Below are 258,131 nucleotides of genomic sequence, written 5' to 3'. Positions count from 1 at the left end.
AATCCCCGAGTGCCAAAGTTCCCTTTGTCCCCTGCCCCCCGCTCTAACCACCCTTCCATGTGGTCATTTTCCTTCCTGCTGAGAAGTGACTGCAGCTTCCTCTGGGCCCCCCACCACCGCTCTGAGCTCAGCTCGGCAATCAGCAGAGGGATCTGCAGGGAGCAGGGCCCTCCCTTCCCCACGGCAGCTCGGAGCCCTTTATCTCTGCCTCCCGCTGCCCCGGGAAGTGGTGGGAGCGGAAAAGCCGAGCCAAGCCCCTGCTCCGGTGTCACACAGCCCTCCCCCGAGCTGCTCAGCCAGGAAAATCGTTCCCTGGGCAGCATTTCTGCACCACCGCAGGCCCTGAGACCTCGCAGCAGCACATCCCTAAGTGGTTGATTCAAGATCCCAAATTTGGGGGCTGAAGGGACAAAAGTTCTGGGAAAGTTGCGGAGCACCAGCAAGGACTGAATAGATCTGGCAAGAATTTGTGCAGGGTTGGAGCAGCAGAGTGAAGAGCACTGAAAAGCAGGGAATTCAGGGTGACAGGCTGAGCTGCAGGTGAGGATTGCTCCTCTCCGACAGCAAAAGGCACCACAGGCTGTGCCTGAGCAGCCTCCAGGCTCCTCAGTGGATGTCTCACTCCACAGCACTGATCCAGGGGAATTTGCACAGCACCTACTGGAGAAAATGGATTTCAGCAGCTCCATGGAATAGCAAATGGAACAGCCAAAGAGGAGCCAAGAATCCAAGTGTCAAATGCAAAGCTGGAGGAAACAACTCTGTAAACACCTTGTTCCTCCAGCTCTGAGGCTGAACTCCCCACGGCCACTTGGGGCTGAAAATAAACCAAGTTCTGTTCAAGAGAGCCCAGCAACAGAGCTTGCTTTCTTTAGAAGATGCAGGTGTGGGATGTGACCTTTTCCCCGGGCTGCAGCAGGCCCACAGCAGTCTGACAACTGCACACACCTCACTTTGAGTCAGTGCTGGCACAAGAACATCAGCGTTTCAGACTCGGGGAAAAGCAGGGGAAAAAGGAAGTTGCTATGGATGAAACACACACTGGAATTGGGCTGACACAGTGCTCGAATCAGATCTGTCAGTGTGACTGAGTTACCTGGATTCAGAGCAGAAAATCAGGCTCTTCCTTCCTTCTCTGAGTCAGAGGTAATTGCTCTCCCTGCTCCAGGCACAGTGACTCACCACAGCACAAAAAGAATAGCTCCAGGAGTCAGTAATCTGTGTTTTCATCATGTGCCTGACATTCTGCTCGCACCACGGCAAGGCTGGAGGTGGACTCAACAGAGGAGGCATCACTGATATTATTCCCATTGTTTACGTGAACTTCCCACTCCACTGAGGGAAAGAGACATTTTCAGCAGCAGTGGGATGGGGTGAGAAGAGCCCTGTTCTGTCAGGAGGTGTGTGCAGGCACCAAGCACTGAGTGACTCCCTGGAATGGTGTCACACAACCACGACCTGGCAGCAAATGGGAGAAAATAAAGAGGCTTAAGAACACGAAGGAAAAAGCACAGATAACCATCAGGAGTAACTGGGAAAACGGGTAAAGATGGGGATGTGCTGTTTCCTCAGTGGATCCTGCAGGACAGGGTCTGTTTAAAGCACTTCAGTGGCCTCTGAGGTTGCAGCAAAGCGCTGCTGAGCACGTCCCCAGTGCAGAGGCACTGCAAGATCCCAGGCCTGGCTGATGAGCAGCACTTAATGAGCTCTGCAAGGAGCTGCCCCGGCCAAATCTCATGGCACAGGTTCACACAGGAGCTGCCAAAGCCAGCCCTGCCTTCCCAGCACCCTCTGCCCTTCACTCTTCCTTCAGCAGCAAAATGAACCTTCTTCCTTTAAAGAAACAATCCTCAGCAGAACAGAGGTGAGGGGGTTTTTGGCTGGTGGAAGATTACAGAATATAAAGGATGCTTATGTCTTTAGGACACATTTGCAGTACAACAGGCAGCAAAACCCTCCTTCCACATCACAACAGAGTGAGCCAGGTCAGGATTTTCACAACCTGTGCTCTCTCATGAGATTTTTCCCATTTTCTCCCTGTTTTCCCATTTTCCCAGCCCCTCTGACTGGCAGCACAACCATCAGCTGTTAAACAGTATTGACCCCATACAGCCACAGCCAAAGCAAAGGCTTCAAACTCAATTTTAGGGAGATTTGCCAGAGAAAAAAGCAACAACAACAACCCCTTGTGTGCACCTCCCACTGCCAGGGCTGGGTTCCATTCAGTGCTGTGCCCTGACACATCACTTTTGCTGTGCCTGCACACAGGAGCTCACAGGAGCAGTGACACCTCCACAAAAGAGCCACAGACACGTGGCTGAACAAATCACAGAGTGCAGCAAAGCAGAAAAGATGCAAACTATTTACTGCCCAACAATGCCTGGCCAGGGTGAGCTGATTTTTGTACAGAAAAGGGAGCCAAGATCAAAGCTGGCTGGAAAATAGGTGGGTTTGTTTTGATGGAAACTTTATGGATTGCTCAGGTGTGGAAATGACTTCACTGCAATTACACAGCTACATTAAAAGACTGAATAATCATCAGAAAAGAATTCATATTCCTCATTTTATTAGATGAAACTGTCAGTTTTGTTTCAATTATTCAGTAGGTGATACAGTTGGAGCCCTCTGGCCACGGTGATAAGATCAGACTACAAATAAATAAGAGAAGGGTGAACGGAAAGAATTGGAATCACAGTTCCATCAGTGTTTTTCAGGATACATTTCAGGGTATTTCCTGTACATTCCAGCACATTTCACAGTATGAATTTAGAGCAGAACATCCACCCATTCCAGTGCATAACTGAAGTTCTGAAAAACAGACACATCTGTGCAGCAGGAGGAGCTGCACTGGTCCCTGCAGCACAGGCACTGTCACACAGCAGCTCTCAGGCTTTTCTTTGGCTAACATTCATTCTGTTAACTATTTATTGACAGAATTAATTTAATTAACTGATTAAATAAATTATCTGTCTAATTAATACTGGTAACCCAAACTGTCAAGGCCAAAAGAAGGCTGAACCCTTTAGTGCTATCGGAGGTAGGCAAGAAGTGCAAGATGAAGCAGAGTCAACATCCATGGGCTGCCTACCCCAGGATTCCCAAAAAACTGAGCAGGAAAATGGGAATTGTTGGCGCTGGCAGTGAAGGAACAAACCTCTGATCTAGAAGAAATGGAAGGGCTTCACATCTTTCACAATCGAGTTCTCAGAAGAGCAAAGGGGAAGCACTAACTGATTCAGTGAGAAAACGGATGAGCAGACAACAGGGATTTAATTCCTTATTTAAAGCTGAGATCCCTTATTCTGACACACAGATGCACATCTTGAGCCATGCCATGAGTCAGGGAGGGAAAAAAAAATAATCACTAAAGTGATGGGAAAGTTTTCAGCACCTCCTCAGTTACAACAACACAGAAGTTCTGTACCTGAAAATAAGTCAGAAATCAGTGCAGCCATGGGAGTGAACACTGACACTGCCTCAGAGTACCGTGGGTGCTGCGAGAGCATCCCCAGGGAGAATCCCTTGGGAAAACCCCCTGGGAAAACCCCCATGCCCAGCAGCAGTGCAAGAACCCCTCAGTGTGGCTGTAGCAGTGACAGGAACCGTTTCACCACATCCCAAACCCTCCCCGTGAGCTTGTGGCTGACACCTCACCTGAGATCCACTCACCATAAAAAACCAGTTTGTCAGAAGCCCACAGGATTCACCTTCTGGTGCTGAGTGACTGCTGATTATACCTTAGATTTTTTAGTGATTACCAATTTAAGAGGCTTAAAGTGCTGAAAAATTCAGTGTCAGATTAATGGCTGCACATCAGAGCACGGAGAGCAGAAATCAGGGTTATTTGTTGGGTTTTGGCAGGTTCCTATCACACAATCAGCCCTTTTTCCATCTGTATGTAAACCACAATATAAAAAAACCCCCTGAATTCCAGCTGTAGCTCAATACACAAGACACAAGTGCACCTTCAGCCCGAGTTCACCTGCAGCTGCTCTCTCAGAGCTCATGGGAGTTGGCATGGGGCTCTGGAAGTGTCTCAATGTCACAGTTCTTGATCAGCTGGAAGAGGAATTCCACCTGCTTCTCGTAATTCTCAATGGAGATTCTCTCATTCAACCCATGGATCCTGAAAGAAAAAGGATGTTTTTCAGTCCAGGGGGAATTTCTGACCCAACTGCATACACCCAGCACCCTGCTCGGCTGTTGGCTTCACAAAGCAGTGCAGGACAGAAAACCAGCATTATAAACCAAAAACTGCACTGTGACCCAGCCAAATTTAGTGATTCAAAGGCTCAGAACCCAACAGCTAAAGCTGGAAAAAAATCTGATCTGGAAAATGTCCTAATGGCCCATTTCTTGGCCATTTCTGTCACTGTCCAGTACAGCCACAACACTCAACTCCTGCATCATCTGCCCCTCAATAAAATGAGAAATCGAAATCAGCAAACAATCCCTTGCATGGCGATGTTGTTATCACATAACTTCAGGAAATTTCAAATCAATTCAGAGCAGCAGGTGTCCAAATATGTGGATAAATCTGCAGGACAAGGCCAACTACCAGAACAACACCTCTCACAGAATCACAGAATTTCTAGGCTGGAAGAGACCTTCAAGATCATGGAGTCCAACCCACCCTGCTGCAGCACACAAAGCATCCACTCAGCACCACTGAACCAAACCCCTAAATGTGTCCTGCTTGCATTTGGGGGAACAAAGAGCCAGGGCCGACACTGTCCCAGGGTCATTTCCATCCCCAGCAGCCAACCCTGCAGGAAATGGGTGCACGAGAGGCCAAGGTGCACAAGGGTGGGTTTCCTCCTGCCCACTGCTCATGGATCTCCTCTTTCCCTGGGCCCACGTGCAGAGCTCAGTACCTGGGGAGATCATCCTGTTTGAGGAGCAGAGGGTTGAACCTGTAAATGGCCTTGGTGACGTTGGTGAAGTGCCTGCTGTCCGTGTTTCCAATGCACGTGCCTGGAAAACAAACCTCGGGTTTGTTCTGCGGGAGAGGAACAACTGAAGTTTGAAAAGTGACCCACCTTTCCCCGCCCAGGAGAGAGGAAAAGCAAATGGTAACAGTCCTGCAGCAAAAGCATCACTGGAAACGTTGATTGGTGCATCCTGGAGAATGTTCTCTCCTTCAGGAACAGGAGCTGAACACACAACTCAACCTAAGAACAGCCCTGACACTCAGCATCCCCAAAACTTTAATTTTCAAATTTCAATCCAACAACTACAGAGCTAGGAAGGAGCTGCAAGAAAGGGAAGGGGCTGGGATCATAAGGAACAATACAGAAAAGCAGGAATGGCTTTGGCAGCTATGAAAACAATAAAAGAAGAACTAAAGCAAGAAGACCTCCTCCTCCTCTCCCTCACAGTTCTTTTTCCCCCTGAAGAGATTGCTTTGTATGTGCAGAGAGCCCAGTTCAAGGCTCATTGTTTCTGTCAGCTTCCTGTTTGCTTTTTTACTTCCACTACTAAAAAACAACATTAAAACTTTTGCAGCATAAAGAGGGAAGGGAATAAAAAGAGGAAAAAACAGCTGTTTCCAGTAGTTAACAGCTGGGGTGGAGGAGTACACAGCAAATGGAAACAAGGCAGTGCTGGGGGAGGGAAAAGCAGAAAAGGAAACAATAATCATCATGTGCCTGCTCTCACCTGGGACTACACTGTCAACATCTGGGAAAGTGTCCAGGATGGTTCTTTGAAAAATATGGACTGCAAATGTCTGCTCATCCCAAGGACTGATGGGCAGGGGGTCAAAGGCCTCCACCACATCAATCTTCACTCTGTCATCAGCAATGGTGTTCCTGACTGTCTCCAGCACCTGGGGGTGAAACACAGAGACAAAATGAGCACAAGGAATGAGAAAGCAGCCCTTGGAGACACCAGCAGATGTTCAGCTCTCCAGAAAACTTCTGTCTGTGAACTGTCAGTTGTGGCTGCAAACACAGACTGAGTGTGTCAGTCTCTCTTCCTGCTCTGAGTGCACGGCTGATACTTCAGCTGAATTTTATAACCAGACGCACATCACTGTCTCAAGGTACACCTGAACTGCTTCAGCCCTGAAAGGCAGGTGCTCAGCCTGCTGCTCTAGGAAATTATGGCAAACAAATACTCCAGAAAAAGCTCCCAGAGAGAGAAACTCCCAGCAAAGGCTTGGGGAAGGAAGATGTTTTGTACTGACAACGTTTCACAGCTGCCCTGGGCTGGACAGGCCTGTCAGACCTCCTGAAGTGTGAAAGATTCCCAAAATCTCTCAGGCCACAAACCCTAACACTCCCAATTCCAGATCACAGATGATCCAGGTGCCCCTTGGCACAGGAGTGAGGAGATCTGAGCAGGGGGCTGACCTCAGCAGCTGTCTCAGCTGAGTGGATCCTGAAGTTCACCGTGGCTCTGGCAGAGGAGGGGATGACGTTCACCTGGAAAAAAGGAAGTTTAAAAGGAAGTGAAAACCAGAATAAAATGCCAAGTGCCAACTCAGAACTGCTCAAACAACTGCAGGCCTCAGATGTTCCACTGAGTCCACCAAGTGTGATGTCTCTCTCTGTGTTAAAACACTGTACATCTCATCTAAAATGCAGACAAATACACAAAGAAATATTCATCAAATCAACAAAAATGAAGCTGTTACTAATATAGAACTTTTTATCTTGAGCTAGATCCTCTCCCTTCAGAAAATTTATACTGAGAAATTCTGAAACTCTGGATTTTTTTAAAGTGATATTTTTACCTCATTGTCACATTACATGGTTCATATTTGGGTAAATGTAAGTCACTTAAGAAATGATTTTTATTGAACACGTAACTCTTCTTATCTACAGACTGAATATTTTCAACTTTGTTAAGCAAAATAAAAAAAAAAAAAATCATTTAAAAAACCCCAAGGAACCAGGGTGTCACTTTCTTCCTGGCCACTCCGTGTCACTGTTCAGCCACTGCATCTTCTCCTGTCCAGTGATGCTTCTCAGCCACAGACTTTTCAGGGACACACCAAACACAGCCTGTTTGTTTGCCAGGGCTCCAGTATTTTTGGACAGCTCCATTTCCTTATCAGAGCAGGATCTGGCTGTTATCTCTCAGTCCAAGGTGCACATTTAAGCCACTTCAGGCAAACCCCCGACCTGTGCTACAAACGTCTACAAGTGTTTGTGACTGTAACAGTTTCAAACATTGCCTTTGATACTTTATAGGATTATGCAGAGACCACATTTTCTTGGCTGTCCTAAAATATTCCAAATTTGAGCAGCGGTGGACAGAGATCAGATACTTGTGAAAGGAAGTGATTTTCAACTGCAACCAAATCCAAGCTACATCTGAGGTCAGAATGAGACTGTGCCCACACAGATCTTGTAACTGGATATAAATAGGTGGAAATTAAATGTCCTAATTGTCTCATCATAATTACATGGAGCAAAACCCAGATGAAAGCACCTTGATTCCTGCATTAAACAGCGTGACTGCAGTGGTCGTTCGGATCAAGGCATTGGTGGAAGGTTTCCAGGCAAGGACTCTACAAAAATAGGAACAAACAAACAAAACTTTTCAAATGAGTTGAATAGTGCTAAAAAATAAGCACCACAATTCCACAGGCAAGAAGCTGAATGATGGCTTATTCAATTAACAAAGTGGTTATTGACAGGAAACCACTGAATTATCTGAACTACAAAATAACTGATTTCCTGGAAAGATTAGAAATTACTTCATCTTTTAAGGGTGAGAGGCTGGGGAAGTTTATCAAGGATCTCTTTTCTTACCTGCTGACAATAGGTGAGAACAGCCATAAATTGCTCATGATGATGTTGAGAGGAAATTTGAACTGAGGGGAAGAAACAAAACCACAAATCAGAAAGTTTTTATTTGCCAAGAGCACGGTGGAGTCATTTGAATATGGACAAAACAATTCCAGCAGAAACAATAACCTGGGAGAAAAACCAGCTTTTATTATCCTTTCTACATAACTGTGCTCTAAATTCTTCACTGGGTTACTCTTATGGACATTTGGGAACGAAATGCTGCTTCTCTCCTCACCTCTGCTGCGAGGTGCTCCATAGTCATGAGCTCTGGTCCGTAGCCAAACAGGTTACGTAGGGGATTCTGCTCCAGCCTAGGAAACAAATTGACATTGAAAAGGTAAAAAAAATAAACCCTCTCTGGCTGTGATTGCTCCAGAAGGATGTCAGGAATCTGATTTGTGAAATGTATCCCTGTTATTGGAGATGCAATCACACTCTGCTCTCCTGGTAAGTAAATGTGTGAACACGGCTCCACGGATTTCTGGGCACTCCAGCCACGTGCCAAGATTTCCTCTGAGAAACAGCTGAAAAAAATCCCAAAGCCTGGCTCCTATAAATACATGGAAAACCGGAAAAATAGCAGACAAATCCCACCATGTCTGGACATACCCAGTTTTCCTAAAACATGTATTACTTGATATCTACACAGAGATGTTTACATCTCTTCAGAGATGATTTCTGCAGTCACATTATGACTCTATTCCATTTTCATTGGCTTGGAGAATTCCCAGCTGAGGTAGCAGGGATGTGCAGGAACAAATTCCAGAGAAATCCTGCCACCCAAACAAAGGAATCTCTGCTGCTGCAGAGCAAATTAGGGCAGACAACACTTGTCTTGCTTTTGAAGAATTGGCTGACACTTGGAACAGCTGAAGTGCAAAGACTCTGCAGACACAATTGTTCCTTGGGTGGGAACTGCATTTCTGCCCTTCAAAGTGAGCTACAAACTGCAATTTCAAATACAGAAGAGCAATTTGAAGAAGAATCTAAACACAAATATTTAAAAAGTCACTTATCAGTGATGTAGGAGGTTTTTTTGACAGTTTTTGACATTGGGTGACAGGGAAGCTCTCACCTGGACATGGCTGCTGCCAGAATGCCAATACTTGTCTCCTTAGGAGGAAAGGATGAATGTCCTGGCTCTTTTTCCACAGTGAAGTTCAGTGTCATTGAACCTTTTTCTGTGACAGCAATCCTGGACAATGATAAATTAATCAATTAATTAACAAACAAACAAACAAAAAAGACTAATGCAATTCCAAACACGCGCTCACAGACTGTAGATAAAAATAACCGCTCTGCATAATTTTAGTATGATAAAAACCACTCAGGCAGCAACAACAAATCATTAACACAGTGTTTAGAACTCTGCAGGACCCGTGTCTGGGCTGCTTCTCCAGTGAGCAGAGCTCCACAGCACAGAATTAAAATGCTCTGTGGCACATCGTGCCAGCACAGCTGTGATGGGCAGCAGGCAGAGCCTGGAGGTCCCTGCCTTGCACTCCTGGCAGCACCAACACTGCCACACGTCTTGGAAACACTCTGTAGTGACATCAACGATGTCATTTCTCACTAATTAATGACTGGAAATGAATCAAGGGGTCATTCTTACATTGCCACTGGCTTCTCCACCCCTGCAATGATCCCATCCAGCACTGCACTCCCCTCATCCAGCAGGAAGGAGAGTTTCACTCCTCTGGCTTCCAGCAGAGCTGCAATTTTCCTTCCTCCCTTCAGACCAGACACCTGTGGAATCCAGGCAGAGGAATTGATCAGATCCATCCAGAACACTGGGAGGAAAACTGGAGAACACCTTGCTGTTGGCTACAGCACAAAGAATGCACCAAGTCCCCTGGGGAACAGCTCCACAGCAACCATAAAAGATTCTTCCAGGAAAATTAATTGGAGATTGTTAATGGCCTGAGAGCAGATGAATTTATCTCCATGCTGAGGAGTGCTCTCATTGATGAGTCACTGACTGCTGCTTTCATTTTGGTATCTCAGAGCTATAAACTCCCCAGATAAGCAACTGCAGACCTATTTATTTCAACTATTAATAATTCTTTGTCTTTATATTTTGACAGTGCACAACCAAACCCACCTCCCCGGTCTCTCTGTACCGCTGGAATATTTTTTTGCCAGCTATTCCTGAACATTTGGCACAACCACGTGAATCCCAACCCAGCTTTTCCTGTCTCCAAATCAGGATTCCTGCTGCACCTTCCTTGCAGAAAAGAATTTGAAGTGACACCCTCCAATGTTCTTTTCTCTTTGCTCATCACACCAAACCCTTTGTGAACTGCCAAACAATCAATCCATAACTGTGACCTGGGGCTTGACACAGTATCTCCCCACCGAACCAAGAAAAACAGGAAAGACCTTCCAGCTAAACAATGTTTCAAAATGAAGCCTTGTTACCTCCAGGAACAATGCAAACAGGTTGCTGTTGCAAGGGAAGGAAAGAAAATACCTCCTCATCGTGGCCAATGCCAACGTAGAAGGAGCGGCGGGGTCTGTAATTCCTCCTCAGCAGAAATTCCAGAGCTTGCAGGATGCCCTGCAGGAAAAGCAGAAACGTGCTGAACCATCCCCGCGTGGTAATAAAGAGAATAAATGAAACAGAATGCAGTGTGTGATGGAAGAGAATTGTGATGCTGTGCTGCTCACAGCTAAGCTTTGATTCCCACAGCTCCCACTGAGGATGTTCCTGTTCCTTGGAAAAGACACTGCAGTGGGTTTGATCAGGAATGCTCTGGCAGGTGTCAGGGCAGGGACACGAAACACAGAGCAGGAACAAACTGCACAGGGAGCCCCACAGAGCCAGAATTATCCAAGGAATTCACTGTTCCCTCACAGTGCCTGGCACAGCCCCAGACTGGCTCTCACTGCAGCTACCAAACCCAGGGAGTTTTAGGAGCAGCATGTTTTGTACAAGTGGTGCCAAAATGACAGAAACAGAACAAGAAACTTAATCTGAAGAATGAGAAATCAAATCTACCATTCGCTGTGGCAATATATATATATTAAAAAACCACATTTGTTCTATTATTCCATCTCTCCTTCAATTTAAATTACCTAATTTTTCACATATCACCTCCATATTGTCAGCCCCCATTTTTTTGCCACTCAATCACTGAAATTGCTGATGTAAGTTTTTTTTTGGCCATTTGTGGAGTTAATTGTGCAGTTCACAGCAGAATGAAGCACCAACCTAAACTCCTAAGTTTCAAGGCTTTGAAACTGATGATTAAACATCCTGAAACTTTCTAGGAGCGTGGCCTGTGTGACACTGAACATCTGTTCAAATTTAAATACAAGGCTGCCACGGAAGCCATCGTCAAAGTCACAAAGAGACATTTCCCTCATTAATTTTTCCGTCAATCTTTTCCCAATGAGAAATCTTTCCCAGATCAATCTTTTCTGAATCCATTCCTCTCAAATGTATTTAGTACAACAGCTCTTTGTTCTGCCACAGGCTGGATAAAAGATGCAGGGTTGTTAGACTATCCTGTCAAATAAGTAGTGTTTAATTTGAAATTCCAGCCTTTTCAAAGGGTCAGTTTTGGCTTGGAGTGCCTCAGTGACACCTGGGAGAAAGGAAAAGGTCTATCCCTGCTTTCAAACACAGCATTTGACGGAGAATTGTGGAATGCTTGGGGTTGGAAGGGACCTTCAAGCTCATCCAGTGCCACAGGCAGGGAAACTTCCACTACCCCAGCTTGCTCCAAGCTGGCCTTGGACACTCCCAGGGATGGGGCAGCCACAGCTCCTCTGGCCACCTGTGCCATAAAACTGTCAGCTGGCATTTCACCAAACACATCTGTGAACATGATTCTCCTGATTCTTCAGGAGTTTTAACCCTCTTTTCTTCAGTAACAGCCGTCACTCCACTCCATTTCTAGGAGAATTTGGGACGAAAACTGCAGGATTTAGGAATTTGAAACTGCAGGATTTAGGAATTTCCCAGAGAAAAAAGGGTGAGAGAGACAACCCGGTGAATGCCAAGGGGATGGACTGCTCCCCTCTGCCTGTCCCAGGCTGTGTTTGTGTGGGAGGACTTTACCAAGCACACGTACAAGGGCAGAGTTTTTGTTATCCAACGTTCCACGTCCGTAGATGAAACCCTCGTGCTCTGCAGCTGAGAAAGGAGGGAAATCCCAGCCCTTGGGGGCAGCAGGCACCACATCCATGTGTGCCAGCAGCATATAGGGCAGCAGGCCAGGGGCAGAGCCCTGAACTGTAAACAGGTGGCTGTATGTCCCTACTATTTCATGCTGGATGAACTTTGAAGAAAATACAGCCGGGAAGACTGTTAAGGGAAAAGAAAAAATAAAATTGAAGATACATGTAGAAAGATCAAATTAACAATAACGGGTGATTTTAGCATTACTCCAGAGTTGGCACCTAGGGAGCATCAGGGTGGGGACTGTAAATAAGACTGGCCACAGCAGAGCATGGAAGTTCTCACACTTTTACCAACCCATCTCACTTGGGATCTGAACCTCTCCTAAACAAAATCAGAATTCTTGTTCAGCAGTGCTGCAGCTCTTCTGCAGGGAGCAATGATGGGACTGCCAGAAAATTGGGTTGAAGCAGGAGCAGTCATCCTCTTTATTTTTTTATGGCGTTTAACCACCTCAAGGACCAAAAAACACCATTACAAGGAGTCTTTTTAACCTTTTGGGGCCACTGACACCCCAAAACCACTGTTGCAGAGGGGACACACGCGTGACATTTCTGACAGGAAAAATATAAATATCTGGTCCCTTATATTCAGGAATGACACATGCTCTCTTCAATTTGTCTATGAAAATTAAATAGAGTGGCAGAGGTTGCCAAGACTGAAAGTTCAGTACCTTTCTGAATGTAACTCCCAAATTCTGCCATGGCAGTTGTATTCAAATCCTCAGGAGACCAGGACACAGTTGGGATTTTAATGGCCCCTTCAAAGGAACACAGAACAGAAATCACTCAGCCCCAAAATCAAACAAAGCTCAAAATGCACTTCAAAAGGGGAAGTACATTTATGTTCCCGAGTGTTTTTCCAGGCTTTAAACATTATTTCACAGCAAAGAAAAGACTGATGTACTTCAGCTGGGCCGTGCACATGCAGCCACCAGCGTTTCCTAACAGCTCAGCCAAGGTATCTCTCCAGATAATTTGACTCCACTTTTCCTGCTCAAGTGTTGAATGATGTTGTTAGAAGTGCTACTGTCCAGGAGCAGCTGCAATTTGCTTGGGTGATCTGATTCCCCAGACTCCTCTGGCAGCTGCACAGGCAGCTGAGCTGGCAGTCCAAGGTTCTTTCTCAAGAGCAAGGCAGGTTGTGATGGTCATTACACCTCCGATCTGCTTTATAAATTAACCTGAATAAACAAACAGGGCTTTTGCTGGCCCCTTTGGTCTGCCCTGTCATTTAAACAGGCTCTCCAACATCCAGTCCCTGTCCTGCAGGACATGGGAATAACTCAGTCCCAGCTGCCTTTCCAAACAGCAGCTGCCAGGAGAGGTTAGGGATTCTTTTGAGGTAGTATGATTCATGAATTAACACAAAAATCTATTGTGAGCCTTCATTTTCCCATTAAAAAAAAAAAAAAAAAAAAAAGAATGCAAACATGATTTGCTAGGCAATAAATCCTACAAAGCAGCAAGGTATGAGGTTTGCACACAGGGTTTTATCACTGGGTGCCAGATTGTGGTTTCCTGCACAGTGCCAGCCCTGCTGGGAGTTAAACCCCTCAAATCTTCTACGTCAGACAGCACAAACAGCCCAGGAATGCTCACAGCAGTGGTGAACAACAACAAAAAAGGGAGAAAATCCCGACAGTGACTTATCCAGTGGACAAAGGGATGTCTGGAAACACCGTCATGGGTGTCTGGCAAAATTCTGTGCGTACGAACAGGAAACGGTGGAGAAAATCAACACAGGGCAAGAGCTGGCTGAGGAGAACCACAGGATGGCTGAGGCTGGAAAATCCCTCTGGGATCACCGAATCCGGGCTGTGCCCGATGCCCACCCTGAGCACTCAGTGCCACCCCCAGGTGACACCGCCAGGGCTGGGCACTCCAAACCTCCCTGGGCACTTCCAAGGCCTGGCCGCCCTTTCCAGGAGGAAATTCCTGCTGGAATTCCACCCTGAGCCTCCCCCGGCCCAGCCTGAGGCCGTTCCCTCTCCTCCTGTCCCTGTTTCCTGGGATGAGATCCCAAATCCCCCCCGGCTGTCCCCTCCTGGCAGGGAGTTGTGCAGAGCCAGGAATTCCCCCTGAGCTCCTTTTCTCCAGGCTGAGCCCCTTCCCAGCTCCCTCGGGATCCTCCAGCCCCTTCCCAGCTCCCTCGGGATCCTCCAGCCCCTTCCCAGCTCCCCCAGGATCCTCCAGCCCCTTCTCTGGACACGCTCCAGCCCTTCCTGAACTGCAGCGCCCAGACCATGACCCGGCGCTCAAGGCGTGACCTCAACAGCGCCCAGCAGAGATTTTCAATCACTTCCGTAGTCCTGCTGGGAGCCAACACCCGCTTCCTCCCGGGGAAAGCACCAGCGGAGCGGCCGCCTCCACACCCGTCCCCCCGGTCCCCCCTCAGGAGGGGCCGCTCCCGGGGCGAGGGGGGCTCACAGCGCTCGGGCCCCCTCACCTCGCAGCGCCTCCTTAAGCTCCCTCCGCTCGCTGGCGCTGAAGGCGGCGGTGCCGGCGCTCCGTGCCCAGAGCCGCGGGAGCCCGGCCGGGGCTCGCAGGACGAAGGCGCGGAGCAGGACGGCGGCCGCCAGCGCCAGCACCACCGAGCCCAGCGCCAACAGCGCCGCCGTCAGCGCCCGCCGCCCGCCCGCCATCGCCGCCCGCCGCACGCCCACCGCTGACGGGCGTGGCCCGGAGCCAATCGCCACCCGGCCCGTGGGGATGGTGACCAATGGGGTTGGGCGGGGGCGGGTGGAACCCACCCCTCTCGCGGGGGGCGATGGGAGCTGCAGTCTGCAGCGGATGTGGTGGAGGCTGAGGGGAGCGCCGAGTTAGGAAATGGTTAGCGTTGGAAAGGATTTTAAATCCCATCTCATTCCGCCTCTGCCGTGGACACGGACACCTTCCACTGTCCCAGGCTGCTGCAAGCCCTTTCCAACCTGCCCTTGGACAATTCCAGGGGTGGAGCACCCACAGCTTCTCTGGACAACCCGTGCCAGGGCCTCCCCACCGTGACTGGGGAGAATTTCTTCCCAATATCTTGGGATGCTGCTCCCAAAAGGGTGGGGATAAAAGGAGTTTATCCTTAATAAACTTTAATAAAGTTTATACTGGCCAAGGGACAGCCCAGGCAGTCTCTGTGTTGTGCAGCCCCACTCCTGACAGACTTTAAATCCACCAGCTTTTCAAAATTTGTCACTTCTTTCCTGGATTCTGCCAGCTAGCACGACGAAACAGTTCTTATTCCCTTCTTTACAGCTGTCCTGAACTGAATGCGGAGATTTATCACAGCTTGATGGCATAAACTGTCCCAGGATGCCAAAGACCAGATGGGAACAGCCGTGGAACTCCTGCCCTTGAGTCAGAAGATGACAACGATGATTGTTCACACATTCTTTATTATCAAAAAAAAAAAAAAAAAAAGGAACGAAACCAACATTAAATTAAATAAATTACAAACATTTCTTAGCTGGTTATACATCATGCGTTTACCAAGTAAGGCTTCAGAGCCAAAACACGTCAATCTCACTTGTTACTTAAGAGCAAAAAAGGGAATATTTTACTGGAAGTGAAAATATTTCACCAGCATGACTTTGAGCTCCCCTAATTCTCTGCCCAGGCACTTGGGAATTACGACTTTGGCCATGCTGTGCCTCCAGCGGTGTCATTTGCCTGCTGGTGTTACATTTATTGCCAGAACTGACCCAGAATTTGGCTACGGAAATGGGATTTCCTTCTGCCCGGGTCATGATTTGCAGGACAGCCACTGCTGCTGTTTCCGAGCCATTTCTCGTGGCATCCCATCCCATTTCTTGTGGGAAGTTCAGGAACTAAAATCTGGTTTATGCCTCTGCTCTGAGGATTCCTGTGTTTGGCCTGGCAGACCCCAGGCTGGGAAATCAGCCTCCTGTAATGAATCCTGAATAAAGAGCTCGGAGCTGGAACTTCCCTCTTTTAACCTGATGCCACCTCAGAGGCACAAAAATATTGACCAGGACAGTTTCTTGTTGCTCTGCACCAATTTCTTTGTTGCCTTTTTTTTTTTTTTTACCCCCCAAACCAGCAAATGAAAGGAGCACTCAGGCAGTACGAAAGACCATGAGGAATCACCCTCAAGTCTAGTTTAAGAGACTTAGTCTCTTGATTTTACCTTGTAGAACAAGCTATACATGGAGATTTCTGGAGAAACCACTGCTGTCCAAGATTAAAATAAGTAATAACCATCAGCTAGTGGGGTTTTCTGCCCTCCTTCGGTTTCATTCTTCTCTCCTGCACCACATAATCAGAAATTGAGGTAGAGAAATGGTGACTCGGTTATTGAGATGTTACATAAAACCAAACTCGCAGGGTGATGCTGTTGTTTCTTTTAGGAACTGTCTAGCAAGGACGGTTCAGGAAGCTCTATTTTCCTTAAAAATGAGACAACTGGGAGCTGCAGGAAAGCCCCACATTCTCTTCCCAGGAAGCCTTCAGCAAACAGCTCAATGAGGTCTGTGTACTTCAAAAACCGTACACCAAAGCTTGCTTCTATTTGTAATATTTTAGAGTATTAAAATAGAATTAGCAGTTAAAAATAGGATCCATTTTCATGTACTGAGCCCACCAGGCAGGCAGGACAACATGCACATAACAAAGAATTCTTATTTCTGAGTACAAGCCTGTCCTATTAGTAAGAAAAAAAAAATTATGAATTTCAGAATTTCAGAATTTAGCCCCACTGAGAGAGTCCTGAGGTCTTTGGGGTGTCAGAAATACAGCACTGGTTCGAGGCAGTGGTTTTTTGGGGATGCTGGGACACAGAAGAGGAGAGGCAGAGGCTGCAGGGACACGCAGGGAAATTCGGGGGGCTGCAGGGACAGCCAGCCCCGGGGTCAGTGCACGTCGGAGAGCAGCAGCCCTGCCACAGCCACTGCTGCTCGTCAGGCCAAGCCCTGAAAGGCTCTTCATGTCTGCTTGTGTCTCACTTCCTCGGGGAAAGAGGGAGGAGGGAGAGGGAAGGAGCAGGATGCCCAGGTGATGCAATTCCAGAAGGGTTGTGAAGGACACGGGGGTGGCTGAACGTCCCCCGAGTTCAGGCACCTGCCCCCAACCCAGCTCCGCTTCTGCGGTCCGTGAGGTGGCATCTCCTGAGCTCCTGCTTCCCCTGCTGCAGAGCCCTGTGCTCCGAGTGCCACGAGCAGAGCAGGGGGGAGGGAAGGATTTGGCAGTTCTGGGGGGTGATGGCCTCTTTGCAAACCCGTTGTATCCCCAGGTAGAAGCGCGGCTCTCCACGGAGGGGTGGGAGAGAGGAGTCTCTTCCGGAGGGTTTGCCTGCTGCTCGCTATTCTCACAGGGCTGTCTGGGTCTCTGAGTGGAACATGCTTCCAAACATCTCCTAAAGGGCACAGAAGATGAGCAGGGTCAGGGCTGGGGCCAGGGAACGGCCCCAGGGTCACTGTCACACGGAGAAACACCCCCAGGAGCTCCAACCCTTCCCAGCCCTTCTCCATGCTTCCAGCTGGGCATGGGCAGCACGGGGAAGGCCAGCCCTGGGGGGGATCTCCTCCCTGGGCCCTCAAGGGGGGGGAAATCGCTGCAGCATTTACAAAGCCTGTGCTGAAAACCTTCACTGATGACTCTTCTTTTTGGGCATGAACCAAACCTGGTTCTCCGGGTTCCCCCCAGCCTGTGGAGACCACAGGTGTGACTGAACCTGAGCTGTTGGCCGGGAATGATTGAAGGATTTCTCTGGGGGGTGACCTACCTGCTCCTCACCCAGCTGCCTTCCAGAGCTCCTCAACACCGGGATTTAAAATTATATTTGCAATTAACTTTCCGAAGCACTGCAGTTACTCTCAGGTGATTTCCCATCTAATCAATCCCAATTAGAAGTTCTGATTTCTGCCTCAAACCCATGGCTGCAGCGACCCCTGCCACTACAACTCACCTCCTCCAGGTTCTTGTACTCTGCAGTGCTCTCGTCCACAGACTCATCATAGATGGAGAGCTCTGTCTGGGTCGGCCTCTGTGCAGGGAAGAGTCGAGGCCACAAATTAGCAGAGTGCAGGGTCAAAAGGAGTGAAAACAATGACTAAGCCAGGCCTAAAAGGCGACACAAGCTCTGAGGAAAATGGCACAGGAGGAGTCCTGCTCCAGGTGTTTATCTGCTGTGCCTGGGCTGGCGTTTGCCTATCGCTCTGGTTTGATAGGAGATAACTTAGCTTGTCCTGGGGAGATAACCGGTGCTGCCGGTGCCAACCCCAGCTGGCACACAATAAATCAACCCCTGTTTGGGGTCGGAGCCTGTCTGAGGCTGTGCCACCAGCATGGGCCACATTCCTGCCTCAGAATTCCTCCTGTTCTCCTCCCACCAATGGAGCATCCATGGGTGCCGGGACTATTCCAGCTGCACCAGCTTTGCCTTCATTTCTTCATCACTGAGGGCCAAATTTTGCCTTTGGCTGCTCCAACCAGCACCAAACTGAGGGCACAGTGCTGGAAGAGCTCTTCTGGCTCCTCCAGGCTGGGACAACACTCATCTCTCAGCTAAGGGGTTTGTGTGAAACACTGACACTTCTGAATTCCATGGAAATCCATTCCAGCACAAGGTGCTCGACCCGTACATGACAGCTGGAATATTAAATATTTTGCTGGATTTAGACCTTTACCACTTGAGATAAACTAGAAGCTCCTTTAGGTGCAACAGCAATTTGTTATTCTTTCATTGTGCTGACGCAACCTGGAAGCCAAACAGGAGAATCCTGTGGGCTGGGGAGCAAATTTACCTCTTCCAAGATGGGCGGGTGGACAAATTCTCTGATACTGGCCAGTGCAAACAAAACGGCATCGTGGATGGTCAGGAAGATGTGACTTCTGTCCAGGCCTCCTTCCTCAAAGACTCCCCCTGTGCTGATGTCATTGTACACCTGGGCTGGAGAAAGGAGAGAGCTGAACGAGGAGGAGTTCTGGAGGTGTGTGTGCCTGCTGGGGTCCTCTGAGCTAAGGCAAGGCTCAGAAGGAGCAGGTTTGCGGCAGAAATGAGTGTGGGGATCTGCTGAGTGTGGAGATGTTCCAGCCTTATCACTTCCCAAATGAAAGCATTGATTTCCTACAGGGAGAACTGTGATTCTCTTTCCTTTCTTCTCTATTCTCCTTTTATCTGTTCTGGCCTGGTCCAGCAAAGGACTGACATCTCACAGTTTGAGTAAAGAACAGAAAAGGATCTGCTGTTTGTCAGGAGCTCAGGAATGGGGGAAGATCCCGTGGAAATGTGTTCTTTGGGGATCCTTACCATGCACGTTTGCCAAGAACACTTTAATCCCAATCTTCTGGTAACTGGAACACAACTGGAAGGGACGAGATGGGAGAGAGAGGATTAAAACCACTGCTGCTCCAGCTTTGTGTTTATGCATAAAACCTTTTATCAGGGCTGAAGGAGAAATCAAGGACGCAGAAGGAGAAAAGGCACACAAACCCCTTGGTGTGAGAGAGCAGAAGGTCCCCGTCACCCAGCCGCGTTGGCAGCACAGAACTAACCTTGCTCAGCGCTTTAGTGCCCATCAGGTCCACAAAGCACACCCCGCTCATGTCCAGGATGATGGTGTGGAAGCTGATGTGGGGCGGCGCCGTCAGCACGGGGTCGGCGTCTGCCGCGGGCAGGACGCTCAGGCTGCTGCCCTGCAGGGTGGTGGTGCTGCCCAGCGCCCTGGGGCTCTGCTCTGGTCCAGCCCCACGGGCAGGAGGGTGGAATGTGATGTAGGAGATGCTGGCACCGTTAGCAGTCGTCTGGTTGTTGTTGGTGTCCGTCGGAGAGGCGCTCTCAAAGTCCTTCTGGAGCTCTTGCAAAGACAAGGTCTGCGGCAGAGCGGAGGTGCAGAGTCAGGGCAGGGCACAGGTGGGCACCTCTGCCCGCTGATGTGGAGGGTTTTAATCTGGACTAACTCCAGCCTGGCTGTCCCTTGGAGCTGGATTTAGGGTAATTTATGGTCATCGTTGCAATATCGTTACATTATCATTGCAATATCGAATCAAACATGGTTCGTTTGTTTCAAAGCTGCTCAGCACTGCGCAGCAAATGGGGCTGGGGTGGCTGAGAAATGGGCTTTGAAAGGGCTCCTTGGGGCTGAGCTGCTGACACATCCCCAGAGAAAGAGGCCAGAGTTGCCTGGTTTCTGCAGATTGGACACTCTTCTCCAGCTTCCCTGCTCCCAGCCATTCCCAGTTCTCCTGCACCTTACGGTTTGGGGAGGAATGGAGACGTAGGTGGGGGGGAAAGGGGATGAGAGGTGGGAAATGTGGCCAGGAAAAGGCTGCAGAAAATCCCACATCAAGAGGAGCTGTGTGATGGGGACTTGGGCTCATACTCATGGACACAGGGACCTTTGTGGGAACTCAGGAGCCGAGTTACCTTGTTCTCCTTCAGCAGGAATTTTGGGAGCTTTGCTGGCGGTTGTGCTGTGCCCTTCGCCTGCTGTTTCACAAATTTCCTCCTGGCCAAGTACACCTTGCCAGGATCCACCCCTGTCTGTGGGAAAGAGAGATTTTTCTTTAAAAAGCCTGTTTCAAGAGTCAGGAGCTGCTGTTCCTTCCCACAGCTGTGCACTGGAGTGGGGTGATCCTGATGGCATCCAAACTTCTCCTGGAACTCAGGGAACCTGCACACGCAGGGAGAGACTTGGAACAGCAGGATGCCCCTGTTTTGGCAGAGCTTGGAGGAGGAACCTGCCGGGATTCGGGCACAGCCTCTAAAACGAGCTCTGCAAACAGCCCTGAGGAGCAGGAAGAGGAAGGTTGAGCAGCAGAGGATGGATGTGACCATCGTTCACCATCACCCACAGCTTAATTACCCCGTGTAGCAACACAGGAGAGAGCAAGGGTGGTTTGGGATTGGCTTCAGCCAGGGATTTGTTGGGGAATTGCTCACCTTGGCTATAATTTTCTCCCGGAATATCTCTGAGTTGGCGAAATACAGCGGCGAGCAGTAGGTGATGATTTTAATCCCATTAACTTCATGGACCTGCACCAGAGACAGGAGCTCAGAGCAAGCCTGGGCACCAGTGGCAAAGAGCAGCCTTTTCCCTGAGGATGATTTATCCTCAGCTCACCTTGTTGTAGGTTTTGGGGTTCTTGTAGATGTCGGTGGAAGTCACCTGGCCCAGGGCAGAGCCGTTGCGGCTGCAGAAAAGAAGGGAACATCATTAGGGGAAAGAAAACTGCTTGTTTCACATTCCACCCCAGGATCTGAACGTTTGCTTGGTGAAAACTCTTACATTTCATCCCTGAAGAGTCCACAGGGAAAAAAAAAAGAAAAAAAAGAGTCAGCATTTTGAGCTGCCAGACTGGGAGATATTAATGAAGGGCTTTGATGGATTAAAAGCCGTGTGAAGACCTCACACCAGGGCCCTGCACACAGACAGGGCTCGCTCTTTCTGTGAGCAGGACTTCGTGCTGGGAGCTCCGTGGGGCGAAGCAAATACCTTGAGGCTTCCCCTTGGCCTGGGATGTGCACGGGAGCAAGGGAATGCAGGCAGTAAATTGGCGCCTGCCATTCCTGTTTGCACATTCCGGGCAGGACACCTGCACTCCCCGGGGCTCCTGTGGGCCAGAGGTCACCTCTAAAAAAAAAATCACCTGTCCCTCCTTCTGCCCCTGGGAGATGTCCCGCGGTTCTGGCGGCTGTAAAGTACTTACAACTGGGTGTGGAAAACCACGACGAGCACGGAGAATCCCACGCCCACCGCCACTCCGTAGGGGAGGCTCAGGAAGAAAGCAGAGAGGAAGCTCACGAGCCAGACCAGCTGCAGGGAGAGGAGGGGACAGAAGAAGAGCGCGGCAGGTGATTTGGCTGAACCATGATCCCACGGATGGGAAAGTGGATGGAAAAGTGGATGGAAAAATGGCTCTGTGCTGCTATCCCCGACTCTCGAACCCTCCCAGCTCGACATGAATAGGCCAAACTCTGAATTCTGCAGCTGTTCTAATGCTGCAGCTTGCTGCATGTTTTAGAGTGAACCATGCTTGCTGGGAAGGTTGCCAGGAGCCCCAGTTTCTTTGCAGCCATAAAAGCAGCCGGGGCGTTTCTCGGTGGCTGCTCGAGTGCCCGCTCCGCTCGTTCCATCCGAAAAGGATCAGCCTGGCTCGTCAGGAAGGGGCTCCTGCAGATCCCACCATCTGCTGCTCCCTGCTCCAGCCCCGAGCAGCTCCTGCTGTCAGTCAGAGCAGCTCAGAAAATATCAGAAATCATCTCTCTGAGAGCTGCCTGAGCACCTGCTAGGAATGGCCGGAGCACAGGGAGGATTTGATGGCCAAGTGTGACAGAGGAGGCCCAAACCTGCCCCACTCCAGCTCAGAGCTCTGCCATTTGTCATTTTTATGTGTTAGCACTCAAGCGTCTCGCTCCATATGAGATCAGTCCTGCCCTGCATTTAAACATCCCCTCTGAACATCGTTATCAGGTTGTTTTAATCCCATCCTCAAGATTCATAAAAACTAACTTTGACCTTGAATGTGTAAGGGTCATAACGATAACTTTAACGACTTCAATATCTTAATTTATATTCATTTTGTGTATGAATGACAAGGAAGAGCTTCCCTCCATCCATGCAGGCTTTGTTGGAATTAACTGGAATTAACTGTCCTGCAGCACAACCAGCATCAAGGTGATGAACACCAACGGCCTGACATCACCCAGGAGTGGTGCTCCCCATTTTGGGACAGGACACTGAATCTAGTTCAAATTCCGAGGAGATTAAGGTCAGGGAAATCCCTTTCACTCCATTGGCATCTGCCAGGACGTTCCTCAGGCTGCACCATCCGTCTCCACTCAGCCCATGCTCAGGGGTCAGCCCAGGCTTTTGGGGTCTCTGAAAGGGGCAGCAGCTCCTCCTGCCCTCAGCTGAGCTGCCAGAGCTCGCAGACCTCCCCTCTCACCCCACAGCAGCACAACCCGCCCAGAGATGTGCCAAAACTGATAACCCAGCTCTTCTCCAGCACCTGTTAGAGCAGGATTTTGGGAAAGCTCTTCCTGGCTGGGGCCAGCCCCTCTGGCCTCCTGATTGCCCTGATAAGGGGGTTTGCCGGGCCCTGACAGGATACTGGCGGTGTCCACACACGGCACTCAGCCGTGGGAGTCCTGTTCAAACACCGTCTTTTGATGTCAGACATCTCCAAATCCCCTGCTGGCTCCCCCGCCACCCCCTGCCTGCGTTTATACATCAACCAGTGCCTGGAGTCCTTATCACACGCCAGGGCTCTCCTCACCCTGGAGGGCCATTGTGTGAGTTTTTAAGTCATGACTCCCAGACATTGAGCAGGGCCGGTTTGGCTAGTTCTGGGCAAACAGGCTCCGCACTTGATTGGCATTTAAACACAGCAGGTAAGAGTTCAGGCCTCTCTGATATGTGCTCTGAGCAGCAGCGTGCTCAGCTGGGCAGGACAGGGAGCACCATCTCACCGAGAGAGCCAAACCCACCTCCTGCAAGGGACTCAGCACCCCCCAAAACCCCCCACAAGACTTTTTGGGGTCTGTCCTGCTCATCCTGCCCTGGCCAGGGGATGCCTCCCGTCACCCCAGGCACTCACACAGTCCAGCTTGCTCTTCTTCCACAGGTAGAAGGGGTCAGCCAGCTGCTTGAGGGAGTTTTTCAGGTTCACGGCGATGAGGGCTCCCAGCACAGACTGCAGAGGGCAGGGAATGGTCTCAGCCAGGCCACGTTTGGCAGCGGATGCTTTTCTGCAGCATCTGCCTGCCTTGGGCCAGTCCCGTCACAAGGGTGATGCTCACAAAGATCTCCCTTGGATCTGAGCAGGGTAATTTGGGTGTTTCTTTCACTACAATTTACATTTGCTCAGAGAAATCGTGGCTGCCCCATCCCTGCCCAAAGCCAGCTTGGAGAGAGCTTGGAGCAACCTGGAATAGCGAAAGGTGTCACTGCCCTTGGCAAGGATGAGGTTTAAGGTCCTTTCCAACCCAAACCAGCCTGGAACTGTGTGATTCTGTGACTCTGTGATTCCAGACACCCTGAGCAGACAGGTCCCCAGGCCAGGAACAAACTGTCCCGTGCTGCCCTTTTGCATCAGGGGTTTTTGGAGCCAGGCTGTGCCTGTGTCTGGGTGTGGAGAAGGGGTGTTGCAATGGCTCTGCCCGCACAGATGTTTGTCTTACCTTTGGAAGAGGCTCCAGGTAGATTCCCAGGGACAGCATTGTCACCATGACCACCAGAGCCACAAAGAAACTTGCCACCTGCGAAAGAGGAAAGAAAATCACTTCTGCAAACATCAGGGCTTCCCAAACCTCCCCTGGGTGCAGTCAGGGGCACAAATGGGCACTGCAGCGTTTTATGTGAGAGGATGTTTGCCTCTGGAGACAGGCAGGGGTTTGCAGATCCCACAGATAACCCCGAGGTTCCCTCACTGCTCAGTCCAGGGAGACCTGGATTGACAGATTGACAGCTCTGCTTCTGTGCAGAGATTCAAATCAGGGACCAAACTGGGCTTGGAGAGGGAGGAAATTCTGCTTTAACAGCAGCAGCCTGCAGCACTTGTGTGTGAAACTTCTCCAGAGCTGCACAGTCAGGCTGGCAGCACGTGGCAGCTACAGCACTTTGTGCTCCAGAGGGAATGTGGAGAGGAGAGGAGGAGGAGGAGAAGGAAGGAGGAGGAGGAACTAACTTGGGATTTTCCTCCTGCCCCATCCACGGCCAGGGTGACAGAGAGAGCACAGCAGATCACGTGGATTTTGAAGAAGGATCCGAAGAAGTTGCTGCAGCCCAGGGCCAGCATTTCCTGCGGAGAGGTGGAGAATGTCCATCAGAAAGGACAGCTGCCCTTCCTGCTGACACATGGCAAGAGAGCAGAGGCCTGAGTCTGGTTTACGTGGCCAGGACAGGCTCTGGGTTTCCTGCAGGGCATCCCAAACTCTTCCTTCCAGTAAGATCTGGGATAGCAGGGAAACCTGGAAGCACAATTCCACATAAACACGTTGTCATCTGTTGACACACTCAGGGCAGGGCTCCATGTGGTATGCGTGGCTGTTGTTGAAAGCTGCCACTGTGCCAGGGATGACAAAAGAGGATTATTTTATGTCCTGCCTCTCACAGTATCTAGGTGACACACCAGGAATCCAGGTCTTCCTCTGCTCCCTGAGAAACGCACGCACCTCACCTCAGTGCTTCATCGAGCTGCCAAAACACCGAGTCTGGAGGGGCAGCGAGGCCCAGAGCTCAGCCCAAAGCTCCTTTCCCTTTCCCAGCCTCTCTGCAGCCCACGGGACAGAGCTCTGCTGTGTCCTTTCACCCCCCACATGGCACAAAGCCACGGAGCCTCCACGTCTGCCGGGAGCCGAGCACGTCTGCACGCTCCCCGTTCACGCCGTGAGCTCTTCCCTTCACGCCTGAGAGCAAAGGCAGCAGCCCCTGGCTGCCCCAGCCCCAGCCCTAGGCAGAAATACCTGGTTGGGGTCCACGTCGTAGCCATGCTTGGCTGCCAGGGTCCTCCCCATGGCCAGGTTGATCACGTAGCCCACGATGGCAAGCGAGAAAGCCGTGCCCACCATGTCCTTCCACTTGCTCACCAGGGGCAGGGTGGGCTGGGGGAACCTGCACTCAGAGCACAGAAGTTGTGACAGCGCTGTGCAGGGGCTGGAGGGGTGGGTGAGGAGCTGCAGGGTTCAGGAATGACACAGTCCATGCCCACACTCCAGAGGATCGGGGGTGGTTGTGTCACAGGGTGCACCGACGCTCCCGGCAGGGGACTCTGGTACAGCAGGGAAGAGTGAGGTGTTTCCCCAGGCTGCAGGAGGAGGAGGAGGAAGGAAAACTCTCTGGAAGGTGAATCAGACCTGCACAAGCACTTACCCCATGCTGATCTTCCCCACTACTGGCATCCCGTACTTGCCGGGCATGTTGAAGCTGCCGGAGATCGCGGTGGCAACGATCACCTGAAAGGACAGGGAATAAAGGGCTGCGAGCAGGAAGAGCTGAGCTGGCTCAGAGCACTCACCCTGCCGTGCTCCCAGAGCTGGCAGGAAAAAACCAGCAGCAAGTTTGGGCTGGGGAAGGCGAGAACAGTCCCTGCAGGGGTTATCTGCTTCACCCTCAGCATCAGCAGGATGCAGTGAGGGATGAGCACGGGGGCAGCCCAGTTTCTGACCCCAAACCATGTGGGGGAAGTGTCACATTCGCTGTGTAGGTGCCCTCCATGAGAGCAGCAGTGTCCCGGGGCTGTGAGGCGAGGGGAGGGGCCCAGGGACAGCCCAGGGTCACTTACAATGATGATCTCCATCGGGATGGGCATCCGGATCTTCTTCATGTACTTGAGGTTGAGCTCCTTGACAACGATCAGGAGCACAGCACTGACCAGGGCATAGACCAGGGAGGCCAGGTTGGTTTGGGGCAGACCTTTACAAATGTCAATGAATGTCTGAAGGGGAGAGAAGAGCAGGAGGGGTCACGGGGAGCCAGGGACTCCGGACAATGTGGACAGAACAACGGACAGCACTTGTCGCCACAGTCAACAGCCTGAGATGTGAGCAGTACTAAAAACCCTCTGCCGAGGGATCAGCCCCCAGCCCTGGGCCTGTGCTGGTGATTTAATGCAGTTCAGGCTGCATCAGCACAGGCTGCATCCATGGAAGATGCAGGAAATCCCAGGAATGGCCAAACCTGCTCAGAGGAAAAGCTCCTGCTGCCAACAGCTCTGCAAGACTCCTGCTGTAAAGCAACACGGCTCATAACCCCCCACCAGATCCCAGCCCCATTTCATTATTCCCTCATTAAAACCCAGATTTTTTAAAGTTTTAAAACTGGGGTTGAGATCCCAGTCCCATTTCATCATTCCTCGTTAAAACCCGGATTTTTTAAAGTTTTAAAACTGAGGTTAAGATCCCAGCCCCATTTCATTATTCTTCATTTAAATCACACAGACAGGGCTCAGATAACGCTGGATAGGGACCACAGCAGCAGCCTGGCCGTGCTGGGGAGGGGGATCCCCCTTCCCTCCACCCTTTCCTGGCCTCCTGGGCCCCGTTTCCCTAGCCGTGGTGGGGGGGAAGGTGGCTGTGAGGAGCCCCCACTTACGTAGACGATAGCTAAGGGCCCGGTGTAAGACGGGACCGTCAAGCCGAAGACGTACTTGAGCACGGAGATGAGGATCTGCAGCCCCGCCGCCGTCATGAAGCCCCTGATGAAGGACTCGGACAGGTAGATGGCCACGAAGCCGAACTGCAGGAAGCCCAGGCACAGCTGGGGTGGCACAGAGGAGGTGTGGTCAGGGCAGTGACAACCCCAAGGGATGCAGGGTGATCCTCTGGGAGAGCACACACAGCTCTCCCACTCACTGCAGGGGTGTCCCCGAGCAGGGATGAGGACAGGATTGTCCACATAGAGAATTCCACCCCGAAAATCCCCATTTTGGGGCATCATCCAGCCAGGAGTGGGGCCTCTTGGAGCATCTCTCCTCCTGGGAAAGCTTGGCTCCCCGTGTGGGGCAGGGACACTGCAGAGCCCTCACCTGTATGACGGCCGTCAGGCAGGCCAGGGTGGCAGAGATCTCCAGCCTGGCTGCCTCCAGGGCCGTGGTGTCCACGCTGGTCTCGTTGGTGGTGTGGTTGAGGTACTGGAAGTCCCTCTCCGGAGCCAGCTCATTGCAGATGTTGCCAACGATGATGCTGATGACAGCAAAAGTCCCTGCAGACAGCACGGGGCAGTCAGGAGCTCCCTCTGGGGAGAGCCGTGTCCTGGAAGGCTCCTGGGCAGGTGGGGCTGTGCACCACGAGTCACTCAGCCCCTCCCCAGCCCCGCAGGGTCACTGAGGTGACATCCTGTGGGGCAGCCACAACCACACAGATCCCACAAACGATCCCGCCGACCCCTGGCACGGCAAACATCCCAGTTCTGGGGCACGGCACCATTCCCAGCCAGCATTTCACTGTCCTGTGCAGACAATTCCTCACCTGGCACCATCTGGTGGATGCCCCCCAGGAAGAAGTAGGTGAGCAGGGGGAAGAAGGAGGAGTAGAGCCCGTTGACAGGAGGCAGATTGGCCAGGAGGGCAAAAGCCATCCCTGCAAAACACGAGGGATGCAGGCAGGGAAATACAGGGACCGCCGGGCTGGAGGTAGAGCTTGGGGCCATCAGTAAAACACAAAACCCCTCCCAGCTGGGCGCCAGCATCACCTGCAGAGCTTTGCTGGAGCTGGCAAAGTGTTATTCCCCCTCGGACACCCAGAGGGTGACGCTGCTCACCTTGTGGCACTTGGATTGTCCCCGCACTGAGCCCGCCCAGGACGTCGGGCAGGATGTAATCCTTGATTTTGTACTTGGGGAGCCACGCCAGGATTGGGAACAGGCGGAAGAGGGTGAGCTTGAACCTGGAAGCTGAACATCTAGAAGGGAGATCAAAAAATAAAAGCAAATGAGCGAAGAAGGGAGGAAGCAAAAGAGCTGGAAGTAAGGAAGGCTCTTCCTAGGAATGCCCCAGCCTTTCTCCCTCACTAGATTCCGAGGCCTGTCCTTCCCTTCCTTTTTCCGAGGAGGGGAGATAGATTTCCAAGAAAGTGATCAGCAGGGTTGTTAACCTTTGCTGGCATGATTACAAACCTTTCTTTAAGGTGGTATTTGTTTCAGTCAGAAAGCTGAGAAAAAGAAATCGCAGCCGGAAAGCTTAAAAAAAAATAATCCACGTATCCCTACATCACCAACTGTGCTTTTTCCACTATTAAAAAAAAAAACAAACCTTGGAAAACAGGACCCCAAATGCACTCGGTGCAAACTGTTCTTCTGAGAAAAGAGCCACCAATTTCATTTTCTACAGCCCAGTTTGCATTTCTCCCATGTCTTTCATCCATCAAAAACCCCCTGGAGACCATGATTCCCCAGGATAAAAACGGGATCTGTATTCCCAGGTTCTGAATTATACCCCTCCCAAAATTCCTGACTAAATCTGCTTTACCTTCTACAGCATTGCCTGTTACCTGAAAAGGTTTCTCAGTTTCTCCCCGACGGGGTAAGTTCTGGTTTTCTTCTCAAACTCCTCATCGAAGAGGCTGACGGAGTAGGCAGGACGTTCGATGGCATAGCGAGGCCTGGCCTGGCTCATCTCTGGGTCATTTGGATTTTTCCCAAAAAAAAAAAAAAAAAAAAAAATTTAAATAATAATAAAAAAAAAAATAAATAGAAAGAGCAAAGCCAAGAATGTGGCTGGAGTCGGCCCCACCTGCGGTATAACAGAGCGGACACCTCCAGCGTCTGGAGCCCTCCCCGAGCTCCTCCACCCTAAATAGTTTCCCCGTGGCGGAGAGGCAGGTCCTGGGAGTGGCTTCTCCCAGCTCCAGGGGCTGCTGCAGCTCTTCCCGGCTCCTCGGAGGTGATGCTAATGAGCGGTGATGCTAATGAGCGATGCTAATGAGCGCTGCGGTGCGCAGGGACCCTGGATCGGCGGCCTGGATTGCCTGGCAGGCGGGCACAGCTTGTTAATCCCGGCTGCGGGAGTGCCCCGGGCAAGGCGCTTGACCTTTCCCGTGCCTCTGTTTCACCATCGGTGGGGTTTGCCCGGGCTCGGTGGGTGATACCGGCCCCGGGATGGAGGGCTGGATCCCGCCTGAGGTGTTCCTGCCCCACTGCCCAGCATTCCAGAACCTTCCCAATCCTCGCTGGGCTCGTGGGTGAGCGCCCGGGTTCCTCTAGGAAGTGATGCTCGGGGGAGATAACTGTTGCTAACTCATGTCAGTGATGAAGGTGCCAAAACATCCCGGCAGACCTGTCCTGACCGGTATCTGGGTCTCACCAGAGGGATGATGAACTTCACAGATCCTTTATTTCCCCGTGCCCGGAGATTCCTGGGGAGAGGGGAGAATCACCCCGCACTGGGCGGGCTGGGAGGGGTGGGAGGAAGTGGTCAGATATAAAAGGAGCATCTCGGTAATTATTTGTGTTCTGGCGTGTATCTAAGTGGGTCATTGCCCAACGCAGGACGAGAAGAGGGGGTGGGAAAAGCTGGTGATTCAGGCAGGAGAATGCCTCGAGAAACAACATCCCGGTTGCTGAGAGTTTACCGAGTGATCTGAATGTGCCAGAACCTCTCCCCTCCCCTCTCCGGGCTCTGCAGAAAGTCAGGGCACACCTCGACACCGGGACGAGTGTTTGAAATGAAAATTTCCTTCCGCCGGACTGCTGAGAGCCCTGGCTGATGCCTTGGAGTGGAGGGCAGGAGGAGATTGTAGCAGAGCAGGGCAGGAAGGAAAGGATGATGCAGGGAGCCGAAACTTTGGGGAGAATTTAGGTCAATAGAGTCATTATGCAAATAGCAGCTAATGGGTCCAGAAAGGGAGGTCATCAACCCCACTCCTCCAGAGATCACAGGGCACTCTGCTGTAAAACTGCCCCGGCCGTGGGCTGCTTGTGATTCCAGCCCGGATCTGCACCCACGGGGCTCGGGAACAAGGAGCAGACCCGTCCCTCTTCCTGCAGTGCCAGGTGCCTGATCCAGTGCCCTCTGCAGGGCGTCCCTGCTGCTCCTTTTCCCCTGGAGATTCCCGTGAGGACATCCCTGCTGCTCCTTTTCCCCTGGAGATTCCCGTCAGGACATCCCTGCTGCTCCTTTTCCCCTGGAGATTCCCGTCAGGACATCCCCGCTGCTCCTTTTCCCCTGGAGATTCCCGTCAGGACATCCCCGCTGCTCCTTTTCCCCTGGAGATTCCCGTCAGGACATCCCCGCTGCTCCTTTTCCCCTGGAGATTCCCGTCAGGACATCCCCGCTGCTCCTTTTCCCCTGGAGATTCCCGTCAGGACATCCCTGCTGCTCCTTTTCCCCTGGAGATTCCCGTCAGGACATCCCTGCTGCTCCTTTTCCCCTGGAGATTCCCCTCCAAGAGCGAGGACAAGCTTTGCCTTTGGATAACAGAATTAATCAGTGTCCTGGGCTCTTCCCAGTCCCTCGTGCCAAAAGCCTGTCTGATAAACTGTCGTGGTTTTCCCACGTTTCCCGTGATCCTGTGGCTGTTCCCAGCCTTTCTCCCAGCCCCACGGCTCTGCTCGGAATTTCCAGTTCTCCTTGGTTGAATATTTTGTAGGTCCAGACTCAGCAACAGCTCCTGAGGGCTGATGAACCCACCCGAGTTCCTGGTGGTCTCTGATCTCCATCCCTTCTGCCACCAGACAGACCCGAGCAGCCAATTCAATCCCAGCTCTTTAATGAATTTCCCCCGCTGAGCGAAAGCGCTGGCAGTCAGGGGGAAAAATAATAAACAGAGCAGGTATAGAGGGCAAAATATCCCCACGATTAAATTCCATCTTAAACAAACAGGCTCGTGATGTCAGAGTCACAGACAGAGTCAAGTTCTCGGCTTGGCTTATCACGGCCTTGCCCTAGATCAAACAGCAGCTCAAACCTCGGAGATTTGGGCATTAAAGAGCACGAGGAGCTGCGTGGCTGCTCCTTGGACAAAAGGCAAAGCCAGCTGGCCTGCGGCTGGTGGGATGAGCCCACGGCAAGCTGCAGGGCTGGTTTCAACCCTGCAGCTGGGGCAGGAGCCCGGAGCAATTCCAGGAGCGTGGAGGGGAGAGCAGGGGTGCCAGCCAGCTGCTGCATTGCAGGGACCAGGTTTTTCAAGATCCTTCATCCAGTGGGAGCAGGGAAATAAAGGACAAAGTCTGGGAGAAGAGCTCCAAGCGCTCACAGGTTTTCAGGCAGCCCGTCCCTGCAGTGGGTGATGCTCAGAAATGTAAAGTTTGACCTCGCTGAGTACACAAATGGGATGTGATACTCGGAGCAAACAACATGAGAGCAGCACTGCTCCGGCAGCGTGATGTGGGTGACCAACACTGTCCCAGCAGGTCAGGAGTGTCCCCTTGGCCCAGACCTGGCTGATCCCAGCCCTGCCAGTCCCAAGCCAGGCTGAGTATGCCAAGCACGGACCTTTTCTCCCCGAGTTCGTCCTGCAAACACGCTCAGGGAGCTCTTATCTGCTGTCCCCGTGCTGGTGATAGCAGTACTTGGGAAGAGGAAAGTCACATTGAGGTTCCTGGCTGCTGTTGATAGGAGCCATTGGCACGAGGCCACTTTCCTGAGCTGACGCAGGCACAGGCCAGGAGCTCCAGTCCAAGGAATGAGTCAAAATTTGGTGGGAGAGCCGCCTGATCCCTGCCTTAGGTGTGATACAAGGGCCCAAACTGATCCCAGTGCTGGAGACGGACATTCAAGGAAGGAGTGTCCCGTTCAACAGGCTGCCTCTTAATTTTAGGGATTAAGAATCAGTGCTCTTGAAATAACCCTTCCTCCTTTGCCTGCCCCCTCTCTGTCCCCCTTCCCCTTGCACAAGGCACACCCAGCCCTCCGCGCTGTTTGCTGCGGGATTGGGTTCAGAGGTCCAACCTCTTCCCAATCCCGTGTGAATCTCCCATCCAAACCCCCCCTCCCGGCCCCATTGCCCAAGAAAGGGCCATAAAAGCAGCTCCCCCCTGTCCCCCAGATCAGGTCTGCAGGGAGGACACAGGGACACAGGCACAGGTGCAAGGGTTTGGTTGCAACACCAGCACAAGGTCTTGACTCCCGTGCTCCCAGACCGGCGCCTTCAGCGCCCGGCTGGGGCTGCAGGTGCCACAGGAGCCCTGGGGCAACACGGTGAAAGGGCCCAGGTCCTGCAAGGTCACCAGGGGAAGCCACCAGGTCTTCCCTGAGAGCTGCCTGGCACAGGTGACTCGCCCCTGGGGACAGATGTGGCAGCTCCGGGCTCGGACTGAACTGTCCCTCAGCCTCCTGCCGCACACCCGCTCCGCTCTGCCCCTCCGGGTGCCCAGGCAGGAGGAGGAGGAGAAGGAGGTTCCTGCTGTCACTCACTGGGCTCAGGTGTTTCAGAAGGTGTTGTATAATTCACCTCTGCCAGCGGGCACTGGATCCACCCCTGCACTCCCCGGTCACTCCCTGCAGCCTCCTGGCACTGGGAACATTCCAGGACCGAGTCCAGCTGATGGAGCACACCAGGAACTCACCACCGAGGGACCCCAGAGTCTCCAGCTGGGCAATTTGGGCACAAATTCGTTTTCACACTTAAGATTTGGTTGATTTTACACAAAAATTTGGGCTTTTTTTTTTTTTTTTTTTTTTTTTTTTAACCTTTGGCTCTGGATGGCCACAGGCTTCACCTGCAAATGAACTGATTCAGGAAGAAAAGCTGGCGGTGATAAAGACACATCTACAGTCCCACATTCCTGGCATGAGTAGTTTGGGGAAAAAAAAATATTCCCAGTAATCTGGGGAGGGCGAAGAAGCAGGGGTTGTATTCAGGGGGCTGAGGCCATGCACTGGGCACACACATCTATCCCTGGGCTTTAACCTTTTCCTAACCTTTACCCACTAGAAACAGAGGAGGAAGACACCAGGAGATAATATAAATCAGCTACGAAAAATACCCTTGCCTCAGAAAAGGCAAAACGCCAGAATCCATAAAGCTCAGTCAAAACTTTGCTGCTCCAGCCCTGTTTCCCACGAGGAACCACAGTGATGGCTGGTGGAATAAAAGCCAGAGGGAGAAGGGGGTGAGAGGAGGTGATGGATCTTGGGCAGGCATGGGATGGGTCCCGTGCCACAGCGCAGGGCTGGGAGGAGACATCCCTGCTTCCCTCCAGCTCCCACCCCACTGCCCCGAGCTGCCCCGAGTCCCCCAGGACCTGCCCTCCCATTCCCCCGCCCCGCACCTCCACCAGGCGTTAAATCAACGTTTCCTCTCTGTCCAGGCCCCACATTTGGAGTGTTGAGGGGCTGATTTCCATCAGGCAGATGGCTCTTTCCTGGTGTTGAGTGACCCAGGCCAGCGCAGGCAGCGGGCAGAGCTCTCGTGCTGCCGCCGCTGGGCCGCTGCCAATGTTTGATGTACCACTTCACACGAGTTTCTAACCAAACTAGCTCCATGCCTGGTAACCAGAATAATAAAATCCGCAGGCATCTGCCAGCTACTGAGGGTGAAGCCAAAGTGTTTGGCTCGCAGGGTTGTTTATTAAGTGAAATGTTTTTGTTTATAGGAGCAGCTGGGCTCCTGCGCTTTGCCGTGAGGAGAGAAAACGCTGTGGGCACGGCGGATCTGCCCTGCGCTGACACCGGGGCAGCAAAGCCCAGGCTGGACCCACTTTTCCCTGGGATTTGTTTGATTTACCCACTCGTTCCCAACCCCACCCCAAACCCTCCGGTGCTGTGGGAGCCGCATCAGCGCCGCAGCTCTGCGGGGAAGGGCTGGGCTGGGGCGAGGCCCTGGGCACATGGCCCGGGGTGCTGGGCTTTGGGATGGCCACACACACACCCCATGGTGGCCTTCCCAAAGCTTCCCTGCCCTGCTGTCCCCCCGGGGCCGTCACCTTGCTGAGGGTGGCAGAGCACACAACAGCGACTCAGCCCAGTCCATGGAAGTGCTGTCTCCATCCCCTTCCCGTGGGAAAGGCAGCTGGGATGGGCAGGAGTGAACTCAAAAGGGCATTTAGAGGATGGAGAAGTGAGACTTTGCTGTCCCTCTCTCTTCTCTCCGCATGTTTCTGACTCAGACCTTTGAAGAGCAGGTGGGCAACGCGAATCTGAAGGAATTAAAAAGTTTGCAGCGTTCCTGCAGCGCCTGCCAGCACTGATGGGGGATGCCTGGTGAGAGCTCACTCCTCCACACGCTCCCGCCCCTCTGGATCCGCTCTCGGAGAAGGAAAAACACCTCAGGGGTCACCCCGGAGGTGGAGGATGGGGTGGAATTTCTGTCCCGGGAATCTCTGACCCGGGGCAGAAACGCTGCGTGACCAGGACAAATGTCACTGCAGGGACTTATCTTGGAGGGAAAGAAGGACAGGTCCCCAGCTCCAGGTTTCAGCCTGCTTACAAATAAGGTGTGGACAAATTTTATCAGGGCAGAGCAGAAAGCATCCCAGCTGCGGGAACTGCGGTTTTCCACCGTGGAGCAAGGCTGAGGGGATATTTCCTCTTGAAGGAGCCTGCCCAAACTGGACCTAAACATCCCTTGGAACAGCGCTGGGAGGAGCTTGAGACCCTGCACCCGGTGTGACAGGTCTCAGTCTGGGAGCACTCCTCGTTCCCAGCTTTAAAATTCCCTCCTAACCTGACTGTGAGCACCAGGATGCCCTGGCCAGCCAAATCCCCTTCCCTGGGCTGCATTCCCGTGCACAACCAGAGCTTCCCGAGCTCTGCCTGCAGGCACTGGGCTCCACATCCCTTCCCTCCACCCCGGGATGTGCAACACCCAGTTTGGGCTGCACCATCCTCAGGGCAGGGACCACTTCCCACAGCCCCACGCTCAGAAAGTTCTGGTCGTAACAAGGTTCCAGAAAATGAGTTTTTTCTGGAAAAACTACTACTCAGTTTTGCCTGCCCTGTATCAGGCAAATCGCTCCACACATCTCAGCAGGAACCAGGCAGGGTAAGGTGGCAGGATTTATTCTAGCAATAATTAATTCACATATTTGGCTCCTCCAGCCTCTCTCTTCGTAATAAATCAAGCTGCTGGATCGTTGGCGTTGCTAATTCCTGAGTAAATCTGCCGCCGTAAATCCCCTCGGCGAGAGGAGGGAGGGAAAAGAGAAAAGGGGGGGGGGGGGAGGAAGAAAAATAATAAAATAATAATAAAAAAAAGAATAAAGAAGTGCCAGTTCTCCAAACACTGCGCCTCACACCCAGTGGCTGTGCAAGCGGAGTGTAAATCCCCCACGCCCACCCAGACAAAGAGGCCGATTGTTGGAGTTACCTGCGCCTCGGGAGGGCGGCCGGTGGCCGGTGCGGGGGGGCAGATGTGGCAGGAGCGGGGCTGCCGGGGAGCCGCGCGGAGCTCTGCGCTCGGACCCGCCCGTGAGTCATTTATAAATCACCTCAGCCGAGGGGACCGAGGGCTGTGCTCGGCGCCTGATTGGCTTGGGGAGGTAATTGCGAGCAGGTACACCCGGGCTAAGCCCAGGAGATAGCCAGCGGAGATAAGGGGAGATCTGAAGAGGGAGAAGAGTTTTTTTGGATGTCCCCCGCTCACCCCACCCCTTCCCCCTCCGGCCTGGGCCGTTTGATCCCCTGTGCGGGTCCCTCCACGCTCCGGGTGACAATACCCCACATTCACGCCACCGCCGCCCCCTCCCTGCCCTGCCGCGGGCCGGGGGCAGATGAAGATGATGTTGCTGGCCTCGGTGGGCAGCGCCTGCCCGGCCCGTGGGCTCCGGCCGCCCCTCCGCCCCCGGGATGGACAATGGGGCGCTTTGTGCCCAGCGCCCGACGCCGCCGCGCCGGCCCGGGAGAAGGGACGGGCGGCGGAAAGCGGAGTGTCTCTCATTTCCAGCTTCAAAGGGAGGAGAGGAGTGCGGAGGAGAGGGGAAGAGCCGCTGTCTGCCCGGCGGAGAGGCTGGGGGGTGCGGTGGGAGCGCTCGGCGGCGCGGGGATGTGCGGGAGGCTCGGGCTGGGCTATCTGTCATCAGCCTCGCAGGCACGACCGGCGGGCAGGAGCCACACCTGGCCACGCGCTGCTCCGCCGAGGGTTTGACAGGTTCTTCTGACGCCCCTGGGCAGGGGACAGCGATGAGCCGGGAGGGGCCGGGAGGGGCCGGCCCGGAGCTGCGGCCTGGGAGCTGGCCCGGGAGCCACCGCCAGGGTTTGGGGACAGGCAGCGTTTGGAGCTGGAAAAGCTCCTGTGGCAGGTCAGGGAGCAGCCAGCTCAGAGGAGGGGACGGGGCTCGTTCCGTGCTGCCATCGTGTCCTACCCATGGCAGCACCGCTGTGACAAGCTGGGGCCGGGATCCTGATCTCTCTTCTCCAGGATCCTGATCTCTCGTGTCCAGGATCCTGATCTCTCTTCTCTTGGCCGCTGATCTCTTTTCTCCAGGCTCCTGATCTCCTCTCTTCCTTCTCCAGGCTCCTGATCTCCTCTCTTTCTTCTCCAGGCTTCTGGACTCCTCTCTTTCTTCTCCAGGCTTCTGGATTTCTCTCCTCTCCAGCATCCTGGACTTCTCTCTTCTCTAGGATCCTGATCTTCTCACTTCTCCAAGTTCCTGATCTCCTCTCTTTCTTCTCCAGGCTCCTGGACTCCCCTCCTCTCCTCCCAGAGGGATTTGAGAGTGCAGGAGCCAGGCACAGGCCAGGATGCTGCAGGTGACGAGATGGACAGGGGCCACCAGCATGGAATGGGACAGGGACGTGTCCCCTAAGGAATCGGCCACCAGGAAGAAGCTGCAGGGGGTTATTTGCTGTGGAGGAATTGATCTCTCGTGTCGCCGCCGTCCCCAAGGGCAGCCTGGCACGTTCCCGGGGGTGACTGTGCTGCCCTTCCTCCTCCGGGTGTCACCGGGATGTGCCGCCACCTCCGAGCGCTGGAAAACCCCGGGAAAAGGGAGCGGGGAGGGAGGGAGAGAAGGGCCGGGAACGCAGGGCTGGGGTGAGGAGAAGGGAGAAGGCAGCGCTGTGGCCTTTGCTCGCTCCCAGAGTAAAAATTCCTGGTAGCTCGTGCACGCTCGAGGCATCAGCAGCTACTGCCAAGAAACCTCAATCGTCTGGAAATCAATCATTGTGTCCGCAGTGAGGAACACCCTGCGAGGGTGCCGAGCGAAGGGGCTGATTCATCGCCGTCTGACCCACAGAGGTAATCATTGCCCAGCAGTTACCCCGTAAATATCATTAATAACTCATATCCAGTGGGGCTTTTTGTTGTTTTTTAAAGGGCAGCCTGATACGCTCCGTGCGGCGCGGCAGCGGGAGCAGCCCACGGGTATTCCCAGAGGCTCCTGTCACACCTCCCGGGAACATGGAGCTCCAGCATCCACAGCACCACGGGGAAGAGGGGGAACAGCATCGCAGATGATGCTCATTAGCATCCAGGGTTAATTAGCTGGAATGTTCGTGCCAAAACCCACCAGCAAAGGGCATTTCTCCGTGCGAAGCTCCACCGAAGAAAGACGAAAGGTAAAATTCCAACGCTGGCTCCTGGCATGAGGGAAAAGGGAGCAGCTGGTGCTGCTCGTCCTCTGCCCTGCTCTGTGCCTCAGGCCCTGGGCAGGCCCACGGAGGGCCCAGCACCATCAGCAGCAGGATTCCAGGTCCGTGGAATCCATGGAATTCCAGGTCCGAAATGAGGTCTGGGCGCAGTGGGGACACCAAACCACCCCGAAGTGACCCAGTGCTGCTCTTGCTGGGGCTGGCACTGGGATGCTGGCAGGGCTGGAGTCCAGCCGGCTGGAGTTTTGTCCCCCCAGCACTGCCAAAACCCAATGAAGCTCTAAACCAGGGGCGAGGTAATTTTTCCACAGGCTCAAACTTACGGAGGGAGACCTCCAGGCTCTCCCTGTCCCTTCCCAGCCCCACACAGACGGATTCCCTTTTGTTTCCTGCTGCCTGTGGCAGGAGCTGCTATTCCAAAGTCCTGCTGGGTGTGATCAGGATAAAACTAGGTCTTGCCCTGCAGAGAACCCAGCCCCGTGCAGCCACCGATGGTCGTGGGCCATTTCTGGCGTGGGAGGCACAGTCCTGGCCAAATTCCATTTCCAGTAATTGCAAATAAAGCTCATTCTGCCTCTTTCTGCTCTGGCCAAACTCCCCCCGTGTGTCCCGAGGACGTGGCCACCAGCAGAGCATCCCGGGTGGTGTGCAAGGCATGGATGAGTGTCTGGGAAGCACCGGGAAGCCGGGGAGCACCAGGACATGGAGAGACACCCCAGGGACTCCCCAGGTCAGCCTGGGGTGCACAGGCAGCTGAGCTGGTTATCTCCTGGGCAGATAGCAGCATTCCAGGGGCTGGAATGTGCGGATTTGTTTGCAGATGATTAATTTTAGCAGATACTTTGCACGTAACGGGGTCAGTAATTCAGTGGCAATAGTTCAGGGGTAATAACTCAGTGGTAATAATTCAGTGGAAGCCCCAGGCCAGAGGCAGCAGGGTTCCTGGGGTTCCTGGGAGATGATGGCACCTGCAGGAGCCTTCCTTCCTCCATCCTTCCCTCCCTCTCCCATACCCAGGCCTGCAGCCAGAGCTGCTCCTCGCTTTTGGGTGGTTTTGCAGAGGAAACAGGGCTTGTGCAGGCTCAGGTGTGGGCAGGAGGGACAGTTTGGGATGGAGATGCTGCAGGTGGAGCAGGGGCAGCCTCTGAGGAGGGAGTCTGGGGCTCCCACGAGGATCCGGGAGGTGCTGAACAGGCTGAGAGGTGCTGGGAGGTTGTTCCCCACGGCTGACGTGCTGCTCAGGCTCTGACACCTGCACAGGGGACAGCTGCACCAAGGGAAACACGGGCTGGATGTCAGGGAAAAGCTTTTTACAGAAAGGTGATAAAGGGCTGGAATGATCTGCCCGGGGAGGTGCTGCAGTCACCATCCCTGGGTGTGTTTAAGGAGAGCCTGGATGTGGCACTGGTGCCAGGGTTTAGCTGAGGTTGGGGTTGGGTTGGACTCGATTATCCTGGAGGTCTCTTCCCACCTGGTGATTCTGACTCTGAAGCCAGGTGGGGTGTCCTCCTCCCCTGTCCGTCTGTCCGTCTGTCCCTCCAGGAGCGTTTAAAACCCCTCAGCCAGGTGGGAAAACAGAGATCTGGGCTGCCAAATTCCTCCAGGGACCAGGCGGCTGTTCCTGGAGCAGGTGATGGCCGTGCCCAGCGCTGCAGGATGCTCTGATGGCGGGCAGGGGGTGCCACTGCCGGTGTCACCACGGTGTCACCACACAGAGCCCGGCAGGGTGGGCAGGGAGTGGGTGGCATTGCCGGTGTCACCACGGTGTCATTGCACAGAGCCCAGCTGGAGCTCTGAGACTCCCAGGGCCGGTTGTCACCATTTCCTGCTCTCCCAGGAATGCAGGGCCCGGGCTGGATGCCACCATCCCGCTGGCAGAGGTGACACGACCGTTGGCTCCGCGGTGCCAGGGCTGGAGCCACAGCTGCCACCTGAAAGGGACCCGCCGGCGCTGCCACCCCCGCTCGGTGTCACCTGCTGGCACAGGGGGGCCTGATCCGGGCAGGAATGAGGAACACGTCGTCCCAGCAGGAGAATTTATGGCACCAAAATCAAGGCTGGAATGCAGGAAGGCTCGGGGAGGTTCAGAGCTGCCCCCGTGGGCGTTTGGGGCCGTTGGGTTCTTTCTCTCTCGGGGCTGGGGAGAGGCTTTGGGGTTTGTCTGCCGAGGGAATTGTCGGCTCGCGGCTGCTCGGGGCCTTGTGGGTTAATGGAGTTTTGGTTTTAGTTAAAAGGGACAAATATTTTTATTATTTTGTGAGGACGCGTTCATTTTTTATAGGAGGGGCAGGGGTTGATTAGAGGCTGATTTTTAGATACTGATGTGTTGTTTAATTGCTGAGGAAGCTGGATGAGGGAAGGGCCACCCTCCTGCTGAGAGCGTGTCACCTGTGTGTGTGGCGGTGGGGTCACAGCCCCTTTTCCTCACCCCCTCTGCTCCTCCAGCAGGGCTGCCACCGGCACATCCCCAGGCTGAAGGATCTGTGGGGTGAGACACAAACTGGGGGACACCCTTGGGGAGCAGAGCACGTTCTGGTGGTCAGAGCCGAGCCCACCGACCCAAATCTCAGCCTGGAGCACCACAAGGATCTCCAGAGGAATGGCCACCCCCAAAAAGAGCCGGAGAACCCCCAGAGAGCCCCTGGCCCCGGGCTGTGTCCTCACCTGGGGCTGCCCCGTGCTCTCTGGACAAGCCTCAGGTCACCTTGAGCAAGGGCTCTTATCTTGTTTGTAAAATAGGTGTAAGATATCTACCTTCTCCAGGGGAAACTCCAAATGCGCTCAGCAAGGTCTGCCCGAGGCCCGGGGACACCAGCAGCTCCCGGGGCCGGCTGGGAGCAGCCCCAGCATCCAAAAATTCCTAAATTCCTGCCCTTGGAGCAGCCCCGAAGCCTTGGGGGTCCCCCAGGCTGAGGGATGGACGTGAAGCGTCCCATTCTCCTGGAATTCTCCAGGAATTCTGGCTCCAGGCACGGCCCTCGAGGCTTTCTGCCCACTCTGACCCAGCAGAGTCAACCCAAACCAGGCTTTTTTTTTTTTTTTTTTTTTCTGCTTAAACCATTGAATTCCTGTGAAGGGAGGTTTTCCAACCTGAAAAGAAAAAACAAAAACCAAGACCCAACCCCCCCAAAAAATACCAAACCAAAAAAACCCCAAACAAACAAACAAACAAACAAACTAAAAAATCAAAACAGAAAAACAACAAAAAACCACCAAAAAAACCCCCCCAAACCAAAAAAAGACCAAACACAAAAACTACCAGGAATTTTCCCTCAAAAAAAAAAAGTGGGAAGGTTGGTGGAGGAGAACGTGGGGCTTCTCCTCTTCCCCCAGGAGCGAGGGCAGGAAAGGGAGCGCGGTCCCATCGCTGCTGCCGCTGCTCTGTGGCCTTGGGCGACTCATTAAGGGCCCAAACGCTGCGATGGGAGGGAGATAAAGCCTGAAATAAACCCGCTCATTGGTCGGGGCTCCGAGGTCAATGCCTGCGCAGGAGCTCAGGTGTGGGACGTGAGGACCTGGAGGAGCAGGAGGAGGAGGAGCAGGAGGACGAGGTGGTGGTCCTGTCGCCCCCGGTCAGAGACGTCACCAGACAGATTTTTGGGTGAAACTCCGATGCCTGATGTCAGAGCCGATGGCTGATTTGGCCTTTTTTTAGGGGTTTTTAGGAGTGCTGGTGCTGCAGCTGTGGCACCAGGCCAGGAGGCAGCTCAAAAATGCCCTGACAGAGTCGGTGGTTAAAGGGCATTAAATTAAATTAAGTCAAGCTTTTGGAGCCAGAGGGATGCAGGTGGGATCCGCTGGGAGAGGGATTCACTGCCCTGAGCCTCCCCCAGGGCTTGAGGGAGGCTCTGTTGGTGCTTCTGGTCCATTCCAGCCCCATCCCCAGGGATGCTGGTGCCACCAAAACGGGCCGGAACAAATTCTAACACAATTAGAAATAAATTTTTAACGCAATTTGAAGTATTTCATCTTTAAACTCCATTTAAACTTCAGAAAAGCTGAAGATTTCAATTCTGTGTGTTAATTTATCACTGAAGGCCTCCTGCAGGCCTGAGGGAGCTCAGGCAGGGCCGTGAGAGGAGGAAAATCCAGATTTTCCCTTCGCTCAGCACCAGTGGAGCTGCAGATCACCACGGTTTGTGTCTGTCCACACTCCGAGGAGCTGCTCGTTCCCCCAGGACAGAGTCCAGCCTGTCTCAAACCTGAATCTGGGGAATTTGGGATATTTGAGCTCCTCCCGGGGCAGCAGGGACCCGCCAGCAGCAGGACGTTGAGGCTGCTGCTGCTCTCCAGGTCCAAACCAGGCTGGAATTCCCTGGGGAAGGTGATGCCCATCCCTGTGCCAGGGGCTGCACCCCTCCCGTGTGAGCCCCGGCCCCTGGCACAGGCACCATCCCATAAAGCCCCAAAAAGTCCTTCATTGTTTTCTCCGGGTGCTTTTGCCGCTGATTTCCTGCTGCGGGCTCTGTCCCGCGGTGGGATCCTCCCCACGGCTCTCAGCACCTCTGGGGGCTCTGCAAAACCTAAAGGACGGAGCTGAGGGGTGGGACAGTGGGGCAGCCCCGTGCCAGGGTGGCTGGGGACATTTGGCCACCCCACAATCCCAGCGGGGTGATCCCACCCCACAATCCCAGCGGGGTGATCCCACCCCACAATCCCAGCGGGGTGATCCCACCCCACATCCCAGGGGGATGATCCCACTCCACATCCCAGGGGGATGATCCCAATGCTGTCCCCAGCTGCGGGGAGGTTGGGGCTGGCCGCTGACCTCAGCACGTCCCAGAGCCGCCTGCCGGGCTGGCCACAGCCCCTAATCCCCTCTACGTGCTGGCTCCCGGCCCTGCCACGTCCCCAGAGCCCGCTGTGACAGGGTGACAGGGACCAGGAGTGGCCGCGGTGGCACCGGGGCTGACACCTGCCGAGGTGTTCGTTGCCCTGCGGCCCCGGCGGCACCGCGGGGCACAGATAAGGCTTTGCGTGATGCCGTGACTTTGTTTTTCGCGTCTGACGCCTTGGAAAGGTCACCTGGAACTTTGAACCTCTGGCGTTTATCAGGTCGGCTTTGAAGTGGCTGAAGCCACTGCCCTGCTCCCAGTTAACTCCGGGTTAATGGGGCTGCTGCTTCCAAACGGGAAAACTTGGAGGTGTTTCTGGTCCTCTTTCGCAGATTTTTACGGAGTTTTCCAGCGCCTTTACTGAAATTCTCACGGTTCAATAAAATAATTTCATCCCACTCAGGTACCACAGGCTGGGGTAGGTGCGCGCTCACGGACACGATTTCATGGTGGGCTTGGTGATCTCAGAAGGGCTTTTCCACCCTAAATTATGGATTCTGTGATTCTCGGGCACCGCTACCTGCGCCCGGGATGTGTCTCAGGAAGGAGCAGAGGAGAAGCCGCTCTCTGAGGGGGGTTTGTGATGGAAATCGGGGGGTTTGTGATGGAAATCGGGGGTTTGTGATGGAAATCGGGGGGTTTGTGATGCAAATCCCCCCTCTCCAGCCCGGCCGCACCCCTGCAACCAGCCAGGGCTGGTTCCAGCAGGTAACACAGCGCACACGCCGGGCTTCCAGAGCGCCCGGGGTGAGGGTGAAGAGCTCTCAGGGGTAATTAAACCTCAGAACAAACTGGGAGTCGGGGATTCCGGGTGAGTGTGGGCTGCTAATTCCTCAAACACTGAGGGCAGATCTTCCACAAGAGAGGGACGGGGTGGTCCCTGTTTGGTGACCAGCATCAGGGTGGGATTTGACTGATTTTTTTTTTTTTTTTGTCGTTTCAGCTGGTGAATGAAGACCTGTAGGGACGGCAGAGGAGCTGGGAAGGGTCTGGTGATGAAACTGTGGGCAGGAGAGCAGGAGGGCTCAGCTTGGGTTCCTCAGCAGCAGCCACGGGCCGGGCTGAGCTCAGGAGCTCAGGTGGCAGCCCAGGAGCTCAGGTGGCTGCTCAGGAACTCACTGAGTCACACAAAGGCAAATATTTTTTTCCCCCCTTTGATTTTCACCCTGAGAAAAATCTCGAGCTGACCTTGCTAATCCCACGTGTGGCAAACCTCCCCCTGTCCCTTTATCGGGTTTCGGCCCGGGGATAGTGTTACCAGCTTAGCACCTCTGGCTGCCGCTGCTGCTGCTGCCAGCATCCTGCCTGGCCCCGTGCCACCCCGCCCTGGCTGTGCCAGGCCTGCCTGGCCACCAGGACACCCGGCAGGGATGGAAGGAGAAGGAAATTTGGAAGGTTGTAGCCGGTTCCCGCACGGCGCTGCACGTCTGTGAGGTGTGGCAGGCAGGATTCCTACAGGGCGGTGATGGACTGCCGGCTTCTGAGGGTGCAGCGTCCTTCAGAGTCTTAATTCCCGTGTCTGGAATGATGCACGGGGTGCCTCAGTTTGAGCCCAGCCCCTCAGAGCCTGCCCGAGAGAGACACAGAGCTGTGCCTGCAGCTCACGGTCTGAGCCCAGCCCCGCTGGGTGCTCCTGTCCCTGCCCGGAGCATCCCGAGCTGCAGGTGACCCTGAGCCAAGCCTGCGGCTCCCACCTGCCCAGGGCATCCCGGGCTGCAGGTGACCCTGAGCCAAGCCTGCGGCTCCCACCTGCCCAGGGCATCCCGAGCTGCAGGTGACCCTGAGCCAAGCCTGCGGCTCCCACCTGCCCGGAGCATCCCGGGCTGCAGGTGACCCTGAGCCAAGCCTGCGGCTCCCACCTGCCCAGGGCATCCCGGGCTGCAGGTGACCCTGAGCCAAGCCTGCAGCTCCCACCTGCCCGGAGCATCCCGGGCTGCAGGTGACCCTGAGCCAAGCCTGCGGCTCCCACCCGGCCACTCACGGGCTCCAGCACCCTCAGCAGCCCGGGGTTTGTGCCCGAGGCCGCCCAGCCCCAGCTCAGGGAGCACCCGCCCCACCGACAGCATTTGTGCGACCTGCCCAGCCCCGGTGTCCAAACTGGGCTAAAACACATCAGGGTTTTGTTTGTTTGTGCGACCTGCCCAGCCCCCCGGGTGTCCAAACTGGGCTAAAGCACATCAGGGTTTTGTTTTTCCAGCGCCGGGAGCTGCTGGGGGAAGGGTGCGATGAGAAACATCATCGCTGCTGGCACGGACAGAGCTCAGAGCCCGCAGCCCCGGAGGGTGCAGGATGGGCCCGGGGGATGCTGCGAGTGAGGGGGAGGACTCCGGGCGGGCACGGCGCGGGGAAAAGGGCGTGCAGAAGGTGGGGAGGAAATGGTTAATGGCCCTCTCGTCCCAATAGGAAGGGACAAATCCTTTCCGCGGCCCGGTGCCCAAATAAACAGGCGGAGCGTTGCGTAAGGAGCGGGCTGGGAACTCTCCGTTCCTCTCGGGACGGGCGGTCCGGCTGCAGCTCCGCAGCCCCCACGCCCCCCGTGCCCAGCCCCGGCTCCGGCTTCACCTTTCCCGAGCTCACCTGCCAGCCCCTGCCCTGCCACTGCCACCCTTGGGTGCTGTCCCCGTGGGCAGAGCGCGGCCGTGACTCCGGGCAGCCCTGGGGTCACTGGCGGGGTCTGGAGGGGGATGAGGGAGGACAGAAAGTCCCTGGTGAATTCTCCGGGAATCTCTCGGAGTCCATCGGCCCGGGCAGGGGGACGCCGCAGCCCCGGGAGGCGCGGGGCGGCCGCGGGCAGCCCCGGCTGCGGGGAGGAGCGGGAGAGGAGCGGGATGGATGCAGGAAGGGAGGCGGGAGCCGAGCTCTGCTCCCGGAGGGCTCCCTCTGCCGACTGAGCCCCGGCCAGGCCGCCTCTGCACACCCGCTCCGCGCCTCCCCTGTCCCCTGACCCAAAATTTACACTGGGGGGGGAAAAATTTAATAATAATAATAAAAAAATAGTCGGACCCAAAACGCATCCCCCAGCCCTGAGAAGATGAACAGGCACAGGCAGGAAAGTCTGGAGTCCCCACCCCACCTTCCTGCTCCATGGGGACCCGGGGAGTGTTAAGTAACACAGAAATATAAATAAAAACGAAATATTTAATTCCTTTAAAAAAAAAAAAGTAGCCCTGACAAAGTGCTTTTTTTGAGAATCCTCCCCAGTGAGGCGGGAGGGGGAAGGTGTTTGATGGGGGATATGCAGGAGAAGAGGGGAAACTGAGGCACGGAATAGTTCCCTCGGGGGTGGCTGGTGCCAGGAGGGCCCTGCGAGGGCCACCAGCCCCAGTTGTCCCCTCAGGCCAGCCCGTGCCCACCCTGAGAGCCGGGAGGGGTGACCCGTGGTGAAAGGTCGTGATCTCTGCAGAGCAGTGCCCGCACCCCCGGCACCGGCACCGCAGGGACACGGCCCACCAGGGTGACACACGGCAGCGGGCACAGGGGGGACAGGGCCACAGGGTGACACTGAGGTGATGGGGAGGCTCAGGAGGGCAGCTCCAGAGCCGTGGGAAGCAGCAAATCCTGGGATGTGCCAGCAGTGACCATGCAGTGTCCTGGCATGGTCAGTCCCTGTGGGCAGCGGTGGCCGTGCAGTGTCCTGGTATGGTCAGTCCCTGTGGGCAGCGGTGGCCGTGCAGTGTCCTGGCATGGTCAGTCCCTGTGGTCAGTCTGGGGTGGCCGTGCAGTGTCCTGGCATGGTCAGTCCCTGTGGGCAGCGGTGGCCGTGCTGTGTCCTGGCATGGTCAGTCCCTGTGGGCAGCGGTGGCCGTGCAGTGTCCTGGCATGGTCAGTCCCTGTGGGCAGCGGTGGCCGTGCAGTGTCCTGGCATGGTCAGTCCCTGTGGTCAGCGGTGGCCGTGCAGTGTCCTGGCATGGTCAGTCCCTGTGGGCAGCGGTGGCCGTGCAGTGTCCTGGCATGGTCAGTCCCTGTGGGCAGCGGTGGCCGTGCTGTGTCCTGGCATGGTCAGTCCCTGTGGGCAGCGGTGGCCGTGCAGTGTCCTGGCATGGTCAGTCCCTGTGGGCAGCGGTGGCCGTGCAGTGTCCTGGCATGGTCAGTCCCTGTGGGCAGCGGTGGCCGTGCTGTGTCCTGGTATGGTCAGTCCCTGTGGGCAGCGGTGGCCGTGCAGTGTCCTGGCATGGTCAGTCCCTGTGGGCAGTCTGGGGTGGGCAGCGGGCAGGGACCCCCGGGCAGGGCTCCAGCAGCCCCGGGGTCAGCAGCAGCTCTGCTTGGGCTTGTCGTTGGGAGTGAGCTTGATGGAGTCGGTTAAATAACTCTCAAAAATCCCTTTGTACTGGAAAACAAAACAAAACAAGACAAGACAAAACAAAACAAAACAAAACAAAACAAAACAAAAAACAAAACAAAACAAAACAAAACAAAACAAAACAAAACAAAACAAAACAAAACAAAACAAAACAAAACAAAACAAAACAGGAGAAGGTAAAGGATGAGTGAGCCAGCCTGGGAGCGCTGGGATTCGGCCCCGGATTGAGGTTAAAGGCAAAAACCCGGTGAAAAGCCGCCCTGGCAGGGCTCGGGGACACGGCTGTCCCCGTGGCACGGCCGCTAGAGGACAGTGCTGGCGCGCTGTGGGTGCCACACGCCGCGTCCCCATCCCCGCGGGACAAGGAAACAGCAATTCCCGCCCCTATTGATTTGGGTCAAAACTAAATTTAGGGTCAAACACTGCTGCGTTCCTCGTTCCCGGAGCTCTCCGGTGCAGCGGGAGCTGCTCCACACGGGAGGATCTGCCGGAGCAGCCCCGGCCCAGCCCGGTTCCCTCCCGAACCACCGGGGCTGGAGGATGCTCACCGTGCTCAGCGCCTGCTTCGCCAGCGTCTCGAACGCCTCGGCCACGTTGATGTTGTTCTTGGCGCTGACCTCGAAGTACGGGATGTCCTTGTCCTTGCACCAGGCTGAGGCCGTTTCCTTGGGCACCTGGGGGGCGGGAGGATGGAGCCACAGCTCAGGGGTGGGACAGGGGACTCCCCACCCATCCAGGCACTGCCCGAGGTTGTCACTCCTGCTGCCTCCGGTGGGGACAGTCTCAAAGAGCAGCCGGAGGATGTTGTTTATCCCCTCCAAGAGTCCTGGGGGAGGTGGCAGCTCCTTGCCCGGAGCTCTGGTTTTCATGTGAGGGTAGAGAAAAGGCTGGTGCTGAGGTGAAGGATCAGCCCTCAAAACCCTTTGGACCCCACGGCAACCCAGTCATACAACCATGGGACGGTTTAAGTTGGGAAAGACCTTCGAGGTCATCAAGTCCAGCCTTTAACCCAGCACTAAACCACGTCCCCGAGTGCCACATCTAAACCACAGCTTTTAAATCCCTCCAGGGCTGGTGACTCCAGCACTGCTCGTCCCTCTCTCCCTCCTCCTCCCTCACCTGCCGGTCGCTGAGGTCGATCTTGTTCCCCAGCACGACCATGGGGAAATCCTGCTCCCTGGGAATGACCTTCTCCAGGAAATCATCTCTCCAGTTGTCCAGGGCCTCGAAGGACTCCCTGTCTGTCACGTCGAAGGCCAGCATGCAGCCATCTGAGCCTTTGTAGAAGGTGGACACCATGGACCTGAACCGCTCCTGTCCCCCCGTGTCCCAGATCTAGGGCAGAGGAGGGCGCAGATGGACACACGACACGAGCAGGGTGGGGGCTGCAGCCCAGAGGAGCAGCTTCTGGGGGTGCCGAGCCCCCAGAATTGCTGTGGGACTCCAGCGCGGTTTACGGATGCTGAAAATCAGGCTCTGAAAATCGAGCTCTGAAAACAGGGCTCTTAAAATCAGGTGCTAGAAATCAGGCTTTGAAACTCAGCTCTGAAAATCAGGATCTGAAAATCAGCTGTGAAAACCAGGCTCTGAAAATCAGACTCTGAAAATCGGCCTCTGAAAATCGGGCACTGAAAATCAGACTCTGAAAATCGGCCTCTGAAAATCGGGCACTGAAAATCAGACTCTGAAAATCAGGCTCTGAAATTTGCCTCTAAAAATCGGCTCTGAAAATCCGGCTCTGAAAATCAGCACTGAAATTCAGCTCTGAAACTCAGGCTGTGCACACCCAGCCCTGCACCTCACGCCCCCGGCGGGCTCTTGGTCACACAGGGTGGGTCACCCAGGTCCCTGGGGTCGGGGTGGGCACCCCGGGCAGTGCCAGCTGACCGCCCCGCTCACCTGCAGCTTCAGGGGGGTGCTGTCCACGGCCAGCACCTTGGTGAGGATGCTGGCGCCCAGCGTGGTGCGGTAATCCTCGTAGAAGGTCTTGTGCACGTACTGGTGCAGCAGGGAGGTCTTGCCCACGCTGGTGACGAAGAAAGAGGGTGAGGTGTGGGCCTGAGAGATTTTTAGCCTGCTAGCAGCTGCTAACTTTTTCTCCCAAGGAAAAATGACGCTGTTTTACACCACAAGGACACAGACTCTGAGATTCAGCAGGCTGAAAATGACTCCTCTGTTTTTGGGATGTGTCTCCCTTTTATTCTATTTCACACAGACCAATCTGATTGGTGAAACAAGAGCAAAACCTCTTCACTCACATTGGTCAGACCAGAGGGACAACAAGGAGAAATCCCTCTTAGGAAAAGGAATGAATAACAAAGGTACAGTTACAAAAACACTTCTCCCTTTTACAGAAAATTCCCTGGGAAAAGAATTTCAGAAAACCAAAACACCTCAGGCACGGAACCAGGGCTACAGAAAAATTTCTCAAGAAAGTTTCTTCTCAAAACAGTCTTGGCAAACAACTATTCCTTTCTCAAAACAGTCTTTTTCTAGGCGGTGTTTTGCTGGTTTCCTGTCCAGGAATCGAACCCAGAGCGCCAAATCTTAACTACAAGACCACCAGGGAGAGGCTGTTGTGAGAAAGGACAGTTGTTTGCTAAGACTGTTTTGAGAAAGAAAACTTTCTTGAGAAATTTTTCCTTGGGCAAAAAATCAGCAGCTGCTAGCAGGCTAGAATCCCTCAGGCCCACAGGCAGGGGCAGGGGACACCCAGCACACGCAGAGGGCTTCCCTCCTTACCCCAGAGCTCCGATGATGATGATCTTCAGATCCACCTTCTTGCTGGCGTCCATGGACGGGCCCTGTGGGACCAGAGGGGATGGCACTGGGTCCCTGCCACCCTGGGTCCTGTCCCCGCTCCCTCCTGCCACCCTGGGTCCTGTCCCCGCTCCCTCCCGGCCACCCTGGGTCCTGTCCCCACTCCCTCCTGCCACCCTGGGACCTGTCCCCACTCCCTCCTGCCACCCTGGGGACCTGTCCCCACTCCCTCCTGCCACCCTGGGTCCTGTCCCTGCTCCCTCCCGGCCACCCCGGGATGTGGCTGTGCCCTCACCATGCCCGTGCCGTGCCAGCACTCGTGTCCCCGCCGTGGTGGGGACACAAAGCCCGCCCCATGCCAAGCCCGGCCCCGTCCCCGCCCGCGCCGGGCTCCCGAGGAGCCGCAGCACGCCCGGACTCGCCGGTTCATCACCATTCAAAGCCACTTCCCTGCTTCTCCCCCTCCCTCTGCAGCGCAGTCCCTCCCCCCAGGCCTGGCACACACGTCTGGGGTCCCGCTGGAAATGAAATTTATTAAAGAAGACCCCAGTCGGGTGGAATTCCTTGGTGCCTCAAGCGAACATCCCCGCTCAGGAGCACCCCGAAATCTCCCCGCAGGACGTGTCCCCATGATGTCCCTACATGCCCTGAGCCTGGCAGGACCCCTGAAACCCCTTCCCCGGGTGGCACCAGCATCGTCCAGCAGCCCCGGCATCCCCGCGGCAGCGTCCCGCCCCGCCGGCCAAGGCACGGGTGGAAACACTGGCCGCCTCATCCCCGCATTTTTCCCTGATGCGCTGGCCGGCCCTGCGCCATTCCCGCCTGGAACAGCAGCGGGGAGCTCTGAGCCGCGGGGTCCGGCCCCCCCCGTCCCCCTGTGCCCCCCGTGCCCAGCCGCGGGCGGCATCCTCAGCACGGGCACAGCCGCGTGTCTCAGCGCACACAAACCTCCCAGCCCTTCCTCCAGCTTTTTTTTTTGGGAAAGCCAGATGTTTTTAAACTCAAAATGGGTGGTTTTTTCCCCTTTCGCTGTTGGCCCCGGGGACTCACCTGGGCAGCGCTCACCTGCCGGGGCATCGGGCGGCCGGGGCTCCGCTGCAGCCGGCCCGGGGGGGGAGAGGCCCGGGAGGAGGATCCGGGGAAGGGCGGCCGGTCCCGGCCCTCCCGGGGAAGGGAAGGGAAGAGAAGGGAAGGCGGCTGCGGGGCCCCGTCCGTGACATCAGCAGAAAAGGGGCCGAGATCCCGCCGGGGCTGGAGGAGGCGCCGTGTCCGTGGGTTTTCCCTCAATTCCGCCCAGTGTCCCCCGCCCCGGGGAAGGGGAGCAGGGTTCATCCTCGCTGCTGGAGGTCGGGATGGACTTTTGGCCTCTCCTCTGGCTCAGAATCCCCTCGGTTCCTTTCTGCCACCTCCCCGGGACATTTGATCTGCGTCCCCGCTGGGGGATTATTGAGGGATGAGGACAAAAGCCGGGCGGGGCTGTGGGCAGCATCCCTGGGGACATCCCGGACTTTGCTCTTGTGGGATGGGATGAGCGGATTTGGGAGCTGGGGACGGGCGAGGAGGGGCTGGGGTCCCTCCGAGGAGCTCTGTGTGCCTTTGTCTCCTTTTCCAGACAGGAGAGGGGCAGGGTGGGGATCAGGAGCAGCTCCAGCCCCACATCCCCCCAGCCCACAGGCACCACAGAAACACCCCAAAAAGAGCTGGTGACATCTCCAGGAGGACGTGCTCAATCACTAAATGGGATTTTGGGGATCTCAGCTGCCCCCACGGAGCAATCCCAGCACCAGGCGGGTGCCCAGGGCTCTTTTGGAGTGGGAAAACCTGCTCGGGCACAGCTGCAAAGGCAGAGCTCTGCCTCCCAACGTGCCAGGGCAGGTCCCGTGCCTTCGCCAAGCGTTCTGTAGGGTTTGGGGTTTGCAGTGGGAGCGGGGTGTCCCTCACCTGTGAACCCTCTCTCACCCTGAACCAGCAGATCCCACTTGCTGGTGGTGCCCCTGCCCAGCTTTTGGGATCATTCCAAGACCACTGGCTTTTCCTTTTCCATTTCCAGCATTTTTGTAGATTTTTTCCCCCCCTTGCAGACCCTGATGGGATCTCAGGGAGGATCACTGCACTCAGCAGGACAAACCCTCCTCCCCCTCCTCTCCAGGTGTAATTTTGGGACCTGTCCGGCCTGAAAAATCTGTTTTTCCCCCCAGAGGGCAGTTGCTGGGAGGAGCTGGGAGAACCTGAGCCAGTTCTCACCAGTGGTGGTAAAAATCCAACGTTTCCCTGGAGCAGCTCTCTCCTAATCCCTGTTTCCAGCCCCTTTTCACCATCCTGCTTCACCTTTGCTCTTGCAGAGAGAATTTATGGTTCAGACTCCCCCCACAACAACTCCTGCCCCCGTTCCTGTCTCGTGCCCCTGCTGGGACAGGGGTTGCTCACCCTGTCAGATGATCAAAGCCTCCCCACGCTGCTGGGGCCGGGGTTTGTGGTCAGTCCCAAACTGCAGCTGCTGCCCACGGCCACTTCTGCTTTTGCCCAGAGGGGCTGTGCCCGCCGGGGTACACCAGCCTCAGCTCTGGTTTTGGTTTCATTTCACAGAAAAATGGATTTTCCCAAAGCTCCTGGGCTGAGATTGTGCCTGGATGAAGGCAGGTGGGGAGGAGGTGACGGCCAGGCTCAGCAGCTCCAGTGGGCACAGCTTCAGTCCCGTCCTGGCTGCTCCCCCACGCCAGCAATTCCGAGGACAAGGCCTGGGGTTTGTGGGTTTTGTGACTGTGAGGGCGGTGGTGAAACCCAGCCTGGGGCTGGCACAGCCGGGGAAAGGCTGGTGGGGACAAGGAGGGGACGGGCTGTGCCCTGCAGGGCTGTGGGACAGAGGGAAAGGGAAGGAAGCAAAGGACATCCAAGTGTCCCCTGAGCTGTTCAGCCTCCTCGGGGACAGCAGGGCCGCTCTTTTTTGGGATTGTCACATTGCTTGAGCAACTTCCCCCTCCCCAAAACTGTCAGGAGGGCACGGAATGCTCTGAGATCCCAAAAACAGAACCAGAGCAGACCTAGGCATCTCCAGGCCAGGCCAGTGTCACTGCCAGCTGCTGTTTGGGGACACTGGGTGGCCCCTGTCATACTGGGGGTGTCCCCCCCAGCCCCACTGGGCTGGTGCTCAGCAGCACCTTGGCGTGCCGAGGGTTAAGGTGGAAGAGGGACAGGAGACCTTTGTCCAGCTGCCCCAGCACCTTATCTGGGCCTGCAGCAGGGGTGAAGTCAACACAGGAAACGTCACAGAGCCCGCGCTGGTCAGCGGCACAATCAGCGCCTCCGGGCAAGGCACAAATCTCCTTTGATGGCAAACCACAAGGCCCAGCCGCAAAGTTTACAACCTGATCTGAGCGATTGCAGAGCTCCCGGAGCTCTCTGAAGGCTCTGGGATGGATGGGTGGGTGGATGGATGGATGGATGGATGGATGGATGCATGGATGGATGGATGGATGGATGGAGGGATGGAGGGATGGATGGATGGAGGGATGGATGGATGGAGGGATGGCTGGAGCAGCCACCAAGGCTGGGCTGGGACTGGGGCAGCCCAGCACCCCACCCTCGGCACTGCCGGCCTCTCTTCAGGGTCAGCGGGGAAAACAGAGCAAAGGCCTGGATAAAAATAACCTTTTTTGGTGCTTCCCTTTCTCGCTGCCTCGGGGTGCATCACCCGTGAGCCACAGCTGCTCGTGCAGCGTCACACTCCCGTCAGCAAGTCACGTGTGCCACGGTGGCTCCTGGGGACCCCCATGGCACCCCATAACCCCACACAGCCCCCCACATCCCCCCAGACTCCCCAGTTTGAGCCAGCCCAGCCCAGGGCCCAGCAGCTGCTTTGCCCTTTCTGCAGCACCCAGCAGCTCAGCTCGTTGCTGTTGTAAATTCCCCGAGGGAACCAAAGCAAAGTTCACTGGAAATCACCGGTTGCTCCGGGAGTTTTGTGGCACAGGAGGAGCCCCAGGGCCTTTCCAGCCTCCTTGTCACCTCCTTGTTTACCAGCCCCAGCTGAGGGAAGGTGCATTCCCAGTGCTCCCTGGGATGCTCAGGGATGGCCACAGGGATTCGTGCTCCACCTGGGCAAAGCGTCCTCTTCTTTCTGCCCCCGTGGGAACCCCAGGGAAGCTCCGGCCAGGCCGGGTGTGCAGCCCTGGCAGTGCCCATGGGTCACTGTCACCCAGGGAGGAGGGCAGGACATGGGCGTGGAGGATTTAACCCCCCCTTGGGATGAGCAGGATTTCTGCTGGGCTGCTGCTGACGGAAGGAGGAGAAGTGTGGGGTTCATTAAAGCGTTTATTGGCTCAGGATTCCAAAAGAGAAGACGTGCAGAGCAGATCACAGAGCTGCTCGAGACGTTTTTATATCACAGTGTCCTGGCGTGGACTGAACTCCTGCTGGGCCCTTCAGCTGCATCCCCGGGGGTCTCCATCCCCCTGGGGACACTGAGGGGGACATGGGGACATCCACCGCCCTGCCAAGGTCCGTTCCCCTCCTGCCCCGAGGATGTCACAGCCCTAAGGGACGGCGGGGGCCAACCCCACCAGGTTGTTGCCACGGTCGAAGACGGAGTAGAACTGCCGGATGAAAACATCGCCCAAAATCCAGAGGGGTCCCGTGGGAGGGGGGACGTCGTTCCCCTGGAAGCCACTGATGCAGAAGGTTACGCCATCACCGGACTCCTGGGGAAGGAGAAGCGGAAAGCCGGGGATGAGCCTCGTGCTCGTGGAAACACCCAGGGATGGTGGCGAGGCAGAAACCAGCGGGGTTCGTCACCCTTGGGGACACACCGCCAGCTCCCAGCGTGGGGCTGGGCCACCTCTGCCACCGGAGCGGCTGGGATTTGGGGCGGAGGGAGGCACAGCCGTACCACCAGGGTGTAGGCCTGGGCGCTGAGCGTGTAGGGCAGCCCGTTGATGGTGAAGGTCAGGTCAGGCATCTCGTCGAGGCTGCTGCACTCCATGGCGTACTGGAACACAACTGGGGGCTCAGGGGCTGCCCGGGGGGGTCCCTTCCAGGCTCCCCAAGGCTTTGTCCCCTCCTGTGGCCAGCCTGGCTCTCACCTCCCCGTCCACAGACACGGCCCCGATGAGGTCTTGCAGCTTTTTGATGTCCTTGGTGGGGCCGGCGATGAGCGACGTGCCCGTGTCCACGATGGCCTGGCAGCCGTTGGCACAGAAGGTCACCGTGCCACCCAGCTGGATGCTGAGAGAGGGGACAAGGAGCAGCAGGGAGGGTTTGTCCTGCTCTGCCAGCACAGCCCTGCCCTCCCTCGCTGCCCAGCACCACTCACTTGTCCAGCTGGATCTGCCAGTAGCCCTGCTGGGTGACCGGCACCCAGTTCAAGGTGCCCGTGAAGCGGGAGGTGTCAAAGCCCCCAAAAAGCAGCTCCCCTCCCTGGGGGGAGTCGGGGTTCCTGCAGGGAGGAGGAGGAGGAGGGCACATGAGGGATTTTTGTCCATTTAGCATGGATTTAACCCGAATTTCTCCCCACAAATGCTGTAAGGCCGGAGGTCTGCGATGCTGAATCTGCTACCAAAACCCCCTTGACTATCTCAATAAAATACCTGTGTTTTGTCAGTCCCTCTTTCTCCACAAAGCACTATCCCGGAGCAAAACCCCCCTTCATTGTCTCGGTAATAAATCTGTATTTTAACAACCTCTCCCGCTCCCTAAAAGCACTGCCAGGCTCTGAGCAACACCCCAAAGCAAAAACCCCGTTCACTATCTCTGCGGGCCTGATATTTCCTGAGTCTGAAAGATTTTTTAGCCTGCTAGCAGCTGCTGACTTTTTCCCAAGGAAAAATTTCTCAAGAAAGCTTCTTCTCAAAACAATCTTGGCAAACAACTCTCCTTTCTCATCCTTTCAATAAAATATCAGTATTTTAGCAGCCTCTCTTTCTCCCTAAAGCAATGCCAGACTCTGAGCAAGATCCCGGAGCGAATCAACGTGCTTACGAGCTCATGTAGACGGAGAAAATGGGCAGCTCCACCAGGTTTTGGGCCATCATGTTGTCGAAGACAGGGGTGACCCCATCCACGGCCAGGGAGGGGTAAGCCAGCCCCAGGATCCCGTCGAACTCAGCATCCAGGAAGGCTTTTCCCGGCTCGCTGATGCTCTCTGCAAACTGCTGGTTGCTGACGGTCAGACCTTCCACCTGCAGGGGAGGAGGGGGGTTTCACGGGGGTGCCCAGCCCGTGGGGGGGTCCTGGGCACGTTGGGCAGGGCAGGGCCACCCAAATGTCACTCACGGCCACTTGGTCGGAGCCGATGATCCCCGTCATGCTGCCGGTGCCGTACTGGATGGAGAAGGGGGTCCCGACCACCTGGTAGGTGCTGGACTGGCTTGGGTGGAACCTGCTGTGCGAAGCTGGGCAAGGAGATGGGATCTGTCACCAGAAATGTCTTTTGTTTCATTTTATTTTTTTTTCCTGCGTGGCTACAGCTGTCAGGAGCCCCCAGTGAGGCAAAGTGACGGCGCAGGTGGTGTCACCAAAACTCCTGGTTATGGGGGCTCTGCTGAGGGGCGTGCTGGGGTTTTGAGGGGGGAGAAAACCTCTCCCATTTCGGTCGGCAAGGGCTGTTAGGGGGAGCAGGATCAGCAGCATTTAACGAGGCTTGAGGAGAGCACTGCTGTCCCTGGTCACAGCCCGCGGGCACTGCGGGATCCACTCCCATTCCCCAATTCCCCCAGGGCTGTTCTGATCCCACAGAGCAGCCTGGGCTCTCTGGGGCTGGCTGATCACTGACAGCCCCAAAAAGTCACGTCTGTCCCCTGCTGGGCCCCCTGGGTTCCTGTCACTCAGTTGGGAGGGTCCCCAAGGCCTTGGGGCTGCTGGCCTCTCTGGGGTCAGGGGGTCCCACTCACCGCAGGCTTTGCTGACACAGTACACAGAAGGCACCCAGAGGTTGGAGGAGCCCGTGTCGAACACCACGGTGAAATTCTGGGGTGGGGTCCCGATGGAGATCTGTCCAAAATATTCCATCTGCCAAAGGGAGGGGACAGAGAGCGCCGTGAGCTGCCTGCACAGCCAGAAATGCCCCCAAAACAGAGCCTGGGGCGTCTGCAGGGGCTCGGGGCTGGATCTGTCACTGCCAGGCCGTGCCAGGTGCAATAAAGGACACAAATATTTAAGGAACAGCAACGGGGATTGCGGACGAAAGGCAGCACGGTGGGTCCTGAGAGGACCCTGTCACCAGGCAGGGCCTTTGGGGACAGGGAAACTGGGGAATGGGATCCCCCTGGGGAGTGTCTCCGGGTGCTCTGTGGTGGGCTCTGCCCCAAAAATCCTGTAACTCGAATTTCGGGGTAAACCTGTGTGCAGGGGCGTGGGCAGAGCGCAGCGGGGCTGGCAGGGAGTGCCCTCCCCTGTGCCCATCCTCACACTCGCGGGCACAAAGCCGCGGGCGGGCAGCGAGCCCGGGCACGCCGGGCGCTGCCGGGAGCCGCGGGGCTTTGGGGAAGCCTTTGGGGACAACGTGAGGCCGCTGCGTGCCCCCCCTGCTCACATCCAGGTAGTTGATGAGGGGCTCGTTGGTCTCCGAGAAGGCGGCGCAGTCCTCGGCGCTCGTGTCCTGCCCTCCCCGGGCTCTCCAGAGGTGCCAGGGCTGCCCCCGAGCCTGCAGCTGCTTCCGCAGGGAACGGCGCCGGGTCAGGGGCACCCTGCGGACAGAGGGGTCCCGGTCACCCCCCTGGGTGTCCTGAGCCCACCCTGAGGGTCTTGGTCACCCCCGTGGGTGTCCTGAGCTCACCCTGAGGGTGCCAGTCACTCCCCAGAGTGTCCTGTGCCCACCCTGAGGGTCTTGGTCACTCCCATGGATGTCCTGAGCCCACCCTGAGGGTCCTGGTCACCCCCGTGGGTGTCCTGAGCCCACCCTGAGGGTCCTGGTCACCCCCGTGGGTGTCCTGAGCCCACCCTGAGGGTCCTGGTCACCCCCGTGGGTGTCCTGAGCCCACCCTGAGGGTCCTGGTCACTCCCGTGGGCGCTGCCCCATCCTGCAGTCCCTGTGCCCACCCTGAGGGTCCCGGCAGTGCCAGGATGAAGGTTCAGAGCCCCCGTCCCCCCCTGCAGCCATGTGCAGCCCAGGCACTGACGTGCTTTAGGGGGCAGGAAATCAAGGCCAGAGCTGGCGGTGACAGCACAGGTGCCACTGAGGGAGGGGACCTTGGGGCTGGGCAGGGTGAGCAGGACCCCCAGGCCGGTTTTCTGTGCCCTCCCTGCTTGCTCGGACCCCTTTGCAGGCCCCCCCTGTGCTGCCGGGCTCTGCCCGGAGCAATGGAGACCCCCGAAGTCCCAGCGCGGTGCCGGCGCTCCGGCACAGTGCGGGGTGCCCAGGCTGAGCCCTGCCCTCCTCACACCCCTGGCACTGCCGGCACCCTGACAACGACCCCCCGAGACCCTGGGGGGCCGGGCTGCACCCTGGGGACCCCGGCTGCACCCTGGGGACCCCCTTACCTGCGGAGGGTGCTGGCCAGGGCCAGGCAGAGCGCGGCGAGGAGCAGCAGGCGCCTCATGGCGTGGCTGGGTGCCCCTGCCCGTGCCAGGCTCTTATAGCCGCCGTGCCAAGGCTGGATCGGCCCTGCCAGAGTCAACAGCGGGCTCGGGAGCCCGCGGTGAATCACCGGCCACGGCCCCGGGCAGGCTCAGCGGGCGCCCCGGGGTCACGTTTGCTTTTCTGGGTGAGGACGGCGCTGGGGGAGCCGCGGGAGCCGAGCAGGGGAGGGTTGGGCTGGGTTTGGGGCAGTGGAGGTTCCGCAGAGGGAGCTGAACGGGGTCCACAGCACAGCACCAGTGCCCAGCCCAGCACCGTTCCCTATCCCAGCACCGGTCCCCATCCGAGATCCCAGCCCAGCACCAGTTCCTATCCCAGAACCAGTCCCTGTTCCAGCACCAGTCTCGATACCAGCACCAGTCCCCAGCCCAGTTCCCATCCCAGCACCAGTCCTCATCCCAGCAGCAGTCTTCATCCCAGTTCCCAATCCAGTTCTCATCCCAGTCCTCATCCCAGCACCAGTTCCCATCCCAGTTCTCATCCCAGTCCCCATTCCAGTCCCCATCCCAGCAGCTGTTCTCATCCAAAACCCCCTCCCAGTTCCCATCCCAGTCCCCATTCCAGTCCCCATTCCAGTTCCCATCCCAGTCCCCATTCCAGTCCCCATTCCAGTTCCCATCCCAGTCCCCATTCCAGTCCCCATCCCAGTCCCCATTCCAGTCGTCATCCCAGCACCAGTTCCCATCCCAGTCCCTATCCCAGTTCCCATCCCAGTTCCCATCCCAATCCCCATCCCAGTCCCCATCCCAGTCCCCATCCCAGTCCCCATCCCAGTCCCCATCCCAATCCCCCTCCCAGTCCCCGTCCCAGTCCCCAGCCCGTCACCAGCCCCCCATGCACCGGTGAAAACCCCCCAAAACGCTTTAGGGGAAGGTTTCCCTTGAGCCCCCAGCCCCACCCCAGGGCCCTGCCCCAAGCCCCGGCAGGGAGGTTCAGCAAAGGGTTGTGTTTGTACCATCAGCCCCCGGCCTAATTTTCAAAGGCAAAGACTAATTAGCGCTGATGAAGGGCTCGGGAATCGTCGACTTTCCCTCCCAGAGGCCGGGCAGGAGCAGCTTTCCCCGGGAGACACTTCCCTGGAGCTGTGCAGGGCTAATGGGCTCGTCCCCCGGGAGTTTTGTTTAACCCAGCGCGGGCGTCCCATTAAAGCCTCTGCGAGTGCAAATACCAAATGCTGCTGAACAAATAAAGGTTCCAGATACGGGGGGAGGCGAGTGGGGGGAGCCAGAGGCGGCAGGCGAGGGGTTTCCTGCTGCCACCACCTCCCAGGCCCGGGAGGATGCTGGTTTTTCTTTCTTTTCCATGTTTTTGGCACTAAAATAACCCCTCCAGGGGGTGTTTTTGCTCAGCGAGCCCCATTCACCCGATTAACCGGGTTTAGCACCGTGCTAATCGATTTTTTGCTTGTCCCGGCGAGCCTGTTTTTTATCTAATTAAATTTTATCTCGTCGAAGCCCTCGCCCAGGAAATTCAAGTCCTCACCGGTGAGGCACAAGGTACCCAGGGTGGCTGGGGACAGCTGAGTCACGTCCTGCTGTCACCGGGATCGTGTGTCCCCATCCCTGGAGATGCTGCCAGGCCCTTCCTCTCCCTTCCTCTGCTTAAAAAAAAAAAAAAAAAAATAAATAAATCTATCAAATATCTTTTGATGTGAGCAGGAGAACATTGGGCACAGTTGATGCCGACGGCAGATGCAGCTGGTTTTTTCCAAAATAAATGAAAATTCCCTGCATTCCCCCACGCGGTAATTTTTTATTTTTGTTTTAACCCAGTGGCTTTTACACAAATTTATTCTCTATTTCCCCCTTTTGAGATGCAGTTTAATGTACCCAGCCTCCCTCCTCGCCCTAATCACATATTCATGGATTAGAAAAGAAACTTCCTAAAACAAAAGCAGCTGCGGCAAGTGCCAGATCAGCCGAAAACAGCAAAGTGGATTGTTCCAGACATGGTTTATAACCCGAAAATCCCATCAGAAAGCCCAGCCCGAAGGGTCACTGGGTTTTGGAGATAAATGTGAGGGTGAGCAGCAGCACAGACACGCCAAAACCCTTTAAGTGAAATAGTTTATTTGGTGGAAAAGATTCCCCCAATTGGATCATCGTAATCTGCAAACTCCTGGCAGCAGATTCAGCATTAAAATAGGGAGATGAAAGTCATAATGAGGCCAGGCCTTTCATTTAGAACTTTTTTTTTTTTTTTTTTTTTTTTTTTTTGCAGCTAAGCAAATCTATTTCGACTTTTGAGTTATTTTAGAAGCAATTTTTAAAAGCTCAACTCTTAGGGGCACTTCAAAATTTTCATTTCAAGTAGAACAAAGTGTTGTTGGCTTTTCTTTTGTTTGTTTGTTTGTTTTTTTTGTTTTTTTCTCCGTGTTTTGGGAGCAACTGGGCTGGATTTGCGCAGAAAAACTGGGTCAAAAAGACTTCATTTCACACATGTTCCAGCTGCTCCTCAGTGTGTGGAGTGCAGAGGGAAGAGATGCCCAGTTTCCAAGCCTTGGTGTCCCTCAGCTTGGTCCGAGCTGCTCTGGAGAAACTGAGGAAAGGTGGCCCCAGCTGCTGGAATATTCCAGGGAGGAATAGGCTCTGTCAGGCAGGGGCTGTCCCCAGCTGTGTCCCGCCCCTCCAGGGACACACACCTGCCCTCAGGTGCATCAGAAATTGGTTTTGCCCCTTGGGTGGAAAATGCGTCTCTCACCAGCTGTGTGTGAAGCGCTTTCCTCCTTTAAAAAGCCTGTTCTCAGGCTAAAAACGTGTTATCTGTGCTCCTTTCTACACATTTCCTTCAGTGCAGCCACTGCCCCGACTGATTCACACGGTGCCCCAGCAGGGTTTACTGAAAACCCCTTTTTTCCTCCCGTTATCAGACACCTCTCCCACCTGTTAATCTGTTTATCCACCACCGAGCACTTGAAAGCACTGCAGCAGCAAACTCTCACCTGAAAAAAAAAAAAAAAAAAAAGAGAAATAAATCAACAAACAAGCGAGTTTCGGTTAAATAAACCCCCAAAACATTTACCTGGGGCACGGCAGCTGTGAGGAGAGCAGGAGCAACATCTGGTGATGGAGCAGTCCCAGGGATGAAGGGGGATTTGGGAAGTGACCCCCAAACTGGTGATGCAGCTCCAGGGGTAGGTGATGCTTTCTGAGATCTTCTCTTTGCTTTTGGATAATCGAAATCTAAACGCAGGTAATCGAAATCAGAGGGATTCTTTGGGATGTTCTATCCCTGTTTGGGACAGGGTTGCTCTGGGCTGGTGGAGATGTTTAAAGGCGAGCAGGCACCGTCCCCACCAGTCAGGGACCTGGGAAAAAAAGGGAATTTCTCGTTCCTTTCTGCCAGGGAAGAGGCTGGGCTGCTGCAGGGCACCTGCGAACCCCCAGTTCCTGTGAACCAGCACTCCCCAAACCTCCTGGGAGCTCTCGGGGTGGGATCTGCCAGGCTGCTGCTGGCACCCCAAAGCTTGAACTGAACCTTTCCCAGCCCGTGGGCAGGTGGAGGCCCATCCACCTGCAGCAGACACGGAGCCAGGCGGTGTAAAACCCTTCACCCCAGTGGAAAACGTTTGCTTGGAAGCACCAGGAGCTGGTTTTGGGTGGCAGCTGAGTTGGGCTGGGCTCAGCTCCCTCAGCACCGCTCGGCTCCAAGGAAGCTCAGCTGAATTTTTGGGACAAAGCCGCTGGAGGATGGAGAACTGATGGAGGGGTGCAGGAGCAAAACCAGCTGCAGACCAGCAGAGAAACACCCCAATATATTTAAATGAGGCCTCTGACAGAGGGGAGGCGTCATGGAACCTCCTGAGGGCTCCTCGGTGCCTCTGACCTGCGGGTAGAGCGTGACCGCATCCGGCACCGCCGGACCCCGCTCTGCACCCAAACCCTGCTGAAACGGCCCCAAACCCTGCTGGAACAACCCCAAACCCTGCTGGAACAACCCCAAACCCTGCTGCCTGCACGGCCCCAGCTGCCCCGGAGCCGTGGGGAAGGGAAGGTGAGGGAAGCTCTGACCCCCAGGTAATTCCGCGCTGCGTTCTGGATGCAGAGGGTGGAACGGCGGGAGGAGAGCTGGGCTGGGAACCCCCCTGGGCATACCTTGGTGCCATCCTGAGCTCCAGCCAGCTGGGCCTGGGGTTGAAAATAATTTGGGGCATTCCGGAGCTTTCAAGTGGGATTTAAAATAATTTGGGGCATTCCGGAGCTTTCCCTCACCTTCAGCCCAGCGCGGGTGGCGCAGGTTGAGCCCTGGCTGCCCCGGCCGAGGAGCAGCTCCTTGCAAACCTTGATTCCAGCATTTTCTTGAGGCTGGGTCGGAGTCCTGGGGGCTTCAGGCTCCCGGAAGTTTCCCTGAGACACCCATAAAAGCACAAAATTTGGTGCCAGGCTCTCGCTGGCTGCTGCCTCAAACCAGATTTTTCGGTACCCACCCGATATCGGCGCCTCCATCTCGCTGTGCGCACCCCGGCACAGAGGCTGCTGTGGCTGCTGCTGCTGAGAGTTGGATTCGGGGCTTATTTTGCAATTTCCTTTTGAGCAGCTCATTTTTCAGATCCTTATCTGCTGCTGCTGCAGCGTCTCCTGCCCCACAGTAGGAAATGAGCCCTTTTAAGAGTGGCAGCCCTTTGAGAAGGGTATTTGGGGACAGGTTTGTTCAGTAAGGGAGGGGGGAAAATTACTGCAAAAAAAAAAAAAAAAAAGAACTTTTTTAGCTTGGCAGTCATCAAACTGTTTGCACGAGTGGGATCTCTCAGGAGATTGGTGGTTATCAGGAAAGCTTCTGATGAGTTAGGCTCAGAAACGTGTCATGGAGGAAGTGATAGAATCTGCTCCGCGGGATGGATAATGCCTTTGCTCCATCAATTTATCCATCAGCCTATCAATCAAATCATCACGGCTGCTTTAATCACTGTGTCAAAGCCTCAGCTGAAGATCTCTCCCTATCAGCCATTTATAAAGAGTGAGTGTTGAACGCTGAGGGAAGATTTAAAGTGCTTTTTCTTGCAAGTGAAAGCTCACGAAAGGAACACCCCATTGCTATTTTCACAAAACGAACACTCCTATTTTTTATTATAAATCTCTGGAGTGTTATGGCCAGAAGCCCCAAGCCGAGGGGCCCAGCCCAGGCTTTGGTGTTTCCTGATTGTCTGCCTTAAACCCTCTTAACCTCACCAGGGCTGGAGCTCTCGCGGTGTTAAATCCGAGGTGTTTCAGACACTGAGGTGTTGCAGGGCCTCTGATATTTCTGTCTGGACCCCGACTGATGTGAGAGTCTCACACCAACCCACGGCCTTTCCTTTGGTTACTTTTTCCATGGATTTTTTTTCCCTTCATCTTGCAGGTTTTTTGGGTGGTATTTTGTTTTTTTTTTTTTTTGGTGGATTAAAAAGAGAAAAAGAACCGTGAGAGGGGATTAAAGCAAGAAGAATAAATTTCAATTCTGTTGCGAAGGAGCCCAGAAAGTCCAGGCAAGTCTCAGATATGAGCACGTATAAAACCATTAATCCAGTGATAAGGGAGAGGCCCTGGCTCTTGGGAGGGTGTGAACCGGAGGGATTCTCACAGGGGGAGGGCTGGGATAAAATAAAACCCTTTTATTTCACATCTGCAACGTCCAACCGCTGCATCCCGGCGCTGAGCCTGATCTCCAGCCCGTGTGGAGCAGCGTGAGGCTCAACGGGACCATTTTCTTGGCTGCCACCAGGTCTTGCTGCCTCTCGGTGTCCCCCCAGAGCCTGGAGAAGCCTGAGCAGGAGGATGAATCCTTGTGCGTGGTGAGTGCAGCCCTCGGGGCACAGAGCCCCTCACAGCAGCCCTGGACCAGCCCAGGACAGGCTGGAGCAACCTGGGCTGGCTGAAAATGTCCCTGCTGGTGGCAGGGGGTGACCTTCAGAGGTCCCTTCCCACCCAACCCGTGCCACAATTCCACAATTCCACAATTCCGCAATTCCGCAATTCCGCAATTCCACAATTCCATCGTACCTGGAACGTCTCCCTCCCCTCCAGCACCACATTCCTGCCCTGGCCATGAGGCTTTTCAAAACCCTTCTGGGCAGAGGCCCCCAAGAAACGAGGGGCAGAGAGCTCAAATCATTCCTGAAAACCAAGCCCCGCCTTTTGGGGCTCATCACCCCCAAACCAAAAAGCCAAACCAAAAGCTGCCAGCAAACCTGAGCCTAAACCGTGCCCCGAAGCCAATGGAACGGGATTTGGTGATTTCAGTGGGACTGAATTTCGGTTTTCCTCCCGTTCAGCTGGATTCCTGCTGTCACCTCCCTCGGCACCTTGCTGCTCCACTCTCTCCTCTTGCTGGCCCTTTACGTCATGCTCAGCAGGAAAATTGGTAATTAGTGGCAATGAGTTGGCTTTCCCTGGTGGTTCCCTGGCCTGGGGTCGGGTGTGGGATGGGAGAGGGGCAGGGCCGAGCTCCAGGCTGGCTGTGAGCTGTGGGTGACCTGGTTTGACACATCAGTGACGGTTCTACAACCTCGTGTTGCCTCAAAACCGTTTTCTTTCCTTGTCCTTTTCTTGGGAGAACACCAAGAACCGGCTCACAGAGTATTAATTCAGTCGCTGGGTATTCCTCCAGATGAGGCTGCAATTTCTAGCAGGGAATCCTTTCACACCAGCTGCTGCTCCCGTTTGCACAAAGCCCAGCTCTGCTCTGGGTCAAAATCATTCCAAACTCGCAGAAAGAGGCCCTGACGCCGGGATTTGTCACTGGAGCCTCTCCTGGTGGGAGAGCAGGGCCCTGGGTCACCCCAGTGACGGAACGGGTGGGTGTGAGGCTGCCCCAGCGCGCAGCAATAATTATTCTGGGGTGGGCTGGTTTGCCCTGGCGGTGCTGGGGCAGGGGTTTGGGGTGCTCTGGGCACAGCAGGGACCAGGCTTCACTCTCCTTTTGCTCCCAGCCCAACATTCCTGCGGGATGCAGGCAGGCAGCAGCCCTGGGGAGCGCCCCAGCCCTCACCCCAGCCCAGCTCCAGCCTCGTCACCGGGAGGGGACAAAGCACCAAAAGCCCGGGCACAAAAACCCGCGGCACAAAACCCGGCCCCGGCCTATGCAGGTAAGGGGCTCCTGCAGCAACGGGGCGTTGTCCTGGCACAGGGGTGGGAATTTTGGGGTGGAATTTGTGTGATGTCCTTTCCTGAGGAGCTGTGGGCACCCCGGGGGGGAAGGACCAAGCAGGAGCTGCCTCTTCTTCTCATCTCTTCCACCCCACTGGGCTCTCCTGGCCCCGTTTCCCCCAGGGATCAAACTGATCCTTTCTGGGTTGGAATTCTCACTCCTGAGCGTGTTTTGCTTTTTTCCCCCCTCGATCCTTTTCGCCTTTAACCCTCTGGGAAGTGCTGGGGTGGTAAATGTTTCCTGTTTTTAAGAGAGCAGTGACACATCCTCAGACACCTCGGAGGACTCGGAGGACAGCCCTTCCTGCCCTCAGGCACCGCAGGTAAAACCATCCCCAGCCCACCTGGGGCCGTGTCCAGCTCGAGACCCCCAGAGCAGCACCAGGAGGGGCAAACCCATCAAACCACACTGAAATCTTCCACAAATAAGGGCAGGGGTTGTTGTTTTCCTCTGTCACACACAGCGTTCCAGTGTCCCCCCCTCAGAGGGAAGCATCCCTGGGCACTTTAGGAAAATCAGGAAACAAAATCTTCTCCCTGAGCGTGGGCAGGCCCTGGCACGGGATGCCCAGAGCAGCTGTGGCTGCCCCTGGATCCCTGGAATGTCCAAGGCCACATTGGATGGGGCTTGGAGCAGCCTGGGACAGTGGGAGGTGTCCCTGCCCAGGGCAGGGGGAATGGGATGAGATCTAAAGTCCCTTCCAACCCATTCCACGATTCCCTGAACTGGCGCATGGGTTTGAGGGCAGAGGCTCCTGGGTGGGTGCTGGGGCCTCACCTGGGGTTCATTTTGCTCCTGCAGGGCCGTGGCTCCGAGGAAAACATCAATTACACATCCCTGGTGTTCCCAGAGAAAGGCCACAGGCCGGGCTCTGCCCAGGACTACGAGAACGTGAAGACTGGGCTGGACTACGTCAACGTGGACCCGAAGAAGAGGAAAACGCATTTCTGGCCCTTCTCCAGCCCCAGGGCATCCAAGGGTGTGGAGTACACCGAGGTGAAGCTGTGACACTGCCGTGGAGCTGTGACACCGGTGTGAAACTGTCACCCCAGGGTGAAGCTTGTCCCCCCAGGGTGCCCAGAGCCCCCAGCAGCTGCACAGCTGGCACCGTCCCCTTCCCCTGGGGCACTGCCTGGCACGGGCTGCACCACTTGTACCACCCCGGCCCTGCAGGCACGGCTTCCTTGGCGTTTTCCTTAAAGGCAGCACTGTTCCTGAGGGCTGGCTCCTCCCAGCCAGGCTGGGATCAGCTCTCCTCTTCTGTGTCGTGGCTCTTTTCCCCTCCTTTCATGAGAGCAAAAGAAACATTCCCCCCTGGCCTCTCAAAGCGGGCAGATGCAGTGCTCCTCACAATCTCCTCTGAGCTGGCTGGCAGCTCCTCTCAGTGATGTTGCTTCGCTCATAAAACCCTTTCAAATACAGTTTTTCCGCTGGCTTTTCCCTCGCCCCGTCTCCTGCCTCTTGTTTTCCCTGCTCCAGCTGCTGGGGTCGGTCTCTCCTGGCCCTTCTCTCTTTCTCTACAAGGCTTTTTAAGCCCTAATTGTCCAGTTAAGAAATGACACCTAAATTATTTCCGCTTCTAACCCAGTAACCAGCCACCCCTGGCCTGCAATGTGGACTTTTCTATCCAGTTACGAGATCCCACCCAGACCCATGGGGAAGAAGGTGAAATAGAATTCAGCCTACACCCTAAACCCTCCATCTCGCTTTATATAAATATCACTATATTCTAAACCCTTAAACTCTGAGTTTTGCACCCTGTGCTATCCCACACTTCTACCCAAACTCCACACCCACAATCCCAGGGCTGTCACTCAGTTTTGGGAGCCTGTTCCACGGCCTCAGGTCCAATGCAGAGTTTGCCTGGGGGTCAGTGCCTGTCAGCACTGAGGAAGGTTGGAAAACCCAGGAGAGGCGTGATTATTGGGCTGGAGGTGAGGCCAAACCACTGAGTGGAAGGTTCTGAGAAATCTGATTCAAACGCCTGGCGATTAAAAAGTGAAAATACTGAAGATTTCAAAATATTGTGCTCCTAATGTCTTATTTTTACAGCTTTAGCCTGTGACAGTGGAGGGAATCGTGCCCGTGGCTCACAGGGAATTTGGAACCTTCACTGGGGCACCTACACATCACCCTCAGCACCTTTTTAGAGCTAAAGGGTGCTCCTTCCTGCCTCACCCAGGATTTATTCCTGCACTAAACAATTCCTGGGTGCAGGGCAGGAGCCAGGCTGGGACAGCACGGGAGCCGAGTTCCCTGCTCCCGGAGCCTCGGGTGGTTTTGGGCCCCTGATCCCTGCAAAATCAGCCAAAATCGGCCAAAATCAGCCAAACGCAGGGGCAGTGTGGGAGCAGCTCCGGCTGGGATGCGGCAGATGTTGCTGTGGCGGCAGATGTTGAGCACGGGATGGGGCTGGCAGCGAAGCTGACGGGAGGAGGGCACGGGGGGAGTCGGGACGAGCCCGGCTGAGCTGGAGCAGGGCCAAGGCTGCTGCCGGCAGCTCCCCGGGGGTGCCAGGGCCACATTTGGGGCGCTCCAGCGGGCACAGCGTGGGGCAGGACAGCTGTGCCCAGCACGGGGGGACGCCGCTGCCCCGAGGGAGGTGGCAGGGGACAGTCCCCGGTCACAGGAGCTCTGCAGCCCCGCTGGGGGAGCGTGCTGTGCCCCGGGGCCAGGGACAGCTCTGTCCCCGCTGTCTGCTCGCCCAGCGCAGGAGGCGGGAGGAGGAAGAGGCGGCGAGCTCTGGAGCAGATGGAGCCGCGTTGCCGCCCGCAGTGCTCCGGCTGCTCTGCTGGGGACACGAAACTCGAGTCCCTCCAGGAGGGTTTTGTGGATGCAGCATCCCCTTTTCCCGAAGAATGCAGAATCCCATCCCGGAGGATGCAGGATCCCCATTTCCCGGAGAATGCAGGATCCCCATTTCCCGAAGAATGCAGGATCCCATCCCGGAGGATGCAGGATCCCCATTTCCCGAAGAATGCAGGATCCCATCCTGAAGGATGCAGGATCCCATCCCGGAGGATGCAGGATCCCCATTTCCCGGAGAATGCAGGATCCCCATTTCCCGGAGAATGCAGGATCCCATCCCGGAGGATGCAGGATCCCCATTTCCCGGAGGATGCAGCATCCCCATTTCCCGGAGGATGCAGCATCCCCATTTCCCGGAGCAGGGCACCCAGAGGTTTCCCTAAACACTCCGGGTGGTGGGTGCTGTGGTCAGGCTCCGTCCGTGCCCCGGCGGTCACAGCACCCGCGGCGTGTGCGGCAGCGAGGACACGGCGGGCGGCGACGCTTTTCGGGCCGAAAGAGCGATTTCTGCAAAAACGCGGTGCCACCAGGCGGGGAGAGCCGCGCTCTGCAGCCACGGGGCGGGCGGTGCCGCGCCGGGCTGTGTCACATCAGTCAGTGTCACACCTGGCGGTGCCACATCTGGGTTCCACATCTGGCAGTGTCACATCAGTCGGTGTCACACCTGGCGGTGCCACATCAGTCAGTGTCACACCTGGTGGTGCCACATCTGGGTTTCACATCTGGCAGTGTCACATCAGTCGGTGTCACACCTGGCGGTGTCAGTGTCACATCAGTCGGTGTCACATCAGTCGGTGTCACATCAGTCGGTGTCACACCTGGCGGTGTCACATCTGGGTTCCACATCTGGCAGTGTCACATCAGTCGGTGTCACACCTGGTGGTGTCAGTGTCACATCAGTCGGTGTCACATCAGTCGGTGTCACACCTGGCGGTGTCACGTCAGTCGGTGTCACACCTGGTGGTGTCAGTGTCACATCAGTCGATGTCACATCAGTCGGTGTCACACCTGGCGGTGTCACATCAGTCGGTGTCACACCTGGCGGTGTCACAGCCGCCGCCACCGCCCCCTAGAGCGTGCCCGACTCTGTCACGCCCTCGTCGCAGGGCGTCCCCAGCTCCCTGGCGCTGTCCCCGCGCAGGGCCAGCCCGGCCTGCTGGCTGTGGCTCAGGACCGTGGTTTTCCTGCTGCACAGGCTCCCGGTGGAGTTGGGTCTGCGCAGCCCGGCCCGGGGGCGGCCCCAGCAGCCCCGGCAGCGCCCGGAGTCCTGCAGCAGGTGCCCGCTGAAGAACAGGTAGATCCAGGGGTTGCAGCAGCTGCTGAGGCTGGCCAGCAGCATGGTGATGCTGAAAGCCACGTTGGTGGACTCTGGGAAGGCAAGGGAGAGAAATGAGACACCCCCGGGGCTGGGCAGGGCCTGGGGTTCTCCTGGCTCTCATTCCTGGGGGCTGGGAATTCGGCAGAGCCAGGCTCTGCCCTTCAGGGTCTGAGGTGTGAAGGTGCACATCCGCTGAGAGGTGAGACCTGGCAGCTTCTGGGCTCTTCCTTCAGCCTCTTGGCTGCCCAAAGCATCTCCCAGGGGACTTCTTCAATCCTGGGTGGAGCCCCTTGTACTGTTAGCAAGGCTACTGAAGATTTACAGGGGAAAAAAAATTCCACATAACTGAATTTTAACCAAGGACTTGACCTCCACTCTAAAACTTATATCTTGCTTTATATATATATTATATATACATTTATATATAAACACTATACCTTGCTTTATATATGTATTTATTACTATATTCTAAAACCTTGAATTTTAGGTTCTCCACCCTGTGATGTTACACATTTCTGTTCAAACCGCACACCCACAATCCCGGTGCTATCAGTCAATTCTGGAAGCCTTTTCTAAGGTCGCAGGTCGAACGTGGTGTTTTCTTGGGGGGGGTGGGGGGGTCAGCGCCTGTCAGCAAAGCCTAAAAAATCCTGAAATTCCCATCTCCGGGGTTTCCAACACTCACCGTCATCAGGAGCGTCCTCGTCCCACACCGACCACATCTGCACGCTGAAGAAGGGCGCCCAGCAGGTGACGTAGGCGGCCACGATGACGAAGGTCATCTTCACCGTGCGGATCTTGGCGCGGGAGATGGTGCGCACGCTGCTCACCCGCGAGGGCTGCCCGCCCTTCCCCGTCCCCGTCCCCTTCCCTGCAGGGCTGGCGGCTCCCCCCGTGCCTCCCTGGGTCTTGCCCTTGAGGTTCTTGCAGATCTCGTGGCAGATGAGGCTGTAGCAGACGCCCAGCACGCCCACGGGCAGCACGAAGACGCACAGCGCCGTCCAGGTGACGTAGGCGCGCGCTCCCCACGGCGACCCGAAATCCGCCCAGCAGTCCAGCACCCCCGAGCCCGGCCTCACCTCCCTCAGGGAGAAGATGAACACCTGGGGCAGGCTGAGCAGGCAGCTGAGCAGCCAGGTGGCCGCGATCATGGCGTAGGCCTGGCGGCCGGGCTGCCGCAGCGACTGCAGCGGGTGGCACACGGCCAGGTAGCGGTCCAGGGTCATCGCCATCAGCATGTAGGTGGAGGAGAACATGCTGAGCACCTGCAGGTACTTGACGGCCCTGCAGAGCGGGTCGGGCCCCAGGAAGCGGTAGGTGACCTTCCAGAGGAGCTGCGGCAGCACCTGGAACAGGGCCACGCCCAGGTCGGTCAGGCCCAGGTGGAGGATGAAGAGGTGCATGCGGCTCATCTTCCTCCTCAGCCGGTACATGGCCAGCAGCACGCCCACGTTGCCCACAGTGGCCACGGCCAGGATGGCGCCCAGCACCCCGACCTCGGCCTTGGCCAGCTCCTCGTCCCGCGTGTGCAGCACCGTCAGGTTGGGGTCCCCAGGTGGGCTCTGCTGGGAGCTGTTCCAGCCCCAGCCTGGCTCCATCCCTCCGGGAGGCTCTGCAGCAGCACACAGCTCCAAGTCCTGGTGTCCCCTTCCTTGTGCCCCCTGAGCTCCAGCTCCTCTGCCCCTGGGAGCGTCAGCAGTCCCCAGCACCAGGGTGGGTTGTCACCTGTCTGTCACCTGCCACACTAACCCTGCATCGCACAGCTGAAATCCCCTCTCTGCCTGGGCTGAAGATATTCCTGTGGAGCAGAGAGGTGCAAGAGCCCCTGGTTCAGCCCTTGGTACTTCTCCTTTCTACACTGAACATTCCCAAATCCCCAGTTCAGCCCTTGGTACTTCTCTCCCTCCCACAAAACCTTCCCAAGTCCCTGTTTCTCCCTGCACCGCTCGCCTCGTGCATCCCCTGCGCAGGCAAATCCGAGGGGGAAGAGAAATCCTCCTTAAAAGCCGCAGAAAGCGCTACAGAGGCTGCATCCCTTCGGCTTTTCCATCCCGGCGAGAGCAGCCGGGTGAGCGTGTCCCAGCCCCGTCTCCACGGGGAGCGCTGGCGGCTCTCGGTGTCGCCGGGGCCGGGTTTTATACCCGCCTGGTCCCTCCCCGGTGTCCCCGTGTGCCAGCACCGTCCCCAGGCTGGCCTTTACACCCTGGCAGGTCCCTCGCCGTGTGTGAGCACTGTCCAGGCTGGGTTTTACACCCAGGGCTGGGTTTTACTCCCCCCGGTGTCCCCTCACCTGTCCCATCCAGGTGAGCGCCGATCCCCCCCCCGGAGCTCTCCCACCCCTTTTGGGTTTGACCGAAATGAGATTCCCAAAGTTTGACAATCCTCCCTCTCTCGTTCCCCGTGTCCCCTCAGCTGCTGGGGGACAACCTGCCCTTGGTTTGACCGTCAGATTCCCCCAAAAATCTCAGCCCGGGGGTTCTCCCGCTGGGCTGGGGCCCAGGGGACGCGGGTCCCCCCAGCAGGAGCCAGACGCCCCCGGGTTGTGCAGCTGAGCCTCAGCCCCGCTGCGGAGTCTCTGCAGACGTCATTTCTTCTCCTTTGATCCGCGGGATCGTCCCCTCGGCTCCGTTGTTGTTTTCCTCCATCTGGCACAAAGCCGCCCCGAAAACGGGGACGGAGGTTCTGCCCAGCGTTTGTCCCAATTTTTTTTTTATTCCCCCCAAAAGCTGGCAAAACAATCCACGGGAAAGGCAAAGCTGGTGGGGAGAAGGGAGCTGGGGATGTCCCAGGTTCTGTGCAGGGCTGGCTGTGAGCTGAGGGAAAGGGGCTGGACAGGGGGATGAGGGCACAGCAAATGGTGGGAAAAAGATGGATTTTTAATTTTATTTTACTTTATTTTATTTTACTTTATTTTTTCCAATGGGGAAATGGGTGGGGGTTTTTTGTTTGTTGTTTGTGGTGTTTTTTTTTTTTTTTTTTAAATTTTATTTCCAGTGGGGAAAATCCAGGTGAGTCTGGAGCTGAAAGGCTTTTGCATCTCACCTTCCTGGGACTTTGGGCACCTCCTCATCTTCCCTTCCCAGCTTTTTTTTTTTTGGGGGGGGCCTAGACTGTCTCTTCCCACAAGGCTGCGATTGCAAAGCATTTGTGAGTGTGTGTCCACACAATCCCACTCCTGCCTGGCAACATCCAGGTTTTGTTTTCCCTTCTGGTTGCCAAATTACGGCAAGAAGAAGTGAAATTCATCTACTTTCAACCCCTTTTTTTTATTATTTTCTGTGGGGAAAAGATGCCAGCAGCGATCCAAAAATCACCTTTGTCCCACCTGGTGTGTGCTGGACACAGTTCTGCTTCCCTGGCTGCTGAAATTCCACGGAAATTCCCTGTTTGAAAAAAAAAAAAAAAGCTGCTATTTGCTGAATAAATTTACAGATCGCCTCTAATAACCCTAAATGAGCTCAGTTTGTGTCTAATTAAAAAGACATTCATCCCTACAAGGCCCTGTGGACACAAAGTGCCCATCAGTGAGTGCCTGGTGGAGGTGTGGATGGGAAGGCTTTTGGTGGATAATGTGATTTTCTGTGTTTGTGATCAGCTGTCTGATTTTCAGGAAGATGAATAGAGGGCAATGCAAAAAAAAAATCACCTTACAAAGCAGTGAAAAGCTGAGATGAAGGCAGAGATGGAAGGGCAGAGTCTGCAGAGAGAAAGAAACACTGAGGGGTTTTGAGGGCAGAGTTGGGGGGTTTTTTGGCATATTTTGGATTTGGGAGCAAATCCCTTGCAAGTCAGAGCTTTTACTCCAGATTTTCCCGAGTTTAGTTACAAGGAGAATCCTTTTCCAAGGGTGCTTAGAGGAAAATGGAGATAATTCACAACCAAACCTTCCTTGGAACCTGAAAATTCAATTTTCTTTAGGGGGAGAGATGTCACCACAGGAAAGATTTTTTTTTTTTTTTTTTTAGCAGATGGAATGGAAAATAAACTCATTTTCACTTGTGCCTTTGCTGAACGTTTTGAGGCAGCTCCTGGGCCTCAGCAACACCAGGGCTGGGATTTCCTCCAGGAGCTCCAGGTGAGTGACGCAGTCTGGTCCCAGTTTAGGCTGTTCCCCCTAAGCCAGGCCTTGGGAGCCGAGGCTGGAGGAGCAGCGGGACGAGGAAAACCCCGCAGGTTTTTTGTGTGTCCAGGGAGGGTTGGGGGAAATTTCAGGCCCGTGCTCCTGGATATTCCTGCTGTGGGGTGAGCCCTGAAACGGGGTGAAAGCTGCTGGGACCCCTGGGAGACCACAGGGACCACCTCACTGCATTTCTAAGCCCCTAAATTCGGTTTATCACCACAACACTGCATCACACTGCTCGTTTTTGGCAGCTCTAGCTCAAAGCCCAGCGCAGAAATCGCTGCTCCTGTTACAGCTGGCACCCCGTGCTCGCCCTGGGCGGCACAGGCAGAGGCTGTGTGATTGTTAAATCACTTGGCACAGCACCTGGTGACTTTGTTTTTTGTGGGTAACTTGCTGGTTAAAGAAAGAAAACGTGCTGGCTCGGGGTTTATGTGCTGCTCTGGCCTCCTCCTCAACACAAATATTTCATTTGTGGCGCGTGACGCTGTTAAATTTTATTGCTGACAGCACGGAGCAGGCTCGGGCTGTCTTTAGCATTTAATCACTGCAATGTTTTCTGTGGCTCAGGTCAGGAAAAGCCAGATTTGGTCGTTTTGTGCTGGTTCAGATGCCATAAAATTAATGGTGTTGCAACTGCTGGGGAGCATCCCGGGGTTGTCTCCTTGGAAAGGCCGCGGGCAGTAATGAGGGCTGGGAATTCCTGCGATCTCCTGTTGGATTAAATCTGTATTCCTGGTGTCTCCTGCTGGATTAAATGCCAGCTCTCTGTCAAAATGAAGCCACGGATGGGCTCCCCCTTCCACCTCCTGAAAATATAAACTGCTGAGACTTCAAAGCCCAGCTTGCTCTTGCTGTTGACATGTCTTTTGTCCTTTTTTTTTTTTTTCCCCCCTGAAATTTGGACAATTTGGATACTGAAAACTTGATGCAATTTTAATTTTTGTTTGTGGCTTGCGATGTTTGTGAAGTGCTCTCAGGGAAGTCACTTTGTGGTGTCTTGGCTGGGGGAAAACAAATTTCCCTGTGGGCTGGTCGTGGACCAGGGAATGAGAGTCCAAAAGGATTCAAACCAGTCCTGGTCCATTCTAAAACCTCAGAAAATGCCCCAAAAATGTTAAACTGCCTCTAAATGTTCGCCTGGCACTAAAGAGGAGCTTCCAGCATTTAAAGCCAGGAGTGAAACCTTTCCCAGCTTCACCTTTTCCGGCCTCACCCTCTCCTCCCCCGTTTCCCTCATTCAGATTTGGATTTTTTCCACTTAATTAAAAGCTCTGCTCCTTATTAATATAAATAAATCTGCTGAGCACATGGGGAGTGCCCCAGAGCGGGGACTCTGCCGGGCAGAAGGAGAATTTTCATGGAAAGCTGTGAAAATTGGCAAGAAGAGCAACAGAAGGGGTTGTGGCAGAGAGCTGAGTTTTAAAGGATCAGGGCTCAAAATATTTCCTGGTAAATTGAGCTGGAGGGGCTGTGTCCGAGCTGGGGGTTTAAAACATCCCTCCCCAGTGTTTGGGACAGCCGTGGCCACTCAAAAACCCCAAATCTCCCCAAATCACCCCCAGAACCACAGGTGAGACCCCCCTGACCCCAGAGCAGTGGGGTTTGGAGCCTCCCGTGCCTGGCACGGTCTGTGACGATCCAGAGAATCCTCCCAGGCCGGCAAAGAGAGCACCAGGAGCTTTCTGTCGAATGAAACAAATCCAGTCCCCGTTACTGCAGCTGATAACTCCATCAGAGTTCGCTTTTTCCTTCTTGTTTTGCCGGGTCTTCTCATTCTGACCCACGTGTGTGCAAACCTGCTTAAAGCGAGGCGACTGCCGGAGGTAAAAATTGAAGCTACAGGCGTTCAGGAGAGCAAATTACTTGTTTATCATCCTTAAGCTCTCCCTGCTGGTTTCCTTGTGCAGCCAGAGATGTTTAAAGACTTCAGTAGCTGTGAAATGCTTCAATTTCCTCCCCTGCTCCCTCATCTCCTTTCGCCGTTACCGTCATTAGCATTTAAAAACCCAGACACGGCCAGAGCTTTACAACCTTAAAATCAATAATGAAAAAAAAAAAAAGACAGAGAGCAACAATCAAAATTGCATTTCAAGGCTGGAAACAAATGGCTTTTTCCTGTCCTCTGCTGTGGGGGAAATTTGCGTGTGTTCGCTGTGGTGTGGACAGGCAGAGGGGGAAGGAAAATTCACCCGGGACAGAATTCCCACCCAGGTACAGCGACAACGTGGCCAGGCTGGAAAAACCGTTTAGGTCTTTTAAATTGCTTTATGCAGTGAAAAAAAAAATCGGATTTGTGCACGAGATTTTTCAGGCCCTACAGAGATATTGGGATATTTTTAATAAATCCTCGCTGGGGAATCGGAGTTGGTGACAGAGAGGACTCCCTGGTCCCGAGTGTGGGGGTGAATTTGGCAGCTCGGGGCAGGACCGGGAGCTTGGGATGCTTCAGGACTTCTGGCATTGGGGTTGGGATAATCCCAGTGGGAACTGGGATGCTGGAGTGGGATGAGAACCTCCCTCCCCTTTGTGCAGAGAAAGGAGGGCACGGGGTTTAAAACACGAATTTATGGAATATCTCAGCGCAGGGGGGAGTGAATTAGGACCTTGCCATGACCTCAGCCCCGCTCCCTGTCCCCTTCCCCTCCTTTTCTGATGGAAATCCCGCGGTTATTCAGATGCCGTCACCCTCCAGGTAGGAGAGGCATCAATCAGGGCTGGGAGAGGAGCGGAGCAGCTGCTTCGGGGCGATCTATTAGGGGATGATGGATCGTGGGGGAAACCTCCGCAGGAATCCGAGCTCGCCCCGCCGCGGTAAAGTTCAAGGCTCGGTGATGAGAGGTTTGTTCTCGCCTGTTTGAGGGTCGAGCCCAGGGAAAACACAGCGAAACTTGGCTGCGCAGCTCCTAATTCATTAAATAATTAAAACGCTGGGAACTCCACACCCGCCCTGGTAATTTTTACCCCGATTATTTTTCGCGGTGCCAAGCCAAGGGACTTTGGGGTGCTGAGGGACAAATTCACAGAATCAAGGTTTGGTCACTGGAGCTTCCCTTCGGCCATTTGAGCAGCTCCTTTGCTTTTCTTTCCACCTTTTATTCCGTAGAGAACAGCCCAAAATGAGCCAAATTCACTCTCATTATCGTAGTTCCACTCCTAGTTTATCTCCAACAGACGAGAAGCGCCAGCGGAATCGCTGCCTTCAGCTCGAACGAAATGTGGTTTTTATTTTTTTTTCCTTTTTTTTTCTTCTCCCCATCAGAGTGTGTGAAAATCTCCTTGGAAACAGAGCCCTGCTGGTCTGGCTGCTGCCTGGGCTGCGCAGAGCGCGGAGCTCCGAGCGCTGCCGGCTCCCCTCGCTAAACGCCCGCGGGCAGGAGGTGCTGGCAGCGGGGATGGAGCCGGGATGTTCCCCGGCTTTGGCGCCGGATTCCCGCCTCTCCGGGGTTCATCCCCGCGCTCTGACGATGCTGCCCTGGCGGGGATTTGGCGGGCTGGAGCTTCCAGATGTGGAGCACCTCCCAAAACTCTGCTCCAGATGTGTTCTGGGCAGAGCGGGTCTCCCCGGAGGGGAGCGGGAGCTGCAGCCGCAGCCCCCCGGGGAAGCCCGGTGGTTTTGGGGAGAGGTGACACCTCCCCAAAAATCCCCCCCTGCCCCACGAGCTGCTGTGCCAAGGTTTGGTTTGGAAACGGGCACGAACGTGATTCCCTTCCCTGCTCCCATCCGCACCCCGCATCCCCCTCCTCGTCCTTCGGGGAGAGCGAGAGGAGTTAATCCTCCCCCCGGTGCCATCTGCGCTGCCCGGCGGGCGGAACGAGGCGCTGGCAGCCTCGGGGAGGGCAGCTAATGCCCCTTAATCCCCTGCCGGGGTGAGGTGTCTGAGCAGGAGGTGACAAAGTACAGCGGGGGCACAGCGCGTCCCGCGGGGCCGCGGCAGCCGGGGAGGGAACACGGGGAAAGGGAAACCCCCGAGCAGCACGGAACAGGAGCGGTGAATCCTCCCCAAAATCTGATTTTAACGACCCGGCTGGGCGCCTCTAAGCGCCTGATAACGCCGATCCAAGGGGAGCGTAACACCTGTTTTCATGGATGGAGATGATTCTTTCAGCCAAAGGCTGCTTCAGGCTGTGGCAGGCGGTTCTGTGCCTCCAAAAAGAAAAAACCCGCAATGGTTTAACATCGCCAGACAATGGCTTTGTCTCTCGCTCCCCGCACGCTCGGTGTTAATTGCCGAGCATCTCTCGGAGCGATTTCCATGCACGACACATCCGAGAGGCCGCGGGGATGTGTTTAGCGCCGCCGCAAAGGGGAATCGTCGCCCCGTGTGGCAGGCAAATGGCATTTTTGGAGGCTGCCGAGGGCACGGCTCTGTCACCTGTAGCGCAGCGGGGCCGGACACGCTCATCTCTGGCTGCGATGGATCATCCCTCCCTCACCCCAGCCACACATCGAGCCCCGGGGTTCCTCCATTGGCGTCTGGAAAATGAAAAAAAATCATCACTCGGGGGGAGCAGCCAGGTGGGGATGGGACAGGGAGATGCTTGAGGGTTTGGGCCTTGGTTTTTTTTTTTAATGTGTGGTTGAGGTTTTACATAGGTTTACTGGCAAACAAGCAAACAACACCCCAAAACTCAGAGAGCCCATATTATTTTTAATATAATATATATATTATATAAATTATACACATAATATATATATATTATATATATAATGGATATAATATAGATAGTAGATATAAAAATGTAAATTTAATATATATATACAGTATAATATAGTATAATATAATAGTATACAATGTATATATTATATATAAATATTCTATCACATTTATGGCATATTTTCCATATTCTGGTATATATTCTGGGCTATAGCTATAGCCTAGATCGGGTTTATATTCCACATTCGGGTCATAGCTCTGTTTTTAAATGGGATGGGGATTTTTGTGTGTGGTTCTGCCTTTCCTTGGCCCATTCAGACCCCTGTTTTTAGTGGATATTCTGTGCCTGGATATTCTGTCTGGCGAGCTCAGCCCCGAGCCTGGGCCAGCACCCGGAGCTGATGATTCCCATCCCTCCAGGACATCAAATGCCACCCCGGGGGTTGATGAAACGCCGGTGCGGTCACACCCAGGTGAGAGGCAGCCCTGCCCCGGCCAGGGCCAGATTTACAGCTCAGTGTCGGATGAAGATGAGATGTGAAAATCGCTGTTAAACCCTTCGTGTTCAGCCAAGTGAGGCTCAAGCAGCCCCGATGTCCCCCCCAGCTCCCAGGGCATCGTTAGCCTCGATGGGGAGACTGAAAAATAATTAAATCAATTCTGAAATCCTCAGCAGCTAATTGGGACGGGATTATCCCAGCGGGGAATCGGAGATGCGGGGACAAGGGGCCGTTCCCTGGAGTGACCTGCACCGGGGGATGAGGCAGATGCTGTTTTCCCTCCTGCTGATCTGCCAGGAACACAATCCAGGCTCAGAGATCCCTGGGCTCCTCTGCTCACCTCTTGGGAACCTCGGCCTCCAGACACCTCTGCCAGATGTGTCAGCCACAGCTGGAGGTGCAGAGCAGCTCTTTGGGGGGAATTTAAAGGAATTATTATCAGCTTGCCCAGAGAAGCTGTGGCTGCCCCATCCCTGGAAGTGCCCAAGGCCAGGCTGGACAATCTGGGATAGTGGGAAGTGTCCCTGCCCTGGGCAGGGCTGGAACTGGATGGGCTTTAAGGTCCTTTCCAACCCAAACCACCCTGGAATTCTGTAATTTTATAACGCTGGGGGTTTTCTGCAGCATCTGTTGACATCTGACCTATTCTGTGTCTAATTTGGCAAACGTGCAGTTATCCAAGTGTGGGAGCAACCCCTCTGCCCTCATCGGGAATCAGCACAGCCTTCTGCTCCTCCAGGGATAAAATTCTGGCATTCCTGAGCCCTTCCCTGCAGGGAGCCACCACTTCCCTTCCCACCCACCCCACACAGAAATCTCCCCACATCCACAACATCAGAGCACGAGGATTTGCTTGGGAAGTTAAAGGTTCCCCTGAGCAAACCCCATCCAGCGTTAAATATCCCAACTTTTGACTACCAATACCCGCCGTCCTGCCCCCCCAAACTAATTAATTTTATGCATGATTGAGTCGAACACCATCGTTTAGCCGTGTCTGCCGGAGGAGGCTTTGAAGTGCAAACCGATTATTCAGGGAACAAGCTGGGAGCCGGTTAATAAGTCCCGGCAAAGTGTGCACTGCTGGGAGGCCGTGTAAGGCTCCACGTAGGATTTTATTGTTGTGGGTTTTTTGTTTGTTTGTTTGTTTTTAATTGTTGTTAAACAATGAAAAAAGAGGCCGGGGCGCTGCCCCGCAGGACCGGGAGGGGGCGCTGCGGGTCCGGCTGCGCTGCGCTGGGCTGGGGACAGTGGGGGACACGGGGACAATGGGGGACACGGGGACAGTGGGGGACATGGGCAGGGAATGGGGGGACACGGGGACAGCGGGGGACACGGGGACAATGGGGGACACGGGGACAGTGGGGGACACGGGGACAGCGGGGGACATGGGCAGGGAATGGGGGGACACGGGGACAATGGGGGACACGGGGACAGTGGGGGACACGGGCAGGGAATGGGGGGACACGGGGACAGCGGGGGACACGGGCAGGGAATGGGGGGACACAGGGACAGTGAGGGACACGGGCAGGGAATGGAGTGACAGGCAATGGGGGAACACAGGGACAATGTGGGGGACACGGGGACTACTGGGGGACAGAGGCAGTACTGGGGTCCGGCAGGGAGTGGGGAAGGGGCTCGGGCTGTGTTGGGGTCCGCTGGTGAATGGGGTGGGGGGCACGGGCAGTAATGGGGGGCACTGACAGGGCTGGGGCAGTTTTGGGGTCCAGGCAGTGAATGGGGTGGGGTCCCGAGCAGTTTTGGGGTCTGGCAGTAAATGAGGAAGGGTCGCGGGCAGTTTTGGGGCCCAGGCAGTGTTTGGAGGGGGTCCCGGGCAGTTTTGGGGTCTGTCAGTAAATGAGGAGGGGTCGCAGGCAGTTTTGGGGTCCAGGCAGTGTTTGGAGGGGGTCCCGGGCAGTTTTGGTTCGGTCAGTAAATGAGGAGGGGTCACAGGCAGTTTTGGGGTCCAGGCAGTGTTTGGAGGGGGTCCCTGGCAGTTTTGGGGTCTGTTAGTAAATGAGGAGGAGTCGCAGGCAGTTTTGGGGTCCAGGCAGTGTTTGGAGGGGGTCCCGGGCAGTTTTGGGGTCTGTCAGCAAATGAGGAGGGGTCGCAGGCAGTTTTGGGGTCCAGGCAGTGTTTGGAGGGGGTCCCGGGCAGTTTTGGGGTCTGTCAGCAAATGAGGAGGGGTCGCAGGCAGTTTTGGGGTCCAGGCAGTGTTTGGAGGGGGTCCCGGACAGTTTTGGGGTCTGTAGTGCCGGGGGCACCCCTTCTGCCTGAGGTCAGGCTCAGGTGGGCTCCCCAACTCACTGCCGGAGGTGTCAGTGCCAGCCGGGGCTGGGCTGTCACATCGGGGCAGTGACTGTCACCGCTGTCACTCTGACAGACACAGGCGCCAGCACAGGGCCAGGTCTCTGTTACCTGCTTTACTTTTGGGGGGTTTTTAAATCGATTGAGCCATTCACAAAGTTCAGGGGAAAGGGTGACTTCTCCTCTTGGGAAAAGGTGACATTTTCCTCTGCTGGGCCACGAGTGAAGCCGTGCCCAGACGTTGGCTCTGCTCCTGCCCAGCTCCCCCACCTGCCCCCAGCCCAACTCCCAGCCCATGTCTGATGCCACCAGAGATGAGATTTCGGGAGAAATGGGACTCACTGATGTCTCTGCTGCTCTTTTCCCTGGCCAGACCCCCTATAAATAAAACCAAGGTCTTTGTCCCCACGATTCCTGCCACGACATTCTTCTGGTCACACAAAAAAAAACCCCATTTTGGAACCGGCTGGGAAATTTTCACCAGTTAAAAAAAAGCAAACAGGTTTTGGTGGGGACGGTTTTCTTCCTGACATGTGAAATGTCTGGATTTCTTCCCCCTGTGTCTGGCAGGATTTCTGCACTTTGAGAATATTCATGCACTGATCTTGCTGACTTTCCTCAAGCTGTTTTTATTCCTACCACCACTCTTACCCATATATTGCTTTTTTTTTTTCCCCCTTCCCTGTTCAGACTGAGACAAGAATAATCTCCTCCATGCCCCGGACTCTGAGGAGAGTGGCTTGGCTTATTTTTGTGGCTGACTGGGCACGATATGCAGATGTTGCCCTGATGTGTGCAGCAACCGTGCCCACAAAATGCCAGGTTGATTTTGTTCTCTTCTTTCCTTTTTTGCCTTTTTCTGAAGGTTCTGACAAGAGCCCGTGGCTGCAGCAGGGCAGAGCAACGAGGAGCGGCAAGATGAGCATGATTTGGAGCTTTCCAGTGGCGGAGCTTTAATCTGGTGTGTCTGACCCCGCTGCGTGCCTCAGGAGTGACTCCAGGCTTGGCCCTGCGGAGCCCATTTGGCACTGGGAGGGCAGCTGATGTTTTTTGGCTGGTTGGGACTCCTGATAAAGGCTGGCACATCTGATTTATTGTTGTCTACCTCCGTTCCCAAGGAGACCACATATGCAGCAGCCGGAGATAAGCTGCTTATAACCTAAAGGTGAATGCCTTCAAATATCAGTGTCCCTTCCTCTCTCCCCGTCGGTAGGGAGCTCCTGCCCTCCCCTGCCATCTTTATTTCACTGCTATCACAGAATTAAACCCTCTGTGCTCCGCTGGGGAACCTCCCTGTCCTCGCTGTTGGCTGAAGTTACAAATCCAGCGGGGTTTCCTGCGGCCATTCCTGATGCAGATTTGTGGAGCACAGCGCTGCTGGCTCGGATTCCGTGGCCTGGTGGCAGCTCCAGGTGCTCGGACCCGGAGCTGGAAGGTCCAGGATGCCCAGGGAATGTGCACAGGTGTGGCTTTGCTGCACCCCCAGCCCCTTTTGGGGTGCTTCACCCTCCTCCTGCCTTGCACAGGTGTCCTGCTCAGAGTGGAGGATGCCAGGATGGTTTGGCTTGGAAAAGACCTTAAAAATGACCTCATCCCACCCCTGCCATGGCCAGGGCCACCTCCAGTGCCAAAGCCACCAATACCTGCTGCAATTAATGCCAAGGCCATCAGTGCCCACTGAAATTAATGCCAAAGCCACCAATACCTGCTCTAATTAATGCCAAAGCCATCAGAACCTGCTGCAATTAATGCCAGAGCCATCAGTGCCCACCTCTGAGCCCCTGGCAGCAGCAGGAGGAGGCTCCAGGGCTGCAGTTGGGGTGATCAGAGCTCCCCAAAGCTCTCCCAAAGCTGCTGGTTATAAAATCCGGTGGGTTTTGTGGCTGACTCGCAGCTCGGTTTGCTGAGGAGGGTTTTTTGTGCCGTCAGGGGGGTGCAGAGGAAAGCAGCAATTCAGGCTCGTGCATGGCTGGCGTGTTTGTATCAAATCAAAATTCGATCCAGTTAGCAAAGTAAAAAGGGTTCTTATCAAGGCCAGCGCCAGCTGCTTTTAAGCAGTTTTTAAATTTTGATTTCCCATAAGGACTGGAATTAAAAAATTGGACGTATTCTGCTGAATAAAGACTTCCTGCCACTTAGGAATGCTGCCTTCTGGTAGCAGGGGAGAGGAAAAAAAAAACATGTATTCATCTGAATTTTAAATTCTCGGCTACAAAGAAAGCAATTTGGACTCTGGGTAAAATTCGAAGCCGGGTAAAAATCCACTTTACGGAGTAAAAATTCACATCCAGCCCGGGGTCCAAGAAAGAATGGAGCAACACTGTGGAAAGTCTCGTGGTGGGCTTTGCACAAGAGCAGATTGCTTCATTTTTTTTCCCCCAACATTTTGGGCTCTCATCAAAGATGAGTGGATGCGAGACTGAATCTGCAGGAGCTTTCACAACCTCCCCTCAGCTGTGACTGTGCCTTTCCATCTGCATTTTTTAACCAAATCAATTCTCTGATCCCGTTGGCTTTGGGAAGCACCTTGGGAGGAAAAAATTATTATTGCAGCTTTTGTGTTGTGAGGGGGTCCAAAACCATCCCCTGCTCCGTGCCCACCTGCAAGGGGATCAATGAATTGCTCAAAGCCCTAAAGAGATTTAAAAAAATTAATAATTGAAGGGGCCTGGGGTTTGAGTTTAGCAGAGTACTGAGCAATTCAATTCAATTTGGATTGGATATATGGGGTTTGATCGAATATTTGGGGTTTGAAGGTGCATCCTGAGCCCTGGGTTGGGAATAGATCCCATCTGTGCTGTCTCTGAGTGGTTTGGGGTGGTTTTTGCCGTGGCCAAGGAGGGTTGGCACTGCTCACATCCGAGGCAGCTTGAGGCACACGAGCTCCTCGCTCTTCCCTTGCCAGCCTGGCTGAGGGAGATTTTCTGGGTGCATCCTGCAAGCACAGCAGGAATCTCAGAGCAGACTCGTTCCTGTCGAAGCCTGGCCAGCCTCAGAATTGAATCTGTGCTTTTTTGAAATGAAATAAATGGGTGGTGAAGGAACAGCTCTGGTTAAACCCTCAAAAGGTGCAGACAAAAGGGGCTGGCAGTTCTGTCCCCTTGTGGTTTGGTCCTAAAACCATTTTGCTGCCTGGCCAGTGTGTTGCTGGAGCGTGGTGTTGGCTCTGAGAGCAAGACAGATGATGAGGCAAAAGCAGGTGAATCCCTTTAAAATTTAACTCTTTTTAACTTGCCCTTGTGTCAGGAGCTCTCTGTGCCCAGCACAACCAGGACCAGCTTTTCTTGGGGGGAAATTGTGGCGAGAGCCCCAGAAGAGCTGACGCTGTTTTACACCACAACGACGCAGACTCCGACTCCAGGAGGCTGAAAATGACTCTTTTATTTTTGGGATGTGTCTCCCTTTTATACTATTTCACACAGACTGATTGGATGGGTGAAGAAAAAGGCAAAACCTCTTCACTCACATTGGTCTGAGCAGAGGGACAGCAAGGAGAAATCCCTCTTAGGAAAAGGAATACATGACATAAGTACAGTTACAAAGACACTTTTTTTGTTTACAGAAAATTCCCTGGGAAAAGGATTTCAGGAAACCAAACCACCTCAGGCACGGAACCAGGGCTACACACACCTGAATTTCTGGTGTTCTCTCCTGCTCTAGTGGAAATTTCCCCTTTCCCAAGCAGGCCATATGCTGGAGCGGGATGAACTAATCAGCTTCTGCCGTGGCCCAGCAGGGAGGGATCCCAGCCCGGCTGCACTCACGATGCCAGTTTAGCTTTAATTAGCATTTTCCTCCAGGAAAGAAGGGCAGGCAGAGAAATGGAAGAGATCAGGACTTTTTTCCTCTCAAAAAAGGCTTTCTGTGAGGTGCACAAAGCTGTCCCCACGCCGCCATGCAGGTGGAGAATGCCCTGGTGGAAAAATGCACCCCACACCCCAGCAGGTGCTTCCATAGGGGGAAAGGTTTAAAACTCACCCCAAAACCATTTAGGGTGGATTTTGGGGGGGTTGTGAGGGTATTTTTGGGTGTTTCAGGTGGATTTGGAAGTGGTTTTTTGGTATTTCAGGAGGTTTTGGGGGTATTTTTGGGTATTTTTGGAGGGGGTTTGGAGTGTTTCAGGTGTGTTTTGGGGGATTTTGGGTGGAGTTCAGGTGTTTTGGGGGTATTTCGGGGTATTTTTTAGGGTTTTTTTTTGGTGTTTCAGGTGGTTTTGGGACATAAATGTGAGGCTGTGATGAGGTTTTAGGCTGTGCTGGAATAAGGAAGAAGATTTAACTGGGCTTCTTTCTTCCCCCAGTAAATCTTATTTAACATGGAGGGGTATCGATTCGTCTTGCTCTGACTTTCCCTCACCCCTCCGGCCGATTTCGTGCACTGCAGGGAGGAAAATGGTCGGCTCTCAATAGCAGAGCGATCACACAAAGATCAAAACTGCCGCTCCAAAATCAGCTTGAGGCTGGCCGTCATCAGCTCTTCGGGAACGGCAGCTCCAAGTGTTTCCATCCAAACACGGCTGTGACCCTGAGCCCACTAGACTGGGTTGCACAAGACGTTAAAATCTGCTGGGCTGAGGTCTGGGGTGGCACAGAGGGACGGGCTCTGCCGGGAGTCTCAAATTTGGGACCTTTTGCCTGGTGTTCAGCCCCTCCTCAAGGAGCCCACAGCTGATTAGAGACGCTTTAATTGCTCTGTGCCTTGATGAGCAGAAGGAAAGGCCTGAGGACGAAGCTCTTGTTTTGCAGCCTTGTGATTCAGGGGCTGCGGGGCAAAGATCATATCCGATTCCCCTGGGAATTGCTTCCCGAAAAGGATCAACACCTGCCCCAGCTCCTCCTGCATCAGCCTGACCACGGCCCTGCCACTGAGTTTATCCATCCTGGTTTATCCATCCTGGATATCCCCATCCTCTGTCCTGGGGGGGGTTTACACCTGAGGTTTTGCAGCCACCCCCTCCAGGTGATCCACAGCACATTCCAGGGCTCCAACACCTTTTATGTGTCAAAAAAAAAAACAAAACAGGGAGAAAACAAAGCAGAGGCCTGAGCTGAGTTTATTTCAAACACAGCTTTGGGCAGGGTGAAGGAGCCGGGAGTGTTCCTAGAAATATTGATCTGGTTTTGTGCCAGTTTGGGATTAAATCTCTCTATAACCACCGTGATCCTCGGAAAAATCAAAACTTTCGAGCCCCAGACTTTGGGGCTGTGTGAGCGAGCTGCTGTGGCTTTAACACCAACTGCTCGGTCAGTTGTTAATTTTAATTTCAGCCAGGAAGGAGCGGCCCTGGCCGTGGTTGATCACCTTGGTGACATCCACGGCAGCTGGGGCAATCGGGGATATTTACATCCTGAGTGTCTAACACCTACAACTTCTTTACTGTCATCAAGGAAGGGCTGAACTCCTCCAAAAGCTGCCTCATTCCTGATTTCCAGCTGATGAGGTGAACCGCTTTAATTACAGAGGCCAGTTCCTGGCACAACTTCCAGTTCTGTGGGGACAGATGGGGAGGAAAAACCCAGAATTGTGGACTTGCAGGGGAGGAATTGACCCTCTGCCCCCCTGCGGGAGAGGAGCTCTGCCCCTGCTGACTCAGGGCGGGGAAGGTTATAAACGACAAGTGCTGGAGTGGCAACAGGCTCGATTATGTCTGAACTATCGTGGTGCTCATGCAAAAACAATCAGATTTATTTTTGGCTCATGAATTCTGCTGGGGAAAAAAAAAATAATTTTTTTTTTTTTGAGGTGTCACCTTGGCAGCTTGGTGCTGCAGTGATCACAGGAGCCCGGCAAAAATTGGGATAGTGAGTTACAGAAGGGTTAACTGAGGCTGAGAGGCTGTCAGGTTTGTCAGCCTAAAGTCATTTTATTTTTGGGTTGCCTAAAAACAAATTCATAATACTAAAACCCTAATTATTCTACTCTTTCAATCCAAGATGCTCTTTCATTGTTTTGATTATCTGAGACATCATTACACATCCATATTTATGACAGCCCTGAAGACTCCAGAGTCCAAAGCTTTTATTTCCTGGGCAGACACAACACAGGAATTCAAAACAAGACACACACACACACACAAATATACACCAATGTACATTTAAACAGCGCAGAAAAGGTAGTACCATTAATTAAGAAATAATTACATGAGCAGTAAAAAACATGGAGACAATTCAGATCTGTCTTCGTGGCACCCCGTCCAAGTATCACAAGAGGCTACAGAGGGATTTATTCAGCACCAATCCAAACTTAAAAGTGTCCTCTGTTCTCTGCTCCGATTTTACCTGGAATTTTTTATTGCTGGCCTCCAGGTGAGTCGCTGAAGGGGACAGCACTTAGTCCAGAAATGAAACATCATGGTTTGTTAACAACTCAGAAAATGAGCTTTGAATTCATTACCTGCGGGAACCAAATTGTCTGTGCACCTCAGGATGGGATTTAAAATTTTTTTTTCTCTAAAAAAGACCAAATTTCATGAGTGAGTTTTGTTTTGGAGAGGGGAGAAAAAATTTATATATATACACATGAAAGTGGATGCGTTTTATTGCTGCCCTGAAGGAAAACTCCAGTGTAGCCCTGAATTTCCACTAAGAAACTGCAGAATTTAAGTTTTATCGGGGAGAAAAAAAAACCATGAACTTGATCTCTGTGGAGACAGAATCCTGAAAGTATTTAAAAAATAAAGATGGAAAGGCTCTAAGAGGCTTCCCAGGGCACATTTAGGAGCACCCTGGGGTGCAAAGAGCAGGAGATCACTGAGCCAGAGCAGCAAAACTTTGAGGCTCTTCCAGAGCTCCGCCTGATTATTCCTGAAGGTTTTTCCTTTTTCTTTTTTTGAACTGAAAGCAGCTGAGAGGTTTTGCTCTCTGGAAAGTGCTTCAGGGAAGAAGAAAAGAAGGATTATCAGCTGGAGAGGGTTAAAAATAGGAAGCAAAATGGAGCTCAGTAAATGCATTTTGTGTTTGCATCTCCAAGGTGTACCTGCTCAGGGGAGGCAGATTCAGGAGTCCAGGGAAGGTGACAGGGAAAGAGCAAGAAGAATTCCTTATCTGGGAATTTTTTTTCCCAGATTTACTGATTTTTTTTTTTTTTTCCCAGTTCTTTAAGCTCTGCTGGGCCACCAGGTGAAATGAAACAAATCCAAAGCAAACAGGCAGGCCACAAGTGGAGGGGAGACCCTGCAGGTGACATTTATCGGATGTACTCCTCCTCAGAGGTGCAGGACGTGTCTTCCTCTGTGCTCTCCTCCAAATCTGGCAGGTTGCCCCAGAGCAACACATTCACACCTGGTGGGAAGGAGACAAAGGAGGGGGGAGGGGGGAAAAAGGTATTTTGGGATTGCGACCTTATTTTGAAGTGGCACAACTGTCTATTTGGAGACAAAACAATCCCTGCAAAACCCAGGAAGTCACGCTTGTGATGAATAAACCTATTTTTTATCTTCCTTCAAAGTGATCTTGGGAGTGGTGTCGTTTATTATTTTTTTTTCTCTCAGCCCAATTCAGAGGATAAATCCCCTGCCCACAGAAATATTTATATAACCAATCCAGGCAGGTATTGCCAACGATTTGTTTGTGAACAGCATCGACGTGAGGCACAGGTGACACTGCGAGGTTTGGGCAGGGAGGTTTTATCAGGGAGCTTTGCATTCCTGAGGATCCAACCCTGCCAGACACTTGGCATCCCTCCCACCAGGATGCAGGAGCTGCAATTCCAGCTCAGGAGGACTCAGGGAGGGTCAAAGTGACAACTCAACAAAGTGACTCACCCAAAAAAAAAAACAACCCAAACAAAAAAACCCAGAGATGTCCCTTGACAGCTGGCTGACAGAGCAGCAAAGCCACCCCCACCACTAAAAATAAACCTGTGTTTATACTGGTGCAGAAAATCCTGACTTATGTCCATGGAGGGGAAGGTTAAGAGAAATTTACGCTGAAATTTTCATTGACAGCTGCCTCTCCCCCCTCGGTGGTTTTCTGAATTAGCAGCAATTCCTCCACGTGTCAGCCTCCCTCCCAACGCTTTGGCTGCGCAGGGACGCCAGGTCAGGATGGGGAATTGGGATTTTAGGGGAAAGGAAGGAAATCTGTGTCTCCTCACCAGAAGGAAATTGGGATTTTAGGGAAAAGGAAGGAAATCTGTGTCTCCTCACCAGAAGGGTCGAGCCTGTTGATGCCAACCACTGCCTGGCTGTGGAACATCCAGAGGTGGCCGTTGTTGCAGGACAGCAGGCAGGGCTTGCAGGGACAGATCACGTGGTAGCCAACAACATTCCCACTGGGAAGGCAAAGGAGAGAGTGAGCCTGGGGAAAAGGTGGATCCTGGTGGCTTTCTCCAGCTCCAGTTAAACGGCCGCCAGTGCCAGAGTGTTATGTAACGCTGGTGTTTTGGTGGAGGTGAGGGAACAGGGTTAAACAAGTATCTTAAATATTTAGGGAACATCTGTTGGGAGTTACAGAATATCTGAGTTTTAGATCTTTGGCACACGGGGGAAGCGTTTAGTAACTGAAATTGTGTAACCCGGATTAGTTTACATACCAACAAACGCTGGTGGGTTTCTTTATTTGTTTTCCTTTGGAAGGCCAGCGATTCCAGCCAGCAGAGAAATTCCTCACACCCAAAATGCACCTGCACACAAGCCCCGTGCACAGGAGGGTACCAGCAGTAAGGAGTGATGAAACTGACAATTATGGGATGGTTTGGGTTGGAAATCTCCCCTGGGCCAGGTTATTGACCCTTATCAGCTCTCCTAGACCGAAACCACAATAACCATTTATCCATTTTCATGTGCTCTGATATTCCTACTTCTCTTCTTCTGTCTAAAAACCAAAATATTGTGTCCCTATCACAACCCCTTCGTTGTTCAAATCCGAGAAAGGTAAAAAAACCCTGCCTAGGGGGGCTGCAAGAATCCTCTCAGATAACTGCATGTGAGAGAGTTGTTGTTTTCACCCTTAAATATCAGGCATTAATAAGGAGGATGAAAGAACTCGGAGAACTTCAGCGACAGCATGTTCCATCTGCTCCCAAGCACCCGATCTGCCAAGAGGATGTTCCATTAATTAGCAGATGAGTAACTGCTCCTTGCTGGGGCCTCGTTCACAGAGAAATCTCCGTGTTGAGGCAGATATTTCGTCGGGCAGGTGGCACAGAAGCTTCCAGGAGCGTCAGAGCCTCCTGACAATGCAGTCACATTTCCAACGGGGGACTCGCACAGAAACACCCTGGCAGCCTTGCCCGGGAGAGGTGGGCTGAGTTTCTCCTCAGCAGCGTGAAATTTGCACCGGGGGAACTCAATCTGTTCGTTCAGCCCCGAGCTGCGGGAGGTGACAGCGAGGAGGGGACACGGGGACACGTCAGGGCCACCGCCCCGCGTGCGCTCACCACTTGAGGCAGGCGATGTTCTTCAGCTTGCACTTGCAGATTTCAGTGAAGTAGCAGCTCCCGATGAAGTCGACCGTTCTGGGGGAAGGAATGGGACACAAGTTCAGGGTTGTGGTGGTCACAGCCTCGGTGACACCGGGAGCGGTTGGCTTTGAAGTCACCGCAAAGAGATGCTGCCATTTAAACCTCCCCAGGCCACACGGTTCCCTTTTCCTTTTGACTCTCAGCCCTACTCATATGGAAACTTGACTAAGAGAACTCACGTGGCTTCGCATGAGGGTCAAAAATCCTCTTAAAATAGCCCCAGAAAAGCAGAGCTTGCCTCGGTGCTCCGGGGCTCTCGGGCTCGGTGTGGCACTGTCAGTCACAGCCCTGATTAGGGACACGGCCCGAGCTGCTGCCAAATCCCAGCTCAGGAACGGAACAATACCTCCGAGGCTGGGATGTTTAAACCCAAACCTTTGATTCCTTATCTCCTCTCCAACCCGTACTTTCTGATTACCATGTCATTTCACAACCTGATTTCCTTACTATTCAAATCTCGCTATGGGAAAGCAGCCCTGAGCCGAGCTGGGGGCAGCAGTGACAGATCAGGTTTGTTCTGTTTGCGGGTCTTTATTTCGAATTCTAATCTTCGCTTCGGAAAGGAGCGGGAGGAGCTTCCCGTGGCTGCTGAGCCTGTGTCATCCCTGCGGACGGATTAAGTTGGAGTTTGGATTTTTGCTGCGCGGGACATCCTTTGTGCTATCCTGCCCTGGACGGGCCGGACATGTAGGGATGGGGTGAACCGTGTTCTGCGGGGCTGTTCTCCCGGTGACACCGGGGTTTGGAGGGATGCTGAGAACCCCGCAGCCGTGTCCCCCGGGCTGACAGGACCCCCGTCCCCCGCTGGGAGCCCATTTCCCCCTCGCCGGCGCTTACCCCGAGGGCGGGACGTCGGTGGAGTAGAGGTCGGTGTCGGTGTCCGCCAGCAGCACCGCCTGCATGCCGCGGGAGCTCAGCACCTGCCGGCAGAACCGGCAGCACAGCACGCTCACGCAGCGGTCCTCGAAGGTGCAGCCGCTGGAGGACATGGCGGGTGGGGCCCCGGTCCCGCTCCTCTCCCGATCCTGTCCCGATCCCGATCCCGATCCCGGTCTCGGTGCCGGTCCCGTCCCGGTCCGGCGCCAACGGCCACGCTCCCACCTGTCAGTTTGAATTCCCGACCGCGCCCTCTCATTGGGCGCCGCAGGCCACGCCCACCCCATTGAAAAAATTCCAGTGGCACCACCCCTCCCGCCTGCCTATTGGTGAAAAGGAGCGCCGTGCCTCGCTTCTATTGGTCAGAGCCTCTGCCGCTCACAGTCTCGTCCCGCCCCTGCGCCGCGCTCCACCGGCGGGGTGGTGCCACGGGCGCCGAGCGGCGGGAAGAGGGGGCGGGATCATTTGGGGCACGGCGCCGTCTGATTGGTTGCGATGCCCGTCGCTCACGCCCATGGCTCCGCGCCCATTGGCCGAGGCTCTGGGCGGGGCGGGGCGGCGGCGGGCCGGTGCGGGGGGACCGGGCGGCGGGCGCCAGCGGCCGGAGGACGCCCGGCTGCGGGAGGCGGCTCCGCAGTGCCCAGGTAATCGCCCCGCCCGGCCGCCCGACCCCCGCGCCTCCCGTGCCACCCCTCGGCGAGCCGCGGGCAGCCCTCCGCCGCCCGCCCCGCCGCCTCCCCGGCGCCCCGGGCCGCGTCCCCACAGCCCCGGCCCCCCCCCGGGACCCCCCCACGCTTCCTCTCCCCGCCGCCCGCATTGTTCTTCCCGGGGCGGGATGCGGATCCGGCGGGTGCCGTGTTTATTTATTTCTTCCTCCCCTAGGCGCATCTTCCGCGGGGGGCTGCGGCCGCGCGCTCTCCCTGCTTCCACCCCCCCTTCCCTCCCCAAAAAAACCCGGGTAAGAAATACAAATTGAGAAGAAAAGACGGGGGAAAAGTTGTGTCCCGCCCTGCGCAGCGCAGCGGGCGCTGGGAGAAACCCTAGATCACCCTCCCTCCAAAAAAAAAAAAATAAACCCGAAAAGGGAGAAGCTGCGGGCGGAGCCGCCGGGCGGGGACGCGCCCGGTGTGCCCGGGGCTGCGGGGCCGAGCCGCGGGCAGCGGGCGATGGATGCTGGGGGGCACCGGAGACACGGACCGGGGGAGCCTCCGGGAGCCGCTCCCTAAGGAGCTCCTGCTCCCCAAAGGAGCCCCGTTCCTCCCGGAGCCGCTCCCCGAATTCTCCCCCGGGATCCGCTCCCCGCGACTTGCACCCCAAATCAACCCCAAATTCTCCCCCGCGACTTGCACCCCAAATTAAACCCACATCCTCCCCCGGGACTTGCGCCCTAAATCGACCCCAAATTCTCCCCCGGGACCTGCACCCCGAATTAACCCCAAATTTTCCCCGGGACCTGCACCCCAAATTAACCCCGGCTCCCCCGGTGGCCGCATCCCGAAGGAGCCCCTGCTCCCCCATCCATCCCCGTTCCCCCGGGAGCCGCACCCCAAATCGTTCCCCGGGACCTGCGCCCCAGATCATCCCCGGGACTCACTCCCCATATCACCGCCGGTTCCCCGGGACCTGCACCCCGAATTTTCCCCGGGAGCCGCTGTCCCCGAAGCATCCCCCGGGTCCCCGGTGTAGGCGTGTTCCCTCGGTCACCTGGCCGGGCTGCGGTTGGAACCTCACGCTGCTGCTGCTGCTGCTCAAAGGACGATTTGCAATGTCAGGGTGTCAGGGCAGCTTCGCTTCCCATCGCAGGTTTGGGCTGCGAGCGGTAATTTTATAAATATACATGTATATTTCTTATTATTGTTGTTATTTATATTTGCAGGCAAGCATACCAAAGCTGCTTCTCCCCCTGCTGCTGCTGCTGCTCTCGTTTGGGATTTGATTTGCATCGTCTCTGAGCCCATTAAAAGAAATAAATTAAAAAAAAAGGGAAGAACAGAAGAGGAAAAAAAGAAAGGGCAAAGCAAACCCACACAAAACATGTGCGGAAGGACTTCCACTCCCTGGCTGTGCCATTGAGGATCAGGAAAAGCCTTTGGGGGCTGCAGGATCTCGCCAGGCTGATGCTGCTGCTCAAGGATTTGGTGCAGGGAGACAAAACTGCTGCCTCTTCCATCCGCTGATCTCAACATCTGCATTTTCCTGCCGCTGTGCTCCCTCTCACACCCTCTCTCCATGGACTGATTTATTTTTATTTTTTTTCCCCTTTTTCTGCGGGGTGGGGGGGGGGGGGGAGGGAAAGGACGAGCAGCAAAGCCAAGGCATCGTGCTGAGAGGAGCGAAAATTGCCTTTATAGCTCGCCTTCTGGTGGATCTCCTTCGAGGCTATTCAGCTTTTTGGGAAAAGAAAACATGACGTCGCCAGCAAAATTCAAAAAGGATAAGGAGATCATCGCTGAATACGACACTCAAGTTAAAGGTGAGGAACGGTTTTGTTTGCATCCCTTCGCTGCGAAGCCTGCCTGGCGGTTGTAGGAGTTTGCGGTGGATGTTTGGGTGGGGAAGAGGGAAATCATTTGCAGATTGCCTGGAATTTGCAGGGCTTTTTTTTTTATTTTTTGGGCGTACAGATCTGGGTCGGGTTTGCAGCGCCGTGTCCGTCCCCGTGGGGCAGTTCTTGCTTTGGCGGTGCCGTTTTTTGAGGTATTTTAGGATTTATTTTTTTTTTTTAATGGAATACCCTCTTTCTCTTTTTGCTTTTTTTTTTGAGTTCGGGGAGATCCATCTTTTCCTGCCCGCCGTTCCGAGTAGACGGCGGCTTTTGCATGTGAAATATGAGAGGCAGGGAATTGCTTTTTAATCCTCTGCCTGTCATGGGAATCTTTGAACAATCTGTGCAGTGTCAGAGGAGCATATTTCCACTGCCGCTGATGGGGGACTGTGCTCGGGGGTCCCTGGGAAGCTGCTGGTGTGCTAGAAACTTCCATTATATTCAGGATTTTTGCTCGGGGTGAGTCCATCATATATATATATATATATATATATTCCCTGCTTTTCCTCGCCGTGCTGGATGGAGTGTAACACCTCGAGGCTGCAGTGTGGGTGTGGGTGTACACACACACACACAGAGAAATGCGCACAGAAATGAATAAAAAACTCGTGCAGCAGCCTAGTTCCCATCAGCACAGGGAATAATAAACTGATTTAAACACTGCAGGTTTGCAATGACCCTGCGAGGCTCCTGCAGAATTCACCTGGCTGGGTTTCAGGCCCTCATGTGCCATAGGTTTTCAAAAAAAAAAAAAATAATAATAATAAAAGGTTGGTGAAATGCTCCCCCCCTCCCCCCGAGCTGCTTATTTTTGCGAAGTTTTCGGGATAAGACGTATTTAAAAGAATAATTAGGGCTTGTGCATGGCTTGGTATGTCGCTGCTAGGAAGTTCAGAGATTCAGTGATGTATCTAATTGGTTCAAACTTGCTTGGTATGCTCAGAGCACGCAGGAAAGATGGCCTTCGGGCAGGCTTGATTGAGTTAAATCAATGCAATTTGAAACAAAAAAAAAAAAAAAAAAGGCAAGCCCGATTTAAATCTGAGTAGGAAACCTAGATTAAAACTGACAATTAAGATATTGTTTTGCAATTAGGTGCTGGGTTATTTTTCCTGCTGGGGAGGGGAGGGGGGGGCTCTGCTCGTTGGCTGCAAATCATTTAAACATGTTGTCCTACAAGAGGTCTCCTACCCTGACCCCAGTGCCCTGCACCTAGAAGCAGTTTGGGTGCTGATGTTGAAAAATGCTTGTTTGAGCAAACATGAAGCTGCGTTAAAGAGTTTATTCCGATTTTTTTATTTTTTTTTTTAATATCGAGGTTCTTAAAGTTAGAAATGGAGAAGGGCGTGTTTCTCTTTTACTGGTTTAGTTTCTATTCCTGTTTTCGAGCTGTCTTTGGAACCGGGAATTGCAGGCGGTGTGAAATTAGAGGCTTGTAGGTTCTTTCATTATTTACCCCATCAAAATGTGCGTGACGGATCCGAGCTCGCAGTCACAATATTTGGGAATAACAGGGAGACGAGGCTTTAGAATCAGCAAAGCGCATCCTCTCACCTCTCAGCTCTCGCATGAATTAGAAATCCTTTCCCTTCCTTCTCAGACGAGACACCAGGAGAATGGGAAGGAGCTTTCCCTGTTCCTGCCAGAGCTCAGCTCATCCCCGGGGCTGTCAATTAATCTGGAAATGTGCTCCCAAAAGTGGACTGCAGTTGCGGCGCGTGGATTATTTTTTTTTTTTTTTTTTTTCCTTTTTGGCCTTGTAAAGCGTTTCTCTCTCAGATCCAGGAGGTTAAGGAGGCCGGAAGCGTGTGAAGGGATCCGGAGGAGCTGGGAGAAGGGGTTTTCCTTCCTGAATTGGTGGTGAGGGCAGCGAGGAGTTGGCCTGGGGATGCTCGGGACGCTCGTCCCATCCCTCTCCCAGCGCAGGGATGGGGCAGGAGGGGCTGATCCATCTGCTGCCTCTCTTGGGAGGGAGGTGCAGAGGGACCAGACAGCTCAGGAATGCCCAGCAGGGTCCTGCAGCAGCCCTGTCCCACCTCCCCTCGGTTATTTCAGAGGAGGAGCTTCCCTTTCCCAGCCAGCATCGCCCTTTGGGAGCTGCTTTGGCAGTGGGGATCGTTGTCTCCCTGCCTTCGGGTACCGACTTTGGGGGCAGACTTTGCTCCTTTTAAAACCCCGCAAACCTGGCTTTACATCCCACAGGTCCCCCGGTTCTGCCGTGATTCCTCAGGGAATCTCTCAGCTCCAGTTCCAGGGACGTGCAGGTCTCTCCGCCGCAGGTGCTAAATCCATTGAACCCCACAAGTGTGCTGGCGGTGCTGCCTCGTCACCCAACACACCAAGGTTCTTTTCGGTGTCCTGATCAAATTCTGCCCTCGGCTGTAGGACCAGCGAGGAAATGGGGTCAGCTCTCCTTGAACCCTTTTTCCCTGAGTTGGGGAGCGGAGCAGCGGCTGCCGTGGGGGTGAGATGAATCGAGTGCTGGCGTGCCGCACGAGTTGTGAGGTGGCATCTGCTCCTCTGAGGAGAAAACTCGGGTATTTTTTGCTGGCATTTACAAACTTGGGGTGCGTTTCTGGTTTTTTTTTTTTTTTGGCGCTTCTCTCCGCGCTGGGAGCCGCGTTTAGAGGCTTCGTTTAAAACCCTTAATCCACAAACACCTCCTTTAAGCACTTTAAATGATTGCTAATGGAATGGTGGAGCTTTGTTTAAAAATTTAATAGCCTTAAGTGGTTAATCAGAAACCATTTAAAGGGCGGCTCGATTAATAGATCATCGCCACGCAAAATTTTTGATTTTCTGTTGCTGAACGAGCTCGGTGTCTTTTATTTGAAACGGGGCAGCAGGGCAAAGGATCATGGAGTGGTTTGGGTTGGGAGGGACCTTAAAGCTCATCTCATGGGCAGGGACACCTTCCACTATCCCAGGCTGCTCCAAGCTGGCCTCGGACACTTCCAGGGATGGGGTGTGGATGAGCGTTGTCCCATAACCATGAGCTTTAGGTATTTGTCGTAATTTCTCTGCCTCTTGTGGGTTGGGGTTGGCCCCTGCTCGTGGTTTGTGTGTGCGGGGAGATAAACGTTTGAATGGAATTAATTTCTGAAGATGAAGATGTTTGAAGATGTTTTTAACCAAAGCTGCCGTGCAGTGATCAGGGGGCGTGGAGGGAACGAGGTGGTGACCTGTCCACTCTGGGCATCTGTGGAGCTGGCTGGAGCCAGGCTGGACACAGCCTCCAGCTCTCGGTCTGACCCTCGGAGTGACCACCAGAGGATGTGCTGGGTTGCCCAGTGAGCCCGTGGTCTCACACATCTGGAGGCTCAGCTCCAAACTCGCCCTCCTGCAGGAGGGAATTAACCCCCGGAGCTGCCCAGACTCGCTGGTTTGCCCCAACACCTGCGCTGACCTCCAGCCTTTCTCCGTTGCCTCCGTGGTTTGTCTTCCCTGCTCTCGCAGAGGATCCCCAGGACTCCTTGGGCTGCCTCTTTTTGAGGAATTTCCAGCCTGACTCCGTGTCAAGCCCTCGGAATTCTCCCGCCAGGACGACCCGGGGTGTGCAGGGGAGGGAACTGCTGCTTTGATTCCTCCCCTGTTCCGTGTGCTCACAGAGCCCTGGGAGGCTGCAGAGCGAGATTCCGTGGGCTCCATGTGGAGCCTTTGATATCTCAAGCTCATCCCCCTTGTCTGGATTGTCTCTCCCAATTCCTTTGTGCAAGTTGTGGTGAGGCAGAGATAATTAATTTGTGCTGTGCAGCGTGTTCCGTGTGAGGTTGGGGATGCTGCCTCTCTGTGCCCGAGCCAGCGCTGTCAGGGTGGGGTTTTTTTTTTTGGTTTAATATATTAAATTGGAGTGTACACTTGCTGAGGAAAGAAAAGCCAGTGATTTATCTCTTAATTCTCCTTTTCTTTCTCCTCGTGTCCCACGAGAGCCTTATATTTAATTAGTTTGTATAAAGCCTCAGTAAATAGCTCCATGGTTTGAGCTGCAGAAATTTAATACTGGCGTTTTTTTTTTTACACGGCGTGGGCTCATAAACCACTTCTTGTCCTTGAGCAGTCGCTCGCAGAGGTTAAAATGCATCTCTTGCAGATCTTGCAAGCCCAGCCCAAAAAGTGCTAAAAATATGACAAATGGATGAGGTAATTTATAGCAGGAACAAGCAGAGTCCAGAGGTGGCTGAGCTGAGTTTGTCTTTGCCCAGGGAAGATTCCTGATAAGAACAACTCCAGGCAGCCTCCCAGCTGCCATCACACTCAGGCTACTGAAATGTCTAAAACTTTCCCTTCAGCCTCCCCAAAATGGCTGATAAATTTCGAATGAGTCCCTTCTTTCCTCTCCGCGTTGAACGTCCAAGGGAGTGTTTGATCTGATTGTGATTTTTTTGCCTTAAATGCCGCGTGGAAATCTCATTTGTACGGTCCGGCTTCCTGAGGGATGCTCGGCAGTTTTGAATCCTGGGGAGCTCTCCCGACTGGTCCAGCCCTTCTGGGTGTGAAGGATTGCACGAGCAGCTGTGTCGGGGTCAGCAGCTGGAATGTGGGGGCTGGAAGGGGAACTGGGATGCTTTTGGTGACGATTTCAACCAAAAAGCTGCATTTCTCTCAATGGTTGCAAGGTTGTTTTTGGGTTTTGTTTTTTTTTACAGAACAGTCTTCAGATTTTTAGCTCAATGAGCTGAAGTCGCTGTCATTTATTTCTCTGCTGAGCCTGTGCCCTCTGGGGTTTTTCAGTGGTGTTGGTGTCACGCATCAAGGTCGATTTCTCTTTGGCGTTCAGGTCACCGGGTTGGTCACCCCACGCCGTGACTGATCCTTGCCACCACCTGGGTGGGGATTCCCGGAGTTTTTATGGGACACCCCGTAAAGAGACTTCCCAGCCACTCACCCCGGCGTGGCTGAGCGAAATAACCCCGAATTCTGATATTTTGCCTCTGCGTGCGTTGGATTAACGTTCCCATTCCCAAATGTGAGACTACCTTTTAAGGGGTTTTTGCAGTTAATCACGGCTCCGTGCCTGTAAGTGATTCCATTTGTTTGCAACAATGACTTGCTCCAGACTCTGGAATGGCTGTGGAATCATCTGGTTTTCTGCAGTTCCTGATAGTGCTAATCCCTCGAGTTTTGGGGCTGGGTTGGGCCAGCCAAGGCGCCTTGGTGCCAGAAGAAGGGGGAATTTGGGAGACTGCCTTGATGTTCCAGCAATAGTTTGTGTTTTTGTGTCCCAACTCCCGCTAATGGATTATTAATGAGGATGGAAAGAGGTGAAGGAATGCAGAGTCTGCCTTCTTTCCTCTCCAGCTCCAAAATCCCCCCCCTTTTTTTTTTTGCAGCTTCATCAGGTGTTGGAAGGCTGGAGACCAAAGCTGACCGAACCACTCCATCCTCTTAAGTGCTGCACTTCCCTCCAAAAGCAGGAGGAGTTGCCAGTGTAACTCCAGTAGGATTCTATAAAAAGTTTACTGGTAATAGCCAGTTTTCCCTGACTCCCAGCTAAGGGACAGGACGTTTTTCCTCAGCTCTGAATGATTTCCTTTCGTGGTGAGGTTACAAATTAGTATCTTTGCCCTTTTTCCTGTCAGTTAAAAGGCTGGACTCCTCTTTTATTCTTTTTTTAAAAATCCTTTCTGATTTTTTTTTTTTTGGCCGTTTTAGGGATTTACTTGGAAAGAATCTCTTAGCCTGGTCAACTTTTTTTTCAGCTGTCGTTATGAAGAGTGAAAAATCTGAACCTTTGTTGAGATGGAAAGTATGTTCAAGCACATGTTCCCTTGAATGGCTTTGGCTGTGCCATGCACAGTTGATATTCATTACTCACGGCTTTATTTAGTTCATTTTTTGGTACGACTTTCACAGATTTCGTGGCTTCTCTCGGAGAATTCCTGCAACATCACGGGTGTCCCGCTCTTGGAATGCTGTCAGTGCTTTGTAGGCAGGGGAAGCAAATGCAATTTGGGGATTTCTTGTGGGACAAAAGCGTGGAAGAAAATGGGAGAAAGGGTCTTGACCTGGCAGTAATTCCATCAGTAGAGACCAGTCTCCATTTTTGCTTCCTCTCTCCCCTTTTCTTCCCAAACTGCAATAGTCCAAGAGACAAAACAGAATTTCTTTCTGTGCAGTCCCTGGGTAATGGCCATTGAAGTTCTCCATGTGTTTGGAGTCAGAAATCCTGTGGATGTAAAGTGAGGAAGCTCAACTGGTGTTTTTCCCAGGAAGGTGCTGTAAATAGATTGGAACCATTTAAAACAATGTGAATTTTTTTTTTGCCAGCAGAGTAACTATTTGCTGTTGTTAAACTCCAGACGTTCTGACCCGGTTGTTCTGCTTTGAGTTGAGGGTTAATCACAGCTCCTCTGAAGGTGTTGCTCAATGTGGTGCAGAAATTCTCAGGTCTTTGAGGGTTCCCCTTAACGCTTCCCATGGATTTGTGTGAGATGGGCTGAACTGGGCCCGGGGAGCTGCCTTATCCTGTGGCTCTTTGGCTTTTGGACTCCTGAGAAGGAGCCAAATAACCAGATTAACTCCAAACCCGTGGTGGATTTCAACCTCCAGCCCCGAGCTGCTGCAGCAGGGCGAGCTGCTTGGTCCCGCTGCATCTGACCTTGGGTTTGGGTTGGTTTTTCTTGGGTTTTTTTTCTTAAATCACAGGACTTTCCAGGAAGAGCTTCTTGGCTCCTTGCAAGTCGGGAAGGATTTTTGGTTTGTTTTTGCGCCGCTGTCATTGGGGGACGGTTTTCCTGCGGGGAGGAAACCATGGAAGGATGCAATTTATAGATGGGGAGTGCTTGCGGATTGAACCTGCTTAAAATAACGACAGTTGTTGCCTGGGAATGAGTCCCCGAGCGTGTCTTGGGCCAGCAGTTCCAGTCCCACTGCAGGGCATGCTCTGAGTTTGGGAACTGAGGTGGGAAAATGGGGAAATTCCACGTTTTCTTTGTACAGCTTCACACTGGAGCAGGGCTCTTGCTGTTCTGCAGCTCGGAGTGTGGGGTACCAAAACACATTTTATGTCTTTTATACACGTTTTATGGTTCTGCTGCTTCTAGGAAAAACAAAAATAGCAGTTATTCCCGTATTTCATTTAGCACTGTGTTAATTTTTTTTAATTTTTTGGGGGATAGGGTTATGTATCCAAGAGACTTCCACTCCTCCACCAGGTGTAATTCCTCAGCCTGGGCAGGGCTGTGGCTGCTGGGGACTCCCTGGCTTGTGCCAATTCTCCTTCTTCCACCCCAGTTCCCCCGGGAAGGGCTGCAGGAGCTGTCCCGAGTGTTTTCCTGGGAAATCACGAGGAGCAGACTCCTCCCGAGGCGGTGTGTGGCACTGTGAATAACCATCCGTGAGGGGAAATGAAGCTTGCTGCAGAGCTGATGCTCCTCCACCTTCCTGGCAAGGCAGGAGCTGGATCAAGTGCCTGTAAAGCAGAGTCAGGGAATTGTTTGGATGTGCCAAGATGCTGACAGTCCCTTCCCTCTGGCAGGGCTGCTTTCCTGGCTGGAGCGTTGGGCAGATCCGCTGTCAAAGCTTTATTTACCGAAAGAATTTATTTATTTACCCATTTATCCGTGCATTTATTTTTCTGTGTGTTATTTTGGGTTTATTGGCAAATGTAAATTCAGGCCTGGGACCCGTAAAGCAAATGACCACGGGTGAGTCTGGTGAGCCTGAAATCCATCAAAACCTGGGCAGAAATCACATCAATGGGCAGCAGCTATTGCTGCTGTGAGGGGGGGGGAAAAAAAGCCTCAATTTTGGTTAATCTGTGCAGGGGAGGAATGAATGAATGAGTGACAGAGCGGAGTGTGGAGGTGCAGGTCCTCGGAGGTTTTTCCCCCAGTGTTCGATAAGCAGTCGCTGAGAAATTTAATAAATGAACGTCCCTGTGAAGTGGTTTTGGAAAGGAGCCTGCCTTTGCTTTGGTCTCTTTAATGAATGGAACCCTTCCTAACTTTGCTGTCTTCTCCCCATCTGCTGGAGGAGGAGGAGGAGGAGGAGGAGGCTTCATCCCAGTTACCCTTCTCAAAAACGCCGCTGCCAGGATTTGTGGGTCAATGCTTGTGCCCCGTGTGTGTCCCAGCCCCACGGGGAGGAACCCGGAGCTGCAGAGAGATGCTGAAATAGGAACAAAAAGGCTTTGCCAGCGAAGGGCTTTAAAGTGTGCAGCTGGAGAAGGGAGAAACGCAGCGCTACAAAGGTCACAGGATACACTGATGATGTTTGGATGGAAACTCAGCTTGCTATGAATGAAACCGTGCTCTCGTGTTTTCCCCCTGGAGCTGAATGTCTAAAAACTCTGGATACTCCTTGTTCTGCTTCTTCTTTTTTTTTTTTTTTTTTTTTTTTTCCCCTTTTCTTTTTTCGGCGCTTGTGGGTTGTGCTCTAGAAATGAAAAAAAAAAAAAAAAAAGGAAAAAGGGAGGATGGAGAGCACCCACAGAGAGGTTAAAATAGTCTGAGCTCTCATCAGAGCCGTGGCATTATTGGTTTCTGGTTATTTGCAAGGCAAAATTTTGTCCGTACTGAATGTCTGTCCTTAGCAGGGAACTTGTGTTGGCAGAGATTTCGGCTGTGCTGACCAGGGTTGTTGGATGAACTCAGAACTTGCTCTGAGCACCCCTTGGAGCTGACTTCTGCACCCCTGGAGTGTTGATTTTGTTTCCTGTGTGTGTGAAGGCTCGTTGCTGGTTGCTAAATTGCCTTTTCTCCCTCCTTATGCCATCCAGATTGCAAACCTCAGTGTCTGCTCTGAGGCTGGTTTGAACTTTTATCAGTCCATATGCTGGTGTTACCTTCCGTGATATGACTCATCTCTGACTGCAATGATAAATTAATTTACACTAAAGTCTAAGAGAAGTCCTTTTCTTTAGGCCGGTTGCCTAATGCCAAACACATTTATGACCGCTGTCTTCCTGCTTAAGGAATTAATCTTAATTTAGGCTTCATGTCAAATGATTTCCCCCATCACAGTGAACTCCGCAGGATCCAGCTGGGAAAGGGCTCCTTGCATCCATTAATTCCCACTTTTCACACTTTCACCCTGAGAATCTTGGCTAAAAGCTCTCCCCACCAGACCCATCCGTGGAAGTTCAGGTAGTAGTTTGGTTTCAGATTTAAATCAGGAAAAAAAAATTCTGGCACTAGCCCCTCTGGAAAACCCCTACAGGTAGAGCTTTCTTTTATGTCCTGAAAGCAGTGACAGCTTTTGGCAGCGAAGGGAATGTTTTGGTTTGGGTTTGTTTGGGCTGTTTTGTTTTATTTTGTTCTGGAACTCCAAGCTATTTTCTGGTAAACACCCGGGAACAGTTTGCTGTAAATTCTTGCCGTGATTTATCCATTTGCTGCTTGGCTGCTCCTGAATCCTTGGTTTTCTTGTCCTTCCTGAGGTGAGAGGCTCAGAACTGGACCCAGACCCAAGGCTCCAGCCGCATTTTGGGGAGGAACAAGACAAGCCCATAAGAAGATTTGGGAAATCCTCCAATATCCCATATCCCGTTTGGAGGGACGAGAGCTGATGTCGTTTTTTGTGCTGCTGGAGGTTCCTCCAGAGCAGCAGCATCTGCAACTTGACAATTCCACCATAAACGCCGGCTGGGAGCTGGAGGAGCAGCTGTAATTTTCTCTGTTGCCTTTCCCAGCTCCCTCACATCGTTTGCAGTGGTTTTAGGATTCGGCTTCATGCAAATAGTTCCCATTGCACCCCACCCTGTCCCAAACCCCGGGCAGCTCCAGCAGCTGCTCTGCCTGGGATGAAAGTGCTGCTAATTTGCTGTTACCTTTAATTTGAGGATCCTGCATCGCTGTGGTCCTCCCTGTAAGGAGTTATTTATGTGTTGACTGTTTAAACACTTTTATCAGCCCCAAAAGATCGATGCCTCTCCTTGGTAGGAGGAGGTTGCTTTGAGATCCTGCCTGGAAAGGTGTGTGCAGGGCATGGGGAGAGTAAGTAGATTTTTATTTTATATATGTATATATATATATATATATATTTTTTTTTTTTTTTTTAATGAAAGCCATCAGCATCCAGCCAGCCCTGCCTGGGCTGTCTTGCGGGGAGGCTTTGCTGTGTTTGCAGAATGGCTTTGAGTCCTTGACAGCGATAGGGAGAGCAAATCCAGCTCTGGGAAGCACAAGGAAAACAGGTTCCTTTTCCTCCCCACCTCCTTTCTTTCACTGCTTCTTGTCGTGTGCCTCTCTAAAAGCGGATTTTGTTGACAAAGCGAAGATCCCCCTGAAGTCTCACTGCTCCTGCTTATGGCAGGAACACCAAAACCTCTTGACCATTCACTTTTTTTAGAGCACAAGTCCTCGTTTCTCTTCCAGAGAGTGGGTTTTATCAGATGGTGGGAAAGCACTTTTGGTTTTTATCAGTCAGCGTGTGAAGTATTTATTTATCTGCGTTTGTTTGAAGGAGCCCAAACACAATGTTCTTTGCAATACACTAAAGGGCTCTTCAGCTGTATCGCAGATTTCTCGGAGTTTGCATTTTATTACTGCACCACTTTCCAAATTTCACTGAGCATCTCTGCTTAGATTCTGGTCTCTTCTCCCTCTTAGTGTAAGTGAGGGAGTTTATACGTCATATATAATGAATATAATTGAGAACTCTTGCATCTTTAATGCCTGAAAACCCAAGAAACTGAAAAGCCAGGGTTGTCTCTTTGGAGAATTCTGCTTCTGAAACTTCCTGTAGCAGATTTTAAACGTTACAAACGTTATTTCTCAGCTCCCTTAAAGCTAAATAATCAAATTATTCGTGGGCATAGCTGCGTGTGTATTATAACACGCGTGAATAAACATTGGCTTTTTTCCTTTAAAATCAAATCCATTTTCATTTTGAACAGATTATTTATGATGAGTGAAAGAGCACGGAGTTGAAGCCAGCCTTTGTTCAGGTGTGAGGGTGTCAGAGCTCAGTGGGAGCTGCTTTTTTGCCTTGGCTGAGGACAGGGATCCTCCTGCCCTTGGTACAGATCTTTTTTTGGGAGTCTGTGTTCTCTGGGTCTCTGAATTGGGGCTTTCAGCACGTCTGGCTCAGCCTTTGTGTTCCAGGCAGCCCGAAAGTAGGTGAGGAGATTAAACGGTCGTGAATTACTCGAGATGACCTAAATCAAGGTCTCTGGTGAGATTTATGGGATTCGGTTACACATCTTGAGACACATTGAGAGAACACTGAACTTTTTTTCTATCTTGGTGTTTTTTTGGTTTTTTTTTTTTTTGTCTGGCAGTGCAGCCTGCGTGGCTGGACAGGATGTGCCTCTTCTTTTCAAGAAAATCACTTGGATAGAGGAGATAACTGCACTGCGCTTTTACTTTGTGGGGTTTTTTTTTGTGGGTTTTGGTGGTTTTTTTTGTTCCTCTTGGGGTTTTTTGGAGGGGACAGAAGGACAAATCCCAGGGTGATGTTGAATGAAGTGTCTATCCGGCCAGAGGTGCTCACTGGATCAGCTGGAAACAGGGAGAGGGCGATGCAGCTCATCCCTCAAATAAAACTCAGCTGCAAAGAACAATCCAAAAAACAGCTCCGGGAATGAGGCAGAGCTTTGTGCAGTCTGGAATGGGATTGTCAGGGAGCTGAGATGTGTCTGCAGTTATCCCTTCCTTCGTTCCTCTCTCTGGTTCCCGCTGCTTTGGGGGTTAAGAAGGAAATAAACACTCCCCTGGAATCTCCCAACACAAACAAGCAGGTTTGCTCTTTTTAAGCGCCAGGTTTGTTTGGGTTTTGGGTTTTTTTTGCGATTCTCCCAAAGTTGTTTTCGCTCCATTTGGGTTTGGAGTTTGAACGGGCTGTTTTCTTTTAAGGTTTATTTTTAGGAGTGGAAGGCTTGCGTGAACCCCGGCGCTGGTTTGCCAGTCCTGGGTGTCGGATTTGTGTTTTAAAATCTCGAAATCTTTCAGGCTGCCAAGAAGAGAGGCCAGGTGAGAATGTGAAGGATGCTCGTTTTGCCACCTCCTGCGCTGGATCTGTGAGGAGCCCTCAGTGGTGATGCTGTTCCCACTGAGGCTTAGCCTTGGGAAGATTTTTAATCTAAACAGGAGGAAGGTTTTGAATGTTAAGTGCATTTTTTTGGGGGGTAGAGCACAGCAGACTATCTGTGGTCTGATTCCTTGTGCAGAGCAAACTCTTGTTCCCTTGGAGTGGGCTCCCTCATTCCTGGGGGCTGGATTTTTGGGGGTGTTTGTGGGGAAGAGGGGTTGTGCCAGAGGAAACGGAAGATTCCCTGTTGCTGCAGAGAGCTTCTCCTTGTTTTGAGTGCTGGGGGATTCCCTCCTGCTTTTCCTGACCTGTTTTTGCCCGGCGAGAGGAGGGGCAGGAGGCTGCCCTGGTCCTGTCCCAGCGCTCCCGCAGGCTGGTGGGTTCACGCCTGGCTTTGGGCAGAGCGCACAAGGAAAGCGCTGCGGAGCAGTGGGACGTGTTGGAGGAAAGGGAAAAGCGTGTCAGGAGCAGAGAGAAACCCGCTTTGCCCTGGCAGGAGTTGGGCTGGACCTGAAATTTCAGCGAGTGCCTGGTTCCGTGCTGGTTCCGTTTCCGACGTGCTCTGAGGTCGGGCCGTTCTGTGCTGGCGTGACACCGGGGCTGGCTCCTATTGCTGATGGCAAATTGGGTAATAATGTGGTCGCTCTAAATAAACTAACGCTGCAGACCGGGCGTCTTGATATTATTTTCTACACCTTCTATTAACTTGCTGGTGTGGGGATGTTATTTTTGGGTTCACTTTAGTTCTCCTGCCCAGCCAGATGCAGCTTTTTGTATTCTGTAACCATCCATTCGAGCCTTCAGAGATTTGTAGCAGCAAGCAGTGCTTCTTCCCTAGAAAGGCTTAAAATGCCATTTAACACTCCAGGCTCAGGGCTTGCACTCACCGAGCCGCTTGTTAATGGCTTAATTGCTGTCATTTTGATTTGGGTAGAGGTTGTGTTCAGTTTTCTCCTGTTGGCAGGCTTGTTGCAGATGAAGTCAGAAGTCCACTGAACGCAGCAAGTAGAAGAGGATTCATCAGTGAGTTCATTCTTGAGGCTGTTTTTTTCCCCCTTTGCTCGCTGAGACGTTCCTTGATTATATTTTCTTTAACGCGCAGTTCACAGGCAGCAAACGGGGAAGGAGCAAAACGCGAGAAATCAGCGTGGATGACTCAACCTTCTTCTCTTCTCGAGGTCCTGATTCCAATTCAGCCCCTGTTTGCAGCAGTGGAAATGTCACCAAATGTTCCCAGTGCAGGCAGGGCTGGGAGTGACTCCTGCCTGGGTGCTGGAGCGCTCCAAGCTGCCAAAGGTGGGCTCGGGCTCCTCCTGGCAGCTCTGGCACAGGAATGGGAGCCTGGAGATGCCGAGTGGGAGGATGAATCACTTTTCCTGCTCCTTTTGGACCCAAACTGGAGCCGGGAGGAGCTTTTTTTGGCTCCGCACAGCTGCAGAGAGAGGGAGGAATCCTGCCTTGGGTTTGCAGCTGTCTTAGGAGCACCGAGGTGCTGATGGGCCTTGAGTAACGTGGGGTTGGTTGTTTGTTTGTTTTTAAAGGCCGATATTTCTGTGACAATTACAAATCGCAACAATTAATGTTTATAGACATAGCCTGAGTCCGTGGGTTCGTTTTTGTCAGTGGGTGTTATTCACAAGGAATGAAGAAGTCCTGCTGAGATGAGCAGCATCCCTGGGCTTTGGCATTTATTCCCAGCGTGTGCCTGCTGGTTTTGGTGTATTTGGATTTCCTGGCAAAGTGGTAGAGGTTTGCTGGTGTTGTTTTGTTCTTGGAAGGCAGAGTGGCTGCTGATTTCAGCTTCTGGGGCTGCCTTGCTGTGTGGTTTTGGACCTGTTGTCTGTGTCAGTGGAGGAATGCTGCTGCTTCAGTGGGATTTTAATAATTCGAGGTAATGCAGGAAATCCAATGGAAAATGGACCCTCACCATTTCAAAGCCCCAGCAGCGTGCCAGAGGAGCACCTGAATGAGCTCTGCGCAGCCCCTGGCCAGGTAAATCAGTGGAAAATTCAGGTAATTCAGTGGAAAATCACTGGTTTGTGGCTCAGTGCAGGCACACTTGGAGCAGGGTAACTGGGATCTGTTTATTGCGAGAGGATGAGTTCACTGTGCATCTCTGTCCTGTAAATCTCCAGCAGGGAGTGTCTTTAAAACCTCACCCAGGCTGGAAATGGAGGTGGCCCGGAGGTGACATCAGCCAGCTCCTCTTGGGAAGGTGACACTTCATGGTCTCGGGGATCTGTCACAGCCTGGACTCCGGGATCCTGGAGGTCTTTTCCAAGCTGAATGTTGTGTGATCCTGTGAAGGAGCTGGCTCATGGACGTGCAGCTCTCCACACCTGCCCTGGTGTTTTCTCTCAGCCACTTTTCCCCTCCCGTTGTTTTGAATCACAAACTCCACCCCGCGCCGGGCGGGCAGCGCTCTAAAATCCACAACCTCAAGGCTGCCTTGGTTCTGACTTCCCAGCCGGAGCTGACATCCAAGGAGAGGCTGTTTTGGGCTTTAAATAGCTCAGGCAGGGAGGTGGACAGGAGCACACAATGCGGCCGTGGGGCTCCGGGCTATTCTTGGCGGACAATGGCCGGAATGAGAAGCCGCGGCACGTTCGGGCCATTGTGTGCTCTGGTGTTTTTATTTCTGAAACGCACGGCTCCTTCTGGATCTTCTCCTCTGGTTGGGGACCTCTCACTGTCTTTATTTTGTGGGGAGAGTGGAGGTTCGGAGGGGAAACGGCTCCTGAGAGGAGAGCCCAGTGTGCCACACGAGGACCGGCCTCGGTGACGCAAGTTTTGAAAAGAGGGAACTGAAACCTCTTGAGGAAAGAATTTTCTGTTCGTTTCTATTTTGGGCGCGTTGTGAAATCAAGGGAAGTACAGGCTGATATTGGATGTGGATGGAGGTGGTCGTGGATGCTGCAGGAGGAGTCAGTGACTGAAGCGTGTGGGCAGCGTGTCCATCGGGCAGTTTGTCCACCCTCTTGGAGGGTGATAGCTGAAATCCTCTCTACAAAGGACAGGTGGGAGAAGGGAGCTTCTCTTCCAGCTTTGTTTTCAAAGGGCAGAGCTTTCAGCGGGGAAGCTGCCACACGCTTCTGCTTCCAGTGGCTGCCACAGGGGAAGCAGCTGCAGTCACCTCCGCTCCTTCCTCTGCAGCCTCTCCAGTTTGAGGAAGATCATTTGCATTGCTGAGTGGTGTGGCTGATGCAAACTGCAAGTGCGGAGCTGTTTGTGCCAGCCCAGTCCTTCTGCCCGTCATCTGCAGGGCTGCTCAGTGTCGCTGTGCCTTAAAAATGAAGATTTTCAAGTCGGGCTGAGGTGGGGAGCTGGAGAGGATCAGGATTGATTGGCTTGACTTCCTTCCCGTGCTGTGGTTTCTTCGCCGCACCTCGGGAGATTGAAAGCTGGACATCCTGTTCTGGGGAGGTTTTACCCCTCTGCCTCGCTGTCTGGGTCACTTGGATGCGGGAATGCTGCCAGGATGGATGCCTCATGCTTTAATCTGGTTAATTCCCAGTCCAGCACAGAGCACGGCCCCAGCCACGCTGTGGGACAGCCGAGTGGAACATCAGCAGTGCTGCTGTGAAACTCAGGGTTTTCTGAAAAGTCGTTTTAACCTCCCCCGGCTGCTGCAGCCTGTGTAATTCAGGACTTTTAACACTTGCACAGTGACTCTGTCTGGCTGCAGAGCATCTGTGCTTGCTGTGCAATCCATGCTCTGTGAGCAGATGACTGTGTCCAGGGTTTGCTGGTGGTTATTTTTTTTCTGTTTTTTTTTTTTTTTTTTAAACCATAATTTTATTCCTTTTTAATTACAGCATCCTCTGCAGATGTTGGAGTGTCATAAAAATGAAACGTGGAAACGAATGCAGAGTCGTCATGGCTTGCTCCAGATTCTGGGTAGTAATTAAGCTGTCGGGGAGTAGTGGAAAGTTCGTCTGCTTTATCTGTGTGTCCTTTGGCAAATGACCTCTGGGCTCCTTAATGGGAAAGGCAAATGTGCAACGAGCTGGATCCAGTGCCTTGGCTGGATCAGCGTGTCTGCTTTGGCAGATAAAGGATAAAAGCTACCCTGGATGATCAAGTCCAAGATTTGGGGGGGTTGTTTAATAGCTGGAGCCATTCCTGATTGCTGTCGGGGCAAATTGAGGTAGAAATGAGCACGACTACCCAGATCTGTGTGTTTTTTTCTTTCTGGTTGGTAGGAGGGAGCAGTGGCAGGCCGTCAGTGCTGGTGTGACTGAGCTCTCAGGGCTCACAAACCCCCCTGGACATCTCCGGGGACGCTGCAGGATTCAGCCTGCCTGGAACCCCCGGCGCAGGGTCTGCTCTGGGGTTTTATGGCTGGAAAGTGCGAAGATAAGCCACGAGTGGATCCCAGCAGGATCCACGTTTCCTCCCCTCTGTCTGCTTTGAAAGGTTTTTCTGGCCGTCTCTAACTCCTTGGACAGATCGTTTTGTGTAATCCTGTCTGGTAATTTGTTTCAAGATGTTGGGAGTTTTTTGGTTGGTTTTTTTTTTTAAAAGCTCTTGTCTGAATGTTTTGTCCAGATGGGCTCAGTGTGAGTCAGACTGGAAGGTGCAGTGGCTTGCTTTGATAAGGTTGCTCGCTCTGTTCGGGGCGTTGATGGCTTTAGAGGAGTGAAAAAAACAGATTTCTCGTGTTAATGGGAAATTGCCATTCAGGCTTTTTTGAAAAAAAAAACAAAAATAGGACCGGAGCAGCTGAAGCTTTCACTGCTCATTTCCCTCTGTGAGTTATTCTGATGTTCCTGTGAAAGTGTTGGATTTTAAATGGTGATAACAAATCCATCTGTCCCGGCTCTTCACGGGAATGTCTCCCCACAGGAAAGGTCCACCACCATGAGAATTCACAAATGTCAGTCACAGCTTAATGGCATCGATGATTGATACACCCGACGAGCAACAGGAGCTAATGAAATGTTGAGTATTGATAATTCATAACTCAGCCCTGCCAATAACTGGATTGCCCGAGTTGTCTGAGATGTTGTCAGCACGTAAATCAAATTTAAGTAAGTTTTATTGAAAGTTACACGTGCAACTTTATCGAAGGAGGTTTTGCTGCACCATTTATTTGCGTGTTCAGTATTAAAATAATATTTTTAGACCTTCCTGACACGGGTTTTTGCTGAGTATTTCCAACAAAAACCCCTGAACCCAAACAAAATGCTCCATTAGTTTTGGTGTGTTAATGAGATTGAGATCCAGGGATGTTCCAGGGTTGGTTGGATCTCTGGAGGAACTTTCCTTTCTCTACCTCGGTGGGTTTTTTTCCTCAAGGACGATGGAGAAACTTCCCTCACTGAACTGACCCTGACCTTGCCCTGGTGGATGCAGGAATCCCTGGGCTCTCGGGATCCTCCTGGAATCCCTGGGCTCTCGGGATGCTCCTGGAATCCCTGGGCTCTCGGGATGCTCCTGGAATCCCTGGGCTCTCGGGGTGCTCCTGGAATCCCTGGGCTCTCGGGGTGCTCCTGGAATCCCTGGGCTCTCGGGGTGCTCCTGGAATCCCTGGGCTCTCGGGGTGCTCCTGGAATCCCTGGGCTCTCGGGATGCTCCTGGAATCCCTGGGCTCTCGGGGTGCTCCTGGAATCCCTGGGCTCTCGGGATGCTCCTGGAATCCCTGGGCTCTCGGGGTGCTCCTGGAATCCCTGGGCTCTCGGGATGCTCCTGGAATCCCTGGGCTCTCGGGGTGCTCCTGGAATCCCTGGGCTCTCGGGGTGCTCCTGGAATCCCTGGGCTCTGGGGATCCTCCTGGAATCCCTGGGCTCTGGGGATCCTCCTGGCATCCCTGGGCTCTCGGGGTGCTCCTGGAATCCCTGGGCTCTCGGGGTGCTCCTGGAATCCCTGGGCTCTCGGGGTGCTCCTGGAATCCCTGGGCTCTGGGGATCCTCCTGGAATCCCTGGGCTCTGGGGATCCTCCTGGCATCCCTGGGCTCTCGGGGTGCTCCTGGCATCCCTGGGCTCTGGGGATCCTCCTGGAATCCCTGGGCTCTGGGGATCCTCCTGGAATCCCTGGGCTCTCGGGGTGCTCCTGGAATCCCTGGGCTCTCGGGGTGCTCCTGGAATCCCTGGGCTCTGGGGATCCTCCTGGAATCCCTGGGCTCTCGGGATGCTCCTGGAATCCCTGGGCTCTCGGGATGCTCCTGGAATCCCTGGGCTCTCGGGATGCTCCTGGAATCCCTGGGCTCTGGGGATCCTCCTGGAATCCCTGGGCTCTCGGGGTGCTCCTGGAATCCCTGGGCTCTCGGGATGCTCCTGGAATCCCTGGGCTCTCGGGATGCTCCTGGAATCCCTGGGCTCTCGGGGTGCTCCTGGCCATTCCTGCCCTGTCTGTGCGGGGCTGTTGGACTGGTTGGTGGATTTTGGGTGTGTTGTTTTCGGTCCCCTCTCCATGAACCAACGCAAACATTCCGGGTGCCCTCGCTGCTGTTGGGTGTTGATTTTGGCTGGGCTTGTCCCCGGCTCCTTCAGGGGCTCCTCTGCCACGGCTGGGGCTTCAAATAATAAATAAGTCACACCCACTGCAGCAGGCAGCGTGTTTCCTCCTCTCCCAGTGGCTGAATTCTAAATCTCAATTTAAACCTGGGTGTTCCTGCCCATGGACAGGGTTGGGTTTAAGGTCCTTTCCAACCCAAACCAAAGTCTGGGGTTCTAGGACTCCATGAAATCTGGAATTTTTTTATTATTTAAATCGGATTTTTTGGAATTTTTTTAAATTTTTTTTTTTTAGTTGGTGTTTTCTATGGGGACTGAGCTGTGCTGTTTTTTCATCTCAGTGAAAAATGGAATTAATCAGGGCTCAGGTCGGGCTTGAGGTGTGCAGAGGAGACCCAAAGCGGCGCTTTTCCTGCCAGGCTCAGCCTGCCTGGAAAATGCAGGGCACGGTGCTCCATTTCAGGGAATGCTGTGTTGTCTCCGTTATCCAGCTGATGCTGGGAATCCAGATTAATACCTGGATTTTTGTCTCATACTCTGGCTTCAAATTATTCTAAGTTTTATTTATACAAATCTGTGTAAAGATGGGGATTTTTTTTCCCCTTTGACACCCAGTGTGTGGCTTCTATTTGTGCGATGGGCTGCACCGGAGTTTCCTTGGAAAAGGCTTTTTTTTTGTTTGTTTTTTTTGGAAACTAGGTGATTTTTCCCCAGAAGAACCAGGATGGGATCAAAGAGGAAAAGAAAAAAATTCAGGCGAAGGCTTTAATTTTATTGTAGAAGTTACTCCTGTACAAAGCCTGGGCAGAGCCCTGTGTGTCCTCCAAACAGTGTACATAGTCAAGTCTTTTATTGAACCTTGAGTCATTTATTGTAAATGCTGGAGCAATGGAAATGGTTTCTAAATGATAAAGCACACGCGTGCGTGTGTGTAAAAAGGAGGACCTGAATTTTAATGTCAGTCCTCTGACAAAGGCTTATGAAAAATAAGCATCTCCTTGTTCTAGCTCGGGTCTGAGCTGTGCTGATTAATGGGTGTCGCTGTAGCTGACAATGGGCTGATAGAAAAATGATGATTCACATAATTCGAGCTTTGCAGGCTCTGTCAAATATTCATTTCTTCCTTTACAAAGTGGTGCTGTGGAGTGAAATGTGAGTTCCTTTGGAGACAGCCGTGCTGCGCTCACACAGCTGAATATTTGCACCTGAAGGAATCAGTGCTGTGGATGAAATGGGAAAATCCAGCTTGGGATGGCTTTGGTATTCCTGCTGTAAACTCCTTTTGAACGTGAACAGGCTGAGCCAGGGAGCAACAGGGAGACTGGAGCACTTTGTGTTTTGGTTTGTTTTTTTTTTAACATAAATGTGTTTTGTGGTTTTCAATTAGGCTCCCGACTGGCTTTTTTAGGTGTGTTACATCTGAATTAAAACAATGCCCCGATTCGATTCCTCACGCCAACAGTTAAAGACTGATTTATCCCGAGCCCTCCTGGCAGCTGAAGGAGGAGTTCCTTTGGTTTTTATGGGATGTTTTAATGGCTGGCGTTGGTGGGGAAAATGAGAGGCTGCTCCGGAGGAGCCCAGCTCTGTCATCGCTGTCCACCGGTACCCTGGGCCAAACAGCCTGGCCCTTTTTGATGTCCTCGGAGCCAGCTGTGAAGTGTCTGTGATGATGCTCATTATTCACCTCGCCTGGAATGCTCCGGGTTAATTAATAGCCCAGAAAAAAAAAAAAAAAAAAAAACACAACCCTCCCAGAAACGCAGGCAGGGCCTGGCAGGGAAGCTCCAGGTCTATTTGACTCACCTTGTTGACTCCTGGGGACAGTGGCTGTCCTGCTCTTCCTCCTGCATGGACTGAGAGCTTCTCCTGCTGCTGCGGAGGGAAGGAGGAGAACCCAGGAGACCCTCCATGGTGCAGGTGGCCAGGTCCAGGGGCTGCTGGCCTGGCCCGGGCTGGGCTGCTCGGGACCGACCAGGTGAGCTCACCTGGCCCGGGGATGGGGGGGATGCTGGTGGTGGCACCAGGGAAGGGTCTTCACCCCCAGGATTGCGCTGCGGGAACCTCTGGAATGGTGGGGCCAACCCCAGGGTGTCTTGCGCTCCTAGGTAATTACTGGATTTTAAAGGGAAGCCTCGTTCTGTTCTCCTTTTGGTTTGGTTGGGGTTTTTGGTTGGCTGGTTGGTTGGTTGGGTTTTTTTGTTTGGTTGGGTTTTTTGTTTTGGGTTTTTTTATTATTTTATTTGTTGGGTTTTTTTGTTTGTTTTTGGGGGGTTTTTTGGGGAGTTTTTTTGGGGTTTTTTGGGGGGAGTTCTTGGGGTTGTTTGGGGTTTTTTTGGGGGGAGTTTTTGGGGGAGTTTTTGGTTTTCTGTAGGGGGAGTTTTTGGGTGTTTTGGGTTTTTTTTTTTTTGTTTTCTTTGGGGTTTTTTTGGGATTTTTTGGGGTTTTTTTTGGGGGGTGTTTTTGGGATTTTTTGGGAAGTTTTTTGGGATTTTTGAGTTTTTTGGGGGGTAGGGTTTGGGGAGTTTCTTTGGGGGTTTTTTTTTTGGTTATTTTTTGGGGTTTTTTTCCATCTTTAGGAAATATTCCAGGTGAATTGGTGTTGGTTCTTTTTAACACCAAGCAAGGATGAAAATTGTCCGTGTGGTTAAAAACACCCAGCCCCACGTGTGTCTGACTTTCCCCTGGCTGCCTGGGACAGCCCTGGAATTTGGCAGCCTGCTGGAAAGTGATTTTGGAATTGAGTTTGCTGTGCTGTACTGGAGGAGTGTTTCCATGTCCCCTTTTGTTCCTCTCTTCATCTCTTTCCCAATCATTTATTCAGGTTAACGTGTTGGGTACCAGAGAGGAGAGGGAGGCACAGAAATCCTGAGGTGAAATTCAATTAGACGCCGGCATTAATCATTCTGTTTGTATCTCTAAATATCTGACAGAATTCACCAAAGGAGCTTCCTCTAATTGAGGAGATTAAGGCGTGTAAGTTGTAAATTGCCACTTTTGTTCTGGCAATTTTGTTCCTTTGACGAATACACTTGATGATGTTACTTTGTGCGGAATAATCGTGTGTGAGACAGTAACTCTCAGGTTTTTGTGAGCCGGGCGGAAATTTAGTGAGTTTTTTTTTTTTATATTAATGCTGTCTCTGGGTTCTTGCATCCCAGATTCTTTACTCTGAGCACCCTTGACAGATAAATAAAAAATCATGATATCAAATTAACTTAAGGTTTTTTTGCGGAGGCAGCCGGGAGTTGGGCCTGGGGAATTTGTTCCATCCCTGGACTGTTTTTTCCTGAAGAAATAATTAGGGCTGTGGAGGATTTAATCTGTGTGTGGATGCTGCGTTCTCACCTCTGGAGGTGTCTGCGAGTGCAGCGCTGGAACGTGGCGCTCTGGGGATGCGCAGGGAGCTCAGGCTGGGATTCCTGGAGTGAACTGAGGCCCTGAGAGCATCTGGGAAAGGCCAGGAATAGTGATCACCTGACACCTTCCTGAGGAATAATTCGCTTCAGTTCAGGGCTTGTTTGGCCGTTCCAATAAATCCCCCACAGCATCTGACACGGCGCAGCTCAAACCCTCGGAGGGGAAACTTCGGGAGGCGAAAGGAGCCCTTGTTCCTCTTCTGTTTTAATCGGCAGCAGCAGAGGAAATCTTAACGCTCAGGAGGAAGACGTGTGTGAGGTTTGGGGATGGAGTTGTGGCTACTAAACAGCTACTACACTGTGGAGCAGAGGGAGGGACGGGGAGGTGAGGGGCTGCAGACAGAAACTCTCTCTGAAATAAGCCAGGAAACCACGGCAGAAAGTGCTGGAAGCAGGAGAAATGTGCCGGAATTGTTTTTAAAATAGGAAAGGATTGGGTTGTTTTTGGGGTTTTGTTTGTTTTTTTTTTCTCTTAACCCTAAAATCCACCTTTCTGCAGCAGAGATTTGGGGAGGAAGAAAAGGACAAGCAAATATTCCTGGGCTGTTTCACAAATGGTTTTGGCACCCATCGCTCCGGGGCTGTGTTTTGGGGAGAGGGAAGGTCCTGAGCACCCTGTGGGGGGAAGAACCTTGTCCTGGACCCATCCGAACCCCCTTGACACTGCAGGTGGATCCGGGGGTGTCCCCAGATGGATCCGGGGGTGTCCCCAGATGGATCCGGGGGTGTCCCCTGGGACGTCCCCCAGCAGAGCGGCTGGAGCTGCGCGGGGTCAGCAGCGTCTTCAACTCAGCTTTTTGTCTCCCGGACCTGTTCTGCTGCCTCTTCCTGCTGGATTTATTCTAGAATAAACAGATATTTCTGTTTGAGGGCCTCTCCTCGTGCAAAGGAACCCGAGGTGCTTTGTGAGCTCGGCAGCACCACATTCTTCATTCAAATCTGCTCCTGCTCCGAAGGGAAGAGCCCTGGCTGCCTCCTGCCCTCGCTCCCCACACCCAGGCGGCTCCTGGCTTGCAGATGAATTATTACCACGGCTCCTGCAGGGTGTTCCTGTGCATTTCCCACACTTTTGGGGCGATAGGATTCCTCCTTGCACTCTGGTGCTCCGTGGGGAAGGCCCAGCATGGATCACTGCTCAGGAACCTTCCCCCAAATGGATCAATTTTTATTATTCCTTCATGACTTTTTGGGTTTGTTTTTTTTTTTTGGTGGCGTTGAAGGTGTTCTAGAGTGGTGTCAGTGGGGTTGGGGTGGTCCAGGGGCTGCTGGAGGAGCAGGAGTTAAGTTTCCCTTCCTTGTGGTGTGATCCTTGTGCAACAGCCGCTGGGAATCCCCACTCCTGCCCTCCCTCCCAGAGAGGATCCACAAACATTCTGCATTTTCACATTTTAGTCATAACCAGCCTTGGTTCTGTGAGAAATCAGGAGGAATTTGATGGAAAATGTGTCCGGCACGTGCTCAGCTTCACTCCTTGCTGGGTTCACTCCCCGTTGTTGTGAATAACTGGGAGCACATCTCCAGCTCCTCGCGCTGATAACACCTTTTTGTTTTTGGTTTTAATTCTGTAATTAACACGGCAGGGTTTGAGGGAAGAGTCTTTTCTTTCTTGGGTGAGCAGTAGGGGAGTGTGCTGGAAAATCTTTGAGTTTGGTGCTTCGGGGAGATTTAGTTTGCCCTGGGCCAGAAGAAAAAATGGAACTAAAGCAGGAAAAAAAGCCCCTTTATATTAAAAATGTTCACCAAATTCTTTGGCTGTCTATGCAGTGTTGGCTTTGTCACCCTGCAGGAGAGGAAGCCATTGAAATAATTATGAAAAAGTTCTTTGGAGAACATATTATTCCAGGTTGTTTAGTGGGCCCAAAGCAATTCCTGCCTCCCGGGGCCACACAACACTCGGGGTGTTCATTACAAAGAGTTTTTTTAGTTCAAATTATTCCCTGAATCTTGAAAATACGAACTGGGGGATGCATGTGTGTGTGTGTTGTCTTTGATTTCAATAATAGCCCACGTGTCAAAATTACTTCTAAATTGTTTATTCTGTCATTCCATGCTGCAAAACAGTGATAAAATGTAGTTTTACTACTTGCCCCTGGTGTTTTTTCCAGCATTCAGAAAGTGGGAAGGCATAAGCAAAGCTTTGCCTGAGGTTTTTTTTTTTAATTATTATTTTATTTTGGCTTGGTGTCAGTTGGGGGAAAACCTTTAACTGAGTGCAGACAATCCTAAAATAGCCCTGAAACTTCCTGGAGAGGAGGAGCTGCAAAGCTCCTGCTGTTTGCACGTGGGGTTATTTGAAATGTATTGATAAACTTTTATTTCTTTTGAGTAAACAGTCGTCGAAGCTAAAAATAGATTCTTATTACCTGATGTACTCAAACGTGTTCCCCTTATCAGGCTTGTTTTGAGGAGTTGCTCACGTTCTGCTGTTGGAATTAGGGCCACGAATCCCCGCCCAGGGGAATTTAATCTGGCCTCTGGTTTTAAACATCCTCCCCAAAAGTCAACAGCATGGGCTGTGTTCTGATAATAGCGAAAGAGACCTTCGTTAGACAGAAGAAAAACCCATTTAAATATTTAATTAGGACACTGGATGGATTAAATACCTTGGCAACTTTGTCAGCGTGGTTAATTGCAGAATTTCGAGCGTCAGCTGGAAAGCTTTGCGGCTTGACATCGCTTTGCAGTCTGGGGATATCAGATGAGCGGTGTGTTTGGGTTTGTTTCCTTGGTGTGGGTGTGGAGAGCCAATGTCCAGGCGGGCTGTGGCCACTGGGATTGTGGAAGGTTATAGATTCTCCAGGTGCTGGAGGCAGCACCCAGGGCTGCCGCAGCGGCTGCCACGCTCCTGCCGGTGGCTCTCGTTTGGTGCCTGGAAAATCTGGGAGCCCCAGGTAATTAGTGATGCACATAAATTAGGGTGTAGGTGAGGAAATAAAAGCTGAATATCCTCAGTTCTTCCCTGAGACCGAGACCAGCCCTAATTTTTGCTTTTAAGCACGTCTGGCGTCCTCTCCTTTCGCTTCATTAATGCAAATCTCCCAGCGCTCGTCTTGCACCTCAAAACAATTTCATCAATCTCTGTTGGAAAGAATTTCAGCTCCCAACACCTCCAGCTCTGTTTATATATTTATAACTACAAAGGGATTCTTGTCAGTTTGTGTTCCCCGTTGCTGTTCTTTCTCAAATGGAATAGCTGGCTGCAGAAAGAATTATTTACCTTTTTCCAGTGGCTGCGAACCTGAATCTCCCTCCTGGCTCTGGTCTCAAACAAAAGGCTGCATTTCCTCCTCTTATATCATTTTCACTTCAAAGCCGAGCTTTTAGATTACCAGGGAGATTTTTAAGGCTGTGATGATCAACAGCTTTTGGCTGGTGACACAGCGTGCTCCCTGGAATTCTGTTAATATATAAAGGCTTTTCTAAGTCATTAAACCTCCCAGCCACGTTGGGGTTGCTGGGCTGGGCCGGTCATTAGTCACGGCCCTGTTTGTAATCATGTACCAATAAAAATAGTCAGAAGTACCAAGTCCTTCACTCTTGGAGCACTGCCTCTCGTAAGTGATGGCAGGAGAAACGGGAATAATTTAGTGATGTGGTAAGAACATGTCAAAATATGTGATTCAGCACATTCTCTGAAAGTTAACTTGTATATTTAAACAGTTATTGCTTTCACTCAGGAGCCGTAGTGTTGGATTGTTTTAACTTTTGCAAACTGAATGGAGCGTTGGCTTTAAACTCAGCGGTAGTCTTTAATTTGACTTCCATGGAGTCTCCGAGGGGGATGCCAGGACATCTCATCCTGACGTTCAGCACCCGGGCGTGTGTGGCAGCTTCCAGGAGAACAGGGCTTGGAAAAGGATGAGGCACAAGATCTGAAATCACTGCTCCAGCTTTGTCTGAAGGGGAGATTTAATTCCTTCTGGCTTTCCTTTTGCCTTCCCTGTGCTGCGGGGAGCCTGAAAGATAAGCTTGTGTTAGGCTGGGTGTGCAGTTCAGCGTGGTTCCTTCTTAGTCAGGGCTTAACTGAGCCATGCTGGCTGCCACCTTCCCATTCCTGCCTGGATCCTGCTGTCCCTGGGCTGTGCCTTGGTGTTGGCAGAGCCAGGGGATGGGGACAGCTGTGGGACCACCAGGCACAGCTGGGTTTGGAGCCAGGCTCTCCCCGGTGCAGCAGCTCCGTGTGGGTGAGAGCTTTGCCGTTTCATCTTGGGCGGGAGCCGGGGCTTGGTGGTTGTGTTTTGCTGCCATCCCACTCCTTTCCCAAGCTTTGTCACCTTTTCCTGCAGCGTGGCACTGGGGCTGGGGCGGGGACTCCTTGGGAAAGGCACGGCGGGGATGCAGGAGATGGGGGAGAGATACTGAGCAGCAGCAGCAGCTGGGGCTGCTCGTGCCTCCTCCTCGTGCCCTGTGCTGGCATCCAGCTAGAGCAATTCCAGCTTATCCCTGGGAAGAGCTGAAACCCTTCCTAGGCAGGGACATGATCCTGCTTGGTGCAGGAACATGGCTCAGAGTCCATGAAGGAGGGCTCCAGGCTCTGAGGTCGCCCTTTCTCAGGTCACTGTGTGACCTGTGGGAGAATGAACAAGCTGGTGCAGGAGATTTGGTTCCATGTCCCAACTTTATGGGATGCTTAAGCCTAAAAAAATCAAGTTTGGGAAATTGTTTTTCTGAAGGTGGGCGTTGGGTGCTGTACCCAGAGCAAGGTGCAGTCCCAGTCATTGTGGATGTCCCCCTGCTCTGGGTGGAACTGTTTGATGAAAACGCAAATCCTTGCCAGGAGCTCTGCAGAAGTCTGCTGTGTTTGGTGCAGTTTGAGGATGCTGAGGATCATGGAATGCTTTGGGATGGACGGGACCTTAAAGCTCATCTCACTCCACCCCCTGCCATGTGCAAGGGCACCTCCCAGGTTGCTCCAAGCTCCATCCAGCCTGGCCTTCAGCACTTCCAGGGATGGGGAATGGAAAATGGGACTAAAATACAGAAGGCAGAAGATCCTTCCTTCCCCTCTGAATTCATTGTAAACTGGACCTACGCCCTGCGTGCTACATGGAACGTTGAAAGGGTGGTTGCAGAGTGGGTAAAAGTCAAGTCGGGCAGATGTCCAGGATTATGCAATGGTCTGTCCCTCGGTGACCCAGGTGTCTTTATGCTCCGGTGATGGAAACGAGTAAACCATTTGTTTGAGGTGGATGGAAAACTTCCTGTGGCCACCGAGGATGTTTGCGTTATGTAGCTGTCAGCCACGTGAGCTCGAAATACAATAGACAGAATTCGGCAATACAGGGCAAGGCTTGCCAGAAGAATACCTGGTGTTTAATCCTAATTTTGCCGCCGGCATCTTGACCATGAATTCCACGTGTGTTTATTCACCTTCAGGCCCTTGAAGCGCTGGCCGGACCTTCAGGAGGTTGTTCCTTGTCCCCGGCCACCGCAGTGGGTGGGATCGCCAAGCTCTGAAGGAAAGGAGGGGGAGAAAGGCTTTTTTTGGTGTTTAAAGCGGCTGTTAACCTAACAACCTGTGCAAATTAAGAGACGTAGGAGCCGTGGATTCAGGACTGGAGTGGTTGTTGTGACTGGAGACATGAAAAGGTCCCGTGTAATTCGGTGACCCTCGGGTTAGAGCACGCACGGCCCCGACTCCGCCGGGGGATGTGCCCGAAAAAAAAAAATACCTTCTGCTTGTGTAAGCAGTGGGAAAACAAGCAGACACTTTATACTCTGGAAAGCGCAGTAAGCCTCAGGAAATTCCTGCATTCTTGATTTTATTTTGCGGCAGAGGGCTGCGGGGCGTGTGTTTGAAAGATGAGCAAGGTTGCCTCGCTCCGGCCCAGCGCCGCGGCCTTGATAAGCCGGGGCCGTGAATGGCTCATTGTTCCCCGCGGGAGCCCGATCAGCTGTCGCTGCTCCCCTCCGAAACACTGCCTTTATTTATAAAGAAAAAGTGCTGATATCGCGTTTCGCGCCGAAGGAGAAGTTGGCGGTTCTCGGCGCTCTTCGGTGAGAGAGCTGCGCGTGAAGTGTCCCGCCTCGAGAGCCAAGGGCTCGGGCTGCCTTGTGATTTTCTGGTTAAAACACTCGTGCTCTGCTGATCTTCTCGTCTTTGGGAGCTGCTGGGTTTTTGGAAGGGGTCCTTTGCGGTTCTAGTTTTGCTCCAGAAGGTGGTTTTCCATTTGAGAACGCCAGTTGTGGTGGGTTGTTGCCCTCATGAGACGTCCATCAGTTGAGGCACCGAGGAGCACGGGTGGTCATACCATGACCTGCCTGAATCTGGTATTTGCCATCCCTACCCCACTCTTCTCCTCTAACAAGGTGTCTGAGAGGGTTGCTGACTTCCAAGAAATCGCGGATGAGCATTCCCTAAGTGCACAGATAAAAACATCACAGGCCAAATCTGCTGCGTTTGAACCCCGACTCTCTTTCTGAGTGTACTTAGCAGAAAACGCCAGAGCTGCTCAGGGATTTTCTTTGTGGGATCCCTTTCCGTGAGTCCTCAACTTAGTAAAATTAGCGTCTTTTGTCCAGTAGCTTCTGAAGAGGTCACAGAGTTGTTTCTGTGTTGGGAACATCCCTTTTGGTGAGGAGTGGGTGGAGGAGAAAACGCAAAGGGAGGAAGAGCTTTCTGATGCTCCTTGTGTTGAAGGATGTTCCTTTTTGGATGTCAGACCTGCAGGTGAGCGTCAGGGTTAAGGAGCAGGAGAACTGAGTGGTTGCAGCAAGGAAACGCCACCTTCCTGGCAGTTTTGGTGCTGTTATCACCTCCTTTGCTTTAAAAAGTCCTAATGGCAAAGCCTCGGGTGGGGTGGGGGTGTCTGGTTTGCGTTTCCCTGGTTAAACCTGTCACTGGTGCAGAGCCTTGCAAATCCTTGGGTGGGTTTGTGGCTGGGGCTGGAGCCGAGCGCGCGCAGCACATGTGGAGCATCAGCAGCAAAGTTTTACGTAAGTGCTGGCAGGTCTGATGTGTGTGAGCAGCCCAGCCCTCCCCGTGGCCCTGCCAGTCCTGAAACACCAGCTGGGATGGGGCAGACAGCAGAGGCAGCTCAAAAGGCAAAGGCGTCTCCAGAGCTGGGGGTGAACGCAGCCTGCAGATTTCACCTGGTGCGGCTCGTGCTTCCCTGCCCATCCATGGCTGGGTTCCTCTTGGGTTTGTCACCCTCAGAGGGTGCAGAGCCCTTCCTGGGGTGACCCCACGCTCTTCCCACCTGAGCTGGGGCATCCCTGAGCCCGGGGAAATGGCAGAGCTGGAGTGGTTTTGGTTGGAGACGCGCACAGGCAGCTCAGGTTGATGCATTTGCCTGTTGCTGTGTTTCCTGATGAAGAAACACAGCTTTTCTGGTTTTTAAGATTCTCTGCTGGGGAGAAAAAAATAAACCTGACCAGCTTTGCCTCCACATCACAGTGTTGACTCCTCCCTTTCAACAACCTTGCTGGCTGTATTTCCTCCTTGCAGCAAAAGCCCCTGGGCACCACGAGGCTGAGAAGTTTGGAACAACCAAATTCGGTGCTAATCAAGGTCATCTTCAAGCTTGAAAAACCCCACATTTGTGCAAGGTTTTTTTTTTGTATTTTCTTTTTCTTTTTGGCAAGGCTGCCCGGGAGCCGTGTTTCCATACATGTGGTTTGGGTTTTGGAGTCCCTAAAATAAAGATGCGGGGTTTTGTTCACGGCAAATCCCGGATTCCTTCAAACCGTTCCCGCAGATGTGAGCACGATCCGAGGCAACTGATCCCGGGAGTGCCTGGCAGGAATGAAACCATGGAGGTCCAGATGTTGGGGTTTTTGTTTTGTTTTTTTTTTTTTTTTCCCTGGGCAAAGGGACAAACTCACAGATGAGCCAAGCTGCTCTCCGTGATTTTCCGTATTTCAGGAATCAGCGGCGAAGTCGCCGATTTCTGAAAAAAAAAAATTTGGATTTGGGAAATGCTCCCTTGTGGTGATGGAGCTGTGGGCGCCTGCAGTCGCACTGTGGAGGTGTGAGGAAAGCTGTGAAACCTGAAATTTTATTGCTGGTTCTGGGTTCAGCCTGGAACAACACATCTTGGAAAACCTTTGGAGGGAGGGAGCAGCGCTCGCAGTCAGGCCGTGGCAAATCTCTGCAGTTTCACTGCTCAAAGACCTTTAGATGAAAGGGCATATTTTATTGATTTCATGTTGAGTTTATTGCCTGTGTAAAAGCCAAATAGCCTTTGCTGGCTGCACCACTGAATATTTCTGCATTTCTAAGCTGGGACTGACACACTTCTGCTGTGTTTTCATGCCCTGTTTGACCGTGAGTGAGTCATTTTACTATTCTGTCCCTTAAATTCGGGATCAATGGGATAAGGAGAACACGCGGCTAACGGGAGACGCTTTCGTGTTTGTAAAATGCCGGAAAACTGTTTGTAAAATATTGTGTTAACCTGGAGACATTCGTAATAATTATGCTGTGGTTATTATGGATATAAATTGATAATTAATTATAATCGTAACACCTATGTCTGTGGGCTTTATGGGGGCCTTAGATGGAGGAATGTTACTTGCAGATATTTTAAAAGGAAAAGGAGCCTTCCTGGAGATGATTTCCTAATGGGAAGTGCTCTGGTGTTGGCTCTCCAGAGGGGTTTCTTCATCTCTTTCATGGCTTGGTTTATAATGAGCTGCACAGCTGGAGACTCAAGAACAAACTGAATAATCTGAATTTGGTGCCTTTAGGGAGTGCCCCAGAATGTGCAGCGTCTTGTTTCTGCATCAGGAGTAGTTTGCAGAGGAATTTGATAGAAATTCCCTGAAGTGGTTTGCCGAGCTGACGTGGGGGGATTGCGGCGTTCAGACCCTTTTTCCAGGCTGAGGTTCAGTACATTTTTAGGCAGTGACCACTCGTTCCCGCGTGCCAAAAAATGCACTTGACACTTGTAAAGTGATGCACTTTTCAGCAGCGGAGCTTTGCTGTGCACCAGGCTGCAGGGTTTGGGATGGATTTCCTGCCACTGCCGTGTCCGAGATGCAGCCCCAGTCATTTTGTGCCTGCAGACGGAGTTAATCACCGCAAGGCAAGCCTGGCTGACACTAACGAGGGAACATATTTTTTTTAACGATGTTTTGCTGGAGAATTGATGGTGTTTGCTGTGATGGGACTGTGTTTAATCTGCAGTGCTTTTGTTTGTTGCAGAGATCCGTGCCCAGTTGGTAGAGCAGCTGAAATGCCTTGACCAGCAGTGCGAGCTTCGGGTCCAGTTACTGCAGGACTTGCAGGATTTCTTCCGCAAGAAGGCAGAGATTGAGATGGATTACTCCAGGAATTTGGAGAAGTTGGCTGAGAGATTCCTGGCTAAAACTAGGAGCACCAAAGACCAGCAATTCAAGTAGAGTATTTGCCTTTTGTTTCTGCCCCTTTCTTTTCCCCCCTCCGCTGTAGAATTGATTGCAAGGATAGGAATGGAAAAGAGAGTTGTTAGAGTGGATGTAGGCACCAGCGCTGCTCTGGATTCCAGAGCCAAACGTTCCCCAGCTTTGTGTTGGACACAGAAGCCATTCCCTGTTTCTGGGTGCTCATTCATGTCAGTAATTCCTGGTAGGGCACGTGTTGTTAAGAAGGACTGGGATGTAAGGACTGGAATGGGCAAAAGGAGTCATCTTCTTGGGAAGGGTGGGCAAAGCTGTGTGCCAGATCTGATGGACAAAGCCAGGATTTCCTTCAGTGTCAATGGCTTTGGTTTTCTGAAGGGAAGCTGTTCCCAATCTGTTCCCTGCTGTCGGTTCTCCGGTTTTGGGTTCCCACACACGCTCTGTGTGGGAGTTGTGTTGCAGCTCTGCTACTATCACTTCAAACAGCAGGGAAATAAGGCCAGTAGCACTTCCAGAGAGAGCTGTGCCATGTGGGTGGGGGAATCCCTGGATACCGAGCTGGTGGGACTCAATTAAAACCTAAACACGTCCTCACTGACAATCTCCCGACTCTCCTGCTTGGAGCATCCTTTACAAGTGGGTCTGGCCGTGCTGCTGGCCTTGTTGCTGGCTGTTGGTTCTTCCCCACTTCTCTGAGTTGGGATGAGTGGTGCAGATGGAACTCGGATCCACATCCTGCTGATTCCTCTGAGGTGCTTTTCCCAGGAGAAGGGGCTGCAGGAGGGTGGAGTGTGAGGAAGAGGCTGCGTGGCACGGCCACGTGAACCCAACACAGCGCTCCAGTGCTCCCCATCCATCTGGGCAGTGCTCAGCCTTGTTGGGTTGTGTTGTCAGGGCAGCAGCTGGGGAAAACACGGAGCAGGAACAGCAGCAGCAGCCTTGGGATCTGAATCATTTCTGCTGTGGACATTTTGGGCTGAGAGGATCCATCTGGGGCTGCCCCCGCCCAGAGCGCAGCGTCGCTTTTCGCATCGTTTGGGTCGGGACGTTCTCCCTGTGTTTGTGTTGTGTTTGTTGCTGTGTTTGGAGGGACGTGGGGACGCAGCAGCAGCTTCCCGTTTCCAGCAGCAGCTCTCTGTGTGGAAGCCATTAAGGAGGCACCATTTTAAGTTTCCTGTCTGCGCAGCTTTGATGTCGCTCACTTCAGTTCTCATCGAGAGCACACGTTGTGCTGTGTTCTCAGGAAAGCCTGAGCTGAGCTGTTTGACAGACCGGGGAAGAGTTGTTCTGCATATCCATGGACCTGTCAGAGTCTGAAGGATTTTATTCTTTTCCTTTCGAGTGAAAGTGTTGTTACAACTATGAACTCTGCGCGTCCTGCAGGTGCCTTTAAGGTGGCACTAAAGAGATGATGTCTCGAATTACAATCTTCCTCTGCAGTGTGATGGGTGTTTTCAGTTAATTTTGTTGTTATTTCTGGTGAAAATTGAGGTGATTTTCTTTCTGTTACATGATACGAAACAACCCATCAGAAACACTTTTGTGTTCAGCTTGAGGAGGTTGCATAGAACTTACCTTCTGCTTGGGGATTTAGAATGAATTTCTAAAGTGGAATTTTTGACCGGAGCTGAACAGAATCCTGCAGGATTTGCAGGGAGAGGGCTGGTGCTGCTCAGGCTCCTAATTTTGCTTCAGCAGCAGATTGCTCCTGCCAGAAAAGCACCTTGCTCTTGGAATGTGGCATCCCTGCAAGCTCTGAGTCCTAAACACACAAATCAATTTGGTCAAGAGTTGGAAGAGGGGAAAAATAACCCAAAATCTGAGGCTGCTGGGTGTGTGGCACAGGTCAGGCTGGCCGTGCAGCACTCGTTTGGTCATTTCTGTGCCAGTCAGAAGAGTGCCAGAATGCCACAGGGATCCTTAGGGAAGCAATTCCTGTCGTAACCAGCAGCGCTGCTCTGTCTGAATCACAGTATCGTGGCTGGCATCTCTTGTGGAGCTGCTGGAATCCATCAAAGGCCAGCCATCAGCTCCCTGCTCCTCGGGATTACACGTCTGGGAGAGGAGCTCTGTAATTGCCTGACCCTATAAATACCCCATAATAGGCTGCTCTCCCCAGAAGCTGGTAATTATGTCGGAAGGTACCGTATCATTCCCCGCCTGCTCCCCGTGGCACAGCCCCGTTTTTAGATCTCCTGACACACGGGAATCTGTCAGGCGGCCACCCTGTAATTTGCATGTTGCATTCCTGCTCTGCAGCTATTGTGGAATTGCTGCTCCCACTGTGCTGCTTTAAGGGAATCATCTCCGGGCCGGGAGGGTTGGGGCTGAGCCCTGGAAGTGGAGTGTGTGGGTTCCTCCAAGCTGACCCAGGAATTGGAGTGTGTGGGTTCCTCCATGCTGATCCAGGAATTGGAGTGTGTGGGTTCCTCCAAGCTGACCCTGGAATTGGAGTGTGTGGGTTCCTCCATACTGACCCCAGGAGTTGGAGTGTGTGGGTTCCTCCAAGCTGACCCAGGAACTGGAGTGTGTGGGTTCCTACAAGCTGACCCCAGGAATTGGAGTGTGTGGGTTCCTCCAGGCTGACCCCAGGAATTGGAGTGTGTGGGTTCCTCCACGCTGACCCCAGGAATTGGAGTGTGTGGGTTCCTCCACGCTGACCCCAGGAACTGGAGTGTGTGGGTTCCTCCAGGCTGACCCCAGGAGTTGGAGTGTGTGGGTTCCTCCAAGCTGACCCCAGGAATTGGAGTGTGTGGGTTCCTCCAAGCTGACCCCAGGAATTGGAGTGTGTGGGTTCCTCCAAGCTGACCCAGGAATTGGAGTGTGTGGGTTCCTCCAAGCTGACCCAGGAGTTGGAGTGTGTGGGTTCCTCCACGCTGGGAGGGAAGAGCAGTGTGGGAGGTGCAGGCTGCTCTGGGCTTCTCAAAGCCTGCTGAGGTTTGTTTTTCTCAGATGTGGCTGTCCCAGAGTTGATCAGGTGGCCACGTTTGCCTTGAATCACGGGATGGTTTGAGTTGGAAGGGACCTTAAAGCTCATCCAGGACACCTTCCACCATCCCAGGCTGCTCCAAACCCAGCCTTGGACACTTCCCAGGGGTAAGGCAGCCAGAGCTTCTCTGGGAATTCTGTGCCAGTTTCTCCCGGGAAAGAATTTCCTCCCAGTATCCCTTCTCAACGTGCCCTGGGTCAATTGGAAGCCATTCCTCTTGTCCAGTCCCTTGTAAGTCATCCCTCTCCATCTTTCATCAGCCTCTTCAGGCACAGTCAGCTCACCCCAAAGCTTCCACAAACCCAGTTCTCTCAGCCTTTCCTTGCAGGAGAATTTCCCACATGGGTTTTGAGCTCTGGGCTGAGAGGGTGCCGTGCGCTGCTCGGTTTGAAGCTCCACTGCAGCATCCTAAAGTGGTTTACAGGGGTAGGTGTGTGTTGTCCTCCTCTGATGTGTCTGAGGGAGGGGAGCAGGTTGATTTAGCCAGGGTGACACAGGAGCTGATGGCAGCTGGATACAGCCCAGGTTTTACTTGCTTTAAGCTGCTCTGCCATGGCTCTTAGACCTCACCGTGCCTTTTTAAAAAATATTTGGTTTTTTTTTTTTAATTAGGCTGTTAAAGGAATAGTCCCACCCAATATTTGGTGTAAATATTACATGTATTCCTCAGCATCTGGTGATAGCCTTTCAAAGCCCAGGTTCTGTAGCTGTGGTTGTTCCAGGAGATTGTTTGTCCCGGGTTTAGTGCCTGAGGTGTAGATCAGAGCATCCGTCTCACAGGTGGCTCTTGGCTCTGGGATCCCTGCAGGGCTGGGGGTGACTTCCAGCCCCCCAAAAAAAGGCTCTGTCCCGCTGCACTCAGGCCCTGGGACCTCCAACCCCAGCCTTCAGTTCTCCTATTTCATGTGATTTTCGTCCTGGAGGCATTTGCCTATTCAAAATCATCAGTCAACAATAGGAAAACCATGGCGAATCTTGAGTGATTGCTTTTGAGGGAGAAAATGGAAAAAGAAAAAAAGGGAGAGGGAAAAAAAAAAAAAAAAAGAAGACAAGACAAGGCTATTTTAAGGCCACGTTTTAAATCAAGATAATCTTTGGAAGCAGGATCCTGAGTAGCAATTGTCAGCTGGAGAGCTGAATGTCCAGGATATCCCAGCATGAAATTCAGATGGCTTTCTGGCAGCCTTCGCCTTCAAGTGGAAGATGCAGAATAAGTCTGGCAACCTCCGGGCTGAGCACTTGTAAACAACAGATGTTCATAACTGGGATCTTTTGGAAGAGAAGGGCAGGGAGCAGCATGGATGTCCATGCTTGTAATTCTCCAGATTTGCAGTTAACGCCGAGCTGTGTCGGGGAAAATCAGATGTGGGTTTGAATGAGCAGCTTGCAGAGAAGTTCAGCTTTAATTTTCCTGAGAGTAAAACGATTCCTGTGAAGCAGGGATGATACAGGCTGTGAGGGAGGAATTTGCAGAAGCATTTGAGCCACGTGGGCTCCACTTACATTATTATTAATAAGAATAATAATACACGCTGTATAGGCTATTTTCGTGGGGGTTTTTTTTTGCTGAAACCAAGTCCTGCACATTTTATTCTGAGCCAAATAACCCCGTTTGGAAGATTTTTGTAAGTATTAAACATTCACTGATTCAGTGACCTCTGTGAGTGCAGAGAGCCAGGGGTGCACGGCCAGCAGAGATGGATGTAAAACCTCGGGGAGGATTTTTGGGCTGGGTTTCATCATCTCAGTGAGGCTGTTGCTGTGATTGTGGCCTCTCTTGCCAGAGCAAACTGCAGAGGACAAAATTCAGAGAGGGCTGCAAGAGCATTTAGAGGAACAATTAAATCTCTGCTCTCACGCTTGGCCCGGCTCCAGCTCTGAGGGTTTGCACAGTTGTCTGTCCTGGGATGCACCAGCTTTGGAAAAGCCTGTTGGACACTTCTGGGGGAAATCTGAATATTCTGGGGAGAGCAGGAGGTGGAACAGGAGACTTCAGGTGTTGTTTTCAACGCCTCATCCACAGCGGGGACGGTCAGGGAAGTTTGGTGGTGCCATGGACAGTCCCTTGGAGAAGGACCCTTCGTCAGGGCAGGACAAGGAGTGATGATGGGTTCAGACTGAGAGGGGAATTTAGGTGAATTGGGAAGGAATTCCTCCCTGTGAGGGTGGGCAGGGCCTGGCACAGGGTGCCCAGAGGAGCTGTGGCTGCCCCTGGATCCCTGGAAATCCAAGATGAACAGGGCCTTTCTCTTCAGCAGTATTTTCATTCTCATCTCATTCATTCCTTCATCTTGTGCTCCTTGTGGAAACACAGGCCTCCTATTCCTGGTTTGTGGATGTGGTTTTAGATTTTTTTTTTATTTTAATCTATTATTTATTTTGTTATTGGTGATTTTTTTCTAAATTTGATTCTGTTTTGTAAGATGACTTTCCTCCATTTCCTTGCCCTGCCCAGCTCAGTGTCGCCGGCGTCTGTCGCTCTCCCCTGCTTGCCTTGAAGCAGATCAATCTTCGGATTGCCTGCAAGTCCCTTGTATGAACGAGTGATTTAATTAAGATACTTGAGACTCAATCTTCCCTTATGATCTTTCTGAGGCCCAGCTGAAACCTTTGAAGTGGAAGTTGCGCAGGACCCGATCGAGATAACACCCGAGGAAACCGCAGGGCTGCATCGTTTGTGGTTCCCTAAAAAATCTGTGCGCAGCTTCCTCTTCCTGCTGCCAGCCAGCCCCCGTGGCTGTGATCCCGCTGTCATTTAGGCTAACCTAAAGAAACATCCACGCTCGCTATCACCACACCGTCTTTACAGCAGGAGAAGCAGCGCTTGAAATAAACCTGGATCTTGGCATCTTCTTCCTCCTCCTTCTGCTCGCGGGGGAAGCTTGGGTCCAAAAGTTGTTGGCAGTGTGGAGGCACCAGCACTCTGGGGAAAGTTCACATGCACATCCTGAAGTTTTTTGGGTCGATCTCATCAGTTTTAGCTCTCCAGGGTGAGATTCTGTCACTCTGCAGGACGTGTGGGGATGGAGCTCGGGCCCCACTGATGCTTCCCTTCCCTTTCCCATCCCTCCCCTGTGGTGACATGGAACTGGGAGCAGAGGGTGCCTTTGCCAGCTCCTTTGAGGGCTGGGATGGTTAATGGGAATCACAGTTTGCTCTCTGCCATCTGCTTGTGATGAGCATTGAAGAGGTTCTGGTGCAGAGCTCCTGCTCCCTGTTGGGAAAACTGCGCCCGTGTCCCACCCCAGGAGAAGCTGCAGTTCCAGAGGTGCTGTAAAAGTTAATGTGTGTGGAGGTCTAAAGGATGCTTGGGAGCTTTGAAGCAACCCTTTCCTTTTCTGTTTCGTTTCTGCCTCGAATGTCTGCTTTTTGCTGGGGAAATCGTCACTAGCAAATGGAGAAGGAGAGGTTTTTCCTCCCTTCCTTGCCGTGAGAACGCCGGATCTGTACGAGTCCAGCAAGGCGCTGAAGGGGTTATGGAAAACCAAGAGTCAGCAAGAAATTAAAGGGATTTCAGATGAGAATCTGGCTGTGTGTGGCTCGAGCATCGCGAAGGTGACGATCCTGGGGGCGTGTGGGCTTTGGGGTGACTTTTCTCCTGCAGGCGTGCCTTTCATCATGTGTGACCACACGGAGCGTGTCGGCACCCCGCGTGGCGCCGGCAGACACCAGTGACTTCCCTCACCAGCCTTCCCTGGTGTTTATTCCTGCTGCTCCTGCCCTGGAATAGCCAGGGCTGCTGTGGCCAGCACAGCTGGGATGTGGCCAGTTAACTCCTGCAGCTCTCCTGCTCGCCGTTCCCTAAGGAATCAGGGCGCTCCTGCTCCTTCCGAGGGGTTCTTGGAGCTGGAATCCTGGGGGCTCCCAGCTCCTCCAGGCTGCCAGGAGTAAGAATTTGGCCTCTTGAGGGGTTTTGAGGCAGGATTTTGGTCAGCTGGTGGAGAGTCTGAGGATTTTTGTTTTTCCTGCAAAAGTTTCAGTCCCAAACTCTTCGTGGTAACGGGGTAATTTTCACTTGTAGCTCTGCCAGCTTTAGAGGGCAGAGATGGAGTCAGTGGGTGAAGCAGTCCAGATCACAAGCTGCACTCAGTCCTGAGCTTTCCTATTTTTTTTTTCCTAAGAAAAGAAAAAAAAAAAAATTCAAGATCAGCTGTTCTGAAACTCTTTATCTAAAATTATCCGTATTGCAGCACAAATCCAAGTGCTGGTGTCATGAGAAGGGTAATGAAACTCTGCCCTGGCTCAGCTTTCCCATTTTCCCAGTTTCTTGCAGCAGAGATTGCTGTCCTTTCAAGTGCAGAATATTCCCTTTCTGATGGAAATTAAACTGCATTTCTTTTAGGAGGAAAGAAATCCGACAGAGTCTTGTACAATAACCAGGGCTTTGCACCACGGGTTTTATTCTTTTCTAGATAAATATTATTGTGCTGTAAATGAATGGTAAACAGAGCTGAAGAGGAATAAATGATGTTGTTAAGGCTCCTGGATCTGCTGCTGGAGCTCCCTGTGAGACCCCAGCTTTCATCTGGGGTGAAATTCCGGCCCCGAGAGACAACTTATTCCTTCCAATAAATGCAATGCTGACCCAAGTAATGCGAGGTTCCTCTCCTCTCCCCTGCTGCCCTTTGTGCTGCTCATTTGCTGGCCGCTTCAGCTGGAAGAAGGCGGGGAGAGTTCAAAGATGAGAAAAGCAAGTTTCTTTGAGGAGTGCTGCTCTCTGTGGCTGGGGACAGAGAGAGGAGCCTTCCCAGAATGGAGACACACGGCATTGTGTTTCCTGTGCAGACGCTGCTGGCCTCACTGGGTGCTCGGGATCTTTTTTTGTTGTGGTTGAGACCCAAATTCTTGAGACAGGACTGTGAAACCTCCTGTCAGACGCTGGAGCCATCGCCCTCCCTCCCTCCCTCCCTCGGGCTCTGATTTATGCACAAAATCCTGGATTCAAAGGGAAAAAATGAAAGCCTTGCACTTGGCACGCTGCAGCTGGCACTTGCAGGATCTGTTTGTCGGGGGGACAAAAAGCCCATGGGAATGTAGGGGAATGGAGCCGAGGGTGTATTTTCTGTATCTCCCTCTGCCCCTCAGCATCCCACAGCTGCGTCCCCAGCCCCAGAACGGTGTCTGAATCCTTTGTGTCCTTGCAGGAAGGATCAGAACGTGCTGTCGCCAGTGAACTGCTGGAACCTGCTGCTGAACCAGGTGAAGAGGGAGAGCAGGGACCACACCACCCTCAGTGACATTTATCTCAACAACATCATCCCGCGCTTCGTGCAGGTCAGCGAGGACTCGGGACGCCTCTTCAAGAAGGTAACGGAGAGCTCCAGCACGGAACTTCACCCTGGTTCTTCTGAAACACCATCCCAGCCTTTACCTGTGCTGGATCCATTTACTGGGGGATTTTTTTTCCTCTTTGGGCTTGACTTGTCTTCACCTTTTTCAGGCATTTTTTCCTCCAGTGTGGCCAGTTGAGGTTTGTTGGTCTAAATTGAGGCTGTGGTTTTTTTCTCCTCTTAGCCTGCCCCACAGTTTTGAATGGATGTTGAGAATTTAAAGAAATTTTAAACCTTCCAGTTCTTCGACTCTGAACGTTAGGCGAGAACAACTCTTTAAAGACAGGATTTTATCTGCCGGGGAGAAATTGCTGCTCAAAGAAAAATTAGGGAGAATTCCTGCTATGCTGGATGATAAAAGGATGTATTGTCCTTATCTGGGAAAAGGAGAGAACACAGCCGAGCTCTCCTTTGTTTGCCTTGTCCCCTTGATTTCCACCTGGGAAGGAAGGTGGGACAGTGTGGGAGGGTTTTCCTGTTAGGGATCTGTTCTTGCAGTTAGAGAAACACGATCTGGAGGCTTCGAAATCGTTGTTGAAGGCTGATGCCTGGTCCCTGTAGAGACCTGCTGGTGGCTGCAACATCTGCTGCTTCACCTGGTGCAGTCATTGCAGGTCTTCGCTGTGAGAAGCCATTTATGATTTCTCTGTCCCCTCTCCCACCCCCTGCAACCTGTCCCGAGCTTGGGGAGTTATCTCTGCTCTTGCAAGGCCTGGAGAAGGGAGGGGCTGTCCAGATGTTTCTTATTTTCTGTCTGATGCTTCAAGTGTGAAAAAACCGTGTGAAAAGCAGTTTGTTTAGGCTGTTGGAAAGCGAACAGTGCTCGAGGTTGTGAAGTTTCATGTCAAGATGCACCTGAAGGAGCAGCATCCTGGTGTGTGTTACCTGCGGAGCAGGGTGCCTGTGCCCCGTCCCAGCAGGGTCCTGTGGGTGCGATTTCTCCGGGAGAACAAAATCTGCGCTCTTCCCTCTCTCCTGCCTGTTTCTTGAGGGTTTTGGTGGAGGATGAAAAATACATTCCACTTTTACATTCTGTTTCTCTTGCACTTCTGCTTTTTTCCTACGTCATTGCCCGAGCGGAGGAAGAATCTTCTCCTTTTCAAGCAACGTCACGCTGAGGCCCTTTCTGACCTTTTAAAACTTTCTGGTAATTACATTATGGTTGATTAGATACTTACACGGGATTATTGAGTGGCAGTTACTCTTCAATTCCTCTAATCCCTCCAAAGGAGGAGTAATCTCCCTGTTGAATTTCAACGAGGGCTGTGCTGGAGCAAGGTGGCCCAGAAAATGCCTTGGCAAAGCATGACTTGGAAATTGATATCATCCCACTTTGGCTGGGAATGGCAGCTTCACCTTCAGCCCCTGACAAAGCAGCACAAACCCCGTGTTTATATTTCATTTTGAGCGGCAGGGCTAGAATAAAAAAACCCAAATAAATAACCGATCAACAGCAAAATGCCATCTCCGGTTCGCTTCTCCCAGGCCGAGGGCAAACTCCACTGTTAATTTGTGCAAACAAAAAGGCACTTGTTGCTAAATCCCAACTATTTGTTTGGCTGTTGGCCAGGAATACCAGCTTGGCTGAAGGCCAAATCAGGTGTTTGATTACAGCTCCACTTGTGCCGGGTGGTTAAAACCAAAAATTGCATCCTCTGTTATCTGGGAGCAGCTGATAAACGGAGAAATTTGGCTGACGTGGCCCCTACTTGTGCTCTTTCACTTGAGTCTCTTCCCTTCCTGAGCTGCAAGGAGCGGCTGGAATCAGTACCAAAGGTACTGCAGGCTAGAAAACAGATGAGGGCTGTGATGGAAATACTACAAATCAGCTTTGCAGTGCTTGGATTTAAAGAAATGTATAAATTATAAACCCTCCCTCGGTGGCACGTGTGTAAAATATCCCCGGAGCAGCACGGAAGATGTCAGAGGATCTCTGAACTTCAAGCAGATTTTTTTTCCCCACCTTTTTTTTTGTTTTTTACCTTTCCCGGGGTTAAAAGCAGGGGCAAGCTGCTGGCAAACAAAAGCCAGGCTGCCTTGCTGCAGGTGTTGATGGGGAATCTCCCAGCTTCAATCTGGGAAGCGTTTGGGTTGCCGTGAGATGTGGAGAGGACGGTGACGCAGAGATCCTCACCCGCTGAGGGCGGCCCAAAGCTGATCCTGAGGCATAAAATCCTTTCCTTGGGCCGTTCCTCTCCAGTGAAAACACTCAGATCAGTGCTTTGTGTCACGCCGGGATGCAGGAGCAGGTGAGGTGGGGGGACAGGCAGGGAAATAAAAAAGGAAGGAGGTGCTTGAGGTCCCTTTTGTCACTGAGCCCTTGAGCTGCTGCATCTCTGAGCGTGTGGAGAGCTTTTCAAAGGCCGGAGTGCAGCTGTGATCGGGGCTGCCCGGCGTGATAAGGGCTGTGCTGGGAGGGAAAGGTGCTTGCAGTGGTGCCTTGAGTTTCTGCTTTTTCCGATTCTGTGCTGCCTAAGGGTGCGGAGCGGAGCCTCCAACTGAGTGTCACTCAGCTCTCTGCACAGAGCAGGGACACTGAACAAATCCTTTTCCCGTCGGACACCGAGGACAGCTTTCAGACCCAAAAGCACAAACAAGGGTGGGCTGAAGGGAGGAAACAAGAAGGATGATACCTCACAACCTGGAGCTGTAGCTGGACAGTTAAACCCCAATATGCGAATGGACCAAAACTTATAAAAGTGTGAGACCTGGTGACCAGGGGTCCATTTTGGGCCCATTTTGGGCCCATTTTGTGCCCATTTTGTGCCCATTTTGGGCCCATTTTGGGTCCACCTTGGTTGTAGCCCTGGCCAGGCTCTTGTCCTGCCCAAGGTGTGTCCTTAAAAGCATTTTAATAAATCTCTACTTTATTCTCTTAGCTCTGTGCCGTCTCTGTTCCAGCTCAGCCTTCCCGAGGCATCAGGTGAGGCTTGATCTCTTTTCCCCAGGCAGCACTGACAGGAGGAGAGGACACAGCCTCGAGCTGCACCAGTTTCGGTTGGAAATCAAGAAATTTAGGTTGGATGTTAAGAAAAAGGGTTTTACGGAAAGGGCGATGAAATTCTGCCTTGGTTTTCCTAACTGAGGGGGGTGAGGGAATTGTCCTGGTAACAAATCGTTCCACCCTGGGGAGGAGGTGATGTTTGCTTGTTTGGGCAGAGTTAATGGTTTAGGGCTGGCTTTGGTGCGGGGTTGGAGTTGCCCGCCCTGGTGCCACCAGCGTTGCTATTCCAGTCACCTCTCCCTCTCCTGGAAAATCATCCTGCTTTGATGTCTGCTCCCTTTCATTCCTTCATCTCCCTTTGATTTCTGCTGCTTGTCCTCCTTCAGCACGGCCCCTTGACTTAATTATTTCTACATTGCTGCATCTATATATTTATATTTATATCTATATCCGTGTTTATACCTATATTTATATTTATATATGTATTTTCACCCCCCCAATTTTTTTCTATTTGAGCTGATTCCTGCTTTGATTTCCCCTTTTCCCTCTATCCCCCTGTCACCCTCTGTGTTTCGTGTGACCCTTCATTTCTCTGCATGGAACAACCTCCCTGTTCCTCGCATGGTTATCAGCTTTTCTTGCCTCCAGACGTATCTTTTGAGTGGGATCCCTTGGGATTATTTATATGTGTAGGGACCTTTGAGCAGCAGTCTCTTTAATTTGGTCTCTTTAATCACTCTTCCCGTGTTGTCTCTTTGAAATTTCCCTAGAAGCAGCCTGATAATCGTGTTCAAATTGAAGGGGAAAAAAAAAAAAAAAAAAAGAAAATTACCTTTTTTCTAATCTTTTTTTAAAAGACTGTGGAAGGCTCACTTCGGGCAGTGTCTGAACGAACTGCTTCTTTTTAGTTTGACACATTTTTTACGTAAGGAAATTGGGAAGTGACTGGAAATGTAAATGGGCAGAAAGGCAGATTTATTCTGTGAGCAGAGGGGCCTCAGGACAGGCTGCTCCTCTGAGCTGAGCCAGGTACCAGCTCAGCATCTGCCTGCCCTGCTGGGCTTTAAACACATTTTCTGCTCTGGTTTTAGCTGGGAGGTTCCCTGGGCTGCTGGAGCAGGAACCTTTCCCTGTGAACCCACTTAATTGAGGATATTTATGGGGGAGAAAACCCCGTTTGGCATCAAGAAAACCAACCTGAGGATTTGAAATTCTCCCGTTTAACGCCTTGGATGGTGGGGGGAAACCCCCAGTTTATCTCCTGGTACACTGCGGGGTGTTTGCTGTCAGATGGAAAATCCACGATGAGCTGGTTAAAAGCCTTGCAGTAATCAAGGAGGAGGAATTATTAATTCTCCGAAGGGGTCTGTCGTGACCTACTTTACAGCTGCGCTGCGTCTCCTGCTGCTCTGGTACCAGAAAATGACAAATCTGAGAGCACCCCGCAGGTGGAAAAGCCCCACCCCGTGACAGAAATGTCGTGGTTGAAGTGCTGGCCATTTGTACAAAGGTTTGTCCGTCGCGGTGTGAATTTGTGAATGTGCAGATGCCGGGAGTGAAAGTCTCAGGGAAGGGCAGAGTTGGTCCCTCTGTGCTGAATCCCTGCTCCCCTCCTGGCGTCCTCACCCTCACTCCACCGTGATTCAAAAACCATGGGAATATCCAATGTTCATTCTCCACTTTGGCATGTTTAGTTGTTGCTTTTAAAAGATGCAGAGACCTGATTTTGTTCCAGAATCAGCAGATCTGGGCTCCAGCTCCAGCTGTCACCCTCTGACCACAACTTGAGGCAGCAAATTAGATAAAAATCTCTTTACCTTGGTGTGTTACACATTCACCCTCCCGTGGCTTGAGCCCTTGCTGGCTGTTGGTGGGTTTGTGGGGAAAGCACCTCAGGAGCTCCGGGGAATTCTGGTTTTGAAGCCATCCCATCTTTCTGACAGGACCTTGCTGGGGCTGGAGATCCAGGGCAGAAAATGCTGACGGCATTCCTGAGCTCTCCTCTTTATTATTCCCCCCCCCCTCAAATATTTGGGAGCTGAAGTCGTTAATGTTGGGTGGAATGCGGAACAGCCCCGCAGTAGAATCCCAAAAACATCTTGATTAAATTAGAGGGGAGGTGGAGGGGAGGAGGGCTGGAACAAAGAGGCCGTTGAGGAGCTGGCACGGCCCGTGCTGGGAATTTATGTTCCAGCCAGGGGTGGCAGAACCTCCAGCCCTGCACATGGTGCAGATACACCCTGGAGTAACAAAGGAGTAGTGTGTGTGTGCTCACAGCAGCCTCCTGGGCTGGGCAGAACGTGCAGCCCCAGCCTGGCATTGCTGCCGCATCCTGCTCCGACTGCCCTGCTGCTGCTGCCTCCCTGGTTTGCAGAGGAAGAAGAGGTCTCTTCATCACCTCTGGTTTGTAGAGGAGGGGAAGGTCTGTTCATCACCTCCCAGGGTTATAGAGGAAGAGGAGGTTTCTTCATCACCTCCCTGGTTTGCAGGGGAAGGGAAATCTTCCTCCTCCTCCTCATCCAGAGGAGGACAACAAGGCTGGTGATGAGTTTGGAACACGATCCCTGGCTTTGGAGCACAGACCCTCTGAGGAACGGCTGGGGGTTGTTCGGCCTGGAGAAAAGGGGACTCAGAGGTGACCTCACCACTCCCCACAACTCCCTGAAGGGTGGTTTTAGCCAGGTGGGGTCGGTCTCTTTCTCCAGGCAGCACTGACAGAACAGGAGGACACAGCCTCAGGCTGCGCCAAGGGAAACACGGGCTGGACATCAGGAAAAAGTTCTTTACAGAAAGGTGATAAAGCGCTGGAATGAGCTGCCCGGGGAGGTGCTGCAGTCACCATCCCTGGGTGTGTTTAAGGAGAGCCTGGATGTGGCACTGGTGCCAGGGTTTAGCTGAGGTTGGGGTTGGGATGGACTCGATGATCCTGGAGGTCTCTTCAGCCTGGTTGTGGTTCTGTGGACGGTCTGTTGGTGACCTGTCCCTGCCCGGGTGAGCAGCTGCCCCGCTCCTGCCCCCTCAGCTGTGCTGGGAGCTCCTGTCCCAGGGGTGCTCCTCCACCCAGAGCATCTCCCACATCTGCAGGAGAAGGGTTTAACCTGATCAGATAAGGACACACGCTTTGTGGGGACACCCCCACCCCACACACACACCCAGCTCATTAGTGGAGCCAGTTAATTGAGATTTTGTTGCACAAGCCCTTCCTCACGTTAAGGGAGGGACAGATAGACGTGGTGGCAGGTGCAGCCAGGAGTAGATCACAGTAAAGCTGATGAGAATATCTCCTATTTATTGCCTTGTTGACAAAATGAATCATTCTGCCTTTGCAAAACACACGGAATAATAGAGAAAATACAGAACAATACAGGATTGGCTGCTGCAATGGCAGTTGACACCGAGACATCCCCAACTGCCAGGACTGTTGTTGTCTCTCCTTGGCAGGGATTTTATTCCTAATTCCGTGGCACTTTCTGGCATGAGGCTGGAATCTCTCGTGCCTCCACGGCGGTGGGATCAGCAGCCTTTGATCTGCACTTTGAATTCCGTGGGAATTCAGGGAAATTCTCTTTGTGCATCGCCTCCACCTCCCTCCGCTGCACCCAAGCAACAACTTTTTCCTGACGTCCAACCCGTTTTCCTCTGCCTTTCCCAAGCAAACCCTTCTGCTTCCTCCAATGTATTTTCATTTATCAGGGTCAGCCAGCTCAGCTTTTTTTTTTTTTTTTTTCTCCTAGACATTTTTTTTTTTTTTTGGTGGAATCAGTGCAGGGAACAGTTTTACATTAACAGCGCTCATTGCACAGCTCTTGTTCGGATGTCCCCTGTGATCTGTCTTACCTTCATCTTAATGGAAGGCTTTTTTCCAGTCCAGCAATCCAGCAGCTCCTTTCTTTGCGAGCTCATTTGGAAGCACGGAGAGTTTTGTGTTTTGACAATTTGGCATCTTCTTCTCCCCTTTCAACCCGAATCTGCATTAAAATATTCATTTTAATCTCTGTCATATAATTGATGCTTCAGCAGTTCGTGAAGCAAATGAGCCTTTTTTTTTTTTTTTTTTTAATTTTTTAGTGCAAGAAATGAGCAAAATGGGCTGGAAAAAAGCGGGGTGGGGAGGCAGATGATGGGGCCAGGCAGTTCCAGCAGCACAGGGAGCCTGTGGCTGGAAAGCTCCTTCTGCGTGAAGAGTTCAGTGCTCAGGGCACTGCAGACAGAGCCGGGCAGTCACTTCCATCCATCATCTCCACGTGGAGGAAAAGGCAGCCAGAAAAAAACCCTGGAGACCTGTTGGAACCCTGGAAGCTGAGAATTCCAGGCTTTCTGTGCTAAAAGGCTCTGACCCTCAAGTGAGCACCACGTTTGACTTGAGGCCGTGGAACAGGCTCCCAAAATTCAGTGGCAGCACTGGGCTTGTGGGTGTGTGGTTTGAATATTGCTGTGTGATATCACAGGGTGCAAAACGTAGGATTTAAGGGTTTAGTACATGGCAGTATGTATAAGGTGAGATGGAGGATTAAGGTGTAAATTAAATTCTTTTTCACCTTCTTCTTCACATGCCTGGGTGGTGTTTTGTTCACCCTCACGTTACGAGTGTTTAATTTCTACTGGGGCAAGCAAATCTGATAAATTCAAGATGGTTTATGCCTCCAACGTTCAGGAAAAGAAGCAGATAAAGAGGCAAGGCAGCCAAACCCCGTTCGTTTATTGGGTGAATAGTCCAATGGCTTATTGGGTTAAAAGTAAAAATAATTTCGGTGTCATCTCGTTATTGGACAATTAGGGCTTAAAAGGCCTCAGAAGGAGTTAGAGACGGAGCCATTTTTACCTCGTTAGCCAGAGCTCACAGCTTGTGAGACTGTGCTGGAGATAAGAGTTAATAAACATCTGAGTCCAAACAGGAAAATTGCATCTCTCAGGTTTTTAATCCCGGCTCTAACAGAACAGAAGAAGATAAAAACCCCCCAGCCACCCAGATGCCTGCAGGGGTGAGCAGCAGCCCCAGCCCCTTCTGCTTCCCGAGGTGGAAATCCTGGAGGTTTGTTGCTGGAGGTTGGGAATCACCAGCTCTGTGCTTTTCTCTCAGTTAGAGACTCCTCAGAGAGAGCTTTTTTTTCCTTTCTCAGCATTTGTGCCAGGTGCTCTTTTTTCCTGCAGCAGGGAGAGGAAGATGGGACTGGAACGTGGGGAGAATCCCAAGGATGAGATGTTGGATACTTGTGAATCCCACCGTGCTGCCAACAGAGCGATTCCAGGCTGGTCTGACCCCACAGCACCCCAAAATAATAACAAAAAGCCTCTAATAAGGCAGTTCTTTTTCATCCCAGAAACACACTCCGAGCACTGCTGAACCGGACAGTATGTGGAAGAGAATAATTTAAATTTAAATCCGATAATCTTTCTCTCCTGGCTTTTCAGTTTATCAGTGTGTTGTTGGTTTTTTCCTCGTGGTTCAGCACTGTCTCGACTTCCTGGGCAGAAATGTTGGTTTAAACCTGGCTTTGGCTGCCTTGCCTCTTTATCTGCTTCTTTCCCTGAACGTTGGAGGCATAAATAATCTCGAATTTATCAAATTTGCTTGCCCCAGTCGATATTAAACCCTCGTAACGTGAGCGTTCGAGCACACAAATGCTGCCTCGGTGGGCAGTGAATGAATAAAACCCATAAACTGAATTAAGTTATTCTTGCTACGTGCTGGTTTCCTTATCCCGCTTTTCTTCAGCTCCCACACCGACCTGTCCTGCACCCACAGCCTTGCTTGATCCTGTGAAAATGGGGAAAATTCCGTATTTTCAGGCCAGAAAATCAAAAACCTCCCGTTCTCTGGAAATTTCCATCTCTGTCCCAGCAGAGCTTTTCCGGCTGTGCCCGTCTGAGCTTCCAGTTTATTAATCCTCCTGGTGCAACGTGAGTGGCCTGGTTGGGTTTGCCGGCACGAGCAGCGGGGCTCAGTTGAGCCTGGATGATTTGTGGGCGCCCCGTGCTCGCTTCCTCCGCCGCGTCTTCCTCAACTGACTCTCGTTTCTCTGTTTTCTCGCAGAGCAAGGAGGTGGGACTGCAGCTCCAGGAGGACTTGATGAAGGTCCTGAATGAACTCTACACGGTAAATCAAACCCATTTCTTGGCATCTCCTCGGGCTCAAGGGAGAAGTGTTGGACTTCTCCCCCCGGTGCTGAGAAAAGGCTGCTCCAAAGCCCCGTAAATCCCATTTTTTCCCCCCTCTGTCCTCGTGTTGTTTCAGCTCACTTAAGTGTCGGTTCCCCAAAGATTTATTTGTTACTTTGCTGCAGCGAGAGGTTTTTTTTTTTAAAAAAAAGAGCCGGAAATGGGGAGAATTATTTCCAAACAGGCCAAAAAAATCTCGGGGTTTGAGCCTGCAGAGGCACCCGCTGAGCTTTTTGTCCCTCAGCTCTGAGCAGAGCAGCTCCTTTTAGAGGAAGAGTTTCCCATCCGGGCTTTTTGCTTCTCAGTAAATCCACTGGAGACACTGAGGAGGAGGAGGAGGAGGAGGAAGGATGTGTCCCCAAGGGTTCACGTGCTGCCCGGGGATTTTTCTTCTCCTCACACACATGAATGGAACAGCCTCTTGCTCGGTGAAAATTCTGCTTTCTGCAGCTGTTACTGAGCAAGTTCTCTTCTTCCAAAGCAGAACTCGCAGCTGAGTGGCTGAAAACGCCGTTTATTTTCTCCTTCCTCAGTGATTTGTCGGGTCACGACACTGAGATTTATGTTCTGGCCTCTTCCTCCTTCCAAAAGGTGAGGCAGGGTTGTTCCTCAGGCCGTGGCACGTTGACCCTGTGGTGAAATTGGGGTAAAAATCGGCGTTACAGGGTTCCAGGGGGTTCCCTGAAATTTCCTGTGTCAGTAAAATTTATAAAGGGAATTGGTTCATTACAGTTTGTTCCTATCAGAGCCTCAAAGCCAAATATTCAGGCAGATGAGCACTCCAGAGATGGTTTTGGGTTTGAGGGCGTAATTAGCTCAACTTTTGAGTCCTGTCGTGGAGGGGATCCTGAGGAAGGACGTGGATCTGTCTCTAAAACCAGAATTTAGGGACTGAGATCAGTTTCTGATCCGAGTTCAGCCGGCTCTGGAGTGGCTGCTGAGTGGACTTTCATGGACAGGGGATCATTTCTGGCTGCCAGGCTCTGACAGGTCAGTTTTTTGAGCCAAACGGTGAATTCTGCTCATTTCTCTACCCCTGGAAGGAAGAGCTTCCAGAATTCAGCCTTTGCTAAACAAACTGAGGTAAGGTATTGATGTTTTTAATGGCAGTGCTGGGAAATTCAGATCTATTTATTCATTCCTCCTGCTGCAGAACTCTGAATTGTCCCTTCACCGGAAAACCTTTTCCTTGGCAAAAAGCCACTTCTGATCGTGCTAAAAATTTTTTTTTGTTTGTTTTTGCTGGAATTAAAGCCAACCCACGGGTGATTAAATGCAGTGATACTTTTAGAAATAATTCCACCTCTTTTTCTGCTGGACGTGGCACTCAGAGCCCTGGGCTGGGTGACAAAGTGGGGATCAAGCAAAGGTTGGATGACCCTGGAGGTCTTTCCCAACCTCGGTGATTCCCTGATTCCATATCCAAAGGATTGGCAGAATCCCTGCTCTTGGGCAAGGTGGATCTGGGTGAAATTTTTACTTTATCTACACAAACAAAACCACCGAGGGTTGTCCCAGCCTGTCATTTTTCTGTTGTCCCAGCCTGTCATTTTTTCATCCTGTGCCATTTTGCCCTCAGAGAGTCGCCAGTGTCCCCCTTACACTGTGGCTGCCGGAGTGGCACAAACCCATTAAAAAACCCATTAAAACTGGGATTTCTCCCTCTGCTTTTGCTCTCTGCCCGCTCCACTCCGAGCGAGGGAGGAGAAGCGACTCCTTTGCATCTATTATTATAATTCTAAACGCCTCCTTTAGAGTCTGAGCATCTGCAGGGGCCGGGAGTGCGGCTGTGGGAATTACTCAGGGTGTTCTTTAGCACGGGGCTGCAGTCACATTCCCTTTCATGTTTAAATCCAGAGTCTCTTTGGATGCGGGACCTCTGCTGATCGCTGCGGAGGGGGAGCACGCAGCCCACTTGGGTGAAATTGTGTTATGTTCTGGTGCAAAGTAGCTGTAAACGGGTTTTCATCTGGGATAAATCGAGTTATTCGCAGGTGGAGCCTTTATTGCTGCTGGAATGGGTGATTTGATGCGATTGTGCTTTTTTATTTATTTTTTTTTTGCCCCCCCCCCCCCCCCGTGAGCGTTGTATCGTGTTTGTTTTGGTTGTGGGATTCAAATTGCTTTGCATTTACGGATAAAAATCTGGTTTGCATCTCATGTCCTTTGGCGCTGTTTGCTTAACACAAATCTAGGCATTAATACCACGTGAAACAAATGGGAGTTTTGTGACTGTGGGGGGGGATATTTATCTATATTTACTTATAAAAACGTGCTGCAATGGGAGCTGTCCTCACAGCACAGGGTCCCGGCCTCCCTAAAGGCAAGCACCACACTCGTTTATTAATTTTTTTATTACGGAAGGTGCCCAGAAGTGCTTTCATGCCCCAAATTTGATTTGAACAAACGGCCCCTGAGTGGCTCTCGCGGGCGCCGTGCCGAGGCTGGATTTCCACCCTGTGATGTTTAAAGCTCGGCTTCACCCAGATGAAGGGCTGATAGGGCTCCCTTCAGAAACCTGACCTGCTTGACGAGAAGCTCTCGTTTTCCTGCCTTATCATTTCCTTCGAGCGGCTCAAGGAAGGCTGGATTTAGTCTGCAGCCTTCTTTTTGGTTTCTGTGCTTGCAGGAAGGCACACGCCAAAGTCAAACAGAGCGGCAGCTGCAGAATCCCCCGCTTTGATTTCAGATTAATTTCAAAGCCACACCGGCTCAGGCACCTCCCGCCCCGCTTTTCTGACCTGGGAAGTTTCCCTGAGTGTTGTTTTTTTTTTTTTTTCCCTGGTTCGGGTATTTCAGGTCGTTTTTTTTTGAGCCCTGCCTCGCCAGGGCACCCTGAGCGTTGGTTTTTGTTGTGTGCAGGTGATGAAAACCTACCACATGTACAACGCCGACAGCATCAGCGCCCAGAGCAAGCTGAAGGAGGCCGAGAAGCAGGAGGAGAAGCAGATTGGGAAGTCGGTGAAGCAGGAGGACAAGCAGACCCCGCGCTCCCCCGACTCCACCTCCAACGTCAAGTTCGAGGAGAAACACGTCCGGAGGAGCTCAGTCAAAAAAATCGAGAAGATGAAGGAGAAGGTATTGATGGACCCTGGAGCCGCCGGTTCCCTCCTCAGAGCCAGATCCCACTCTTCGGGCGGGTTTTGCTCAGCACTCAGCTGGAGGAGAGGCAAAGCCAGCTGAGGGTTTTTTGGAAGGAAAGGAGTTACTTTGGAATGGATTTAGGCTCTGGAAGGACCAAGTTCAGGCCTTGGAGGAGCTGAGGTGCCCATAGCAACCCTCGGACCCTCATGGGCTTCTCTGGTGGTGCTGGAGCTGGGCCATAACCTCCCAAACCCCCCTTGTCCCTTCATTCCTCCTCTAATCTTCCCCATCCCACAGTCTGAAGACTTTCAATCCAGTGCAGCAGTGCTTAAACACATCTAAGCAGTTAATCTGCATTTCAGGCCTTGGAGTCCTGGCCAAACTGGGATTGGAAATGGGCAAAATGTGTGCGGGCAGAGTAAGGTTTGTTCGGTGCTCTCTGGTGCTGCTCAGGGTGCTGCTCACCTCTTTTCATGCCGTTTCCTGGGGTGTTTTGTTGTCTTCCAGCGCCAAGCGAAGTACACGGAGAACAGACTGAAGGCCATCAAGGCAAGGAACGAGTATCTGCTGGCCCTGGAGGCCACCAACGCCTCGGTGTTCAAGTACTACATCCACGACCTGTCCGACCTCATTGATGTAAGTGCTGCTGCTGGGGCCGGGAGCCTCCCACCTGCCTCCCCTGCACAGCTGGAAACCTCTGCACGGCTGGGCTGGGCACCTCGGGGGTGGCAGTGGGCTGGTGAGCGGTCACTGAGCTGTGACAGGGGCTTTTCTCAGGTGGCCACCTCGGTTACACTGAGAGGGAGAAGGAGGAGCTGCTTCCAGTGAAACCAACCTCGGTGTCACCCTGCTGCCTGACCCTGTTTGGCTGTTTTAAGCAAAGCCACGAGATTTTAATTCAGAAGCACGTTTGAAAAAAAAAAAAAAAAAAGATTTTTAACTGTAGAAACAGTCCAGAAGAAATTTGGCACCAGAGAGGGAGTTCAGAAGCGTTTCCTAAAGCTGCTTTCTACTGGTTTTGGAAAAGTCATTGAATTGTGGAATGCTCTGAGTTGGAAGGGATCAGCCAGTCCAGCTCCTGGCCCTGCACAGCCACCCCAAAATCCCACCCTGAGGGTGCTGTCCAAGCCCTTTTGGAGCTGTGCCCATTCCCTGGGGAGCCTGGGCAGTGCCCCAGCACCCTCCGGGGGAGAAGAGCCTTTCCCTGATCTCCATCCCAAACCTCCCTGACGCATCTCCAGCCATTCCCTCGCATCCTTTCCCTGCCCACCAGGACATATTTCAGCCTCTCCACTCCCAGGGAATATATTTTGCTCCCCATTCAGGGGGCAGCAATTCTCCTTTTGGTAAAAAGCGCCTCCAAAAAAACCCCCCAAAAAACCCCCCAAATTCTGATTCTTGAAAACTCAGCACAGGCAGGCCAGGAACCCTGAGGGGTTTTGTTTGCCAAGGATGGAACCTTCAGGCTGGACATGCTGAGTGTGGGCTCCGCTGGATGCTGTTCCCCTCCCAGGGCCATCCCTGCTGGGAGCACTGGGCTGCAGAGCCTGGAGGAGCAGGGAGGGATGAGCACAAGAGTCTCTAGACACAGGCAATGAAGAGCACTCAGATCTCTATGAATTACTCAAGCTATCAGAATAACCAGCAGTCCATAGGCTGCATTCATTCAGCTGGTGATGAACCTGGCCTGGAGTGCTCTTGTGGCAGGTGTTGATTTAATCCTGTCCTTTGGAGGTCAGGGCTGTCACTGAGAGGGGGTTTGAGAGATGCTGTGATTTCCAAACGTCGTGGTGTGCAGGTCTGCTGCACTGGAGGGGCCTGGGCTGTTTGTTCCCTCTGCCTTTTTCGGAGCCCTGTTTGGGTTTTTCAGCCTTCATTGCGTGGCCCTGGGTTTTTAACAAATTAGAACTCCCTGTACGTATTTCTGTCAGAGCTACAAGGTTGGGATTAGTTTCACCAGCATCAGCCTAATGTAATTGTTTCAATGTTGGGTTTTTTCTCATCTAAAGCCCTGTCTCTCAAGTCTTCCTGGTTCAGTTGTGTGTTCTTGGTATATTTTCATGGATCAAAGGTAGCAAGGAATGCAGTTGGGTTTCACAGGCCCGGAATAATTTGTAAGCACAGGCTGAGGTGTTTTCAGCAGGACAGGACGAATCTGGGCTTGGAAGGAAGGGCTGCTCTCCCTGGGCAGTCCCAGCTGTGTCTGGGGCATGGCAGAACAAGAATCCAAACTTCTGAATTTTAGGGATTTGTCTGTGCCTGGAGAGAAGCCCTTTGGCTCTGGGTGAGTCCCTGCCCTTGGAGCATTCAGTTTAACTCTACAAGTTCCCATCATCTTCAAAATCCAAAGTTTTATCTGCTCTGAGTTCAGGCGTGGAAAAATGTGGGACTTGTCTGGGAGCACAGGAGATGGAGTTCAGTTATCTCATTGTTAAGACACAGGGAAAACAGATTTATTAATGCCCTTGATCCTGAAGGATTGAAAATTCACAATTATAACCAGTGATGGTTATCTGAGCCGTCTGACTTGAATAAAAATGCGATTTTTAAGCCAGGCTGTAACGCCTTCCCTTGATCCGATCATTTGGTGACACTGAATTTTGAAATATAATATAAAAGTAAGCTTCAAAGTTGCTTGCAAGGAGATTGTGTTAGGCCAAACAGCTTTAAACTTTCTGTTTAATGGCACGTTTACCCAGCACATTGTTCCCTGTGCAGTGTGCAGGGAAGGGTAACAGGGAGTTAATTCTTTGTCGAGAGCTGAGAGCAATAAATTGTTTCTGCCATAGCCCAGTAGTTTTGAATTTCCTGACTTTGGGGACTGAGGCAGCTCTTTGATGCTAATGAAATATTACAGTAATGGGGAAGTTTGCATTAACTCATATTTATTAAAGGGTCACTGGGACAGGATTGGAAAGGAAAAAGAAGAAAAGATAAAAAGGTGTGTGTGAGTCCTAGAGGCTGCCTTGCTCTTCTAGGAATAGGTGTGCCATGGCTGCTTACTCCAGGGTCTCATCCTTCCCTTTCCAAATGTCAATTGCATTTAAAAACAAAGGGCTTTTCCCTCCTTAAATCTTCTATTTTTGAGGCCTGTTTGAAAGCTAACTGGCAAAGGGTTAATCAGCTGTCATGTTGGGAAGTGAATTTGAATGAGTTATCATTAAATTCTTATAAAAAATTGATTTCCTTTGAGAACGATTCCATCAAACATTTATATAACCCAGAAAAGGGATGGCAGGACTGGTGCATTTATAAACATGGAACACTGGACTTAAAAAAAAAAACCAACAAAACCTTTAAAGGGTTTGGGAGTGGAATGGGAAATGTTTTTTTGTCAGAGGCTTCAGCAGCAAAGAGCCAACACATTCTGCCTGTGCAGGGTGTGGGGTGGCACATGAACTCCCCTTGGCATTCCCAGAACTCCCAGTGCCTTTCTGGGGTCAAACTGGTCACACTGGGAGGGTGCACGAGCTCCTGTCCCACAGCAGGAGCTGTGTTCAGTTGTGGGCTCTGCAGTTGGGGAATCGCAAGGAGCTGCTGGAGAGGGTCCGGCAGAACCCACAAAGGTGATTTGGGGTCTGGAGCATCTCCCTGGTGAGGAGACGCTGGGGGGGGCTTGGGGTCAGGCTGGAGAAGGGAAGGCTGAGAGGGCATCCCATCAATCCATACAAATATTCCATCAGTCCATACAAATACCCATGAATCCATACAAATACCCATCACTCCATACAAATATCCCATGAATCCATACAAATATCCCATGAATCCATACAAATATCCATCACTCCATACAAATATCTATCACTCCATACAAATATCCATCAGTCCATACCAGTCTCCCCAGGGGATGTCAGGATGGTGCCAGGCTCTGTTCAGTGACAGGACAAGGAGTAATAAACCACAGCACAGGAAATTCCACCTCAACACGAGGAGGAGCTCCTGTCCATGAGGGTGGCAGAGCCGTGGAGTTGATGCCCAGGGAGGTCCTGGAGTTTCCCTCTCTGCAGACACTCCAAACCCACCTGGACGTGTCCCTGTGTCACCTCCAGGTGACCCTGCTTGGCCTGGGTGATCTCCTTGAGACCCCAAAACTGCTGTGAAAAGGAATTGAGTGCTGCTGTTAAATCCGTGCTGATCCTGATCCTTGTCCCGGTCCCGTTTTCCCCCACAGCTGCAGGACCAGCCCTGCAGAGTGAGCAGGAGCTGTGAGTGCCTCTTGATCCAAGGCTGCCTCCACACGTGCAGATTCTCAATCAAGCCTCTTTTGTTTTTGCTTTTTTGTTTTGCTTTTTTGGGTGGGTTTTTGGTTTTGTTTTTTTTTTTTTTTTTTTTGCTTGGCTGGTTTTGTTCTTTTCTGTTTGAATGTAAAGTCCCTCAATTCTCTGCCTGCAGCCCAACCAGCAACTGCAGCTCTTTTTCCAAGGCTTCACACCTGCCACAGCTTGTTTGGCTTCCAGCACTCGGTGGCAGGAATTCTGTGGGAGCAGGGGATGGTCCAGCAGTTTCTCTTCCCTTTCCCCCCACCCCTTCTTCTTTTTTTTTTTCCCCCCCCTTTTTTCCTCTCTGGGTTTGCAAACAATGACAGTGATGAGACCCAAATGATGGGCGAGGAGGAGTTTTCGTGTGAATTTTGCTTACAGAGCAGCACAGCAATCGAGCAGATGGTCCCTTTCTTTCCTTTTTGGATATTCTCCTCGTGGATGTGATCTTGCTTGCAATTCCAAGAAGGTGGGCTCCTTCTTGCTCACTTGATGAGATAGCTGAAAACTCCAGGCTGGTTCTGATCTCATGCTAATGAAAAGCTCCTTTTTTTTTTTTTCCCCCTCTTCTGAAACATAAAAACTTGGCTCTGCAGCCGTGGTGGAAATGAAGCTGCTCGATTGTCTCCCAGTGACATCATCCCAGTGTCAGCCCTAGCCAGGAAATTCTTGACCATAACCACTTCTTGCTTCAAAGTTTTTTTTTTTGCTCTTCTGTTTCACCCCAGCAAATGAAATCATCCCAACTGGTGGCTGCTGGGTTTTGGACGACTCTCTTTTCATGTCCAGCTCCTTGCTGAAGTGCAGGGAATGAAGCAGTTTGCTGGAGTGGTGGGATTATTTGGGTGCAGATGGGCCTTTTGGGTGATCCAAATCCGGTGTCGTGTCTCTCCGATAGCACTTCAGTGCCTTGCTTTCCTCTTCCTTTGAGTGATGTTATTTAAGGGTTTTGGGGTGTATTCATAGGAACAGGACCCCTGAAAGTCAGGTTAGAATTGAGGGAAATCCACTGCCCTGCTGTTAAACTTCATTTTTGGGTGAAACGAGTCTCTGGTACTCCATGAAAAATGAGTCTCGAAAACTCCAAGAAAACTCCACAAACTGTTACAATAATTTAATCTTATATTATAATTTAAGCTATATAATCGTAACATGGTAATACAATTTGCATGGGGTTACAGGCAGTGCAGACACTGAGGGATGTGGGACCTCCCTGCCGCCCCGAAGATGACCAAAAACCCACAACTCCTTCCCCATCCGCGTAACTCCTGCCTTTGGAAGCGTTCAGACCCCCATCCCAGAGCTTCATTCCCTTTATTCACCTGGAACTGTGTGTGTCTTTCCAGCAGTGCTGTGACCTGGGCTACCACGCCAGCCTCAACAGAGCCCTGAGGACGTTCCTGTCGGCCGAGCTGAACCTGGAGCAGTCCAAGCACGAGGGGCTGGACGCCATCGAGAACGCCGTGGAGAACCTGGACGCCAACAGCGACAAGCAGAGGCTGATGGAGATGTACAACAACGTCTTCTGCCCGCCCATGAAGTTCGAGTTCCAGCCGCACATGGGGGACATGGTCAGTGTGGGGCTCTCCTGCAGCTCCTTGCCTGTTTGTTGCCCTTTTCTTGATGAATTCTCCCCCTCCAGGGCTGCCTGTTTGGGTCTTTCGGGAGGCTGAGAGGTGGGAGATGATGTAAGGATTGAGCAGAGGCATTTGTATTTTACCTTTTTGGCTGTCGAAGCTGGATGGTCTCCAGGAGTCCCTTGCAACCCCAAAGATTGTGTGCAAAGGAGCAAGTGCGGCTCTTAAATCCAAGCTGATCCTGATACTGACCCTTGGCCCTTCACTGGAGGTGAAAATGCTTTAATTAGTGTTTCCTCCTCCCATTTAATATTAAACCTTTCCTTCAGCCCCCGGGTTAATCCCCAAGGCAGCCTCTGAGCTTTGAGATTGGAAGGGCCAATTTAAGAAACCTAAATGCTGGTTTTTTTTGCAGCGTCTGTGTACAACCTGAGAGCACCAACGCTTTGCAGTGGTGCTTTTTGCATCCTCCTTGTGGGCCAGGGCTGTCAGAGGACTCCTCGTTCCTGGCAGGGCAAACCCCTCTCTTTTTTGGGTTTATCCAGAGGTGGTTGCTCAGCTGGGAGCTGTTGAAAACCCTGCAGGCTGAAAGGGGTTGTGAATGGGAGCACATGCACAGTGTGACTATTTAGGTCACTCGGTTGGATTTCCAGATCTTCCCCCGAGCACAGACTGGAGGATGGTCTCTTGCAGGCTGCCTCTTCTCTTGGGCTGGGAATTACAGCCACTGCTCCAGGCTCTTCTTTGTCTCTCCCGTTTTAAGTGAATCCTTCAGACTGTAAATGACCTTTCCTGGATTTTTTTCCTGGGCTTGTGATGCTGTAAGCTCGTGGGAGGAAAAGGAATTACCTGCAGAGAGTCTCATTCAGGAGCAGCTCCCATTCACTGAATCATTTATCCTGCTGCTTCTCCAGGCTGGGGGAGTGTTTAGAAATGCAGCTGATGGTCTTGCTGCAATGGTGCTGCACGCAGCAGATTAAATCAGAACGTGTGATCCTGTGCGTGTGCACGGGTGGGTGAAACTCCCACTTTCGATTTCTGTCTCTGAAGAAACGGCCTCAGGCAGCGAGGTCAGTGTTTTCTTGTAAGAACCCACACACCAAACCCAGACCAAAACAAAAGGGAAGAGCTGCCTCGTGCTGTGGAATGAGAGACTTTCTGAGCAGCTCAGGGAAATCCTCGGTGTTCTGGTGTCTGTGACAGGTCCCCAGACTCCGCTTTTTTTATTTTAACTGCCCTGGATTCATTCAGGAGTGACCTGTGCCTGTTGCTGGCGGTGCAGGGGGTTCAGCTGAGCAACCCCAGCCCCTCGTGCCCCTACCCCAGCGTGCCAGGCTGAACCAAATTCCTCATTTTTGACGTGGTTTATCCAGATGGGTGCGAAAAAGCACCTCCAGACTTCCAAAACACGCAGTGAGCTGGCGTCACTGCAAGCAGCTGATGTTTTCTGGCTCTGCTTTGATGTTGCCGTCATCTCCTGTAGATTCAGTGTCACTCTAAATTCGGGGTCGCTCTGTAAATTCAGTGTCGCTCTGTAAATCCTCTCAGGGAGGGAGCTGCAGTTCGGCACAACCTCCTCCTCTGCTCGAAATCCAGGTTAACCGAGTTTTGAAGCTCAGCACTTTCAGAGAGTGTTTGATAAATAAATGAGTAATTGCAGTGCCCTGCTGTGCTCCTTCTCCTGCAGGAGTCTCAGCTGTGTGCCCAGCAGCCAGTGCAGAGTGAGTTGGTGCAGAGGTGTCAGCAGCTGCAGTCCCGCTTGTCCACGCTGAAGATCGAGAATGAGGAGGTCAGTGAGTAACCAAAACTCAGCAACCCCTCCCAGCCACTTCCAGTGGTTCTTGGGCTCTGATTGTGGAAGAATCTGGTTGTTGTGTTCCTTTTTCTATTAACACTTGCGGTAAAATTCAGGGCCAAAGCGTCTTGTGCATTAATTGCTGTGTGATCTCACAGGAAGGTTGGGTGTATGGAAAGAATCCTTTAAAATACTCCCCCATATCTCTCTTCCCAGCCTTAACTTGATAAGACTGGCTGTGTTGCTAAAGCTACAATTTGGATAGCAAAGGGAAAAGAAGGAATTTAATGTTTTGAAGTGAGTTTGCATAACCTGAGTTGGAGTGATTTTTGTTTAATTGGCTGTCCGAGATGAGAAGGAGATGACAGGAACGGGGATCTAATCTCTGCACCTCTGTGTTCAGGAACTTTGGGGCAAAATTTGCAACCCCTTTTATGTCTAGAGAGTTGATTCTGGCCTTCAGTAAAAACACACAGTGCAGCGGAGTCCTGTTGGTAATTAACATTTGATGCCCAGTAGATGCAGTTGCAGAAGACAATTAGGGAATCTTTGTTCCAGCTTTCTCTGCTTTGAGGTTAAATTTCTTCCCATCTCCTCCTGATCCCCAGCCCGTGAGATCACAGCTGCCATCCTGGCACGGAGTCCTGGCAGGTTCAGGGTGCTGCCAGCTCTGTGCTTGCATGGACTGTGCTGTTAATGAGCCAGAATTAATTACAGCACACAGGGTGTGAAGCCAGTAATATCTGTTTATTAGCAAAGTGCTGCGGGGGACTTGCACAAACCTCTTGTTGTTTACTCACAACGTGAAAACCTCGAGGTTTTGAGGTCTCCCCTTGTTGCTGGGCAGGTGAAGAAGACGATGGAGGCCACGCTGCAGACAATCCAGGACATTGTCACCATCGAGGACTTCGATGTCTCTGACTGCTTCCAGTACAGCAACTCCATGGAGTCGGTGAAGTCCACGGTGTCGGAGACGTTCATGAGCAAACCCAGCATTGCCAAGAGAAGGGCAAACCAGCAGGAGACCGAGCAGTTCTACTTCACAGTAAGGGGATGGGTTTTAGGGATTTAGGAGGGATTTTTTATTCTCTTTCTACCCTATGAGGGTGGTGAGACCCTGGTTCAGCTCTGGCTGTTTTGTCCCTGGAAGTGTCCAGGGCCAGGAGAGGCTTGGAGCAGCCTGGGATAATGGATGGTGTCCCTGCTCAACCCCTGGATGATCTTCAGGATCCTTCCCAACCCTTTCCATGATTCTGTCATTTTCAGTGGGATCTGTTCAGAATGATCCTCACAACAGAGGTGCAAAGTGATGCTCCTGTCCAAGAGAAAACACTTCTCTCGCTGAATTTGGGCAAGCAGAGGCAGAGTGTTGGGGTTTAAAAATGTGTGCTCTCAGTTCTCTGGGAATGTTTTGAGTTATCTCTGTTGATTCAAACATGGTCTGTGGGTAAATTGTGTCAAATCTGATTTCTTCTGCATCTGAAAAGGAATTTTCTGAGAAAGAACTTAATAGCTTGTAAACATGAAATTTGGAAACTAGTGCAAACTAGAAGTGTTTTTAGCTCTTTCATTCTTTGTTATCATCTTACAATTTCAGCCTGCAGAAGCTTTTCATTGAGTCAGTGTTTTTTACAAGATGCTAAGAGCTTTTTGCTGTTGAGTTTCATGCCAGACTTTGTGTCTTTTTCCTACATCAGATTTATGTCAAACCGTCGAATTTGTTTCCAGTTTTAAGATATTTCAGAGTAGCAGATGAAAATCACGGGGCTTACCCTGGCTAATTTGCCATTCCTTTGGGCATCCTTCTCCTCCTTCTTCCCAGAATGGCGCTGCTTGTTAAAAATCTGAATTTTCAGTGCAAGTGGCACTAACCTGGCGGGATGGATCATTAGGCCTTGACTTAGAAAAATCCCAAACCCTTCACTGGAGGTGAATCTGCCTATTGAGAGAAAAGTGAGTGGAGAAGCTGCTTCAATTCAGACAGGATTGACCACCCTGCCCAGGGTTAAGGAACTTGGAAAAGTGATTTTTAATTGAACTCTGAGCATTTCCTCTCCGGGGAGAGCAGTTTTGAGCTCAAACAGGAGGAGGAGGAACCCAGGGCTCAGTTTGGACGGGATATTTCTCCCTTTCATGTTGTTGCTGTGGTGTTAGGGAGAGACCCTCTTTAAGCAGCCTGATCAGATGCTGCATTGATCTGCTATTGACCAGGCTTATAAACAGCCTTGATAAGGATTTCCAGCTCTGAACCTCCGAGGAGCAGCTTTTCCAGTGTCTCATAAAACCCTCAGATGGGTGTTAATGAGGCTCGAGGGCAGAGCTTTGTGTGGGGGATAAAAAAAAACAAAGTGCAGAGCAGAACTGAGATTTAATTCCCTTTTAGCTCGTGGTGTGCTGAGTGCTGGGGGGTAGGAGCTGTTAGAAAAACGCTGCATTGAAAAGAATATTGAAAAGAATATTGAAAAGAATATTGAAAAGAATATTCCATATTAATGTGGGCTCAAGGAGGAAATTCCGTGTGCTGCATTCCTAGGCAGAGCTCTTGGGTAAACACAGGGATGGGAATTCAGTGGAAGGATATTCACTGGAGCATCTCCAGACTGGAATAATCGGTATTTCCACTGGAAGCACATCCCAGCACGGCAGTGCTGACGGATCTCTTGGGCTCTGGAGGGAGATTTGTGCTCAGGGTAATTGAAACTTCCCAGGGATGGGTGGGCTGAGCCCTGAGCTGCTGCAGGTGGCTGAGGCAGGGAAGCAGCAGCAGCCACTTCAGGGAGCCAAAATCCAGGGATGAGGAGCTGCTGCTGCCATGGTTACAGCCCTGCTTCCCCAGGCAGGCATCCTGGCACTGCTGCCCACCAGGGCACAGCTGGGAAAGGGGAAAACGATTCCGTTCTTTCACCTCTAAACCGGAATAATTTCAGTTCTTAGGCAAAATGATGGTGTTTTTAAACCTCTGGGAAGAGGAGGAGGCAGAGCAATACTGGCTAAAATCCTCCTGCTCCTGCGTCCCGGTGCTGCCGATCCCGTGGGAGGGGGATCCAGTTCCCCCATCCTTGTGTGCCTGGTTCGGAATTACTCTTGGAGGGGTGAGAGAGAGGAAAATCACCGGCTTTTCCTGGCTGGGGATGGATGGGGATGTGGAGCAGGGGCAGAAGGGGTTTTTTCCCTGTATCCTGAGCACGTTCTGGTTGGGGTTTTGCCTCATCCCATCCTGCAGGGCTTTGGGCTCAGAGGTGCCTGTGCTGGGTTTTGTTTCTGGTGCCACACGCTCCTGGCTCTGTCTCCCAGCTGATGTTCTCCTCTGGATTGTCACCGGGCACAGAGGAGGTGACTCAGAGACGTGTTTCTGCTCCTTTGTTCCGGCTGCACTCAGCCCAGCTCCAGCTGTGCTCTGCCCCAAATGAAATCCTCAGGAGTTCTCCCGTAGTTTGATTATTTTCTTCGTTTTATCCTTCGACTGTTTTTATTCCGCCGAAACTCCGGGGCTAATGGATCTTTGTAATTGGCTGAGAAGAGCCTGGAGCTTTATTTGGAAATTAATTTCTTTTTTTCTTTCATCAGCGTCCTTGCAACAGGCAGGGAACAGAATGTTAGGCATGAGGAAATAGTCCAAAAAAATGAGATTCTGCAGTGCATGGGAACAGCTTTTTTCTCCTTTCAAGCAACCCCTGGTACCTGCTGATGTTTTTTAATGACCTCGAAGCCAGAGCCTTGCAAGTCCCAGCGAGTGCCTCTGCCCTGCCCTGCCTGACCCACCTTAGGCTGGGCTTAAGCGTTTAGATCTGCTTCAAAGGGGAGCTTAACTCTGCCAAGAGGAGTTGATCTGCTGATCTTCAAGCTTCTGTTTGCAGATGAGCCTTCTCCAGCCCTCCCGTCCTTCCACCTGTGACTCGGAGACCCCCCAGAACCGGGTTTATCCTCCACTCCCCCACTTCAGACTGGTGCCTTTTGCATTTTTATCCTCACCATCTTTTCTCCTGCGAAAATTTAACCGGTTGAGCAAAATGTAGCTGGGGCTTGGCAAACAGATTCTACAGGGAAATTCCTCCCCGAAAAAACGCAATTAATTGTTCGTCGTGGTGATGGCGCTTCCCGTTCTCTTCCAAAACAACAACAACAACAACAAAAAATTGAAATATTAATCAAGGAAGCAGGAAACGCTGAGACTTTCCGAAGGGACTTAATTCTTGTGAAGTGTTTCTTTCGATGTTGTCAAGCAGAGGGGACATAAAACACGGGCTTTTGGCAGTTAATTAAAGCCGGTTTTGTTTGTTGTGTCAGTGCACACCAGGGCTGGGGAGCCCTCAGGGGAAGCTCCTTTGGTTCCTGGAAGGTTTTCCCTCACTACTGCCTCAGTCTGTGCATATATTTATTTAGTTCTTAGTTATTTATGTGTCTATTTCTACTTGACTCTTTCCATCCTGCACGGAGGCCGCTCCTGCAAAGGCCAAGCAGGGTCCAGGCTCTCCTGTTGTTAAAAATATCCATTTTTACCTCCAGGATTTGCAGTCTTACTGTGCAGATCAGAGCTGGGAGGAATTGGATTGAATTGGGGGAGGCTGGAAGTGTCCAAGGCCAGGCTGGACAGGGCTTGGAGCAACTGGGATGGTGAAAAATGTCCCTGCCCGTGGAATGGGATGAGCTTTGAGGTCCCTTCCCACCTAAACCGTCTGAGGATTTGATTAGGAGGAGAACATTTAATTGTTAGATAAGAATCCTCTCTCTGGGCTCATTCTGCTGGCTGAGTTTTTAAGATCTCTCATCGTTCCCGAGGAGTGCTCTGTGATACTTGCAGGGTTTGTGGTTTTGACTGCAGACATGTCCCATTTATAACGTGGGCAGCCCCTGTACGGCAGAGCATTTCACATGCTGCAGCTCAGGGGAGAGAAATAAAACTGCTCTGAGCTGCGAGATAAGGGATGAAAGAGCTGCAAGAAAAATAAAAAAAAAAAGAAGAAAACCCCAGGATTTGCAGAGCTGTGGAAAACCAGAGAGCAGCGGGAGAAACGCCTGCGTGGCTGTACAATATTCCCCTGCACTCCAATAATATCTTTATTTGTTTTGTCCCGTGCCCTCTGTGCGGCCCTGTGCATCATCCGGCGTGGAGGCAGAGCCCGAGTTTGACAAGTAAAGTGGGGTGAGAGAGGTTAAGTGAGAGAATAAGCACAGTAGCAGCCTTTTAGTTGGTTAAAACAGATTGCTCATTCAGTGCCTCCCGCCCTGCCTGCCCAGGGATGGATGACAGCTCCTCTGATGGCTCAGAAAGATGCCAAACATTTCAGCTGATGCCACAGTAGAACAATGGGAATTGCCCCGCAGATGGAGAATTCACAGGATTTCAGAGCTGTTGAGGTTGGAAAAGGCCTCAGAGATCGTTGATCCAGGCTTGGTTGGGCTCAAAATATGAGTGGCCTGAGCTTCAGAGTTGCCCAGATGTGCATAAGCCAGGACTCAGTTCATGCTTTAACAATGAATTGCAGAGTTGTTCTATAATTGTAAATTTCGGTGTCACTCTGCAGCTGCAAATGCAGTGTAACTGTAAAATCAGTGTGACTGTAAATTCGGTGTCTTTCTGTTACAGTAAATTCAGTGTCACTTTGAATTTACTGTGTAAATTCAGTATCATTCCAGAACTGTAAATTCGGGGTCACTCTGAATTCGGGGTCACTCTGTAAATTCTGTGTCGCTCTGCCCGACTGTTCACAGTCCAGCCGCCCGAAGTCTTGACCAGAGAAATGAAATTATCCACTCACCATCCTGTTTTTTTTTTTTTTCCCCAGAAAATGAAGGAGTACCTGGAGGGCAGGAACCTGATCACGAAGCTCCAGGCCAAGCACGACCTGCTGCAGAAAACCCTGGGAGAAAGTGAGTGTGTGTCCCCAGCCCTGCTCTCGGCCAGGCTGTTGCGTTTATCGCCGTGGCTGTTGCATTTATTGCACTGCTCAGCCCTGGGTGGTGATTTATGTTTCATGAATTCTCTCTGATCCGCACTGGGGGAGAGGCCAAAGGACCCCCCGTGGCTGCTTGATGAATGATGAACACCAAAATGCTTAATGAGGCACTGATGTGCATCACTGATGGGTGTGCTGCCCCCTCCTCCTTCATCCTCCCCTCCTGGTTATCTCTTCACGATCTCTGCGGGGCCAAAAAACCCGCCAGAGATCGTTCATTTGTGATTTTTACTGATTAATTCGGAATTATTGATGGCCTGGGCCTTGGTTTGTGTGGCAGTTTAGCTGCTCCTCACCTCTGTGCGTTCGGCCACGACCGAACCAACGTATGGGAGGCCAGGCTTTTGTCAGGAGAAGCACAAACAAATTTCAGAGCATGTGAAACACGTTCCCTGTCTAGAGGGCATCAGTCAGGGGGGCAGCGGCCAGAACTGAATATTCATTTGCTGTTCCAGCCAGAACAAAGGCAGATTTCTTTCCCTTCATGATATGGGCAAATCCTGCTGGCCCAAAACCACTTCAGCCATGCATCCAAGTTTCCATCGAAACCTGCGCGTGCCTCGTGTTTGCCGGGGAGAGGGTTTGAGCAGTGGAGATGTCAGGTCGGGAGCTCAGCCTGGGCTGTGGGGCCGAGCTGGGCTCCCCACGGCTCGTGGTGTGCCACTCTGCTGGGTGAAGACGCAGCCAGCGTGTGGCCTTTGAAGTGCTTTGCTTTCGGTTTGGAAGGGCACTGTCAGACCGAAGCACTTGTGGCCGCAGGAATGAAGAGTTTTGTGTTTATCAGGCCCCGGCTGCTGGGTGGATTTGCCTCCGTTGGGGTTGGGTTGGTGAAAATTGCTCATCTCCTCGGCTCTCCTGTAAGAAAGGGGGGCTGGAGCCGAAGTTTTGCGTCCTCAGGGCGTTTTTCTTGCGCCTCTGGATATCTGGGAGTGACAGCCGCTGTGACAGATCACGTTCCCGGGTCGGAGCTGACCTCTGCATTCCAAGCCCTGTTCCCTCTTAACCTGCCTGCCCCCTGAACCCAGCTCAGGCTGTGCCAGGGGGGGAAAGGAGAGGAAATCAAATGTGATTTCTGTGTGGATTTAAAGGCTGTTTCCTTCATTTGATTTTTGCAAACGAGAGCTTTCTTAGGGACACCCTGTGAATGTCAGGGTGAGCCCCAAAAAACCTCCTCCTGTCATCTGTGAGATCCAGAGGAGCTGGGAAAGGGAGGAACATCCCATTTCCCAACCCACAGGAGCAGGTCAATGGTACAGACTGGGGACTGTGCCTAGATTTGTCCATAAAATGTCACTTAACTGGGAAATGGGCAAATCAAATCCCCTTCACACGTCCCCAGAGCGCGGTTAGGAGCTCTGCAGGAAAATGTGCCTCCAGCTGTGTGTCTTCAGTGCCTGGCAAGTTCAGGGGCTTCTTATTTTTTTATTCTCCTCCCTGCCCCATCCTCAGGTGAGGTTTTTTTTAGCGCAAATTGCCTTAATCTGAAGATGACAAGTTCCTCTGTGCACGTCGTTCTGTCCCTGTCCCCATTTGTCACCCTAATGCAGGAGCCCCTCGGTGCTGCCACAGCCCTGCAATCTCCCTGTATGAATATTCCGTGATGGAAAGGGGACAGATGGCTGGAAGTTCTGCTGCAGAACCACGTTCTCCTGTGAATGATGCACTGTTTTGGCTCTACGTGGGGAGAGCCAAAGTGGCTATCAAGAGGTGCTCGACTAATTGTCGAGCCATCAGCAATTAGCTGCTTCCCCCCACTCCTCCTTCCACCTCCCCAGGATGCAGGGGAAAGAACAGGAGGGAAGGTGGATTTTTTTCAGCTCAGTGTGGTTTCACTGATTTTTTTTTCCACCAAAAAAACCCCAAAACAACCCAGGCCTGTCCCACTGCCAGCAGCACCATCCTCCTTTTCCCTGCCCCTTCCGTTGTGATGTTTTGAGGTGATGCTGCATCAGCAACTCCCAAAGCTTTGGCTGCTGCTTCCTCGAAAACTCAACGAGTTAATGGGAGTGGGTTTTGGGTTTTTTTTTTTGTAAATATGTTTGTGGAAAACACCCCTGAAACGTCTGTCTCTGGAAATAGCTTCGGTGCCAGCGCGTTGAGGCTGTGGGCTGACAAATCTGGGAAATGTTTGCACTCTTCCTCAGGGGCTTTGTGAAGCAGAATCTCTCGCCCCACCAGCTCCCCTGGGAAGGAGGGAGGGACTGACAAGCCCAGTTTTTTGGCAGAAGTCAACGATTAGAATGCTCAGGGAGGTGATTTCTGTTTAAAAAGAAAAACCCAAGAATTCACAGAGAGAGGAGAGCTGGGACAGCCTGGGCTGGTTCCTGGTTGGGTTTGGTGGAGCTGAGCTGGCAGGGGTGGGTTTGGTGCTGTCCTTGGAGCTTTTTTCTCTCCTCTCCTTTCCTCCGTCTCCTTCCAAAATCCTCTGTGCAGAAATACTGAGAGCAGTTTGCCATTCCTCCCTCCTCATGCTGGATTTCTCTGTCTCCTCCTCAGGTCAGCGGACGGACTGCGCCCTGGCCAGGTAGGTGTGGCTCAGGGAATTGTGATTTTAGGGAAAATCTGATGCAAATTGGTCATTCCAGATCAGTTACCAGCCCAGGGTATGTGTCTGTGGGAGAAATACTCTGATTTAGGGTCACAGAATGGAGTCATGGAGTGGTTTGGGTGGGAAGGGACGTTAAAGCTCCTCCAGTGCCATGGGCAGGGACACCTCCCACTGTCAAATCCCATCCATCCTGGCCTGGAACACTTCCAGGGATGGGGCAGGAGTTTAATAAATCTAATTAAATTTGTTAGAAATTTAAATTAAAATTGATTATAAATTTTAAAATCCAATTGATTATAAATTTAATTTAATATAAAGAAATCCCTTTTCTCGCCCTGGTGTATTTAGTGCAGATCAGGAGCAGGATGGGAAAGTGAGAGAAATTCCTTAATTTGGTGCCGTCACCCAGAGAATATTCTCCAGATTTAGACCAAATCCCTGCACCTGGGATGGAGGTGGGCCCAGGGCTTATCCCCAGGGTTGAGGACCATAAATTGGGAAACTCCTGATCCCAGTGCTGCTCTGCTGGTCCTGGATTCCAGCAGGATGGAGAGCACGGAGAACAAACCTTTTAATTTAATTAGGCCCAATCCCAGAACCAGCACTAAGCTTCTGGTGGGGCTTTATTTGTTAAAACACAACGAACGCCCACCTCCAAACCGATGGGTTCGGGGGGCTCTGCTGGGCACCAGGGGCTGGGGCTCTGCATCCTCCTGCCTCGTTCGCAAAAGGAAGGTGATTGCCACCAGCGTGGACTCATTACTGCTCTTCCCATTCCTCACAGCAAAGCAGAACTGGCAGGTCCTAATTAGGCCCTGACATCTGTAATAATAAAATATTATTCATCATGAAACAATTTTTAAATATCAAAGGATCGTGCCCGCTAACAGTTTAAAGCCCCCCCCCCAATTGTCCGTGACAGCCCGTGGAACTGGATTTGATTTTATTATTTTTTTTATTTTTCATTCAGTGTTTTTGATTTTTTTTCTTTCTTTTTTTTTTTTTTTTTAACAAAAGGAATTTCCCCCCAAATTAACACATTGTACAGGCTTTTTTTTAAAAAAAAAATCGCGCTTCTAATCCCCTTATTAATAATTCAGCAGCCATCTGCCCTGGCAGGGAATTGGCTGGAATGATGCATTAGGGCCTCTCTGCTGTTATCTCCCTTGCTTCATTTTTACAAGAAACTAAAGGAATTTTAAACCCCCAGTAATAAATTTTGAGGGGAAAAGCCTGGCAGAGCAGGGCTTTTCCCCCTGTTTTTCTGCCATTAATGTCCACCAGCATCAGCAGATGAGAGCAGACAGACAAGGCTTAGCCTGGCTGGTGTGGGCTGCTGTTCCAGGGAGGGGTTTGTGTTATTTATTTATTTGAAACCTTATCAAAACTGTAATAAAGACTCCGCGGTGGCAGCTGTTAACAGCACGGGGAGAGCCAGCCTGCTCCCACCTGCTCTTCCCTGAGCAATTTATATCAAACTTCACCTCCAGCAAAGCAGCCCTGGATCACGGAATTCCTTCTGGTCGGAGTTAAAATGTCAGGGGGGACTTTTTGGCAAGGGCTCCCTCGTGCCTCGTGCAGGTTTTTTGGGGTGATTTAAAGTCACTTCAAATCGTTCTGGAGTTCCATAAATCCAGTCGGGCTCTGGCACTGGGATTGACTGGGATATCTGGCTCCTTCCCTGCTCCAGGATGTGGTTGGGAGCGCTGCAGGGAGGAGCTGGGGGTAGTGGAGGATCATCCTGACTGTTCTCTTCTCTGTTTTTCCCTCCCGCACCCCTGGACCAGTGGCAGGCGCAGCTCCACCGTGAGGAAGCAGGTAATTAACGTTTCCCTCGTTAACGGGGCAGGGATGTGGCGTGGGGAAGTGGAGGAGTGGTGGAAAACAAATTTTTATCTGTCCCTCCCTGCCTTCTGTGCACCTTTCCAGTCTTGTCGGAGAAATGCCTCAAACCTGCATCCCGAACCTCGCTCGTTTTCCCCCACAAAAATTGAGAGTTGCTTTGACTCTGTGTCTTGACAGACCTGGAGTCAAAAATCCCGAACAGCCTCGAGCTGTTTGGACAGTCCTGGTTTATGGGATCCACGCTGTTGTTTCTTTGTCTCCGTCCCCTTTATTTTCCCTGGAATCCCCCTGTTAAACCCGTAACCGCTCTCGTGTTGTGCCTTCCTGTAATAAAGCCTTACAAAGCCGGGCTTTGTGTCCTTGGCCTTGGGGTTAATCTGTTGCTTTTTGGTACCCAAGTGAGCTAAAATGTGTTTCCTTGAGATAGGGAGGCCCCAAAGTATCTCTTGTTGATGCTGTAAGGTTAAAGTTTGGGAATTCCAGCTCACACAGCCTTGGGCTGCTGCTTTGGAGTTTCAGGATAACGACAGCAAGTTGTGTCTTGGTGTGCACAGTCAAACCTTTCTCATGTTTTTTATTGTTTTAATTTTTTTTTTTTTCTCTTCATTTTACGCTCTGCCTGCTCTTGCTGTTAATTCCTCTCTGGGCAGGATTCCTCCCAAGCCATTCCCCTGGTGGTGGAGAGCTGCATCCGATTCATCAGCAGGCACGGTGAGTTCTTCGTGGGCTGGGGGTGTCCTGTGCTATCCCCAAAAAATAAAATGAACCCCATCAAGGATGTTCACAGCACGTGGTGCCTGTGCAGAAGCTGCCACAGAAGGAGAAAGGCTCTGGTTTTATTTATTTTTTTTTTTTTTTGCATTGCTGGTGTTGTGTGTGCGGTGACCTCTGCAAATAACTGACCTTGCAAATGTTGTTTTGCCAACAATGTCCCTTTATTCCCTGCAGAATTAGCTCCCCGTCCATCCACACCACTCGTGCCTCACCTTCCTTTGAGCCCTGAAGTGTGGCCTTCACCGGCAACAATCATCCTCTTCACCAGGAGGAGGAGGAGGAGGAGGAACACTGGGAGGGTTTGAATGTGGGAGGTCAAGCAGTGAATGAATTGTTCACTTACTGCCACAGAGAGATGATTTATGCCTGCTTGGAAGGTTGACCTCTCCCAGCCTTGAATGCTGCGCGTTTGTCGCGATTTGTTTTCGTTTTTAATGGGCGTCATTTGTTAGTGGCGTGTGAAACAGCTGTTAATTACCCCGTGTGGAAAGAGGTGGGATCCATCTTCATTAGCCAAGATGCAGGGCCAGGTTAGCAGGTCCTGTTTGTTCCCCTTGTTCCGTTCCTGTTTTAGGAGCCAGAATCTGGGGTCCCATTCTCATGGAATGACCAAGTTCTAGGCTCCTTCTTCAAGGCCGTACTTGGGTATTTGCTGGAATAATCCTGGAAACCACTTTGAGATGGGGGAATAAATCGTGGCCATCAGGAGATGCTGGTTTCACTCAGATTCCAGAACCGGCTTCGATTTTCCAACACACTCAACTGAGTCCTTTTTAAACGTTTTCCTCCTGGCATCGATCATATTTTACTCCTGGCTGCTCCACTGCTGGTTTATGACTTCCTCTGGGTTGTAAAATCCTCTGGGGATCCTCCGGGGTGAGAGATAACACGAATGGCTGTCAGGGCCCTGTTACTCCGGCAGTCTAGAAGGGTTAATAATTTTTCTGCCAATGCTGAGTTGTGTTTTTTTCATGTCCTGGACATCTCAGGGAAAGGTGGCTTTTAAACCAACATCCTTCTGCCTGTGTTCTTATCTTTTTCCTTTATTACAGGAGCTGTAGCTGCTGAAGGTGCCATCTTCTTTTATCTAATTTATCTCCCCTTGTTATAGCAGCATCTCCTGTTTCCCTCCAGGTCTGCAGCACGAGGGAATATTCAGAGTGTCTGGCTCGCAGGTGGAGGTGAACGACATCAAAAACGCATTTGAGAGAGGTAAGGAAGAGCTCTTAAAATATCCCAGGAATTGTTGCCAAGTTCGGAATTTTGTGTGAGCGCTCAGAGGCGGCCTGAGTGCAGCCCTCTCCTTCTTGTTCCTTTGATTTTTGTGTTTTCCTGAGCGAGTCCCTCCCAAACACCTCCCTGGTGCTCATTAACCTTGAGTTCTCAGCTGTTTGCTGTTGTGCCTTGTACCCCGTGGAGCGTCTGTATAATAAATATTCTGAACTCAATCTCCTCTCGTGTCTGATAGCTTATTGATTGTTTGCAACACTAAAGGACGCAGAGGATTTCATTATTAGGTGTAACTGCAGTTTCCTCCCCTCTCCCCCAGCTCTTTGTGTGCTGGAGGATGAATTTCCTTTTTTTTTTTTGGTTTTTTTTCCCAGTGTTGTTGAGGCACAGCTTGGCTACATTTATTCCAAATACCAGCCAGGGGGAGAGGGGGAAATTTCAAGAGAGTGTTAATTTGAGGTAGCTTTTAATAGATTGGATTTTTTTTTTTTTTCTTCTGGGAAGAGCCATTCCGTACAAAGGCAGGGAGCAGTTGGGAGCCTCCTGACTCATCAGCTCCTTGCTGGGCTGTTCTCCCTGGCAGAGCAGGTTCAGAGGAGCTGCTCCTCAGGCAGTGCCTGGGTCACTGGGAACAACAGGGCTCGTGTTAATCCCTGGAATCCTTCGTTCCCCAAGAACAGGATCCGTGTTTTTCTCTGCTTGCTGCTGCAGGAGGCGGGCGGTCGTTAATTAGGCACGGCCAGTTTAATTTGCTTTTTTGGGGGGAGGGAGAAGTTTAATGAGCAGCGTGTGGTGGGGTGATGTCACCTGTCCTCAGCTCCATCCACCTGAGAGGGAGAATCCTCAGGAGCAGAGGAAGCAGGAATGTGTGTCACAGCTAGGAAAAGTATCAGAATCACGTTTTGGTATAAAGAAATACCAGCGTGGGGAAATACTCACTTGTTCCATGCAGAAATAAAAAAGAGGATTTTTTTTCCCCCCTCTTCATCTCACTTGTGTCTGTAAAACCTGTGATATAGAGGCCTGCCAAAGTTAACAGTAAGGTCCCTGCAGTTTATTACTTCATCCAGAGCCCTTGGTGGCAGTTAATATCAGGGAAAATGCTCGGGTTTGGAGTGGCCCATTTATTATCCCGTGTGTTATTAAGATAATAGGCAAGCTTTGGTAATTTCAGTCACATAATGGATATATATAGCTTCAATTTGAGGATTGCCCCATCATTAAATCTAATTATGTCTGATAGGGGAGTTTTCCCCGGGGAACAGCTCCTCGAAGTGAGCATCTTCCCTTTGGTGATGCGGACGAACCGTGGTGGATCTGCAGCAACAAATTGTCCCAGGAGCACGTACCCCACCCCATTCCCTGTGTCTGCAGCCACCTGGGCCAGGGCTGTGATGCTCAGTGGCCTCTTGTGTGTCCCCTCCATCACCTGGGCCAGGTGTGTGATGCTCAGTGCCCCCCCTGGCTGTCCCCTGCATCACCTGAGCTGCAGTTTTGGGTCTGCCTGAAGCCCCCTGTCAGGGGCTGGAGCTGTGCTGTTCGCACCTGCCCAGAACACCTGGAGTGTTTCTGCTGCAGGAGCAGCACCACGCCCCCCGTGGCTGTCAGCTCTGGTGTCAGGGTGACATTTGGGTGACATTTGGGTGACATTTAGGTGACAGGAGCTGTCCCAGGTGCCCTGGGATTCCTGGCAGACCCGGGGATCTCTCTCTGCCTCTCTCTGGGGTAGGTGGGATTGACACAAATCCTTCTCTTCCAGCGATTTATTTTCCCCAGTATTCTGATTTCTCTCTCCTTGCTCCGAAGGGGAAGATCCCTTGGCTGGGGACCAGAACGACCACGACATGGATTCCATAGCAGGAGTCCTCAAGCTCTATTTCCGAGGCCTGGAGCACCCCCTCTTCCCCAAGGACATCTTCCATGACCTGATTGCCTGTGTCAGTAAGTACACGGAGAGCTGGAAAGATGCAGGATTCATTTTTCTCATCTCCCACTTCTCTTTCCTCCCTTTTTCTCCCTTTTTTTTTTTTTTTTTTTTCCCCTGACTCCAGGGTGAGTTTTGGGGATTTCTTTGGCTGGGTTTGTGCTGCTGGGCTGGTTTTTGTCATCCAGTCTGGGCAGTCACCTTTTCACAGCCATCCTTGCTCTGACACGAACGAACAAGGCGATAAAAATTCCCAGATTTGAAGGGCTGTGCGATGGGGTTTTGTGAGACAGTGCTTGGTGACAGGATTCTTTTAAGAGACAATAAAGCCAAAAGAAAACCCCTCACTTGTGTGAAATAATCTTGAAGAGCTGTCATCAGAGGATGTCAGAGATGCCCTCTCCGAGGCAGGGAGCACCAGCAGGCCTCCCTTTCCCTGGATATCTGCTGCCAGGCTCCTTGTGCTGGCCTCAGCTGACAAGGTGGTTTTTTATTCATGCTCCTTTTAGCTTCAGACCCACAGGGGACCATCCCCTGCCTCCTGCTCCAGCATATCAACCGTCAGGGCACTCACAGCCGAGCTGTTAACGTTGTTCATGGTTTCTAAAGGTGCTTCTGCCAGGCAGAGGCTTGTTTGTGGTTCCTGCATGTGAACAACCTCGTTGTGAGGTGGCCTGGCTCCTGCTGCATCCCCCAGAAGTGAAGAACGACTCCATTGTCCAAGCAGAGAAATGGCCTTTGCAGGGGCGGCCTCTGAGGAGAGGCAGAAGATCACTGAGGAGACAGCTCCAGAAGCAACCTGTGCTTTTCTGCTCCTGATGAATGCATTTCCAGACTTGGATCCGCGTCGTGTTGAGAAGCGAAATCCGCTTTTCCCCCGAGGGAGCTCTGCCTCCTGAGCTCTGCCCTCTTCCTTCTCAGCGGGCTGCTGCACACAGAGCCCCGTGCCTCACCCTCTAGCTGAGTTCATTCGAGTGGTACAGCCTCTCCTTTTCAAACACCCACCTCTCCCAGCTGCCCTGAAGGAGCCCCTGGGGCAGGTGACAGCCGGAGCTCCCACGTCTTCAGGGACCTGCTCTGGCACAGGCTTTGCCAAATCCTTTGGCTTTGCGGGTTCTGCAGCCAAATCCCCTCCTGCTGCTGGGCTGGCCGCCCAGTCTGGGGCACTGGTGGGGCTGTGGGGGCAGCAGGGGGTGACTCTGGTGCTCTCTCTGTCTCTTCCAGCCATGGATAATTTGCAGGAGCGAGCGCTGCACGTCCGGAAGGTGCTGCTGAACCTGCCCAAGACCACGCTGATCGTCATGAGATACCTCTTTGCATTCCTCAATCAGTGAGTACCCCTGGGGGCAGCAGGGCTCTGCTGCGGGGCCTGGGGTAAACGTGGAATTATTGAGGATGGACAGGGCAGGGACACCTTCCTCATCCCAAGCCCCAGTGTCCGGCCTGGCCTTGGACATTCCAGGGATCCAGGGGCAGCCACAGCTGCTCGGGCACCCTGTGCCAGGGCCTGCCCGCCCTCCCAGGAAGGAATTCTTCCCAACATCCCATCTAAACCTGCTCTCTTTCAGTTTAAATCCATGGCAGGGGGGTCCTGCTGTAACCCTGGCCTTGAGCTGGGCTCTGAACAACAATAACAGAGAAGAAATAAAATCAAATATTAAAGTCAGCACCCAGAGCTTTCAAACTCCCTTTGCAGTTTTCTATTTGATTTCTCAGTAAATAACCATCAGTGTCTCATTTTCTTTTTTTTAACCTGGATCCAGAACATCTGTGTCCCAGAAAGCCCAAAGCAAACCTGAACCTTCCGAGCTCAGCTGCGTGCTCTGAGCATTGGATGGTGATGAGGATGGTGACGATGATTTCTGCTGTTCACCCTCCTCCCCACCTCTGTTTCATTTTGCAGTTTATCTCAGTTCAGTGAAGAGAACATGATGGATCCCTACAATCTGGCCATCTGCTTCGGGCCCACGCTGATGTCTGTGCCCGAGGGCCACGACCAGGTCTCCTGCCAGGCTCACGTCAACGAGCTGATCAAAACCATCATCATCCAGCACGAGAACATCTTCCCAGGAGCCAGGGAGCTGGAGGGCCCAGTCTACAGCAGAGGTGGAAACACAGAGGATTACTGGTATGATGGATGCTCCGAGGAGAGCCGTGGCTGGGTGTTTATCCATGGATTAGGGTGCTGCAGTTGTGTTGGCTAATTGGGGGTTGCAGCATCTGGCGCAGCCTTTCAAAAATCTGTTTTGTGGCAGCAGAGATGGCTCTGGTCTCTCTGGAGTCATCAGCTTAAAAGAAATAAGCTGGTATAAAGTAGCTATTCAGTTGTCAAAGCTCGCTCACTTATCTTGAAGGGCAAGGTTGTGGAGGGATTTTCTTGGATGTTCTGGTTTGGTAGCTGCCAAAATCAATCTCTTTTTGTTGTTTTTATCCTTTTTCTCTTTTTTTTTCCCTATCCTGCTTTTGCCTTTTCTCTCTGCCTGTCTGGAGTGCCTTTGCTGCAGACACAGAGGTCACTCGCAGCTCAACCTCCAAGGCTGTGGCACAGTTTTAATTTCCAGGGCAGCCCCACTGGAGAGGGGGGGAGGGAAGAGGCAGGAATGCAAAATCACCATTTCCATGCAGCCTGGAGCTCCAGAGGCCCGGCCACGTGCTCAGTCTGAGAGCACATCTGGAAGCAATTCAGGCAGAGCGGCTCCTGTCATCTGGGGTGGAAGCTTGGGCAGTGGGGGAAGGAAAGGAGGGGTTTGCTTTCCTCCTGGCCGAGCTGATCCCTCCCTCTGAGCATCAGGAATGTTCATTTGTGTCCCACTTCTCTCCCCCCCGTTGCTCCCTCTCTCCTTCAGCCTCGCAGCAATGTCACGGATTATTTTCGTGGGCTAAAATAAATTGGGTTTGGTTTTTTTTTTTTTTTTTAAATGAAGTCACTGTGGTGACAGAGCAAGCCTTGTTCCCCTGGCTTGTCTCGGAGCTGTGGGATCACTCCTCCTTCAGAGGCTCCTCTGCTGTGTGCAGAGGATTTGCCAAAACCTCTTGGAAATTCCCTTAATTTCACCCCTCTCTCTGATGTTTTTAGCTGATGTTACACGTGAAGGAATTGCGGGGGGGGGGGGAAAAACCAACCCAACTTAATAATATTGATGGCCTCCAGGAAACAGATTAATTTGGACAAGAGGTTTTGCCCCATGAGGTGAAGGGGATAAAAGTGTGCTGAGTACCCTCAGTGCTCAGCAGATGTGGGGGGCAGAGCGTCCTGGGGGTGATCTCAGGGAAGGAGATAAGGGATGGCTGCGTCCGGGGGCGGAAGGGACCCACAGGGATCATTGATCCCGCCCCTGGATCAATCAGACACCCCCAGATCCCACCCTGGGCACCCCTGGGAGTGGTGTTCAAACTCTCCTGGAGCTCTGGAAGGTTTGGAGCAGTGCCCATTCCAGTGGGGAGCCTCCCTCTGGGGGGAAAAACCTTTCCCAAATATCCCCCCCTGGCCCAGCTCCAGCCCTTCCCTCAGGCGCTGTCACAGGGAGCAGAGATCAGAGCTGCCCCTCAGTAATTCCCTGCTGGGAATCCCTCCGCACCATTCCTCTGGCGGGATTTATTGCTGTCACCTCCAGGGCTCAGCCAGCAGCAGGGACGGGTTTTTGAGGTGGAAAAACGCTGCTTTGGAGGGAGGCATGGCTGGGAAAAGAGGCGCGTGGCCTCCGTGCAGGGTTTGGAGCCGCAGCGTTGGCTGCGCTCGACATGACTTCACAGTCTGGGTGAAACTTTAGCCCTCAATGCCTCTTCCTCCTGGGCCTCCAGCTGGCTTCAGAGGCTTCTGTAAACTTTATTAAGGAGCAAAAAGGCTTTGCAGAGGATGGGAAAGGTTGATTGCTGAGGTGCTGGCTCGGGAGACGTTGGGCAGCCCGGTGTCGTGCGGATTAAGCGGAACGAGACGCCGGAGTTACTCAGACGTTTCTCCCCTTCTCCTTTTTCTGTTTCTGTCATATTTAGAAGAGCACAGGAGGTAGATTGCCAGGGGGAGAGCGGTGTCCAGCCGTCATCGCTTATTTTAACCATTGCAGGGCCAAAATGAGGGATGGGGTTCCTCCCGTGTGAAGAGGATTAAAAATCACCTTTAGGGAGTCGCGGTGTCGCAGCGAAGGAGTTTCCTGGTGGAAGATGAAGAGCAAGCACTGGTTTTTTTAGCCCTTTTTTCCCTCCTGAGAGGAGCAGGCAGGCAGGGCTGCCAGCTGGCAGCAGCTCTGTGGAGCTGCCTGGGAGAGGCAGTGGATCCTCTTCCAGTTTCCTTTCTGCTCCTGTCCAGAGGGAACTGCTCGTGGAGCTTCTTACAAAAACGTGACCTTTGGTTGCCACTTGTTGTCTGTTGATCCTTTCAGAGCTTTTCTTCGTGCCAAACATAAATGAGTCCTCTTGGTAGTTTAGGTGCTCTGGAATCTTTTATTTACAGGCAACTAATTGGGCTGTGGGAGTTGTTGAGGGAAATGAATGGGACATTTAAGATGGTGATAAAAGGGATGGAGGGGGATGACAAACACAGACCTGGAAATATCGTTATAAATCGAGGAATGATTTCCCCCAGGAAGTTGCAGCTTTCTCATCAGCCATCTAATGAGCTAATTAGAGCAATGGAGAGCGCAGCCAAGGGAATAATGCTGGCATGGCAGAGAGGAGCTGGACCCAGGCTGGCACTGCTGGCTGAGTGCTCAGCGTCTCCAGAGGTCCAGGCTGGAAGATGTGCCGTTGGATTTTGCTGATTGCACTCAGAAGGGGTCACCAAGATGTTTGCTTTGGCTGATCAAATAAGAATTCAGCTTGATTTTTTACCCACAGCGACTTCAGCCACGTGCAGATGCATCCACAGAGCGCCTGTGGCAGCAAAGCCCAAATATTGACTCCTGGTGGGGATTCCCTGATCTATGTGATTGCTTTCCAGGATGTTCCCAGATCTTGTTGGCCACGAGGGATCTCGATTCCCAGCAGCTGAAGCTGTCCCTGTTTTCCTTCTGTTGCAGTGAAAGCCCTCACGGAGAGAGAGCCCTGACAGAGGATTCGGTGCAGGACGTCACGGCTGAGCACCACACCAGTGATGATGGTACGGGAGGGCTGCTGTTTACTGGGGTGACTGGTGCAGCCTGCCCTGGGACAGGCAGGGGAGGCTGTGCTTGGTGAAGGATCCAAATCCTGGAGTTTAAATCGGAGCGCTCACTCGAAGCCTCACGTGGCAGAAAGTACCAAGGTGTGGGATCACTGGGAATCTCTGGGGTTTCCTGACAATTCTGGACATGTCCCTTCTTCTCGTGGGGTCTCAGCAGGAGGCTGGGTGTGTTTCAGTGTCCTCTCCCACTCCCCTCTTGCCTGGGCCAGGCGTTTCCACTCTCAGGGGCTCAGGAAGGAGAATTGTGAGTGCTCCAAGCCCCAGCCCTTTAAGGGAGCAAGAAAAACAACACTAAACCTTCTTGTCTTCCACTGAGAGCTCAAAACAAGCCCCAAACCTGCTCGTCTTCCACTGAGAGCTCAAAGCAAACCCCAAACCTGCTCGTCTTCCACTGAGAGCTCAAAGCAAACCCCAAACCTGCACGTCTTCCACTGAGAGCTCAAAACAAACCCCAAACCTGCTCGTCTTCCACTGAGAGCTGGGCTTTAGAGCAGAGAATCCTGAGGGGCTGTCCCAGGGATAAGTTCTGGATTTCCTTGAGGAAGCTCAGTTACATTTCTTGCCTGATCAGTGCAGAGCTGTGAGGGAATCCTGCAGTGCTGCACTGCCAACCTGTGCTGTTTGTGGCCGGGATTTTCAGACCTTTTTGGTGACTGGCAGGGCACAAGGGTGAGGAAGGAGCAGGGATCAGAGAAGGACGCTGCTCTGCAGCCCCCGGAGCTGGAGTGTGAGGGGCCCCTGGGCGAGGTAAAGCTGGGAGGTGTTTGGGATGGAGTCCTGCACCTTCCCTGGAATATTCCACAGGCAGATTTTGGGAGGGAGCACTCGGCACTGAGGCAGAGGAGGCAGCTGGGGCTGGGTCTCTTTGAGGGAGCGGCAGCGTGTGGTTAATTAGGGAGCCTCATGCTAATTGGGCCGTGCAGTGTCACACCTTGGTCACACCTCTAAGCAGCTCAGGTCCAGCTCCACCATGGATCTTCCTGGGGTTTTCCCCTCCTTCTGTCCTCAGATACAGCTTTTTGGGGAGCCTGGGATTGATCCTCCCAAAGCAAAGCTGTCACCCCAGCCACCTCCAGTGCAGGAAGGAATTCTGGGCTGAGGGGTGAGTTGGTGCGTGGCACAGCATCTGTGCAGTTCATCAGCCTCTCTGAACTGTTCTGAGACAGGTATGAGAGGTCAGAAGTGCTGAAAGACAAGCAGATTGTGTGTTTGTGAAGTTATAAACACGAGTGGAAATGGTTTAATCTGCTGCCTGTCTGCCCAAGCTGTCAGACTGGCAGGGGGAATTCTTTGGCTTAGCCCTATTGCTCCTCATTCACAGAGTTCCCTTCTCTGAGCATAAGTGTAAGCAGGAGAAAGCTACTGGAAAGGAAAGTCGAGAATCAGTGCTCTGGAGAAAAGCCAGAGTCCTAAAAAGCGAATTGGAAACATAAGAAACCTGAGTGCCACGCTCATCTGGAACAATAAACACTTGCTAATGAAGCAGATGGAATTTACCAAACCACGCTCCCATCCCCGTCCTAAGTGGAGGGGGACACCAAAACCCAGCATCGTTGGGGAGTTTTTTACTGTTAGGACAAGCAGGAGGCAGGAAGGAGCCAAACCCAGATAACCACTCTGGGGAGTCTGCCACAAGCTGCCAGCCTGGGCCAGGCTTTCCCCAGCCTCCCAAAGGCCTGGCTGGTTTCTGAGGACTGATCAACGGGATCTGCGCGAGTCTGAGCACGGGCTGGCCTGGCGTGGGTGGTTTGAGAGAGCTCTGAGCTGGCAGGTGTGCCAGTGGAGGGGGTTTTGGGGTGGATCTCACAGATCTGTTGCTGGTTGCCCTCGGTCACTTGGGGCTGGGTAGTTTCAGGTGCTGCTGGGGCTTTTTTGGGGGGAGATGCCTCTGCTCTGCTGCCTCAGCCTGGCTGAGGAGCCCCGGCTGGCTCAGATGGATTCACACCGTTATTTTCTCAAGCCCTGCTACCACCTTGCAGCCCACAGGCAGCTGCAGACCCAGCTGTGGATATCCTCTCCCAAGGAATAACTGGAAAAGCCGTGCCTCGTGTTTGGCCTTTCAGCCCATTTCACTTTTCTCTTGCACTGTGGGAGCTTCCTGTGGTGCAGAGATCTCCGTGTGGAGCAGCAGATCTCTCTTTGATCAGGGGAGAGGAACCACAAATCTCTTTCTCCAGGAAAGAACTCAATTTCCATGGATTGCTTGGCTGCATTAAAGCTCCTTTAAAGTAATTAGAGGGAGCCCACTGGGGCTGTGTGGTTGAGCTCATCTCCATTCCCCTGATCCCTGCCCAGAGCCAGGAGCTGCCTTAACACACATTTTACACTCCAACAGTGGCAGATTATTTTCGGAGCCTTAAAAATAATCCACGGCAGTTCCACGCTGATTTTCCTCAAGTGTCTTAAATGCCCCGATTGTGCCTCTGCATAATCCCAGAGCCCTGCAGGGAGCTGGATTAGTGGCAGGGCACGGCTGGAGCTCCTGTGTGAGCTTTGCTGGAGTGGGCACAGAGCGTCCCAGGGAGCAGCTCTGTGTCCTCACCCCTGCACCAAGCCCAGCTCTGGAGGCGCTGGATGTTTTCCTTTTGCTTCCATGACCCTGGGATGAACAGCAGGGCCTCCCACCGTGCCAGAATTCCTCTCTCCTGGGCCAGGTGAGCCTCACAGGCAGCAGAAATTTCCTTCTGAATAGATGCTTTATTTCTGAAGCAGCTTGGAATGAGAGGATGTTTTCCCTCCCCTGCCTGCCCAGGGGGTTCACTTCAGCTGCTTTTAAGGAAGTGAACCACGGGCAGATTTTTTTATTTTGTCTGGAACAAACCTGATTGCTTCCCACCTCTGAAACCCTCTTGATTTCAATGAAACCCTTTTCATTTTAATGAAACCCTAATTCTGCCCTCGCCACTTGCCTCGTTGTTGGCTTGAATTGCTGTGAGGGGGTTTCGGGCTTGGAAAATACAAATGTGCCCTCCATGCAGGGGTGAGGTAAAGGATGAAAGGGCAACATCATTAAGTTTAGGTGTTCTCCTCTGAATTTTGCTGCCTTAAGAGGGAAGGAACGCTTTATCCTCTTCATACGCTGGTTCATGGCAGATTTATACTGCTGAGTGCTCACCTGAGCCCCCAGGTGCTTAGTGAGCTGTTGTTTGTTCCCTTAGAGTGTGAGCCCATCGAGGCCATAGCCAAGTTTGACTACCTGGGCAGGACTGCACGGGAGCTGTCCTTCAAGAAGGGAGCGTCTCTGCTGCTGTACCAGCGCGCCTCGGACGACTGGTGGGAGGGACGGCACAACGGCATCGACGGCCTCATCCCCCACCAGTACATCGTGGTGCAGGACACGTACGTGACACCTCCGGAGCCGCCTGGGGTGGGGGGACACTCATAAGCCTGGGCTGCCTCCAGAGCCACCTCGGGGTGACACCCTGCAGCCTGGGCTGCCTCCAGAGCCACCTCAGGGTGACACCCTGCAGCCCGGGCTGCCTCCAGAACCACCTCGGGGTGACACCCTGCAGCCTGGGCTGCCTCCAGAGCCACCTCGGGGTGACACCCTGCAGCCTGGGCTGCCTCCAAAACCACCTCGGGGTGACACCCTGCAGCCCGGGCTGCCTCCAGAGCCACCTCGGGGTGACACCCTGCAGCCTGGGCTGCCTCCAGAGCCGCCTCGGGGTGACACCCTGCAGCCTGGGCTGCCTCCAAAACCACCTCGGGGTGACACCCTGCAGTCTGGGCTGCCTCCAAAACCACCTCGGGGTGACACCCTGCAGCCTGGGCTGCCTCCAGAGCCACCTCGGGGTGACACCCTGCAGCCCGGGCTGCCTCCAGAGCCACCTCGGGGTGACACCCTGCAGCCTGGGCTGCCTCCAGAGCCACCTCGGGGTGACACCCTGCAGCCCGGGCTGCCTCCAGAATCACCTGAGGGTGGGGTGATGCAGGGGGGAAATGGGCCACGGGAGAACTCAGCTTTTCTGAGAGGTGATACAGGAATTGTGCTGGTGTGTGGTGAAGGTGCTCAGCTGGGATCTCCAGGGTGCTCAGGGGAATCGGGTGCTCAGGAGCAGGGGGATTTTCCACAAGGGGGAATGGCCTTAGGGTGCAGGAGGGTGGGATTAGACTGGGTGTATTGGAAGGAATTGTTCCCTGGGAGGGTGGGGAGGCCCTGAGGGGACCCAGAGCTGCTGTGGCTGCCCCTGGATCCCTGGCAGTGCCCACATCCAGGCTGGACAGGGCTGGCAGCAGCCTGGGGAAGCAGAAGATGTCCCTGCCCGTGACAGGGGGGGTGGAACAAGATGATTCGGGTCACTGCAGTGGTTTGAAGGACACGTGGTGATTCTCAGGGCTGGAAATCCAGCCCTGCTGCTCCTGCTGTGGTTGTGATGCCCTCCCCTGCTCCTTCCTAGTGAGGATGGGATGTCGGAAAGGTCCAGTCCCAAGTCGGAAATAGAAATAAACTCTGAGCCACCGGAGGAGAAAGTGACCAGGGCTGGTGCCAGCTGCCCGAGCGGGGGCCACGTCGCAGACATTTACCTTGCCAACATCAACAAGTAAGAGCAGCCTTGCATTGTTTCCCCTGCTTGCTCGTGAGCCCAGTGAAATGCTTCCTTCCCTGGAAAAAGGTTCATTAACCAGCACGGCCACCGTTTCTCTCTGCTTCCCCCTCTTTTAACTCCGTCACATTTTGCTGTCCCCTCTCTGTCACCATCGCTCGTTGGAAACCCCACTGGCTTCTCTTCCCTGTCCCCAAGGTGCCATCTGGGCCTGTTTTCCCAAATGTGCCCTATTTTATGCTCTGGGCAGACGGGGGGAAGGGGAGGGGAGCGGTGGGATGAGATCTGGTGTCGTCGTCCCCATCGCTCCTCGTGTCCTGTGGTCTGTCACGTCTCCTGCACGTTCTCCATGTTGCTGGGGTGGGGGGACGGTTCCTCCGGGGAGCCGTGTCCCAGTTTGTGATAAATGCCCTACCTGCAGTCCCACCACCTGGCTCTGCCTGGAGCACTCCTTTGTTTCTGCAGCACTCCTCACCTCGGGTTACTAACCATATGCTTGCAGTGGAACAGCACAACCCCCTGTTGCTCTAACCTTGCCTCCTCCACCACAAATTGTTGCTTTTGCCAACACTCCACATAATAAAAAGCTGGAAAATCAAGCTAGTGGCAGACTAAATTCCATGATCTCTTAAAATAATTTTTCTAGACAGGCTTATCCCCCCCCACCCCCCGTATCTTTCTGATTATTTCCTTCATGTTAAAAACCCCCCAGCTCTCTCCATTGTGCAGTGAAGGTATTATGTGATAATTACAGTTTGATGGGAGGGCATGTTCTTAACCTTCAGTTAATTTAACACAGTCTAGTCTGTAAAGGCATTAGCACAAATGCATCCTGTTAAAAGGTTTGGACCCTGCTCATGGCCTAGAGAGCCTGGTCCTTCCTTCTGGGATTCAGCAGAGCTCCACTGATATCTGGGAAGCCGTGTTAATCTGCATCAGCTTGGGATCTGGGCTTTCTTTTATGATATTTGCTGTCTGAGCCACTGGAGTGGCCATTCTGCCAGCTATGGAGAGATTTGTGTAATAGCAGACCTGGGCTGGAGCTTCACCATCTGCTGGCTTTGGTAGACTTGTGTGGTTTTTAGAAGCCTGGGGAATGTCCACTCCAGTTTTTGGGGTTATTTTTTTCCCCCCCCTTTACTAGGGAACCTGATATTTAGCAATAAGTAGCATAAGAAAGACTCATTTTGTTGTTTTTTCTTTAGGAATGAATCTTCTGACCTATGTGTGAACAGACTTGAGCAAAATTAAATCAGATGGTTTCGCAATGACAGTTGTGCCACCCACTGAATTATTATTTGGATGCCAAAATCCTACTGGAGTTAACACTTTCTTGCAGTTACTCATGGGGCTGGTGCTATATATAAATGGATCCTTCCCTGTATAATGGATGCCAAGCTTCAGACCTATGGCATAAAGTATTCTCTGCATTGGCCTTCCCATGATTTGAGTGGAAATCGTGCTGTCAGACCTCATGGTGCTGGGGTAGAAACTAAATTCTTTGGACCAGTTCATCCCTTTGACATCATCCCTTTGGTTGATCTGTAGCCCTGCATAGATAATGCCTTGTGGTCCTGCCAAAGCCATGAAAAAGAACCATCTCTTACCACCAGCAGTCATTGGAAATAATCATTAAAAACCCCAAACTGGGGGTCTTTGCTTGCTGATCTCTGAAAATAATAACTTGATGCCTTGGGCCAGGAGCTTAGTAGACTTATACTGTGTCCTCCAGTCAAAGATTGTAGCTCTGCTCTTGGAATGTAATAAAAACACATCATCAAAACCTGTCGATGGCACAGAGGGTTTGTTGTTTTTTTGGTTTTTTGTTTTTTTGTTCCAGTATAAATTCTTCTCCTCTTGACCAAGTTTATCACGTTCCACCCAAGCTTTCTGGTTTTGCTATGAACGTGCACAGCTGCCAGGACTCAGTCTCATTGTTAGAAGCGTGCAACTGGATTGATTTATAATTTATAATTATTTCACCGTACCGCAATCACTCCTCAACCCCCTGGGTCTGTTTGTAATCTGGGTTACCTCCGTGTCTCTTCCCGTTGTCCTGTGTGTTGTTTTTTTTTCGGGGGGTGGGGGGGAATATCTTCAAATGTCAGCCCTGTACCTGCTTGTATTGACTTGTTTTGCTTTTGTGACTGAAGGCAAAGAAAGAAACCAGAGTCAGGCAGCATCAGAAGAGCGTTCCGCCAAAGTGACAGCCACGGCCTAGGTAGTTCCCTGGCAGAACCAGCCTCCCCCGGAGCCATAGCCGGTTCCAGGCCCTCATCTCAGCCCATAATGAGCCAAAGTCTTCCCAAGGAGGTTCCAGACAAATGCTCCATCAGTGGCCACGGCAGCCTCAATTCCATCAGCCGGCACTCGTCGCTGAAGAGCAGGATGGACAGCCCGCAGATCCGCAAGGCTGTCACGGCCGGCAGGTCCAAGAGCTTCAACAACCACCGGCCCATGGACCCCGAGGTCATTGCTCAGGTGAGCAGCAGCTGCTGCCCGACTGCTCTGCTTGGGGGGCGTGGGGTGCAGGAGGTGTTTGGGTGCCAGGTGGGGTTTGACCTCCTGTCCGTGCCCCCAGGGCGGCTCTGGGTGAGGAGAGGCTCTGGGAGCTGGGCTTGGTCGGTCCGGAGAGGAGAAGGCTGAGAGGGGATCCCGCTGCTCCACACAAATCTCAGGATGGTGCCAGGCTCTGTGCAGCAACAGGACACGGAGCCATGGATTAAAACAAAAAAGGTTCAGCCTCAGCATGAGGAGGAGCTTCTGTCCGTGAGGGTGGCAGAGCCATGGAGCTGCTGCCCAGGGAGGTCCTGGAGTTTCCCTCTCTGCAGACACCCCGAACCCACCTGGATGAGTTCCTGTGTCACCTGCTCCAGGTGACCCTGCCTGCACAGTGGGTTGGGCTCCAGAGGTCCCTCCCAACCCCAGGGATTCTGTGATTCTCTCTCAGTGCAAAATTAACTTAGGACACAGCCCCAGTCTGGGCTTTCATCCTCTCTGTGTGCAAGGCACCGAGGGAAGATAAACGGTCACATCCTTCCTCCACAAAAAAACTTGGCCCTGTTTGTTCCCCACAATTTAATCTCAGCGCTAAAAACACCCATCTCAGAAAGTGGCACAGATTCCAAAGCTGTCAGCAGAGAATTAAACAATCATAACTTCAGGACATGAGAGAGATGGAGTATTTATTGTGGATTTAACACTCTCCTGTCAGCCGTGCAGGCTGGCCTGTGGTGTGACAGGGGCAGCACATGGAGCAGCACAGCCCAAAGGGAACGCGGGCTGCTGACTTGTGCAGAGCTCCAGTGGCATCCTCGTCTTCTTGCAGGGCTCAGAGTGTGATCACAAACCGGCTCTGAACAGAACCCTGCTGCTTCTCGGGGGTCAGTTATTTACACACGGGCCTTGAAGTCGGGGCTGGCTCCAAAAAATGCGGAGTTACAGATTTCCCTCTTCCACGAGGGCTCTTCCTCGTGGATGTGCCTGCACTTGCGTTTGTCTGTACCCGCTGTTGGCGGGGTGGGATGGATGGGTCTGCCCGAAGCCAAGGAATGCTCCGGGCTCGGATTACAAAGCCGGCCCTGGGAGACCTGTCTGCTCTGCCTGGGGCTCTGCAGGTTCCTAAGGAGCTGGAGGGGGGGAAATACGTGAAAATTAAGCGTCATTTCTATCGACAGGACAGCAACTCCACCATAATAAATGAGGGGCGCATTAAAACCCGATGGGTTTAATGCTGGTGGGAATTTGTGTTTTGCCGTTTTGTGAGTGCCCTGAGCCCATTTGTTACAGTGGAAATGTAGTGTATACAGCTCCTGTTGTCTTCGTGTCTCCCTCTCCTTCCCAGGCTTCGGTTGATATAAATCAGATTCTTTGTTTTTTCAATTAGGCTCTGACTGAAGTTGTTCTGTCTCCTCTCCCTGCCAGAACCTTCACTCCTTTGTTTCACTGGAGGAGAGTCTGGGGACAAAAAGGAAAGAGGAGGGAAAATAAATAAAAAAGAGGAGGGAGGAAAAACCTGAGCTGTGTTAAATCAGTGTTTTTCTCTGTAGTATCTGCTCAGACAGCATCCAATAACCATCTTACATATTTCCCCGACTCCATAACGAAAATCTGCCTGGCCTCAAGATAGAGTGGGAGGTGTCAGATTTCTGCCTCTGCTTTCTTCCACCATTCCTTGCCTGATTTACCTTCCCCACCCCCTGAAAAAGCTCTGAGGAAGCTGCAGCCAAAAGTGTGAGTCACAGCCAGGCTGAGCTCTCCTGCTCCCCGGGGAGTTCCGTGCACCGCTGGACTCTCCAGCAGACAGTGTGTAGGTTCTGAGAGCAAAACCCCACGGTTTGAGCTCTGAAGTTCCCTTTGTATTAATTTGTTAATAACTGTAATACTTTTTAAGAGGAAGGAGAAGGGCCAGGTTTGGTTTCTGCACGTGTTCCTGACATCTTCTGTGTTTTCCAAAATCCTGAGTCCTGTGAAATACATTTCTGGGAACGGCTTCAGCAGGAAAATCAGTGAGGCAGCAAGAGCCCGGGAGGATTTCAGCTTTCAGTGTGTGGCCCATCAGTGCTCCCTCCAGGAATTCGCTCTCCTGAATCTCACGTGCCAAATAAACCGCAAGAACGGGCACCAATGCTTTGGTTTCTGTTCGTTGCTGCAATCTGGGGCTTTGCTTTGAAGTCCGGGCAGCATCAGGAGCAGCGTAGGGCCAGATTAGCATCAAGGCAGTGCTAGCAATTACTCTGCTCCCCGTTGCTGGAAAAATTTAGCGATGATTTGGCTGCGGGATGCAGTGCCGCACAGTTTGGTCCTTGACCCGAGGTTGGTGTTTAGAAAAAGAAAAAAGGGGCTCGAAATCTGGCTTTTTATCCGGTTATTTGTGTGTCTGGGCCGTGCCTTCACTGGGCTCCTCTGCTGTGCTTGCAGGACATTGAAGCCACCATGAACTCAGCCCTGAACGAGCTGCGGGAGCTGGAGAGGCAGAGCAGCGTCAAGCACACGCCCGACGTCGTCCTGGACACGCTGGAGCCCCTGAAAACCTCGCCGGTGGTGGCCCCCACCTCGGAGCCCTCCAGCCCCCTGCACACCCAGCTCCTCAAGGACACTGAGCCCCCGTTCCAGCGCAGTGCCAGCACGGCTGGGGACATCCCCTGCACCTTCAGGCCCGTCAAGTCGGTCAAAATGGCCACGCAGGTGAAGCCGCCGGCCACGCGGCCCAAGCCCGCCGTGTTCCCCAAAACCAGCGCCACCAGCCCCGGCGTGGCCTCCTCTGCCCCCCAGCAGCCCCCTGACAAGTCCTGTACTGTCTGACACACTTCTCTGGGTGCAGCTCCTGCTGTTCCAGGCGAAGAGACTCTGGCAAAGACTTGGAAATTCCTATTTAACGAATCCTTGGACTGAAGGTGGGTCGGGAGCTCCTGAGCGGCGACGGCCTCGTCCTCCCACGTCCCCAGGACAGCTCCTGCCACGCTTGGGAAATCCACAATCCACCATCCACTGTGAAGCTGAGCAGGAAAAACACCAAGGGATGAGCTGGATTTCGGTTTCGATGCCTTGCTCAAGTGTCCGGCCGCTGGAAGGGACGTTTGGTGGTGTCCTGTTTTTGGATACTGGTGTAGTGACTTCTGTATTCTGTGTTTTCATTTATCACAGGGAAACAATAGGATAGATTTTAGTCTATTGCATGTTTTGGTGCCACTGGTTACGTGGAGCTTGGACATGCCTGTTTCTTGTGCATTATTATTATTATAATTATTATTATTATTATTCCGTCGCCCGCTGGTGCCACGGTGGTTTAAGGGTCTGTCTCGACTTCCATCACATCCTCTGCTTTTGTTTGTTTGCTCCCCATTCCTCCCCCTCAGGGCCAAAGCCTTTGGCCATCCAGCCTCATGCTTTACTTGTCATGGAAAAAAATAGTTTACTCTGGAACACTCGTAGATTTTGTGGAGTTCTAGGTAAGATGTGTCTGTGCAAATATAAACAAACATGTTCCCGAGGTCTGGGAGCACAAGAAAGAGCCCAGTTGTTGCTTATGGACAATCTTCACTGGTTTCCCCCTTTGCTCTCCCATATTTAAAAGCAGCTTGATTGTTTCCAGTGTCATTTTCACCGCCCGTGGGCTCTGACGTGGCGTTTGCTCTCGGGAGACTGAATGTAAACGAAAAACAAAAACAAACAAAAAAAAAAGAAGATCATTTTGAAAACAAGCATCCTCTGCCGGGAGCCCATCCCCAGCACAACCTCTGCTGGTTTGCCCATTGCTCAGGACAGATCCTGACCCCGATCCCAGCGCCAAGCACTGTAAAAACTTCGCTCAGGAGTTCTCAAGCTCCCTGCCTTGTCCCTCTGTGCTCTGGGGATCTCTGCTCTTATAGAGCAGTGCAGGGAACGCTGCTGGGGACAGGGATGTGACAGCACGTGGCCTCTGCGGTGGCTTCCCTCCCTGCAGGACTGACCTGTGAATGAAGCCTTTGCTTTTATTTGTATTTATCCGTAGCCAGCAGCATCCACGGACTCTTTTGTACTCCCCTGGGAATTCTCCGCGGTGCCCACGTTTATTTAATTTAGCAATTGAAAAGGCATGTGCCACTTAGGAGTGGAGACTGGCTGACCCTCAGCTTTTCCAGGATTTCAAACAAGCTGCACGTCTTAGGCTTCCATCAAATACTGAATTCAGGACGAGACAAGAAAAGTCGTTTTCCTCACCCGTTTAAGCTGAGTTTTCCTTTCAGTTTGTGGGTTCCTGGTGACTGCACGGTCAGTTGAATTGGCACTTAAAAGAAGAAGAAAGAAAGAAGAGTTGCTGAAATGTCCTTTTATGGGACTTGGAAAAATGGAGCAGGGTTTTCCTGCATCCCTGTCCATCCCCACGCGCACAAGCCCGTTTCTCTACAGAAGCAATCAATCCGTAATTAATGACTCTCCAGCTTCCTCTGGGCCCTGAACCGAGGACATGCAGGAACTGGGAAGGTTTTGGTGAGAACTCTCCTCGTTTCCCATTTCTCCTGAGCTTTCCTGGGGAAGCCCCAAGGTACGAGTGTCACTGTCCCTGTCCCTGCAGGAGATGCCACCAGCACCACCAGCGACCTTTGCTCTCAGGTTCTGATGGACTTCTACCACCAAGGAATCACTTGTTCTTTTGGGGAAAAAGAAAATAAATAACTAGAATGATCAATTTTTTTTGCTCAGGCAGAACTTTCTGGCATTTCCTCTTTTAGTAAGAATTTTTGGGTTTTTTTGATTTCTTTTCTTCTTTTTTTTTCTTTTTATTTTTTTTTGAGGGGTCTCAAGTGACCGAAGTTACTCTGTGTCAAGAGCAGGATCTCTGTCAATTGACTTTGCCTCGTTTTAATGCCTTATTTTCTTTTTTATATTTTTTATGCCTAGCACTCAATATTCCTAAGAATAAGTGTTCAGCCACGCACAGCACGTTGGAGGAGCTGCTCTTTTCCAGCTTCAAGGTCTGAAGTGTGGAATAAGATGGAAACAAAATAAATAAAAAAATAAATAAAAAAGACTTCAGGTTACTGTAACAGCAACTGTCTGTATCTGAATTATTACTGTGCTTCTCTAGCATCCACAGCTCTGGGACAATCCTGCTGCCAGGGGCACGGCGCTTGGCAGGATCACCTGGACGTACGGAGCGACTCGACTGGAGTTCTGGTGTGCACTGTGATTGACACAAGCAATAGGACAGGCTGAAGCTCGTCCTTCCTCTTCCTCGGGCGGGAAAAGTCGCGCGCGGAGGGGACGGAACGAGAAAAACCGCACCCCAAATGGTGGGGGGAAAAAGGAGATTTTCAGCCTGGCCGCCTCACTCTGTGAACACACAAGGCTGAGAGGACGTTTGCCACGAGTGTTTTATGAGCAGTCGCCGCCGGAGAGGTGGGAAGGAGGACCTGGAATTGTTCCCTCCCTGCGGAGCAGGAGAGGCCGGCGTGGAGGGGACGGGTCCCACACGGTGGTTTGCTTGGGGGAGGTACCGACGTCACTCCGCATCTTCACATCCCCAAGGAATTTTTTTAGCTCTTCCACAGAAAATCCTCTTTTCGTGACTTTTCCCGTAACGTTTGTGTCCAATAGAGAGACAAAGGAAGTGTTTGATAACTGGAATTAACGTCTGTCTGTTCGATAGTGCTTTGTATGAACCTTGTTCATCAGGTGTTGGATTGAAATAATCCAAAGCAAAAAAAAAAAAAACCAGAAAAACAAAAAAAAAAAAAAAAACCAACAAAAAAAAAAACTTTAAAAATGAAACACGGTTTTAGGTGATCAATCTGAATGGTTTCTGAAGCTCAGACCTTTTCTGGGTTATTTCCCTAGTTGGGAATGGAGCAGTGTGCTTTAATCATTGCTTAATTTCTGCCTCTCTGAGGTCGTCCAAAGTTTCTGAATTGTAAATTTGTCCTTCATGTCCCAGCAGTGGGACACGATCAAACCCTCTCACTTTATCTGTTACTGGGTATTTTATTGCAATGAAAATGAGTAAATAATTAGAGTGCACTGTGACAGCAGAACAAAAAACAAAACAAAAAACAAACAAACAAAGTTGTTGTATATGTCTGTATTTTGATACCTGTTCAAAAGGAGTCTTTGGGTTTCCTGTGCTGAATACCTCATGTGTTGGGTTTTGGGAGTTTTTTGTTGATTTTTTTTTTTCCCTCCTTTTAATTTTTTTTTTTCTTTTTTAAGGCAAGATTGTCCTTGCACAAAAGTAGGTTAAGATAACCGAGTTCTCATAAATTTATTTACTGAATCAAAACACTTCAGCTTGGCAAGAAATCCCATCTTGTTGTAGTTCCCCACCTTGCACTCGGTACGGGGCACCTGGAAGAGCTCCGGCAATACTGGGACAGGAGAAGCTCGTTGCAGGTGGAGTTTGCTGCCTTATTTCTCTTCTTCTCTCTGTCAAAAACCTCAAATTCAGCGGAGCACGGCGCAGGTTTGGGGATTCCTGGAGCTTTTGGGAGATGTTCTTCTGCCAAAAAAACATCGACGTCCGCGGTTTCTCAGCACTTGGGATCCTTGCCGGGGTGTGGAGCGGGGAGGCTGGAACCGCACCTTGGTGGGATCCGTGCGGAGGGGACACTCCCGGGAGGTGATGCTCTCCCTGAGGAGTCGGGAATGGTGGGAAAACACCCCCAAATCCCCTTTTTGAGACAGTGGGATGGGTTCCATGAGAGGCTGAGCTCTGGCCCCTTGTGCAGCACATCCGTGAGCGCAGGTGGGAGGGGAGGGAGGTGCCCCTGTCCCCCCAGGTGTGGTGGCACTGCTCTGGTGGCCAGGTGAGGGACACCTGGGCTTGGCAGGACCAAGCCCTGGGTGCCGAGGGATGTGCCCCAAAGCACAAACACACTGAACTCACCCGGGAGCCACGGGGTAGGGAACTGCTTCAAAAACTGCTTCAAAACCGCAGGAAAACGGGAGCACTGGGGCATTCCCATCGCTGCTGGGCCTGTCCAGAAGAGAAAATCGAGTTTAACGAGCCGGGGATTTATTTATTTTGCGATTTTTTTTTTTTTTTTTAGCTTTCACAAAAATAACCAGCCCTTTTTCGGGCTTGTCTGGCCTTGGCTAACGCCCCACAAATGCAGCTGGGGACATAAAGCTGTTCCTTTAGTGGGCTGGTAGCACAAGGGGTGGAAAGGAGGGAACGTCCTTCCCCCAGGGACGCTCTGGGGAAACACCGAGCGCTTCACGGACTGAACTTTGGGCTTGGAGCTCTTTCCACCTCGGCTCTCTGCGTGTCTCTGTGTCTGTGTGACAACCTGGTACTTGAAAACTAAGAAATAAAACACAAGAAATACTTGACCCTCTGCCTCGTGCCTGCGGGGCCGGGATGGCCCCGGCTGCCTCACGCACAAGCGGTTCTGCCGCCCGCCCGCCCGCCACAGGGCAGGTGGATTCTTTTCCAGGCTCTGTTCTAGCAGCAAACCATCTCTTTGGGTGCCTCTGGAGATGCCAAAACAGCGGTTCAAGGCCTGGGAAATGTGAGGGGTTTTGTCGGTTTGGTGGTTGGGGTTTTTTTTTTTATTATTTCCTGGTAAATTCTGTGCTTCCTCTAACGCAGTTTGGGATGAAAGCGTTTTTCAGCCGTGGGCCAAGAAGAGGCGAAGGTGGAGAGGGAAGGCAGCGTCCTGCCGTGCTGGTGTTTGATCTGCCAAGCCTCACGCAGGGTCAACACTCAGCACTTTGCAGTGGGAATCGTAGGTGGGCCCGTCCTTTCCAAGGCACTTCCCCCTGGACTTCACCAGCCTTTCCTCCAGCCCCGAGAGGTGAGGAACAGCCCGAGCCCGAGGGGTTGGACTCGGGAGTGTGCCAAACTGCTGGAGCAATACCTGTGAGCAGCAGCTCCTCCCAAAGCCCAGCCGGATGTAGCTCAAACAGGGCCATTGCCGAGATCCACCTCTGATTCCCAAGGCGACCGAAGGCAGGAAAATCGGGTTGCAAAGTGCAGGAATTGTGGTTTTTCTGTCTGAACCTGGGGGTTTGTCAGCGGCGGTTGTTTCCGTGGTGGGATGGAATGTTCTTGCTAAAACAAGTTTTCCAGTGTTTCATGTCTTCTACACCAATATATATACGGTGTATATATTAAACTGTGTAAAATTGTACTTTGTACATAGAACTCTGTACAATATGGAGGTACAGCTTTTGGTTTGGTTTTGTTTTTTTCTCCTCCCCCCCCCCCCCTTTTGGTACAGTATTGTACAGTATTAGGAGTCGATGTGTTGGAAGTGTTCAATCCATACTGAGGCAACAAAATGTATCCATTGTCATTAGCAATAGTTTTTTGGAGAAATAAATGTTTTGGGTATGGTGGAAACACTGACCTGAGGGTGCCGGTGTGTGATGTCCTGGGTTGGAGTGGGAGAGGGGCAGAGCATGGCCTGGGGGGGCTTCTGGAATGCTCAGGAATGTTGCTGGAGGTGCTGGTGAGCGCCCCAGAGAGAGGGGAGACACCAGGGATGTGGTGATGGGACAAGGGAACGGGCTGAAGCTGAAGGAGAGCGGGTTTAGATGGGATCCTGGGAAAGAATTCTTCCCTGGGAGGGTGGGCAGGCCCTGGCACAGGGTCCCTGGGAGTGTCCCAGGCTAGGCTGGAGCACCCTGAGACACTGGAAGGTGTCCCTGCACATGGGATAAGGCTTTAAATGTCTCTTCCAACCCAAACCATTCTTTGTGTGACCCCAGTGATTCCTGATTCCAGCCCCGTGTTCCCCCACTCTGCGCTCGCACGCACCCAACCACAGGATTCCCCGGGGCAAACGCTTCCCTGGCAGTGACCTGGTTTAAAAATGCCCAATCTTCGTTTTCCTGTGGAGGATGGACCCCCAGCTGTCTGAGGAAAGAGGATTTAAGGCTGAGATTATGGATTGGATCGTAATTACTATCATTACCAGCTTTCCCCCATCTCGGATTTTCCACAGGCCTTTTTCAGAGCGTGGCGGGGCTGTGTCATTTTGGGTTCCTTTCCTTAAGATTGGAGGGAAGGACTGAATTTCAGTGGGGTTTGGTGCTTACCTGAGGCATTTTGTGTGTCCCCCCCCGTCCCTGGGGTGAGCATCCCTGTGCTCCCTGTCCCACATCTCTTGTAGGGAACAGCTGGAAATCAGGGATGCTTTTACTCCAGAATCTCTGTGGTACCACCCTAGAGCCAGCTGGGCACACTCAGGGTGGCTTTTTCCTTTTTAAACCATGACCTAGGAGTCAGAGAGCAATGGGGTGGCGCAGATAACGGGGGGTTTTGCACAGGGACACCGCGGGGACACCGCTGGGCTCGTGGGATTCTCGAGGAAAAGGTCCCTGCTGCACACAGAGCTCGCCGCTCGTCCTTTATTCTTCGGCCTTTGCTGCCACCAGCTGGAACAATGAGTTCTTGGCACAAATTGCTGTCAAGGCCGGGTTTTTTCTCTCCCCCAGCCTGTGCCAGGGGCTCTGTCCCACCGCACCAGGGTTTGTCCCCTGTGGGCACACCCAGTCCTGGTGTTCAGAGAGGACTGGGGAGTCAGCCGGGAGGGAAAACCTGCCGAGGGAGGGGAAATGAGCTGGGGGTTTTAAAAGGATGGCAGAAGAGAGGATTTGGGGGCTGGAAGAAGCCAGGCAGGTGCTGGGGGTGGATTCCCTGCACTCCCAGGCTTGGCCAGCACCGTGGGGACAGACTGATGGCCCGTTTTAGGGACACAGCCACCACAGGCACAGAAAGTAAAACCAGACACGGTTTCAAGAAGTCACCCCCGCCCTTTCTCTTCCTGTCAGCTGAGCTGCAGCAAAATGACTTCAATCAAAGTGATTTCAGGTTTCGCGTGGTTAAACCGAGACTCTGCCATCCCTTCCCAGCCCCGGGCATCCCTGGAGAACCTCGGGGAAGGGGCCAGGCTGTGCCCCCAGCCCACTGCCGGCTGCTCCAGGCACACTCACTCACCTGCGGCTGGGAAAGTGAAGCTCAGCAGGAATTAAGGAACTAATCAGGGGTGGAGTTTGTGTGCAGGCTGGGGAAGTGACGTCGATTGTTTGGATGCCCCACACGCTGATGAGCTCTCAGACCTCTGGAGGTTTTATTGGTGAGGATGGAGACTTTAGACACGTCCACGGCAGCCCGGAATGATTCCTGACAGTGGGACCCTGATGCTGAGCTGGTGACGGTGAAGCCAGAGGGAGCGGGGACAGGAGCAGCGTCACTCCGCCCTGTGCAGGCAGCAGAGGGCCCTGAATGCCACATCCTGCCCTGCATCCCACCCTGAATCCCACATCCTGCATCCCACATCACATATTCCACCCAGCACCCTGCATCCCGCCCTGTCCTGCATTCCACATCCTGCCCTGCACCCTTCATCCCACATCCCACCCTGTCCCACACCTCACCCTGCATCCCCCATCCCCGACAGGGACCCCAAACAGTGCCAGCCTTGCCGGGTGATGCTGTGTCCGTGCCGGGGGTCCAGCACTGCCCCCGTGCTGGCACAGACAACCAGGGCTGGGCACCGACCCCGGGCACGGATCCCGCTCCGGTTCTGCTTCCCAAACCCCCGGCGGTGCCGACGGCAGCCCAGCGGAGGCGTCCCGGCGTGCCCGGGGCTGGCTGCAGGGCTGGGAAGTTTTTTTCTCGAGCAGGAAGCTGAGGCATTTCCTCCTGCAGCGTGGCCCGCTCGCCGGGCGGGTTTTGCAATCCGCGGGTTTCAGTTCCCGGCTCGGGGAGGGAGGCGCCTCTCGCTCCTTCTCTCCCCACTCCTGGCATCTCGCAGGGTTTTGCTGCCAGCCCCGGCAGGTCCCGGCCCGGGCGGGTTCTGGCAGCGCTCAGGGCTCGGTCCATGCTCAGCCTCGGCCCCGGTGCTGCCGGGGAAGCTGCCCGGGGCAGCGGCGTTCCCCGGAGGGCGCCCGGGGGTGAGGCTGGGGCTGGGCGGGCAGCGGCGCCCGGGGTGAGCCCCGCGCTCCCCGCCGGACATGCAGAGCACCCCCAGCTACCTGTGGAGCACCGAGGACCTCCTGGGCCAGGGGGCCACGGCCTCTGTCTACAAAGCTCGCAACAAGGTGAGCGGGGGGGCGCAGGAACCCCCAGAGCCCCGGTGCTCCCCACGGCTCCCGCCCCGCTCGCCCTCCTCGGGGGATCCTTGCCTGGGGAGCAGCTCAGGCGCCGCTTTGGGGTTTATTTTCATTTTCCGTGGGGCTCCTTCCCCTGCTCCGCGGGTCCAGGGCGGGTTTTGGGGTGCTCACGGCCGGGTCCTGCTGGGCGCGTTCCCGAGCGGCGCAGGGGGAAGAAGGAGCTGCTTTCCGGGGAATGCCCAGAGGTTTTGAAAACCCCCCATCCCTGGCCATTTGCATACTTCGTGCAAACACTTGCCAGGCTCGGAGCGGGCTCTCCTCCTCCTCCTCAGCAGCCTTTGAAGTTTATTGAGCAAACCGCAGGAGCGGCGGCTGCGGGAGCGGGCCGGGAACATCATCCCCATCCCTGGGGGAGCCGCCAGCCCCGGCTCCGGACGGGAACTTTCTGTTTGTGGTGACAATAAACACAGCGGCACGCAGCGCGTGGGTGCAGGGACAGGAAGAGCAGGGAGGTGAAAAGCAGCGGTTTGTTTGTGCAGCGGAGCTGTCGCCTTTACAGAGGCGTCATTTGCATCCCGAGCGGGGTGTGGGAGCCGCGGCGGAGCTCCTGGAGCTGCTCTGCACGTGGGTGACATCGCCTCGTGTTTTCTTTCCCCCAGAAATCGGGGGAGCTGGTCGCTGTGAAGGTCTTTAACAACGCCAGCTACCTGCGGCCCCAGGAGGTGCAGATGAGAGAGTTCGAGATGCTGCGGAAGCTGAACCACAAAAACATCGTCAAATTATTCGCCGTGGAGGAGACAGTGAGTGGGAACCCCCCGTGGGAAACCCTGGGGCTCCTCTCAAGGGAGGGGACCCGTGGGGACAGGCCAGCTGCTGGGACGCGGGGCTGGCTGAGCCCTCCTGGGCTCTCCCCCCGCAGGGCAGCAGCAAGCAGAAGGTGCTGGTGATGGAGTATTGCTCCAGTGGCAGCCTGCTGAACGTGCTGGAAGACCCAGCCAACGCCTTTGGGCTGGCTGAGTCCGAGTTCCTCATCGTGCTGCAGTGTGTGGGTGAGTGGATGTGTTTAAAAAGAGACTGGATGTGGCACTCGGTGCCATGGTCTAGGCGAGGTGTCAGGGCTGGGTTGGACTTGATGATCTTCAAGGTCTCTTCCAACCTACACATTCTGTGGTTCTGTGAGTGTGGGGGTCAGGGACCACCATGGACTGGGACCCTCCAGCTGGGGACCCCACGGTGCTGCTGGGGGCAGGGGGGAAAATGCGCTGAATAAATGAATCAATATGATTCCAACAGAAGCCGTTTGTTGTTCACATCCCGTGGCAGATTCTGGCTCTGCTGTCCACCTGGGCATCTCTGGGTTGGCCGAGCTGCTCCTTCCTGAGGCAGGCACACATCCTTCAGGACATCCAACTGGTCAATGTCCATCCTCATTTGTGCTTCCCCTGTCCAGGGTTTACATTTTTTTGCAGACATTTTTTCAGGCTCTCTTCCTATTTTTGATCCTGTTGTTTTCTCAGTGACCTTGATGAATTCCTGAGAGCTCTAACGACAGAACTGCAGGTGGTTTGATAAGATTTCTCACGGCCAGTCTGGCTGGTGCATCAGACGGGGCTGTTCCACAGACACGTTGCTGCAGGTGGAGCCTGCAGGCACCACCCTGGGCAGCGGAGTGAGGGCTCAGAAACTGCACCCCCGGGCAGGGTGGGCTTCAGCTTTGTGCTCTTCTGTGGCAACAGAAAATTCCCTGCCTCGCCCTCATCCTCTCCATCCCCCCAGTCACAGTGGTGCTCGTCTAAGTGCCACCACCGTGGGATTTATCCCCTCTTTATTCCAGGAATTTAAAGTGGTTGTGCATTGATTTCTATAACTAGCAAAACCAGAACACGCCATTAGAATAAAAAAGTATTTTAATGAAATACGTGAAGGTGAGCTGACAACTTCATATCAGGAAAAAAAAAAAACACACAACAAAAAAGCTCTTGGGTAAAAGTTTTTTTTTTTCCTTTATCAATTTTAGTTGCTAGTCTTGGTTATCCAAATCAATTTTAATACAAGCACACAAAACTCATGCTGGCGGTCCCAGTCTTTGACAGGAAATCAGAAATCAAAACTTATTTTCTCCTTCCTAAACCCAACCCGAGCCCTCTGGAGCCCGGCGCTCCACCCCACACGCACAAATTCTGCCTCCCCCCGGTGTGGCCAGTGGCAGGGATGAACCACCTCCGTGAGAACGGCGTGGTGCACAGGGACATCAAACCCGGCAACATCATGCGCCTGGTGGGGGAGGACGGGCAGAGCATCTACAAACTGACGGATTTCGGGGCCGCCCGGGAGCTGGAGGATGACGAGAAGTTTGTGTCTGTCTACGGCACGGAGGAGTACCTGGTGAGTCCCGGGGGAGGCTGGTCCCTGTCCCTCAGTGTGACACCGGCGGGACTTGGGGAGCCCGAGCCGTGTTTTTGGGAGCGGAGGGGCTCAGTGCGTTGTGGCAGCGTTACAGGGGATGGTTTTGGGGAGAACCCCGAGCTGTGTTCTGGGTGATGATTTTTGGGAGAACCCAGAGCTGTTCCAGGTGATGATTTCTGGGGACGATCCCGAGCTGTGTTCTGGGTGATGATTTTTGGGAGAACCCAGAGCTGTTCCAGGTGATGATTTCTGGGGACGATCCCGAGCTGTGTTCTGGGTCATGATTTTTGGGAGGACCCAGAGCTGTTCCAGGTGATGATTTTGGTGAGGAGAACCCCGAGCTGTGTTCTGGGTGATGATTTTTGGGACGACCCAGAGCTGTTCCAGGTGATGATTTCTGGGGATGATCCCAAGCTGTGTTCTGGGTGATGATTTTTGGGAGGACCCAGAGCTGTTCCAGGTGATGATTTCTGGGGAGGACCCCGAGCTGTGTTCTGGGTGCTGGTTTGTGGTGAGGAGAACCCCGAGCTCTGTTCCAGGTGCTGATTTTCCCCCATGTCTCTGTCCTCCCCCAGCACCCCGATGTGTACGAGCGGGCCGTGCTGCGCAAGCCGCAGCAGAAGGCGTTCGGGGTCACCGTGGACCTCTGGAGCATCGGGGTCACCTTCTACCACGCTGCCACCGGCAGCCTCCCCTTCCTGCCCTTCGGGGGACCCCGCAGGAACAAGGAGATCATGTAGGTCCCGTGGGGAGCTGGGGCTGTGATGGCTCACTGCTGGTTTAACCCCTAATGGCCCCAAAGCCCTGACAAGGGGTCTGTGTGTGCAGTGCGGGGCAGAATCCAGGTCCTGTAGCCCTGGTTCCCTGCCTGAGGTGTTTTGGTTTTGTGAAATTCTTTTCCCAGGGAATTTTCTGTAAACAGGAGAGATGTTTTTGTAACTGTACCTTTGTTATTCATTCCTTTTCCTAGGAGGGGTTTCTTCCTGATGTCCCTCTGCTCTGACCAACGTGATTGCAGAGGTTTTGCCTTTGTTTTCACCAATCGAATTGGTCTGTGTAGAGTAGTATAAAAAAGAGACACATCCCAAAAATAGAGGAGTCATTTTCAGCCTGCTGAAGCTCAGAGTTTGTGTCGTTGTGGTGTAAAACAGCATCAAGGTCCCATTTGCTGTGTTCTCCCTCCAAATGGGATGCCTGGATGGGGCACTGAGCATGGGTGACATCCCTGCCCCATAGCAGGGGCTTGGAACCAGATGACCTTTAAGGTCCTTTCCAACCCAGATAACTGTAGGATTCTCTAAAACGCATTCCCATGACCTCCTGGCTAAACAGCTGGAAGGGGAGGCAGGGTTAGTGCTCACTTGGAAGGGTTTGACTGCTCCTCGCAGGATTTTCCCTCTGGGCACCTCATTTTCCCCTCAATGAATCATTTCTTTCCCAGCACATCCACGCTCTGCCCCGACACAGAGCTCGCTTGGCTCGAGTCAGCAGCGAACAATTCCCTCCCCACAGGTACAAAATCACCACGGAGAAGCCTCCTGGGGCCATTGCAGGGATCCAGAGGCAGGAGAACGGGACCATCGAGTGGAGCTACGAGCTGCCCATCACCTGCCGCCTCTCGGCGTGAGCGTGCCTTGCTGGGGCTGCAGTGTCCTCACACAGCACTGGGGGGGTTGGCAAGGCAGGGAAACTCTCCATCTCCAGGTGTCACAGCTCTCAGAGCAGATCTTTGCTTTCCAGACAGGAAAAGGGGGCGCGGGGGAAATGGGGCACTGAGTAACAGAACCAATATGATTCCAACAGAAGCCGTTTGTTGTTCACATCCCGTGGCAGATTCTGGCTCTGCTGTCCACCTGGGCATCTCTGGGTTGGCCGAGCTGCTCCTTCCTTCAGGACATCCAACTGGTCAATGTCCATCCCCATTTGTGCTTCCCCTGTCCAGGGTTTACATTTTTTGCAGACAGTTTCTCAGGCTCTCTTCTTATTTTTGATCCTGTTGTTTTCTCGGTGACCTTGATGAATTCCTGAGAGCTCTAACAACAGAACTGCAGGTGGTTTGATAAGATTTCTCACGGCCAGTCTGGCTGGTGCATCAGACTGGGCTGTTCCCCAGACACATTGCCACAGCAGGGCAGCGCGGCGTTCGTGTCTCGGGGTCACACCAGCCCATTCTTCTTCTCTCTTCTTCCCTTGCTGCCGCAGGGGGCTGAAGGACCAGCTGATCCCCATCTTGGCCAATATCCTGGAGGTGGACCAGGAGAAATGCTGGGGCTTCGACCAGTTTTTTGCAGGCACCAACGACATTTTGCACAGGATGGTGGTGGACGTGTTCTCCCTGCAGCAGGCGTCCTCCCACCGCATCTACATCCACTCCTACAACACGTAAGGCTGTGCTGGAGGAAAATTTGGGACCGGAGCTCAGGGGCCTCGGCCCCTCACTTTAACAGGGGGAACCTGGGGGCAGCACCTTTCCCTCTGCACTGCTCCCAGGCCAGGTTAGAACACACCAGGCTCAAATCAGCCTTTGCTGGGAGTGCACTGAGGGAGCCGTGGGCACACAGAGAGCCCCAGGGAGGCGTCCAGACCTTGCCTGATATTTTTGCTAAGAGAAAATATCAACATTTTGGTATTTTGAGGGCAGCAGGCTGCTAAAGGGATGGAAATCTGTGTGCTCACCTCACTGCTTATCCCCATCCTTTCACTTCTCTCTCCGTTTCAGTACCACCAAGTTTTTAGATGCCGTCTTCAAGCAGACAAATATAGCCCCTCACCATCAAGAATATTTCTTTGAAGGACACCTGTATGAGATGGATCCCAACCTGCAAGCTCGTAATTTCTGCAAAACCACAGAGAGCAGCCCCCTGACTCTGCTGAGCACCTCAGAGCAGCCCGAGGACGTGGTGGGAGTCCGGTACAGAGACCGTGAGTGTGGCTGGCTGGAGATGGGTCACAGCAGGAGAGGAGGGATTTGTTCCAGTTATTATCCCGAGAGATTTCCCATTTCCCAGCTGGGTGATGGGCCCATTTCCTGCACAATCCCAGATCTTGGTGCCTGGGGAGTGTTTGACCTGGATCCCAGTTCCCAGGGGGGTTCCCAGTCCGCCAGACTGGTGGCTTTCCCCACTGCCAGGTTGTGCCAGTCCCCATTCCCAGTGGTGACCCCAGTTCCAGCAGCAGGAGTACTGGTTCCCAGTGCCAATTCCCAATCCTCACACCAGTTCCCAGTGCCAGCTCCCCCAGGATTAGGGGATTTCAGGGTCACTTTTCCCCTGCTGTGTGCTGCTGCTCCACAGCCGTGCTCCACCCTGGGCTTTGCAGGGAATTCCTGCCTTCACCCACACTCCCAAAATACCTCGGAGGGCTCCACTGAGGCTGAAATCCTGAGTGCCCACAGGGTTTATTTGGTGGGGTGGCAGCTGCCCCACAGCCACCAGCTGGGGAAGGACAAACCCCCTCCCCGACCCTGCCTGTCTTTCCAGCGGCACTGGAGTTCCCAAAATTCGTGCCCAGGGTGGACGTGGTGGCCGACTGCAGCGCAGCCAAGGTGGGTGTGAGTGCCGGGGGCCAGGCTGGCCGTGCCCCGTGCCCGGCACAGCCCTGGCAGTGCCCTTTGCCCCGCAGAGTGCCGTGGGTGCCGCTCACCAGACGCTGCGCGTGGGGCGGGCGCTGCGCCGGGGCCGGGAGCTGCTGGCCAGGGGACTGCACTGGGTGATGTGAGTGACAGGGACACTGCTGGGGCACGGGGGGACACGGCCCTGCCAGCACCTGGGGGGTTTGGGGGATCAGGGAAGGGTTTTCCAGCCTCTGTGGGATGGTGGGGTTTGTTTCTGGGGGATTTGGAGGGAGTGGGGCAAGGAGGGGCAGGGTGTCCCTACGGGGCTGCAGCTGGAGGGAAAACTCCTCGGTGTTGTGAGGATGCTCCTGGCCTCCTTTGTTCCTTTTGGGTCACTTTCAGCTTAGGAGAGGCTGAGGAAAAGAGCAGAATTATTTATTATTATTCTTATTATTATCATTAACATTATCATTATCATTACCATCACTGTGTGCATCTATTGGAAGTGTTCCTGCCCAGGGCAGGGGGTTGAAATGAGATGAGCTTTATTAAGGTCCCTTCCAACCCAAACCATTCCATGACGGATTTCCCTGCCCCACCCACTCCTTCTGGGGCAGGGCAGTGAGCAGAGGGCGAGAGACCCTAAAACCAGCAGCCAGAGCCAATTTTGGGCCCATCCAGCTCCATCCTCACGCCGCTGGCCCCGGGATGGGTCTGGGAGTGCAGGGAGCACCTGTCGGAGGGGCTCTTTTCTCTTTTCGCAGAGGGAACCTGAGGACGGAGTGCTGCAGGATTTTGGAGCAGAGGAGAGGGGCTCACTCGGTGCTCGCCTGCCTGCAGCTCACCGAGGGGAAAACACACGTGCTGTAAGTGAGCTCCGCAGGCTCTGCGCTGTGCCTGATCACACAGGGGGCTCTCAAAGGTGCCCGGATAATCAGGGATAAGGAAAACGCCAGGAATAAACTGATATCTGGAAGGCAGGAGGTTTTTTTACATCTCCTTCCAGGAGTCTCCACTGCGTTATGGAGAGACCCTGGGCTGCCCTCAAGCTTCCCCTTCCCCACACCCTCCCTTCCCACCCAGCTGAACCCTTTTTATCTCAAGCAACCCATGGATATTTTGCTTTTCTTCTGCTTTTTTGTTGTTGTTGTTGCTGTCGTGGAAAATTCTTTGCCTCTGGGTTGCCGTTCTTTCATTCTTTGCCATTTAGCAGAGTCTCTTAATTTCCATTTCATCTGGAAAAAAAAATAATAATAATAAAATAGGGACACATGGTTCCCATTGAGTGCAGCAGTCAGGGCTGGGGTGCCAAGAGCAGCAAGGCTGCAGCTGGATGCTCTGGCTCTCCCAGCCCCTCCAACACTCAGCATCAGGAATATTTCTGCTGACTGAGCCAGTGTGCCACGCTCAGCCCTGGCAGCTCCCGTGCCAGCTGCAGGGACACAGGCACCATCCCAGCTGGCCTGAGGCCAGTGGCTGTCAAACCAACAATTTGGGAACAAATTGGACACAACGGGGCGAGGTTTTTTACCAGATCAGCACTTTGCATCTCGTGGCTCAGATCTGGCGCTCCGAAGTCAGAGTTGCTGCCCGAGGAAATCTCTTTGCACTCTAAAATTGGAGTTGCTGCCCAAGGAAATCTCTTTGCACTCTGCAATCGGAGTTGCTGCCCAAGGAAATCTCTTTGCACTCTCAAATCAGAGTTGCTGCCCAAGGAAATCTCTTTGCACTCTCAAATCAGAGTTGCTGCCCAAGGAAATCTCTTTGCACTCTAAAATTGGAGTTGCTGCCCAAGGAAATCCCTTTGCAGCCCGCCCAGGACCCCAGCACGAGGTGGATTCCTTTCCCCCGGTGGCAGCTGCCTCTGGATCCTTTCCTCCTTGAGGAATATCCATTTTCTGTCTCCCCCAGGTGCGAGGCCGTCCCTGCAGGCAGCCGGGGCCCGGCTGGGGTGGATGTGGTGAGGACCAGGCTGCAGAGGGTGAGGAGCATCCCCAGCCCAGGAGCCCCCACGGCTCTGGGAGCAGCTGGTCCCAACGTGTCCCCCTCCTCTGCAGGTGGACGAGGAGCTCTCCCAGTGCTCCCGCAGCATCTTTGACTTCCAGGGGGCCCTGGATGGGATTTTGGCCGAGCTGCTGAAGGACAGGCAGCAAGTGCACGAAGACAAAAGGTTTGTGGTGGAGCCCCTGGTGCCCCTGGGCTGTCAGTGAGCTCTGCAGGCTCCGGGCTGTGGCTGGTGTGATCTGGAGCTCCCAAGGGATAATCGGGAATTAGGAAAATGTCGGGAATAAGCTGATATCCATCAGCTGGAGGGAGCAGTTCCGCTGCCAGGCACAGCCCCTGGGGTGACGGGACATCCTTTCCCCCCTGGCTCTCCTCACTTGTATTTCTGGGCTCTCTTTGTGTTTATTTCTCTCTTATTTTAATCTCCTCGGCCCTGCCAAGCGTGTTATATCTGGTCTCCAAAGGAGTGCTTCCTACACATTCTGTCACACAACAGGACTCACCTGTTTATCTGAATAAAAGTCAGACTTGTCCTGTTCATTATAGCATCGTTATTTTTGTCTGTTTAAGTTAGTCACTTAATATTATCAGTTAATAGTAATAATTAATAGTGCAACAATAATATATAAATAAATAGTGTAAAATAAAAGATATATAATAAATATAGAAATATTAGATATAGAAATATATAGAAGTATTGTATATGTATAATATTAAATATATAATAAACATTATATAATTAATATTATTGATAATAAATATTATAATGTGTTGTAATATATATTTATATTTTATATATTTATAAAATTAAATAATAATAAATAATAGTGTAATATTAGTATTATTATACTATTATTCATTGAAACCTCTGCACAGCTCTTCAGGGCAGCACACTAACAATCTTGTTTTTCAGAGGGATATTATCAGGGGAAAATATATATTATGAAAATATATATATGAAAATTATATTTTCAGGGGGAAAAGGTATATTTCAGTACGACTTATCAAGTCACTTTTCTTTTCTTTTTAATATATAAATGTCCAGTACAATATGCCAGAATTACTTTGGTCAGCGGAAATAGTTACATCATAAAATCAAATAGAAATCTCTCTTAAAAAAAACAAAAAGTCAGATTAACTGCACATCAATTAGAGATGTGGTGGAGTCCATTAGAAGTATATTTATGAACACGTAATATATGTGCATCATAACATACTATGTGTATAATGTAAAAGTGTATTGATGAGCGCAGACACGGGCAGCAGTGCTCCCCCCCCCTCCCAGCAGGGTCACATTCCACATCCCGAAGCGATAATTCCACTCCAAAATGATGATTTCACCCTTCCCTCCCTGTCCCCTGCAGCATCCAGCAGATGGAGTGCTGCCTGGAGAAGATGCAGGTGATCTACAGGCAGTTCAAGAAGGCCAGGACGTGTCTGAGTGAGTGCTGGGGCACCGGGCAGGGCCGTCCCTGCTCTGTCCCAGCAGGAAAACGGATTGCTTTGGTTTGGAAAAGTGGAAAATAGATTATTTCGGTTTGCTGGGATTGGGAGTTATTTCATGGAAGGGTTTGGGCTGGAAGGGACCTTGCAGAGTTTCTGTTTCTGTGTCCTGACAGTGGCCCCGGGGGCTGAGGCAGGAGAATCCCCTCCAGCAGCCTCCGTGTGTTGTGAAATCTCATTTATTGGGCTGGGAGCAGGAAATGCGTGCGGGTGACCGTGTCTTCCCTCCCCAGGGCTGGGCTACAACGAGGAGCAAATCCACAAGCTGGACAAGTGAGTCCCACCCCTGTGCCCTCCCCAGGAGCTGCCCCGGCCGGGGCCAGGCGGGTGGTCGGGGTTCTGATGGATCCCAAATCTTCAGCTGGAGGTGGTTCCCGCGCTGGTTCCTCCTCGCAGGAGCTCTCTCAGTGAGGGTTTCAAGCCCTGAACTCTTTCGGGTGAAGCTGTGGGAGAAGTTCTGCAGGTGTGGGGACAGGGAGAAGATTTTGGGCCACATCCCTGTGTCGCTGTGGGACACGAAAGACTCCAAATATTTCAGAAGGCCAAGAGCACAGAAAAAAGGCTTTTTTGTCTAATTCTTACTGCCTTTTGTAAGGTGTTCCCATACAGACTGAACATGGTTGGGGAATAGGAACGACACCTCTCTGATGCCATTGGTTAAACCAGAGAAACAGCAAAACATCACCTGGAGAAAGATTCTTTTGAGAAAGGAGAGTTGTTTTGCAAAATTGTTTCGAGAAAAAGCTTTTCTGAGAAATTTTTCCTTGGGAAAACGTTAGCAGCTGCTAGCAGGCGAAAATGTGTCAGGCCCACCATCCCTGTGCTGGATGAGGGGGTAAGCTCATTCCAGGCTGTTGCTCACACAGGGCTTGGTCTGAAGCCGTTTGTTTCCTGAGATGCTGATTTAGGAACGTCCCCGCGTCCCTCTCTGCTTAACTTGCAGTGGCAGGGAAGTGCCTGATGGGTTTTGTCCCTTTAAGAATCCTCCTTTCAGTTTCCACCGGAACCGGGGGAATTTTTATCACAGGCAAGAAATAAAATCCCCACTTCAGCGTGCAGCGGGGAGGGTGGAATTTCAGAGACTCCTTTGTCTCACTGAATGCTCAGTCACTAAAATTTGCCTTGAATTACGAGGCAGAGACTTCTCAGCAGTGCCCGGGGGGATTGCATCCCCCCAAACCTCCCTCTCCATCCCAGTCGGGGTTTGTTTTCTCTGTGATTCATTTCAGAGCACCCAGCCCCTCTTCCTCCACTCAGGAGGCAGCTTTAGGCCTCCTGTGACGTTCCTTTTCACACGTTTAGGGAAATGATGGTGTTCTCTCTGTTATTCCCGTGTTTAGGCTGAATTTGGGGAGCCTGGCCAGGAAGGTTCTGTCCATTTTCCAGAACGATTGTGTCCAGCAGTACCAGGAGGCTCTGGCCCTGCACAGCAGCAGGATGAGGTACCAGCCCTCCCCTGGGATTTTGGGACGGGGCATTTTGGGATAATAACCCACCAAGGGTCAGGGCTTCCAAGTGCTCCGTGCTATGGATGGAGCGTGGAGATGGAAATGGGGATTTTGGGAAACGCTCAGGGACTGCAGAGACCTCGCCCAGGAGCGATGCCACACTTCTTCTGCCCTGCTATTTTAAGTGAAGATTTTAAAAAAGCCCCAAAACTCGCAGCTGGAGTTGGAGCAGCAGTTTCCTTGCTCTGGCCCTGGAGGGAGAGGTTACTTTTATGGGGACAGAATTGCCACTGAGACAGAGAGATCGACTTAGCGGGAATGATTTGCTGTTAAACGGGTGCTCGGGGAATAATGCAAAGAGCAAATTACCCCGCGGTGACCGAGAGCAGCCCGCTGCCTGTGGCGGCAGCGAGGGGGAGGCAGGTGGGGAGAGGATGTCGCAAAAATCGGATTTTCATGGCAAGGTTGCTTTTGCAGAGGAGCAACCTCCCCTGGGCTGCCGGTGTGGGTGGAGGGAGGAGGAGTTTCTGGAGTACCTTGCAATTAAACCCATTTTGTGTTTCTGCTGGGGAGCAGCCCTGCGCTGGATTTACAAGTGGAGGGGATTTTTAAGTTTGATTCAGATGCTCAGAATTTCTCCAGGAGTTGAGGGCAGGGTGTGCCCTGTCCCCGTGCTCTCCCTGCCTCCTCTTTGCCTTTTTTTCCCAGTTTTTTCCCCATTTTTTTCCCATCCTTCTCCCACTCCCAGCCCCGGCTGGTCCCACCAGGGGTTTCCATGCTGCCAACCCTCACCCAAAGGCAGGTTCCACTCTGAGAACAAGAACTGTGTCCCTCATCACCCTGTCCCACCACAGGCCATGAAATCTCCCTCAGTGTCAGCGGGAATTTTGTCTTGGATCGGGATTCCCCTCTTGGATGTGGAGCCCCACACAATCCCTGCAGTGCAGGAGGCCTGTCTGCACTAGAGCAGGTTTTACCTCTGCTCACAGGGAGGGAAAAAAACCTTCTCCATGTTTCCCTGGGGTATTTTTGTACCTGTTTTCCTGTGCACCATGAGTCACAGCTGGGTATTTTTAATTTCTTGTTACCTCAGTTTTAATTGTCCCGTTCTGTTTCCTGCCGGGGTTTTGTTGGTTGTTTTTCTGGGGACTTGAGGTGGATCATTCACCTGAAATATTCTTTCCTTTGTTTTTTGGTTTTTTTAAAGCCAAACCAAACATTTTAATTTTTTTTATACAACTCCTGCTGTGCCTGTTTGGTGTGAGGAGCCTGTTTTTGGGTAAATGCTCAAGGGGCAAGAGGCCCAGCCCGTGCTGGGCGAAGTGATGGGCCTGAGCTGCCTCATTTACAAGCAACTTTCCCTAATTAATTAGCTCTTAGAGCTGTTTGGATAACGTGGCCTTTAGTGGCTGCTGGAGCTGCGACTCGTTTCTTCCCTTCAGGATTTTATAACGCAGCCAGCCCTGCAGAAAGCAGCGTGCAATTAGGACGCAGGAAAGAAACCAGCGGTGCCGATGACGGGAGTTTTGTCGTCATTTTCTCCCTTCCAGGAAAGTTTGTGAGATCAAGAAGCACCTGAAGAGGCTCAGCAACCGCATCAGCACCTGCAGCGTGGAGATGATGGAGTGCCAGGACTGCCTGCAGGGCGTAGGTGTCCGGGGGCTGCACGGCCTCCTCCTGCTCCCTGGGGATGCTCCTGCCCCCCTCTCCGGGCTCCGGGAGGGTTTTTACACCCCTTGCTCTGGGGTTTTTATGGCTGATCCAAGCTGGAGGTGTTGTTTTGTGCCGCTGTGTGAGCAGGGAGTGGGGAAACCTTTGGCAAAGGCACAGCGGGTCCCAAGGATTGTGTGCCCTGTCCCTGTGCTCTCCCTGCCTCCTCCTTGCCCTATCCCAGTTGGTTTTTTTCCCAGTTTTTTCCCCGTCCTTCTCCCATTCCCAGCCCCTGCTGGTCCCACCGGGGGTTTCCATGGTGCCAACCCTCACCTGTGCTCCCTGTGCCCGATAAATGGGAATTACAGCAGGAGGAAAATGCTGCTTCACCTGGAGCTGCTGAGCTGGGCCACAACCTCCTGGAGGACGTGCTGGTTCTTGGGTTGTTTTATTTTGTCCTGGGGCAGAGCTGGGCGGTTGGCGCTGGGTGTTTGGCCCCAGGGTGAGCCCCACAGACACCCCTGGTGTGGGCACTGCCAGGACTTCCCTCCACAGGCTCTGGACAGGCTTCTCCAGACGGAGAGATGGAATTTGGCTCCGGCTCCTCCCGCTCCTTCCCCCGTTCCACTGGGCCAGGCACGCCAGGAGATGGCTCTGAGGTGAGTCCCTGGGACTGGGATCCGGGGACAGCCCAGCCCAGAACCTCCCTCTGCTCCTCCTCGGGAACAGGGTGAGGGTTCTGTGGCTGCAGGGCTGGGAAACTGTGACCCTGCTGGGTGTGATCCCCTGGGGGACATCCCAGCCCTTCAGCAGGAGCTGCTCCCGTGGGAAGCAGGGACTGAGCAGGGCAGGAGTGAGGGCTGGCTGGGTCCCTGCAGGATGCAGGAATTAGGGCTGGCTGTGTCCCTGCAGGAATTAGGGGAATCCTGTGTCCCTGCAGGATGCAGGAATTAGGGCTGGCTGTGTCCATGCAGGAATTAGGGGAATCCTGTGTCCCTGCAGGATGCAGGAATTGGGGTTGGCTGTGCCCATAAAGGATGCAGGAATTAGGGCTGGCTGTGTCCATGCAGGAATTAGGGGAATCCTGTGTCCCTGCAGGATGCAGGAATTTGGGCTGGCTGTGTCCCTGCAGGATGCAGGAATTAGGGTTGGCTGTGTCCATAAAGGATGCAGGAATTAGGGCTGGCTGTGTCCCTGCAGGAATTAGGGGAATCCTGTGTCCCTGCAGGAATTAGGGGAATCCTGTGTCCCTGCAGGATGCAGGAATTAGGGCTGGCTGTGTCCATGCAGGAATTAGGGGAATCCTGTGTCCCTGCAGGATGCAGGAATTAGGGCTGGCTGTGTCCCTGCAGGATGCAGGAATTAGGGTTGGCTGTGTCCATAAAGGATGCAGGAATTAGGGCTGGCTGTGTCCCTGCAGGAATTAGGGGAATCCTGTGTCCCTGCAGGATGCAGGAATTAGGGCTGGCTGTGTCCATGCAGGAATTAGGGGAATCCTGTGTCCCTGCAGGATGCAGGAATTAGAGCTGGCTGTGTCCCTGCAGGAATTAGAGGAATCCTGTGTCCCTGCAGGATGCAGGAATTGGGGTTGGCTGTGCCCATAAAGGATGCAGGAATTAGGGTTGGCTGTATCTCTGGGATGCAGGAATTAGGGGAGTCTTTGTCCCTGCAGGATGCAGGAGCTGCTGGAGCAGATGAGGTCGGTCACCTGCGATCTCCAGTTCAACAACAGCATCATCGAGCGGTGAGTGAGAGCCCCCAGAGCTGCTGCTCCCTCCAGGAAGGTGCTGCAGGGTCAGGGCGGGCTCACACACAGCCACGCTCACTCCTGGGGGGGTTCACGTGGGGTTTTTACTGCCCCACGTTTGCATCAGCAGCAGAATTTCTCTTTTTTGGAGTTTTAGCCCTGAATTTTTCTGTCATTTATTCACCCTCTCTCCAGCCTTCTCCCTGGGCTGTCCCGCACTGACTGCTGCTCGCTGCCCTGGGGAAGTCAATGCTTTCTCTTTCTGAATGAAGATCTCTGCAAAACCACTGCTGAACACCCCCTGTGATTTTCCTCCTTTTCTTGAGGCTCTGGGTGCAAGGGGACAATGGGAATATGGACAGCAGGACGCCCAGGAGTCTCAAAAGACAAAACCCAAGGAACTGGGATTTCAGCCCCGTTTTTAGGACCACGTCTGGCCTAAACCCTTTATTTTTGTCCCTGCAGGTTGGGTGGGGCCGCTCCCACCCCCAGCGTTTGAGGGGCACGGTGAAGGTGCAGCTGCTGAAGCAAAACCACTTCCCAGCACAGGGAATTCCCAGCGCCTGGAGCGATGGAGCCGCGGGATTCCCGTGCCCTGGGAGCTCTCTGTGTCCTACCTCTGCTCTCCAGCACTTTGCACGTTCATGCCCATCAGCTCCCAGTGCCCTGAGCCCCCTGCGAGTTTGGCCAGAAAACTGAGGGGTTTGGCCAGAAAACTTTATCTTTTTATTTTTAAAAAACTCTTGAGGGACTTGGTGTTTTCCTGGTTCCGCTGTGTCAGACGAGGAACAAGAAGAGGCTTCACCTTTTGTCCTCTTACTTATTTAGGAATTATTCCCACTTTTACCGTGGGCAGGGGGGATGCTGGTGGCTCTGAGTGCCCGGAGCTGCCCTGGGAAGACTTTCCCAACCCTTCCCTGCTGTTAATGCTCCGGAGAGACGGGATGGAGGGGGAACACATCCCTCCCACCCTCGGGAGTCACCCAGAGAGCTGCGGGAGGGCCCTGGCCCAGCCCTTTGTCATTCTGCTTTGGTTTCCCGGCTGTTTTTTGACCTTGGGCTTGATGAGGAGCTGCAATTCCGCGATTATCAGCCGGGGCACAGAGGGGAACAGCGATAGGGACTGCTGGGATCCGGGAGATGGGATCAGGAGCTGTTTGTGGGAAGGGTCAGCCACGCTGCCCCCTCAGCCAGCCCCCAGCGTGATTGATGGGATTTTATTTATCCCACAGCCCCAGGGAGCAGCGCCCAAACCGGGCAGGGTGACGGATGCCAGCCCTCCCTGGCACCGGGACACCTCCAGCCCCGCACAGGCAGGAGGAGCAGCAGCTGCAGGGGCTGTGCCCGGCCTGAGTTTCTTGTCGGAACAGGCCGAGGGTGCCCGGGAGCCTCCCCCGCCCAGGAAACCTTTCCCCGGGGTGGAATTTGGCACCAGGGCTCCCCATTCATTTTAATTATAAAAACCAACATCCTGAATGTCCAACCCAACTGTTTGCTGTTGGAGGGGGTGGAACGAAGCCGTGGCTTAAAAGCTTTTCTCCTATGGGTTATTTTCTGGGACTCTCTGAGTTTTTCTAATGGAGTTTGTTTTGCATGAGGCTGGAATTCACTGACGTTCCCCCAGGAACGGGGCAGGGAGCCTGCTGCACCTCCTGGGCTTCAGTGGAGCTGCACTGACTCGCACCAGCTGAGCATTGGACCTGGAACACGTTTGGCTTCGACAAAAAAGGGATTTATTTCTTGGCAAACAGAAAAAAGGGTTTTGTTTTTTGGTTTTTGTGTTGTTTTTGTTGGGTTTTTTTTGCTAATGGCCCTTGTCATGCTCAAACTGCTGTAACACAGCAGCTGCGGAGGGGACTTCTGGAATCCAAATGAAACAAGAATTTTCCTGCCAATGTTAATTACTTGGGGTTTTCTTCTTTTATTTCTTTTTTTTCCCCCAAAATATTTTAACCTGTGGCCTAAAAGAGCTCCCTGAATACCTGAAGGAACAGCTGGGAAGGATAATACTTGTCAGGAGTCTCTTGTGCAGGCTGAGCCAGAGCTTGCTGTGGGGACAGAAAATATTACATTTATATAGTAATTTTGTGCCCCGAGGCTGCAGAAAAGAGACTGGAGATGTCTCCCGGGATGGAATTGGGAAAATGAAAGTCCAGAATGGTTTTAGGAGGTTCCCAGCCAGGGGCCAGGTAGACCTTCACCCTCAGAAATTTCCTTTGTTGTAGGTGATTCCTGGTACAATTAACAGTTGGTGGAGGGCACAGGATAAACCACCAAATTTTTGTGGAACAATTTCCTGAGGAATAGATCTGCTGCTGTTTCCAAGCAGAAGCAGAGGAGGCACAAAACCAGGATCCTGAACTGGGAAGGAAAAGACCTTCCAAAAGTTAACTTGCTGCTTAGCCCAGAACAAAACTCGAATTTTCCCAGCTGCATTATCCCTCCTTTGGTTTGAAGCTCTCATTAGGGGCTGCTTATGGCGCTGGGATTCCGAGCCAGTGATTTAATCCATCCTCCAAATTAGAATCCTTGAAAAGGATTTAGATATCCTCGGCTTATCCTGTCCTCAGGAGTACCCGGGAGACGTGAAGTTCAGCTCCCCAGAACCCCGGGTTCGCCCAGCCCGGCTCTGCCCTCCCTGCGGCTGCCTCTCGCCTCCCTTCTCTCCCAAAACCCGCAGAAATCCCGGGGCGATTCTGCCTGAAAGAACCGGTGAGAGCAGCAGAGAAGGGCTGGCGCTGTCCTGCCTGACTCCGGGATGTGTCACCCTGTCCGGCCAGCAGGGAGGGGGTGACAGGGACATTTCCACCCCCTGCGACATCCCCGGTCACTCGCAGTGCCGGGGGGGGACACACAGCTCTGACCCCCGGGGGAAGAGGTGACACCATCGCCCCAGGGCACCGCTGTCCCCCCGAGCCGCTGCACTTCAAAATCGAGCCGCGATATTTTCATTTTCACCTTTCGATTCCTGCGTGTGGCAGCCCTGGGAGAGCGGCTGTCGCTGTCGCTGCAGAGGGGACAAGGGGGTTTAGTGCGGTGTCTCACGGGGACAAAACCGCGACAAAAGCGCCCGGGGGGATGATGCGGCTGCGCTCCCGGGGAAAACCGCTGGCTGTGCTTCGTGGGACCCCCCCGGGACCCCCCAGCCCCGCGGGGGTGACTGTCCAGCGCGGACAGCCCCCGGGGCAGCGGGCATTCCCGGGGACACGCCGCTGCGGGGCCATTCCCAGGGGAATCCCACGGTGAAAACATGCCGCGGGGTGGAGGGGGGGTGTGAGAACGAAGCGCCCCGATCCTCGGGGGGGTCCCCACGGGAGGGGCCGGTCCCGGTGCCACCCCCCCGGCCGTGTCTCCTCCCTCCCGGCCGGTGCGAGGCGCCTGCGCTTGCCCCGCGCCCGCCGCTCCGAGCCCATGGCATCGCCGGCCGTGGGGCCGTGCCCCCGCCCGCTGCCGGGCCCCTCCGCCGCCCGCGGGGCGCCCACGGGGAGCCCCGGCGGGGCCAAGGCTGCTCGGCGGCTGCGGAGGCGCGGGGGAGCCCCTCGGCTGCTGCCCGACGTGCGGAGCATCTTCGCGGCCCCGCGGGAGCCCCCCGAGCGCGGCCGCGGCCACCGCTTCGCCCCGCGCCTGCCGCGCCGGGGATGGTGCGACCTGTGCGGGGAGGCGGTGCGGGAGCGCGCCCTGCGCTGCGACTGTGAGTGCTGGCCGCGTCCCGCCGAGCCCTGCCTGTCCCCTGCCTGTCCCCTGCCTGTCCCCTTCCTGTCCCCTTCCTGTCCCCTGTCTGTCCCCTGTCTGTCCCCTGCTGTCCCCTGCCTGTCCCCTGCCTGCTCCTCGCTGTCCCGCACCTCTGCCCCGCCGCATCCCCGCTCGCTGCTGCCATCCCGCATCCCTTACCCAGCCCGGACCCTCTCCCTCCCCTTGGCCCCAGCCCTGCGCCCCTCGGGTCCGCTTTTGGTGTCCTGGGGGCGTCCCGGGGGGCTCCGATCGGGAGGGGCCGGGCGCGGGTCTCCGGGTGCGGCTGCGGCGCTGCCGGGCGGGTTTGGGAAATGAATATTTTTTCCAGGAAAGAGGAGATGATCGGCTCATGGGCGGGGTTGGCATCGCGGTGAGCAGGGAGGGTTCGTGTTTGTAAAGCTTTGCAGTGAGGGGTAAAGTCCTCCGGAATTTGTAGGTTGGCCTGAAGCTCTGCCCAGACTCCCGGCGTGGGGGGATTTGTGCCAGGGGGATGCACCGGTGCTGCTGCTCGTGTCGCTCCGTGCTGCACTGGTGCTGCTCTGCAGCACAGGTTCATCCTTCCCCGGTGTGGGAAGGGGCCCGAGGTGACCCAGCCGGGGCTGTGCAGTGACACCGCGCCCTGTCCCCGGTGTCACTCCCTGCCCAGGTGTGCGCCCGTGTTCGGTGTTTTGGGAGGGGAAACAAAGAGGTTTTAGCAAACCATTCTCACTATTAACTTGTGGATTTGAGTCCTGCTGGCTGTGACACGGCTCCTGTCCTGCTCAGTCCCTCAGGCTGGGGGGAAACTCCTTTGGGACGCAGCTGCTGGGGCTTGAGGCACATGAAAATTCGCCGAACCTCCTGATTTTCGGCAGGAGGTCTTGATGCTGCTGCCATCCCCTGCAGGCCTGCGCCAACAAAATCACCCGTGAGGATGCCCTCCGTGCGGGCGTGGAGGGCAGGGAGGTGGTGCCGGGGGTAACTTGGGGGCTGAGCCGCGTCCCACCGCGGGCTGGGGCGGGGGGACGCCTCGCCGCTCGTTTTTGGGGTTGTCTGGGCGGGCAGTGCCAGCCACGCGTGGCAGCACCGGCCCCAGCGGGGCAATCAGTGCCCGGCTCAGCCGGTTCTGCTCCTGACGCTCGGCTTTGCTCGGGTTACGAGGCAATTAAATGTTGCTGGAGGGGATTTGCGGGGCGGGCAGCGCTCCGGCCGGGGCCGTTCGGGATGAAGGGCGGTCGGGAGAGGCGGCAGCACCATCTGGCCCCGCTGAGGAGCGTTAAGGCTTTAGCCCTGGCTGCTGTTAATTAAATGTCACCCAGCCGCCACCACAACGTGACACCGGGACACGCCGGGGGCCGGCGCCTGGGGGATGTAAATCTGATTTTTAGGGTGCATCTTTCCTTTTTTGCTTGGTATTCTTGATTAATTCCCTCAAAAGCTGCTGAGGGTCAGGTGGTTTCCCGGGGCTTGGAGCTCCTGGCCTGCAGCAGGGGAGGTGTGAGTGAGCGTGCTTAAAGAAATATCGGGTTTAGGAGAAATAAGGTTTATTTGAGGGGAAAAAACAAACTTTGTCGAGGCTCTTTTGCCAGCCCCTGGAAACTGGGGTCAGGTGCGAGGTGAGATCCTGGCTTGTGTGCTTCGAAATCCTGACTGGAAGTAGAAATTCACAGAATTTAGTGGCGTTGCGAAACGCTGTATAAATAGCAGTTCTGAGGGACTTCTCCTCTGGCAGGATGTATTCCATACTTATATTGAAACAGATTTTAAATAACTCTATTTCCCTTTTCATTTCGGAGAATTATGCAGGCCGTGGGAGTAGTTCTGCCTCCAAAACTCCCCAAACAACCGGGATGGGGGGGAGGGACCCTCCAATCCGCATTCCCTGTCATCCCAATAGTGATTCCCATTAAAAATGCCTGAGAGCTGCAGACGGGGCGTGCTCTCCCCTCTCGGTGAACGTTTATTTTTTTTCTCTCTGATGCAGAGTTGCTGCTTGTTTGCTTTTGACTCGCAGCCCGAGGACACTCAGGTTTTTGTTTGTACAGTTCTGGCCTATTTTTATTTACATCAGATCTGGTTGTATTTAGTAAAATGGGAAAGCGGCGTTTATTTATTTCTTTATTATAATTATTTACTATTTATTTTTTACTATATATTATTTAATTTTTTTACTATTTACTATCTATTATTTATTTACCATTTATTGTTATTTATTATAATTGTTTGACTATTCAGTCTGGAGAAAAGGAGGCTCAGGGTGACCTTCCCTGATTTTAACCCAAGTGCTGCCCACGGGTGCTGCACCTGACGCGGGTGTTGCCTGAGACACGGGAGCTTTTTTCCCTGCTTTTATTTGGAGTGTTCCAGGCCCTGTGCAGGACAGACATCCTGCCCCCACTCAGCGTGAAAGGATGGGGAAGTGGGAGCTCGAATCCTGACGGCATTCCCTGAAAAGCCTTATTTCCAGCCTTGGAGGGAGCACTTTTGGGCAGGAGGAGCAGCTGTGCCTGGAATATCTCCTGTCTAACGTGTGGCCTTGTGCTGCTGGCACCTCTCAGAGCTGAGTCAGTAATGAAGGAAATAGTCCCCGTGTCGGGGTGTAAATAAACGTGTGTCCTGCTGCTGGGGGACAGCTTTTCCTGACAGCTCTCCCCGGGGCTGGGCGGGCAGGCTGCAGGGATGCTGAGGGGTGTTCGGTGAGCTCAGGCGGGGCGGGAGCAGCTGCTGGGTGTCCCGGTGACCAATGCAGCTCCAAAGCCATCTCTGCGTGTCCTATCGGCCTCTGGGACAGCACAGAAACCAGGCTGGGCTCGGAGCTGGAGCAGCTTCCTGCCGGGAAGGGCTGGGTGGACACCGGCTGGGAACTTCTCTTGGTGTCTCTGATAACCACAAAAAATCGAGTATTTTTGATCATAGCATCATATGGATATATCATCATACATCAAATCGGTATAATTTTAATGTTTGTGTTAATTAAAGGAGCACATTATTGGCTGAAGGGTTTCTCTGATAGCAAACCCCTCCAGCTACCCTGGAGGGAAACCACAGAGCGTGTCCAGCGCCTCTGCAAACGCCGTCACAGCTTTTTGATCTGCAGATCTTGTGACACAGATCCAGCCCAGCCTCAGCATCCGAACGGGTTTTGTGCCTCTGCTCCGGAGCCGCCCTTATCTCCCGGGGCAGCTCGTTCTGTGCTCGGGCTCCGCGCTGAACCAGCCCCTAGTTCCTTCAGGAGGGAGTCGGTAAAACATCATTCCTCTTTCTGATTTGAAAAGCAAACTTCAGTTCTAAAGCTGAACTGTTCTGGAGGAGCCGTTTGCTTAAGATAACGAGTTCTTTGGCGGGTTCTTTGCCGAGCTCTTTGCCGAGGTTCTCCGTGCTCACAGCGCTGCTCCTCCCGGGGACACGGCGCCTTTCGTGCCTCTCCTTCCACCGCATCCTCCCACACTCCGTCTCGCCGCCGTAAACAACAATCGCCGGCAGCTCCCAGGACCCACAGCACACACTTTGCATTTCTGCCCCGTTGAGCTGATCCAGGCGGATTCCTGCAGCTTTTCCTGCTGCCAGGTGACCCGGGCAGGTGAGGACGGGGAGGGGTCCGGAGCTGCCTCCCGCCCACCGCGGCTGCCCCGGGCAGGGCGTGCTCCTCCCTGGGAGGAGATGGAGCTGTGGGCAGGGACGGGGACCTGCCCAGAGCCGTGGGACCAGCTCCTGGGGTGGCTCGGGTCTGCCAGGGTCATGTTTCCTGCTGCGTTCCGGCCCAACGCCTTGGGAAGGGTTTATGGAGAGAGACACCAGCCCAGGCTCCAGCTCTCACCTCGCAGGTTGGTTTTGGGGCTGCTCCCTCTGCTGCATCCCAGTGAAGCTCGGTGGGCTTTGCTGGTGTGGCTGTGGGGAGCAGGGAGGTGCACAGGGGGGGCTGAGAAAGCCCCCTGAGATAAATCATTGCTTCTGCTGCCCGGGGTGGAGTTTAGGCTGGTTAAATCCCATTTTGATGCTCCCTGTGTGGTGCAGGGTGCGGGAGGCTGTTTGTGAGAGGGGTCCTGGGCAGAGGGGGCACGGAGCAGTGGGGACAAAGGGGCACATTTCAGGGTTGTTGTTGAACTGGTGTTTGTGTCCCATCCCATCACCTGACACCTGGGACAGCAGATCCACCGTGGAATGGTTTGGGTGGATAAAAACTCATCCCAGTCCTGCCATGGCAGGGACACCTTGCACTGTCCCAGGCTTCTCCAAACCCCAATGTCCAACCTGGCCTTGGACACTTCCAGGGATCCAGGGGCAGCCACAGCTGCTCTGGGCACCTGTGCCAGGGCCTGCCCGCCCTCCCAGGGAAGGATTTATCCCCAATATCTCATCTAAATCTCTCCTCTTTTAATTTAAAACCATCCCCCTTGTCCTATCACTAAAAACTCCCCCTCCCTCTTCTTTAAAACGCCCTGACTTTCCTGGATGCTGCGAAAGGCATTTACGAGCCTCTCTTAACTATGTGCAGAGTTTAAACCAATATTATAAATACAGCTAATCTCAGTGTCTATCCCTTCAACCTCTGATTAAACACTGGCGACTTTTTTTTTTTTTTTAATCCCTGAAACTTTAAAAGACTGTGGGGGAAAAGCAGCAAAGAGAGACGGGAGGATGCTGGGAAGAGACCTCCCAGCGCAGAGTCCTGCGCTTTCTCTCTCTAATCTCTTCCGTTGGGTTATTTTATCTTATCAAGCAAAAAGCCCCAGAAATAGAAAGTTTTCCACGGCTTACAGGAGATGCACGAGCCCCGAGCTGCTCTCCCCTGCTCAGGAAAAAATAAATAAAGGAGCCCCGTCAGACGGCAGCAGGTTGTAAATGGACAATGTCAGGGTTTTATCTCCGGGGGGGGGAGAAAGGCCTCTCTGGTGGGAGCAGACACAACTTTTATCCCAGAGCATTTGGGGTTGGGCCGTGCCTGGAGAGCTCCTCATCCCCAGGATGACGGAGGGGAAGGCGGGAGCAGCCGCTTGCTTCGGGCTCGTAACAAAGAGAATCCGTAAAATCTTCAGGCACTTCCCCAAATCCAAGCCCTGGCCCGCGGGACTGCGCCTGCCCAGGAGGCCCAGCAGGGAGGTGCTGCTGGTCAGAGGTAGGTGGTGGGGTTTTGGGTTTTTTGGGGTTGGGTTTGCAGGTTTTCTGCTGCTTTTTGGGGTGCAGGGTTTGTGTTTGCACCGCTGAGCCCGGGCACAGGGGTCGTGCCTGGTGGGGAGAGGGGTGGGCACGGGGCTGGCACCACACCTGTGCTGGCACCACACCTGTGCTGGCTTCACCTCCTCCTCTGGCTCCTCTGCAGCCCTGCAGGGGCACAGGGACATCTCAGGGGGCTGCCCCACCTGCCACTCCAAAGGAAAATCGGGGATTTGTGAAATAATGGCTGGGCTGGGGTTGTGCTGCAGGTGCTGCAGTGACACAGGGACGTCACAGAGGGGTGGCTGTCACCAGGGGGGCCTTGCCTGCCCTGGACACACGGAAACAGCCCCTGGGGTTCACCAGTGTGTGCAAAGAAATGAACCCAAACCATCTGGTTTAGACCTAAAGCTGCCAGGATGAGACTGCAGTGATGGAGCTGCAGGGCTGGGGCTGGATCAGAGCCCTGGGGGGCTGCAGGGGGACTGAGACCCTTCCCTGGGCTGGATCAGAGCCCTGGGGGGCTGCAGGAACACTGAGACCCTTCCCTGGGCTGGATCAGAGCCCTGGGGGGCTGCAGGGGGACTGAGACCCTTCCCTGGGCTGGATCAGAGCCCTGGGGGGCTGCAGGGGGACTGAGACCCTTCCCTGGGCTGGATCAGAGCCCTGGGGGGCTGCAGGGGGACTGAGACCCTTCCCTGGGCTGGATCAGAGCCCTGGGGGGCTGCAGGGGGACTGAGACCCTTCCCTGGGCTGGATCAGAGCCCTGGGGGGCTGCAGGGGGACTGAGACCCTTCCCTGGGCTGGATCAGAGCCCTGGGGGGCTGCAGGGGGACTGAGACCCTTCCCTGGGCTGGCTCTGTGGGTGCTGGTGCCACGGGGCCACATCCTGAGGTCACCCCAGTGATGTCAGGCACGGGAGGAGCACCCCAAGCAGCACAGGTTGCAAAACCCAACCTGAGGTGCAGCCTGCCCTTGGAGGTGTGTGAGCCCCTGGAGGATTCCAGAGTCCGAATGGAGGAAATCTCTGTTCTGCCACCTTGTGCCAGCCCTCAGACACCTGTGGAGCCTCCTTCTCCTTTTGTCCCCGTTTCCACGGGGGTCAGGTGGAGCAGGACGGTGCCCTGTGGGGTCTGTGGTGTCCTGGGGGTGGGAATGGGAGGACTGGGGTGGGCAGGATGACTGAGGAGACTCTTCCCTGGGAGGGTGGGGAGGCCCTGGCACAGAGCAGCTGTGGCTGCCCCATCCCTGGAGGTGTCCTGGGCCAGGCTGGAGGCACCTGGGACAGGTGAAGGTGTCCCTGCCCGTGGCAGAGGAGCTTTAAGGTCCCTTCCCACCCAAACCATTCTGTGAGTGCTGTGTTTAGGCACTGAGATGGGCATTTATATGGGACGGATTTACTCATTTTATCCCCCTGAGAGAACTGATCTGTGCAGAAAGGCAAATTCCCTCCAGCCACCAAAGTTTTTCGCAGTATCGTGACCTTTCTCCCTCTCTCTTTTTTTTTTTTTTTTTAAAGAAACTCCATTTCCAAGTGCTCCATAGTTTGACTGGAATGGAAATTATCTCAAAGCCTAAGTGGAGGCATCCTGCTCCTCTTGGCAGACTGGTCACGTGGCTGCCTCCTAAAGCTGAGCAGGGTTTCTAAAATTAGTGCTGCCCACCGGATCCCCGGTGATTAGGTCTGTTAATAGGTGACGGTGACTAAGGAGGTGTCACACTTTAATCCCGCAGAGAGACGCCGCAATGGGCCTGATCCGCAGGAACTGGCATTTCTGGGGTCCAAATCACCCGAGTCACACCTTTGGCTGCCTTTTCCCCACGTGCTGGAGCTGCCCAAATGTGGAAATCTGGGCCCACACGGGCAGAGGGGACATCCTGGTGGTGGTGGCAGATGCTCAGGTGAAGCCACAGCTGGAGCATTCTCCAGCTGGCAGCTCCAAGCAAAGACTTGGCCACTGTGCCCCATTAAAGGGCTGTGCCAGTTTGCTGGAAAGGTCATGCATTAAATCACTGGGTAACTGCAGCTTATCTCTAATTAAAAAAAAAAAAAAAAAAAAAAAAGCCAAATCTCCCTGCTTTTCCCCCAGGCTCACTTGAAACAACTGACTTGGAACAGGAGGATGACAGACAGCTCACGCCAGATGAATGTTAAATGATAAATGATTTCCCTGTTTCCCCTGGAGATTGATGTTTCCCCCCTCAGGCACCAGCTCCCAGCAGTGGCTCAGCTCCTCTCGTTCATTCTCAGGAGAATTCCCCAGAGCTGAGCAGAAATCAGTTTCCAGAGCAAACGTGGGATATCCCTTCGCTTTCCTGCAAGCCCCAGACATTCCAAACCAACGACCCGAATGCTAAAGGAAAAAAAAGAAAAAAAGGAAGAAAAAAAAAAAAAAAAAGAAGAAGTGTATTTAAAACACAAGTTCAGTGGCTCTTAGCAAAGTCATGGGGTTGGTGCAGGGACAAGCACCCACATCCCTCTGTGGAGTGAACTCTCTTGCCTTGCTTTTAGGATAGAATTATTTTTTTTTTCCAGGTTGGTGACCGCTCTGGAATTTTGGGCAGTGTATAAAGCAAATCGGAGGCTGTTTGTACGGCAGTTAAAAATTAAAAGGTTCCGGTGGGATGTTAAAGAGGAAGGAGGTTGTTCGCTGCAGTCAGGAGGGTTTGGAGGAGTCGGGACTTTGAGGGAGGGGCTTTCAGGAGGGGTGCCCATGGATTTGGGATACCTGGAGCTGGCTGTGCCCAACGTGGCCCTGTACAGCTGGGGCTGAGCAGGGCCCTGTGCCTGAAGGGGTTAAAGCTGCTCTGTGCAGAGCCAGCTGTGCAGGAACGGGTTAATGCCTGGCACTGGGTCGGCATCCAAAGAAAAGAGCTGCAGAAATGCCTCGCTGCACCTGGGGACAGGAGGTGACAGCCTCTGCTGGGGCTGGCCTGTGTCCCTGCCCTCCCCAGGGGGCATTTGGGGCAGCTGGTGGCCGATCCACGCCTCTGTCACCACAGCTGGCCCTTCAGGTTTTCATGTTCAGGCCCTGGCACAGAGAAGCTGTGGCTGCCCCGTGCCTGGAAGGGTCCAAGGCCAGGCTGGAGGGGGCTTGGAGCAACCCGGGATGGTGGAACTGGATCTTTAATGTTCCTTCCCACCCAAACCCTCCTGTGATATTTAGTGACCTTAAATAGTTTGAGGTCTGTCCAGTACAAAGATATTTCCCAATGGTGGGGGGTGAAGGGACAGGGACAGGTGCCTGAACAGGGACAGGGACAGGGACAGGAGCCTGAACAGGGACAGGAGCCTGGACAGGGACAGGAGCCTGGGCAGGGACAGGGGGCTGAACAGGGACAGGTGCCTGGACAGGGACAGGTGCCTGAACAGGGACAGGTGCCTGAACAGGGACAGGAGCCTGGACAGGGACAGGGGGCTGAACAGGGACAGGAGCCTGGGCAGGGACAGGAGCCTGGACAGGGACAGGGGGCTGAACAGGGACAGGAGCCTGGGCAGGGACAGGAGCCTGGACAGGGACAGGAGCCTGAACAGGGACAGGGACAGGAGCCTGGACAGGGACAGGAGCCTGGACAGGACCAGGTGCCTGCTCCAGCTCTCACCGTGCTGGAATCCTTCTGGCTTCAATCCAGTCCCTTCCCGGGGTCCCCGCAGTGTCCCCCAGCCCCAGCAGGAGCTCTGGGGTTGCCTCACGCTGTCCTTTCTGTCTGTCCCTGCAGACTGCAGGTACACGTGTCACCAGGAGTGCCGCAGCCTCATCCAGCTGGATTGTCGCCGGCCGGGCCCGTGCCAGAGCCAGCTGTCCCCAGAGAACACCCTCCTCCTGCCACCCCGCAGCCAGGTACGCCGGGGACGGGGCCCTGGGGGGACACAGCCCCGCGGTGACACATCCCCAGGCGGAATGTCCCGCACGGAGCCGATTCCCTGCTCCCAGGGGGGTTTCCAGGAGGGGAGGGCTCCCCAGAGTGTCACTGATGTGTCACCTGCAGCCCGGGAGCGTCGTGCCCTGCCCGGGTGGGTTTGTCTGGCGAGGGGAGGTTGGGAATGTGGGCATCGCCCTCCCTTCCCTGTGGTGTTTAAAACACACTGTCACCTGAGCTGCTGTCACCTGGAGCGGAGCGGTGCCAGGCGGGGACATCAACGCCCAGCGCCCGCAGGGGAGGATCCGTCCTGGCATGGAATTGTCCCGGCACGGGCAATCGGCGGCAGAGGTGCATTTTCCAGGGCACGGATTTCCAAGGAGAGCTGGCTGGCAGCCTTGTTTTCGGAGTTTCGGGGGATGGAGACTCTCCAGTCTGCGTTGGGACGTGCGGTAATCCCAGGGTTGCTCCGGAAGGCTCAGCTTTGCTTTAATCCCTCCTGCGGTGTCTGGGACTCCTGCGGGGGTGGCACAGGGAGGCCGTGATGAGATGTGAGATGCTTTAATGCTGGGAGACCTGCCTGGAGTGCGTTTGGCTGGGATGGAGCCTCGCCAGGCTCTGTGTGCTTTTTGGGAATGTTTGGAACAGCCCCGCAGGGAAGTGCTGGAGTCACCGTGCCTCGAGGGGCTCAAAAAGTGAGTGGTTGTGGCACTTCGTGGTCTGGCGCTGGTGGGCGTGGTGGGGTCCAGTCAAAGGAGGATCCCGGGGTTCTGTGTTTTCTCCCTCATTTCAGCCCCTGTTTATGTCCCTCTTTGTGGAGGGCCTGGATGCGCTGGTGCGGAACTGGAGACGGGAACATTTTGCACTTTTCCAAAGGCAAACGTGGGGTTTCCCTTTGGTGTGTGGGGTTTGGTTTTCAGCCATCCTTGGCTGGGCAGCTGCTGCTCGGAATAAAACGATCAGCAGGGATCAGAAGTGGGACGGGATTGATCTTCCTAAATCGTGCATTACAAAAGGGCTCAGAGCGGGTTCTCCACTCCAGGTATTCCTATAATGGGGTGAAGCTAAATTTGAGCGTGGTCCCATCTCCTCTGGATGTCACTGGGCTTCCCCCAGCAATGCTGGGCTCCTGGGAAAATAAATGCTCGTTCCATCTTCAGGACAATCAGCCCAGCCAGGATTATTGATGGGCCTAATAACAAATAGGGAGCCTGTGCTCGGTGGCCATCCATCACCCCGGTGTCACCCTGGGGAGGGAGAGGCCTCCCGTGCCAAGGAAACAAAAAGTGTCCCTCCAACCCCAGCAGCAGACAGAAACCCATCAGAAATCCCATCCCAAAGCCTGGGGGATTGCACCTGGGAATGCTCAGCACAGCAAAGCCCTGGCAGGGCTCCCCTGGCCTGTGCTGGGGCTGGTTGGGGGGTTAATGAGGGTGAATCGCTGCACTAGAGCTCCATTTATTCTTCAGGGATAATGGATAATCAGGGGGAAGTCATTGCCAGGTTTGCTTGATCTGAGCACTCAGCCACGTTCCTGGAGGGTTTCTGTCGGTCAGGCAGGTCTTGCTGCTGGAAAAGAGGAGCATGGAGGGAAAATTTTATCAATATTCCAGGAGGAGACTAACAGGATGCCTGAATACAATGGCAGGAGGGGAAGAGGCCTGAAAACACACGGAAAAAAAATTAATAGCTGGCATAATTGGAAGTCATTAAATCATATTATCAAAATTAGGCAAAGTGGAAGCATTAGAGAAATAACTATTTTAATATCACCTATTTAAGGACTGTTGCCATGTAATAGCAGGCATTAATAATTTGGACTTTGATCCAGTTAAGTGTTTAGGAGTGTTTTACACTTGGGTCTCAGATCAGCCTCTCAGGGTGACATCCAGACTCTGCGGAAGCTGCCAAAATCCTCCTCTGGTCTGGGCAGCAGCAGGAATTAGGCCCCTGGATTTGGCAGGGCTGGTTGTGTGCTGGGAAGCTGTGAACTGCTGCAGGGCTCCGGGGTCAGCGGGGTTTTGGGGGGCTGATGTGCAGGTAACCATTACGTGGAGCTGCTGCTGAAAAAAGAGATCAAAGTTCTTGGGTTAATTTGGCTTTGTGGTATTTTTTATGGAGCTGGTGTCCCAAGCACATGGACTGCAAGGAATAAATGAGGATTCTTGGAGAATCCCACAGAGCACCCAGAGGTTGCACCCTGGTTCCACTGGGAAACTTTTTGGGCTGAGGCTTCTTAGAAGACCCCGATGCTGATGCTCCCAACCCTCATTTTCTGCTGGTGTTGCACATGCTCAATTTAAGCCTCTCTCTCTAAATTTATCCCCGTGGAGCAGAGGGGGCTGTGCTGCTGCTGCTGCTGCCGTAAGAACGTGGCTTATTTCTTTATTCCCTCTGTAAATAAGGCACTTGGATTCTTGCCTTCCCCTTTCTGAGCTGCAGATGTTGCCAGTTTTCCCATCCACGTCCCCGTTTTTGTATTCACGGGGTGCTGCTGTGGTGGGCACGGAGCTCTCGAAGCCTGGTAGCAATTGGAGCTCTTCAGCAGATACAGCTGGGAGGGTTTGTAGCAACATCTGCAATCTGTCAGGAGGAGAGGTTCTGGTGCTGGGTGGTGGCTTGTGGGAAGGTCTTGGAGCAAGCTGAGATGGAGATATTGGGAAGGAATTTTTCCCTGTGAGGGAGAGGAGGCCCTGGGTGCCCAGAGAAGCTTCACCTGGATCACTGGAAGTGTCCAAGGCCACGTTGGACAGGGCTTGGAGCAGTCCGGGACAGTGGAAGGTGCCCCTGCCCTGCGGCATCCTGTGGGGAGCAGAGCCCTTCCCCTGCCCAGCCCCACAAGTCGCTGTGATCTTCACTTAGGAGGAGCTGAAAAAAAGCTGTAAATGGGAGCTGTAAAAGCAGCACCCAGGAGCTGAGCACCTTTTTCTTGGGCTGCACTCGGAGCTGCCTCAGTCTGGGCGCTGGAATTGCTCCTGCTGCTCTGGAATCGGCCGCAGGGCGGAGAGGCACCCACCTGTGACGGCCAGGGGCTGCTGGCACCCCTCGGGGTGTCTGAGCTGCATCCTCACCTGCCTCCCCCTTCCCCACCACATGAATTCCCTCAGCCAGCTCCGGCAGGCTCAGAGCAGCCCCCAGCCCTCCGCGGCACCGCGGTTTGGTGTCTCCAAGGTGGTGCCAGGGGGTCCCCGGGAGCCAAGCCCATCACCTCGGCTGCGAGCGGGGCGAGAAATTTTGCAAGAGGAAGTGGCCGGGCTGCTGCGGCAGTGCGAGGCGAGGGCAGGAAGGGGAGGCGATGCTGCCGCTGCCGCTGCGCGGGCAGCCCCGGGGAGCGGCGGACCGGGAGCCGACTGGGAGCTCTGCCCCTTCCATGCCGCCCCAGCGCCGCTGCGCAGGGAGGCGGAGGCGGCTGCGGGAGGCGAGGGAAGGGAGAGGGAAGGGTTAACCCGGCACGGCCGCCTGTTAAGCAGCTCGGCAGGATGAGCACAAGGAGCTATCGCAGGCAAGCGGCGAGCCGGGGGTGATGTGAGCGCGGGGACCCCCCCGATGGTCGGCGGCCCCCCGAGCCCCCCGCCGCCGCCCGGCTCCCATGACCATCGGCAGCAGCATGAGCAGCGGCTACTGCAGCTTGGATGAAGACCTCGAGGATTGCTTCTTCACGGCCAAAACCTCCTTCTTCCGCAACGCTCAGAGCAAGGTCCCCGCCAAGGTAACGCGGCCCGTGCGCAGCGCCGGGGGATGCTGCCGCGGCTCCCGCACGTTCGGCTGCGGGTGATGCCGAGGACGAGCCCGGGGAGGGGGTTCTGCCCTCTCCTCTGCGGGGTCGGCACCGCTGCGGGTGCTCCTCAGCCGGCTTTTCCCGTTCCCCGGGGATCCACGCCGGACGAGGCGGCTCTCGGTGCGGTTTTTTTTTCGGCGTTAAGGTGAAACCTTTAGCCGGGCTGTCAGCCGCGGGTCAAGGCTCCCCGGCGGGGACCTGTGGTTTGGGGACCTTGCAGACTCTGTACCGTGGGTGAAAATCGCACCTGTGGGGCGGATGGGAAAGTTCAGGGCAGGATTAATCTGCGAACCGATTAACGCGATGATGAACGCGGTGCTTTTCTGGGAGCCTGGGGCTGTGTGTGCCTGCCCGGGAGAAGGACAGAGGGTTTGGCTGGGCAGTGCTTCACCCAGGAGGAGATTCGTGCCCCAGCAACATTGACAAGGCTGCCTCACCGTTTTTAAATGTCTGGGTTTTTGTGTTTTTTGGTTTTTTTTTTTTTTTAATAATTAATTAAAAACCCCTGTCATGAACTTTGGGGCCCCAAGCAGAGCTGAGCATAAAAGGAGAAGGCGCTGCTGCAGAAGTGGGAGTTTCACAGGGGAACGAGAGCCCTGCAGCAAGCAGAGATCAAATCTGGCCCAGGGAGCAGCTTTTTCACTTAAAATCCTCCCGAAAACCACCAGCACCGACGTGCTCCCGTTCAGCCTCTGCTGTATGTGCACCTGAGGCTGCAGAGCTGCAACCCTCAGCAGGTGCTTTGGGGTTCAGCTTCCTGCGGCAGCTCCTTGGGCAGGGGTGGGCAGCTCTTGGGGGGGGGGGGGGGGGAAGCTTCAATCAGCCGGGAATTTTCTTGAATTTCCCTGCAGAAAATGGTTTTAGATGGGATATTCCCCGCTAGCCAGCAGCTCCCTCTCGCTATGATTAACCGACACGTACTGCTGGTTTTTAAATGTCGTTTGATGATTCATTTGTGTAGGAGATGGAGGAGATTGGGGTGCTGGTGCAGCCAGAGCTGCTCTGTTTGAGCCAGGGCACTGCAGATCCTGCAGGACCCCTGGGAATCAGCCTGCTGCTGTTGCTGTTTGGGATTTCTCCCTCTCAGGAGGGTTCAGGGGCTGCTGCAGCCCCTTTTCCCCCAGCTGCTCACCTGGACGTGGCCAGCGTGGGTGGCAGAGCTCAGGCTGCCAGAGAAGATGGAACCTGTCAGGGGTTTGGTGTTGTGGGGAGGAAATGGTTCCTATGCATGAAAAAAAAACCCCACACGCAGCAAATGTGCTGCTGAGCCCGACTGGTGCCGTGTGATGGGGCTGTGTGAGGAGGTGGGTTCTCACAGAGGTGGAAACCACACTCAGACCTTGCTGGAGGAAGGTTTTGGGGGGGTTCATGACTTGTTTGGGGTTGGTGGTGGTGCAGGTCCTGCAGGAGGAAGAGGAGGTGGTGGACACTGAGGTGGTGCTGGACATTGAGGAGGTGGTTGACGTCTCTCTTGAGCTTTGATTCACTCCCTGTCCTCTCTTCTTAACTTGGGACCTCATTTTAGTGGTAATTACTGAATGTGGAACATTTCCACCCCTGCAAGAGCTGTGTGTGACAATAGCTCTGTTTTTCACCACCTGCTCGTGGCCACAGGCTGAAAACATCAGCTGAGACCTCAGAGGGAGTTCAGCTGGTGGATGTGTTTGGGGATGGTGATGATTGTCCATCCTGGGATGCCCAGGGCAGGGCTGGCAGCGTGGCAGGGCCTGCTCTGGGCAGGAGGAAGGCAAATACGGATAACTTTGGGATACAGGTCCTGAAAGACACAGGAAACATCCCTGGGGAGGAAAGGAGGGGTGGGTGGGTAGGAGGGGACACACAGGCCACTGCACGGCACTTAACGGAGAGGGATTTGATCTGTAGGATTACAGAAACCATTTCTCTGATTGAAACAACTGTCTTAGCCTGAAGAGCCTCCTTCTAGGAATGCTGCAATTCCTTTTCATTTTCAGAACCATCAGCGAAATCACTCTTCATTAGCAAAGAGCTGGTTTAGATCTTGGACGTGACCTCACCCCTGGAGATCCATTACTTTGCATTTTCGGGCCTCTCCAGCTGAACGGCTTCAGTGGCTTCTGCCTGAAGCCTGATTGCTTCAAACTCTGCAAAATTGCTCCCGGAGTCCTGCATCAGTGGCTGATGAGAGAGCTGGCTCAGAGAGGGGAGGGGACAGGGGAATGAATGTCCAGGGCTGGGAAGCAGAGGAGGGGCACAACCCAAGCATGAGGATGAAGGGATGTCCATGATCCCAACAGGGCTTGTCCCAGAATCCCAGAGCTGGCCGGTGCTGCGGGCAGGTTTGTGGGGTGCAGGGAAGCAGCTGGGCACGGCCAGGCTGCTGCAATGCAGAGGAGCTCCAGCCTGGACCCCCCTGAGATGCAGCTCCCTGCAAGGACCTTGTCAGCTCTCAGTGCTGAGCTGAGATGTGGCAGGAAAATCGGTTTCTAAGTGAAATCTCCATGGCAATCAAAACACTGAGCCCGTCTTCACTCGCTCTAACCTCTCTGAAATGCAGCAGCCATCCCTCTCCCCTGCTCCGGAGCAGCACAGCTCTCCTGTCTGCTGCCTCTTCCTCTGAAGCCCAAAGCAAACCACAGCACTTCATCGGAATTTCTCAAAGGGAGGGAAATGTTGGGGGTATTTAAGGGTTTTTGGGGGATTTTTTTCGGTCCAGATCCCTGGTGTGATTCTCCCCCTCTGCCTGTCTGTGCTGGAGCCTGTCCCAATTTAGTGCTGTGAGCCCTGGGAGTGGGCGTTGAAGGGGAAGTGTTGGGTGTTGTGCAGGGATGGAGAGCTCTGTGAGAGCAGAGATGTCCCAGCTCTGGTGACAGCCCTGTCCCCAATGTCCCCGAGCTGCCACCGCTCCCTGCTGCAGCTGGATTTACAGGTCTGACCTGCTGGTTCTCATGTTCCTGACTCAAATCCGAAGCATTCACGTTTATTTCCAGCCCCTGGTGCTGGGCTGTGTTTGTGGCGCTCTGAACTGCAGCCCCACAGCCAGGGACACTCAGTTGTGCCTCTCCAGCCTTTGTTTTCTGGTGTTTTAACACAAATCTTTCCTTAATAAGCAGAAGAATTGAGGCTTGATGCCCCAGCTCAGAAAATCCCTTCAGAGGAGGTCTCTGAAATGCTCCTGCAGTCTGAACAAGGAGCCAAAGGGAGAGCTTGGGCCCTGGGTTTGGGAATGTGAGCTGTCACAGCCTGGCTGATGGGGACGGTGATGGAGCCGTGCCCGGGCACGCCAGGGAGGATTTGGCCACTCCTGCCTGGAGATCAGACTGCCAAGAATGTGGTGATGCTGGGCCACATCCATCCCAGCGCTCTGCTCCTCCAATTCATTCAGGAAGGAGCTGGTGAGGAGAAACTGGCTGGGAGTGAGGGGTGGGGATGGTGGCCCCGGGGCACCAGGGGTGGTGGCCCAAATCCCCGTGTCCAGACTCTGTCCTGGCAGCCTGTGTGTCCCCGTGTCACTGCAGCCACCACAGCTCGTGAGCTGGTTTATGGCAGTGTCCCAGGGCTGGCAAAGCCCTCACCTGCTGAGTGTGGGCGATGCCAGCGAGCTGCCAGCGTGTTTTAACTCTGCCTGTGCAGTTTTGAGCAGCAGGTTTTCCATGGAGCAGGCGTGGAGCCCTCCTGGCAGCTCCGGGCTGCCCGTGGTTTTCCTGCTGGTCACACGGGAGGGTGGCACAGGGAATGTGCCCGTTCCTCTGGCTGCCACACTGGTGTCCTGTGCTGAGGCCACTGGCCAGGTGATCCCCAAGGATGGCCGAGCTGCCTCATCCCTGTTTTCCACCCAGGGAAGCTGCAGGCCCCCAGCAGGGTTGAGGTGCAGATGAGAGATGTGGTTTTTGTCGCCGGCTCGTTTCATCCTGTCCTGGTTCAACAGGAAATGTGGCAACGGTTTTATGGTTAAAAGCTTCTGTTTTTCTTCCTTTTAGCCAGAATTGCAGATTCTGCATCAGAAACTTTGCACAACCGGAGGTTGGGGTTGGTCGGTGAGGAGCAAGAAGTGGCTGATCTGATCGTGCACTGGAGGAGGAGCAGCACTGCTCCTCCCAGGGCTCCTGCTCCACTGCTGGTGCTGCTGGGCTGATTGGGGCTGGGAGCAGAAAAGCGGGACATTTAGGTGTGCAGGATTGGGATGGATGGGTGGTCCCTGCCTGGGGGGGGCTCATGGTGTTGCCTGACCTGGGCATCACTTGAGTGGCAAGAAGAGGTGAAGGGTTGAGGCCTTGGATCCCCTTAGGGCTCCCCCATCCCTGAACAGCTTCTGGGGTTGGGGTGGCCCCACTCTGTCTCCTCTGGGACAGCAGGCTGGACTTTGCCTTAATTCTTCACCCATGACCTCACTGTGTGTGCCCAGGGTTCGTCCTGTCACCGTGCCTGTGGTGGGATGGAGGCAGGAAAGAAAATCCCAAAACTCTCTTTCCCGGCAGCGGGAGGGTGCAGGAGGGAGGGGAGCTGGCAGGGGCTGGGCAGGCTGCAGGTGCCCCGGGCCTGCCCAGTGCGGGGAAGGCAGGACACCACGGCTGGGCAGTGCTTTGTGACACCCGTGACACCGGTGACACCCGAGCTCCTGAGCCAGGCCCCCTCCTGCCCTGAGTGCTTTGGGTTTCTTGGGAGCCAAAACCCTCCTCATCTGCTGCGAGGCCCTGGGGCACGGCTCCAGGCTCCTGCTGTGCCCTGTCCCTCCACGGAAACCGAGCTGCTCCCGGGCTCTGTGTCCCTGCTGTCCCTGGGCTGGGGACATCACACCAGGGGAGGGACCTGCTCTGCTGGGGAGAAGCAAACGGCAGCGACAGCGACAGGCAGAGCTGCTGGGTTTGCTTTTGCTGTGTGTGCCTGGATGTCTGGATGGATCCAGGGATGTCTGGATGGATCCATGGATCCAGGGATGTCTGGATGGATCCATGGATCCAGGGATGGATGGATGGATCCATGGATCCAGGGATGGATGGATGCTCTCCATGCTGGGCTGTGTTTGTGCCATGGATGATGATGCAGTGCCCTCAGCTCTGCAGCCACAACTCTCTGTGTGCAGGAGGGGACAGTCCTGGGGGTCCCCTGTCCTGGGGGTCCCCTGCCCTCCCTCACTGCATGCTTGGGCTGGGGGCCAGCCCTGCTGAGGGGCAGCACAGCTGTGCCTGTCTCAGTGCTGTGACACGGGTGACATGAGGAAGTGCAGGGTTTCCGAGAGTTCATCTTCTGTTAACTTACAGGGAAGGGGTGTGGTTTTCTGTTGTTGTTTTTATTTATTTTTTGTTTCTTTTCCATCATGCGCCTTTCAACATCTCAACCCCTGGCATGATTTCTAAAGGGGATTTTTAAGGACTCCCCTGCCAGCCCAGCACCTGGCTAAGGCTTGGTACAGTGTGAGCCAAAGGACTCTGACAGACGGGGGAGTTCTGATAAAGGGATATTTACGTGCAGTTCTCAAATAACCCAGGAAAACTTTGCTTTTATCATCATGGAATGCTCTGGGTTGGAAGGGACCTTAAAGCTCATCCAGTGCCACCCCTGCCATGGGCAGGGACACCTCCCACTGTCCCAGGGGGCTCCAACCTGGCCTCGGACATTCCAGGGATCCAGGGGCAGCCACAGCTGCTCTGGGCACCCTGTGCCAGGGCCTGCCCGCCCTCCCAGGGAAGGATTTATCCCCAATATCTCCTGTAAATCTCTCTTCTTTTAGTTCAAAGCCTCCACCCCATTCCTGTCACCCCACACCCTTGTTTAAAGCCCCTCTCCCTCTCTTGGGGTGACCAAGGAGGTGGCACCACAGTGTCACTGCTGTCCCCTGGGTGTCAGAGAGGTCTGGAGCTGTTGGCAGCTCTGCAGTGGGAATGGTGAAGCCCTGAGCTGTCACTGGGGCATGGCCTCCCTGGACCCAGGGCTCCCCAGCGCTGCTGCTGCCCTGCCAGATTGCAGCCAGGCTTTCAGTTTGTCCTCGGCTCGGTTCTCCTCCTGAAAGAAATACCATGGCTAGCCTTGGGCAATATTGGCTTATTTACAGCTTGCTGCGTCCTTGTCCTGTGAGCTCTGGGGCTGTCAGGGAAGAGACGAGCTTTGCTCCCCCCAAGCTGCCTTTTTTTCCCCCCTTTCTCTTTTCTCCTTCTCAGAGGTCGCAGTTTTCATTCTGAGCCTTCCCAGCCTTGATGGCACATCCCTTCACGCTTTCTGCTCCCTGCTAACGCCAGCTTCCGAGCAAGCCCACAGAAAATCTGGGCAAAGCGTTGCCGGGGAAGGTGGTGAGCTCAGGGGAGGCAGCAGAGCTCTGAGCGGGGAGATCCAGCCCGCTGAGCATTGCCCAAGACACACACAGAGGTTTGATAAAGAGAGCAGATAAAGCAGGCAGTGCTGCAGAGGAGACCTGCCCTGGTGGCCGGAGGGGAGGCACGGGAGGTTTGGAGTGGAGAGCAGTGAAAATTTCCCCGTGGAAGGGTGGGCAGGCTTTGGAACGGGCTGCCCAGGGAAGTGGTGGAATCCCGGTCCCTGCAAGTGTTCCAAAGGCCACGGATGTGACGCTTGGGGACATGGTTTAATGGTGCTGGGCTCCACCTCAGAGGTCTTTTCTGACCTTAATGGTTCTGTGATGATTCATTAGTGGCATTTCCATGGCTGGCCTTCAGGCAGAGCCCACCTGCAGGTCAGGTCCGTTGGTTTTGGAGGAAATTCCCCAAACCTGGGCGAGCAGCAGCCTCAGTCCCCCTGTGGGTGAGCCCATGCAGACACCGAGCAGTTTGTGACGCGGGCTGGGATGCCTGGACTGGCCCTGCAGTGCCTGATTCATGATCAGTCACACAGCCAGCCTGCTGCTCCTGTGCTTTTATTGCTCCGAGCTATCATTTCCCAAGCTTTGGACAAGAGCAGAGAGAGATTTAGCTCCAGGTTCTGCCTGGGTGAACCCACTGGAAGCTGCTTGAGTTTTGGGGAGTCAGAGCCGTGAATACTGGAGAGAGGATGGGATTTTTATTTTTTTTTTCTTGCATGGCAAGAAGGAAATAAATGCTCACAGGTGCAGGTGGCTTTGCTTTGGAAGTGGGTTTTAAAGGCTGGATTTTTCCCCCCCTGGTTTGTACTGAGATGTTTTACTGCTCCGTGCCACCAACTGGTGCATTTTGTGTTGCCCTCCACTGCCTGTCACCGGTGTCAGAGGTGGTTTGGGGTTGGGATGTGGCATCCTGCACATTCTGGGGCCGTCCCCACCCGCGTCATCACTGCTCAGGATCTGCACAGGATGCGTTCCTGCCTTCCCAGGGAAACGTGGAGCTGGACAGATGGAGCTTTACCCAACACACAGAGCAGCTAAAGCCCCTCTCTTCTGATTGCAGAATGTGACACAAACGGTAGAAGAAGAAAAACCCGAGCCCCCGACCGTCCAGGAGATCAAACAGAGGATTGAAAAGTACAATGCAAAGGTCACCGACTGCCTGTTGATGAAACTGGTACGTGCTGGGCTGGTTTCCCCTCACACACACAGACTGCTGCTGGTTTCTGTGGGCTCTGAGTGGGGCCAGCCCGTGGCGAAGGTGTCACTGGGGTGAGAGTGGCTCTCAAGCTGCTTTTCCTCCTGCTGGGCTTTCCAGTGTCACTGGCACTGCAGGTAACCCCTCCCTGCCTCCATCCCTTCCTCTGGCAAGGAGCTGCCACACAGTCTTGGCCCAGGTGGATGAGCCCCAGTGGGGCTGAGTCACGGTGGAGCAGGGGCTGTTCAGCAGCTGTTGGAAGTGGGTTTAGGAACACAAAATCTTTCTAGAGATGCTCTGCCCTCGCCACTGCCAGGCTTCCTGGGTGGACTGTGCAGAACCGGGCCTTTTCTCCTAATTCTTGCATTTTTGTAGAGCTGAGGGTGGGGTAAGAGACCTGTGGTGGGATCAGCTGATGTCCAGGGGTGGTTTGTTCCATGGAGACGTGAGAATCCCTTAAATGGGGAATCAAACACAAGGAATAAGTCTGGGAGATCCTGCTGAACCAGGGGTTTCAAATCCATATTGAGCGCAACTACAAACTCCATGCAACAGAATTTCCATAACTGCCTCGCAGCAGGGCTGGTTTGAAATAAAACAAGATCCCACAGGCGAGAGGAAGGGTTGAGTCACTGCCAAGAGAAAATCAGCAGTGACTGTCCTGAAATTACTGGGTATTTCTGACACGATCAATGAGAAAACGCTGGAACTCCCGGAGCGGGGGCAGCTCCTGCTTTCTCCCCAGCCTCTTGTGGGGTGGAAAAGGGACTGGAAAAGCTGCCTGGAGCCTGATCCCCGTGTGCTTTGCCCCAGAACGACGATGGGACCTACACGGGGTTCATCAAGGTGCACCTGAAGCTGCGGCGCCCGGTGACGGTGCCGGCCGGGATCCGGCCCCAGTCCATCTACGATGCCCTCAAGGAGGTGAACCTGGCGGAGATGACGGACAAGAGGACCTCCTTCTACCTGCCCCTGGATGCCATCAAGCAGCTGCACATCAGCAGCACCACCACGGTGAGCGAGGTGATCCAGGGGCTGCTGAAGAAGTTCATGGTGGTGGATAACCCCCAGAAGTTTGCACTTTTCAAGGAGATGCGGAAAGACGGGCAAGGTGAGTTCGGGGCGGGTGAGTTCGGTGTCCCGCAGGGATCACCGGGGTGGTGAATCAACGGCCAGACCTCCACGGGAGGGGATGCTGCTTAGGTTAACAGGGAATTATGTTTTTAGAAGGGGCTGAAACCACCTGAGACCTTGCAGGATCCTTATGGATCTGTGATAGAGACTCAACCCCGTGGTCCTGAGCATCCTTTTCCCTGCTGACCTCCTGAGCTCCCGTGTGCCCTGGCAGCCCTGATCTCACTGGGGGGGTGTGCTGTCCTTGCAGTGCTCTTCCAGAAGCTGCCTCTCACCGAGTACCCCCTGTACCTGCGGCTGCTGGCGGGCCCTGACACGGACGTGCTGAGCTTTGTGCTGAAGGAAAACGAAACAGGAGAAGTTGAGGTACGTTGGTGACTCCTTCCCTTGGTTTTCACATGGGGAGCACGCAGCAGAGCAGGGAGATGTGTGGCAGAGGCAGCACAAAAAAGGGACTGTTTCCCTCTAAGAGGGCTGGGCTTGGTCTTGTATCGCTCCTCAATGATCTGGGTTTTTAAAACGATCCAAACCTGAGCTGTGGAAATGCTGAGGGCCCGGTTTGATGGCCGCTCCATAATCTGTTTGTGGAACCCGGCAGCGCCGCCCCGGGGGTAATCCTCACTAATTAGATTAGCTGAGCACTGTTGTCAGTAATCCACTAATTTCAGTAAAAGCCAGGGACACTCAGGTAATAAATTCACAGTCAGTTTTTGATTGAAATCTTGCTCCCCACCACAGTGGAGCAAATGCTGGGAGCTGCTGCATGCTGCAGGATTCTGCTTCCTGTTTTGTGGGAAGCCCTTAAATCCTGGGAAAATTGGGATGATCCTTCATGCTGGGGCCCCTTATCCCATCTCTCTCAGAACAGGAGGCTAAAATCCCTGGAGATCAGATACATTCAAATGCATTTTATTGCTCCTCCTCACAGATCCAGAGGTAGGACCCCACAGATCCCAGCAGGTGTGTGCTCACTCTGTGCTGCTTTTTGCAGTGGGACGCGTTCTCCATCCCGGAGCTCCAGAACTTCCTGATGATCCTGGACAAGGAAGAGAAGGACAAAATCCAGCAAGTGCACAGGAAGTACGAGAGGTTCAAACAGAGACTGCAACAGACCCTGAAAGAAGCCAGAGGCAAACCTGGATAACCTTCAGGAGGCACTGGGCATCAGACTAAGATAGAGACTGTTTTTAAGTGAAAAGACTTCTCAGGACACCTTAGTAGTCATTCTCCCTCTTCAACCTTCCATAAGGACTGGCTCCCAGCACCCCCAAAATGATCCTATTGCATCTTCTTCTTCTGAAACCTCTTCTCCAAGGACCAGAGCCAGTCCAAGGACGGGAAGGCTGTTTTTAAAACAGCTTCAACAAAGCAAACACAGCTGCTGCTGCTGCTTGGCTCTCCAGCCCTGCCACCCGCCGGAGAGGCTGCGTGGAAAATCCTCGCTGTGACACCCAACAGGACCCATCTGCTGGCTGAAGGTTTTGAGCAGGGCAGCTCCTGCCGTCCCTGCTCCTCCCAGCGAGCTGCTTGTTCCTGTTTGGAGGTGCTGCGGCCCACGGTGGCCTCGTGGCCCAGTTCTGGTTTCGTAAGGAGAGCACGGGGAAACAGCAGGGAAAGGGGAGGAGGTTGTTGCACCAAACCACGTGGGTGTTGCAGCTCGGACCCAGCCCTGGACTTGTTCAGCCAGGGAAATGCCAGGTTATGACACCAAGGCAGCTGCAACACCCCGAGAGTCTGTTAGTAAATATTATTGCAACTTGGGAATTGTAATCCCCAGGAAAAATCATTCATTTTGATTCTATTTGACTTCTAATTTTGAAGAGAGCTGAATTACTGTAACTGTCCCTGATGCTTAAGTTAGCCAGTGTTTCACCAGTTCTCTGCAGGAACTGGGACCTGTGTTTCCAGAAATTCTGTTTGAAAAGTGTAAAGGTGATGGTTGGGGCACGGGCTGAGGGTTCAGTGTCGAAGGTTTAGCAATAAGTGTCCATCAGAGGAGCCCAGGAAAGCTCAAAACCCCTTCACAAACCAGATTTTGAGCTGTGAACGTGCCTGGCCCCGAGGGAGAGGAGCCCCATCCAGGGCTGGGGTGTGGAGGTGGCACCAAGCAAGGGAATTACTGTCCTTGGATGCTTTCTGCTCACCTCACCTGTGCTTCCTCCTGCTCCCGCTCCCTGCAGAGCTGTCCCAGCCCTGCTGTCCCTGTCACACCCTCCCTGTGCCCTGATCTCCCTCCCCACTCTCAACTGGTGCTGTCCTGCACGCCCAGGAAGCTTCCCAGGATTTGTTCTCTCCGTGGAGTCAGGAGAGGACAGCAAATCTCTCTCTCTCTGCCTGTCTCAGGGCTCCCAGCACGCCGAGCATCCCTTAGCACAGTCCTGGAGCTGCAGGCTGGGTCCTGCCCTGGCTGCCGGGCTGGGAACGCTCCGGGGATCCCAGGGAGAGGACAGGTCCCGTGTTTACCCTCAGTGCTGCACACAGCCAGGGCCAGCCCAGCCTCTGCTCAGCCCACGGCAGAGCGCAGGGAACGGGGAATGCCGGCTGGGTTGGGATGGAGCAGGGACAAGGGTTTGTGGGGACTCCATGAGCAGCCTGTTCCTTTGAGCTCGCCACGGCTGCTGTGGCCCCACCGAGGCAGCACGCTGTTGGGGAACTGGGAGGAGTCTAAAATTTACCTCAGTGCCTTTTTTTTTTTTTCCCTTAAGTGTAAAAACTTTGCATTTGGGCTGAGGAGGAAGCTGTGCAGAGGCCTCGTCCCTCCTGTCCCCACAGCTCTGCTGTGACAAGGCCCTTGTGTCCGGGGAGGGACGAGGAACTGCTTTGTTTCCTTCTGGAAGGTGACTGCTTGGGATTTATTCTTTCTTTTTTTTTTTTTTTCCAGATTTTGAGTATGTTTGTTTCTAAACCTTATGAGAGTAACTGCATCACTTGGAGCCCTCGGTGGGTGTGCAAGGCACTTTCTGCCAAGCTCAGTGGCAGCTCCTGCTGTGGTCAGCAGTGAGGGTTTGCTCGCAGGGCTCTGTGCACAGGAGCCTCCAGCTGTACTGTACTCTACACCCAACGACCTTTAACAACTGCTGGCAGCCACAGAGCAGCTCCTGCCACGCTCTGGGGCTGTTTGTCCAGCTACAAGCAGGCTTAGCACTTCACTGTTCACTCGTGGAGTCGTTTAAATACCTTTAATCTGGTGCTTTGAGTCTTGACAGCACCGTATAAATACTTCAGTTCCACCGCGGGGAAGAAACGCTGTAAAAAAAACTGCCAGTGGCTCTCAAGAGGGAAGAGCCACACGCTTGGTTTGAAATCCCTTTTCTTTCTGGCTAAAAGTTGTGCAGGTTTCCTTTTATTTTGTTTTGTTTTCTTTCCGGTGAGTGTCCCCTGTCCCTTCCCGGCCCCCAGCATGTCCTTGACAGTTTGCAGAAGGCATGGCTTCGTATGCAATCACTGTGGATGCTGCTGAAAACCTCCTGCCACCAGCAGGGCTCGCTCTTTTTGGGTTTTTAATTTTTTTTTTTTTTTCAACACGAGGGGCATCTGAAGAGTCGGTGGGTGCTGAAACTCCCAACTCTCATGGGTCAGTCGAGCTGTTTTTAGAAGCATTTGCCCCTTCTTTAAGCGCAAAATCCTGTTGGCAGTGCCTTTGGTTAGCAATCGTCTCGCCTAGGTCGTGTGAGTTTATTTTCCATGGCTACTGTAAAACCTTGTAAAATAATGTGTATAGGATGGAATAGTAGAGCTTCTATGGCAAAGTGAAATGCATTTTTGCAATGCTGTAATTTATTTTTACTACTCCCTAGTGATTCTATGGCATTTTTACAAAATGTCTCACTCTCAGCTTTTTTTTGAAGGTTCTGGAACTATTTGTCCATATGCAGACAGTGTAAAGAGATAATGATAATAAAACTGTCAGTAATTAAGGAGATCTCTCGACCTTCTTTTTCTGGTGCCCTCCTGTGGAACTTCAGTGGATTAAGTCTAAAGGGAAATACAGGAATCCTTCCTAGAAGGGAATTTAAATTTCCTAACCTACTGTTAAAGAGCTAAAGACCTGACCAAAGGGTTCCATTAATTTAGTATTTTAGCTGGGGCTCACAGAACTGGTACCTGTGATAAATTACAGCTCATGTCATACATGAAAATGTATTTTTATATATAAAAATAATATAAACTACAGCAGTCCAGCTAATGCAGTTAATTCTTAGTGCTGAAATGTCTGGTTTCAATACCCGTAAATGTTTAAAAGGATAAATTCTAAACCGGAGTGGGTTTTACTCAATAGCAGAACACGCTGGACTGTCCCAGGATTGTGCTGGAATGTATTTTTCTCATATTTCAGTGGAGGTTTATTCCACATCCTTGATCAAAGATGCAAAGCAGGAATGTTAAACTACCCAAAAGCCACTGTAGCATCCAGTTCTTCAGTATCGATTTCCAGGAAAAAAAAAAATCCCAAAAGGATAACGCCAAGGGATTCATTCAGCTTTTTTATTTCTATGAAAAATGAACACCTGGAGCAATATTATTATTTGGGTGAATTCCAGACCTTGTAAACATCCAGGGCTCATTTGGAATGAGCAGGGCCTGCACATGATCCTCGATTTGCTGGCAGCAAACACTTGTATAAATAACGAGAGCTGAGCAACCCTTGCAGCGGATTTCTCTCCTACTTCTTGCGGCCGAGCTTCGGAGCCTTCTCCAGGCCTTGGATGTATTTCCGAGGTAGCTGATACTCATCTGCAACACAACCCAGAGCTCCCTTCAGCTAAGGAAGAATTAAACAAGAATGAAAATCTCAAGTTTTGCTGCAGTTCCAGAATGGTCTTACCGAGCAGCATCTTGGCCAGATGATGGATTTGGTTGCCTTGGATCTGGACCTGGACTCTGTCCTTGGCTCCTGGTGCTGGGCTGATGGTGGCACTGGCTTGGACCTTCTGCTGCAGAGTGTTGGCCACACACTGAGGGTCCAGACCATAGAGCTCCAGGTTCTTGATAATTGTCACCTGTGGGGGTTTAACAATGATTTAATTAAACCCTGTGGGGTTTAATAATGAAACATCACTGCTGAGGGGTTTACAGTGATTGGAAAACATCACTGCTGAGAGGTTAATAATTATTAGAAACATCACTGCTGAGGGGTTAATAATAATTGGAAACATCACTGCTGAGGGGCTAATAATGATTGGAAATATCAGTCCTGAGGGGTTAATAATGACTGGCAACATCACTGATGAGGGGCTAATAATGATTGGAAATATCAGTCCTGAGGGGTTAATAATAATTGCCAAAGCTGCCCTGATCCCATCTGCTCAGCCCCCCTCATTCAATTGTCTTTTTTCACCTTCTTGTTTGATGATCTCTGTGCTATGCTGATGTCGATGGGCTCAATGTTTCCTTTTCTCACCACGGGCTCTTGGCCAGAAAATGTCACCTGGTGTAAGGGCTGCAGTCGTTCAAGGCACCTGGACAAGGCAATAATCTGTGTCATTCTGGGCAGGGATATTGAGGACAAGCACCTGCTCAAAAGCTCGGCCCATTTAAGGTGTGAGATCTCATCTCGCTCCCATTTATCTCCAGGAAATTACAGATCAGGCATCTCCCACCAAGGGGTTTGAGTTGCAGGCAATAAATCTGTGCAGTTCTGGGAAGGGATATTGAGAGAACAATCAATCACCTGCTCAAGAGTTCATCCCATTTGAGGTGTGAGATCTCATCCTGTTCTGATTTATCCAGCAGGCAGTCACACAGAACGGCATTCACCTTTACAAAGCTGCAAAACAAAAGCACACAGAAGGAGCAAACCAGGTCAATTTTTTTCACTCTAATTTCAGCCTCTCCTGTGGAAGCAGGGGAGGGAAAACTTCCACCTGTACTCACTTTTTGTTTGTTTCGTCAACCAACTCATTATTCTTCACGTAGTTGATGATGATGTTTCTCACCTCACCGCTTGAGAGGACGCTGCCTTTTCTGAAGACAAAGAGGATTTTTAACTCAAGTATTTGGGTGTTGGGTTCTGGCACTGAGAGAGAAACAGCAACTGCAGGTTTGTCGGTCTCTCCCTTCATGTCTTTTGTGCTTACCTGTGTCCAGATTCCTGAAAGAGTGGCATCATTTTGGTGGAGACCCCATAGAGCGGAATGATTTCAGGAGCATGGTACACTTGTTCTCTGTCTTCACTTTTGCTGTCTTGGGCAGCAGAGGCTGAGGAAAATCCTTCAGGCACTGCAAATGCTCTAATGCTGCCACAAGAATTGTTTGGTGTGAGTAAAAAGGATGGGAACAGAGCTGGAAGCAGCAGATTGCAGTCCCCTCTTTCAGAGACTCCCAGTTCTTTTAAAGATTGTGATATTCTACATACTCTGGGTGTTTCCAGTCCACGTCCACGATGCTCTCCACACCTTTGCTCAGCTCCTTCACCTGTAAGATCCTCTGCTGCTGCATGCATTGCAGGAATTTAGAGAACTGAAGGACGCAACAATCAGAAATGTGGAGTCAAGCATTTTAAACTCCTCCTCTTGTGTTTTAAACTTTTTCTCTTCTTCTGTGCCTTATTAAAATTAAAAAACCCCCACTCAAACCAAAAGAAAGATCTCACCTTCTTATAGCTTGATTTCTTTATGTCCAGTTGTTTTCCAGCAGGGCTATAAATGGATTTTTAAAAAGTTATAAGTCACCCTTCATTTCTTCTAAAATCTTGCTACTTATGCTAGAAGTTTCTTAACAGCAGGAATACAAATCACACAGAGAAAGAATTACTCTGAAGAACCTGATAAATGGAGTGTGATGAGTGAAGTTAGTGCTGATGTTCTTGTGGGCAGGCAAGCAGCCACTCAGGTGACTAAACCATGGTGAAACCAATGTCAGCCAAGTCAAGCTGGCTCCCAAGTGCAAATCCAGGTCTGGACAATCCTTACACCCAAGTATTTAATATAAGGATTGCATTTGATCCAAGTACTTGATGGCAGAAGTGAGCATAACCTTAGATAAGAACTGGATTTTATTTTTTACTCAAAACCTCCTCCCTAAATATCCCACACAATCTCCACGTTTTAAAGCCCAAATCCCAGCATGCAAATCCCAATTCCATCTCCTTCCCACGTACCAGCAGGAGACCATGTGGCTGCCTAGAAATGTGCTGGTGAGCAGAGGGAGGTCTGACTTCTTCACTTTGCATTTTAAGGCATGGAAAAAGCACTGATTGAACAATGCATCCATTTGCTCTGCAGGGAGAGAGAAGGACAGGCAGGCAGCGAGTTGTCTGTGGCCTTCAGCAAACCAAAGGGGCTTGGTTTGGGTTCACTGGGATCCAAAAATACCTTGTGGGGTCCTGCTGTCCTCAGCCTCGTGCTGGTGCTCTGTGCTGGCATCCTCAGCTGGCTCTGCAGCTCTGTTCTCATGGGGTTCCTCCTTCCCCAGCAGCTCTGCACAAGTGTCTCTGTCCTTCAGGCTCAGGGCCCTGATGTCCAGGAGCTGCTGTGGCTCAGGGGAGCAGCTGCTGCCAGGCTCCTTCCCCTGCAGCTCCTGCTGGTCCCCAGCACTCTCCTCTGCGGCAGAATCCGTTACCAAGGGAGCTAAGGTAGGAGGAGAAGATTTGTCACCATATTCCCTACGAGAGGAAGAGAAAGCAGAACACAGCTTTCCTTTTGCTGCTTTGAACCACAGGACAGTTAGCAGATGTCACCCTGAACAAAGGCACTGGCACCTGCACGGGGCTTTCTCTGCAATCTCCGAACTGTAAAACTGACTTTGAACTCATCTTCCTCCAGACATTCTAAATCAAGGTCCTACCTAAGCTGTACCCAAATAATTCAGTAATTTGGCCTGACAGTTTAATCCTAGTGGAGCAGGAACTGGGATTTCAGTAAGCACATGAGCCCTGTTGCACATTTTCCCCCAGGGCTGGCAGTTACCCACCAGAGGTGATCCAGGTGAGTGTGCAGCACAGCAAAGCCCTTCCCTTTCATGCCAGCAGCCAGCATCTCCTCCGTGGACATGGTGGCAACTCCAACTGCCACGGGAGCTCTGGGAAAAGAAGGGAATGTTGGAGCAGGACAGCACAAACACTCTGTGCTACTGCACACAGGCTGTGCTGCTGGTTAGATTGAATTTATTTTACAACACCCTTGTTCTTTATGAATTGGGGCTTTTTTCCCAAGCATCTACATATTTTCTGGTCATCCCTCTGGTATGTAAGGTTTTCCAAAGAATCCCGAGGATAAGTGCAGCCTGGATGAGGTGAAGGTTGTGCAGTAACACAATCTTGCTCTTAATAAATTACTAGAAGCATTGCCAGAGGAGACCAGCAGTGAGAGAAAACCAACGGCTTTAGCACTCCCTCCCTCAGGATTTCCAAACAGACACAAAGACAACAGTGCAGAATAAAATCTTTCGCTAAAAACATTGGTCCAAATTGGTCCAAAAGAACCAATTTACAAAGCTTCCCACCTCAGCTCAAACACATCCTACCCCGGAAAATTAAGGGGTTTTTTTCCTGCTCTATTTTCCACTGCTGATGTTCCCAGCGCATCAAATGCACGGCAACACTTCTGCTTGCATTTCCTCGAAACCCTTCACTTCATTTTCAGTTTCTGGACAGGTGGTGGACTGGAGAATCCTCAGTACCTGTTTCCCAGGAGGGTGACAGCGCAGAGCGTGCCCCGCTGCACTCGAGGGAGGCCGGAAGGTGGCACCACAACTCCTGGCAGCATCAGGTCTGCGGGAAGAACGAGGCGCGTCGGTTTCTCAATGAAAGGCTCAGGCACCGCCTCCTCCGCCCCCCTCCCTCCCGTTACTCAGCAAAAACACGAGCTGAGCACACGCCAGGGAGAACGGCATTCTCTATTTCTCCTCCTAAGGCTGCGCTTTTCCCCCGTGGAGGGCGGGATCCCGTCCATGAGGTGCTGGGCACATCCAAAAATCTACAGAGGAGTGAAGCTTGCTCAGCTCTGAGGGACAGTTTTTAACCAGCTCCAATAACGGCATAGGAAGGGAAAGGAGCAAGGAGAAGTACCAGGAATTACCCATTCACTCTCCCCCTTCCCAAGGGAAGGTTATCTCCCAGCAGCTTTTTCCCTGGAGAGAGAATTGCCTCCAAGTTGCCTCAAAACTGCTGCTCCATCCCCCTGGAATCTGCCACATCAGCTGCAGCCAGCTGGGAATTCTCAGGGAGCTGCCTCCTCGCTGTTCTGGAGAGAAACTGCACCCCTGTTTCCTTCTGCTTCCCACACGTGGGATGTGAGCAAAGCAGAGTTTTCCATGCTGCAGGTGTGGCACGGTGTCATCACCAAAGGATGGGAACAGAAACTCTCTGCACTCTCCTGGGCTGGGCTGTTCCATGCCGTGCTTTTGCAGGCATCTCACATTTTTTTTCTCAGCATCCCTGATTTAATATGGAGGCTGAAGAAGACAAGATTTTTTCCCCCTGCTCACTGGCACAACGATTTTTATCGAGTCTTAGAATGAAATCTGCAACTGCCAGCAGAGCTCCACATGGCTGGGGACAGAAATCACATCAAGGCCTTAATGTGAGCACGTAAGCAGCATTAAATTATGTAAATTACCGGGCAGAGAGCAGGTATCTGAATTTACGGAAGAGAAGTCCCAGAAGATGCTGCTTTTAGGAACTGAATCTCCTCCAGTGCTCCAGTCTGCAGCACTGGAGAGCCTCGTGCCTCTCCTCTCTCTCCTGAGAAGTGGCTCTACCTCTCCCCCTGCCTTTGTGGCCATTGTCTCCTGGCCAGCTCCTTATCTCTGGATCCTGCACGGAGGTAGTAGCCTGGTTGCCAGGGGCGATGAATGACCCGCAGGCCCCTTTCATCAATGTCCTTCCCCATTAGCAAGTCTTTTTTTTTTTTTTTTTCCCCCCAGAAACTGGGTCATTACAAGTCAGCAGCCAGGCTCCCTCAGATGTCCATCACAGCTACACACTGAGCACTTTATTCTCCCCAAAAGCAAACAAAGCAGGGAAATCTAAAGGGAAAACACTTTAGGTGCTGTGTCATGGAAAAAAGACATCCCGCCCTACGTGAGCACTTCCAGGTAGAGACCAAGGCTGCTGCAGCTGCAATTTAATCTTTTTTTTTTTTCTGCTTGAGCAGTTCAGCAATTCAAAGTTTATAATGAGCTGATTCTCCTGGGTCTGAACTGCATCCAAAGCAGGTTCCAGAAAACAGACTCCTTTCCTGTTAGTCCTGATCCATAACGAGCTGGTAGAGCCAGAAACCCGGGAACTCAGCTCCAACCTCACCTGCACAATCCACACTTTGGCTGACTCTGATTGCACTTTAGCTTCCAAAATAAATTTCCTTCTTATCCACAGGAGGAGTTTGTTCACCTGGGCACTGACAGGAAGCAGGGAGGCAGCAAAGGAACTTTCAAAGGGGACAGGGAATGGCAGGGGCAGTCCTGTGTCCCAGTTCAGGGCTGCTCATCACCCTGAGAAGGGATTTCCAAATCTGAGCCTCCCACAAGGAGCAGGTTACTGCATTTAAACAGCTTCACCCACTTTCCTTCATTCACAAACTCTTCTTACAGCTAATTTATTTCCATTTTAGGACACCACCACGAATTACTTCTGAGTACTCATTCCTTTTACTTGTCTCAGGTACATTTTGGCCACTGTGAAGGAAAACACCTAAAAAGCCCTGAAAGCAACTCCTTTCTGCAGTGCAAAGTGACAAAGTTGTGCTCTTACCTGCTCCTCCTGCAAGTTTCTGTAGCACTGGGGGCCATGTTGCAAAGGCAGGGAGAAGATCTGGGTAGACCCACAGAGTGTACACTGTCCCAACAGAAATAAATTTAAAAATCCATCATCGAGAACATTTCTAGCTGTTGTTTCTTTTCATCTTTAAACTCTCCTTGGGTAATCACGGAGATTAAACTTAATTGGACAATAAAACACTTAATTGGATAATAAAGAAATACGAAATCAAAACAATGGCACAATAATTAATTGGGAAGGTAAGCAAAGCGGGAGGATTATTCCAGTCCCTTCCCCCCTCACCTGTTGGATACAGAACTTTCTCAACTTCAAACAGGATTGGGTTCCTGTGGTTCATGTAAACAGTGATGGCCTCCCCTTTGTGAGAGTGTATTTTGATGACATTGAGCTCCTCCTTGTTTGGAACCAACTCAGCCACTTGTTCAGTGCTCAGGGTGGGGAAAGCTGCTGCCACCTCACTCCGGAGCTTCCTCCTGCAACAATAAAATCCCAAATGTGTCACAAAGCTGTCCAGGCCATCCCTCAAACTAATTCCTGCATCTGTTACTGTTTTGTTGGCTGCTCCTGAATTTCCCACCTTTTCACAGGAGACGATTTGAAGCATTTGTGTCAGGGTTTACAAATGATGCAAGAACACCAGGAAAAGGCTGGATATACTTGCCCTGCTCCTATCTTCCCTAAACATCTGCCTTCAGCTTCTGTTTGCTGCCTGTGCCTCTGTTTTGTGCTGTGATTTCAGCCTGGGAGTGCCACACTCGCTCTGCCCAGCCTGTCACCCACAGCTGGAGCAGGGAACAGCCAGATTTCCCTGTCCCCCGATTTTAATTGACATTTAAGTGACCAGCACAGGGTGGGGGGTTGTGGTCATTCACAGCAGTGTCCAGTGAACCCGAACAATCAGGAGGTCAGCCCAGCATCGCTGCTTAGGAACACGAAGAATTAGAGAATCGCAGATGGTTCGGGTTTAAAGGGACTTTAAAATCCGATCCAGTCTCACCTCTGGCGTGGCAGGGACACCTTCCACTGTCCCAGGTGGCTCCAAGTGTCCAGCCTGGCCTCGGACACTGCCGGAGATGAGGCAGCCACAGCTTCTCTGGGCACCCTGTGCCAGGGCCCCCCCACCCTCACCGGGAATAACTTCTTCCTACTATCCAACACAAACCTACCCTCCTGCAGTCTAAAGCCATTCCCCCTAGTCCTGTCACTCCACGACCTTATCCAAAACCCCTCGACAGCTCATTTAGAGTTAGGCACTGAACGCTGCTATAAATAAACACGGAGGGCTCATCCAGGCCTCGGCATAACATTTCCATTAAACCTGGCTTAATTACGGCAGCACCTTCCAGCGAATCGCACATTCCGTGCTCAGGCCGGGAGTGTATCACAAGCAAGGGGGTGAAAGCAGCTGCTCGCGGGGGCACCGCCGCCAGCGACCGCGACCCCGGGGCCGAGCCCCGCGCGTCCCCCCGGGCCCGGCGGGGCTCCCGGCGGGCTCCCGGCGCGGCACTCACCGGTCCGAGCCCTTGATGCTGGTGTTGGCCCTGACGCGGAACGCCCTGGCGAACATGGCGGGCCCGCGCCGTCCCCTCAGCCCGCGGCGGCCGCCATGGCGCCGTCCGCGCCCATAAACCGTCCGACTGGAAACGGCGCCCGGCCCCGCCGAGCCCCCGCGACCCCCGCCCCGCCGCCCCCGGGGCTGCCGGTCCCCCTCGCCCACGCTGGGGACCGCCGCCCCAGCTCCCTGAGTCCCGATCGCCCCAGCTCCCTCAGGGGCCCCGATCCCCCCGCCCCGGATCCCTGAGGGGTCGCGATCCCCCCCGCCCCGGCTCCTTGAGGGGGTCCCGGTTCCCTTGCCCTAATTCCCTGAGAGGTCCCGGTTCCCTTGCCCCGGCTCCCTGAGGGGATCCCGGTCCCCCACCCGGGTCTGGGGTCCCCCCACGGCGCCCCCCGGGCTCCTCCATCCGCCCGAGGGGTTCTCAGAAATGTGAGGTTTCTGTTGTGCTTAAACTTCGGGGCCGTTTTCTGCTCGAGGTGCCCTGGCGGGCAGCTGGGCACTCTGGCTGGGATTGAATACGTTTGCTTGAGTGTTGCTGGTCAGTTTCTAGCTGGAGATTGAGGAGCGTGGAACAGGCGGGAGAATTACAGGAGGAGTGCAGTAACTGCAGCTTTCCCAGGATCACAGAGTTACCGAGACTGGAAAATCCCTCCAGGATCATCGAGTCCAAGCTGTGCCCGGTGCCCGCCCTGTCCCCAGCCCAGAGCAGAGTGACACATCCATCCTTCCTCGGACACCTCCAGGGCTGGGCACTCCAAACCTCCCTGGGCGCTTCCACCCGCCCTTTCCATGAGGAAATTCCTGCTGGAATTCCAACCTGAGCCTCCCCCGGCCCAGTCTGAGGCCGTTCCCTCTCCTCCTGTCCCTGTTCCCTGGGATGAGATCCCAAATCCCCCCCTCCTGTCAGGGAGTTGTGCAGAGCCAGAAAGTCACAGACACCATTTGATTTTTACTTGATTAATTTCACGAAGGGAACGAACACACCTCCCACATCCCATTAGCCCTCATGTTCCAAAACCCCACCGACGGCTCCAGCTCTGGAACTCCCTCTCTACCAGGTGAAAATAAATCCGTGGCTGCTCGTGGAAAGCTGAACGTTGTCCTGGACTTTTTACACAGAGTCAATTCCTGCGGCGGGGCAGGCAGGGTCGGGCGGCCTTTGCCGTCCCGGAGCCCCGGACACGCAGCACTCAGCGTTCTGCCTCCGTCCGCCTCTCCGCAACCACGGAGAGGTTTATTTCTGTAGCACGGGGGGGCCATGCTGCAAAGGCAGGGAGAAGATCTGGGCAGACCCACAGCGCGTACACTGTCCCAAAACAGGAGTGGATTTAAAAATCCTTCCACGCCCTGCTGTGAGGAGAGGAGGGCGAGCACCCTGCGATGTGCGGGGGTCCCGCGGGGCGGGCTGGGCCGAGGGGAGAAGCGGAGCGACCACCGGAGCGGCGGGCAGATCCCGCCCCGGCGGCCTCCTCTCCGCGGTGTGCGGGGGTCCCGCGGGGCGGGCTGGGCCGAGGGGAGAAGCGGAGCGACCACCGGAGCGGCGGGCAGATCCCGCCCCGGCGGCCTCCTCTCCGCGGTGTGCGGGGGTCCCGCGGGGCGGGCTGGGCCCAGGGGAGAAGCGGAGCGACCACCGGAGCGGCGGGCAGATCCCGCCCCGGCGGCCTCCTCTCCGCGGTGTGCGGGGGTCCCGCGGGGCGGGCGACCACCGGAGCGGCGGGCAGATCCCGCCCCGGCGGCGCTGCGCAGGCGCGGGCGGGCGGCGGGCGGGGGCCGTTCCCGGGGCAACGGCCGGGCCGGGCCGGGGCCGAGCGGCCGCGCTGGGCAGCGGCGCCCGCCGGGCATGGGGCCCGCGCCGGGGCCCCCCCGACACGATGCTGCTCGGCAGGAAGCCGGACGGGCCTCTGGCAGCGGGTGAGGAGGAGGAGGTGGCGGCCGGGGGTCCCGCGGGGCTGGCGGGGAAAGGGAGGGATGCGATTTGGGGTCGGTGGCCGCCGAGCCCCCCGCGTGGTCCCGGCCGTCCGTCGGGTCTGTCGCGATAGGCGTCGCGATTTTGAGTTCTTGAGCAGCCGACAGCGAGAGACGCCGCCTTTTCATCTTCTTCTTCTTTTTTTTTTTCCCTTTCCCCACATTTTTGCAGCTGTAATTCCCACATCTCATTTTTAAGGGATAACCTGCTTTGAAGGATAGTCCTATCAAGTGTTTAAGTGTTTGCTCGTTTTCTGCTCGTTTGGGATTATCCTGATTAAGGGGAAGCGGGGAGAATGGTGGTTAGTGTTTCTTAGGGGTGTAATTTTTTTTGCAGTGCAGAAGTTGATTAACCAAAAAAGAACCTCTAAATTAAAAGTATCTCGAAGCATCGCACTCCTGTGGTGTGAAAATACAGTTCGATTCCAAAGATCATTTAATGAATGGAGGAGAATCGATGATTTTACAGATTCAAACGTGCTAAAGGGAGTTGCATTTCTGCATTTGGCTGTGCCTCTATCAGTGTGAGGTGTTGTGAATAACTGGTTTGTGTGTGGGACCTTTCCAGCCAGGATTGGAGATGGATTGTACGACTCCTACATGAGGATAGATGAGTGTAGATACCCAGAGCCTACAAATGAAGAACGGAGCCCTTCAGGACTTCCTTCCCTTCCAAGAACTCATGTGAGTATTTTAAAGTCATCTGTGACTTCACGCTGTGCTGTGTGGCTGTGGGAACTACCCAGAGTTTGATACTTCCCTACAGAAAATAACTTTTAAAAGCAGGATTTTGCAGCTTTGTGGCGGCTTCTTAACATTATTGTTTTTCCTGAGCGTAAAAGTGATGTGCTGGGTTCACTGCAGAACTTGCTGGCAGCCTCAGGAATCCCATCTTACTGCCCTCAGCTCGTGTTTTAATCAAAAAAAAAAAGTCACTTTACAAAGCGTTGAAGCGTTCTGCCTTGTCACCTTGTACTCTGATAAGTAAATCCACACACGCTTTGCTCTGCCTCCTCCTCCTCCTGCACGTTTCCAATTTAGTTTCCCTCATGAAAATTCCGACGGGTAAGTACGTAGGAGCAGCAGAAGGAGCAGTGTGAGTCTGTGTGGCTGCCAAACATCTCACAAAAGCATCTTTCTGCTCTGAAAACTCGGGCATTATCTGTCACTTCTACCGAAATAGCTCCTTATGGACCAAAGGTGTTGCCGGGCTCTTTCATCAGGGCTCTGTCCCCTCAGCAGATGTGGAGTTGGGAGATCTTTTCCTCCCTTTAACTGGTTCAGTAGTGCTCATGTTCAGCTGTACTTTTGTACACTGATCTGTCCTTTAGCTGGGTTTTAAATGTGTTCTGGCTCTTGCTGAGTTCTGGCAGAAGGGAACGAGCTTAAGCTTTAAAAAAAAAGCCTCTCACTCTCTAAAAAGTGAAAATAGACATTGCCCTGAGTGAGATGTGTTTGAAAATCATCACCTTATGGGGTTTTGTTGTAACAAATTCGGTCTGTGCAAACTCGGGGGCATGAGTCTGGTTTTTTTGTTCTTTCCCTTTTTGGAAATGCTGAGGGGGAGCAGAAGGAATTTGCAGTAGGGTTTGAAGAGCGATGGGTCGGGGCTTTTTGTTTGCAGGGATATGGAAAGATTTCAGCTGCAGTGTTTTAAGCTGTAGTGCGACTTCATTTGTTCACGACTAAATATGAGTAGAGTGGAACTATGCAGTGAAATACAAATACAAACCCACGACTATTTGATTTGACTTGTCTTCATCTGTGTTTTGTCCCTGAAGCCTGTTTACTTCTTAGGGCAAGATTAAGGATTTGTAGCATGCCCAGTTTGCATGGTGATGTGTCAATAAAATCCAGCCTCAGTGGCATCAGGCAGGCAGGAGCTGAGGCTGAAAACGATGCTGCTGAGTTTTAATGGGAAAATACCTGGGTTTTTAGTTTTCTTCTTGCAAGACGTTTTATGATGTGATATTACATGGGACTTGAGGAGTCCTGGTGATGACTGCAGCTGCCCATTCCTTCATCTGAGCCTGCAAGAGGACGCAAAGTCTCTCTGCTTTGGGAATGCATGAACTGAATTCAGTCTAATTCAGTGCTCAGAACATCTCTGCAAACCAGTTTGTGCAGGAATTGCAATAACTGTCTCCTTGTCAGTGAAAACGAAGTTTTGTCAGTGAGAGTTTTCAACAGGGTGCCACTGGTGTTGTCAGCCTCAGTTCTTGCCTGCACTTCAGCCATAAAACCAAAAACCTGTGGAGCCTGGGATTTGTAAAAGAAAGCTGTTGAAAGAAGGCTGGTGTTACCCAGGAGTCATCTGAGTGCAGCTCTTCTGAGTCCAAGGGAAGATGGAGCTATATTTGTGTCCCACCATCATGTGGCAACTGATTTTGGGAGTCCTCTAAGGATGAAAATTGAGACCTTACTACCGTTGAGTCAGGTTTGAAATCCAAAGCCATAATTCCTTCATTAAGAAATCGTTCCAGGATAAATGGAATCACGAATTCCTGGTTTATTTCGGGATTCAAAGGTACAAAATGTTTGCTAGGAGCAGCAGCACCAGCAGAGCTGCTGCTGCTCTTCCGTAGAGAATATTTGAACAAGTGTGAGCCCAGTTCTGTGTTTATATCTTCTGTTTGTTTGTAAACTTTCTGTCTGGGTCTGCTGGACTGAAGAGTCTTTGAGCCAGCTCTGAAAAAATGTCATTCTTATCTCAGAGGTTCAGCCAGGCTCCAAGAAAAAGGCGTTTATTCCGAGTTACCAGGGCTGGGCTCTGTTGTTTTTGTTTCAGACTCTGGCAAGGCGTGTCCCTCCCAGCACACTCTGCATTTTGGGGTTGATAGGAGGAGTGGAGCTTCCTAGGATCTCTCCCTGTTGATAAGGACTGACTTCTGCCGGGAAATGCCCATTTTTTGAGGCTTGTTGAGCAAGAACTAACATTTCAGGGCAGCACCAACAAGCAGAGTCTTTTATGAGCTGTGTGTAGTTGGCTTTGACGAGAACATACACTTCCCTTATTTGCTGACCCTGCTGAGATGTTGGACTGGATGTAACTAAAAAGGAATTTGGTTTTATTGCTGTGGGGTTGCAGGTTTATTTTTTTTTTTTGTTTTTTTGTTTGATTCCTGTGTAGTTATTTTGGTTTTCAGGGATTCGGGGTTTGGCATGTGTCTGAGATCTTTATTTTTAGATTAAAGGACAAAATGGGAAACAGATGTTGCTGCTTCAGTCAGGGCTTCTTCAATTCTGCCTGGGTTGGGACAACACCTCTGTGCTGCCTCTCAGCAAGGAGTGCCAGCGAGCAGGAAAGGGAATAACTGCTGTGCTAGTGGGAAACTGACCTCCAGGGTGGTCAGCGTTTACTGAATAGTAAAATTGACAAGGCTGGAGAATTTCACAGTGTTTTTCTCACCTCGTATGGTTTTGTTTCAGATGTAAATATTTTAGCACATGGTGGTAAGGGGGAGTGCTTGCGGACCAGTTGGAGTGGGAGGTGTTCTGGGTTATTCAAGTCTGTGTTAAGAGAGTTGTGCAGCTCTCTCTTCCCTGTGTGACAGTGACAGGACCCAGGAGAATGGCCGGAGCTGTGTCAGGGAGGTTTGGGTTGGATAAAGTTCTTCCCCCAAAGGGTGCTGGGGCACAGAACAGGCTGCCCAGGGCGTGGGCATGGCCCCAAGGCTGCCAGAGCTCCACAACAACGCTCTCAGGGGCTGGGAGGGATTTTGGGGTGTCCTGTGCAGGGCCAGCAGTTGGACTTGATGATTTTTGTGCGTCCCTTCCAGCTCAGGGTATTCTGTAATTCCACCATGATTTCAAAGGGAGATGTGGATGTGACGACGTGTTTTCCCCCTTGAAATTAAAACCCCATAATGAATTTCGTTTAAAGGCTGGTTTACCTCGCCTTGCCCCGTCCTCCTTCTGCTCCTGGTGCAGCTGCCTCACAGCAGCCATATGTCACCTGCTGGTGTTGCTTTGTCTTCCTCTGGCAGCCTGGCTGAGCAATCTTCCTGCCACTTCTCAGCATGTCCACGTTCCATTCCGTGCTTCAGACAGGTGCAAGTTGCATCTGTTGATGGTTGTGCTGCTGCACCCACGTTTGGAGCTAAACATAGCTGTTCCCTGGCCCTTTGCAGACTGGAGATAGGTATTTTGTGGTTGTTTCAGTCTTTGGCTGGCTAGGGTTTCCCTTTCTGGATTTAAAAGCACAAGTGCTGTTGAGCAGGGAGCTGCTTTCTCTTTGTGTACCCTTCTATAACTACGCTTGTAACTTAATTTAGTCCAGCATTTTATATTTGTTCCTAATAAATGTCAAACTCAGCCGTGTTACCCTGTTTTCCGTTGGTAGTGATTTTATTTTTAACCTGTGCTTTAAAAGATAAACTAAACTTCTTTCTCCCTTCTAGGTTTCTATCAACAAACTCATGATGAAGGATCACTGTCTGGCTGGAAATCAGGTCAAAGTGGAGCAGTTATTTGAGGACTCTGGCAACAGAAGGAGCAGCGCTCTTCACTCTGCAGGCCTTACCCCAGAACGATCTCTGCCTTCCCTGACAAAAGAGAAAAGCCTGGAGAACCTGGGTGCTAGAGGCAATGGAAGCTCCTTGAAGTCACATAAAGCCGTCTCCCAAGCTCCAGAGCAAGCTGTCAAACAGTACAAACATCAGCTCTCAGCTTACGAGCAGCAGGAGATCTTCAGTTTCTCTGAGATTTACTTTGTGGGGCCGTCTGCCAAGAAGAGGCAGGGGGTGATCGGCGGCCCCAACAACAGCGGCTACGACGACGACCAAGGCAGCTACATCCACGTGCCCCACGACCACCTGGCCTACAGGTACGAGGTGCTCAAGATCATTGGCAAGGGCAGTTTTGGACAAGTTGCGAAAGTCTACGATCACAAACTTCACCAACACCTGGCCTTAAAGATGGTTCGCAACGAGAAGAGGTTCCACCGCCAAGCCGCCGAGGAGATCAGGATCCTGGAGCACCTGAAGAAGCAGGATAAAACAGGCAGCATGAATGTGATCCACATGCTGGAAAGCTTCACCTTTCGGAACCACATCTGCATGACCTTTGAACTGTTGAGTATGAACCTGTATGAGCTGATCAAGAGGAATAAATTTCAGGGCTTCAGCCTCCAGCTGGTTCGGAAGTTCGCTCACTCCATCCTGCAGTGCTTGGACGCCCTTTATCGAAACAAAATCATCCACTGTGACTTGAAGCCAGAAAATATCCTCCTGAAACAGCAAGGGAGGAGTGGAATCAAGGTTATAGATTTTGGGTCCAGCTGTTTTGAGCACCAAAGAGTCTACACATACATCCAGTCCCGGTTTTATCGGGCTCCAGAGGTGATCCTGGGCAGCCGCTATGGGATGCCCATAGACATGTGGAGTTTTGGCTGTATCCTGGTGGAGCTTTTGACTGGCTACCCTCTTTTCCCCGGAGAGGACGAGGCGGACCAGCTGGCCTGCATCATGGAACTCCTTGGAATGCCACCTCAGAAGCTCTTGGAGCAATCCAAGCGAGCCAAGAACTTCATCAACTCCAAGGGCCAGCCGCGGTACTGCACGGTGCTGACGCAGCCGGACGGGAAGGTGACGCTGAGCGGGAGCCGCACGCGCCGCGGCAAGGTGAGGGGTGCCCCGGGGAACAAGGACTGGGTGACAGCTCTCAAGGGCTGTGATGACCCCTTGTTCACTGGCTTCCTGAAGGAGTGCCTCAGCTGGGATCCTTCCGCACGCATGATCCCCAGCCAGGCCCTGCGGCACCCCTGGATCTGCAAACGGATGCCCAAAGCCGCCGGCTTGGAGAAGAGCTCCGGCAGGAGGATTTCCAGCTATTCAGGTTCCTTCCAAGGGATTTCTAACAAGTTGCCTCCCGTGGCTGCCGTGCCCAGCAAGCTGAGGGGCAGCCTGGCCCCTGAGCCCAGTGGCAGCATCCCTCTGTGTACTGTGCTCCCCAAACTGGTCAGCTAGTGGGGAGTGCTGGGTTCCCAGGATCCACCCCACGTGTGTGTGGTCACTGTCTGTCCCTGCTGTGGGAGGAAATCAAATGCAGAGGGTTTTAATGGGTTTAATTTTCCTTAGGGGCTCAGCCTGGAATATTGGAAGATCAGTCAAAAAGGTGCACATTTTAAAGGGCTGATTTTATCCAGTTTTATTCACTCACACCTGGTGCATATTCCACTGCTGAGGGTTCAGCTCAGCTGGGGAGTACAGGGACAGTTTGGCTGATGTGCTGTTTAAAAATACTGGTTTAGAAATCAAACCATTTCTTATCATGGCTCAACAGGTTCGTTTGCTTAGAGGCAGGAAAGGAACTTGATTTAAACTCCATGTTTTCAGTTATCTCCAGCTGAACTCCTGTTCCAGGGGGAAGGTTTTAAATCTCTTGTCAAAAGCACAAATGCATTAATGCAATGCATTAGGAACTTACCTGCCAATTGCTTAAGTTGGAAGAATTTTATTTCTCTGCATTGCTTTTCCCCATATCTATCCTGGGATTTTAAAAAATGTGACGGGATGTAGACACCAAAGGAATTTGTTGTTGGAGAAGAAAATACTCAGATGATAAAATTTCAGAGCAGCGTAGAAATGCCATGAAACACAGGATATATCTAAATAAAACAACTAATTTCTGTAACACTTGCTATTTTCCCCCTAAAAATCTAAGGAAAGCTTGTAGGGGAATTTGGGATCAGGCCTGGTCCATCACAAGTGTGAGCCAGTTTGTTCAGGTAATGACTGAATTATCTGTTTCTTTGGAGCTCAGATTCCCATCATCAGTTCTGCCAGGTGTGTGTCTTTGTTTTTCCTGTGTTTTTAAAAAAAACCAACAAAAATGTTGAACTTCAAGAGCTGGTTTATATCCATGTTTGAGATTCTGGTATTTGCAAAAAAAAAAAAAAAATCTCTTTGTGTAGAGTGAATTCCATTGAATTATATGAAGTTCTTTTAATAAAAATGCAAACATGCCACCCCTGTCAGACAAGCAGAGCTTTTTCAGGCCCAGGGCTGTGACTGGAAAATGAGGGAGGGGGGGAAACACACATTAATAAATGGGAGTGTTCTCTGAAATCTCAACAAAATCTCTGGAAACGTAACCAGGAAGGACTGATAAGGTGCAAGAACTGGCGGATCCAAATGGAAATACTTTATGGGAAGAGCTGCTTTGTTTCTCTTTGCCTTCCCTCAGGCCTTTGGGTGCCTACATTTTCTCATTCTTGAACTCCATGAGCTTGTATTTCCTCTTCCTTTATCTTCCCAGAACACGCCAGGGTGGTGTGACCTGTCACAGGCACGGCACAGCTCGTTGGGGTTGTTCCTCCTCGCAGCCTCATGGCCCGAGTCCATCCCCAAAACCATCTGATCCCTTGCCAGGGCCCTGAACAGGACTTCAAATGCAATTCAGAGCTTTCATGAACAGGAGGTTTGAAATGTAATGACTTTTCTCTGCAGCAGGTTTTGAATGCGAAAGGAGGGAGGCTCTCAGTATGCAAACAAAGGAGTCACCAGGGTGATTTTAAATACAAATATTCAGTAGGAGACCCTTTCCCTGAGGAGACTGGGCTGCTCTGGCCCCTCTGGGTCATTGCAGCACTGGGTGGAGGCCTGCAGGAAACCTCAAAAAGACTCAGCCAGAGCTCCAGAGGACTTTAAACTGAGGTTCCCAGGAGCTGCAATGGAAGTTCTCGTGTGTGGAGCTTTCCTGAGTTGTTTTGTTTCACGAGTGTCAATTCAATGAGCTTAGAAATGATATTAAAATAACAGTCTGGCCCTTATCCGTGCAGCAGCCAGCCTGGGTGGGCTGTTCAGGGGTCACTGACAGCAGCACATGGCTGGTATTTTTTATTTTGCTTGGCTGGGTGGAGTTTTATTTGAATGAAGAACCAGGGAAGTGGATTCTGGAGGGAAGTGGCATCAGTTTTAGTAGGAGCTCTGATAGATCTGGCACATTTTCAGAAGCCAGAAGTTTTCTTCCTCTTCCTTTTCTGCCCTTTACATTTCTTTTTAACAAAATACACCAGGTGAGAGAGGAGAAGGGAACCTTTCAGGAGCAATAGCTTGGTAGGAAAAACTCATGGAACAGGATCTTATAGAATCCTTAAGATTATGTATCTTAAGGAGAATATAAGGTGATGTGGTGCCGGAGCCTGGCAGAAGGAGCAGTGGTGATGTCCTGGGAGCTGCACAAACAGGGCTCAGGAACACACAGCAAGGTCCTGGTTCTAAACCATTTTATCTCTAAAAAGTGTGGAATAATAATGATAATTTGACTCGTGGGAAGAGGTGAGTGTGAGGGAACTCCTCCTGTGGCAGCCTCTGGTGCACAGTCAGTAATTTTGCTTCGGGCTGGGGCTGTGAAGCTGCAGATAAAGCAATTAACTGGCAAAACTTGTGGCTTTTTCATCTAGAAAATGTGTCCAGCATGTCCTGACTGCACGAGGCGTTTGTTTAAGACTGGCTCTCACTTACTTGGTGCTGCCATATTTGAAAATCTAATATGTAGTTAAGTGAATTGCTAATTTGGGTGAGAAGGAAAAGCAGCCTCAGCAGGTATTTACTGGGCCTGGAAACTTCTTCCTAACCCAGGAATCACAGCTGAGAATGTTGGGGTCTTGTTCCCAATCACAAATGCCCAGTTTCCTCATAAATCATTCGATTTTGGTGAATTCGATGGAGAATTCCCAAACTGGGAGAGCCCTCTGGGTGAGCCAGTAAATATCCTCTGAGGAATGATCCCTGCAAACCCTGGAGTTGCTGGGCTCCCTGTGGGCTGGCGCAGGAGTTGTCACACGTGGGGGCCCTGGGCTGTGTCGCTGTCATTTATCAGGGGCGGTCACGGCCTCGGTGTCTGTGCTGGCCAGATATGGCCAAAGCTCAAGGTCACACTTGTTTTTGGGGAAAGCCAAACCCTGGGGAGGTCTGAAATCACCACAGGCCATCACATCATTTACCTGTGCTACTGCTCAGAGTGTTGGAAGGAGCCTAAAATGAAACGCGTCTGAAAATAAAGAGGAATTTTCATTTTTGTGGTAGCTTTGCTTTGTTGAGCTGCCAGCACTGGCACCTCAGTGATGTTGTCCTGAGGAGTCACCACAGAACATGCAAATAAATCCCTTGTGTTCACAGCAAATGAGGCACTTCTAAAAGTCACCCAAACCTGTTTTGAAATGGCCCTTACGGTGTTTTACTGCCCTGTGAGAGGTGCAGATCACACCTGGTCATTGGCTGCGGTTTCAGCTCTTTGGCTCAGCAATATTTTTATATAAACCAAGGGCAAGGCATGAGCAACACACCTGAAAGACCCAAACCTGAACCTAGAGATTTTCTGGGTACCAGACACTCCTCACTGGTTTTTTTATCCTCCCAGCCAGCTGTGGGAGGGAATCCTGCTTGACCAGTGACCTAAGAATCCACAGCAGATTAACTGGACAGATTTAATTCAACTTTTGTGGAAGAGTGAGTGATCGCTTACAGTCTTTTTTACCTGTTTGGGTTTTCGTGCAGTTGAAAAGTTCTTAAGCAGTTGCAGAACTTCTTTGCAATGATCATCATCTTCAAAACTACCTCTCAAACAAACACAGGGTCCTTTTTAAAGGGCTGCAGCTCTCCTGGGGTTTGGGTTTTGTTTGTTTTTGTTATTTTTTTTTCTTGTTTAATACCAAAAGCTGTCCTGGCTGTGGAACATATATATGATGATCTCAGCAATGTCTTGCTAATCCCAGGCACACAAGCAAAAGGCTGATGCTGCACCCAGAGATCTCTGCTGAAACGATACAAATCCCCTGCCTGCCAAAGTTTAATTCCCTTGTGGAAGTGGAGAGCCGAAATAATATGGAAAGATCTGTGGGACTTGTGTGCAGCACCAGCTGAGACTGAAAACAAACCGAGCTCAGAGACTTTGATGAAAAATCCTGGGGGTTCTGCACGTGCTGGGTGCTCAGAGCTGTGGGGACCTTTGGGTGCTGGGCAGTGTGATTTTGTATTTGGTGCTATCAGAACCCTGGAATCGCTGAGGCTGGAGAAGCCCTCCAGGGTCACCAGTTCCAACCTGTGCCTGATCCCCATCCTCACCCAGACCAGTCTCCAGTCACTGGGCACCCCCAGGGCTGGGCACTCCAAACCTCCCTGGGCACTTCCACCCGCCCTTTCCATGAGGAAATTCCTGCTGGAATTCCAACCTGAGCCTCCCTTGGCCAGCCTGAGGCCGTTCCCTCTCCTCCTGTCCCTGTTCCCTGGGATAATCCCAAATCCCCACTCCTGTCAGGGGGTTGTGCAGAGCCAGAATCTCACTGACACCACCTGAGTTTTTGTTTTGGTTTTTTTTTTTTAATTAATTTAACAGCAGTTTGTGGAAATCAACACACCTCCTGCATCCCATGAGAGAGCCCTCGCGTTCTGAAACGCCACCGATGCCTCTGTAACTCCCCCTGAGCCAGGCCAAATCCGTGGCTCCAAAATTTGGATTATTTTTTATTCCAAATCGGAGGGTCAGGCAGCCTGTGCTGTCCCAGAGCCCCCAGACACAGCACTCAGGGGTTCTTACACACTGCAGATGTTCCAGCTCAATGTCCGCGTCCTCAGAACCCGCAGCTTTGCCTTTTTATTGTGAATATCGTGATGAGGTGTGACAGGGTGGGGAATGTGGGAAACATTGGAGGTGCACGACTGTAACTGGAGGAACATTCTGGAAATCACTCAAACCGTGTATCCAAATGTAAGGAGCGCGTTTCTCGGAGTTGTGTTTTGGGTCATTTTTAAAAGAAAATAAAACGCATCGTTTTCTTTAGCCATGGAGTGTGCAGATTCCTAAAAGTCCTTGATTAAAACGAAAAAGCAAAAAAGTATGAATTATTTCCAGTGGGTGGGACTTACCTTGTGCTGGCAGACACCACCTCCTGTGGCATCTGCCTGGAGAGGAGAGAAAATCGTCACCGGGTGAGTGGGAGGTTTCTGTGTCTGTGCCGAACGTGATGAAGCTCTGCTCTGACAAATGTTCCTCTCGTTAACAGTGCTGTAATTAGAACACACCAGAGCTTTTGCCGTGACATTCTTCGGTTGTCACTTTCTTATTCAGCCCACTGGAGAGCTTTTTAAAGCCCAGAATCCTGCTTATCCCCAGGCTGAAAGGAGAAATCCAGTAATAGCCACTTAGGGAAGATTTGCTTTTATTAGAAACCTATAAATGGGGGACTTACTGTATACACAAGTGGATATTGGGATGGTTTGAAGATGAAATCATGCTCCGGTAAAAGGTCTCCAGCTACAACCTGGGTGATTAAACCATGTGTGTTACACACACACAGTGTGTGCAGGCAACACAGTGAATTTTCGCCTTGTTTTAATGTGGGTGAACGGCGAATAACTGATTATTTTAAAGTTTGCAAGCTGAAAACAGTAAAAAGAAAATTATAGAGAGATTTAGATGTCTTTATTTGTGGTATTTGTATATAAATACGTGTAGCTCTGTGTTCAGCCTGCCATGAGTCCATGGGACACTCTCTCAAGCACAGCACCTCAGATTAAAAAAAAAATCAGTTTATCTGCCCTGCTGTAACACTTGCTGATAAAACATGGTAAGGGATTGCCTCCCAAAGTCTGCTGTCTGAGCTGCCCTGGGTGCTGTGAGGGGAAATAATGTTTGGTGCCAATGAGGGGCTGGGGAATCCAACAGCAAAGCTGAGCCCGTGTCTTCGTGCCTGGCAAAATCGTGCTGAGGATGTTGGTAAAACCTTGAATCTGCACAAAAACGGGGAGCAGAAGCCTGGAGTTTGTTACGCCTGTGGTGTATTCCAATTTCTGTTAATTATTGTAGTGACAGGACAGGACGGGAGGGAAGAGCTTCAGACTGGGAGGGAGAAGGGTTAGACTGGATATTAGGGGAAAATCCTTCCCTGAGGGTGGGGAGGCCCTGGCACAGCCGTGGCTGCCCCTGGATCCCTGGAAGTGTCCAAGGCCAGGCTGGATGGGGCTTGGAGCAGCCTGGGACAGTGCAAAGTGTCCCTGCCCATGGCAGAAACAGCACAGAGGAGCATTTTACCCCTAAATTATGTTTTCTTCAAGCATCATCCGGGAGTGCAGGTGCTGGGACGATTCCTCCGCTGGTTTTGGTGCTCAGCTCCTCGTGGCGCAGGCGAGGAGGGAGCGGTGGCAGCTCCGCGTTTGTTTTCTTTCCTCTTGTCAAATTACCCCAACGGGCTTTGCAAACACCTTTATTTGGGGGGGGACAGCCACGAGCACAGATGCTCAGAAACTCCTTTCCCTCTGAAAGGGAAACCCAATCTTCACTGGGGTTTTGGGTGTAAAACCCAGGAATAAACGCAAATTCTTGACCGGATTTTTTTTTTTTCCCCTGTCTCCCCAGAGCTTATAGGGGAAATGATAAATGTGATTTTTCCCGGGTGCAGATGTGGCCAGCCGTGCCCGGAGACATCTGGGGAAAGCTGCACTTATAAGGAATGGCACAGGAGAGTTTGGGATGTGGCCGCAGGGAGAGGGGATGGTTGGCACCAGCAGCTTTCCCCCCCCCCTCCCGCCTCTTGCAGACAGGGGGATTTAAATAATTGCTCCTTAAGTGTGCTCCGGCTTGTTTCCTTTGTCTGCGGGCATGGAATAGCTGCCCGAATTAAGTGTGGCCATTCTTAAACGCTGAGAGGAGCTTTCTAAAGGCGAGGGAGAGGCAGCCGCTGGCAGAGCAGCGGAGCCATGTAAGGGTTTGCATTCCTGCTGGAAGCTCTGGAATTCGGCTTTACGAGCACGGCAGCATCGCCAGGGATTGTTTTGCTGGGCTGGTGGGATGGAGGTAGGAAGGCCGAGCCCGTGATGACAATAATTAAGTGTAATTAAGCATAGCCGAGAAGGGATTGAGAGCAATAAAGCACATGCCTGATTAGCCCACGGAAGGGACTGTTGGAGGTGCGGGTGACACAAGCCGGGCTGGATTTAACAGGAATTTCTTCCCAGTTTTCCTTGCAGTGTGAGAACGCCTCACCTGCGGTGTGTTGGGGAGGGGGGATGTGAGCAAGGGGCTCTCCAGAGGAGAAGTGACGTAGCCAGGTCTTGCCCTGGGTGGATTTTTTGGCAGCCAGGCAGCTGCTGAGGACACGGGAATGCAAAAACTCATCACCAAGAAGCTGCTGGGAGAGTGGAGCTTGGCCGTGGCCTTCAAGGGCTTTGTGGTGGGCACCCCTGTGAGGATGAGCTTGTTTAAGTTTGCCTTAAGTTTGAGCTCTCTTGTTTTTCAGATTCTGTGCTGCCCAGGGGTGCAGTTCTGAGCTCACATTTGGTGCTAGTGAACTCTCTTCGCAGGGAGGTAGAGAAAACAAATCCTTTTCCTGCTGCACAGCAAGGACAACTTTCAGGCCCAAAAGCATGAAAAACAGTGGACTGAAGGGGGGGACAAGAAGGATGGGACCTCACAGCCTGGAGCTGGAATTGGACAAATTAACCCCAATATGCAAATGGTCCAAAACTTATAAAAGTGTGAGACCTCGTGGCTGATGAGCCATTTTGTGACCATTTTGGGTCCACCTCGGGTGTAGCCCTGGTCAGGTCCTGTTCTGCCCAAGTGG

General features: G+C 52.7%; 13 protein-coding genes and 1 long non-coding RNA gene across 17 annotated transcripts; 6 read left to right on the top strand and 8 right to left on the bottom strand.

The window, feature by feature from the left end:
- Positions 1-3,251: 3,251 nt before the first annotated feature.
- On the bottom strand, positions 3,252-14,626 carry PM20D1 (peptidase M20 domain containing 1). Its single transcript, XM_066204031.1, has 13 exons — positions 14,431-14,626; positions 12,656-12,742; positions 11,876-12,108; positions 10,270-10,356; positions 9,412-9,545; positions 8,875-8,994; positions 8,035-8,110; positions 7,761-7,822; positions 7,438-7,516; positions 6,354-6,425; positions 5,659-5,827; positions 4,875-4,974; positions 3,252-4,126 (listed from the first exon to the last, which is right to left on the bottom strand). The coding sequence occupies exons 1-13, from the start codon at positions 14,624-14,626 to the stop codon at positions 3,997-3,999; spliced, it is 1,545 nt and encodes a 514-aa protein (XP_066060128.1). The 3' UTR covers positions 3,252-3,996.
- A 727-nt stretch (positions 14,627-15,353) lies between these two features.
- On the bottom strand, positions 15,354-29,182 carry SLC26A9 (solute carrier family 26 member 9). The gene is made up of 21 exons (XM_066204060.1): positions 29,163-29,182; positions 28,921-29,047; positions 28,193-28,332; positions 27,901-28,011; positions 27,459-27,634; positions 27,026-27,190; positions 26,217-26,369; positions 25,805-25,887; positions 25,399-25,546; positions 24,621-24,734; positions 24,115-24,192; positions 23,532-23,627; positions 21,642-21,748; positions 21,056-21,125; positions 20,875-20,967; positions 20,359-20,475; positions 19,488-19,805; positions 19,243-19,297; positions 18,737-18,882; positions 17,899-17,976; positions 15,354-17,346 (listed from the first exon to the last, which is right to left on the bottom strand). Exons 2-21 carry the CDS (start codon positions 29,043-29,045, stop codon positions 17,299-17,301), a joined length of 2,421 nt encoding a protein of 806 aa, XP_066060157.1. The 5' UTR covers positions 29,046-29,047; positions 29,163-29,182; the 3' UTR covers positions 15,354-17,298.
- Positions 29,183-45,742: 16,560 nt separating this feature from the next.
- Positions 45,743-50,935, bottom strand: RAB7B (RAB7B, member RAS oncogene family). The gene is made up of 6 exons (XM_066203776.1): positions 50,859-50,935; positions 49,776-49,837; positions 48,933-49,059; positions 48,153-48,368; positions 47,582-47,707; positions 45,743-47,060 (listed from the first exon to the last, which is right to left on the bottom strand). Exons 1-6 carry the CDS (start codon positions 50,868-50,870, stop codon positions 46,980-46,982), a joined length of 624 nt encoding a protein of 207 aa, XP_066059873.1. The 5' UTR covers positions 50,871-50,935; the 3' UTR covers positions 45,743-46,979.
- Positions 50,936-54,095: 3,160 nt separating this feature from the next.
- CTSE (cathepsin E) lies at positions 54,096-58,831 on the bottom strand. Its single transcript, XM_066203808.1, has 9 exons — positions 58,266-58,831; positions 57,319-57,472; positions 56,678-56,795; positions 56,061-56,179; positions 55,767-55,966; positions 55,102-55,224; positions 54,872-55,013; positions 54,679-54,777; positions 54,096-54,490 (listed from the first exon to the last, which is right to left on the bottom strand). The coding sequence occupies exons 1-9, from the start codon at positions 58,322-58,324 to the stop codon at positions 54,326-54,328; spliced, it is 1,179 nt and encodes a 392-aa protein (XP_066059905.1). The 5' UTR covers positions 58,325-58,831; the 3' UTR covers positions 54,096-54,325.
- Positions 58,832-59,285: 454 nt separating this feature from the next.
- On the bottom strand, positions 59,286-61,392 carry LOC136301108 (uncharacterized). Its single transcript, XR_010723794.1, has 3 exons — positions 61,245-61,392; positions 59,845-59,962; positions 59,286-59,514 (listed from the first exon to the last, which is right to left on the bottom strand). It is a non-coding gene; the product is annotated as an uncharacterized lncRNA (long non-coding RNA).
- A 902-nt stretch (positions 61,393-62,294) lies between these two features.
- Positions 62,295-67,470, top strand: RHEX (regulator of hemoglobinization and erythroid cell expansion). Its single transcript, XM_066203964.1, has 6 exons — positions 62,295-62,378; positions 64,063-64,132; positions 64,613-64,701; positions 65,270-65,425; positions 65,739-65,809; positions 66,289-67,470. Exons 2-6 carry the CDS (start codon positions 64,116-64,118, stop codon positions 66,493-66,495), a joined length of 540 nt encoding a protein of 179 aa, XP_066060061.1. The 5' UTR covers positions 62,295-62,378; positions 64,063-64,115; the 3' UTR covers positions 66,496-67,470.
- A 1,894-nt stretch (positions 67,471-69,364) lies between these two features.
- Positions 69,365-71,211, bottom strand: AVPR1B (arginine vasopressin receptor 1B). The gene is made up of 2 exons (XM_066203986.1): positions 70,299-71,211; positions 69,365-69,663 (listed from the first exon to the last, which is right to left on the bottom strand). Exons 1-2 carry the CDS (start codon positions 71,209-71,211, stop codon positions 69,365-69,367), a joined length of 1,212 nt encoding a protein of 403 aa, XP_066060083.1.
- A 15,897-nt stretch (positions 71,212-87,108) lies between these two features.
- FAM72A (family with sequence similarity 72 member A) lies at positions 87,109-91,770 on the bottom strand. Its single transcript, XM_066203844.1, has 4 exons — positions 91,495-91,770; positions 90,574-90,651; positions 89,342-89,466; positions 87,109-88,475 (listed from the first exon to the last, which is right to left on the bottom strand). Exons 1-4 carry the CDS (start codon positions 91,644-91,646, stop codon positions 88,381-88,383), a joined length of 450 nt encoding a protein of 149 aa, XP_066059941.1. The 5' UTR covers positions 91,647-91,770; the 3' UTR covers positions 87,109-88,380.
- Positions 91,771-92,092: 322 nt separating this feature from the next.
- SRGAP2 (SLIT-ROBO Rho GTPase activating protein 2) lies at positions 92,093-188,186 on the top strand. 3 transcript variants are annotated; one of them, XM_066204021.1, is made up of 23 exons: positions 92,093-92,177; positions 93,410-94,006; positions 125,069-125,261; positions 133,378-133,540; positions 142,542-142,604; positions 145,529-145,744; positions 146,258-146,386; positions 151,359-151,580; positions 153,274-153,375; positions 154,229-154,426; positions 159,168-159,252; positions 161,835-161,862; positions 163,674-163,704; positions 164,382-164,442; positions 165,640-165,717; positions 167,542-167,676; positions 168,884-168,989; positions 169,563-169,787; positions 172,675-172,754; positions 175,976-176,156; positions 177,215-177,358; positions 179,515-179,842; positions 182,282-188,186. In XM_066204021.1, the coding sequence occupies exons 2-23, from the start codon at positions 93,940-93,942 to the stop codon at positions 182,663-182,665; spliced, it is 3,219 nt and encodes a 1,072-aa protein (XP_066060118.1). In that variant the 5' UTR covers positions 92,093-92,177; positions 93,410-93,939; the 3' UTR covers positions 182,666-188,186. The 3 variants fall into 3 exon arrangements, with proteins under 3 accessions (XP_066060118.1, XP_066060117.1, XP_066060119.1); XM_066204020.1 differs by having other exon boundaries at positions 151,356-151,580; XM_066204022.1 differs by lacking the exons at positions 179,515-179,842; positions 182,282-188,186 and adding an exon at positions 178,567-179,453 and having other exon boundaries at positions 151,356-151,580.
- Positions 188,187-190,502: 2,316 nt separating this feature from the next.
- On the top strand, positions 190,503-207,109 carry IKBKE (inhibitor of nuclear factor kappa B kinase subunit epsilon). Of its 2 annotated transcripts, XM_066203847.1 has the most exons (20): positions 190,514-190,885; positions 191,557-191,697; positions 191,817-191,946; positions 193,101-193,282; positions 193,879-194,039; positions 194,816-194,926; positions 195,506-195,685; positions 196,023-196,225; positions 196,783-196,847; positions 196,925-197,016; positions 197,621-197,722; positions 198,768-198,837; positions 198,914-199,026; positions 200,225-200,301; positions 200,597-200,636; positions 201,704-201,805; positions 203,362-203,458; positions 204,017-204,120; positions 205,134-205,205; positions 205,674-207,109. In XM_066203847.1, the coding sequence occupies exons 1-20, from the start codon at positions 190,799-190,801 to the stop codon at positions 205,705-205,707; spliced, it is 2,163 nt and encodes a 720-aa protein (XP_066059944.1). In that variant the 5' UTR covers positions 190,514-190,798; the 3' UTR covers positions 205,708-207,109. The 2 variants fall into 2 exon arrangements, with proteins under 2 accessions (XP_066059945.1, XP_066059944.1); XM_066203848.1 differs by lacking the exons at positions 201,704-201,805; positions 203,362-203,458; positions 204,017-204,120; positions 205,134-205,205; positions 205,674-207,109 and adding an exon at positions 200,959-201,695 and having other exon boundaries at positions 190,503-190,885.
- Positions 207,110-208,289: 1,180 nt separating this feature from the next.
- On the top strand, positions 208,290-217,369 carry LOC136301266 (ras association domain-containing protein 5-like). The gene is given in 5 exon segments (XM_066204194.1): positions 208,290-208,329; positions 208,487-208,497; positions 208,499-208,591; positions 208,593-208,899; positions 216,164-217,369. Coding segments are annotated over 5 exon segments (516 nt in total). The 3' UTR covers positions 216,229-217,369.
- A 3,668-nt stretch (positions 217,370-221,037) lies between these two features.
- Positions 221,038-234,252, top strand: RASSF5 (Ras association domain family member 5). Its single transcript, XM_066203698.1, has 5 exons — positions 221,038-221,643; positions 229,062-229,175; positions 230,010-230,307; positions 230,581-230,696; positions 231,322-234,252. The coding sequence occupies exons 1-5, from the start codon at positions 221,524-221,526 to the stop codon at positions 231,472-231,474; spliced, it is 801 nt and encodes a 266-aa protein (XP_066059795.1). The 5' UTR covers positions 221,038-221,523; the 3' UTR covers positions 231,475-234,252.
- A 264-nt stretch (positions 234,253-234,516) lies between these two features.
- Positions 234,517-242,684, bottom strand: EIF2D (eukaryotic translation initiation factor 2D). Its single transcript, XM_066203697.1, has 15 exons — positions 242,559-242,684; positions 241,330-241,520; positions 241,021-241,104; positions 238,950-239,040; positions 238,242-238,349; positions 237,644-237,933; positions 237,430-237,547; positions 236,923-236,968; positions 236,686-236,789; positions 236,408-236,566; positions 236,205-236,294; positions 236,002-236,097; positions 235,669-235,789; positions 235,156-235,330; positions 234,517-235,064 (listed from the first exon to the last, which is right to left on the bottom strand). Exons 1-15 carry the CDS (start codon positions 242,612-242,614, stop codon positions 234,994-234,996), a joined length of 1,800 nt encoding a protein of 599 aa, XP_066059794.1. The 5' UTR covers positions 242,615-242,684; the 3' UTR covers positions 234,517-234,993.
- A 1,702-nt stretch (positions 242,685-244,386) lies between these two features.
- Positions 244,387-251,534, top strand: DYRK3 (dual specificity tyrosine phosphorylation regulated kinase 3). Its single transcript, XM_066203760.1, has 3 exons — positions 244,387-244,513; positions 245,136-245,251; positions 248,968-251,534. The coding sequence occupies exons 1-3, from the start codon at positions 244,474-244,476 to the stop codon at positions 250,531-250,533; spliced, it is 1,722 nt and encodes a 573-aa protein (XP_066059857.1). The 5' UTR covers positions 244,387-244,473; the 3' UTR covers positions 250,534-251,534.
- Positions 251,535-258,131: the final 6,597 nt, after the last annotated feature.

The sequence above is a fragment of the Chamaea fasciata genome, unplaced genomic scaffold (assembly GCF_029207755.1).
Source record: "Chamaea fasciata isolate MVZ Bird 193981 ecotype frontalis unplaced genomic scaffold, bChaFas1.0.hap1 SCAF_25, whole genome shotgun sequence".
Taxonomy (NCBI): Eukaryota; Metazoa; Chordata; class Aves; order Passeriformes; family Sylviidae; genus Chamaea; species Chamaea fasciata.
Note: the sequence above shows the minus strand (reverse complement) of the source record. Positions and strands in the feature narration are given on the sequence as shown.

Bases quoted from the DNA above. Each gene is read 5' to 3' on its own strand.
- PM20D1 (XM_066204031.1), bottom strand. From the start codon at position 14,626: ATGGCGGGCGGGCGGCGGGCGCTGACGGCGGCGCTGTTGGCGCTGGGC. The intron at 8,995-9,411 runs GTAAGAATGACC...ATCATTGTCCAG, and splicing joins GTGGAGAAGCCAGTGGCAAT to GATTGCTGTCACAGAAAAAG. The intron at 5,828-6,353 runs GTCAGCCCCCTG...TTTCACCCCCAG, and splicing joins CAGCTGAGACAGCTGCTGAG to GTGCTGGAGACAGTCAGGAA.
- SLC26A9 (XM_066204060.1), bottom strand. From the start codon at position 29,045: ATGAGCCAGGCCAGGCCTCGCTATGCCATCGAACGTCCTGCCTACTCC. The intron at 28,012-28,192 runs GTGAGCAGCGTC...CGTGTTTTGCAG, and splicing joins GACAATCCAAGTGCCACAAG to GGATGGCTTTTGCCCTCCTG. The intron at 25,888-26,216 runs GTAAGTGACCCT...CTGTCCTTTCAG, and splicing joins TCCCGATGGAGATCATCATT to GTGATCGTTGCCACCGCGAT.
- RAB7B (XM_066203776.1), bottom strand. The intron at 49,060-49,775 runs GTAAGGAGGGAA...CTTCGTCACCAG, and splicing joins ATCATCATCGGAGCTCTGGG to CGTGGGCAAGACCTCCCTGC. The intron at 47,061-47,581 runs GTGAGCATCCTC...TTTGTTTTCCAG, and splicing joins CGAAGCAGGCGCTGAGCACG to TACAAAGGGATTTTTGAGAG.
- CTSE (XM_066203808.1), bottom strand. From the start codon at position 58,324: ATGAGGCGCCTGCTGCTCCTCGCCGCGCTCTGCCTGGCCCTGGCCAGC. The intron at 56,796-57,318 runs GTGAGCAGGGGG...TCCCTTTGGCAG, and splicing joins CCCTCATCAACTACCTGGAT to ATGGAATATTTTGGACAGAT. The intron at 55,014-55,101 runs GTGAGTGGTGCT...CCCCTCTCTCAG, and splicing joins TGGCAGATCCAGCTGGACAA to CATCCAGCTGGGTGGCACGG.
- RHEX (XM_066203964.1), top strand. The intron at 64,702-65,269 runs GTAATTAGTGGC...TTTTGCTCCCAG, and splicing joins CATGCTCAGCAGGAAAATTG to CCCAACATTCCTGCGGGATG. The intron at 65,426-65,738 runs GTAAGGGGCTCC...CCTGTTTTTAAG, and splicing joins CCCGGCCCCGGCCTATGCAG to AGAGCAGTGACACATCCTCA.
- AVPR1B (XM_066203986.1), bottom strand. From the start codon at position 71,211: ATGGAGCCAGGCTGGGGCTGGAACAGCTCCCAGCAGAGCCCACCTGGG. The intron at 69,664-70,298 runs GTGAGTGTTGGA...TTGCCTTCCCAG, and splicing joins CGAGGACGCTCCTGATGACG to AGTCCACCAACGTGGCTTTC.
- FAM72A (XM_066203844.1), bottom strand. From the start codon at position 91,646: ATGTCCTCCAGCGGCTGCACCTTCGAGGACCGCTGCGTGAGCGTGCTG. The intron at 89,467-90,573 runs GTGAGCGCACGC...TTGCCTTCCCAG, and splicing joins AACATCGCCTGCCTCAAGTG to TGGGAATGTTGTTGGCTACC. The intron at 88,476-89,341 runs GTGAGGAGACAC...CCTTCCCACCAG, and splicing joins CAACAGGCTCGACCCTTCTG to GTGTGAATGTGTTGCTCTGG.
- SRGAP2 (XM_066204020.1), top strand. From the start codon at position 93,940: ATGACGTCGCCAGCAAAATTCAAAAAGGATAAGGAGATCATCGCTGAA. The intron at 94,007-125,068 runs GTGAGGAACGGT...TGTTTGTTGCAG, and splicing joins ATACGACACTCAAGTTAAAG to AGATCCGTGCCCAGTTGGTA. The intron at 142,605-145,528 runs GTAAATCAAACC...TGTTGTGTGCAG, and splicing joins TCCTGAATGAACTCTACACG to GTGATGAAAACCTACCACAT.
- IKBKE (XM_066203847.1), top strand. From the start codon at position 190,799: ATGCAGAGCACCCCCAGCTACCTGTGGAGCACCGAGGACCTCCTGGGC. The intron at 197,723-198,767 runs GTAAGTGAGCTC...TGTCTCCCCCAG, and splicing joins GAGGGGAAAACACACGTGCT to GTGCGAGGCCGTCCCTGCAG. The intron at 201,806-203,361 runs GTACCAGCCCTC...TCTCCCTTCCAG, and splicing joins CTGCACAGCAGCAGGATGAG to GAAAGTTTGTGAGATCAAGA.
- RASSF5 (XM_066203698.1), top strand. From the start codon at position 221,524: ATGACCATCGGCAGCAGCATGAGCAGCGGCTACTGCAGCTTGGATGAA. The intron at 221,644-229,061 runs GTAACGCGGCCC...TTCTGATTGCAG, and splicing joins AGAGCAAGGTCCCCGCCAAG to AATGTGACACAAACGGTAGA. The intron at 229,176-230,009 runs GTACGTGCTGGG...GCTTTGCCCCAG, and splicing joins ACTGCCTGTTGATGAAACTG to AACGACGATGGGACCTACAC.
- EIF2D (XM_066203697.1), bottom strand. From the start codon at position 242,614: ATGTTCGCCAGGGCGTTCCGCGTCAGGGCCAACACCAGCATCAAGGGC. The intron at 241,521-242,558 runs GTGAGTGCCGCG...TTATTGTTGCAG, and splicing joins AGCATCAAGGGCTCGGACCG to GAGGAAGCTCCGGAGTGAGG. The intron at 241,105-241,329 runs GTGAGGGGGGAA...CTGTTGGGACAG, and splicing joins GAAAGTTCTGTATCCAACAG to TGTACACTCTGTGGGTCTAC.
- DYRK3 (XM_066203760.1), top strand. From the start codon at position 244,474: ATGCTGCTCGGCAGGAAGCCGGACGGGCCTCTGGCAGCGG. The intron at 244,514-245,135 runs GTGAGGAGGAGG...GGACCTTTCCAG, and splicing joins GGACGGGCCTCTGGCAGCGG to CCAGGATTGGAGATGGATTG. The intron at 245,252-248,967 runs GTGAGTATTTTA...TCTCCCTTCTAG, and splicing joins CTTCCCTTCCAAGAACTCAT to GTTTCTATCAACAAACTCAT.